Here is a 288,358-nt window from a genome sequence, read left to right as displayed (position 1 = left end):
GACAGGAAACCAGGAGAACAGCAAGGAGTGGCAGACACCGATAGTAGGCCCCAAACCAACTAGTACGCCAAATGCAGTTGTTCCATTTAACCACAATTTAATGAGAGCCTGAAGATAGAAGTTCAGGAAAGTCAACCTGGAGAACACCTTGGAGTGTAACACACCATCTCTCTACACCCCATACCCAATTTGTAGGCCTAATGCAGCGTAGTTTCCAACAACTACTAAACGAGAGCCGGAAGATCGAAGCATTGGCGAGGAAACCTGGGGAACACCTTGGAGTGGAACACACCATCTCTCTACACCCCATACCCAATTTGTAGGCCTAATGCAGTGTAGTTTCCAACAACTACTAAACGAGAGCATGAAGATCGAAGCATTGGCGAGGAAACCTGGGGAACACCTTGGAGTGGAACACACCATCTCTCTACACCCCATACCCAATTTGTAGGCCTAATGCAGCGTAGTTTCCAACAACTACTAAACGAGAGCCAGAAGATTGAAGCTCAGGAAAGGCAACCTGGAGAACACCTTGGAGTGGAACACACCATCTCTCTACACCCCATACCCAATTTGTAGGCCTAATGCAGTGTAGTTTCCAACAACTACTAAACGAGAGCATGAAGATCGAAGCATTGGCGAGGAAACCTGGGGAACACCTTGGAGTGGAACACACCATCTCTCTACACCCCATACCCAATTTGTAGGCCTAATGCAGTGTAGTTTCCAACAACTACTAAACGAGAGCATGAAGATCGAAGCATTGGCGAGGAAACCTGGGGAACACCTTGGAGTGGAACACACCATCTCTATACACCCCATACCCAATTTGTAGGCCTAATGCAGTGTAGTTTCCAAGAACTACTAAACGAGAGCCGGAAGATCGAAGCTCAGGAAAGGCAAACTGGAGAACACCTTGGAGTGGAACACACCATCTCTCTACACCCCATACCCAATTTGTAGGCCTAATGCAGTGTAGTTTCCAACAACTACTAAACGAGAGCATGAAGATCGAAGCATTGGCGAGGAAACCTGGGGAACACCTTGGAGAGGAACACACCATCTCTCTACACCCCATACCCAATTTGTAGGCCTAATGCAGTGTAGTTTCCAACAACTACTAAACGAGAGCATGAAGATCGAAGCATTGGCGAGGAAACCTGGGGAACACCTTGGAGTGGAACACACCATCTCTCTACACTCCATACCCAATTTGCAGGCCTAATGCAGCGTAGTTTCCAACAACTACTAAACGAGAGCCAGAAGAATGAAGCTCAGGAAAGGCAACCTGGAGAACACCTTGGAGTGGAACACACCATCTCTCTACACCCCATACCCAATTTGTAGGCCTAATGCAGTGTAGTTCTGGGGAACACCTTGGAGTGGAACACACCATCTCTCTACACCCCATACCCAATTTGTAAGCCTAATGCAGTGTAGTTTCCAACAACTACTAAACGAGAGCATGAAGATCGAAGCATTGGCGAGGAAACCTGGGGAACACCTTGGAGTGGAACACACCATCTCTCTACACCCCATACCCAATTTGTAGGCCTAATGCAGCGTAGTTTCAAACAACTACTAAACGAGAGCCAGAAGATTGAAGCTCAGGAAAGGCAACCTGGAGAACACCTTGGAGTGGAACACACCATCTCTCTACACCCCATACCCAATTTGTAGGCCTAATGCAGTGTAGTTTCCAACAACTACTAAACGAGAGCATGAAGATCGAAGCATTGGCGAGGAAACCTGGGGAACACCTTGGAGTGGAACACACCATCTCTCTACACCCCATACCCAATTTGTAGGCCTAATGCAGTGTAGTTTCCAAGAACTACTAAACGAGAGCCGGAAGATCGAAGCTCAGGAAAGGCAACCTGGAGAACACCTTGGAGTGGAACACACCATCTCTCTACACCCCATACCCAATTTGTAGGCCTAATGCAGCGTAGTTTCCAACAAATACTAAACGAGAGCATGAAGATCGAAGCAATGGAGAGGAAACCTGGGGAACACCTTGGAGTGGAACACACTATCTCTCTACATCCCATACCCAATTTGTAGGCCTAATGCAGTGTAGTTTCCAACAACTACTAAACGAGAGCATGAAGATCGAATCATTGGCGAGGAAACCTGGGGAACACCTTGGAGTGGAACACACCATTTCTCTACACCCCATCCCCAATTTGTAGGCCTAATGCAGCGTAGTTTCCAACAACTACTAAACGAGAGCCAGAAGATTGAAGCTCAGGAAAGGCAACCTGGAGAACACCTTGGAGTGGAACACACCATCTCTCTACACCCCATACCCAATTTGTAGGCCTAATGCAGTGTAGTTTCCAAGAACTACTAAACGAGAGCCGGAAGATCGAAGCTCAGGAAAGGCAACCTGGAGAAAACCTTGGAGTGGAACACACCATCTCTCTACACCCCATACCCAATTTGTAGGCCTAATGCAGTGTAGTTTCCAACAACTACTAAACGAGAGCATGAAGATCGAAGCATTGGCGAGGAAGCCTGGGGAACACCTTGGAGTGGAACACACCATCTCTCTACACCCCATACCCAATTTGTAGGCCTAATGCAATGTAGTTTCCAACAACTACTAAACGAGAGCATGAAGATCGAAGCATTGGCGAGGAAACCTGGGGAACACCTTGGAGTGGAACACACCATCTCTCTACACTCCATACCCAATTTGTAGGCCTAATGCAGCGTAGTTTCCAACAACTACTAAACGAGAGCCAGAAGATTGAAGCTCAGGAAAGGCAACCTGGAGAACACCTTGGAGTGGAACACACCATCTCTCTACACCCCATACCCAATTTGTAGGCCTAATGCAGTGTAGTTTCCAACAACTACTAAACGAGAGCATGAAGATCGAAGCATTGGCGAGGAAACCTGGGGAACACCTTGGAGTGGAACACACCATCTCTCTACACCCCATACCCAATTTGTAGGCCTAATGCAGTGTAGTTTCCAACAACTACTAAACGAGAGCATGAAGATCGAAGCATTGGCGAGGAAACCTGGGGAACACCTTGGAGTGGAACACACCATCTCTCTACACCCCATACCCAATTTGTAGGCCTAATGCAGCGTAGTTTCCAACAACTACTAAACGAGAGCCAGAAGATTGAAGCTCAGGAAAGGCAACCTGGAGAACACCTTGGAGTGGAACACACAATCTCTCTACACCCCATACCCAATTTGTAGGCCTAATGCAGTGTAGTTTCCAAGAACTACTAAACGAGAGCCGGAAGATCGAAGCTCAGGAAAGGCAACCTGGAGAACACCTTGGAATGGAACACACCATCTCTCTACACCCCATACCCAATTTGTAGGCCTAATGCAGTGTAGTTTCCAACAACTACTAAACGAGAGCATGAAGATCGAAGCATTGGCGAGGAAACCTGGGGAACACCTTGGAGTGGAACACACCATCTCTCTACACCCCATACCCAATTTGTAGGCCAAATGCAGCGTAGTTTCCAACAACTACTAAACGAGAACCAGAAGATTGAAGCTCAGGAAAGGCAACCTGGAGAACACCTTGGAGTGGAACACACCATCTCTCTACACCCCATACCCAATTTGTAGGCCTAATGCAGTGTAGTTTCCAACAACTACTAAACGAGAGCATGAAGATCGAAGCATTGGCGAGGAAACCTGGGGAACACCTTGGAGTGGAACACACCATCTCTCTACACCCCATACCTAATTTGTAGGCCTAATGCAGTGTAGTTTCCAACAACTACTAAACGAGAGCATGAAGATCGAAGCATTGGCGAGGAAACCTGGGGAACACCTTGGAGTGGAACACACCATCTCTCTACACCCCATACCCAATTTGTAGGCCTAATGCAGCGTAGTTTCCAACAACTACTAAACGAGAGCCAGAAGATTGAAGCTCAGGAAAGGCAACCTGGAGAACACCTTGGAGTGGAACACACCATCTCTCTACACCCCATACCCAATTTGTAGGCCTAATGCAGTGTAGTTTCCAAGAACTACTAAACGAGAGCCGGAAGATCGAAGCTCAGGAAAGGCAACCTGGAGAACACCTTGGAGTGGAACACACCATCTCTCTACACCCCATGCCCAATTTGTAGGCCTAATGCAGCGTAGTTTCCAACAACTACTAAACGAGAGCATGAAGATCGAAGCAATGGAGAGGAAACCTGGGGAACACCTTGGAGTGGAACACACTATCTCTCTACACCCCATAACCAATTTGTAGGCCTAATGCAGCGTAGTTTCCAACAACTACTAAACGAGAGCATGAAGATTAAAGCTCAGGAAAGGAAACCTGGAGAACACCTTGGAGTGGAACACACCATCTCTCTACACCCCATACCCAATTTGTAGGCCTAATGCAGCGTAGTTTCCAACAACTACTAAACGAGAGCCAGAAGATTGAAGCTCAGGAAAGGCAACCTGGAGAACACCTTGGAGTGGAACACACCATCTCTCTACACCCCATACCCAATTTGTAGGCCTAATGCAGTGTAGTTTCCAAGAACTACTAAACGAGAGCCGGAAGATCGAAGCTCAGGAAAGGCAACCTGGAGAACACCTTGGAGTGGAACACACCATCTCTCTACACCCCATACCCAATTTGTAGGCCTAATGCAGTGTAGTTTCCAACAACTACTAAACGAGAGCATGAAGATCGAAGCATTGGCGAGGAAACCTGGGGAACACCTTGGAGTGGAACACACCATCTCTCTACACCCCATACCCAATTTGTAGGCCTAATGCAGTGTAGTTTCCAACAACTACTAAACGAGAGCATGAAGATCGAAGCATTGGCGAGGAAACCTGGGGAACACCTTGGAGTGGAACACACCATCTCTCTACACCCCATACCCAATTTGTAGGCCCAATGCAGTGTAGTTTCCAACAACTACTAAACGAGAGCATGAAGATCGAAGCATTGGCGAGGAAACCTGGGGAACACCTTGAAGTGGAACACACCATCTCTCTACACCCCATAACCAATTTGTAGGCGTAATGCAGCGTAGTTTCCAACAACTACTAAACGAGAGCCAGAAGATTGAAGCTCAGGAAAGGCAACCTGGAGAACACCTTGGAGTGGAACACACCATCTCTCTACACCCCATACCCAATTTGTAGGCCTAATGCAGTGTAGTTTCCAACAACTACTAAACGAGAGCATGAAGATCGAAGCATTGGCGAGGAAACAAGGGGAACACCTTGGAGTGGAACACACCATCTCTCTACACCCCATACCCAATTTGTAGGCCTAATGCAGCGTAGTTTCCAACAACTACTAAACGAGAGCCAGAAGATTGAAGCTCAGGAAAGGCAACCTGGAGAACACCTTGGAGTGGAACACACCATCTCTCTACACCCCATACCCAATTTGTAGGCCTAATGCAGTGTAGTTTCCAAGAACTACTAAACGAGAGCCGGAAGATCGAAGCTCAGGAAAGGCAACCTGGAGAACACCTTGGAGTGGAACACACCATCTCTCTACACCCCATACCCAATTTGTAGGCCTAATGCAGTGTAGTTTCCAACAACTACTAAACGAGAGCATGAAGATCGAAGCATTGGCGAGGAAACCTGGGGAACACCTTGGAGTGGAACACACCATCTCTCTACACCCCATACCCAATTTGTAGGCCTAATGCAGTGTAGTTTCCAACAACTACTAAACGAGAGCATGAAGATCGAAGCATTGGCGAGGAAACCTGGGGAACACCTTGGAGTGGAACACACCATCTCTCTACACCCCATACCCAATTTGTAGGCCCAATGCAGTGTAGTTTCCAACAACTACTAAACGAGAGCATGAAGATCGAAGCATTGGCGAGGAAACCTGGGGAACACCTTGAAGTGGAACACACCATCTCTCTACACCCCATAACCAATTTGTAGGCGTAATGCAGCGTAGTTTCCAACAACTACTAAACGAGAGCCAGAAGATTGAAGCTCAGGAAAGGCAACCTGGAGAACACCTTGGAGTGGAACACACCATCTCTCTACACCCCATACCCAATTTGTAGGCCTAATGCAGTGTAGTTTCCAACAACTACTAAACGAGAGCATGAAGATCGAAGCATTGGCGAGGAAACCTGGGGAACACCTTGGAGTGGAACACACCATCTCTCTACACCCCATACCCAATTTGTAGGCCTAATGCAACGTAGTTTCCAACAACTACTAAACGAGAGCCAGAAGATTGAAGCTCAGGAAAGGCAACCTGGAGAACACCTTGGAGTGGAACACACCATCTCTCTACACCCCATACCCAATTTGTAGGCCTAATGCAGTGTAGTTTCCAACAACTACTAAACGAGAGCATGAAGATCGAAGCATTGGCGAGGAAACCTGGGGAACACCTTGGAGTGGAACACACCATCTCTCTTCACCCCATAACCAATTTGTAGGCCTAATGCAGCGTAGTTTCCAACAACTACTAAACGAGAGCATGAAGATTGAAGCTAAGGAAAGGCAACCTGGAGAACACCTTGGAGTGGAACACACCATCTCTCTACACCCCATACCCAATTTGTAGGCCTAATGCAGTGTAGTTTCCAACAACTACTAAACGAGAGCATGAAGATCGAAGCATTGGCGAGGAAACCTGGGGAACACCTTGGAGTGGAACACACCATCTCTCTACACCCCATACCCAATTTGTAGGCCTAATGCAGCGTAGTTTCCAACAACTACTAAACGAGAGCCAGAAGATTGAAGCTCAGGAAAGGCAACCTGGAGAACACCTTGGAGTGGAACACACCATCTCTCTACACCCCATACCCAATTTGTAGGCCTAATGCAGTGTAGTTTCCAAGAACTACTAAACGAGAGCCGGAATATCGAAGCTCAGGAAAGGCAACCTGGAGAACACCTTGGAGTGGAACACACCATCTCTCTACACCCCATACCCAATTTGTAGGCCTAATGCAGTGTAGTTTCCAACAACTACTAAACGAGAGCATGAAGATCGAAGCATTGGCGAGGAAACCTGGGGAACACCTTGGAGTGGAACACACCATCTCTCTACACCCCATACCCAATTTGTAGGCCTAATGCAGTGTAGTTTCCAACAACTACTAAACGAGAGCATGAAGATCGAAGCATTGGCGAGGAAACCTGGGGAACACCTTGGAGTGGAACACACCATCTGTCTACACCCCATACCCAATTTGTAGGCCTAATGCAGTGTAGTTTCCAACAACTACTAAACGAGAGCATGAAGATTGAAGCATTGGCGAGGAAACCTGGGGAACACCTTGAAGTGGAACACACCATCTCTCTACACCCCATAACCAATTTGTAGGCCTAATGCAGCGTAGTTTCCAACAACTACTAAACGAGAGCCAGAAGATTGAAGCTCAGGAAAGGCAACCTGGAGAACACCTTGGAGTGGAACACACCATCTCTCTACACCCCATACCCAATTTGTAGGCCTAATGCAGTGTAGTTTCCAACAACTACTAAACGAGAGCATGAAGATCGAAGCATTGGCGAGGAAACCTGGGGAACACCTTGGAGTGGAACACACCATCTCTCTACACCCCATACCCAATTTGTAGGCCTAATGCAGTGTAGTTTCCAACAACTACTAAACGAGAGCATGAAGATTGAAGCATTGGCGAGGAAACCTGGGGAACACCTTGGAGTGGAACACACCATCTCTCTACACCCCATACCCAATTTGTAGGCCTAATGCAGTGTAGTTTCCAACAACTACTAAACGAGAGCATGAAGATTGAAGCATTGGCGAGGAAACCTGGGGAACACCTTGGAGTGGAACACACCATCTCTCTACACCCCATACCCAATTTGTAGGCCTAATGCAACGTAGTTTCCAACAACTACTAAACGAGAGCCAGAAGATTGAAGCTCAGGAAAGGCAACCTGGAGAACACCTTGGAGTGGAACACACCATCTCTCTACACCCCATACCCAATTTGTAGGCCTAATGCAGTGTAGTTTGCAAGAACTACTAAACGAGAGCCGGAAGATCGAAGCTCAGGAAAGGCAACCTGGAGAACACCATGGAGTGGAACACACCATCTCTCTACACCCCATACCCAATTTGTAGGCCTAATGCAGTGTAGTTTCCAACAACTACTAAACGAGAGCATGAAGATCGAAGCATTGGCGAGGAAACCTGGGGAACACCTTGGAGTGGAACACACCATCTCTCTACACCCCATACCCAATTTGTAGGCCTAATGCAGTGTAGTTTCCAACAACTACTAAACGAGAGCATGAAGATCGAAGCATTGGCGAGGAAACCTGGGGAACACCTTGGAGTGGAACACACCATCTCTCTACACCCCATACTCAATTTGTAGGCCTAATGCAGTGTAGTTTCCAACAACTACTAAACGAGAGCATGAAGATCGAAGCATTGGCGAGGAAACCTGGGGAACACCTTGGAGTGGAACACACCATCTCTCTACACACCATACCCAATTTGTAGGCCTAATGCAGTGTAGTTTCCAACAACTACTAAACGAGAGCATTAAGATCGAAGCAATGGCGAGGAAACCTGGGGCACACCTTGGGGAGGCAGACACCGTTAGTAGGCCCTACCAAAGTTGTACCCCCAATGCAGTTTTAAAATTCCTAGAGGCTGAAAACAAGACTATTGACGCTCAGCTTTTTTCAAAGGAACACAGCTGAATTGAGTTGCGCAGACAGACACAGGTAGTAGGACTTAACCCAAAAATGTGGCTCACTGCAGCTTAAAAAAGTTACAGGGGTACACAAGCAGCAGTGCTCTGGGCAGTGGAGGACAATTTCAATAGTGGACCGCAGACAGACTTTGTACGCCTACTATTAAAAAAAGGATGCTCTATGCAATTAAAAATAGGTTCCAGGGGTCCACTGGCAGCAGTGGTGTGGTCAGTGGACGAGTATTGGAAGGAGGGACCGCACACAGGCGTAGTAGGCCTAACATAACAAAATTAGGCTGTAGACACTGTAAAATTGGTTCCAGGGGTACACGGGCAGCAGTGGTGTGGTCAGCGGAGGAAAATTGGAATTAGGGACTGCAGACAGACTTTGTAGGCTGTCCCCTGTGGACCATGCATCCAACACATTAACCCAGTGCGCAGTAATGGACACGTAACTTTTTGTGGACATGCCTACTGGTCCATGCGTCTCTTGTCAGGTGCACCTTTCTACTGTTTGATTGCCTGAGTGCTATGACAATGCAGACTTTTTCATGCCGGTGGAGGGCTGGGATGGCTTTTCTCGCAAAAGAAATGTCGACTGGGTAGCTTGAACCGTTGCACAGCGTAGTTCATCTGGGCTTTCTAAATATAAAACAAAGAAAAAATGGAGGCTACATGCACTTTCAGCTGGGTTCCAGGGGTACACGGCCAGCATTGGTCTGGTCAGTGGAGAACTATTGGAAGGAAGGACCGCAGATACGCTTCGAAGGCCTAACATAATAACAGATGGCTGTAGGCAATTTTAAATTGGTTCCAGGGGTACACGGGCAGCAGTGGTGTGGTCAGTGGAGGCCTAGTGGAAGGAGGGACCGCAGACAGGTATCGAAGGCCTAACATAATAACACATTGCTGTTGGCAATTTTAAATTGGTTCCAGTGGAACACGGGCAGCAGTGGCCTGGTCAGTGTAGTAGTAGTAGAAAGAACGGACCGCAGACAGGCATCGAAGGCCTAAAATAAAAAAATTGGGCTGGCTGTAGGCAATTTTAAATTGGTTCCAGGGGTACACGGGCAGCAGTGGTGTGGTCAGTGGAGGCCTAGTGGAAGGAGTGACCGCAGACAGGCATCGAAGGCCTAACATAATAACACATGGCTGTAGGCAATTTAAAATTGGTTCCGTGGGTACACGGGCAGCAGTGGTGTGGTCAGTGGAGGCTTAGTGGAAGGAGTGACCGCAAACAGGCATCGAAGGCCTAACATAATAACACATTGCTGTTGGCAATTTTAAATTGGTTCCAGGGGAACACGGGCAGCAGTGGCCTGGTCAGTGTAGTAGTAGTAGAAAGAACGGACCGCAGACAGGCATCGAAGGCCTAAAATAAAAAAATTGGGCTGGCTGTAGGCAATTTTAAATTGGTTCCAGGGGTACACGGGCAGCAGTGGAGTGGTCAGTGGAGGCCTAGTGGAAGGAGTGACCGCAGACAGGCATCGAAGGCCTGACATAATAACACATGGCTGTAGGCAATTTAAAATTGGTTCCGTGGGTACACGGGCAGCAGTGGTGTGGTCAGTGGAGGCCTAGTGGAAGGAGTGACCGCAAACAGGCATCGAAGGCCTAACATAATAACACATTGCTGTTGGCAATTTTAAATTGGTTCCAGGGGAACACGGGCAGCAGTGGCCTGGTCAGTGTAGTAGTAGTAGAAAGAACGAACCGCAGACAGGCATCGAAGGCCTAAAATAAAAAAATTGGGCTGGCTGTAGGCAATTTTAAATTGGTTCCAGGGGTACACGGGCAGCAGTGGTGTGGTCAGTGGAGGCCTAGTGGAAGGATTGACCGCAGACAGGCATCGAAGGCCTAACATAATAACACATTGCTGTTGGCAATTTTAAATTGGTTCCAGGGGAACACGGGCAGCAGTGGTCTGGTCAGTGTAGTAGTAGTAGAAAGAACGGACCGCAGACAGGCATCGAAGGCCTAAAATAAAAAAATTGGGCTGGCTGTAGGCAATTTTAAATTGGTTCCAGGGGTACACGGGCAGCAGTGGTGTGGTCAGTGGAGGCCTAGTGGAAGGAGTGACCGCAGACAGGCATTGAAGGCCTAACATAATAACACATTGCTGTTGGCAATTTTAAATTGGTTCCAGGGGAACACGGGCAGCAGTGGCCTGGTCAGTGTAGTAGTAGTAGAAAGAACGGACCGCAGACAGGCATCGAAGGCCTAAAATAAAAAAATTGGGCTGGCTGTAGGCAATTTTAAATTGGTTCCAGGGGTACACAGGCAGCAGTGGTGTGGTCAGTGGAGGCCTAGTGGAAGGAGTGACCGCAGACAGGCATCGAAGGCCTAACATAATAACACATGGCTGTAGGCAATTTTAAATTGGTTCCGTGGGTACACAGGCAGCAGTGGTGTGGTCAGTGGAGGCCTAGTGGAAGGAGGGACCGCAGACAGGCTTCGAAGGCCTAACATAAAAAATAGGGCTGTTGGCAATTTAAAATTGGTTCCAGGGGTACAGGGGCAGCAGTGGTCTGGTCAGTGTAGTAGTAGTAGAAAGAAGGGACTGCAGACAGGCTTCGAAGGCCTAACATAACAAAATTGGGCTGTTGGCAATTTAAAATTGGTTCCAGGGGTACACGGGCAGCAGTACAATGGTCAGTGGAGGCCTAGTGGAAGGAGGGACCGCAGACAGGCTTCGAAGGCCTAACATAACAAAAATGTCAATACAATGGTATTGTCAGTGCCAGGCATTGAAGGATGTCAGCGCATAGACTAAACATTGGTGGAGCTGTGAGAGATAATTTTGCAAGTGGTAGAGCACTGTTTGAGATGGGGGGGGAACTGTCTTGTGGCCGGCGGTACAGGCCCAGGGCCCCTCATATTACAACGGTGTGTCTGACGTTGGGTGCGCACCACCACCGCCAGAGACACTTTATTGTACTATGAGGGACCCAGTGGCAGTGCCGTCGACCAAAAGCGGGCACACCCACCTCTTCAGAAAAAAAACAGCACTCTCACGGGTGCTGGCGCCAAGTGGCGATACCACGGCCCCGTGTGGGGAGTTTGGCCATTTAGGGAGGTGTAAACATGTCGTATGCTGGACAATCAGGTGCAGCAAATTACGATATTGGAAAAGTCATTCATAATAGTCCACAGGCAAGACCTTTTCATAGGAAAGCTAGGTGTCAGCCGGGCAAGGTGGGGCAAAAGATTTCGAAATCCAGTTGTGGTTCATTTTAATGAAGGTTAGATCATCTACATTTTGGGTAGCCAGACGAGTCCTTTTTTCTGTTAGTATTGAACCTGCAGCACTGAATACTCTTTCTGATAGGACACTAGCTGCCGGGCAAGCAAGCTCCTGCAATGCATATTCTGCCAATTCTGGCCAGGTGTCTAATTTGGATGCCCAGTAATCAAATGGGAATGACGGTTGAGGGAGAACGTCGATAAGGGATGAAAAATATTTTGTAACCATACTGGACAAATGTTGTCTCCTGCCACTTTGAATTGATGCTGCAGTACCTGTCCTGTCTGTGGTCATAGCAAAATCACTCCACAACCTGGTCAGAAAACCCCTCTGGCCAACGCCACTTCTGATTTCTGCCCCTCTAACACCTCTGGTCTGCTGGCCCCTGCAGCTCGTGTGAGAACGATCACGGGCGCTGTGTGCAGGGAATGCCAGAAGCAAACGGTCAACAAGAGTTGATTGTTTGGTTGCTAATATTTTTTCCAAGTTCTCATGTGGCATTATATTTTGCAATTTGCCTTTATAGCGAGGATCAAGGAGGCATGCCAACCAGTAATCGTCATCGTTCATCATTTTAGTAATGCGTGTGTCCCTTTTGAGGATACTTAAGGCATAATCCGCCATGTGGGCCAAAGTTCCAGTTCTCAAATCTGCGGTTGTGCTTGGTTGAGGGGCAGTTTCAGGCAAATCCACGTCACTTGTGTTCCTCCAAAAACCAGAACCCGGCCTTGCCGCGCCAACAATTTCCAGTGGCCCCGGAAAAGCTTCCTCATTAAAAATATAATCATCCCCATCATCCTCCTCGTCCTCCTCCTCCTCTTCGCCCGCTACCTCGTCCTGTACACTGCCCTGGCCAGACAATGGCTGACTGTCATCAAGGCTTTCCTCTTCCTCAGCTGCAGACGCCTGATCCTTTATGTGCGTCAAACTTTGCATCAGCAGACGCATTAGGGGTATGCTCATGCTTATTATGGCATTGTCTGCACTAACCAGCCGTGTGCATTCCTCAAAACACTGAAGGACTTGACACATGTCTTGAATCTTCGACCACTGCACACCTGACAACTCCATGTCTGCCATCCTACTGCCTGCCCGTGTATGTGTATCCTCCCACAAAAACATAACAGCCCGCCTCTGTTGGCACAGTCTCTGAAGCATGTGCAGTGTTGAGTTCCACCTTGTTGCAACGTCTATGATTAGGCGATGCTGGGGAAGGTTCAAAGAACGCTGATAGGTCTGCATAGGGCTGGAGTGAACGGGCGAACGGCGGATATGTGAGCAAAGTCCACGCACTTTGAGGAGCAGGTCGGATAACCCCGGATAAGTTTTCAGGAAGCACTGCACCACCAGGTTTAAGGTGTGAGCCAGGCAAGGAATGTGTTTCAGTTGGGAAAGGGAGATGGCAGCCATGAAATTCCTTCCGTTATCACTCACTACCTTGCCTGCCTCAAGATCTACAGTGCCCAGCCACGACTGCGTTTCTTTCTGCAAGAACTCGGACAGAACTTCCGCGGTGTGTCTGTTGTCGCCCAAACACTTCATAGCCAATACAGCCTGCTGACGTTTGCAAGTAGCTGCCCCATAATGGGAGACCTGGTGTGCAACAGTGGCAGCTGCGGATGGAGTGGTTGTGCGACTGCGGTCTGTGGACGAGCTCTCGCTTCTGCAGGAGGACGAGAAGGAGGAGGAGGGGGTGCAAACGGCTACAGCCAACTGTTTCCTAGACCGTGGGCTAGGCAGAACTGTCCCAAAATTGCTGTCCCCTGTGGACCCTGCATCCACAACGTTCACCCAGTGTGCCGTGATGGACACGTAATGTCCCTGGCCATTCCTACTGGTCCATGCATCTGTTGTCAGGTGCATCTTTGTGCTCACAGATTGCCTGAGTGCATGGACGATGCGCTCTTTAACATGCTTGTGGAGGGCTGAGATGGCTTTTCTGGAAAAAAAGTGTCGACTGGGTAGCTCGTAGCGTGGTACAGCGTAGTCCATCAGGGCTTTGAAAGCTTCGCTTTCAACTAATTGGTAGGGCATCATCTCTAACGAGATTAGTCTAGCTATGTGGGCGTTCAAACCCTGTGTACGCGGATGCGAGGCTACGTACTTCCATTTTCTAACCATAGTCTCATGTAGGGTGAGCTGGACTGGAGAGCTGGAGATCGTGGAACTAGCGGGGGTGCCGGTGGACATGGCAGACTGAGAGACGGTGGGAGATGGTATTGTTGCCGCCAGTGCCCTAGATGCAGTGTTTCCTACTACGAAACTGGTGATTCCCTGACCCTGACTGCTTTGGCCTGGCAAAGAAACCTGCACAGATACTGCAGGTGGTGCGGAAAATGGTGGCCCTACACTGCCGGAAGGGATGTTGCGTTGATGACTAGCTTCATTGGCCGAGGGTGCTACAACCTTAAGGGACGTTTGGTGGTTAGTCCAAGCTTGCAAATGCATGGTGGTTAAATGTCTATGCATGCAACTTGTATTGAGACTTTTCAGATTCTGCCCTCTGCTTAAGGTAGTTGAACATTTTTGACAGATGACTTTGCGCTGATCAATTGGATGTTGTTTAAAAAAATGCCAGACTGCACTCTTTCTAGCATCGGATACCTTTTCAGGCATTGCAGACTGAGCTTTAACCGGATGGCCACGCTGTCCTCCAACAGGTTTTGGCTTTGCCATGCGTTTTGGGCAAGATACGGGCCCGGCAGATGGAACCTGTTGCGATGTTGATGCCTGCTGCGACCCCTCCTCCTCCGCTTCAGAACTGCTGCCGCCTGCACCCTGTTCCCCCAATGGCTGCCAATCGGGGTCAAGAACTGGGCCATCTATTACCTCTTCTTGTAGCTCGTGTGCAACTTCGTCTGTGTCACCGTGTCGGTCGGTGGTATAGCGTTCGTGATGGGGCAACATAGTCTCATCAGGGTCTGATTCTTGATCATTACCCTGCGAGGGCAATGTTGTGGTCTGAGTCAAAGGACCAGCATAGTAGTCTGGCTGTGGCTGTGCATCAGTGCACTCCATGTCAGATTCAACTTATAATGGGCATGGACTGTTAACTGCTTCACTTTCTAAGCCAGGGACGGTATGTGTAAAGAGCTCCATGGAGTAACCCGTTGTGTTGCCTGCTGCATTCTTCTCTGTTGTTGTTTTTGCTGAAGAGGACAAGGAAGCGACTTGTCCCTGAGCGTGAACATCCACTAACGACGCGCTGCTTTTACATTTACCAGTTTCACAAGAGGAGGCAAAAGAGCTAGAGGCTGATTCAGCAAGATAAGCCAAAACTTGCTCTTGCTGCTCCGGCTTTAAAAACGGTTTTCCTACTCCCAGAAAAGGGAGCGTTCGAGGCCTTGTGTAGCCAGACGACGAACCTGGCTCCACAGCTCCAGACTTAGGTGCAATATTTTTTTTCCCACGACCACCTGATGCTCCACCACTACCACTACCCTCATTACCAGCTGACAATGAACACCCCCGGCCACGACCTCTTCCACCAGACTTCCTCATTGTTTTAAAAACGTAACCAAACTAACGGTATTTGTTGCTGTCACACAACTTACACGGTGAGCTATAACTTCAGTATGATTTAGCTACCCCTTTACAGGTGGGTGAGACCGCAAGGAAAATCAGGCACAATGTTACACACTCTGTTTTTGGTGGCAACAAATGAGAGAGATGCCACACACGCAGGACTGTCACTGAAGCACAAATGTAAATATTAATCTCCCACTGATTTGTTTTTTTTTGTTTTTTTCAGGGAGACTTTAGAAAAAAAAATAATAGAATAAAATGATTTTTTAAGGAAGAATTTAGAAACCAAATAAAATAAAATGATTTCTTCAGGGAGAATTTAGAAAACAAATAAAACAAAAAATAGGCTTTCTATAGCCCACTGAGTGAGAGATGACGCACACAGGAGTCAGGAGTGGCACACAAGCCCAGAGGCCAATATTGTTCTCCCAATGATTGATGTAGTGATTTTTTCAGGTAGATTTTGGAACCCAAATCAAGCAAAAAAAATAATAGGCTTTCTATGGCCCACAATTGGAGAGAGAGAGAGAGATGGCACACCCAGGAGTCAAGACTGGCACACAAGCAGAAAGGGCAATATTAATCTCCCACTGATTTGTTTTTGTTTTTTTTTTCAGGGAGACTTTAGAAAAAAAAAATAATAAAAAAAATGATTTTTTCAGGAAGAATTTAGAAACCAAATAAAATAAAATGATTTTTTCAGTGAGAATTTAGAAATCAAATAAAGCAAAAAATAGGCTTTCTATGGCCCACTGAGTGAGAGATGACGCACACAGGAGTCAGGAGTGGCACACAAGCCCAGAGGCCAATATTGTTCTCCCAATGATTGATGTAGTGATTTTTTCAGGTAGATTTTGGAACCCAAATCAAGCTAAAAAATAATAGGCTTTCTATGGCCCACAATTGGAGAGAGAGAGAGAGATGGCACACCCAGGAGTCAAGACTGGCACACAAGCAGAAAGGGCAATATTAATCTCCCACTGATTTGATTTTTTTTTTTTCAGGGAGACTTTAGAAAAAAAAAATAATAAAAAAAATGATTTTTTTCAGGAAGAATTTAGAAACCAAATAAAATAAAACGATTTTTTCAGGGAGAATTTAGAAAACAAATAAAACAAAAAATAGGCTTTCTATGGCCCACTGAGTGAGAGATGACGCACACAGGAGTCAGGAGTGGCACACAAGCCCAGAGGCCAATATTTATCTCCCACTGATTGATTTATTGATTTTTTCAGGTAGAATTTAGAACCCAAATCAACCAAAAAAATAAATAGGCTTTCTATGGCCCACTATTTGTGAGAGAGATGGCACGCTCAGGACTGGCACACAAGCCCAGAGGCCAATATTAATCTCCCACTTTTTTTTTTTTTTTTCAGGGAAAATTTATAAACCCAATAAAAAAATAATAAATAGGCTTTCTATGGCCCACTATCTGAGAGAGAGAGATGGCACGCTTAGGACTGGCACACAAGCCCAAAGGCCAATATTAATCTCCCTTTTTTTTTTCAGGGAGAATTTATAAAACCAAAAAAAAAAAAATAAATAGGCTTTCTATGGCCCACTATTTGTGAGAGAGATGGCACGCTCAGGACTGGCACACAAGCCCAGAGGCCAATATTAATCTCCCACTTTTTTTTTTTTTTTTCAGGGAAAATTTATAAACCCAATAAAAAAAATAAATAGGCTTTCTATGGCCCACTATCTGAGAGAGAGAAATGGCACGCTTAGGACTGGCACACAAGCCCAAAGGCCAATATTAATCTCCCACTGATTGATTTATTGTTTTTTTCAGGTAGAATTTAGAACCCAAATAAAGCAAAAAAAAAAAATAGGCTTTCTATGGCCCACTGAGTGAGTGATGATGCACACAGCAGTCAGGAGTGGCACACAAGCCCTGAGGCCAATATTTTTCTCCAACTGATTGATGTAGTGATTTTTTCAGGTAGATTTTGGAACCCAAATCAAGCAAAAAAATAAATAGGCTTTCTATGGCCCACTGAGTGAGAGATGGCACACACAGGAGTCAGGAGTGGCACACAAGCCCTGAGGCCAATATTTTTCTCCCACTGATTGATGTAGTGATTTTTTCAGGTAGATTTTAGAACCCAAATCAAGCAAAAAAATAAATAGGCTTTCTATGGCCCACTGAGTGAGAGATGGCACAGACAAGGATGGCACTCTAGCAGAAATGCCAATCTTAACCCCTTTCTGACATCGGACGTACTATCCCGTCTATTTGGGGTGGGCCCCTATGACCATGGACGGGATTGTACGTCCAGCGCGATCGGCGGCGCTCACGGGGGGAGCGCCGCCGATCTCGGCCGGGTGTCAGCTGCCTATCGCAGCTGACATCCGACACTATGTGCCAGGAGCGGTCACGGACCGCCCCCGGCACATTAACCCCTGGCACACCGCGATCAAAGGCTCCCTGCGGGCTTCCCTGAGCCCCCCGCAGCAACGCGATGTGATTGCGTTGCTGCGAGGGTATTACCTCCCTCCCTCCCTGCTCGAGCCCCGGATCCAAGATGGCCGCGGATCCGGGTCCTGCAGCGAGGGAGGTGGCTTCACAGAGCCTGCTCAGAGCAGGCACTGTGAAGCAGCCTGCACTGCTCTCAGATCGGTGATCTGACAGAGTGCTGTGCAAACTGTCAGATCACCGATCTGTGATGTCCCCCCCTGGGACAAAGTAAAAAAGTTAAAAAAAAAATTTTCAAATGTGTAAAAAAAAATAAAAAAAAATATTCCAAAATAATGAAAAAAAAAAAAATTATTCCCATAAATACATTTCTTTATCTAAATAAAAAAAACAAAACAATAAAAGTACACATATTTAGTATCGCCGCGTCCGTAACGGCCCGACCTATAAACCTGGCCCACTAGTTAACCCCTTCAGTAAACACCGTAAGAAAAAAAAAAAAAAACGAGGCAAAAAACAACGCTTTATTATCATACCGCCGAACAAAAAGTGGAATAACACGCGATCAAAAAGACAGATATAAATAACCATGGTACCGCTGAAAATGTCATCTTGTCCCGCAAAAAACGAGCCGCCATACAGCATCATCAGCAAAAAAATAAAAAAGTTATAGTCCTGAGAATAAAGCGATGCCAAAATAATTATTTTTTCTATAAAATAGTTTTTATCGTATAAAAGCGCCAAAACATAAAAAAATGATATAAATGAGGTGTCGCTGTAATCGTACTGACCCGAAGAATATAACTGCTTTATCAATTTTACCAAACGCGGAACGGTATAAACGCCTCCCCCAAAAGAAATTCATGAATAGCTGGTTTTTGGTCATTCTGCCTCACAAAAATCGGAATAAAAAGCGATCAAAAAATGTCATGTGCCCGAAAATGTTACCAATAAAAACGTCAACTCGTCCCGCAAAAAACAAGACCTCACATGACTCTGTGGACCAAACTATAGAAAAATTATAGCTCTCAAAATGTGGTAACGCAAAAAATATTTTTTGCAATAAAAAGCGTCTTTCAGTGTGTGACGGCTGCCAATCATAAAAATCCGCTAAAAAACCTGCTATAAAAGTAAATCAAACCCCCCTTCATCACCCCCTTAGTTAGGGAAAAATTAAAAAAATGTATTTATTTCCATTTTCCCATTAGGGCTAGGGTTAGAGTTAGGGCTAGGGTTAGGGCTAGGGTTAGGGTTAGGGTTAGGATTAGGGCTAGGGTTAGGGCTAGGGTTAGGGCTAGGGTTAGGACTAGGGCTAGGGTTAGGGCTAGGGCTAGGGTTAGGGCTAGGGTTAGGGCTAGGGTTAGGGCTAGGGTTAGGATTAGATATAGGGCTACAGTTTGGGTTGGGGCTAAAGTTACAGTTAGGGTTTAGATTACATTTACAGTTGGGAATGGGGTTGGGATTAGGGTTAGGGGTGTGTCTGGGTTAGAGGTGTGGTTAGGCTTACTGTTGGGATTAGGGTTAGGGGTGTGTTTGGATTAGGGTTTCAGTTATAATTGTGGGGTTTCCACTGTTTAGGCACATCAGGGGCTCTCCAAACGCAACATGGCGTCCGATCTCAATTCCAGCCAATTCTGCGTTGAAAAAGTAAAACAGTGCTTCTTCCCTTCCGAGCTCTCCCGTGTGCCCAAACAGGGGTTTACCCCAACATATGGGGTATCAGCGTACTCAGGACAAATAGGACAACAACTTTTGGGGTCCAATTTCTCCTGTTAACCTTGGGAAAATACAAAACTCGGGGCTAAAACATATTTTTTGTGGGAAAAAAAAAGATTTTTTATTTTCACGGCTCTGCGTTATATACTGTAGTGAAACACTTGGGGGTTCAAAGTTCTCACAACACATCTAGATTAGTTCCCTGGGGGGTCTAGTTTCCAATATGGGGTCACTTGTGGGGGGTTTCTACTGTTTAGGTACATTAGGGGTTCTGCAAACACAATGTGACGTCTGCAGACCATTCCATCTAAGTCTGCATTCCAAATGGCGCTCCTTCCCTTCCGAGCTCTGCCATGCGCTCAAACGGTGGTTTCCCCCAACATACGGGGTATCAGCGTACTCAGGACAAATTGGACAACAACTTTTGGGGTCGAATTTCTCCTCTTACCCTCGGGAAAATACAAAACTGGGGGCTAAAAAATAATTTTGGGGGGAAAGATTTTTTTTTTTTATTTTCACGGCTCTGCGTTACAAACTGTAGTGAAACACTTGGGGGTTCAAAGCTATCACAGCACATCTAGATGAGTTCCTTAGGGGGTCTAGTTTCCAAAATGGTGTCACTTGTGGGAGGTTTCTACTGTTTAGGTACATTAGGGGCTCTGCAAATGCAATGTGACACCTGCAGACCATTCCATCTAAGTGCTCATTCCAAATGGAGCTCCTTCCCTTCCGAGCCCTCCCATGTGCCCAAACAGTGGTTCCCCCCACATATGGTGCATCATTGCACTCAGGACAAATTGGGCAACAAATTTTGGGGTCCAATTTCTCCTGTTACCCTCAGGAAAATACAAAACTGGGGGCTAAAAAAATAATTTTTGTGGGAAAAAAATTTTGTTTTATTTTTACGGCTCTCCATTATAAACTTCTGTGAAGCCCTTGGTGGGTCAAAGTGCTCAGCACACATCTAGATAAGTTCCTAAGGGGGTCTACTTTCCAAAATGGTGTCACTTGTGGGGGGTTTCTACTGTTTAGGTACATTAGGGGCTCTGCAAACGCAATGTGACACCTGCAGACCATTCCATCTAAGTCTGCATTCAAATGGCACTCCTTCCCTTCTGAGCCCTCCCATGTGCCCAAACAGTGGTTCCCCCCACATATGGTGTATCATCGCACTCAGGACAAATTGGGCAACAAATTTTGGGGTCCAATTTCTCCTGTTACCCTCAGGAAAATACAAAACTGGGGGCTAAAAAAATAATTTTTGTGGGAAAAAAATTTTGTTTTATTTTTACGGCTCTGCATTATAAACTTCTGTGAAGCACTTGGTGGGTCAAAGTGCTCACCACACCTCTAGATAAGTTCCTTAGGGGGTCTACTTTCCAAAATGGTGTCATTTGTGGGGGGTTTCAATCTTTAGGCACATCAGTGGCTCTTCAAACGCAACATGGCGTTCTATCTCAATTCCTGTCAATTTTGCTTTGAAAAGTCAAACGGCGCTCCTTCCCTTCCGAGCTCTCCCATCCGCCCAAACAGTGGTTTACCCCCACATATGGGGTATCAGCATACTCAGGACAAATTGTACAACAACTTTTGGGGTCCAACTTCTTCTCTTACCCTTGGGAAAATAAAAAATTGGGGGCGAAAAGATAATTTTTGTGAAAAAATATGATTTTTTATTTTTACGGTTCTACATTATAAACTTCTGTGAAGCACTTGGTGGGTCAAAGTGCTCACCACACCTCTAGATAAGTTCCTTAGGGGGTCTACTTTCCAAAATGGTGTCACTTGTGGGGGGTTTCAATGTTTAGGCACATCAGTGGCTCTTCAAACGCAACATGGCGTCCCATCTCAATTCCTGTCAATTTTGCATTGAAAAGTCAAACGGCGCTCCTTCCCTTCCGAGCTCTCCCATCCGCCCAAACAGTGGTTTACCCCCACATATGGGCTATCAGCGTACTCAGGACAAATTGTACAACAACTTTTGGGGTCCAATTTCTTCTCTTACCCTTGGGAAAATAAAAAATTGGGGGCGAAAAGATAATTTTTGTGAAAAAATATGATTTTTTATTTTTACGGTTCTACATTATAAACTTCTGTGAAGCACTTGGTGGGTCAAAGTGCTCACCACACCTCTAGATAAGTTCCTTAGGGGGTCTACTTTCCAAAATTGTGTCACTTGTGGGGGGTTTCAATGTTTAGCCACATCAGGGGCTCTCCAAACGAAACATGGCGTCCCATCTCAATTCCAGTCAATTTTGCATTGAAAAGTCAAATGGCACTCCTTCGCTTCCGAGCTCTGCCATGCGCCCAAACAGTGGTTTACCCCCACATGTGAGGTATTGGCATACTCAGGACCAATTGTACAACAATGTTTGGGGTCCATTTTCTCCTGTTACCCTTGGTAAAATAAAACAAATTGGAGCTGAATTAAATTTTTTGTGAAAAAAAGTTAAATGTTCATTTTTATTTAAACATTCAAAAAATTCCTGTGAAGCACCAGAAGGGTTAATAAACTTCTTGAATATGGTTTTGAGCACCTTGAGGAGTGTAGTTTTTAGAATGGTGTCATACTTGGGTATTTTCTATCATATAGACCCGTCAAAATGACTTCAAATGAGATGTGGTCCCTAAAATAAAATGGTGTTGTAGAAATGAGAAATTGCTGGTCAACTTTTAACCCTTATAACTCCCTAACAAAAAAAAATTTTGGTTCCAAAATTGTGCTGATGTAAAGTAGACATGTGGGAAATGTTACTTATTAAGTATTTTGTGTGACATATCTCTGTGATTTAATTGCATAAAAATTCAAAGTTGGAAAATTGCAAAATTTTCATAATTTTCGCCAAATTTCCGTTTTTTTCACAAATAAACACAGGTACTATCAAAGAATTTTTACCACTGTCATGAAGTACAATATGTCACCAGGATCCATTGAAGCGTTCCAGAGTTATAACCTCATAAAGGGACAGTGGTCAGAATTGTAAAAATTGGCCCGGTCATTAACGTGCAAACCACCCTTGGGGGTAAAGGGGTTAATCTCCCACAAAAAAAAAAAAAAAAAGGAACTGTCCTTCAATTACTATCTCCCTGCAGTAATCTCAGCCAGGTATGGCAGGCAGCAATAAGGAGTGGACTGATGCACAAATTAAATAAAAAGTGTGGACAAACAAACAAGATAGCTGTGCAAAAAGGAAGGAACAAGAGGATTTGTGCTTTGAAAAAAGCAGTTGGTTTGCACAGCGGCGTACACACAGCAATGCAGCTATCAGGGAGCCTTCTAGGGCAGCCCAATGAGCTACAGCGCTGAGGAAAAAAAAAAATGTAGCTTCCACTGTCCCTGCACACCGAAGGTGGTGTTGGACAGTGGAAATCACTACAGCACAAGCGGTTTGGTGGTTAATGGACACTGCCTAACGCTATCCCTGCTTCTGAAGAAGCGGCAGCAACCTCTCCCTAAGCTCAGATCAGCAGCAGTAACATGGCGGTCGGCGGGAACGCCCCTTTATAGCCCCTGTGACGCCGCAGACAGCAAGCCAATCACTGCAATGCCCTTCTCTAAGATGGTGGGGACCAGGACCTATGTCATCACGCTGCCCACACTCTGCGTTTACCTTCATTGGCTGAGAAATGGCGCTTTTCGCATCATTGAAACGCGACTTTGGCGCGAAAGTCGCGTACCGCATGGCCGACCCCGCACAGGGGTCGGATCGGGTTTCATGAAACCCGATTTTGCCAAAAGTCGGCGACTTTTGAAAATGAACGACCCGTTTTGCTCAACCCTACCCCTCGGTTTCTTATTTATTTTGTCAGCGAGGGTGTGGTTTATGGGCACGAGCAGTGCATATGTTCGCCTGTCGTCACTCATCTCCTTCCGCCTTCTTCAGACTGTGCAGCCTCATGGCCGCGGCATGCGAGAAGGGATCAGCAGAGGCCGCCAAGTCTGAAGCAGGTGTAAGGACGTGTGTGAGCAGCCAAAGTATTTACTGCTCAAGGCAACGAATCCCAGCACCGCAGTGTGACTTTATGTGCATTAATACTGCACAAGGTGTGTCTCTTGTACTTTGTAACACCTGAGGGGGGTTAAAGCTTTCCTTTGAAATTGGTTCAACTAGGCTTCGGCCTACACTCTGCTCCTCTCCTCCTCCTCCTGCTTCACCACGGGCTCTAACATCACTAGTTTTTGCCCGCAAGTGCTAGCTGCACAGAGAAAAACACCTGCCATTGTGTTAGTGTGGTTCAGCAACGCCAGCTGTTCCCCCACTGTGTAGCCGGCAAAGTGTCCTGCAAACGCAACGCAGACACAAAGCTGCCTCCAGTGCAGGCTTCGGCCTACACTCTGCTCCCCCTGCTTACCCTTTGCTCCAGCACCGCTAGTTGGGGCTCTAGGAAGACAATCTTTAATAGGCAACGCATCCGGGTTCCAGCACCGCCAGCTGGTTCTCGGCAGTGTTTTTGTCACAGGTACACCCTCGTGCCAAACCTGGTTTCAGCACCGTCAGCTGTTTCCGGGTTGTGTCAAGCTCGCTGAGACGCCTATGCTTGCCCCGTAGTGTTGCGGTCGAGTTAGCCAACTCCAGGGTGCCTCCAGTTTAAGAGCTTCCCATGTGGGCTGCATTAATTGGTAGTCAAGGCTGGTTCTGTAGTGCCAGTAGGCCCAGCTCCCCCTGTAGGACTGTTGGGGTTCGGTAACTGCGGCTGCCTCGCGGACTAGCTGTTCTCTCCTCTCCTGTGGGCCTTCGGGTCCACCACCTGGTTCCAGCACCGTCAGCTGGTTCCGGGCCGAGCCTTTGGCTTAGGTGCCTCCTCCTGGGTATCCGAGTTCCGCCAACGCCAGGCGGTCCTTGGTAGTGCTTTTAAGCGCAGGCACCTACAGCTTAGTAACCGGGTTCCAGCACCGTCAGCTGGTCCTCGGTCGTGCCATTGGCTCTTGCACACTGGGGCAACGCATCTGGGTTCCAGCACCGCCAGCTGGTTCTCGGCAGTGTTTTTGTCACGGGTACTCCCTCGTGCCCAGCCTGGTTCCAGCACCGTCAGCTGTTTCCGGGTACTGTCAAACTCACTGAGACACCTATGCGTTGCCCCGTCGTGTTGCGGTCGAGTTAGCCAACTCCAGGGTGCCTCCAGTTTAGGAGCTTCCTATGTGGGCTGCATGAATTGGTAGTCAAGGCTGGTTCTGTAGTGCCAGTAGGCCCAGCTCCCCCTGTAGGACTGTTGGGGTTCGGTAACTGCGGCTGCCTCGCGGCCTAGCTGTTCTCTCCTCTCCTGTGGGCCTTCGGGTCCACCACCTGGTTCCAGCACCGTCAGCTGGTTCCGGGCCGAGCCTTTGGCTTAGGTGCCTCCTCCTGGGTATCCGAGTTCCACCAACGCCTGACGGTCCTCGGTAGTGCTTTTAAGCGCGGGCACCTACAGCTTAGTAACCGGGTTCCAGCACCGTCAGCTGGTCCTCGGTCGTGCCATTGGCCCTTGCACACTGGGGCAATGCATCCGGGTTCCAGCACCGCCAGCTGGTTCTCGGCAGTGTTTTTGTCACAGGTACTCCCTCGTGCCAAACCTGGTTTCAGCACCGTCAGCTGTTTCCGGGTTGTGTCAAACTCGCTGAGACGCCTATGCTTGCCCCGTCGTGTTGCGGTCGGGTTAGCCAACTCCAGGGTGCCTCCAGTTTAGGAGCTTCCTATGTGGGCTGCATGAATTGGTAGTCAAGGCCGGTTCTGTAGTGCCAGTAGGCCCAGCTCCCCCTGTAGGACTGTTGGGGTTCGGTAACTGCGGCTGCCTCGCGGCCTAGCTGTTCTCTCCTCTCCTCTGGGTCTTCGGGTCCACCACCTGGTTCCAGCACCGTCAGCTGGTTCCGGGCCGAGCCTTTGGCTTAGGTGCCTCCTCCTGGGTATCCGAGTTCCGCCAACGCCAGGCGGTCCTCGGTAGTGCTTTTAAGCGCGGGCACCTACAGCTTAGTAACCGGGTTCCAGCACCGTCAGCTGGTTCTCGGTCGTGCCATTGGCTCTTGCACACTGGGGCAACGCATCCGGGTTCCAGCACCGCCAGCTGGTTCTCGGCAGTGTTTTTGTCACAGGTACTCCCTCGTGCCAAACCTGGTTTCAGCACCGTCAGCTGTTTCCGGGTTGTGTCAAACTCGCTGAGATGCCTATGCTTGCCCCGTCGTGTTGCGTTCGGGTTAGCCAACTCCAGGGTGCCTCCAGTTTAGGAGCTTCCTATGTGGACTGCATGAATTGGTAGTCAAGGCTGGTTCTGTAGTGCCAGTAGGCCCAGCTCCCCCTGTAAGACTGTTGGGGTTCGGTAACTGCGGCTGCCTCGCGGCCTAGCTGTTCCCTCCTCTCCTGTGGGCCTTCGGGTCCACCACCTGGTTACAGCACCGTCAGCTGGTTCTCGGCAGTGTCTTTTGCTCTTGTACCTTCTGCTCCCCATCCTGGTTCCAGTACCGTCAGCTGGTTCCGGGCAGAGCCTTTGGCTTAGGTGCCTCCTTCTGGGTATCCAAGTTCCACCAACGTCAGGTGGTCCTTGGTAGTGCTTTCAGGCACAGGTACCTCCTACTTAGTAACCGGGTTCCAGTAACGTCAGCTGGTCCTCGGTAGTTCCATTGGCTCTTGGACCTTCGGCTACCCATCCGGGTTCCAGTACCGTCAGCTGGTTCTCGGCAGTGTCTTTTGCTCTTGTACCTTCTGCTCCCCATCCTGGTTCCAGTACCGTCAGCTGGTTCCGGGCAGAGCCTTTGGCTTAGGTGCCTCCTTCTGGGTATCCGAGTTCCGCCAACGTCAGGCGGTCCTTGGTAGTGCTTTTTAGCACGGGTACCTCCTGCTTAGTAACCGGGTTCCAGTAACGTCAGCTAGTCCTGGGTAGTTCCATAGGCTCTTGAACCTTCGGGTAGCCATCCGAGTTCCAGTTCCATCAGCTGGTTCTTGGCATTTTCTCAGCCTTCTTGTACCTTCTGCTACATTTCCAAGTTGAAGACCCTAACGTCGACGACCAGAAAGACCACCCCGATGACGACGACGACGACGACGGCGGAGACGACGACGGCGGAGACGACGACACTGGAGACGACGACCCTGGAGACGACGACATGGAAAACCGAGAAGCAGAAGAACAAGAGGCTGCAGAACAAAGAGCAGAAGAACATTAAGCATAACACTTAATATCAGAGCAAAAGATATTATCTAAATTATATGCAGAAGAAGACTAAGCAGTGTATGGGGGTGAGTCCGTTCCTCCTCGTGGTGCCCCTTGATAAAGCCTGATGCTGCAGGCCAAACTGAACGCGGACAAATGTAACTTTTGTGACTGGCAGAACGGAAGGTGTAATCTTCCAACTTTTATAGATAACAACTACGGGAATGCCTGTCACAAATGAGAATATGATAAAGAAGTAGAATAGGAAGAATAATAATAGTTGAATAAAATGAATATGAAGAATGTAATCAAAAAAAAAAAAGGTAAAGGATGAAGAAGAAGATGAATAAGGTGAAGAAGAAGTTGATGTCAAAGATGCTGATGATGATGAAGATGAAAGTGTGGGAAAAGTACGGTAAAAAAAAAAGAAGGGGAAGGGCGTGGAATAGTGAAACATCAATATCTGACAAAATAAAAAAAAATTTACATAGTCAATATCTTTGTCACTCCGAACGTCTTTAAAAAAAAACAAAACATGCTATTCTATTTGATTGGGCTAAACCTCTATGACTTTAATGTCTCTGCCACCTCCCCAAATACATCCTGCATTATTCTTAGTTGTTTTCCTTCAAGTAGAATGAACCTACAAGGAAAGAAAGGGTTTATTTTAATTCCGATATTTTGGTCCCATTGACTTGCATTGGGATCGGGTATCGGTATCGGCGATATCCGATATTTTTCAGCCGATCCAATCCGATACCGATACTTTCCGATATCGGAAGGTATCGCTCAACACTAATCATCAATAAACACTAGTGACCCAGTGCCACTGGCAGCCATGCATGCCCAAGCCATCACACCGCCTCCGCCGTGTTTTACAGATGATGTGGTGTGCTTTGGATCATGAGCTGTACCACGCCTTCGCCATACTTTTCTCTTTCCATCATTCTGGTAGAGGTTGATCTTGGTTTCATCTGTCCAAAGAATGTTATTCCAGAACTGTGCTGGCTTTTTTAGATGTTTTTTAGCAGAGTCCAGTCTAGCCTTTTTCTTCTTGATGCTTATGAGTGGCTCGCACTGTGCAGTGAACCCTCTGTATTTACTTTCATGCAGTCTTCTCTTTACGGTAGATTTGGATATTGATACGCCGACCTCCTGGAGAGTGTTGTTCACTTGGTTGGCTGTTGTGAAGGGGTTTCTCTTCACCATGGAGATTATTCTGCAATCATCCACCACTGTTGTCTTCTGTGGGCACCCAGGTCTTTTTGCATTGATGAGTTCACCAGTGCTTTCTTTCTTTCTCAGGATGTACCAAATTGTAGATTTTGCCACTCCTAATATTGTAGCAATTTCTCGGATGGGTTTTCTCTGTTTTCGCAGCTTAAGGATGGCTTGTTTCACCTATACGGAGAGCTCCTTTGACCTCATGTTTACTTCACAGCAAAACCTTCCAAATGCAAGCACCACACCTCAAATCAACTCCAGGCCTTTTATCTGCTAAATTGAGAATGACATAACGAAGGGATTGCCCACACCTGTCCATGAAATAGCCTTGGAGTCAATTGTCCAATTACTTTTGGTCCCTTTAAAAAACAGGGTGGCACATGTTAAGGAGCTGAAACTCCTAAACCCTTCATCCAATTTTAATGTGGATACCCTTAAATGAAAGCTAAAAGTCTCAACTTCAGCTGCATCTGAATTGCTTTGTCTAAAATTCATTGTGGTAATTTCTATAACCAAAATTAGAAAAATGTTGTCTCTGTCCAAATATATATGGACCTAACTGTAGATACCAATAAAAGTAAAATTGATTGAGACATCAGTAGGTTAAGTGTTTTTGAATATCCATATTGAATCAGGAGCCCCATATAATGCTCCATAAAGTTTATGATGACCCCATAAGATGCTCCATATTAAAATATGACCCATATAATCCTGCATAAAGGTTAATAATGGCCCCATAAGATGCTCCATAGACACATTTGCCCCATATAATGCTGCACAAATGCTGATTATGGCCCCATAAGATGCTCCATAAAGATATTTGCTCCATATAGTGCTACACAAACTTTGATTATGGCCCCATAAGATGCTCCATACAGACACTTGCCCCATATACCGTAATGCTCCACAAACGTTAATTATGGCCCCATACAGACACTGGCCTCATATAGTGCTGCACAAACATTATGGCCCCATACAGACACTGGCCCCATATAGTGCTGCACAAACGTTATGGCCCCATACAGACACTGGCCCCATATAGTGCTGAACAAATGTTATGGCCCCATACAGACACTGGCCCCATATAGTACTGAACAAATGTTATGGCCCCATACAGACACTTGCCCCATATAGTGCTGCACAAACGTTATGGCCCCATACAGACACTGGCCCCATATAGTGCTGAACAAATGTTATGGCCCCATACAGACACTTGCCCCATATAGTGCTGCACAAATGTTATGGCCCCATACAGACACTGGCCCCATATAGTGCTGCACAAACGTTATGGCCCCATACAGACACTTGCCCCATATAGTGCTGCACAAATGTTATGGCCCCATACAGACATTGGCCCCATATAGTGCTGAACAAATGTTATGGCCCCATACAGACACTTGCCCCATATAGTGCTGAACAAATGTTACGGCCCCATACAGACACTTGCCCCATATAGTGCTGAACAAATGTTATGGCCCCATACAGACACTGGCCCCATATAGTGTTGAACAAATGTTATGGCCCCATACAGACACTTGCCCCATATAGTGCTGCACAAACTTTATAGCCCCATACAGACACTGGCCCCATATAGTGCTGCACAAATGTTATGGCCCCATACAGAAACTTGCCCCATATAGTGCTGCACAAACTTTATAGCCCCATACAGACACTGGCCCCATATAGTGCTGCACAAATGTTATGTGTTATGACCTGGTGGTCAGGACAATAATGGACCTGGTGGTTAAGAGCACACAGAATGACCTGATAGTTACTGATAATAAGGATGAGCTCTGGGACGTGGGAACTCTGCTGACCGCAATCCCTAAACCTATCAACCACACTAGAAATAGCCATGGATTGCGCCTAACGCTCCCTATGCAACTCGGCACAGCCTAAGAAACTAGCTAGCCCTGAAGAAAGGAAAATAAAGCCTACCTTGCCTCAGAGAAATTCCCCAAAGGAAAAGGCAGCACCCCACATATAATGACTGTGAGTAAAGATGAAAATACAAACACAGAGATGAAATAGATTAAGCAAAGTGAGGCCTGACTTACTAAACAGACCGAGGATAGGAAAGGTTGCTTTGCGGTCAGCACAAAAACCTACAAAAAGACCACGCAGAGGGTGCAAAAAGTCCCTCCGCACCGACTCACGGTGCGGAGGCGCTCCCTCTGCGTCCCAGAGCTTCCAGCAAGCAAGACAACAAATTAAATAGCAAGCTGGACAGAAAAATAGCAAACCAAAGAAATACAAGCTGTAACTTAGCTTCTGATGGGAAGATAGGTCACAAGAACGATCCAGGAGAAACTAGACCAATACTGGAACATTGACAGGTGGCCTGGAGCAAAGATCTAAGTGGAGTTAAATAGAGCAGCAGCTAACGAATTAACCTCGTCACCTGTGAAAGGAAACTCAGAAACACCCACCAGAGGAAGTCCATGGACAGAACCAGCCGAAGTACCATTCATGACCACAGGAGGGAGCCCGACAACAGAATTCACAACAGTTATGGCCCCATACAGACACTTGCCCCATATAGTGCTGCACAAATATTATGGCCCCATACAGACACTGGCCCCATATAGTGCTGCACAAACATTATGGCCCCATACAGACACTGGCCCCATAAGGTGCTGAACAAATGTTATGGCCCCATACAGACACTTGCCCCATATAGTGCTGCACAAACATTATGGCCCCATACAGACACTGGCCCCATATAGTGCTGCACAAACGTTATGGCCCCATACAGACACTGGCCCCATATAGTGCTGCACAAACGTTATGGCCCCATACTGACACTGGCCACATATAGTGCTGCACAAACCTTATGGCCCCGTACAGACACTTGCCCCATATAGTGCTGCACAAACATTATGGCCCCATACAGACAATGGCCCCATATAGTGCTGCACAAATGTTATGGCCCCATACAGACAATGGCCCCATATAGTGCTGCACAAATGTTATGGCCCCATACAGACACTTGCCCCATATAGTGCTGCACAAACGTTATGGCCCCATACAGACACTGGCCCCATATAGTGCTGCACAAACGTTATGACCCCATACAGACTCTGGCCCCATATAGTGCTGCACAAACGTTATGGCCCCATACAGACACTTGCCCCATATAGTGCTGCACAAACGTTATGGCCCCATACAGACACTTGCCCCATTTAGTGCTGCACAAACGTTATGGCCCCATACAGACTCTGGCCCCATACAGTGCTGCACAAACGTTATGGCCCCATACAGACTCTGGCCCCATATAGTGCTGCACAAAGGTTATGGCCCCATACAGACACTTGCCCCATATAGTGCTGCACAAACGTTATGGCCCCATACAGACTCTGGCCCCATATAGTGCTGCACAAACATTATGGCCCCATACAGACACTTGCCCCATATAGTGCTGCACAAACGTTATGGCCCCATACAGACTCTGGCCCCATATAGTGCTGCACAAACGTTAGGGCCCCATACAGACATTGGCCCCATATAGTGCTGCACAAACGTTATGGCCCCATACAGACACTGGCCCCATATAGTGCTGCACAAACGTTATGGCTCCATAGATGCTCCATACAAACACTTGCCCCTTGCCCCATTTGCTGTTGCTGCGATTAAAAAAATCACATACTCACCTCTCTGTCGCTCAGGCCCCCGGCACTTTCAATGTTCACCTGCTCCTCGTTCCGGCGCCGCTCCATCTTCAGCATCCAGTGCACTGACGTTCAAGCAGAGGGCGTGCACTAACCACGTCACCGTGCCCTCTGACCTGAGCGTCACTGCAGAAGATGCTTTAGATCAGGGGTGTCAAACTCCATTCCTCGAGGGCCTTAGACCATGCGTGTTTTCAAGATTTCCTTTGCATTACACAAGGTGCTGGAATCATTCTGTGCAGGTGATTAAATTATCACCTGTGCAATACAAGGAAATCCTGAAAACATGACCTGTTTGCGGCCCTCGAAGAATGCAGTTTGACACCCCTGCTTTAGATGGAGCGGCGCCCGGAACAGGAACAGGTGAATATCGCGCAGCGCTCCCCTCCCCATTAGACACACCTGCTCCTGGTGCGGTGCAGTCCCTGCCTCCCGGCGCCGCTGCTTCTTCCTGTACTGAGCGGTCACCGTTACCGCTCATTACAGTAATGAATATGCGGCTCTACCCCTATGGGAGGTGGAGCCGCATATTCATACCTGTAATGAGCAGTACCATGTGATCGCTCAGTACAGGAAGAAGCTGTCAGCACCGGGAAGCCAGGGACCTGCAGGGACCGTGCCAGGAGCAGGTGAGTATAACTAGACAGTCCCTGCTCCCCCTCCCCTGCTGACCCATGGGTATGACTTGAGTATAAGCCGAGAGGGGGACTTTCAGCCCAAAAAATAGTCTGAAACTCTCAGCTTATATTCGTGTATATACGGTACTTTTCCTCTGATTCTTCCACTCCTGGTTTTGGCTTATAAATACTGAGGTAAAAAAATCACCAAATACTTACCGTGTTCAAATGGCCTAAGCTAATATTTATTTTCCTTTGTGTAGTTGCATTTTGTCATTATCGGTCCTCCTTCTCCCCCCTTGTTTGTCAATGCATGTTGTCATTGGTGTCTGGTAATTGCACACTTAGAAATAAAAACACAACTTTTTTCTTCAATACACAAGAAAAAGTAAAGCAAAATACCATGTATGAATAAATTTGCAATTTCATGGTGCCTTGGCTTCTCTCACTTTAAAATTACTCAGCAATTCATTATAAATCTATTTAAATTAGAGAAAAAAATATGTTTGAGGGTGAATAAACTCAACATTGGAAATGCAGACAATTAGAAATTGCATTATGGCGACTGTATTTGTATTGTAAAGTAAAGGACAATGATCTATGTCATTGTTTTTTTTTTTGTTAAAGCAAGCTAGTCAGGTCTCTCAGGCCTCCAAAATGGCCCCATGTGAATTTCCAGCTTTAATCCAGCAAAAAAATCATATTCTTGTTTAACATGTAGCATACAGCTGTATGTCAATATGTCTTCTATTGCCCTTCCTCACATATGTGAATTACCTCATACTAGTCTGGCCGGGTGTTGTTTTCATTGATCAGGTTGGAATCACAGTCACTAATTACCCTCCCATAGGCGTGATTTTCCACATGGCTCACATCATGTCTTAACTTGTCACTTTGGATAATGCTATGTACCTGTAGATGATGGGTTAATATATCGGTAAATAGCATTTAGAAAGGTGCCCTGCCGCTGTACTGAAAGCACGGATATCGGGAGAAAATGAACGTTATACCTCCCGGTAGATGCCAGATTTCCGTGATGCAGATATGCTGGCGCTATTGCAATCACGGCTAACAGCACTATGAGCGGCTGCTGCATGCACACATCGCTACTGTATGGCCATTTTCAAACATTCAGTATTTGGTTATTATTTTGCATAATTATTTGTAAGCCAAAACCAGGAGTGGATGAAAAATGCAATATATTACTACTACTGATTAGAGTTGAGCGACCTTGACCTTTTTAGAGTCGAGCCGGGTTTTGCGAAACCCGACTATGTCCAAAGTCGGGTCGAGTGAAATCGGCCGATTATGACGTAAAGTCGGGATCGACCGAAACACGAAACCCAATGCAAGTCAATGGGGCAGCATAGTCGGCAGTGAGTGGGGGCCAGGAAAACACCTAGAGTGGCCATTTTAATGTCAAAACCATCCATTCTTCTTAATGAAGCTTGTCAAGCGTAATTTACCTTATAATAATTGGAAGGCATTTGAAATTGGGGGTCATTTGGCTAAAGTTGTGGGGGGTAGGGCTGGTTCAAGTAATTAGTGGGCCCAGGAAATCTGGACCACGTCACGGCAGTGGAGCAGGGAGAGGTAAGTATTTCAACTTTGCAAGTGCTGTGAACCTGAGCAAGCAGGGGGGGCCCACTCGTTGGCATTGGCACTGGCACAGGGCCCCTCAAAGTACAGCGGTGTGTTTGCACGGCGGGGGCGCCTCCCACCGGCAGCAACACTTTTGCGTACTATGAGAGGCCCTGTGCCAGTGACGTCGCCAACTAGTATTCCTCCCCCCACCTGATGAAGGAACCTGCACTTTCATCTGCACCTTCCTCTTTGTCCCCGTGTAAGGTGGTATGGTATGCGGGAAGAGCAACCTGACTTTCAGCAGGGTCACAATGTTGTTGTGTAGCGTGCACGGGGAATGTTGCGTTATGGGTCAATGTACCAGCAGACTCATCTATCACTGGCTGGGCAATGGGCACGATGAAGTGGAAACACAGATATAGGCCCAAAGAAGAAAGTGGGCTAAATGCAGTTCAAAATTGGTAACACAGGAATAACCAGGGGGCATTGCAGTGGAGGACAACTGGAATGAGAGGCTGACACAGAGAGTAGGGCCAAATCAGTAAGTAGTCGAAATGCAGTTCAAAATTGGCAACCGTAGTAAACAGGCGGCACAGCTTTGTTCAGTGGAGGAGAACAGCAAGGAGTGGCAGACACCGATAGTAGGCCCCAAACCAACTAGTACGCCAAATGCAGTTGTTCCATTTAACCACAATTTAATGAGAGCCTGAAGATAGAAGCTCAGGAAAGGCAACCTGGGGAACACCTTGGAGTGTAACACACCATCTCTCTCCACCCCATACCCATTTTGTATGGCCTAATGCAGTGTACTTTTCTACAACTACTAAACGAGAGTCGGAAGACCGAAGCAATGGCAAGGAAACCTGGGGAACACCTTAGAGTGTAACACACCCTCTCTCTACACCCCATACCCAATTTGAAGGCCTAATGCAGTGTAGTTTCCAAGAACTACTAAACGAGAGCCGGAAGATCGAAGCTCAGGAAAGGCAACCTGGGGAACACCTTGGAGTGTAACACACCCTCTCGCTACACCCCATACCCAATTTGAAGGCCTAATGCAGCGTAGTTTCCAACAACTACTAAACGAGAGCCGGAAGATCGAAGCTCAGGAAAGGCAACCTGGGGAACACCTTGGAGTGTAACACACCCTCTCTCTACACCCCATACCCAATTTGAAGGCCTAATGCAGTGTAGTTTCCAAGAACTACTAAACGAGAGCCGGAAGATCGAAGCTCAGGAAAGGCAACCTGGGGAACACCTTGGAGTGTAACACACCCTCTCGCTACACCCCATACCCAATTTGAAGGCCTAATGCAGCGTAGTTTCCAACAACTACTAAACGAGAGCCGGAAGATCGAAGCTCAGGAAAGGCAACCTGGGGAACACCTTGGAGTGGAACACACCATCTCTCTACACCCCATACCCAATTTGAAGGCCTAATGCAGAGTAGTTTCCAAGAACTACTAAACGAGAGCCGGAAGATCGAAGCTCAGGAAAGGCAACCTGGGGAACACCTTGGAGTGTAACACAACGTCTCTCTACACGACGGAAGGGCTGATTCTTAGGAAGGAAGGCTGTTGGAAATAAGCATTGCGCGTCCGAGGGTGATTATATTCTTATTAGGTATATACTCACCCTCGGACGCGCCCTGCTTCTTTATTTGGAATGAATGTTTATTTGCAATGTGGTGTTGACTTTCTCTATTATTTTGGTAATTAATGATTTTATTATTTTCATTATTTTGCATCTTCTCGGCAATAATATAAAGAAGACGCGACAGGACAACACTCGGTGGATGCCATATGTGTGTTTTCAATTTAAAAAAACTTTCAGTTAACTACTTGCAGGAGAAAGTAATTGTAGCTGGTGGCCATTTTTAGTACTGTACCAGATTAGAGTTGTGTGTTTGTTTTTAATGTTAAAATGTCTGCATTTGATATCTCACCAGTATTTTCTTTTTTATAAGCAAAATACTTATTTTTATATTTTCTGATGTTGGTTCCAGGGGTACACGGCCAGCAGTGCCCTGGTCAGTGTAGTAGTAGTTGAAAGAATGGACCGCAGACAGGCATCGAAGGCCTAAAATAATAACACATGGCTGTAGGCAATTTTAAATTGGTTCCAGGGGTACACGGACAGCAGTGGTGTGGTCAGTGGAGGCCTAGTGGAAGGAGTGACCGCAGACAGGCATCGAAGGCCTAAAATAATAACACATGGCTGTAGGCAATTTTAAATTGGTTCCAGGGGTACACGGGCAGCAGTGACCTGGTCAGTGTAGTAGTAGTTGAAAGAATGGACCGCAGACAGGCATCGAAGGCCTAAAATAAAAAAATTGGGCTGGCTGTAGGCAATTTTAAATTGGTTCCAGGGGTACACGGGCAGCAGTGACCTGGTCAGTGTAGTAGTAGTTGAAAGAATGGACCGCAGACAGGCATCGAAGGCCTAAAATAAAAAAATTGGGCTGGCTGTAGGCAATTTTAAATTGGTTCCAGGGGTACACGGGCAGCAGTGGTGTGGTCAGTGGAGGCCTAGTGGAAGGAGTGACCGCAGACAGGCATCGAAGGCCTAAAATAATAACACATGGCTGTAGGCAATTTTAAATTGGTTCCAGGGGTACACGGGCAGCAGTGACCTGGTCAGTGTAGTAGTAGTTGAAAGAATGGACCGCAGACAGGCATCGAAGGCCTAAAATAAAAAAATTGGGCTGGCTGTAGGCAATTTTAAATTGGTTCCAGGGGTACACGGGCAGCAGTGACCTGGTCAGTGTAGTAGTAGTTGAAAGAATGGACCGCAGACAGGCATCGAAGGCCTAACATAACAAACTTGGGCTGGCTGTAGGCACTTTTAAATTGGTTCCAGGGGTACACGGGCAGCAGTGGTCTGGTCAGTGGAAGTCTAGTGGAAGGAGTGACCGCAGACAGGCATCGAAGGCCTAAAATAATAACACATGGCTGTAGGCAATTTTAAATTGGTTCCAGGGGTACACGGACAGCAGTGGTGTGGTCAGTGGAGGCCTAGTGGAAGGAGTGACCGCAGACAGGCATCGAAGGCCTAAAATAATAACACATGGCTGTAGGCAATTTTAAATTGGTTCCAGGGGTACACGGGCAGCAGTGACCTGGTCAGTGTAGTAGTAGTTGAAAGAATGGACCGCAGACAGGCATCGAAGGCCTAAAATAAAAAAATTGGGCTGGCTGTAGGCAATTTTAAATTGGTTCCAGGGGTACACGGGCAGCAGTGGTGTGGTCAGTGGAGGCCTAGTGGAAGGAGTGACCGCAGACAGGCATCGAAGGCCTAAAATAATAACACATGGCTGTAGGCACTTTTAAATTGGTTCCAGGGGTACACGGGCAGCAGTGGTCTGGTCAGTGGAAGTCTAGTGGAAGGAGTGACCGCAGACAGGCTTCGAAGGCCTAACATAACAAAATTGGGCTGGCTGTAGGCACTTTAAATTGGTTCCAGGGGTACATGGGCAGCAGTGTATGGTCAGTGGAAGTCTAGTGGAAGGAGTGACGGCAGACAGTCTTCGAAGGCCTAACATAACAAAATTGGGCTGACTGTAGGCACTTTTAAATTGGTTCCAGGGTAACACGGCCAGCAGTGGCCTGGTCAGTGTAGTAGTTGTAGAAAGAAGGGACCGCAGACAGGCTTCGAAGGCCTAACATAACAAAAATGTCAAAACAATGGTATTGTCAGTGCCAGGCATTGAAGGATGTCAGCGGCTAGACTACACATTGGTGAAGCTGTGAGAGATAATTTTGCTAGTGGTAGAGCACTGTTTGAGCTGGGGGGGGGAACTGTCTTGTGGCCGGCGGTACAGGCACAGGGCCCCTCATATTACAACGGTGTGTCTGACGTTGGGTGCGCACCACCACCGCCAGAGACACTTTATTGTACTATGAGGGACCCAGTGGCAGTGCCGTCGACCAAAAGCGGCCACACCCACCTCTTCAGACAAACAGCACTCTCAAGGGTCCAAGCGCAAAGTGGCGATAGCACGGCCCCGTGTGGGGAGTTTGGCCATTTCGTGAGGTGGAAACATGTCGTATGCTGGACAATCAGGTGAAGAAAATTACGAGATTGGAAAAGTCATTCAGAATAGTCCACAGGCAAGACCTTTTCATAGGAAAGCTAGGTGTCAGCCGGGCAGGGTGGGGCAAAAGATTTTGAAATCCAGTTGTGGTTCATTTTAATGAAGGTTAGATCATCTACATTTTGGGTAGCCAGACGAGTCCTTTTTTCTGTTAGTATTGAACCTGCAGCACTGAATACTCTTTCTGATAGGACACTAGCTGCCGGGCAAGCAAGCTCCTGCAATGCATATTCTGCCAATTCTGGCCAGGTGTCTAATTTGGATGCCCAGTAATCAAATGGGAATGACGGTTGAGGGAGAACGTCGATAAGGGATGAAAAATAGTTTGTAACCATACTGGACAAATGTTGTCTCCTGTCACTTTGAATTGATGCTGCAGTACCTGTCCTGTCTGCGGTCATAGAAAAATCACTCCACAACCTGGTCAGAAAACCCCTCTGTCCAACGCCACTTCTGATTTCTGCCCCTCTAACACCTCTGGTCTGCTGGCCCCTGGAGCTCGTGTGAGAACGATCACGGGCGCTGTGTGCAGGGAATGCCAGAAGCAAACGGTCAACAAGAGTTGATTGTTTTGTTGCTAATATTAGTTCCAAGTTCTCATGTGGCATAATATTTTGCAATTTGCCTTTATAGCGAGGATCAAGGAGGCAGGCCAACCAGTAATCGTCATCGTTCATCATTTTTGTAATGCGTGTGTCCCTTTTGAGGATACGCAAGGCATAATCCGCCATGTGGGCCAAAGTTCCCGTTGTCAAATCTGCGGTTGTGCTTGGTTGAGGGGCAGTTGCAGGCAAATCTACGTCACTTGTGTCCCTCAAAAAACCAGAACCCGGCCTTGCCACGCCACCAATTTCCCGTGCCCCCGGGAAAGCTTCCTCATTAAAAATATACTCATCCCCATCATCCTCCTCATCCTCCACCTCCTCTTCGCCCGGTACCTCGTCATGTACACTGCCCTGACCAGACAATCGCTGACTGTCATCAAGGCTTTCCTCTTCCTCTGGTGCAGACGCCTGATCCTTTATGTGCGTCAAACTTTGCATCAGCAGACGCATTAGGGGGATGCTCATGCTTATTATGGCGTTGTCTGCACTAACCAGCCGTGTGCATTCCTCAAAACACTGAAGGACTTGACACATGTCTTGAATCTTCGACCACTGCACACCTGACAACTCCATGTCTGCCATCCTACTGCCTGCCCGTGTATGTGTATCCTCCCACAAAAACATAACAGCCCGCCTCTGTTCGCACAGTCTCTGAAGCATGTGCAGTGTTGAGTTCCACCTTGTTGCAACGTCTATGATTAGGCGATGCTGGGGAAGGTTCAAAGAACGCTGATAGGTCTGCATACGGCTGGAGTGTACAGGCGAACGGCGGATATGTGCGCAAAGTCCACGCACTTTGAGGAGCAGGTCGGATAACCCCGGATAACTTTTCAGGAAGCACTGCACCACCAGGTTTAAGGTGTGAGCCAGGCAAGGAATGTGTTTCAGTTGGGAAAGGGAGATGGCAGCCATGAAATTCCTTCCGTTATCACTCACTACCTTGCCTGCCTCAAGATCTACAGTGCCCAGCCACGACTGCGTTTCTTGCTGCAAGAACTCGGACAGAACTTCCGCGGTGTGTCTATTGTCGCCCAAACACTTCATAGCCAATACAGCCTGCTGACGTATGCCAGTAGCTGCCCCATAATGGGAGACCTGGTGTGCAACAGTGGCAGGTGCGGATGGAGTGTTTGTGCGACTGCGGTCTGTGGACGAGCTCTTGCTTCTGCAGGAGGACGAGGAGGAGGAGGAGGAGGGGGTGCGAACGGCTACAGACAACTGTTTACTAGACCGTGGGCTAGGCAGAACTGTCCCAAACTTGCTGTCCCCTGTGGACCCTGAATCCACCACATTTACCCAGTGTGCCGTGATGGACACGTAACGTCCCTGGCCATGCCTACTGGTCCATGCATCTGTTGTCAGGTGCACCTTTGTGCTCACAGATTGCCTGAGTGCATGGACGATGCGCTCTTTAACATGCTGGTGGAGGGCTGGGATGGCTTTTCTGGAAAAAAAGTGTCGACTGGGTAGCTCGTAGCGTGGTACAGCGTAGTCCATCAGGTCTTTGAAAGCTTCGCTTTCAACTAACCGGTAGGGCATCATCTCTAACGAGATTAGTCTAGCTATGTGGGCGTTCAAACCCTGTGTACGCGGATGCGAGGCTAAGTATTTCCTTTTTCTAACCATAGTCTCATGTAGGGTGAGCTGGACTGGAGAGCTGGAGATCGTGGAACTAGCGGGGGTGCCGGTGGACATGGCAGACTGAGAGACGGTGGGAGATGGTATTGTTGCCGCCGGTGCCCTAGATGCAGTGTTTCCTACTACGAAACTGGTGATTCCCTGACCCTGACTGCTTTGGCCTGGCAAAGATACCTGCACAGATACAGCAGGTGGTGCGCTAAATGGTGGTCCTACACTGCCGGAAGGGATGTTGCGTTGATGACTAGCTTCATTGGCCGAGGGTGCAACAACCTTAAGGGACGTTTGGTAGTTAGTCCAAGCTTTCAAATGCATGGTGGTTAAATGTCTATGCATGCAACTAGTATTGAGACTTTTCAGATTCTGACCTCTGCTTAAGGAAGTAGAACATTTTTGACAGATGACTTTGCGCTGATCAATTGGATGTTGTTTAAAAAAATGCCAGACTGCACTCTTTCTAGCATCGGATACCTTTTCAGGCATTGCAGACTGAGCTTTAACCGGATGGCCACGCTGTCCTCCACCAGGTTTTGGCTTTGCCACGCGTTTTGGGCAAGATACGGGCCCGGCAGATGGAACCTGTGGCGATGTTGATGCCTGCTGCGGCCCCTCCTCCTCCTCTGCTTCAGAACTGCTGCCGCCTGCACCCTGTTCCCCCAATGGCTGCCAATCGGGGTCAAGAACTGGGTCATCTAATAACTCTTCTTGTACCTCCTGCGCAACTTCGTCTGTGTCACCGTGTCGTTCGGTGGTATAGCGTTCGTGATGGGGCAACATAGTCTCATCAGGGTCTGATTCTTGATCAGCACCCTGCGAGGGCAATGTTGTGGTCTGAGTCAAAGGACCAGCATAGTAGTCTGGCTGTGGCTGTGCGTCAGTGCACTCCATGTCAGATTCAATTTGTAATGGGCATGGACTGTTAACTGCTTCACTTTCTAAGCCAGGGACGGTATGTGTAAAGAGCTCCATGGAGTAACCCGTTGTGTCGCCTGCTGCATTCTTCTCTGTTGTTGTTTTTGCTGAAGAGGACAAGGAAGTGACTTGTCCCTGACCGTGAACATCCACTAACGACGCGCTGCTTTTACTTTTACCAGTTTCACGAGATGAGGCAAAAGAGCTAGAGGCTGAGTCAGCAAGATAAGCCAAAACTTGCTCTTGCTGCTCCGGCTTTAAAAGCGGTTTTCCTAATCCCAGAAAAGGGAGCGTTCGAGGCCTTGTGTAGCCGGACGACGAACCTGGCTCCACAGCTCCAGACTTAGGTGCAATATTTTTTCCCCCACGACCACCTGATGCTCCACCACTACCACTACCCTCATTACCAGCTGACAATGAACGCCCCCGGCCACGACCTCTTCCACTAGACTTCCTCATTGTTTTAAAAACGTAACCAAACTAACGTTATTTGTTGCAGTCACACAACTTACACGGTGAGCTATAACTTCTGTATGATTTAGCTACCCCTTTACAGGTTGGTGAGACCACAGCGAAAATCAGGCCCAATGTTACACACTCTTTTTTTGGTGGCTGCAAATTAGAGAGATGCCCCACACGCAGGACTGTCACTGAAGCACAAATGTTAATATTAATGTCACACTATTATTTTTTTTTTATTTTTATTTTTTTCAGGAACACTTTAGAAACCCCCCAAAAAAAAAAAAATAGATTTTTGCAGGGAGAATTTAGAAAACAAATGTAACAAACTATATGCTTTCTATGGGCCACTGAGTGAGAGATGACGCACACAGGAATCAGGAGTGGCACACAAGCCCAGAGGCCAATATTTTTCTACCAATGATTGATGGAGTTATTTTCTCTGGTAGATTTTGGAACCCAAATCAAGGAAAAAAAATGTAGGCTTTCTATGGACCACAATTGGAGAGAGAGAGAGAGAGAGATGGCACACCCAGGAGTCAAGACTGGCACACAAGCAGAAAGGCCAATATTAATCTCCCACTGTTTTTTTTGGTTGTTTTTTTTTTTTTTTTTTTCAGGGAGACTTTAGAAAAAAAAATAATAAAAAAAATATGATTTTATCAGGAAGAATTTAGAAACCAAATAAAATAAAATGATTTTTTCAGGGAGAATTTATAAAACAAATAAAACCAAAAATAGGCGTTCTATGGCCCACTGACTGAGAGATGACGCACCCAGGAGTCAAGACTGGCACACAAGCAGAAAGGCCAATATTAATCTCCCACTGTTTTTTTTGGTTGTTTTTTTTTTTTTTTTTTTCAGGGAGACTTTAGAAAAAAAAATAATAAAAAAAATATGATTTTATCAGGAAGAATTTAGAAACCAAATAAAATAAAATGATTTTTTCAGGGAGAATTTAGAAAACAAATAAAACCAAAAATAGGCGTTCTATGGCCCACTGACTGAGAGATGACGCACCCAGGAGTCAAGACTGGCACACAAGCAGAAAGGCCAATATTAATCTCCCACTGTTTTTTTTGGTTGTTTTTTTTTTTTTTTTTTCAGGGAGACTTTAGAAAAAAAAATAATAAAAAAAATATGATTTTATCAGGAAGAATTTAGAAACCAAATAAAATAAAATGATTTTTTCAGGGAGAATTTATAAAACAAATAAAACCAAAAATAGGCGTTCTATGGCCCACTGACTGAGAGATGACGCACCCAGGAGTCAAGACTGGCACACAAGCAGAAAGGCCAATATTAATCTCCCACTGTTTTTTTTGGTTGTTTTTTTTTTTTTTTTTTTCAGGGAGACTTTAGAAAAAAAAATAATAAAAAAAATATGATTTTATCAGGAAGAATTTAGAAACCAAATAAAATAAAATGATTTTTTCAGGGAGAATTTAGAAAACAAATAAAACCAAAAATAGGCGTTCTATGGCCCACTGACTGAGAGATGACGCACCCAGGAGTCAAGACTGGCACACAAGCAGAAAGGCCAATATTAATCTCCCACTGTTTTTTTTGGTTGTTTTTTTTTTTTTTTTTTCAGGGAGACTTTAGAAAAAAAAATAATAAAAAAAATATGATTTTATCAGGAAGAATTTAGAAACCAAATAAAATAAAATGATTTTTTCAGGGAGAATTTATAAAACAAATAAAACCAAAAATAGGCGTTCTATGGCCCACTGACTGAGAGATGACGCACCCAGGAGTCAAGACTGGCACACAAGCAGAAAGGCCAATATTAATCTCCCACTGTTTTTTTTTTTTTTTTTCAGGGAGACTTTAGAAAAAAAAATAATAAAAAAAATATGATTTTATCAGGAAGAATTTAGAAACCAAATAAAATAAAATAATTTTTTCAGGGAGAATTTAGAAAACAAATAAAACCAAAAATAGGCGTTCTATGGCCCACTGACTGAGAGATGACGCACACAGGAGTCAGGAGTGGCACACAAACCCAGAGGCCAATATTTTTCTACCAATGATTGATGTAGTTATTTTCTCTGGTAGATTTTAGAACCCAAATCAAGGAAAAAAAATATAGGCTTTCTATGGACCACAATTGGAGAGAGAGAGAGAGAGAGAGAGAGAGAGAGAGAGAGAGAGAGAGATGGCACACCCAGGAGTCAAGACTGGCACACAAGCAGAAAGGCCAATATTAATCTCCCACTGTTTTTTTGGTTGTTTTTTTTTTTTTTTTTTTTCAGGGAGACTTTAGAAATAAAAATAATAAAAAAAATATGATTTTATCAGGAAGAATTTAGAAACCAAATAAAATAAAATGATTTTTTCAGGGAGAATTTAGAAAACAAATAAAACCAAAAATATGCGTTCTATGGCCCACTGACTGAGAGAGAGAGAGAGATGGAACGCTTAGTACTGGCACACAAGCCCAAAGGGCAATATTAATCTCCCTTTTTTTTTCCAGGGAGAATTTCTGAAACCCAAAAAAAAAATAAAATAGGCTTTCTATGGCCCACTATTTGTGAGAGAGATGGGACGCTCAGGACTGGCACAGATGGCACGCTCAGGACTGGCACAGAAGCCCAGAGGCCAATATTAATCTCCCTTTTTTTCTGGGAGAATTTATAAAACCAAAAAAATATTTAAATAGGCTTTCTATGGCCCACTATTTGTGAGAGAGATGGCACGCTCAGGACTGGCACAGATGGCACGCTCACAACTGGCACAGAAGCCCAGAGGCCAATATTAATCTCCCTTTTTTTCTGGGAGAATTTATAAAACCAAAAAAATATTTAAATAGGCTTTCTATGGCCCACTATTTGTGAGAGAGATGGCACGCTCAGGACTGGCACAGATGGCACGCTCACAACTGGCACACAAGCCCAGAGGCCAATATTAATCTCCCTTTTTTCAGGGAAAATTTATAAAACCAAAAAAAAAATTAAATAGGCTTTCTATGGCCCACTATTTGTGAGAGAGATGGCACGCTCAGGACTGGCACAGATGGCACGCTCACAACTGGCACACAAGCCCAGAGGCCAATATTAATCTCCCTTTTTTCAGGGAAAATTTATAAAACCAAAAAAAAAATTAAATAGGCTTTCTATGGCCCACTATTTGTGAGAGAGATGGGACGCTCAGGACTGGCACAGATGGCACGCTCAGGACTGGCACAGAAGCCCAGAGGCCAATATTAATCTCCCTTTTTTTCAGGGAGAATTTATAAAACCCAAAAAAAAATAAAATAGGCTTTCTATGGCCCACTATTTGTGAGAGAGATGGCACACTCAGGACTGGCACACAAGCCCAAAGGCCAATATTAATCTCCCACTGTATTTTTATCAGGGAGAATTTATACACCCCACAAAAAAAAATACAGAAAAATGAAAAGGCTTTCTATGGCCCACTATGTGAGAGAGATGGCACACACAGGGATGGCACTCTAGCAGAAATGCCAAATTGCCAATCTTAATCTCCCACCAAAAAAAAAAAAAAAAAAAAAACAGGGAATGTCCTACAATTACTATCTCCCTGCCTGCAGTAATCTCAGCCAGGTATGGCAGGCAGCTACTATCTCCCTGCCTGCAGTAATCTCAGCCAGGTATGGCAGGCAGCAATAAGGAGTGGACTGATGCACAAATGAAATAAAAAGTGTGGACAAACAAAAAAGATAGCTGTGCAGAAAGGAAGGAACAAGAGGATTTGTGCTTTGAAAAAAGCAGTTGGTTTGCACAGCGGCGTACACACAGCAATGCAGCTATCAGGGAGCCTTCTAGGGCAGCCCAATGAGCTACAGCGCTGAGGGGAAAAAAAAAAAAAAAAAAAATTCCACTGTCCCTGCACACCGAGGGTGGTGTTGGACAGTGCAAATCGCTGCAGCACAAGCGGTTTTGTGGTTAATGGACCCTGCCTAACGCTATCCCTGCTTCTGACAAAGCGGCAGCAACCTCTCCCTAAGCTCAGATCAGCAGCAGTAAGATGGCGGTCGGCGGGAACGCCTCTTTATAGCCCCTGTGACGTCGCAGACAGCAAGCCAATCACTGCAATGCCCTTCTCTAAGATGGTGGGGACCAGGACCTATGTCATCACGCTGCCCACACTCTGCGTTTACCTTCATTGGCTGAGAAATGGCGCTTTTCGCGTCATTGAAACGCGACTTTGGCGCGAAAGTCGCGTACCGCATGGCCGACCCCGCACAGGGGTCGGATCGGGTTTCATGAAACCCCGACTTAGCCAAAAGTCGGCGACTTTTGAAAATGTTCGACCCGTTTCGCTCAACCCTACTACTGATTGTTCCACTCCTGGTTTTGGCTTACAAATACTGATGTAAAATACTGACCAAATACTGATAGTGTAAATGTGGCCTATAAGTAAAAGTTGGCAGCTCCCAGCAGGAAGAAGTTCAATTTCTCCAGTATCCGTGGTTTCAGCAGAGTGGCCGGTGTCTTTCTATGGCTTTTTACCTGCAGATTAACCCTAAATCTGGATGTAAATAGCACTATCTGATATGACAGGCTCCCTTTAAGACTTAATTTTTCCCAGAACAGATTAAGTGAAGTAGGATGCACTTCCATCGGCGTATTACGTATGATCACAGTGGAATGACGTCTTGTGAAAGCGCAAGATTGAAATCAGCTGAGACATGATGTGAGCCATATGGACAATGTCAATCTCAAGTAGGGGAGAATGATTAGTGACAGTGATACGGAAGGGTCACTATTTTTCTCAGTTCTATATTTTATTTAATACTAGCTGAAGAGCCCAGCATTGCCTGGGCATCTATATATATAATTGACTAAGGGTTTTTCCGTCTGTCTGTCTTTCTGTCTGTCTGTCTGTCTGTCTTTCTGTCTGTCTGTCTGTCTGTCCTGGAAATCCCGCGTCTCTGATTGGTCGAAGCCGCCAGGCCTCGACCAATCAGCAATGGGCACTGCGACGATGATGTCATAATGGTTGCCATGGCGACGATGATGTCATAAAGGTTGCCTCGACCAATCAGCAACGGGCACAGCGACGATGATGTCATAATGGTTGCCATGGCGACGATGATGTCATAAAGGTTGCCTCGACCAATCAGCAATGGGCACAGCGATGATGTCATAATGGTTGCCATGGCGACGATGATGTCATAAAGGTTGCCTCGACCAATCAGCGACGGGCACAGTCTGACACAAATTCTGGAATCATCATTTTCCATATACTACGGGGACATGCATATTCTAGAACACCCGATGCGTTAGATTCGGGCCACAATCTAGTAGTAAATATCTGTGGTTAGTTATAGCACCTCACTTCTCTTCTTTTCCCATCATGCCTCTCATTTTCCCCCTCACATCTCTAATTTTCTCCCTTACACCTCTCATTTTCCCCCTCACTCCTCTTATTTTTCCCCTCACTCCTCTCATTCCCCCCTAACACTTGTCATTTCGACCTCACATCTGTCATTTTCCGATCACTCCACTATTTTCCCTCACTCCTCTCATTTTGTACTCACACCTTTTCATTTTCACCTCACACCCCTCATTTTCACCTCACACCTCTCATTTTCCCCTCAGTATATACATGTTTGTCATCTCCCTTATATATAGTATACACCTGTATGTCATCTCCTGTATATAGTATATACCTGTATGTCATCTCCCCTGTAAATACAGTCATGGACAAAAATTTTGAGAATGAGACAAATATTAATTTTTCCAAAGTCTACTGCTTCATTTTTTCTAATGGCAATTTGCATATACTCCTGAATGTCAGAGTGATTAGCTTAACAGCAATTACTGTACTTGCAAAGTCAATATTTGCCCAGAAAATGAACTTTAACCCCCAAAACACATTTCAACATCATTGCAGTCCTGCCTTAAAAGGAGCAGCTAACATCGTTTTAGTGATTGATCCATTAACACAGGTGTGGGTGTTGATGAGGACAGGGCTGGCGATCAGACAGTCATGATTAAGTAAGAATGACATCACTGGACACTTTAAAAGGAGGCTGGTGCTTGGTATCATTGTTTCTCTTCAGTTAACCATGGTTATCTCTAAAGAAACACGTGCAGCCATCATTGCACTGCACAAAAATGGCCTAACAGGGAAGAGTATTGCAGCTACAAAGATTGCACCTCAGTCAACAATCTATCGCATCATTAAGAACTTCAAGGAGAGAGCTTCCATTGTTGTCAAAAAGGCTCCAGGGCGCCCAAGAAAGACCAGCAAGCGCCAGGACGGTATCTTAAAACTGTTTCAGCTGCGGGATCGGAGTACCAGCAGTGCCGAGCTTGCTCAGGAATGGCTGCAGGCTGGTGTGAGTGCTTCTGCATGCACTGTGAGGCGGAGACTCTGTGAGCAAGGCCTGGTTTCAAGGAAGGCAGCAAAGAAGCCACTTCTCTCCAGAAAAAACATCAGGGACCGACTGATATATTCTGCAAAAGGTACAGGGAGTGGACTGCTGAGGACTGGGGCAAAGTCATTTTCTCTGATGAATCCCCTTTTTGATTGTTTGGGACATCTGGAAAACAACTTATTCGGAGAAGAAGAGGTGAGCGCTACCACCAGTCTTGTCTCATGCCAACTGTAAAGCATCCTGAAACCATTCATGTGTGGGTTTGTTTCTCAGCCAAGGGAATCGGCTCACTCACAGTCATGCCTAAAAACACAGCCATGAATAAAGAATGGTGCCAGAATGTCCTCCAAGAGCAACTTCTCCCAACCGATATCACACCGACCTTTTTAGAAAACACCAGTGATTGTCTTACCGCTGTCTCTAACATCATGTCCTCCCGCTATCTGAAACTTAACCTGTCAAAAACTGAACTCCTCATGTTCTCTCCCTCTACTAACCTACCTTTGCCTGACATTGCCATCTCCGTGTGCGGTTCCACCATTACTCCAAAGCAACATGCCCGCTGCCTTGGGGTCATCCTTGATTCTGACCTTTCATTCACCCCCCACATCCGATCACTGGCTCGCTCTTCTTACCTGCATCTCAAAAACATTTCTAGAATTCGCCCATTTCTTACTTTCGACTCTGCAAAAACTCTTACTGTTTCACTTATTCATTCTCGTCTAGACTATTGTAACTCTCTACTAATCGGCCTCCCTCTTACCAAACTTTCCCCGCTCCAATCTGTCCTGAATGCTGCTGCCAGGATCATATTCCTCACCAACCGTTACACCGATGCCTCTACCTTGTGCGAGTCATTACACTGGCTACCCATCCACTCCAGAATCCAGTACAAAACTACTACCCTCATCCACAAAGCACTCCATGGCTCAGCACCACCCTACATCTCCTCCCTGGTATCAGTCTACCACCCTACCCGTGCCCTCCGCTCCGCTAATGACCTCAGGTTTGCATCCTCAATAATCAGAACCTCCCACTCCCGTCTCCAAGACTTTGCACGTGCTGCGCCGATTCTTTGGAATGCACTACCTAGGTTAATACGATTAATCCCCAATCCCCACAGTTTTAAGCGTACCCTAAAAACTCATTTGTTCAGACTAGCCTACCGCCTCAATGCATTAACCTAACGATCCCTGTGTGGCCTATTTATAAAAAAAAAAAAAAAAACAATCAGGTTTTTCGCATCATGTTCTCATTCACTTTATGCAGTTAATAGCCCTCTGTGTCTGTACTGCTACATACTTAGGCAGTTAATTGGTTCATGCAGCTTTACATGAACACCCGAGCCTTACACTATAGCTGGTCCGAATAACTATAGCAATTGTTACCATCCACCTCTCGTGTCTCCCCTTTTCCTCATAGTTTGTAAGCTTGCGAGCAGGGCCCTCATTCCTCCTGGTATCTGTTTTGAACTGTATTTCTGTTATGCTGTAATGTCTATTGTCTGTACAAGTCCCCTCTATAATTTGTAAAGCGCTGCGGAATATGTTGGCGCTATATAAATAAAAATTATTATTATTATTATAACCGTCCAAGAGCAGTTTGGCGCCCAACAATGCCTTTTCCAGCATGATGGAGTACCTTGCCATAAAGCAAAGGTGATAACTAAATGGCTCATGGAACAAAACATAGAGATTTTGGGTCCATGGCCTGGAAACTCCCCAGATCTTAATCCCATTGAGAACTTGTGGTCAATCATCAAGTGACGGGTGGACAAACAAAAACCAACAAATTCTGGCAAAATGCAAGCATTGATTATGTAAGAATGGACTGCTATCAGTCAGGATTTGGTCCAGTAGTTGATTGAGAGCATGCCAGGGAGAATTGCAGAGGTCTTGAAGAAGAAGGGTCAACACTGCAAATATTGACTTGCTGCATTAACTCATTCTAACTGTCAATATAACCTATTGGTACTCATAATATGATTGCAATTATATTTCTGTACGTGATATAAACATCAGACAAACACTAATAAAAACCAGAGGGCAGCAGATCATGTGAAAATATCATTTTGGTGTCATTCTCAAAACTTTTGGCCATGACTGTAGTATATACCTGCTGTATGTCATCTCCTCCTGTATATTGTATATACCTATGTGTCATCTCCTCCTGTATATAGTATATACCTGTATGTCATCTCTTCTGTATATACTATATACCTGTGTCATCTCCTCCTATATATAGTATATACCTGTATGTCATCTCCTGTATATAGTATATACCTGTATGTCATCTCCCCTGTATATAGTATATACCTGCTGTATGTCATCTCCTCCTCTATATACCTATGTGTCATCTCCTCTTTTATATAGTATATACCTGTATGTCATCTCCTCCTGTATATATATATATACCGTATATACTCGAGTATAAGCCGAGATTTTCAGCCCAAATTTTTGGGCTGAAAGTGCCCCTCTCGGCTTATACTCGAGTCACGGTGGGTGGCAGGGTCGGCGGGTGAGGGGGAGAGGGCGCTGAGGCATACTTACCTAGTCCCGGCGATCCTGGCGCTCCCCCTGCCGTACCAAGGTCTTCGGGTGCTGCAGCTCTTCCCCTCTTCAGCGGTCACGTGGGACCACTCATTAGAAAAATGAATATGGACTCCACTCCCATAGGGGTGGAGCCGCATATTCATTTCTCTAATCAGCGGTAACGGTGACCGCTGATAGAGAAAGAGGCTGTGGCACCAAAGACCAGCTGTCCGGGAGAAGGAGCAGGACGCCGGGAGCAGGTAAGTATCGCATATTCACCTATCCCCGTTCCACATGCCGGGCGCCGCTCCATCTTCCCGGCGTCCCTCCATCTTCCCGGCGTCTCTCCGCACTGACTGTGCAGGTCAGAGGGCGCGATGACGCATATAGTGTGCGCGGCGCCCTCTGCCTGATCAGTCAGTGCGGAGAGACGCCGGGACGAGACGCCGGGAGCTGCAAGCAAGAGAGGTGAGTATGGATTTTTTTTTTATTGCAGCAGCAGCAGCAATGGCAGAGCTTTCTATGGTACATCAATGGGGCAATAATGAACGGTGCAGAGCACTATATGGCACAGCTATGGGGCAATAATGGACGGTGCAGAGCACTATATGGCACAGCTATGGGACAATAATGAGCGGTGCAGAACACTATATGGCACAGCTATGGGGCAATAATGAACGGTGCATAGCACTATATGGCACAGCTATGGGACAAAAATGAACGGTGCAGAGCACTATATGGCACAGCTATGGGACAAAAATGAACGGTGCCGGGCACTATATGGCACAGCTATGGGACAATAATGAACGGTGCAGAGCACTATATGGCACAGCTATGGGGCAATAATGAATGGTGCAGAGCACTATATGGCACAGCTATGGGACAAATATGAACGGTGCAGAGCACTATATGGCACAGCTATGGGACAAAAATGAACGGTGCAGAGCACTATATGGCACAGCTATGGGACAATAATGAACGGTGCAGAGCACTATGTGGCACAGCTATGGGGCAATAATGAACGGTGCAGAGCACTATATGGTACAGCTATGGGGCAATAATGAACGGTGCAGAGCACTATATGTGTTATGATCTGGTGACCTTGGAGCCGCATGAAACTTTCTCTGGAGTAGGTGGAACCTGTACTGACCGCAAATCCTGAACTGACACCGCAACTAGAAGTAGCCGTGGGGTGTGCCTAACAAACCCTAGACACCTCGACACAGCCGGAGGACTAAATACCCCTATAGATGGAAATAGGAATTCTACCTTGCCTCAGAGCAGAACCCCAAAGTATAGGCAGCCCCCCACAAATATTGACTGTGAGAAGGAGAGGAAAGACACACGCAGGCAGAAAACAGGATTTAGCAAAAGAGGCCACTCTAGATAAAAAGGAAAAGATAGGACAGAATACTAAGTGGTCAGTATTAAAACCCGTCCAAAAATATCCACAGCAAATAATACAAAAAATTCCACCATCTAACTAAAGACGTGGAACGTATATCTGCAACTCCTGAGAATCCAACAAGACTGAGAAAATACTGACACAATCTAAGCTGGACAAGAAAAAAACAAATGAATAGCACTGAATTATCAAGCACACAGCCTGTGTGCCACAGAAACAAAACCAGACACTTATCTTTGCTGATTTGGCAGCAAGGCAGGAGGAACCAGACAGAGGTCTAAAACCTCCCAGCAACCATGGACAACTGGCAAGGACTAATTAATCCTGCAAACCTAAATACCCCAGTCAGAACTGCAATTAGCAGATACACCTGACCAGGACTGCAATCCAGGGACAACTGCATTACCACCTACAACCACCGGAGGGAGCCCAAAAGCAGAATTCACAACATATATGGCACAGCTATGGGGCAATAATGAATGGTGCAGAGCATTGTATATGGGGCACAGCTTTATATGGAGCATCTATGGGGCAATAATGAACTGTATGGAGCATTATATGGGGCTCCTGATTCAATATGGATATTCAAAAACACTTAACCTACTGATGTCTCAATTAATTTTACTTTTATTGGTATCTATTTTTATTTTTGACATTAACTGGTAGCTGCTGCATTTTCCACCCTAGGCTTATACTCGAGTCAAACCAAAAACACTCAGTTTGAAAAAATGTTTGCAGTAATCCGCAAGTGCTAGTAAAAGATGTAAATAACAGGGTATTTGGTTGATACGTTTTTTGCAAAAAATGTATACTAAGCTGCTCTACCAATCTTCACGGTATACCCATATCAGAGCAGTCCTAACTAATGTATGCAATCCCTATCTGATGTATTTAAAAACCTGATCATCTGTATATTACCTGTGTGAACAGGGTTCAGAGAGGAAAAATCCATGTGTGCATACAGGGCAGAACAGCTTTTGTGCAGCTAGCCCAAGAGGAGTGGTGGGACCCCCCAGTCTTGTAGACACTAGAGAACAATCATGGAAACAGGAACACATGGGCTACTTGCACAGTGAACAAGTCTGTAAGAACATGTTCACACACCACCAAGAAACCTGAAGACACAAAAGAGAATGGTAAAACCAAAAACACTCAGTTTGAAAAAATGTTTGCAGTAATCCGCAAGTGCTAGTAAAAGATGTAAATAACAGGGTATTTGGTTGATACGTTTTTTGCAAAAAATGTATACTAAGCTGCTCTACCAATCTTCACGGTATACCCATATCAGAGCAGTCCTAACTAATGTATGCAATCCCTATCTGATGTATTTAAAAACCTGATCATCTGTATATTACCTGTGTGAACAGGGTTCAGAGAGGAAAAATCCATGTGTGCATACAGGGTAGAACAGCTTTTGTGCAGATAGCCCAAGAGGAGTGGTGGGACCCCCCAGTCTTGTAGACACAAGAGAACAATCATGGAAACAGGAACACATGGGCTACTTGCACAGTGAACAAGTCTGTAAGAACATGTTCACACACCACCAAGAAACCTGAAGACACAAAAGAGAATGGTAAAACCAAAAACACTCAGTTTGAAAAAATGTTTGCAGTAATCCGCAAGTGCTAGTAAAAGATGTAAATAACAGGGTATTTGGTTGATACGTTTTTTGCAAAAAATGTATACTAAGCTGCTCTACCAATCTTCACGGTATACCCATATCAGAGCAGTCCTAACTAATGTATGCAATCCCTATCTGATGTATTTAAAAACCTGATCATCTGTATATTACCTGTGTGAACAGGGTTCAGAGAGGAAAAATCCATGTGTGCATACAGGGCAGAACAGCTTTTGTGCAGCTAGCCCAAGAGGAGTGGTGGGACCCCCCAGTCTTGTAGACACAAGAGAACAATCATGGAAACAGGAACACATGGGCTACTTGCACAGTGAACAAGTCTGTAAGAACATGTTCACACACCACCAAGAAACCTGAAGACACAAAAGAGAATGGTAAAACCAAAAACACTCAGTTTGAAAAAATGTTTGCAGTAATCCGCAAGTGCTAGTAAAAGATGTAAATAACAGGGTATTTGGTTGATACGTTTTTTGCAAGAAATGTATACTAAGCTGCTCTACCAATCTTCACGGTATACCCATATCAGAGCAGTCCTAACTAATGTATGCAATCCCTATCTGATGTATTTAAAAACCTGATCATCTGTATATTACCTGTGTGAACAGGGTTCAGAGAGGAAAAATCCATGTGTGCATACAGGGCAGAACAGCTTTTGTGCAGCTAGCCCAAGAGGAGTGGTGGGACCCCCCAGTCTTGTAGACACAAGAGAACAATCATGGAAACAGGAACACATGGGCTACTTGCACAGTGAACAAGTCTGTAAGAACATGTTCACACACCACCAAGAAACCTGAAGACACAAAAGAGAATGGTAAAACCAAAAACACTCAGTTTGAAAAAATGTTTGCAGTAATCCGCAAGTGCTAGTAAAGGATGTAAATAACAGGGTATTTGGTTGATACGTTTTTTGCAAAAAATGTATACTAAGCTGCTCTACCAATCTTCACGGTATACCCGTATCAGAGCAGTCCTAACTAATGTATGCAATCCCTATCTGATGTATTTAAAAACCTGATCATCTGTATATTACCTGTGTGAACAGGGTTCAGAGAGGAAAAATCCATGTGTGCATACAGGGCAGAACAGCTTTTGTGCAGCTAGCCCAAGAGGAGTGGTGGGACCCCCCAGTCTTGTAGACACAAGAGAACAATCATGGAAACAGGAACACATGGGCTACTTGCACAGTGAACAAGTCTGTAAGAACATGTTCACACACCACCAAGAAACCTGAAGACACAAAAGAGAATGGTAAAACCAAAAACACTCAGTTTGAAAAAATGTTTGCAGTAATCCGCAAGTGCTAGTAAAAGATGTAAATAACAGGGTATTTGGTTGATACGTTTTTTGCAAAAAATGTATACTAAGCTGCTCTACCAATCTTCACGGTATACCCATATCAGAGCAGTCCTAACTAATGTATGCAATCCCTATCTCATGTATTTAAAAACCTGATCATCTGTAACATAGTAACATAGTAACATAGTTAGTAAGGCCGAAAAAAGACATTTGTCCATCCAGTTCAGCCTATATTCCATCATAATAAATACCCAGATCTACGTCCTTCTACAGAACCTAATAATTGTATGATACAATATTGTTCTGCTCCAGGAAGACATCCAGGCCTCTCTTGAACCCCTCGACTGAGTTCGCCATCACCACCTCCTCAGGCAAGCAATTCCAGATTCTCACTGCCCTAACAGTAAAGAATCCTCTTCTATGTTGGTGGAAAAACCTTCTCTCCTCCAGATGCAAAGAATGCCCCCTTGTGCCCGTCACCTTCCTTGGTATAAACAGATCCTCAGCGAGATATTTGTATTGTCCCCTTATATACTTATACATGGTTATTAGATCGCCCCTCAGTCGTCTTTTTTCTAGACTAAATAATCCTAATTTCGCTAATCTATCTGGGTATTGTAGTTCTCCCATCCCCTTTATTAATTTTGTTGCCCTCCTTTGTACTCTCTCTAGTTCCATTATATCCTTCCTGAGCACTGGTGCCCAAAACTGGACACAGTACTCCATGTGCGGTCTAACTAGGGATTTGTACAGAGGCAGTATAATGCTCTCATCATGTGTATCCAGACCTCTTTTAATGCACCCCATGATCCTGTTTGCCTTGGCAGCTGCTGCCTGGCACTGGCTGCTCCAGGTAAGTTTATCATTAACTAGGATCCCCAAGTCCTTCTCCCTGTCAGATTTACCCAGTGGTTTCCCGTTCAGTGTGTAATGGTGATATTGATTCCCTCTTCCCATGTGTATAACCTTACATTTATCATTGTTAAACCTCATCTGCCACCTTTCAGCCCAAGTTTCCAACTTATCCAGATCCATCTGTAGCAGAATACTATCTTCTCTTGTATTAACTGCTTTACATAGTTTTGTATCATCTGCAAATATCGATATTTTACTGTGTAAACCTTCTACCAGATCATTAATGAATATGTTGAAGAGAACAGGTCCCAATACTGACCCCTGCGGTACCCCACTGGTCACAGCGACCCAGTTAGAGACTATACCATTTATAACCACCCTCTGCTTTCTATCACTAAGCCAGTTACTAACCCATTTACACACATTTTCCCCCAGACCAAGCATTCTCATTTTGTGTACCAACCTCTTGTGCGGCACGGTATCAAACGCTTTGGAAAAAAATCTGTATATTACCTGTGTGAACAGGGTTCAGAGAGGAAAAATCCATGTGTGCATACAGGGCAGAACAGCTTTTGTGCAGCTAGCCCAAGAGGAGTGGTGGGACCCCCCAGTCTTGTAGACACAAGAGAACAATCATGGAAACAGGAACACATGGGCTACTTGCACAGTGAACAAGTCTGTAAGAACATGTTCACACACCACCAAGAAACCTGAAGACACAAAAGAGAATGGTAAAACCAAAAACACTCAGTTTGAAAAAATGTTTGCAGTAATCCGCAAGTGCTAGTAAAAGATGTAAATAACAGGGTATTTGGTTGATACGTTTTTTGCAAAAAATGTATACTAAGCTGCTCTACCAATCTTCACGGTATACCCATATCAGAGCAGTCCTAACTAATGTATGCAATCCCTATCTGATGTATTTAAAAACCTGATCATCTGTATATTACCTGTGTGAACAGGGTTCAGAGAGGAAAAATCCATGTGTGCATACAGGGCAGAACAGCTTTTGTGCAGCTAGCCCAAGAGGAGTGGTGGGACCCCCCAGTCTTGTAGACACAAGAGAACAATCATGGAAACAGGAACACATGGGCTACTTGCACAGTGAACAAGTCTGTAAGAACATGTTCACACACCACCAAGAAACCTGAAGACACAAAAGAGAATGGTAAAACCAAAAACACTCAGTTTGAAAAAATGTTTGCAGTAATCCGCAAGTGCTAGTAAAAGATGTAAATAACAGGGTATTTGGTTGATACGTTTTTTGCAAAAAATGTATACTAAGCTGCTCTACCAATCTTCACGGTATAAACATATCAGAGCAGTCCTAACTAATGTATGCAATCCCTATCTGATGTATTTAAAAACCTGATCATCTGTATATTCACACAGGTAATATACAGATGATCAGGTTTTTAAATACATCAGATAGGGATTGCATACATTAGTTAGGACTGCTCTGATATGGGTATACCGTGAAGATTGGTAGAGCAGCTTAGTATACATTTTTTGCAAAAAACGTATCAACCAAATACCCTGTTATTTACATCTTTTACTAGCACTTGCGGATTACTGCAAACATTTTTTCAAACTGAGTGTTTTTGGTTTTACCATTCTCTTTTGTGTCTTCAGGTTTCTTGGTGGTGTGTGAACATGTTCTTACAGACTTGTTCACTGTGCAAGTAGCCCATGTGTTCCTGTTTCCATGATTGTTCTCTTGTGTCTACAAGACTGGGGGGTCCCACCACTTCTCTTGGGCTAGCTGCACAAAAGCTGTTCTGCCCTGTATGCACACATGGATTTTTCCTCTCTGAACCCTGTTCACACAGGTAATATACAGATGATCAGGTTTTTAAATACATCAGATAGGGATTGCATACATTAGTTAGGACTGCTCTGATATGGGTATACCGTGAAGATTGGTAGAGCAGCTTAGTATACATTTTTTGCAAAAAACGTATCAACCAAATACCCTGTTATTTACATCTTTTACTAGCACTTGCGGATTACTGCAAACATTTTTTCAAACTGAGTGTTTTTGGTTTTACCATTCTCTTTTGTGTCTTCAGGTTTCTTGGTGGTGTGTGAACATGTTCTTACAGACTTGTTCACTGTGCAAGTAGCCCATGTGTTCCTGTTTCCATGATTGTTCTCTTGTGTCTACAAGACTGGGGGGTCCCACCACTCCTCTTGGGCTAGCTGCACAAAAGCTGTTCTGCCCTGTATGCACACATGGATTTTTCCTCTCTGAACCCTGTTCACACAGGTAATATACAGATGATCAGGTTTTTAAATACATCAGATAGGGATTGCATACATTAGTTAGGACTGCTCTGATATGGGTATACCGTGAAGATTGGTAGAGCAGCTTAGTATACATTTTTTGCAAAAAACGTATCAACCAAATACCCTGTTATTTACATCTTTTACTAGCACTTGCGGATTACTGCAAACATTTTTTCAAACTGAGTGTTTTTGGTTTTACCATTCTCTTTTGTGTCTTCAGGTTTCTTGGTGGTGTGTGAACATGTTCTTACAGACTTGTTCACTGTGCAAGTAGCCCATGTGTTCCTGTTCCATGATTGTTCTCTTGTGTCTACAAGACTGGGGGGTCCCACCACTCCTCTTGGGCTAGCTGCACAAAAGCTGTTCTGCCCTGTATGCACACATGGATTTTTCCTCTCTGAACCCTGTTCACACAGGTAATATACAGATGATCAGGTTTTTAAATACATCAGATAGGGATTGCATACATTAGTTAGGACTGCTCTGATATGGGTATACCGTGAAGATTGGTAGAGCAGCTTAGTATACATTTTTTGCAAAAAACGTATCAACCAAATACCCTGTTATTTACATCTTTTACTAGCACTTGCGGATTACTGCAAACATTTTTTCAAACTGAGTGTTTTTGGTTTTACCATTCTCTTTTGTGTCTTCAGGTTTCTTGGTGGTGTGTGAACATGTTCTTACAGACTTGTTCACTGTGCAAGTAGCCCATGTGTTCCTGTTTCCATGATTGTTCTCTTGTGTCTACAAGACTGGGGGGTCCCACCACTCCTCTTGGGCTAGCTGCACAAAAGCTGTTCTGCCCTGTATGCACACATGGATTTTTCCTCTCTGAAACCTGTTCACACAGGTAATATACAGATGATCAGGTTTTTAAATACATCAGATAGGGATTGCATACATTAGTTAGGACTGCTCTGATATGGGTATACCGTGAAGATTGGTAGAGCAGCTTAGTATACATTTTTTGCAAAAAACGTATCAACCAAATACCCTGTTATTTACATCTTTTACTAGCACTTGCGGATTACTGCAAACATTTTTTCAAACTGAGTGTTTTTGGTTTTACCATTCTCTTTTGTGTCTTCAGGTTTCTTGGTGGTGTGTGAACATGTTCTTACAGACTTGTTCACTGTGCAAGTAGCCCATGTGTTCCTGTTTCCATGATTGTTCTCTTGTGTCTACAAGACTGGGGGGTCCCACCACTCCTCTTGGGCTAGCTGCACAAAAGCTGTTCTGCCCTGTATGCACACATGGATTTTTCCTCTCTGAACCCTGTTCACACAGGTAATATACAGATGATCAGGTTTTTAAATACATCAGATAGGGATTGCATACATTAGTTAGGACTGCTCTGATATGGGTATACCGTGAAGATTGGTAGAGCAGCTTAGTATACATTTTTTGCAAAAAACGTATCAACCAAATACCCTGTTATTTACATCTTTTACTAGCACTTGCGGATTACTGCAAACATTTTTTCAAACTGAGTGTTTTTGGTTTTACCATTCTCTTTTGTGTCTTCAGGTTTCTTGGTGGTGTGTGAACATGTTCTTACAGACTTGTTCACTGTGCAAGTAGCCCATGTGTTCCTGTTTCCATAATTGTTCTCTTGTGTCTACAAGACTGGGGAGTTCCACCACTCCTCTTGGGCTAGCTGCACAAAAGCTGTTCTGCCCTGTATGCACACATGGATTTTTCCTCTCTGAACCCTGTTCACACAGGTAATATACAGATGATCAGGTTTTTAAATACATCAGATAGGGATTGCATACATTAGTTAGGACTGCTCTGATATGGGTATACCGTGAAGATTGGTAGAGCAGCTTAGTATACATTTTTTGCAAAAAACGTATCAACCAAATACCCTGTTATTTACATCTTTTACTAGCACTTGCGGATTACTGCAAACATTTTTTCAAACTGAGTGTTTTTGGTTTTACCATTCTCTTTTGTGTCTTCAGGTTTCTTGGTGGTGTGTGAACATGTTCTTACAGACTTGTTCACTGTGCAAGTAGCCCATGTGTTCCTGTTTCCATGATTGTTCTCTTGTGTCTACAAGACTGGGGGGTCCCACCACTCCTCTTGGGCTAGCTGCACAAAAGCTGTTCTGCCCTGTATGCACACATGGATTTTTCCTCTCTGAACCCTGTTCACACAGGTAATATACAGATGATCAGGTTTTTAAATACATCAGATAGGGATTGCATACATTAGTTAGGACTGCTCTGATATGGGTATACCGTGAAGATTGGTAGAGCAGCTTAGTATACATTTTTTGCAAAAAACGTATCAACCAAATACCCTGTTATTTACATCTTTTACTAGCACTTGCGGATTACTGCAAACATTTTTTCAAACTGAGTGTTTTTGGTTTTACCATTCTCTTTTGTGTCTTCAGGTTTCTTGGTGGTGTGTGAACATGTTCTTACAGACTTGTTCACTGTGCAAGTAGCCCATGTGTTCCTGTTTCCATGATTGTTCTCTTGTGTCTACAAGACTGGGGGGTCCCACCACTCCTCTTGGGCTAGCTGCACAAAAGCTGTTCTGCCCTGTATGCACACATGGATTTTTCCTCTCTGAACCCTGTTCACACAGGTAATATACAGATGATCAGGTTTTTAAATACATCAGATAGGGATTGCATACATTAGTTAGGACTGCTCTGATATGGGTATACCGTGAAGATTGGTAGAGCAGCTTAGTATACATTTTTTGCAAAAAACGTATCAACCAAATACCCTGTTATTTACATCTTTTACTAGCACTTGCGGATTACTGCAAACATTTTTTCAAACTGAGTGTTTTTGGTTTTACCATTCTCTTTTGTGTCTTCAGGTTTCTTGGTGGTGTGTGAACATGTTCTTACAGACTTGTTCACTGTGCAAGTAGCCCATGTGTTCCTGTTCCATGATTGTTCTCTTGTGTCTACAAGACTGGGGGGTCCCACCACTCCTCTTGGGCTAGCTGCACAAAAGCTGTTCTGCCCTGTATGCACACATGGATTTTTCCTCTCTGAACCCTGTTCACACAGGTAATATACAGATGATCAGGTTTTTAAATACATCAGATAGGGATTGCATACATTAGTTAGGACTGCTCTGATATGGGTATACCGTGAAGATTGGTAGAGCAGCTTAGTATACATTTTTTGCAAAAAACGTATCAACCAAATACCCTGTTATTTACATCTTTTACTAGCACTTGCGGATTACTGCAAACATTTTTTCAAACTGAGTGTTTTTGGTTTTACCATTCTCTTTTGTGTCTTCAGGTTTCTTGGTGGTGTGTGAACATGTTCTTACAGACTTGTTCACTGTGCAAGTAGCCCATGTGTTCCTGTTTCCATGATTGTTCTCTTGTGTCTACAAGACTGGGGGGTCCCACCACTCCTCTTGGGCTAGCTGCACAAAAGCTGTTCTGCCCTGTATGCACACATGGATTTTTCCTCTCTGAAACCTGTTCACACAGGTAATATACAGATGATCAGGTTTTTAAATACATCAGATAGGGATTGCATACATTAGTTAGGACTGCTCTGATATGGGTATACCGTGAAGATTGGTAGAGCAGCTTAGTATACATTTTTTGCAAAAAACGTATCAACCAAATACCCTGTTATTTACATCTTTTACTAGCACTTGCGGATTACTGCAAACATTTTTTCAAACTGAGTGTTTTTGGTTTTACCATTCTCTTTTGTGTCTTCAGGTTTCTTGGTGGTGTGTGAACATGTTCTTACAGACTTGTTCACTGTGCAAGTAGCCCATGTGTTCCTGTTTCCATGATTGTTCTCTTGTGTCTACAAGACTGGGGGGTCCCACCACTCCTCTTGGGCTAGCTGCACAAAAGCTGTTCTGCCCTGTATGCACACATGGATTTTTCCTCTCTGAACCCTGTTCACACAGGTAATATACAGATGATCAGGTTTTTAAATACATCAGATAGGGATTGCATACATTAGTTAGGACTGCTCTGATATGGGTATACCGTGAAGATTGGTAGAGCAGCTTAGTATACATTTTTTGCAAAAAACGTATCAACCAAATACCCTGTTATTTACATCTTTTACTAGCACTTGCGGATTACTGCAAACATTTTTTCAAACTGAGTGTTTTTGGTTTTACCATTCTCTTTTGTGTCTTCAGGTTTCTTGGTGGTGTGTGAACATGTTCTTACAGACTTGTTCACTGTGCAAGTAGCCCATGTGTTCCTGTTTCCATGATTGTTCTCTTGTGTCTACAAGACTGGGGGGTCCCACCACTCCTCTTGGGCTAGCTGCACAAAAGCTGTTCTGCCCTGTATGCACACATGGATTTTTCCTCTCTGAACCCTGTTCACACAGGTAATATACAGATGATCAGGTTTTTAAATACATCAGATAGGGATTGCATACATTAGTTAGGACTGCTCTGATATGGGTATACCGTGAAGATTGGTAGAGCAGCTTAGTATACATTTTTTGCAAAAAACGTATCAACCAAATACCCTGTTATTTACATCTTTTACTAGCACTTGCGGATTACTGCAAACATTTTTTCAAACTGAGTGTTTTTGGTTTTACCATTCTCTTTTGTGTCTTCAGGTTTCTTGGTGGTGTGTGAACATGTTCTTACAGACTTGTTCACTGTGCAAGTAGCCCATGTGTTCCTGTTTCCATGATTGTTCTCTTGTGTCTACAAGACTGGGGGGTCCCACCACTCCTCTTGGGCTAGCTGCACGAAAGCTGTTCTGCCCTGTATGCACACATGGATTTTTCCTCTCTGAACCCTGTTCACACAGGTAATATACAGATGATCAGGTTTTTAAATACATCAGATAGGGATTGCATACATTAGTTAGGACTGCTCTGATATGGGTATACCGTGAAGATTGGTAGAGCAGCTTAGTATACATTTTTTGCAAAAAACGTATCAACCAAATACCCTGTTATTTACATCTTTTACTAGCACTTGCGGATTACTGCAAACATTTTTTCAAACTGAGTGTTTTTGGTTTTACCATTCTCTTTTGTGTCTTCAGGTTTCTTGGTGGTGTGTGAACATGTTCTTACAGACTTGTTCACTGTGCAAGTAGCCCATGTGTTCCTGTTTCCATGATTGTTCTCTTGTGTCTACAAGACTGGGGGGTCCCACCACTCCTCTTGGGCTAGCTGCACAAAAGCTGTTCTGCCCTGTATGCACACATGGATTTTTCCTCTCTGAACCCTGTTCACACAGGTAATATACAGATGATCAGGTTTTTAAATACATCAGATAGGGATTGCATACATTAGTTAGGACTGCTCTGATATGGGTATACCGTGAAGATTGGTAGAGCAGCTTAGTATACATTTTTTGCAAAAAACGTATCAACCAAATACCCTGTTATTTACATCTTTTACTAGCACTTGCGGATTACTGCAAACATTTTTTCAAACTGAGTGTTTTTGGTTTTACCATTCTCTTTTGTGTCTTCAGGTTTCTTGGTGGTGTGTGAACATGTTCTTACAGACTTGTTCACTGTGCAAGTAGCCCATGTGTTCCTGTTTCCATGATTATACTCGAGTCAATAAGTTTTCCCAGTTTTTTGTGGCAAAATTAGGGGGGTCGGCTTATACTCGGGACGGCTTATACTCGAGTATATACGGTATATATATATATATATATATATATATATATATATATGCGCCATCTCCTGCTGTATATAGTATATACCTGTAAGTCATCTCCTCCTGTATATAGTATATACCTGTGTGTCATCTGCTCCTGTATATAGTATATACCTGTGTGTCATCTCCTCCTGTATATAGTATATACCTGTGTGTCATCTCCCCTGTATATAGTATATACCTGTGTGTCATCTCCCCTGTATATAGTATATACCTGTGTGTCATCTCCCCTGTATATAGTGTATACCAGCGTGTCATCTCCCCTGTATATAGTGTATACCAGTGTGTCATCTCCTCCTGTATATAGTATATATGTATGTGTCATCTCCTCCTGTATATAGTATATACCTGTATGTCATCTCCTCCTGTATATAGTATATACCTGTGTCATCTCCCCTGTATATAGTATATATGTGTGTGTCATCTCCCCTGTGTATAGTATATACCTGTGTGTCATCTCCTCCTGTATATAGATATACCTGTATGTCATCTCCTCCTGTATATAGTATATACCTGTGTCATCTCCCCTGTATATAATATATATGTGTGTGTCATCTTCCCTGTATATAGTATATACCTGTGTGTCATCTCCTCCTGTATTAGACCGCGTTTACAAGTTATTTGGTCAGTATTTTTACCTCAGTATTTGTAAGCTAAATTGGCAGCCTGATAAATCCCCAGCCAACAGGAAGCCCTCCCCCCTGGCAGTATTTATTAGCTCACATAAACACATAATAGACAGGTCATGTGACTGACAGCTGCCGTATTTCCTATATGGTACATTTGTTGCTCTTGTAGTTTGTCTGCTTATTAATCAGATTTTTATTTTTGAAGGATAATACCAGACCTGTGTGTGTTTTAGGGAGAGTTTCATGTGTCAAGTTGTGTGTGTTGAATTGCGTGTGGCGACATGCATGTAGTGACTTTTGTGAGATGAGTTTTGTGTGGCGACATGCGTGTAGCAACTTTTTGTGTCGAGTTGCATGTGACAGGTTAGTGTAGCAAGTTGTGTGCAGCAAGTTTTGCCCATGGCGAGTTTGCATTTTGAGTATGTGCAAGTTTTGTGTGAGGCAACTTTTGCATGTGTTGCAACTTTTTTGCATGTGGCAATTTTTCTGCGTGTGGTGAGCTTTCCATGAGGTGAGTTTTGCACGTGTGGTGAGTTTTGCGTGAGCCTAGTTTTGCACGTGGCATGTTTTGTGCGTGGCGAGTTTTGAGCGGCGACTTTTATGTGGTGAGGTTGGTGTATGTGTGGTGAAATGTGTGCTGAAGGTGGTATATGTGTTCAAGCACGTGGTAGTGTGTTAGGTGTAGATTTCCCGCCTCTGCACAGGGGGAATCTCGATCCATCTCCGCTGCGGTCTCCCATTCTTCTTCTGCCACAGTGGAGCCTGCTCAGCGGAGACATCAGTCTCAGCATCTTGCTCAGTCTCACTCTGTGCATAGGGTTACTGCTGCTTTTCCAGCTTCTGACATTGAAGCCAGTGCTGGGCAGTGGCGAGCAGATGCTTTTGGGACTAAGTCCTGCTTTTCCCCTTCTGAGCATTCCCAGGGCAAGATCTCCCGTTGGAGATCGAGGGTCACATGCTCAGATACTGCAGCAGATCACATCGATCCTCCAGGAAGGTCCTGAAGGTGCTCAACTTCTGTGGCAGCCTCCCATTGGTCCTTCTGGGAAGGTCCTGTACATGCTGCAGCTATAAAAGGTTCGCATGACCACACGGCCATGCGCCAGTGTAAACGTGTGTGTGTTGATGTGTGAAAGTTGTTCATTAATTATCCCCTCCCTTGTGTATGACTGCTCGCATAAGGTGGATGATTGCTATCTAGCACCCAACTTATCCATCAGCACGTAACACACAAAACAGCGTCTAATTGCTGTGACCGCCAGTGCGGCACCCTGCGCTTTCACAGCGCTTTCCTGACCCATGCCTGGGTGGTTAGTGGTGTTTGCCAGGGTGGCACCACACACACTCTCGTGCATCTTTATTAATATTGTTTCTGTCACTCTGACACCCCAGTTGCGGCGTCGAGCGCAAGAGGTCTATATGAACTCAAATCCTGTGTCTTGGGATTGAGTTCTAAGACTTCTTGCTTGCGCTCTTGGTGCGGTACCGCAGCCCTGTGATGCAACAGGGTTCATTTCCTTCACACAGGGTGAAGTTAACCCCTATGTGCATCCACATTGTACCGCCATATGGTCCGTCATTACTTGCAGCAGGTTCCATCTCTGCACGGTGGACCCCGGGCTGCGAACGCACCTAACTCTATCTTTCTTATTATTTGGTGCGCTCCGCTAGCCCTAACAACTTCCTTTTGTGCTTCAAGGGTTTGTCAATCCTATGTCCATACATTGTGCTCCATTAGACATCACAAAAGCAGTCCATAACATATTCCTTTATTATATGATGGACCATTTATTTAATTGGCCTTCATACCATATAATGGCAAGTATCCCATCCAGGGCTTTATGAACTGCAAGAAATCTCTTCTTTTTGTCAACTTTCTGGGCTCTTTTCAAAAAAATAAAAAATGTAGACAGAAAAAAGGCTGCAAAGTCAGAAGACAAGAGTAAAACAGCAACTTTGTTTGTTAAGAAATGGTTTCTTTTGAGGAGCAAGATCATTACATTAGGAATTAAATATAGGAACGCGATAATCGAGAATCAGCAAGAAGCTCATAAAATTAATATGAGTAAAACTGAGAGTTGCCTTGGAGAGAAAGAAATACTTTCCTTTCTATATTCCTTTATTTAAAGCTGAATTATTTATTACAGTTGGATTGTATCTTTGCCGTTTTATTGCATTTTGCATTTGAAGCATTTATCAAACATTTGTTCTAGATCGCATAACAGGATTTCCAACTGGGATTATAAACAGTTCTATTATGTGAAAAAGTTCTCAGGATTTTTTTTTGTTTTTGCATAATTTCTTGTTTGGATTGCACAGTCCGAGCAGTATGGCCGTACACTAGAATTCCTATATTGTGAGACAAAAGGCTAATTTGAATAACATTTATTGAAATTGCCTGCCAATGAAAATTGGAGGAGATTTTTTTTAGATTACAGTGGCATGTAAAAGTTTTCGCACCCCTGGTCAAAATTACTGTTATTGTGAACAATTAAACAATAGGCACCCCTACTCCTCGACAGCTCACCCTTAAAACCCCTAGAAATCCCTGCAGTACAGGAATCCTGGTTCAGCCTTAAAAAAAACCCTATAGGACTTTAAGGGTGAGCCGTCGAGGAGTGAGGGCACCTATCGTAGAAAATTAGGGTGCCAACCTCCACTGCCAGGTAGGGGGAAGCATAGTGACCCTCTAGGGTTTGACAGGTACATACCTTGTTTTTCTTAAATATATTTTTTTTAATGAGAATAGATCTTTTTAACTTATTCCTATTAAAAGTTATATTTTAGGGATCCTTGTTTGTTTAGGTCTTTTTGTTGTGTTCTAGGATTCTGCTTTATCATGAAAGGTTTTTGCCTATTGTGAACAATTAAGCAAGTTGAAGATTAAATGATCTCTAAAAAGGCCTAAAGCTAAAGATGACACATTTCCTTTATATCTTAGACAACAAAATATATATATTTGCCACAGAACTGGAAGAATTTTCCAAGGAAGAATGGATGAAAATCCCTCAAACAATCTTTTAAAGACTTTTGGCTGGCTACAAAAAGCGTTTACAAGCTGTAATACTTTCAAAAAGGGGTGCTACTAGGCATTAACCATGTGCACGGTGCTCAAACTGTTGCATCTGCCCATTAATTTTAAAAATGTAAAAAATGATTTTTTGTTGTCTAAAATACAAAGGAAATTGGGTCATCTTTAACTTTAGCCCTTTTTTATATCATTTTATCATAAACTTGCTTTACTGTTTTTAATAACCGTAATTTTGACCATGGGTGCCCAAACTTTTACATTTCACTGTAAATTACAAGCTCACATCTCATTGGCTAGTCAAGTAATTGCCCCATTTTGTGACTCCATATGGGATGGGACAGATTGGTGGTATTGTGTACAAATTCATTATGACTTGATCAATACCATTATTACTCTATAGATTAACTACCGTAAATAAAATGTCCTGAAAATCAGCCCCAAAGGATGTAACACAGTTCAATTTTAACTTACAAAGTGCTGGGTACCTTCAATAAAGGTTCATTTTCAACTTTTGAAGCCAAGTTTTCAAGTGGATCAAACATTCGAGCGATCCGTCATGTCTAGTGTTGAGCATTCCGATACCGCAAGTATCGGGTATCGGCCGATACTTGCGGTATCGGAATTCCGATACCGAGATCCGATATTTTTGTGATATCGGGTATCGGTATCGGAAGTGTAAAATAAAGAATTAAAATAAAAAATATTGTTATATTCACCTCTCCGGCGGCCCCTGGACATCAGCGGGAGGATCCGGCGTCCGGCACGGCTTCTTTCTTCAAAATGCGCGCCTTCAGGACCTGTGGAATGACGTCCCGGCTTCTGATTGGTCGCGTGCCGCCCATGTGACCGCCACGCGACCAATCAGAAGCCGCGACGTCATTCCTCAGCTAAAGTCCTAGAATGAGCGCCTTCTAGGACCTGAGGAATGACGTCGCGGCTTCTGATTGGTCGCGTGGCGGTCACATGGGCGGCACGCGACCAATCAGAAGCCGGGACGTCATTCCACAGGTCCTGAAGGCGCGCATTTTGAAGAAAGAAGCCGTGCCGGACGCCGGATCCTCCCGCTGATGTCCAGGGGCCGCCGGAGAGGTGAATATAACAATATTTTTTATTTTAATTCTTTATTTTACACTTTAATATGGATCCCAGGGCCTGAAGGAGAGTTTCCTCTCCTTCAGACCCTGGGATCCATGAGGATACATTCCGATACTTGATGTCCCATTGACTTGTATTGGTATCGGATATCGGTATCGGCGATATCCGATATTTTTCGGGTATCGGCCGATACTATCCGATACCGATACTTTCAAGTATCGGACGGTATCGCTCAACACTAGTCATGTCACAAATTGCTGGAGACAACCTGGAGAGGCGCTGATAATTTATGAAGATGGCAACTAATAAGTGTAATACTAGGGGCTAGCACCACCCCTGTACTGAAATGAGAAAAAAACGACTCTGAATTGATGCTTTAAATGCAGAATCCAAGCATTTTTGCGCTAAAAAAATGCACTAAATCAGATTTGCTTTAAATCTTCACCAAACATGCAAAAACAAATGACGTAAATGTGCACAAAACAGCAAAAGCACAATAATGGGAGCAGATTGCTATCACGTGTTTTGCTGCACCTGCCGAAAAAATGCAGTGGAAAATTATGTTTCTTCATAGGAAAACCTTATCTTAATCTGTACAAAAAAGGTTTAAATGATCAAAATAGCTTTTTCTATATTTAACAAAATTTTCAGAGGGGACTTTTAGTGATATTTTTAAATTACTGTAATTTTGTACATGTCTATTCTAGTAGGTCAGAAATGGTATGTGCCCACGATCAGGAAGAGCAGCGATTTGGATCCAATTCACCTTCGCTGCGTCACAAGGACTGTATTCTACATTAGAAGCCCAGTGGATGGTTATTATAGAAATCTCATGGTCACTGTACTTCTCTTTAATGCTGCGTACACTCACTGGTTTTATGAGCAGCAGCATGTCAATTATCTGCAGCAGAGAAGTCCGTCTCCGCTGTATAGTCTCACCCATAGCCATTGATTGGATGAGGTAAATTCACATGACTAAATGAACACATGTGGATTTAACTGAGGATTTGGAATGTAGCGTTTTGGATGCAGCAAAAATATGCTGCGTCCAAAATGCTGCTATTTCCTGATTGTGGGCACATAGCCTAAGAAAAGCAACAAAAGAAAACACACTACTCAGTATATGTTACAGTTAAACAAAAACTAAATACCATTGTAACAGAAGAACACAAAAAAGAGAAAAATAAAATGCAATAAATGTGTTGTTTTATACTGCACTTTGCACTTCAGAAAAAGACTTGGCATTGCAAAAAAAAGCAAATTAAAGGGATTATGTTAGGTCGGTTTCACATTCGCGTTTTGCTGATCTGCGGAGGGCTGCGGACTTCCTCCGTGAAGACCCGCCCTCGGCCGCACCTTCGCTGCTAGCTCCGCCTACTTCTGCATGCGGCCGGCATGCGGCCTGCGTACCTATCTTTAACATTAGGTACGCAGGTCGTGCCACTATATGCGGATGCTTCCGCATGCGGTGACCAGCATAGGATGCAGCTTGTAGCAAATTCTCCGCATCATCAAAACAACGCATGCGGAAGCATCCGCATACAGCCGCACGACCTGCATACCTAATGTTACAGATAGGTCACCCGAGGTCACCCGAGCGTGCTCGAGAAATCTCGAGTAACGAGTATATTCGCTCATCACTAGGGCTGATCTTTCTGACAGATTCCCTTTTAAAATGTCCTTCAAAACACTAAAGATGAAACAAGAGATTTTGAAATTTACTGATTTTGCTCTATTCTTATATTTGACAAATCCCTTTAGGGTGATCCAAATATAAAAGCATAATAACTGTTAAAGTAGGTTACTCTTTAATTATATGGCCTCCGACTTCAATGTTTCCATATGATGGTGACACATATAGCCAGAGAGCTCAACCAATAATAAGGTTAATGACTGTACTGAAAAGTATTAGAAAAAAAGATTTTCGACCTAATAACAAGTCACCAAGTCCAGTATTGTGCATTGGCTTCCAGTCATACATTTATGGATCTTATTGGTGTTACTCTATAACTTCTATTACATATAAACCATACACCAATATTTAAAAAAACAACATTTCAGCCTCTGTAACTGGCCAAAGACTCTAGAGCATTTGGCAGTGAGGAGAATGTTAGTTGAAAGGGGAATATAAATCTCTGTATAAATTGTCAGCGGAAGCCATGGATGATTGGTTGCATTCTTATCAATATACCGAGATAGTCATTAATGAAGCTCATGGTGAAGATTGATATGTACTCATTTATATGCTCAAGCCACATAAATTTGCTGGGATTCATGTTTTCGTTAACACATATGTACAGGAACAAAGGGAGAATGTCGGAAGTCTCTCTAATTAATCACAGTAAGCGAAAGATGAGCAGCGAGAAAGAAATGCCCCAGCTAACAGCTTTCAGGAAAATCTATCTCTGTGACAAATGAGATCCAGTCCTTTGGAGCAAAGAGTTCTGCCTCAGCAGTACATTAGGCACAAGCATTCATTGCTTGGATGGAAAGGATGAGACAGTGAGGCCAGAGAACCAGAAGAAGTAATTATTCATGTCATGAAGACCAAGAGCCAAATGATGAAGTCAACTCTAACATTTGAGCTGGCAGAGCCACCACTTGCGGCATGATGATGTGTGAAGCTTGCACATTTTATGCTCTTCATGGAATATGATTTACCACCAGGTTACTGTCACCTTCTAATAATACAATACATTAATTATTGAGCAGAGTCTACACAGGTAAGTGGCCTGTACCCATGGAGTTAAGCACGGGAGGCACCATACATCACAACCCAAACTTTACCTAAATAGAAAAACGCCACATTCTTCTGTAGATATTATGGAACCAATTGTTGTATTGCTACAGGACATAGATAGACATATGTAAAGTTTCATGCTATCTATCTATCTATCTAGAGCAAAAAAATAGAACAGTACACGTATAAAAGTACTACGGGTGCAGGGCCTCTCAAGCAAGGAGTCCCTTCTGTGCGAAAGGATATAAATAAAAAGAAAAAAAAGAGGCAGCACTCCAGAATATTCAAAAATATAAAAGGGACTTTAATAACCCTGGTGGCGTGGCGGTGTTTCGGCTACAATAACCCTTTCTTTTGCTTGTGAAAGGCTCATTGTAGCTGAAACGTTGCCACACCACCAGGGCTATTAAAGTCCCTTTTGTATTTTGTATTTTTGAAAATACTGGAGTGCTGCCTCTCTTTACTGAATTTATATCTATCTATCTGTCACTAGATTTCACAGTAAAAGCTTCTTACATTATTATGTAGATATCTTAGACCTGTTGAGACTGGTGTATTTGCATGGAAAGTGCTTGTCAGAATGTCAGTATAAGTTTTGACATTAAAACAAACACTTTACCAGTATAACTCTAGAATGTGAGAGCTCATGAGTCCAATTCTATTCAATATCTACCTGCTCAGCCTGACTGACCTTTTGCAGCTTATAATGAGTGATGTGAGATCTTAGCAGGTAAGAGAGGCACTGAGGAGCTGGCTACTATTCCAGATAGATGAAGGCTAAGTTTCAGTTTTCAAAAGTCATTTTAAGATCAATTATAAATGTAAGTACACCATACCTATTTGATAATGTTTACAGTGTTTTGATAATGATAACAATTGGCATAACAGATGTGAAAGCGACTGGTCCCTTTATCTTTATTTTATCTAATATTTTCGTGTTATGTTTATACAGGTGCTTGCCTTATAAAAAATCATATTAAGAAAAATAATTTCAGAATTTTTCCACTTTTATTGTCACCCATAATCTGTACAATTCAATTGATAGAATAGCTAGAATATTTTCAGGTGAAAAAAGAAAAATAACCAAGACATAAGCGAGCACTAAAATGCTCTGATGCTCATTTCCGAACCGAGCAATTCCTAATGCGCTGAAGCTCATTTCAAGTAAGAAGTATAATGGGAGTCAATGGGAAATTCAAGCATTTTTCCGGCAAACCCTACAAGGAGGTCTGATGGATAGTGAAAATATTGAAATGGATGGAAAACATGCTGAATGGAAGGAGATCAGCATGGGGAAGACCACTGGAAGCATCTCTGACTCCTAGATGTCTGCTGAGAACAATGTTGTCACACTTTTATTCCACTTTAAGGACTGTAATAAAACATTCAAAATGGATGAGAAATTGGAGTTTACAGGAAAAAAATATTAAGAAACATGTCTTCCTATATAATGACTTCTACTGTACATAAGGCAACAATTAAAAAGGATTTACAAAAAAATACTTTAAGTTAATCAAAATTGAACTTTTTATTAAAGTATTTTAAATGTCAGTATAATTTATGAAGGAAGCAAGAACTGCCAAAATATGATGGAAGAGCGACTCGGATACATCCTGTATTAGGTATAAAGCATGGCCTCATACACAATTCTGTTCAAATTGTCATGTAGTGGTACTCCTACACTCATAAAAGCTTACAGAGGAGTTAAGGAGTACACTGATTAGGTCGGCCAGGTATTGCTTGACCAATTTTGAAAAGGAAACTCTCCTTGTCAAAATTTCACAGTCGTCAGGCCCTGGACGCTGAGATGGTATCAAGAAATTAACCCACGCCTTTGATAGTGTACTCCTGCCTCTGCTGTGTGTCTCCCTCACCTCTTTTCATTGGTTGGGCAAGGAAGCTTTCCCCCTGCCAATAGCATTGTCTAATAGGAGTTTTTTCAACATACTTTCCACAATGGCCTTCTGGTATAGCACCATTTTAAAAGGCCTCTCTGCCTCAGGAAGGAGAAATGCAAGGTTCTCCTTGTAGAGTGGGTCTAGCAGAGTGAACAGCCAGTACTCTTTTTTGGCCAAGATAAATATAATGCAACGGTCATGGAAAAGACAGGGGCAGAGGCGTAGCTAGAGCTTTTGCCGCCCGGGGCTGTTCCCGAGTTTGGCGCCCCCCCCCCCCATCCCCCCCCCAGCTCAATACACACAAAGGTTACCAAAAATGGTTTTCCTGTTTTGTAGAACTTAAACTGGGCCTAATGGTGTCACCCCCACATGCCACACCTGTGACTTAATACCACCACACCATGACCAGGCCACATAGTGACCGAATAATACTACATACAAGGGACAAATACCACCGCACCATTTCCAGACCACATATTACCACCACATAGTGACTGAATACTACAATACTGATCAGTAATAAAAAAAACCCACAATACTATCACCATAAGTGCCAGTATTCACAGGAGATCTGTACTTAGTATGCAGTGTCTGTGTAGAGGTAATACAGAGATCGCTGGTGACATTATACACAGGACCTCTATATAGTATACAGTGTATAGTGTCAGTGTATAGGTAACACTGACTCACCAGTGACGTCTCTAGGTGAAGTCCTTCATCTTTCATCCAGCACAGACCGCCATCATTCCTTCCAGCCAGGACTCGTTTCTGCAGGAAATAACACAGTTATCTCGAGCTCCGCTTGCAGAACACATTACTTAATTTTTCACAACTTCTACATTACACCACATGAAGAAAAAAAGGTGATATAGTGTCACTCTGCACAGTAACAGGACCGCCCCCCCATTTAAAACAGTATACTCAAAAAATAAAATAAATACATCACTGCAGTAACAATATCCCTTAATTATCCCCTATGGTAATAATATTCCCCACCCTGGCCCCGTTTATCTCATTCCTGGCTCCAGCCATATGTTGTCGTATCCTGCCCTCATGAGTATCCATTCTACCCCATATGATCTCCCCATCCTGCCCCACCAGCCTCCATCGTATCCGTCCTGCCCCATGATCCAATCCTGCCCCGTGTCTCCAATCATGCCCCGTATCTACATTCTGCCCATGCCTCAAGTCCTGCCCCCAGTGTGTCCAGCATATTACCCCCATGTTGTCCAGCAATCTGCCCCAGTGTGTCCAGCATATTACCCCCATGTTGTCCAGCAATCTGCCCCAGTGTGTCCAGCATATTACCCCCAGTGTGTCCAGCAATCTGCCCCAGTATGTCCAGCATATTACCCCCAGTGTGTCCAGCAATCTGCCCTCAGTGTGTCCAGCAATCTGCCCTCAGTGTGTCCAGCAATCTGCCCCAGTGTGTCCAGCAGTCTGCCCCAGTGTGTCCAGCATATTACCCCCAGTGTGTCCAGCAATCTGCCCCAGTATGTCCAGCATATTACCCCCAGTGTGTCCAGCAATCTGCCCTCAGTGTGTCCAGCAATCTGCCCTCAGTGTGTCCAGCAATCTGCCCCAGTGTGTCCAGCAGTCTGCCCCAGTGTGTCCAGCATATTACCCCCAGTGTCCAGCATTGCCCCAGTGTGTCCAGTATATTACCCCCAGTGTGTCCAGCAATCTGCCCCAGTGTCCAGCATTGCCCCAGTGTGTCCAGAAGTCTGCCCCAGGGTCTCCAGCATTGCCTCAATCTGTCCAGAAATCTGCCCCAGGGTCTCCAGTATTGCCCCAGTGTGTCCAGCAATCTACCCCAGGGTCTCCAGTATTGCCCCAGTGTGTCCAGCAATCTGCCCCATGGTCTCCTGTATTGCCCCAGTGTGTCCAGCATTCTGCCCCATGGTCTCCAGTATTGCCCCGGTGTGTCCAGCAATCTGCCCCATGGTCTCCAGTATTGCCCCAGTATGTCCAGAAGTCTGCCCCAGGGTCTCCAGCATTGCCTCAATGTGTCCTGAAATCTGCCCCATGGTCTCCAGTATTCAGTGTATCCAGCATTCTGCCCCATAGTCTCCTGTACTGCCCCAGTGTGTCCAGCATTCTGCCCCATGGTCTCCAGTATTGCCCCAGTGTGTCCAGCATTCTGCCCCATGGTCTCCAGTATTGCCCCAGTGTGTCCAGCAATCTGCCCCATAGTCTCCTGTATTGCCCCAGTGTGTCCAGAAATCTGCCCCATGGTCTCCTGTATTGCCCCAGTGTGTCCAGCAATCTGCCCCATAGTCTCCTGTATTGCCCCAGTGTGTCCAGCAATCTGCCCCATGGTCTCCTGTATTGCCCCAGTGTGTCCAGCAATCTGCTCCATGGTCTCCTGTATTGCCCCAGTGTGTCCAGCAATCTGCCCCATAGTCTCCTGTATTGCCCCAGTGTGTCCAGCAATCTGCCCCATGGTCTCCTGTATTGCCCCAGTGTGTCCAGCATTCTGCCCCATGGTCTCCAGTACTGCCCCAGTGTGTCCAGCAATCTGCCCCATGGTCTCCAGCATTGCCCCAGCCCCAGACAGTCAGACATAAAGAAAAAAAAAAAAAAGTAAAATCCTCACCTCTCCCGTTCCCAGCGCAGGTCCGGTGCAGTCAGCGTCTCTCCGGCTCTGCGACGCTCAGGACAGAGAGGCAGAGCGGCGCGCACAATAGTGACGTCATCGCGCCCTCTGCTCTGAGACGTCGCAGAGTCAGAGGACGCTGAAGCCGCAGGAACCAGGAGAGGTGAGTATTAGAGCGGGGGGCGGGACCCGAGGGTGGGGGGAGCTGGCCCTGGTCGTGGCGGCGGACGGCGCCGCCCGAAGATTTAAAGGGGCGTCTTTTTTTTTTTTTTTTTTTATCTTCTTCTCCTGCAGCGCCGGCCGCCCCCAGCATTGTGCCGCCCGGGGCGGACCGCCCCCCCCCCCGCACCCCCCTTCCTACGCCACTGGACAGGGTTACATAAAGTCAGCCGTATGTGTCAAGATTCCTACAGCCAATACATCCCTGTCTCCACAATGATGACAACTGTCCCTCGCTTTCTCCTCATTCCCCTCCTCAGCCCATCCATGTAGGAGAGACAGGATGAAGGTTGTTTAGGTACTAGTCTCTGTTATGCTAGCCATTAGATCCTGTTCCTCCTCCTCTTCCTCAGCCTCCACCTCCTCATTGTTGCCCAATCTGCGCTTAGCAGATGAGATGGGGCTCTGCTGAATAGTTTCTCCCGGTCTCATATCTGCCTTTTTCTCCACCAGGTCTGCATGCAAGGTTTCATGATAAATTGTTAGCAGCAACTGTTTAATTAGGTAGAGAAGCAGGATTGTTGCTCAGATTATGGCGTCCTCACCACTCACCATCTTTGTGGAGTCCACAAAGCCTTGGAGGACTGCAGAATGTCAGATATCCATGTCCACTTTTCAGTTGTTATGTGCAGAGTCTGATCAGAATACCAACTGGTGTGTTGGAGCTGTTATTGAGCAACTGGCCTCTGTTGCTCACAAAGCCTTGCCAGCATGTGCATGAGCAGTGTGGAGTTACAGCACCTGGGCTCATTGCACACCGGTCAGCGAGCTGGCACTTGCATGCACTGCAGCAGCATTGCCATAGCGGCGGCAGCTGTAGCCAACTTCCGTAAATTGACACTGATGTGGCGTACCTTGACCAGAATGTCTGTCAAATCTGGGTATGTTTTCAGAAACCACTGAACTACTAATTTGAGCATATGCTACCAAGTAGGCCAGGCATGGCACTTTTGTGAGCTTGCCAAGATTCACAGCTGCCACCAAGTTACACCCATTATCATACACGACTATGCATGGCTGGAAGTTTAGTGGCAAAAAGCCACAGATTCATCTAGTCTGTTATTCCTTTAAGTAACTCTAGTGTGGTGTGTAGTTTGTCTCCTTGACAAATTTGATTCAGCAGAGACTGTTGCCACTTCACTGAGGCAGTGCTGCAGAGCTTCCTGCTTCCGGCGGATGTGAACAACATGCTCTGAGATAACCCATCACATAAGTAAGATGAATAGGAGCAGGAAAGAGTGCGGAAACTGGTGAAAGAGGTGAAGAAAGCCCTGAGAGAAGTAGGACAAACTATCTTTGGTGTAGAGAGTACATGTGCCATGCTAGTCTTCACACTTTTCACTAAGTTTGCAGCACTTGTGTCTGCTGTTAAGTGGACAATCAAAGTAACTGCGCTGGTAAGGGCACAGGTAATGTTTCTGCACACATGCTGGTACAAGACAGGATCACCACACCTGAAGTAAATATGGCAGCTGGGGCCCAGGTACCAAGGAATGACTGCCGCCATGAGTCGGCAAAAGTCCTCTATGTGAACAGACCAAAGAAGCAACACTTCGACCTCAAACAGCCTGGAAATGTGCTTGTTTAGTGTTTGGGCCTGATATGGGTGGCTAGAAACTTTTTCTTTAATTCCAAGGCCTGGTGTAGGAACAGCTGAACACTGTGCTGGGCCAAGGATTTGGAAGTGCCTGATGATGGTGCATCAGAATGTGCAATGACAGGTGCAGGGTGGGAGGCATCTGCGCCAGTGTCATGGACATCGGATTGGGAAGCACCCAGCACAGGGGAAGTGGCAGTGGTGTAACCTGCTGGTATCAACCATGGACCCAGACGTTTGCTTAGATGACATGAGCCTTATCTTGCAGGTGATGTTTAAGCACTTAATGGTCAGGCCGTTGCTGATCTCGGCATGGTACAGGTTGCAAATGACCGCTTTTTTTGTTTGTCTCTGAACTCTCTTTAAAAAAGTCGCAGACTGGGAGCACATAACTCATTGACAGAAAAATTAACGAATGTTGGTGCTGTGCGGAACAGCTGCCCACCTTTTCCCTATGGTCACCACACTGCCACTTCCTGCCTGTTTCAGTGCTGTTGATCCCTTCCCCTTAGCTCTGCAGACCTTGCTGTGCATGCCAGCATCACAGGTTGGGTTGGTGAGTTCGTCATCCATCACCTCATCTACCTCCACCGCTTTATGGTCCTCCTGACTTGGTGACTTAACAATAACATGACTTATCGGCAACTGTGGCTCATCATCATCTTCCTCCTTCCTCCATCTTCCTTCTTCCTTCCAACTGCTGCAGCTATATATTTAGCAATGGACTGCAAAGCTCTATGCCCTGTGTGGCACCCCTAGGGGTATTTGCCACAAAAATAGTTACTGACAGTAAATACAAATACTAAAATAGCAAGACTGCACTACCACCTCCGGCCAGAAGGGGGAGCTCCAGAGACTCCCCTTGATCCATTCTGGTCTGAGAGAAGAAATGGCAGTTGGGCTAAGGAGCTGATAGTGAGAGGTCATACAGCTGAATTTCTAACAGCCCTATGACGGTTTCCAGGCCCAAATCACCGGCCTGAGGAGAAAAGGGACAGAGAAAAAGGACATTGTGAGAACCGGGTAGCATTAATCACTACCCAGAACAGGCGCAAAGATGGATACCGGATCCGTGGCTGTATTCATTATATATAATACAGCAACCAGAAAAACGTGAGGTGATATCAGCTTCACTAGGGCCGGACGCAGCAACAGACACAGAGTTCAGCGGTACTCCTGGAGGGGGTAAGCCGATAAAAGGACTCGGGTTGCCCGTCGAACCAGGACCCGGAGGAGACAGATTGGGCCGGCAGCCAGTTCACATACAGCAGCAGGGCCACACAGAAATTGCGCACAATAAGATGCAAAGACCCACGCAGGGTCAAAGTAACTCAGAGTTCCCATACAGACTCCGGTGACAGGACTGGTTGTAAATCCTTTTATGTTAAAGTAAACTGGTTAAACGTTTCAGTGCCTCAGTCTTTCATTTGGACAATAGCCATCTATCCAGGATCGGGATCGTCACCGCTGGGAGAACCTGCTGCTGATCAAGTAAGTGCCTGTCCCCTCACGATACCCCTTACACTGTGCATTGCCTGAGGCCACAGCACCGGGTCAAGCCACCCGTGACATCCCCCTCAAGAGACAGACCCCATTGGTCCGGTGCTGGGTATCCCGGTCTCTTGGGCGTCACAATTGGCGTCACGAACAGGATCTTGCCAGCCCGTATACCGGGTATTGTGTGCCGTGATTGGAGCCCAAAACTGTGAAAATTTGGATGAAAAATCTTGAAAATTGACTTTATTAAAGAAAAATCCATTCCCCATTGAAAACTATTGAAAGTGACTTTTCCCCATTGGTTATAATGGAGTAAAGATGGCCGCCATCCCCTGAGGTAATCACTTCATAACCGTTAGGCACGAGACTGTTAATTGAGCTACGCCATCACCTGAGCCCCAGTCTAACTGAAAAACTTCAGAATCCGCCATTACAGAGCGCGGTGGGTGGGAGCAGCAGGGGGCGTGTCATTGTGGGCGGCACCAAGCTGAGCGCTCTGACATCAGAGCAAGGGGAAAATCGATCCTGCTGCACAGCGGAACGAATCTACACTATCCCGACAGAAGCGGAGGACCGGAAGGGTCCGGATTAACTAAGGGGGCACAGTATGTCGCAGCACGGAGACGCCGCAGCACCCGGCGACGCTAATGCAGCTGAAAGACAGAGTGTCGATAGAGAGTCCGGTAGCGCAGCGGTGCAAGGAGTGGCGCCCATCATGCCGGTGCTGATGCCATATACCCCGGGTGGCCCATGGCTTCCAATGTATGAACGTGAGCCTAATACCCTTGACGATTTCAGAGAAAAGATGCTGGCCCATTTTGACATGTTCCCCGTGGGTGAAGTTCAGCGTGTTAGTCTCCTGATGATGCAGTTAAGTGGCCATGCTAAGCGAGAAGTGACAGCATGGGCAGCTGATCTAAAAGGCACTGTTGAACGCATATTTGCTGGATTAAAAGCTACATTTGAAACCACTGCCAGCAGCAAAGCTAAAGTACGATTCTTTAATTGCAAACAAAAAGTTAATGAGGGCGTGAGAGACTTTGCCTTAAACCTGCAGGAAGCCCTTAAATCACTTACACTGGCTGAACCCATTTTTAACACCGGAGCGGATAAACTGCTAAGAGATCAATTTATTGAGGGACTCTACACCCCTTCTCACCGGGGGCATGTGAGCATGCTTGTTTTTAAGAACCCTGAATTGACATTTGCCCAATTAAAGGAGAGCGTTATACGTCTCCAGCTGGCAGAGGCACCTCGGGATCAGGAGCCTGCGCAACTCATGGCAGAGGCTCCTCAACAACATGGAGTACCAGTGACATCAGCTATGTCCGGGGCCATTGCTAAGCCCCTGGGGCCCAGTACTAATGAGGCTCTTCAACAAAAGCTTGACTCTTTAACTGATGTTGTTGCTTCAATGGCTAAAACCATGCAGGAGATGAGAGCACCCAAGATGGAGTTGTCAAACCGTAGAGAAGGTGTTCCATGGATGAGACCCCGGAGATACCCGACATGGAGAGGACGACCCCGCGACCGCTACCAACCGGATGGACAGCCCATTTGCCGCCGTTGCCAGCAGCCAGGCCACTTTGCACGAGATTGTGATTTAAACGGGAATCCCCTGGGAATGCGGGCCACTTCGCAGGAATGAACTTTCAAGGCCCAACACCCTGGCACGACAGGTACATCGGAGGACGACCCATTATCCCTATCGTGCTGGACGGAATGCCCCTCAACGCTTTGCTGGACACAGGTTCCCAGATTTCATCTATACCGTATATCCTTTATAAGAGGTACTGGGCTGATGCAGATATTGATAAAGGGCCCTCTGATGTTGAACTAGATATATGGGCCAGTAATGGTAAGTTGGTACCGAAACTAGGATTCAGGGAGATGACCATAAAGATTGGTAAAGTAGAATTGAAGAAACAGGGTATAATTGTTGTTGATGTTGACCGGCGGAACTGTGAACCAACTGTATTGATAGGAATGAATGTGTTAGAGAACTGCTTTTCCGAAGTCATTTCTGTCTTACAGCAAATTGCTGAAACTGCCCAATCCTGCCAGCAGAGAGTTCTCCGGAGGGAAATAAAAGTATTGATGTTAAGGCAACAGGTAGAAGTTGCAGGTGGAGAAATCGGCAGTGTGAGGGTAAGTGATCCAACGTCTATTGTAATCCCACCAAAAACAGAAATGCTGGTATGGTGTAGAGCAGCCATTGGTACTAAGGGACGAGATTATCAAGCCTTAATAGAACCAGTGTACACCGACAGCAGGCCCACTATACTCACAGCACGAGGGATAGTCGAGGTACACCGGGGACGAGTGCCGGTACGACTTTTGAACTGTGGAGAGGAAGAGGTCACTTTGCCAAGGTATGCTACAATGGCAAAGCTATATACTGTTGACAACAATGCCATCACAACCATTGAGCCCTTAGAACCAACCTGTCAGGTGGAAGGCAATGGCTCAGATGGAGAAATGGAGGATTGGTGCCAACAGCTACACGTGGGCATAAATTCAACACCTACCCATCAAAAACAAGGGGTGTATAGGCTAGTGACGGAATATGAACAAGTCTTCAGTAAACACCCATTGGACTTCGGACGGATAGAAGGGGTAGAACACACAATCCCCACAGGTGACCATCCCCCAATAAAAGAAAGATATAGACCCATACCGCCCGCTCACTATCAATGTGCAAAAGATATGCTGAGGGAAATGAAACAGGCCGGGGTAATAAGAGACAGCTGTAGCCCCTGGGCGGCCCCTCTAGTGATTGTCAAAAAAAAGGACGGAACCATGAGAATGTGCGTAGACTACCGGAAGATTAATAACATCACCCATAAAGACGCCTACCCCTTGCCTAGGATAGAAGAGTCCTTAACTGCTTTGAAATCTGCTAATTATTTTTCCACCTTAGACTTAACAAGCGGGTATTGGCAAGTCCCTGTGGCTGAGAGAGATAAGGAAAAGACGGCATTCACCACACCAATGGGTCTATGTGAATTTAATTGCATGCCGTTCGGACTCTGCAACGCATCCGGTACCTTCCAGCGGCTGATGGAATGCTGCCTCGGACACAAGAACTTCGAGACCGTCCTCCTGTACCTAGATGATGTGATCATCTACTCAAAGACTTACGAACAACACTTAATAGACCTGGCAGAAGTGTTCGAAGCCTTATCCAGGTATGGCATGAAAGTCAAGCCATCCAAATGTCACCTTCTCAAGCCAAAGGTACAGTACCTGGGACACATCGTGAGTTCGGAGGGAGTAGCACCGGATCCCGAGAAAATAAGCGCCATAAGGGATTGGCCAAGACCTACCAGCGCAAAAGAAGTGAGACAATTCCTGGGATTGGTGGGTTACTATCGCAGATTTATAAAAGGATTTACCAAGTTGGCAGCACCCTTGCAAGACACCTTGGTAGGGCAGACGAAGAAACCTTCAAACCGAAACCCTTCTTTCCAGTGGAACGACGAAAGGGAAGACTCCTTTGAACAACTAAAGAAGGCACTAACCGGAGAAGAGGTTCTGGCATACCCAGATTACCATCAACCTTTCATCCTCTACACCGATGCCAGTAATGTGGGACTAGGAGCGGTGCTGTCACAAAAGCAAGAAGGTCGGGAGAAAGTCATCGCCTTTGCAAGTAGAAAGCTCCGGCCTACTGAAAGAAATCCAGAAAATTATAGCTCCTTCAAATTGGAACTACTGGCAGTAGTTTGGGCTGTGACGGAACGTTTCAAACACTATCTGGCCGCTGCAGAATTTATTGTCTATACTGACAACAATCCGTTGACCCACCTGGACACAGCCAAATTAGGTGCGTTAGAACAGCGATGGATAGCCCGGTTATCTAATTACAACTTCAAGATCAAGTATCGAGCAGGTCGCAAGAATGGAAATGCCGATGCACTATCCCGGATGCCACACTTGAGAGATGTAGAAGAAGAAACGGGGGAGCTTCAAGAAATTGAACTACCAGCCTTCCATCATCCCAAGGCAAAACATCATCAGTCAAGTACCTATCAGAAACAACAAGAGGTGAATTTTAATCCGTTAGCACACCATAGATGGGCTGACACCCAAGACAGCAATCCGGCTGTGAAGTTGGTGAAGGAACTGTTGACTGAGCAAAGTGCATATCCCGATGAGGATGCCCCAGAAGAGACGCATCAACTCTGGAAAGAGAGAGGCAAAATGTTCCTGTATCAAGAGAAGCTCTGTAGAAGGTACACCAATCCGAAAACACATGAATTGGTTTGGCAGATTATCGTGCCTAAACAAGATGTCAAGATGGTCCTCGAAGCTTACCATAATGGTGCTGGTCACTTAGGTTGGAAAAAGTTAGAAGTACTTCTAAGAGAAAGATTTTATTGGGTCGGGATGAGAAAATCAATCGAACAGTGGTGCAGAAATTGTGGCCCGTGCAACCTCAGAAGAAACGATCAAAAGAACCAAAGGGCACCACTGCAGCCCATAATCACCAAACAACCACTTGAACTTGTAGCCATAGACCACGTGAAGTTAATACCAAGCCGGTCCGGCTATGTCTATGCCTTGACCATCGTGGACCATTATTCACGCTTCTTGGTAGTAGTACCCGTAAAAGATCTGACAGCAAAAACAGCAGCCAAAGCGTTCCAAACGTACTTTTGTAGACCCCATGGATATCCGGAACAGGTTCTCACCGACCAAGGTACAGCCTTTGAATCAGAGATCTTCAGAGAATTCTGTAATATGTATGGTTGCAAAAAGATCAGGACGACGGCCTATCATCCACAAACAAACGGCTTATGCGAGAAGATGAACCATATTGTAATAGACCTACTAAAGACTTTACCTGAGACAGAAAGGAATCAATGGCCAGAGAAATTGCCTGACTTGGTGGATCTGTATAATCATGTCCCGGTGAGCTCCACCAACTGCACCCCAGCTTATCTTATGCGTGCAAGACCCGGCCAATTACCAATCGATCTAGAAATGGGAATTCTGAAACCAGACGCCGAAGTTCAAGACTCCAATTGGGATATCATACGGCAAAAGCAGTATCGCCAAGTGCAAAAGAGTGTGGAAAGAAGCCTTCAGCAATCTAGAGAAAGACAAGAGCGAACTTTCAACCAGAATGATCTAGCGACCCCATTAAGACCGGGTGACCAAGTGCTCAAGAGAAATCGTCGAACCAATAAACTGGACAATCAGTGGGAAGCCGTACCCTACACAGTTTTACCAACAAGAGTGGATAATCCTAAAATGTGTCTCATTAGCAAAAACGGAGGCTTAACATCTGTACTAGTGTCAAGAGACAATCTTAAATTATGTCCGGAAGCATTGAAAGAGCCAGACGTTGTCCAGCCAGAACCAGAAGTTATTCAACCCATACAGGTTCAACCAGTAAAGGAAAAAGAAGAGGAAGTGTATCACACCTGTATAGGAGACTTTCCCAAAACCCTACTAACATACCATGGTGCAGTAGTGGTTCCCATGGTGGCCTTTTATCCAACACCGAACCCAATACCAGAAGTCCCAAGACAGGAAGAGGCTGACCCCGTACTACAGGAGGTTCCAGGCCAGGAAGAACAGATTCCTGAAAAGAGTAATCCCATTCACGGTGGACTTGCCAACTCCATAGTTATGGAATTATCTTTAGCAGAGCGGGCAGATACTACATCCGCAGTAGACAGTAGTACTCCACATGAAGAGATACCGCTATTACGTAGATCACAGCATAGTACCCAGGGTCAATTACCGGCCAGGTATGCAGATTACCAACTATAAAGCTCATAATGTGAATTGTATATATGTTATGCCGTATATAGTTAAACAGAAAATGTAGTATAGTCATTGTTATCAGTCTGCAACATTTAAGCCCAGTACCTACAGAGACTTGTCTGTATGAACTTCTTGCATATTCTTGAACTTGTTATCAGCCCGGAGGCACTAAATCAAAGCTCCGGAAAGACTGCTTTTTGAACTTTGCTTTTTGCTCTTTTTGAACTTTCTTTAGACTTTATATTGAGTACCTTCAAGGGTAGAACTGTATTAATGGACGCTATTTGAAGTGACTTTTTACAGAACTCTATTTTTGTTTCCTTGAGTGGTTTTTGTAACTTTTCATTTTTAAGACTCTGTACATATTAATTGTTATTTCAAAATGTTATCGTCCCACAGTCCCGGAGTACTGTTCTTAACTAACGCCCAAGAGACCGGGATACCCAGCACCGGACCAATGGGGTCTGTCTCTTGAGGGGGATGTCACGGGTGGCTTGACCCGGTGCTGTGGCCTCAGGCAATGCACAGTGTAAGGGGTATCGTGAGGGGACAGGCACTTACTTGATCAGCAGCAGGTTCTCCCAGCGGTGACGATCCCGATCCTGGATAGATGGCTATTGTCCAAATGAAAGACTGAGGCACTGAAACGTTTAACCAGTTTACTTTAACATAAAAGGATTTACAACCAGTCCTGTCACCGGAGTCTGTATGGGAACTCTGAGTTACTTTGACCCTGCGTGGGTCTTTGCATCTTATTGTGCGCAATTTCTGTGTGGCCCTGCTGCTGTATGTGAACTGGCTGCCGGCCCAATCTGTCTCCTCCGGGTCCTGGTTCGACGGGCAACCCGAGTCCTTTTATCGGCTTACCCCCTCCAGGAGTACCGCTGAACTCTGTGTCTGTTGCTGCGTCCGGCCCTAGTGAAGCTGATATCACCTCACGTTTTTCTGGTTGCTGTATTATATATAATGAATACAGCCACGGATCCGGTATCCATCTTTGCGCCTGTTCTGGGTAGTGATTAATGCTACCCGGTTCTCACAATGTCCTTTTTCTCTGTCCCTTTTCTCCTCAGGCCGGTGATTTGGGCCTGGAAACCGTCATAGGGCTGTTAGAAATTCAGCTGTATGACCTCTCACTATCAGCTCCTTAGCCCAACTGCCAGTTCTTCTCTCAGACCAGAATGGATCAAGGGGAGTCTCTGGAGCTCCCCCTTCTGGCCGGAGGTGGTAGTGCAGTCTTGCTATTTTAGTATTTGTATTTACTGTCAGTAACTATTTTTGTGGCAAATACCCCTAGGGGTGCCACATTCTGCCTAGAGACTAATTCACTCTTTCTACTGCTGCAACTGTCCCGCCCTAGGCTAAATGCTGACTGTATTTGATACAAACAGCAAATCACAATATTGGCCCTTAGAAGGATTGTTAGCATGATGGTTCAGCATCATCACCAGTATCAACAGTAACCATTAATCATTAAACTAAAATTAATCATTAAACTGTGCACACAGAGGCTTGGACAAGCACTCTCTCCCTCCATTGAGAACTGTCCCTGAACTGTGCAATGGTGACAGTGTGCCGAGCTTGGTGACGACTGTCCTTTTCTATCCCCTGATGATGTCATACTGCCAGTCAATCACAGCAATACCACTACCAAGATGGCCACAGCATTACAGTGGCTCGCAGGCAATTCTCACATGCTTATTGACTGTGTAACAGGCACCAAACATGAGGGGTGTGGATTTGACTTTCAAATTCAAGCGCGGCTAACACTCGCCGAGTGTCGAGCACATCCATTCCTAACACCCAGATACTCGAGTGATATCTGAGTATCACCGAGCATGTTGGCTCCTCTCTAATAACAAACTAGAATAATGTAGTTGCATAGATATGCATATCCTTTAACTAATACTTTCTTGAGGTATCCTTTGAATTTAGAACAGCATTCAATATTTTTGGATAGGAGTCTGTCTTCCTTGCAGTAGCACTCCAAATCTGTCAGATTGTAAGGGCATCTTCTGTGTACTTCCCCTTTTCAGTACAGCCCACAGATTTTCACTAGCATTCAGAACTGGACCCTGGCAAGGCCATTCCAAAATTTTGATCCTCTAGCAAAGAGATTCTTTTGTTAATTAGGAGGAATAATTTGGGTCGTTGTCATGCTGAAAAGTTAAATTTCACTTCAGCTTCAGCTTTTTAGAAGAGGCCTGAAGGTTTTGTTGTAAAAGTGACTGAAAGTTGGAACGATTTATAATTCCCTCCACCTTGACTAAAATCCCAGTTCCAGCTGTCAAACAAACACTCTCAAGGCATAATTTTGCCTCCACCACGATTTACTGTGGGCATAGTGTTCTTTTGATGATGTGCAGTGTTGCCTTTGTGCCAAACATACATTTGCAATTATAAAGCTTTGTGCGCACATTGGGTATTTGCTTGCAGAAATTTCTGCAAGGTTTCTGCATCTTTTGGCGGGAGAAAAGCTTTGGAAATAACGTGCATTTTTGCAGCATTTATGACGCGTTTTTGTATGGGTTTTTGCATGCATATTTGCATATGTTATTGTACAGCAATGAATGCTTTTTTTGAGCTAAATAAAGATATTTAAAGAAAAAAAAATTCTGATGAGAGAAAAAAAGTGATGAGAGAGTATACTTGTTGCTTGGATTTTCCCAAGCATGCTCGGGTATCCTCCGGGTTTTTTGGTGTGCTCAGAAATTTGGTTTCTTTTGGCGCAGCTGCATGATTTGCGGCTGCTGGACAGCCTGCATACATGTGAGGAATCCCTGTTTGTTAGGGAATCCCCACATGTATTCAGTCTGTCCAGCAACCACAAATCATGCAGCTGCGTTGACAGAAGCTAAATCTCCAAGGTCGCCAAAATACTTGGAGGACACCCGAGCATGCTCGGGAAAACCTGGACAACGAGTATACTCAATCATCACTAGATGTAATTTCTTTGTTCAACATAACCGTTTTCATGCTGATTCAGTAGCATCGGGTTAATGGGATTACGACTTTGTGTCAGCAGCTGTCATTACATAGTAACATAGTAACATAGTTAGTAAGACCGAAAAAAGACATTTGTCCATCCAGTTCAGCCTATATTCCATCATAATAAATCCCCAGATCTACGTCCTTCTACAGAACCTAATAATTGTATGATACAATATTGTTCTGCTCCAGGAAGACATGCAGGCCTCTCTTGAACCCCTCGACTGAGTTCGCCATCACCACCTCCTCAGGCAAGCAATTCCAGATTCTCACTGCCCTAACAGTAAAGAATCCTCTTCTATGTTGGTGGAAAAACCTTCTCTCCTCCAGACGCAAAGAATGCCCCCTTGTGCCCGTCACCTTCCTTGGTATAAACAGATCCTCAGCGAGATATTTGTATTGTCCCCTTATATACTTATACATGGTTATTAGATCGCCCCTCAGTCGTCTTTTTTCTAGACTAAATAATCCTAATTTCGCTAATCTATCTGGGTATTGTAGTTCTCCCATCCCCTTTATTAATTTTGTTGCCCTCCTTTGTACTCTCTCTAGTTCCATTATATCCTTCCTGAGCACCGGTGCCCAAAACTGGACACAGTACTCCATGTGCGGTCTAACTAGGGATTTGTACAGAGGCAGTATAATGCTCTCATCATGTGTATCCAGACCTCTTTTAATGCACCCCATGATCCTTTTTGCCTTGGCAGCTGCTGCCTGGCACTGGCTTCTCCAGGTAAGTTTATCATTAACTAGGATCCCCAAGTCCATCTTCCTGTCAGATTTACCCAGTGGTTTCCCATTCAGTGTGTAATGGTAATATTGATTCCTTCTTCCCATGTGTATAACCTTACATTTATCATTGTTAAACCTCATCTGCCACCTTTCAGCCCAAGTTTCCAACTTATCCAGATCCATCTGTAGCAGAATACTATCTTCTCTTGTATTAACTGCTTTACATAGTTTTGTATCATCTGCAAATATCGATATTTTACTGTGTAAACCTTCTACTAGATCATTAATGAATATGTTGAAGAGAACAGGTCCCAATACTGACCCCTGCGGTACCCCACTGGTCACAGCGACCCAGTTAGAGACTATACCATTTATAACCACCCTCTGCTTTCTATCACTAAGCCAGTTACTAACCCATTTACACACATTTTCCCCCAGACCAAGCATTCTCATTTTGTGTACCAACCTCTTGTGCGGCACGGTATCAAACGCTTTGGAAAAATCGAGATATACCACGTCCAATGACCCACTGTGGTCCAGCCTATAGCTTACCTCTTCATAAAAACTGATTAGATTGGTTTGACAGGAGCGATTTCTCATAAACCCATGCTGATATGGAGTTAAACAGTTATTCTTAGGGTTAAGCGACCTTTGCTTTTATAGGATCGGGTCGGGTTTCACGAAACCCGACTTTTTCAAAGGTCGGGTCGAGTGAAATCGGCCGATCCTATAAAAAAGTCGGGGTCGGGGTCGGCCGAAACGCGAAACCCAATGCAGTGCATTGGGTTTCCATGGTTCCCAGGGTCTGAAGGAGCGGAAACTCTCCTTCAGGCCCTGCGATCCATATTTTAGTGTAAAATAAAGAATTAAAATAAAAAATATCGCAATACTTACCCTCTGACGCGCCCTGGTACTAACCGGCAGCCTTTCTTCCCTAGAATCAGCCTTCCTAAGAATCAGCGCTTCTAGGACCTTCGGTGACGTCGCGGTGACGTCACGGCTTGTGATTGGTCGCGCGGCCGCCCATGTGACCGCCGCGCGACCAATCAGAAGCCGCGACGTCACCGCAAGGTCTTGGAAGGCTGATTCTAAGGAAGAAAGGCTGCCGTTTAGTACCAGGGTGCGTCAGAGGGTAAGTATTGCGATATTTTTTATTTTAATTCTTTATTTTACACTTAAATCTGAATTCCGATACCAATTCCCGATATCTTAAACATATCGGGAATCGGTATCGGAATTCCGATTCCATATTCAAAAGATCGCCGACTTCATGGCCGACCCCACACAGGGGTCGGGTCGGGTTTCATGAAACCCGACCTTGCCAAAAGTCGGCGACTTTTGAAATATTTCGACCCGTTTCGCTCAACCCTAGTTATTCTCATTGAGATAATCCAGAATAACATCCCTCAGAAACCCTTCAAATATTTTACCAACAATAGAGGTTAGACTTACTGGCCTATAATTTCCAGGTTCACTTTTAGAGCCCTTTTTGAATATTAGCACCACATTTGCTATGCGCCAGTCCTGCGAAACAGACCCTGTCGCTATAGAGTCCCTAAAAATAAGAAATAATGGTTTATCTATTACATTACTTAGTTCTCTTAGTACTCGTGGGTGTATGCCATCCCGACCCGGAGATTTATCTATTTTAATCTTATTTAGCCGGTTTCGCACCTCTTCTTGGGTTAGATTGGTGACCCTTAATATAGGGTTTTCATTGTTTCTTGGGATTTCACCTAGCATTTCATTTTCCACCGTGAATACCGTGGAGAAGAAGGTGTTTAATATGTTAGCTTTTTCCTCGTCATCTACAACCATTCTTTCCTCACTATTTTTTAAGGGGCCTACATTTTCAGTTTTTATTCTTTTACTATTGATATAGTTGAAGAACAGTTTGGGATTAGTTTTACTCTCCTTAGCAATGTGCTTCTCTGTTTCCTTTTTGGCAGCTTTAATTAGTTTTTTAGATAAAGTATTTTTCTCCCTATAGTTTTTTAGAGCTTCAATGGTGCCATCCTGCTTTAGTAGTGCAAATGCTTTCTTTTTACTGTTAATTGCCTGTCTTACTTCTTTGTTTAGCCACATTGGGTTTTTCCTATTTCTAGTCCTTTTATTCCCACAAGGTATAAACCGCTTACACTGCCTATTTAGGATGTTCTTAAACATTTCCCAATTATTATCTGTATTCTTATTTCTGAGGATATTGTCCCAGTCTGCCAGATTAAGGGCATCTCTAAGCTGGTCAAACTTTGCCTTCCTAAAGTTCAGTGTTTTTGTGACTCCCTGACAAGTCCCCCTAGTGAAAGACAGGTGAAACTGCACAATATTGTGGTCGCTATTTCCTAGATGCCCAACCACCTGCAGATTTGTTATTCTGTCAGGTCTATTAGATAGTATTAGGTCTAAAAGTGCTGCTCCTCTGGTTGGATTCTGCACCAATTGTGATAGATAATTTTTCTTGGTTATTAGCAGAAACCTGTTGCCTTTATGGGTTTCACAGGTTTCTGTTTCCCAGTTAATATCCGGGTAGTTAAAGTCCCCCATAACTAGGACCTCATTATGGGTTGCAGCTTCATCTATCTGCTTTAGAAGTAGACTTTCCATGGTTTCTGTTATATTTGGGGGTTTGTAACAGACCCCAATGAGAGTTTTGTTACCATTTTTCCCTCCTTGAATTTCGACCCATATGGACTCAATATCCTAATTTCCTTCGCTAATATCCTCCCTTAAAGTGGACTTTAGACAAGACTTTACATAGAGACAAACCCCTCCTCCTCTCCGATTTTTACGATTCTTTCTAAACAGACTGTAACCCTGTAAGTTAACTGCCCAGTCATAGCTTTCATCTAACCATGTCTCGGTTATTCCCACTATGTCAAAGTTACCTGTAGATATTTCTGCTTCTAGTTCTTCCATCTTGTTTGTCAGGCTTCTGGCGTTTGCGAGCATGCAGTTTAGAGGATTTTGTTTTGTTCCAATCTCCTCGCTGTGGATTGTTTTAGAAATGTTCTTACCTCCCTTCTGAGTATGTTTTCCTGGTTCTTCTTTGTTCAAGTCTAATGTTTTTCTTCCGGTCCCCTCTTCTTCTAGTTTAACGTCCTCCTGACACCTAGCTCTTGGCTTAGTAATGAAAAGGTGTCAGCACAAACACAAACACAAAAAAATAAACACACACATTGTCACCAGCTTATGTTGGAGCATTAACAGAACAAATGTACATTGGCTGTAACAAGGCTAGGACTGGCCCACAGGGTAACAGTGGAATCCCCCGGTGGGCCCCTGTTTAGATCTGGGCCCTCAACCCCACTGTATGGGCAGTGCTTGGCATAATTCACTGGATTCACTCTGTACAGAAAAAAGCAGCATCTCATCATTCATTAAAAACGCTACCCAGTTTATTGTTATATAGAGATATAGGTAAATTTGTGAATGAAGGTAGTATAATATTTGCATGCAGGTGAAAAGTGGGCCCCCAAAGTCAATGTTATTGGTGGGCCCTTGTCACCCCAGTCCCACACTGGCTGTAACCAGAGAGCAACTGTTAATTTTAAAGAAAAAAAATGAAAAAAAATTGTTTGGGCTCCCACGTAATTTTAATAACCAGCAGAGAGAAATCCAACGGGTGAGAGATGGTGTTAATATTCTGGGATGGAGCCAATAGCCATAAAGGTTCCCAGGAAATTAATATCAGCTCACAGCTGTTTGCTTAGACTTTACTGGCTAGTTTACAGGGGGACCCCAGAATAAAGTTGTTATAGGGTCCCCCTTTAAAATCTAACAAGCAAAGGCTAGGCAGACAACTGTGGGCTGATATTAATAGCCTAGCAAGGGGCCATGGAAAAACAGGAAATAAATTCCAATTGTGGTGAAACCGCAAAAAAAGTACAATCCCACAGTTGTTTTTTGTTTTGCTTGTTTACTATGTTCACTAAATGCTAAAACTGACCTGCTATTATAACATAGTAACATAGTTATTAAGGTTGAAGGAAGACTTTAAATCTATTTTGTTCAACCCATAGCCTAACCTAACATGCCCTAACATGTTGATCCAGAGGAAGACAAAAAAAAACATGTGGCAAAGTGTAAGCTCAACATTGGGGAAATAATTTCCTTCCCGACTCCACATATGGCAATCAGACTAGTTCTCTGGATCAACGCCTTATCAAGGAATCAAGTATATATGACCTGTAACATTATATTTTTCAAGAAAGGCATCCAGTCCCCTTTTAAATTTTAGCAATGAATCACTCATTATAACATCCTACGGCAGAGAGTTCCATAGTCTCGCTGCTCTTACAGTAAAGAATCCACATTTGTGATTATGCTTAAACCTTCTTTCCTCCAGAAGTAGAGGATGCCCCCTTGTCCCCATCTCAGGTCTATGTGTATTATGATTCTCCAGGTAATTACGAGTTCATAGACACCAAACATGTCTAGGTAGTTTTTTATCTAAGTGGTGAAAAAAAATTCCAAACTTTGTTAAAAGACAAAAATTGCGCAATTTTCAGATTCTCGTAGCGTCTCCATTTTTTGTGATCTGGGGTTGGCTGAGGGCTTATTTTTTGTGCGCCAAGCTGACGTTTTTAATACCATTTTGGTGGAGATACAACCTTTTGATCTCCCATTATTGCATTTTAATGCAATGTCGTGACGACCAAAAAAAAGCTAATTCTGGTGTTTTGACTTTCTTTTATCGCTACACCATTTAGCGATCAGATTCATCTTTTTTTATTGATAGATCGGTTGATTCTGAATGCGGAGATACTAAATATGTGTATGTTTGATATTTTTATTGATTTATTTTGAATGGGGCAAAAGGAGGGTGATTTGAACTTTTATATATTTTTATATTTTATATTTTTAAAAGCATTTTTTTTACATTTGCATGCTTCAATAATCTCCATGAGAGACTACAGGCAATGATCAGATCGCTTGTATGTAGCAGAATTAAACACTTGCTATGAGCGTCGAACACTTAGGCAGTGACAACCATAGAGGTCTGCAGGTTGTCATTCCAACCCATCGGTGACCTGCTATCATGTGATGGGGTCATCGGTGGGTGGATTTCCGGCGTGCTTGCCCGAAGCGAGTGTTAAATGCCGCTGTCAAAGTTTGACAGTGACATTCAATGGGTTAGCAGCCGTGGGAGGTTTATGATTCTTCCCGCAGCTGTCAGCGGCACATTTGGGGGAGAAAATGGCTAGAAGGTTGGAGGAGTGTTTAAACTAGGAATTGGGGGGGAGGGTATTCAATTTATAGGAGGGGAAAATAGTGCAGATAGAGACCTGGGCACAAATAAGGAAGTTGGGGTGGCGGTGGCATGGGGGGTGGGGTTAGAACAGTTAATAATTTAAGAAAGAATAGAGGTGCAGAGAGATACATAAAATGTATGTATACTAATGCCAGAAGCTTCGCCAACAAAATGGACGAATTATAACTAATCTTGTTGGAGCATAATTATGACATGGTGGGGATATCTGGTTGGATGAGAGCCATGACTGGGCTGTTAACTTGTAGGGCTATAGCCTGTTTAGAAATGACCGTACAGATAAGCGAGGGGGTGGGGTGTGTCTATATGTAAAATCATTCTTAAAACCCATCCTGCGTGATAATATAGGTGAATTTAATGAAAATGTAGAATCCCTGTGGGTGGAGATAAGGGGAGGGGGAAAAAATAATAAATTACTGATAGGGGTTTGTTATAAATCTCCAAAAATAATGGAAGCAATGGAGATATCCTCGTAAAGCAAATAGATGAAGCTGCAACTCAAGGAGAAGTCATTATTATGGAGGACTTCATACTACCCTGAAATAGATTGGGGAACAGAAACCTGCAGTTCCAGCAAAGGTAATCAGTTTTTGACAACTATGAGAGACAATTACCTTTCACAATTGGTTCAGGACCCAACAAGAAGGGGGGCACTGCTAGACCTAATATTAACCAACAGGCCAGACCGCATATCAAATATAAGGGTTGGGGGTCACTTGGGAAATAGCGATCACAAAATAATAAGTTTTCATGTATCCTTTAAAAAGATGTGTAATAGAGGGGTTACAAGGACACTAAACTTCAGGAGGGCAAATTTCCAACGGATGAGAGAGGATCTTGGTGCAATTAACTGGGACGATATCCTGAGACATAAAAATACACAAAGAAAATGGGAGACGTTTATTAGCATCCTGGATAGGACCTGTGCACAGTATATACCGTATGGGAATAAACATACTAGGAATAGGAGGAAACCAATATGGCTAAATAGAGATGCAAGGGGCGCAATAAGTGACAAAAAGAAAGCATTTAGAGAATTAAAGGAAGTAGGTAGTGATGATGAGGCATCAAATAAATACAGAAAATTAAATAAGTTCTGTAAAAAGCTAATCAAGGCAGCAAAGATTGAGACAGAGAGACTCATTGCCAGAGAGAGTAAAAATAATCCTAAAATATTCTTTAACTACATAAATAGTAAGAAACTAAAAAATGATATTGTTGGCCCCTTTAAAAATAGTCTGGGTGAAATGGTGGATGAGGATGAGGAAAAAGCCAATATGCTAAATGACTTTTTTTCATCAGTATTTACACAAGAAAATCCCATGGCAGACAAAATGACTAGTGATAAAAATTCCCAATTAAATGTCACCTGCTTAACCCAGCATGAAGTGCGGCGGCGTCTAAAAATCACTAAAATTGACAAATCTCCGGGCCCGGATGGGATACACCCTCGAGTACTGCAGGAATTAAGTACAGTCATTGATAGACCATTATTTTTAATCTTTAAAGACTCCATAATAACAGGGTCTGTACCACAGGACTGGCGTATAGCAAATGTGGTGCCAATATTCAAAAAGGGGACAAAAACTGAACTCGGAAATTATAGGCCAGTAAGCTTAACCTCTACTGTGGGTAAAATCCTGGAGGGCATTCTAAGGGATGCTATACTGGAGTATCTGAAGAGGAATACCCTCATGACCCAGTATCAGCATGGGTTTACTAGGGACCGTTCATGTCAGACTAATTTGATCAGTTTCTATGAAGAGGTAAGTTCCGGATTGGACCAAGGGAACCCAGTGGATGTAGTGTATATGGACTTTTCAAAAGCTTTTGATACGGTGCCACACAAAAGGTTGATACATAAAATGAGAATAATGGGGATAGGGGAAAATATGTGCAAGTGGGTTGAGAGCTGGCTCAGGGATAGGAAACAAAGGGTGGTTATTAATGGAGCACACTCGGACTGGGTAGCAGTTAGCAGTGGGGTACCACAGGGGTCAGTATTGGGCCCTCTTCTTTTTAACATATTTATTAATGACCTTGTAGGGGGCATTCAGAGTAGAATTTCAATATTTGCAGATGACACTAAACTCAGCAGGGTAATAAATACAGAAGAGGACAATTTTATATTACAGGACGATTTATGTAAACTAGAAGCTTGGGCTGATAAATGGCAAATGAGCATTAATGGGGATAAATATAAGGTCATGCAGTTGGGTAGAAGTAATAAGATGTATAATTATGTGCTTAATTCTAAAACTCTGGGCAAAACCGTCAATGAAAAAGACCTGGGTGTATGGGTGGATGACAAACTCATATTCAGTGGCCAGTGTCAGGCAGCTGCTACAAAGGCAAATAAAATAATGGGATGCATTAAAAGAGGCATAGATGCTCATGAGGAGAACATAATTTTACCTCTATACAAGTCACTAGTTCGACCACACTTAGAATACTGTGCACAGTTCTGGTCTCCGGTGTATAAGAAAGACATAGCTGAACTGGAGCGGGTGGAGAGAAGAGCGACCAAGGTTATTAGAGGACTGGGGGGTATGCAATACCAAGATAGGTTATTATTACACTTGGGGCTATTTAGTTTGGAAAAACGAAGAGGGGTGATCTTATGTTAATGTATAAATATATGAGGGGACAGTACAAAGACCTTTCTGATGATCTTTTTAATCATAGGCCTGAAACCGGGACAAGGGGGCATCCTCTGCGTTTGGAGGAAAAAAGGTTTAAGCATAATAACAGATGCGGATTCTTTACTGTAAAAGCAGTGAGACTATGGAACTCTCTGCCGTATGATGTTGTAATGAGTGATTCATTACTTAAATTTAAGAGGGGACTTGATACCTTTCTGGAAAAGTGTAATGTTACAGGGTATATACACTAGATTCCTTGATAGGGCGTTGATCCAGGGAACTAGTCTGACTGCCGTATGTGGAGTCGGGAAGGAATTTTTTTCCCCAATGTGGAGCTTACTCTTTGCCACATGGGTTTTTTTGCCTTCCTCTGGATCAACATGTTAGGGCATGTTAGGTTAGGCTATGGGTTGAACTAGATGGACTTATAGTCTTCCTTCGACCTTAATAACTATGTAACTATGTAACATGTCATCAGTTCAAAGCAGCTGATATGTGCTGGAAAGGATGTTGGCTCACTGCCAGAGCCCTCATCAAATGGAGGGTTTCCGACATCAGTGCATTACTTCTGATGTCGGAAAGGGGTTAATTTTGCAGCTTCCCTCAAAAATGTCCTTTCTGGGGTTTTTTCACGTTTTTGAGGGACATCCAATTCTTGGTCATGTCGCTGTTGTGCCAAATTTCAGCCACTTTTTGTTGACTGTGTTCATAGTATTTCATGGTATGCCTTGGAAAAATGTTTTTACCCTTCGCCTGACTGATAACTTTCCACAAATAGATCCCCTTTTTATAAGCTTTTTATGTACTGTGACTTTTGCTATCAAATGCAACTAAGTAAATGTCAGTAAAATCCAACTACAAGTAGAACAGATAAACTTTATATACCCTTAATCAGAATCATTTGAAACAATGACAGCTGTGCACTGACTACAATTAAACATGAGATTAAATGTGATTTGCAAATTCTGTGCACATCCACATCTGAAATTATAAAAAAGTGTTTACACTTTTGCATCCATATCATTTTAGTTTTTTAATTTTATTTTCCCTCTCTAAATGATTTCTGTTTGTTTCCCAATGGATTTATACAGATGTTTTATCAGATAGCACTCAGCCTAATGTTATGCTTTGGGGCAGTACAGATCTGCAATTATTTTCCCACAACAATTTTGCATGAGAAAACAATCAGAGCACCCTGCAAGTGGCTCAGATATTCAGAATGCACGCAAACACACAAGTTTATCTGTGCTTGTGAAACATCAGACTGTACTTGGAGTTCTCCATCTTCTCCTCACCTGTGCTGCAAATCTCTAATGCAAGAGATTCACTGAAATAATAAAGTTGCGCCGAACGTCTATGGAGAAAATCTAATCTACCCGAAGATTTCATCCATTATATGTTCATGCTAAAAGCATACAACTCTGCCCTTCACCTCTCCAAACAAACTTATTTCAACACCCTCATCACCTCGCTGTCCAATAACCCTAAACGTCTCTTTGGCACTTTCCAGTCCCTACTCAACCCAAGAATGCAGGCCCTAACCACAGATCTCCGCGCTGACGATCTGGCCAATTACTTCAAAGAAAAAATTGACCACATTCGACAGGAAATCATCTCCCAATCTCTTCATACCATGCACTGTCCTCCCTCCCCCACTGCATCTAGTTCACTCTCTGACTTTGAACCAGTTACAGAAGAAGAAGCAATCAGGCTCCTTGCATCTTCTCGCCCAACCACTTGCACCAGTGACCCCATTCCGTCACATCTCCTCCAGTCTCTTTCCCTGGCTGTCACCTCTCACCTAACCAAAATATTCAACCTTTCTCTCACTTCTGGTATTTTTCCATCCTCATTTAAGCATGCCATTAAACATCCATTACTAAAAAATCATCCCTCGATCAAAACTGTGCCGCTAATTATAGACCTGTCTCTAATCTTCCCTTCATCTCTAAACTCCTCGAACGCCTGGTCCACTCCCATCTTACACGCTATCTCTCAGATAACTCTCTTCTAGACCCTCTTCAATCTGGTTTCCGCTCTTTACACTCTACTGAATCTGCCCTCACTAAAATCTTTAATGACCTACTAACAGCTAAATCTAATGGTCACTACTCCATGCTAATTCTCTTAGATCTCTCCGCAGTATTCAACACTGTGGATCATCAGCTCCTCCTCACTATGCTCCGCTCCATTGGCCTCAAGGACACCATTCTCTCCTTGTTCTCCTTCTATCTCTCTGACCGCTCCTTCACTGTATCTTTTGCTGGTTCCTCCTCCTCTCACCTTCCCCTTACTGTTGGGGTTCCTCAAGGATCAGTCCTAGGCCCCCTCCTCTTCTCTTTATATACTGCCCCCATTGGACAAACAATCTAGATTTGGTTTCCAGTACCATCTCTATGCTGACGACATCCAATTATACACTTCTTCTCCTATTATCACGCCGACCTTTTTAGTAAACATCAGTGATTGTCTTACCGCTGTCTCTAACATCATGTCCTCCCTCTATCTGAAACTGAACCTGTCAAAAACTGAACTCCTCGTGTTTTCACCCTCTATTAACCTACCTTTGCCTGACATTGCCATCTCCGTGTGCGGTTCCGCCATTACTCCAAAGCAACCTGCCTGCTGCCTTGGGGTCATACTTAATTCCGGGCTTTCATTCACCCCCACATCCGATCACTGGCTCGCTCTTCTTATCTGCATCTCAAAACATTTCTAGAATTCGCCCTTTTCTTACTTTCGACTCTGCAAAAACTCTTACTGTTTCACTTATTCATTCTCGTCTGGACTATTTTAACTCTCTACTAATCGGCCTCCCTCTTACCAAACTCTGCAATCTGTCCTGAATGCTGCAGCCAGGATCATATTCCTCACCAAACGTTACACCGATGCCTCTACCTCGTGCCAGTCATTACACTGGTTACCCATCCACTCAAGAATCCAGTACAAAACTACTACCCTCATCCACAAAGCACTCCATGGCTCAGCACCACCCTACATATCCTCTCTGGTCTCAGTCTACCACCCTACCCGTGCCCTCCACTCCGCTAATGACCTAAGGTTAGCATCCTCAATAATCAGAACCTCCCACTCCCATCTCCAAGACTTTACACGTGCTGCACCGATTCTTTGGAATGCACTACCTAGGTTAATATGATTAATCCCGAATCCCCACAGTTTTAAGCGTGCCCTAAAAACTCATTTGTTCAGATTGCCCTACCGCCTCAACGCATTAACCTAAATATGTCTGTGTGGCCCATTAAAAAAAAACAACATAATTGGATTCCTCGCATCATGTTCTCATACACTTTATGCAGTTAATAGCCCTCTGTGTCTGTACTGCTACATACTTAGGCAGTTAACTGGTTCATGCAGCTTTACATGAACACCTGAGCCTTATACTATGGCTGGTCTGACTAACTAAAGCAATTGTTACCATCCACCTCTCGTGTCTCCCCTTTTCCTCATAGTTTGTAAGCTAGTAGGGCCCTCATTCCTCTTGGTATCTATTTTGAACTGTGATTTCTGTTATGCTGTAAAGTCTATTGTCTGTACAAGTCCCCTCTATAATTTGTAAAGCGCTGCGGAATATGTTGGCGCTATATAAATGAAATTATTATTATCACAAATTCTTTGGTATTATTATCTTCATTTAATTAATTTGCCTTAAATGAAAAAACACAAAAGAGAATGAAGCAAAAAAAGCAAAACATTGATCATTTCACACAAAACTCCAAAAATAGGCCAGACAAAAGTATTGGCACCCTCAGCCTAATAATTGGTTGCACAACCTTTAGCCAAAATAACTGCGACCAACCGCTTCCGGTAACCCTCAATGGGTTTCTTACAATGCTCTGCTGGAATTTTAGACCATTCTTCTTTGGCAAACTGCTCCAGGTCCCTGATATTTGAAGGGTGCCTTCTTCAAAATGCCATTTTTAGATCTCTTCACAGGTGTTCTATGGGATTCAGGTCTAAACTCATTTCTGGCCACCTTAGAAGTCTCCAGTGCTTTCTCTCAAACCATTTTCTAGTGCTTTTTGAAGTGTGTTTTGGGTGATTGTCCTGCTGGAAGACCCATGACCTCTGAGGGAAACCTAGCTTTCTCACACTGGGCCCTACATTATGCTGCCAAATTTTTTGGTAGTCTTCAGACTTCATAATGCCATGCACACGGTCAAGCAGTCAACTGCAAGAGGCAGCAAAGCAACCCCCAAATATCAGGGAACCTCCACCATGTTTGACTATAGGGATCGTGTTCTTTTCTTTGAATGCCTCTTTTTTCTCCTGTAAACTCTATGTTGATGCCTTTGCCCAAAAAGCTCTCATCTGACCATAGAACATTGTTCCAAAACGTTTTAGGCTTTTCAGGTAAGTTTTGGCAAACTCCAGCCTGGCTTTTTTATGTCTCGGGGTAAGAAGTGGGGTCTTCCTGGGTCTCCTACCATACAGTCCCTTTTCATTCAGATGCTGATGGATAGTACGGGTTGACACTCTTGTACCCTCGGACTGTAGGGCAGCTTGAACTTGTTTGGATGTTAGTCGAGGTTCTTTATCCAACATCCGCACAATCTTGCGTTGAAATCTCTTGTCAATTTTTCTTTTCCGTCCACATCTAGGGAGGTTAGTAACAGGGCCATGGGCTTTAAACTTCTTGATGACACTGCGCACGGTAGACACAGGAACATTCAGGTCTTTGGAGATGGACTTGTAGCCTTGAGATTGCTCATGCTTCCTCACAATTTGGTTTCTCAAGTCCTCAGACAGTTCTTTGGTCTTATTTCTTTTCTCCATGCTCAATGTGGTACACACAAGGACACAGGACAGAGGTTGAGTCAACTTTAATCCATGTCAACTGGCTGCAAGTGTGATTTAGTTATTGCCAACACCTGTTAGGTGCCACAGGTAAGTTACAGGTGCTGTTAATTACACAAATTAGAGCAGCATCCCATGATTTTTCTAACAGTGCCAATACTTTTGTCTACCCCATCTTTTATATTTTGTGTGGGATTATATCCAATTTGGCTTTAGGACAATTCTTTTTGTATTTTTTAATGTAAGACAAATTAAATGAAGATAATAATAACAAAGAATTTGTGTTTGCAATCATTTTCAGGAAGAAACTGAGTATTATCTGACAGAGATGCAGGGGTGTCAATACTTTTGGCCACAACTGTAGCGCTGCAATATCGGGACCCACGAATTAGCCCTAAAAAGGACTGTTGGTTTCTCAGAAGTTGTGGATTTAAGAGTTGCTGACCTACACTAACTCTAAAAACGATGATTCTGACTCTATCTCAGCAGCAGCTCTCCCTACTCTTGCTGAATCCGGAGTAGAATGCGGCGAGCAGGGCGGCGCCAGGGCTCTTATACTTGGGATGATGCTGTGCAGCCAAGCCAATCACTGCATGACCACAACAAAGATGCACAAAAAACAAAAGAGAAACATGGCACTGCTCCCATATAAAACATTAGAGTCTAAAGGAACCACTGCTGTGTGCCGCTGCTGGGTCTGAAATGCCGAGAGGACACCGGGTGCACTAATCAGGACAACGCATAAATCCAGCGAGGAAAAAGAAAAAAGAAAGTGCACTCAAAGTAATATGCCTTTAATCAGAACATGTGCAGGGAACTTACAGGAGAACTTGGAATGATGGACGACGGCCGTTTTGTGCTACTGCACTTCTACGGGTTGTTCCACAACAAAGATGGCTGCGGCATTTCATGGCCTGGCAGACAATCCCTGCACGATTTACATCTGTTAGCCAGCATAAGTACATGTGGGGGTTGCCTGGTTGCTAGGGAATCCCCACATGTACTTATGCTGGCTAACAGATGTAAAACATTCAACTGCAGCAATAAAAACTAAATCTCCGAGCACTAAAAAATACTCGGAGGACACCCAAGCGTGCTCGGGAAATCTTGAGTATATTCGCTCATCACTATTAGTGATACTAGGGCGAGTAACGAATTGTGGCGAGCACGTTTGCTCATCAATAGTGATGACCACTGTCCACGGATCCCCTTGTTTTAATGCCAACTGGACAGCCTTCAGTTGCATTATCTCTTCCAGCATGCCTAGCACCTGTGCCACTTCACTCTTGTGTGAAAGAGTAAGACTGTCCTCTTCCATATTGACACACCTCACCACTACGTTCCTGTCATGGATGATGGCTAATGTCCAAGCAATAAGGAGTCCCGAGGGTATCTGGCCCATTACGGGGTTGGTTCTATTTGGACTTCCACCCTTTCAAGCGGTGTGCAGGCTCACACAGGCAGCATGATCACAGTCTGCTACAGCGGTAGTACGAGTGTAGCAGTGGCAGGAACTATCACTTTTCCCAGAGCTTTCCCTCCACTAGACATTTCTTGGTCCTGGGCAATCAGACCAATTGCTGGAAGACCTTCCTCTGAGGGGTTTGTGGGCTCCATTGGTCCAGTAAAGCATCTGATGGCTCGCTGATCAACAAGGTCCCAAGTTCCTTCAACACATTCATCCCCAAAGTCACTACATTTCCTGGATTTCCTTCTGAATCTAATATATGCACCGTTTCTGGGCACCTGCGGGCTGCTATTTCAACCCTCAACTGTGAGTTTTGCCTGGCTTGTTATCAAAAATAGGGGGAACCCACGTTGGGCTTTTCATTCATTTATTTAGTTACAGTGCAGGCAACGGGTGAGGAATACCCCCATCATCCACTCCTGCTGTCACTGTTAATAATGGCGGCAGGTGTAGGTTGATGGGAGTAATAGTCCCAAAAGCCCCTAACTGTTGTCATTATTCTGACTTGAATATAACTGCTTGCGCCGATCGCCAGCAGAGCCGGGGAGAATGAAGAGAGCATCTTCAGCACCTGCCACCGAGGAACAGCGCTTACTGTAGCGCTTCTTCCTCGATGCTGATGCGTGTCATATGGATGAGGTCAATGTGTGTTCTCCATGTGCACATGTGCGGGACGTTTTACAGCCCGTGCTGATGGTAAAAAATGGGCATGTCAGCGTGCTTTGCCCATGGACACACGGTCTGTGGAAACACTGACATGTGCACAGACGTATTCATTTGAATGGGGCTACGTGTGTAAATGTCTCGGGTACGTGTGAAAACTGTCATCACATGTACATGGATGTGTGAAAGAGGCCTTTGGCTGTATTTCAATCACTTAAATGCTTGCAAATATATTTTTCCTAATTAGCTAACAAAGGTATAACTTCGAGAATACTTTTGTCAATTTTGGTCTTAAAAGTATTTACATAGGCTTAGACCTAGGGGTAATTAAAGTTTCCATCTAACAAATTCAACTTATGACTGGCAGATAGGCTCACACAACTTGAGCAAAAATTGCAGTAAGAAGCTCAAATGTATAATTAAATTCTATATAGCACTAATGTGGTCTAAAATTCATATAATCAATGTTCAAGTACGGTATACCTTGTGTTTAGGGTGCAATTGCATTTTTATGTGATTGCCAACATGTACTCAGTTAAAAATGGGTTGGTTTAGAATGCTGGAACAAAACTTTTCTTGGTGTAAAAAAGCATTATGACTAATCCAAAAGATCAAGAAGACACAATGCCACATTTTTAAAAACATAATATCTAGAAATAACCAATGTTACTTAAAAAAAATTGTGAAAATAATAAAATTTCTAAGCAATTTTTAGCTCATGGTTTAATTTCATAACAATAACTATAAATAAGACACAGAATAATGTCTGCTCTAATAATGCTTTCCAAATGCTAACTCAAACATAATAAAGCAAGTAATACAATAATATCACCAAACTACAGGCTATTAAAAAGAAAAACATTAGTAAATGTCTTACTCTCTGAGCAAGTGAAAATGTGCAGACTAAATTCATTTTGCTATTCTGTTATTTTAGAACTGCCAGCCAAAATTATTGGTCGGCAAACATTTTAGCTCTGCTAATGGCTCTATTAAAGGATTGATAGAAATGGCTGAGTGAGAATGGCTGGTGTACTTGACCTCTTCTTCATTTTAGTAATAAAATCTATATTTGTGGATTACACCACAATACTACTGCAGTGTAAAGTGAATGCTGTACATGGCACACTTGTAAAAAAAAGAGAATTTGTAATTATTGAGCATTGCATAGTTTTTTTCAGCATTTTATATCATAGTACATACAGTGGGGAAAAAAGTATTTGGTCAGTGACCAATTGTGCAAGTTCTCCCACTTAACAAGATGAGAGAGACCTGTAATTGGCATCATAGGTAAACCACAATTATGAGAGTCAAAATGAGAAAACAAATCCAGAAAATCACCTTGTCTGATTTGGCAAGATTTGTTTTGCAAGATATGGTGGAAAATAAGTATTTTGTCACCTAAAAACATGCAAGATTTCTGGCTCTCACAGACCTGTAACTTCTTCTTTAAAAGGCTCCTCTGTCCTCCTCTCGTTACCTGTAGTAATGGCACCTGTTTGAACTTGTTATCAGTATAAAAAGACACCTGTGCACACCCTCAAACAGTCTGACTCCAAACTCCACTATGGTGAAGACCAAAGAGCTGTCAAAGGATGCAAGAAACAAAATTGCAGCCCTGCACCAGGCTGGGAAGACTGAATCTGCAATATTCAAGCAGATGGTGTGATTAAATCAACTGTGGGAGCAATAATAGGAAAATGGAAGACATACAAGACCACTGATAGTCTCCCTCGATCTGGGGCTCCACACAGCAAAGATCCCAGAACTACATGGGGGGGCTAGTGAATGACATGCATAGAGCTGGGACCACTGTTACAAAGGTTACCATCAGTAACACACTACACCTTCCTACTCTCTGTCAGTACCTCCTCCAGTCAGCGGTCACATAGGGTTAATGGCTGTGTTACACCGCGTTATGCCGCTGTGTAATGCAGTCCGTTAATGCTGCTATTAACCCTGTGTGACCAACTTTTCACTATTGATGCTGCCTATGCATCATCAATAGTAAAAAGATCTAATGTTAAAAACAATAAAAAAAATAAAAAATCATGATATACTCCCCTTTCGGCGCCTTTCCCGCTCCTCACGACGCTCCGGTCCAAAGAATGCATTGCAGTCTCGCGATATGATGACGTAGTGGTCTCGCGAGACTGCTACATCATCATCTCGCGAGACCGCAATGCATTCTTGGGACTGGAGCGTCACGAGGAGCATCGCTAAATGCATGGCCTGCATCCGGGGGCCGCCGGAAGGTGAGTATATAACTAACTATTTTTTATTTTTATTCTTTTTTTAGCAGGGATATGGTGCCCACGTTGCTATATACTACGTGGGCTGTGTTATTTACTGCATGGGCTGTGTTATATACTGCGTGGGCTGTGTTATATACTGCATGGGCTGTGTTATATACTGCATGGGCTGTGTTATATACTACGTCTGTGTGCTATGGAAATTTGGTTTAGATAAATGTATCCCTGTGTGTGTTGCGGCCATTTCCAATTAGACTGAGTATTTTGAGCGCTCAAAGAATGAGACTGCACACCATTGTGACAATAACATTCCACCAATACTGATGATTTATTGTACATACATGGATTTATAATTGCATATAGAAAGGAGTTGGTAAGGGGTGGTTAGTTAATTACCATATTGTCTAGCTCCTCTGTTATTAGTTATCTAAATATATATGGAATATTATGATTAATGCACATATGAATGCTGATAAAGCAACTAAAATGTAGCTTTCACATTTATCCTACTATTCAGCGGGATTCTTAGACATTAGTTCAAGACATCTGGCCTAAGTTCCGGTTTTTGGGTGTCTGGAAAGTACCAAGGAACCATCTGGCCTAGCTCATGTGGTCAAGTTGAGCAATTGATTGTAAACTAGCTGAGTATATAGATATATTTGTGTTTATATGAGTATATATGATTATAAAGGTGTGTACATGCAAGTGAGATCTACATGATATATATATATATATTTCCATCTCAATCCCCTATAGATTTCACTTGCCCTAATCCTAGCCTCCTGTCCCAAAGAGCTGCAACTCTTTTATGCTGCCGGTGAGCTGACCTAGGCCTAGCGCATATGCCCCCCTCCATACAGACTTTTCGCAAATGGGCAGTCAGGAGATCTGTCCCTAACAGGGGTTCGTTGCAGTCAGTCTCTTAGTCAACAGCATGTGTACAGTCATGGCCAAAATTTTTGAGAATTACACCAAAATTATATTTTCACATGATCTGCTGCCCTCTGGTTTTTATTAGTGTTTGTCTGATGTTTATATCACATACAGAAATATAATTGCAATCATATTATGAGTACCAATAGGTTATATTGACACTTAGAATGAGTTAATGCAACAAGTCAATATTTGCAATGTTGACCCTTCTTCTTCAAGACCTCTGCAATTCTCCCTGGCATGCTCTCAATCAACTTCTGGACCAAATCCTGACTGATAGCAGTCCATTCTTGCATAATCAATGCTTGCATTTTGCCAGAATTTGTTGGTTTTTGTTTGTCCACCCATCTCTTGATGATTGACCACAAGTTCTCAATGGGATTAAGATCTGGGGAGTTTCCAGGCCATGGACCCAAAATCTCTATGTTTTGTTCCATGAGCCATTTAGTTATCACCTTTGCTTTATGGCAAGGTGCTCCATCATGCTGGAAAATTCATTGTTGGGCGCCTAATTGCTCTTGGACGGTTTGGAGAAGTTGCTCTTGGAGGACATTCTGGTACCATTCTTTATTCATGGCTGTGTTTTTAGGCAAGACTGTGAGTGAGCCGATTCCCTTGGCTGAGAAGCAACCCCACACATGAATGGTTTCAGGATGCTTTACAGTTGGCATGAGACAAGACTGGTGGTAGCGCTCACCTCTTCTTTTCCGTATAAGCTGTTTTCCAGATGTCCCAAACAATTGAAAAGGGGATTCATCAGAGAAAATGACTTTGCCCCAGTCCTCAGCAGTCCACTCCCTGTACCTTTTGCAGAATATCAGTCGGTCCCTGATGTTTTTTCTGGAGAGAAGTGGCTTCTTTGCTGCCCTCCTTGAAACCAGGCCTTGCTCAAAGAGTCTCCGCCTCACAGTGCGTGCAGAAGCACTCACACCAGCCTGCTGCCATTCCTGAGCAAGCTCGGCACTGCTGGTAGTTCGATCCCACAGCTGAAACAGTTTTAAGATACGGTCCTGGCGCTTGCTGGTCTTTCTTGGGCGCCCTGGAGCCTTTTTGACAACAATGGAAGCTTTCTCCTTGAAGTTCTTGATGATGCGATAGATTGTTGACTGAGGTGCAATCTTTGTAGTTGTGATACTCTTCCCTGTTAGGCCATTTTTGTGCAGTGCAATGATGGCTGCACATGTTTCTTTAGAGATAACCATGGTTAACTGAAGAGAAACAATGATACCAAGCACCAGCCTCCTTTTAAAGTGTCCAGTGATGTCATTCTTACTTAATCATGACTGATTGATCGCCAGCCCTGTCCTCATCAACACCCACACCTGTGTTAATGGATCAATCACTAAAACGATGTTAGCTGCTCCTTTTAAGGCAGGACTGCAATGATGTTGAAATGTGTTTTGGGGGTTAAAGTTCATTTTCTGGGCAAATATTGACTTTGCAAGTACAGTAATTGCTGTTAAGCTCATCACTCTGACATTCAGGAGTATATGAAAATTGCTATTAGAAAAAATGAAGCAGTAGACTTTGGAAAAATTAATATTTGTCTCATTCTCAAAATTTTTGTCCATGACTGTAGTGAGCGGTGGGGATTTATTATCAGGTAAGTCATCTATTTGGTCAGGCAGGGCATCCACAACATCATTCTGGCTTGGGTGTCATCCTCTGGTAGGGGAGCTTTCTTGCAATGCGATGGCAATGCAGGCATTCAAGTGGGTCTTCGCTCCAGTTTCACACAGGTTAGTGTCATCAGCAGCACTTTGAAAGGAGCATCAAATCTGGGATTGAGTGGTGTTCTCCTTGCAAACTTTTTCACCAACACCCAGTCTCCTGGCTTCAATGAGTGCGTACCGGACACTGAATCTGGATATAGCAATGAAGTAAAAACTCGAGAATGCATGTTAGCAAGTTTCTTGGTGAGTTCAATTACATAAGTAAACAAAGTATCATATTGCATAGTCAGCTGCTGAGGGAAAGAATACCCCTAACCTGGGACTAGACCCAAACAAAATTTCATATGGTGACAGCTTTTCTGGGCCTCAGGGAGTGTGCCTAACACTAAGTAGTGTGATTGGGAGTGTCTCCTGCCATGGTTTGTTTGTCTCTTGGGCAACTTTCAACATCCTGTTCTTAAGTGTCCCATTCAGTCTTTCCACTTTCTCGCTACACTGGGGATTGTAGGGAGTGCGTAGGCCTAAATCTGACCCTACTGCTGACCAGATCTCCTGTGTGAGATTTGCTGTGAATGCGAGTCCCTGGTCACACTCTATCACTTCTGGGACCCCATATCTGCATAGCTTATCTCTGAGAGTAGCTTCTTTGCAGTAGTCTTTGCGGACTGGTTCCTCATTGGGAAAGCTTCTGGCCATCCTGAGAACACGTCCACAACCACAAGGGCATATTCGAATCCTCCACTTGGCAGCATTTGAATGTGGTCTATCTAGATCCTCTGGAAGGGGTACAGTGGCCTGCCAAGATGATGTGTGGGAATTTTCTCCATTCTTCCAGGGTTGCATTTGCCGCAGGTCAAACAGCTGCTAGTGAACTTGGCTGTTAGGGTGGAGATCCCTGGAGCGAACCAGTAAACACCAATCAGATCATTCATATGTGCCTTTGATCTGTGTGTGGGCCCATGTGCCCACTGGACCACCATAGGGTACATGCTTTGGGGTAAACAGAGTTTGTAGTCCATTGCATATACCCTTCCTTCTACATGTGTTGCCCCCTTCTGCATCCAGAATTCCTTCTTGTCCTTTTGGGGCTTGCTCTTGCAGCTTTTCAAGCAGATCCCAGGACGTTATCTGGTCAGGTTTCTTGTCTTCAGTCGTCATGTAGTAGCCGTCTGGCTCTACGACCTCTCCCACTTCTCCATATTACCTTCCTTTGGCTGCTTCTTTGGCTGCCATATCCACCATGTTATTACCCCGTGCCTCTACTGTGTTCAGTTTTCCATGTGCTTTGACCTTTACTACTGCCACCATTTTTGGAAGTTGGAGTGCATCCAGCAGGTCCTTGTTGGTTCCATAATGCTTCACGGTTGTTCCGCTTGCTGTGATGAAGTCCCTTGCAGCCCAGATAGGTCCAAAGTCGTGTGCTATGCCATGAGAGTACCTCGAATCGGTATACATGTTCGCAGTCTTGTCTTCTGCCATCTGGAAGGCCTTTGTCAGCGCTATCAGTTCTGCTTCCTGGGCTGACTGGCTAGGCAGCAGACTTCTGGACCACAGGATCTCTTGATTAATGGTCACTGCACATCCCTTGTGGAATCTTCCATCATCATCTGCAAATCTGGAGCCATCCACATAGAGGATCAACTCTGGGTTGGTCAGTGGCTCTTCTACCACCTTGGGTAGTCCTGCTGTTTCCTGTTGCATGATGCTAAAGCAATCATGGTCACCTATCTGGAGCTTATTCGTAGTCTACACTGCCGCCCTTGGGGAAGTCTGATCACAATCTTATACTATTGTCACCAGTCTACCAACCTGTTGTTAGAAAACAGCCTGCTACCATTAAATCAGTTAGAATGTGGAGTCCAACAAATGAGCAGGCTTTGCAGGATTGCTTTCATCTTACAGACTGGGATGTGTTGCTTGGGACAATGGACGAGTATACAAATGTTAATGAAGTGGTTGGTAGAGTGACTGACTACATTAACTTCTGCACTGATATGTTGGTGCCGACTAAAAAGATTAGGTGTTTTGCAAACAACAAGCCATGGATAACAAAGGAATTGAAGCATTTGCTCAACAGGAAAAAAAGGCATTTAAACTAGGTGACAAAGAGGAAATTAAAATGATACAGCATGAATTGAAGCATAAAATAAAGGAGGCCCAGGAAGCCTTCAGAATTAAACTTGAAAAGAAACTGTCCCACAATAATACCAGGGAGGTTTGGTCAGGAATGAAATTACTGACTGGGCTTAAGCTGAGGCCTGAAAATGATCCAGGAACAATGGACAAGGCTAATGAGTAGTGTTGAGCGATACTGTCCGATACTTGAAAGTATCGGTATCGGATAGTATCGGCCGATACCCGAAAAATATCGGATATCGCCGATACCGATATCCGATACCAATACAAGTCAATGGGACACCAAGTATCGGAATGTATCCTCATGGATCCCAGGGTCTGAAGGAGAGAAAACTCTCCTTCAGGCCCTGGGATCCATATTAAAGTGTAAAATAAAGAATTAAAATAAAAAATATTGTTATATTCACCTCTCCGGCGGCCCCTGGACATCAGCGGGAGGATCCGGCGTCCAGCACGGCTTCTTTCTTCAAAATGCGCGCCTTCAGGACCTGTGGAATGACGTCCCGGCTTCTGATTGGTCGCGTGCCGCCCATGTGACCGCCACGCGACCAATCAGAAGCCGCGACGTCATTCCTCAGGTCCTAGAAGGCGCTCATTCTAGGACTTTAGCTGAGGAATGACGTCGCGGCTTCTGATTGGTCGCGTGGCGGTCACATGGGCGGCACGCGACCAATCAGAAGCCGGGACGTCATTCCACAGGTCCTGAAGGCGCGCATTTTGAAGAAAGAAGCCGTGCCGGACGCCGGATCCTCCCGCTGATGTCCAGGGGCCGCCGGAGAGGTGAATATAACAATATTTTTTATTTTAATTCTTTATTTTACACTTCCGATACCGATACCCGATATCACAAAAATATCGGATCTCGGTATCGGAATTCCGATACCGCAAGTATCGGCCGATACCCGATACTTGCGGTATCGGAATGCTCAACACTACTAATGAGATGAATGAGTATTTCAACAGGTTTAGCAGTACATGTGTACTGCCAACTGATAGTGGATGGGAATTGGGTGCAAATTCTGCAACATCGATATTGAAGGATGAGCAGACTAAATTTAGAGTATCCGAAAATGATGTGAGGAGGCAGTTTAAATCACTTAACATTGGTAAAGCAGCAGGACCAGATGGACTCAGCTCACGTGTCCTTAAAGTTTGTGCAGACCAGCTGTGTACTGTCTTTACACGCCTATTTAATGGAAGTATACAAACACAGAGGGTACCTGTGTTATGGAAAACTTCCTGTCTGGTGCCGGTACCCAAGACTTCTTCTCCTGCAGCCCTAAATGACTATCGTCCTGTAGCCTTAACATCTCACGCTATGAAGGCCTTGGAAAGATTAGTACTTGCTCACTTAAGACCAAGGGTCAATGCTTTTATCGATCCCCTTCAGTTTGCCTACCGACATAGATTGGGGGTGGATGATGCTATTCTTTCTCTGTTACATAGGGTACATTCATTTCTGGAGACTGACGGAACCATGGTGCGAGCGATGTTCTTCGATTTCTCGAGTGCATTTAACTCCCTGCAGCCACTTTTACTACACAAAAAGATGACTGATATGAAGGTTGAGGAGGGGATCAGAAATTGGATAACTGACTACCTATCAGATCGGCCACAGTTTGTACAGATGGGAGCAGTGGTGTCAAGCAGATTACTGAGCAGTGTAGGTGCCCCCCAGGGAACGGTGCTTGCGCCCTTTCTATTCACACTGTATACTTCAGACTTTCAGTATAAATCTGAACTTTGCCACCTTCAAAAATTTTCGGATGACTCTGTGGTTGTGGGATGCATTAGGGGAGATCAGGGGGATGAGGAATACAGAAGGGTGGTGTCGAATTTCATGGATTGGTGCAATGGTAACTATCTACAACTAAATGTTAAGAAAACTAAGGAGTTGGTGGCCAACTATAGCAGGATTAAGTTGGAATGCTTACCGATCACTATTGCTGGTCAGGAGGTAGAGCAGGTGGAGAGTTACAAATATTTGGGGGTCCATTTGGATAGCAAACTGGACTGGAGATGCCACTCAGAATTTGTCTACAAGAAGGGGATGAGCAGACTGTATTTCCTAAGGAAACTGAGGTCTTTTAATGTGTGTAGCAAAATGTTAGAAATGTTCTACCAATCTGTAGTGGCAAGTGCCATCTTTTTTGCAATCACGTGCTGGGGTAGTAGTATGCAGGCCTCTGATGCTAATAAGCTGAATAAGATTATTAAGAAGGCAAGTTCTGCTGTGGGCTGCAAGCTGGACTCGTTTGGGGAGGTAGTGGAGAGAAGAACTCTGAAAAAGTGTATGACTATTATGAACAATGATGCACATCCATTATATGAGCTATTCATGAGACAGAAGAGCAGCTTCAGTAACCGGCTAATACTTCTGAGGTGTAAGAAGGAAAAATATAGGAAATCGTTTATGCCAACTGCTATGGGAATGTACAACAATAACATTAGGGTTAAACCACCAAGGTGAATGTCTACTTATTTCTCTACATTTCAGTTCACTTGTTGTGTATGTCCTATTCTAATGTATAATGTATAATGTTCTTCTGTCAACTCCACTGTCATGTCAACTATGTAATTCCTTTATGATTTTTATGATTTAAGTTGTGCTGCTGTGATACCATAATTTCCCAAGGGATCAATAAAGTGTATCGTATCGTATCGTATCGTAAATCCAGATCCCTACGGAAGGTATCATGTAGATTTTGATCAGAATTTTGATCTGAGGGTCCATATCTATATCCCCCCTTGGGAGTGGGAGTAGAGTGGACAGATTGAGGACTTTGCATCTGCAGATGGTGACATTGTTGGGCAGGAGCAGAGAGCACTGGAGGCGAACATGCCTGGCGGTGGAGAAATGTTTTGGCTGGGTTTGGTTGAGGATTGCTGAGATGTCATGCGGAGCCAGGATTTCAAATGGATGTCAAAGAATGATGTCAGCATTCTTGTCCAGGAGGGCTTGTGCTGCAAATGCTGCTCTTATGCAGGAGGGGGCTCCCCTTGCAACTGGATCCAGGTGAGCTGAAAAGTAGCCTAAAGGTCTCTGCTTTCCTCCCTGAAACTGTGTCAGGACTCCAGAAGCAAGGCCTTCTTTTACCATCAGGTAGAGATGGAATGGCTTCTCATAGACAGGTAAGCCTAGTGCTGGCGCTGAGACTACAGAGCCTTTTAACTTCTTGAATGAGCTGAAGGCTGCATCTGTCAGGAGGAACGGGGTTATGTTGACGCAATCATACAGAGGCTGCATTAGAACTGAGGCATCAGGGATCCAGGCTCTGCAATACAAAACTAGACCAAGGAAGGCCTGTAGAGCCTTTGGAGTTGTTGGAGGAACCATCATCTCCACTGTGGTCTTCCAGTTATCTGTCAGATGTTTTGTCTGGTGAGCAATACAGTGTCTCTGGAACGTAACTTGCTTCAGACACCACTGGACTTTTTTCTTTGAGACCTTGCAGTGCTGCTCCGACAGGTAGAGTAGGAGAGACAAGAAATGGGCTTTAAACGTGTCAAAGTCAACTGCACAAAGGAGTAGATCATCCACATATTGTAGCAGGGTTACTTCTGCATGTTCTGTGACCTAGTTGGTGAGGACTGTGGACATTGCTTTGGTGAACTGTGAAGGGCTGTTCTGGGCCCGATGTGGAATCACTGTCCATGTGTGTTGTGCCCTCTGGTGCGTTAAGGCAAACAGGAACTTGTCTTCCGGATGAAGGGGAACACTGGAGAAAGCATTACACAGGTTGGTTACTGTGAATACTTTTGCTGTGGAAGGCACATTTGAGAGCAGAGTGTGCGGATTCGGCACAATTGGAGTTTCAAACACCGTGACGTCATTCACAGCTCTCAGGTCATGTACCATTCTGAACTTGGCTGGCTCTCCTTTTACAGTCTTTTTCTTGACAGAGAAAAGCGGGGTATTGCAAGGAGATGTACAGTGGATAACGACCCCTATTTCCAGGAACACCTTCAATTGGTCTGAGACAGCTTGACTCTGGGCGATGGACAGGGGATACTGGACCTTACGAGGATATGGAGTGCCTGGCTTGAGTGATACCTGCAGTGGGGCAACTTCAGGTTTCCCACATCCTGGGGTCCCTTAGACCATAAACTTTCTGGTACTATGTCCAGTACCTCCTTGGGTAGGCCTCCATCGGTTGTTTGAGGTTCTTGTAGGGCCACCAGCATGATTCCTCTTGGGTCAGAGATGAAGAAAGTGTCATGGTCCCATCTTTGTGGAACACTGTGGTTGCCTTCAGCTTCTGCAGTAGGTCTGCTCCCAGCAAGTTGAGTGGCAGGTCCCTGACACCACAAACTGGGACAGGATAGAGTGTCCTGGCTGAGTGCACACGCTCAGAGGCTTTGTAGGCTGGGAATGTCTGACTTGACCATCAATGCCCATGCGAGACACATATGATTCTGATAGGCACTTGGGACCGGGGAGTTCCACAGGTTTCATCAAACTTCTGGCTCCACCGGTGTTCAGAAGAAAAGATCTGACAACGCCATCCACTTTCAGGGTAATTAGAGGTATTGGTCCTGCAGATGGGGTTTTACATGTCAGGAGCGTAGTGTCTTGCGGACCTGGCTTGCCTCTGTCCTATGGACGGGGTACTTCACTGCTTTCGGTACTTCTTCCTTGACCTGTTTCTCTGGACCAACTCTTGGGTTGCATGGGTGCTCTGCACTGGTTCTGGAAATGGCCAAACTTTCCACAGATATAACACTTGACACTTCCTCTGTCTTTGTAGGGTGGTTGCGCTTCCAGGTCAGTGGTCACCATGAGAGGGGCTGTCTTCTGCATTCCTGGTTGGGACTGAATCCCTTTGGCTACTGTGGACAACGGCATGATGGGCACTGTAGCGGCAGTGGGGTCTGGCCTGCTGATTGAAACTGCGGGCCCTGCAGGGGCTGGTCGTAAGATGGGGCCTGCAGGTGCGTCCGTGGTGAGGCCCGGGGGTGCCATGAGACTACATCCAACCCGAGGTCTTGGGGCATTACAGGAGCTGCGGCTTCATCTGTAATCACTTCTTTCCCCTTTACTAAAATTATTGAGGTCAGTGTCACCTCTCCTGAGTCTGCAGCGGTTCTTCTGGTGTGCCGCTCGGCACTTTGCAGCATCTTCACTTCAGGCTCCCTTTCCGGCATTCTCAGCAGCGCGGCACCCGTTTCCTTCTTCGTGCTCTGTCCAGCTGGCTCTGCCCACGAAGGTACGCCTCTTCTTCCCTTTTGCTCTTCGTGGCGCTATAATGGCTGCAGTTTTGGTGGCAATTTGGCAATAAACAGTCTCCTAGGCGCACATGACCCATTTTGCTGGGTCAGTCCACTGTATTTCCATCACGACCTGTTCTCGGGCCTAGCCACTATCAGTGGTTTCCTGATTGACTGTCTTAGTCCATGCACAAAGGCCTGTGCCGACATTTGCCTGTGTATCTGGTCATGAATGGTGAAGCCCAGGTCTGGGAAAACTTGCATTACTCTGCCATGAAATTTCTTTACAGACTCTTTCTTGTCTTTCCTCATGTCATGTAAGCTGAGGGCTTGTCCTACCAATCTGCCTTTGGCCCACTCTCTGAGCTGTTTAATTAGCTGTGGCCCTGACTCCCAAGTGTGTACATCTAATTCTGCTGGAAGTTTGAATTGTTCCTTCATGGTTGGCCAGAGTGCATCACCTACTTTTATTTCCATTTATGACCCAGAGATCATTCCAGGTGGCTGCATATGTTCGCTGGGTCTGCTACATTCTTCGGTAAAATGGCATGGGATGCATCCCTGGGTCTGGAAGATTGTCACCTGACTTGGGGTGAAGTGCACATAGTGTAATGGTGGTGCCTCTATCTGTCCCTGCATTCTTGCTGCCTGTGGGTTTCTTTTCCTAGTACTAGGCAGCATGTATGATGTTCCCTCCTCATCTTCATCAGAGGAATAGTTGTGATAGCGTGTGCTGGGTCATACACTGACTGATTTTGGACTTAGAAATTGCCTTTTTGTGAGAGGATGTCTCCCACCTTAGCTGAAGCATAGGCTTATAGTTCTATGTTGGTGTGAATATAGGCAGCTCTGATCGGTGCTGAAGTTGTACATTATCAGCAGATGGTGATGTCAGTCCTCCCCCTCTGCACCCAGGGCTGAGCTGTCTGCTGCCTGATGTATCTAGGGGTTGCCTACTGCATTGTGTCTAGGGGGATTTTCACCTTCTCCCCCCCCCCCCCCCGATATCACAACTGGCAATGGCTGGACTGTGCCAGGGACATAGAAGGGGTGCCATGTGCTGTAAGCACTGCATACAGAGACACCACATTGTTTGAATTGGGCATTGGCCTAGCCGGCAAAAAAGAAGAAGAGTGAGAAACAGGAGGAGATATATGGGGCAGAGAAGGAGGAGGAGAGGTGTAAGGTGCGCAGGAGGCGGAAGTGAGGAGTGAGAGAAAAGAGGACAGTGTGATGGAGGAGATGAAGAAGAAGGAGGGGTTGATGAAAGGTGTATAGGAGGAGGAGGTGAGGAGTGAGAAGATGGGAGGTGTGGAGGAGAGAGAAGATGAGGAGAAGAGAGGTGTGGAGATGGATGTGGAGAAGGAAGAGCAGGATCAGATAGGTGTGGTGGGGAAGTGAAGAAGGAGAGAAAAAGGGTGAGTGAAGAAGCAGGAAAGAGGTAAGGAGAAGGAGGAGTAGAGAGGTGTGGAGAAGGAGGAGAAGGAGGAGTAGAGAGGTATGGAGGAGAGAGAAAGAGAGAGAGAAGAGAAATGTGTGGAGAAAGAAAAGAGGAAAGGAGAGTGAGAGAAAAGAAGGAGGAGAAAATGAGTGACAGAGAAAGAGGAGGATAGAGAAGAGAATTCCTCCTCTCTCTGTGCAGTCTGAGAGGGCATGGTTGGAACAATGATGCCTTCTCCCTGTAGGGAGGGATGGGGCACGCCACATATTGTGCAAAAAACTCCCTATACCATGGATTCTGTTGAGAGCAGACTGCACATGTCTGATATCTCTCATCTTATACACATAAAAATCACTTCCTGGTTTGCTCACATATCTTTCTGTACCACCTAAGCGATGTAAGCTCTGCTGCTACTTTATAACATGTATTAGCATTCAGCAATTTAACATCAGCTAACTTCCCTTATTTTCCTTTCTATTTCATGCCATTCCACAGCTTGAATTTTGCCATTGTGATGGATTTCACATACTTTACACCTTCTAAAATACTTCACATACTTAACACCTTCGTGCTTTGACACTATCTGGGGGGTCGTTTTCTCTTCAGGAAGTTAAAGACCCTTCTGTTGCTTGGTCACCTTATTCCTCATGGCAAAAACAAAAAATGAAAAACAAACAAAAAGGAAAAAAATAAAACAAAAAACTTCAAAAAGATCAAAAAGATGGGTATATAAAAACACCAAAAAACAAAAAGAAAAGAAAACCTTCAAAAAGTTGGTACACGAAGTTGAAACCAAAAGAAAAGAAAACCATCAAAAAAATGGTACATAACCAAAAAACTTAAAATTTCGATACAGAAAGAAAAACTGTAAAAAGTAAAAAGACAGAAGGAAAAACTTAAAAGAATAAAAAAGTTAAAATAGCTTTCCATATACTTTGTCTGTGCTCAAACGCAGTCAGACAAACACACTTCCCCTTTCTTATGCTGCTGTAACCAAAGTCGCTAAAATCACGTGTCTGAAATCAAGTAGGTCACAGCAAAAATGATAGATACCACTTAGTTTCACTTGTTCAAAAATTGCTACACTGTAGCTAGCACTACTCAGAATGCAGAAACAGGAAACTTTGCAAAAACAGATGTTACAGTGTAATTTACAATGGATATATCTTCACTAGCAGCAGAAGAAGCATGGAAAAGGAAAAAAAAAACTTCTCTATACAATTGCATGCACTTAAAGCAGCAGTACGTGACATAGACAAAACAGATACAGACGTCCGGGAGAACCGATACCCTCTTTATTACTCTGTGACATGTGCAGGTTGACCTGGGAACAGACTACTGCCAATCGCACTGGGCACACCTGTGCCCGGGCCGCCTGAGTGAGAAACACAAGCGGGAATTTTACCACCCCAGTCTGGTCATCCTAACTGGCTCGCCGGCACTACGGGAATCTGCAGTAGCCCTCTAAGTTATCACTACCCGAGCCTGGAGCCTGGGACCACCTGCCCCCGGACTACCTGTCCCTCCTATGGATGGGAATCCTGCAATAACTTATTGAGTGATTTTACCTCCTGCCGACTTTTACCTAGCAAGCACAAGCAAAACAGTCACCGTTACAACTTTCTCCCGGATCTTACACAAACATTGAACACATACACGGCACACAGCAGACACTTTGACTTAAATCCCAGGGTTTGGATATGAGCTTGGACTTTTTACACTACCTGGGAATGCAGTGGTGACCACACCTGACCAGCTAAAGGTATAGACCTGGACTGGGCACAGGGGACATTGAGGTAAGATGATAACATTTTCTTACCTTACTCTGATGGAGCTGCAGTCTCCATAGCATGAGCCAAGGATGCGGCCGGCACCCTCGTTCTTCCGGTCAGCAAGGTCCCCGTGCGTTTCATCCACTGCCTCGCATGCAGGCACCAGATGTTATGAAAATTTGGTTTGGGATGAATCTATCCCCGTGTGTGCTGCGGCCGTTACCAATTATCAGATCAGATATGTTGAGCGCTCTGGATAGATTGTTATCCTGTCACTTTCATGTCAGAGTCATTCTTTCTTGAGCGCTCAACATATCTGATCAGTGATCTGATAATTGGGAATGGCCTCTGCACACACGGGGATAGATTCATCCCAAACCAAATTTTCACAACATGTGCTATATACTGCGTGGGCTGTGCTATATACTATGTGACTGTGCAATATGTTACATGGCTGGGAAATATACTACGTGGCTGTGTTAGTATATAGCACAGCCCATGCAGCATATATGTGAGCTGTGCTATATACTACGTGGGCTAACAATAAAACAAACACACTGGCACTAAGATAAACACCCCGAAGTAAAGCTGCAGGCACCTGGGCGGACTGTGTGCAAAACCCTGCCAGACAAGAACTAAATCTGTAAAACAAGCAAACAAGAGGTGCCGCGCCGCACAAAGGCTATAGCTATATGGTGAGTGAGTTCCAATGTCCTACCTCACAGACGGAGGCTGACAAATGTCCTGGGTTAGAAGGTGGCTGCCACAGAACTGTATTCTCCGAAGTGTGAGAGGGCTGCAGCGTCAGCAGTACATAACTGAAAAGGGAGCGTCCTCCCGTAGTGCAATAGTCCCCTATACGCTCGCCGCTGGAGATCCCGGCTGGCCGCCTCGGCCGATGGCGCCGCCGAACAGTAGCGAAACGAAAAGGGGGCATGGCTAAACGGTGACGTCACCATTCCATAAGACGGACACAAACAAGGGCCAATCCTGACGCGTTTCGAGGGTAACGACCCTCTTCCTCAAGGTATGGCTGCCCTGCATGTGCTAGTTGTTTATATAGCCACAAACACCCAGTGTCGTGCACAGCATAACGCCCACCTCCAACAGAGCCCACCCACATATACAAGAATACAAGGATCCAAGCCTGCCCGCTGGACCCTCCCGGATATATAGAAAGCTACTAAACCCTATGGTGATACCCAAATAAAAAACATATAAATGAATGAGAATGCTAATGCTGTGTTGCCAGTTAAGAACAAGGTATACCCCCAACCCCACTAAAATTAAAAACTGCAACCTTTAATAATATCTTTAAAACTGATAACTACATGGAAAAATACCCAACCCTGTTTAAAAAACAACATACTTTAGATGCTTACTTATTTAAAAAAAAAAAAAAAAAAGAAAGGGGTGCTGTGATGTTTAATCGTTACTACCAGTATTCACAGTAAATGTGGGTTATTTATACGGTAAGATGCCCATGTGATAAGCTCTATGTGGGCCGCACTAAGAGGCGGCTCAAAGATAGAATAAAAGAACATTTGAACAACATTGGCAAGGGTTTTATGGGGCACCCGCTATCGCGCCATTTTGCTGATCAACATAATCGGTCATGGCACCGCACCTCCTTTTGTGGGATTCAAATTGTTAAAGAAAACCCTAGGGGCGGGGACTATTTGAAAAGTATGTCAAGAGTGGAATCGAAGTGGATTTTCACGTTGGATAGTTTGGCCCCTAAGGGATTAAATTTTGAGATTGAATTGTATGCCCTATAAGGAGAAGGATTTCTGTAAATTAGGAGTACTGTTATGTGCAGTGTTACTGTAAACAGGAGCAGGGTTTTTTTAATTAACTCTTGTGCTGTTCACACTAGCGTCTATTTTACTTAGAGGGGGAGGGGACAGGGCATCTTTTATTCGAGGAGTCCACATTTACTGTGAATACTGGTAGTAACGATTAAACATCACAGCCCCCCTTTCTTTGTTTTTTTTTTTTTTTTTTTAAATAAGTAAGCATCTAAAGTATGTTGTTTTTTAAACAGGGTTGGGTATTTTTCCATGTAGTTATCAGTTTTAAAGATATTATTAAAGGGTGCAGTTTTTAATTTTAGTGGGGTTGGGGGTATACCTTGTTCTTAACTGGCAACACAGCATTAGCATTCTCATTCATTTATATGTTTTTTATTTGGGTATCACCATAGGGTTTAGTAGCTTTCTATATATCCGGGAGGGTCCAGCGGGCAGGCTTGGATCCTTGTATTCTTGTATATGTGGGTGGGCTCTGTTGGAGGTGGGCGTTATGCTGTGCACGACACTGGGTGTTTGTGGCTATATAAACAACTAGCACATGCAGGGCAGCCATACCTTGAGGAAGAGGGTCGTTACCCTCGAAACGCGTCGGGTTTGGCCCTTGTTTGTGTCCGTCTTATGGACTGGTGACGTCACAGTTTAGCCACGCCCCCTTTTCGTTTCGCTACTGTTCGGCGGCGCCATCGGCCGAGGCGGCCAGCCGGGATCTCCAGCGGCGAGCATATAGGGGACTATTGCACTACGGGAGGACGCTCCCTTTTCAGTTATGTACTGCTGACGCTGCAGCCCTCTCACACTTCGGAGGATACAGTTCTGTGGCAGCCACCTTCTAACCCAGGACATTTGTCAGCCTCCGTCTGTGAGGTAGGACATTGGAAATCACTCACCATACAGCTATAGCCTTTGTGCAGCGCGGCACCTCTTGTTTGTTTGTTTTACAGACTACGTGGGCTGTGCTATATACTATGTGGGCTGTGCTATATACTATGTGGGCTGTGCTATATACTATGTGGGCTGTGCTATATACTATGTGGGCTGTGTAATATACGTGGCTGGGCAATATACTACGTGGCTGTGCTATATACTACATGGGCTGTGTTATATACTACGTGGCAGTGTTATATACTGTGTGGGCTGTGCTATATACTATGTGGGCTGTGTTATACACTGCATGGGCTGTGCTATATACTATGTGGGCTGTGCTATATACTATGTGGGCTGTGCTGTATACTACTTGGATGTGCAATATACTACGTGGCTGTGCTATATACTGCGTGGGCTGTGTTATATACTACGTGGCTGTGTTATATGCTATGTTGGCTGTTATAAACTACACGGCTGTGTTATATGCTACATGGGTGTGTTATATGCTATCTTGGCTGTGCTATATGCCACATGGGCTGTGTCATATACTCAGTGGGCTGTGTTATATGCTACGTGGCTGTTCTATATTTGTCTGCTGTATCTGTGCATCATGAATCGTGGTATGTGTTAAAGAGGGGGCCCACTGAGACTCTTTTGCTCGGGGCCCTCAAAAACCTGGAGCAGGCCCTGGCTTCGCTGATTGTTCGCGGCTGGCCGGGTGGGACCAATCAGCAACAGGCGCAGTCTGGATGAGAATTGGGGCAGAATTTGAACCACGCTTCGCTAATTGGTCATGCCCGGCTGGCTGAATCCTGTGTATAAATTCCATTATCCTGAAAACTTCATAAATAAACTACATACATACTCTAGAATACCCGATGCGTTAGAATCGGGCCACCATCTAGTTAAATATAATCACCCAAATTCTACTGCACATGTGCGCTGTGGGGATTTGTCGGTTTCAGACCCAGGATTAGAGGGTATGTATTAGTTAAACATACTCACAGCTAGTGGGTTTGGCCTCACCACATACACTTGTATTGAGTTGAGGCCGTACCCCATCTAGTGACACTGCAAGCCAGTGGTTGTGTCCAACCAGAGGGCATTTCTAAGGAGCGATGAAGTGCCCACTGACCGGGGATATGTATAACTTATACATATCCTCCGGTCTCAATCTGCAACAAACTGTCATTTATCCATGACCTCTTTATCACTAACAAACTCTCCTTCCTTGGCATCACTGAAATCTGGCTCACCCCCTCTGACTCAGCCTCTCAAGCTGCACTTTCTTATGGCGGACTCAATCTCTCTCCCATCCCTCGCCCCACCACCAAACGTGATGGAGGGGTAGGCTTGCTCCTGCCCCTCCCCTACTCTTCCCTTGTTTGAGGTGCACTTTGTCCGCATCTCCATCCTCCAGCTGGCTGTCATCTTACGCACCCAGAACTAGCCATCTCCACCTTTCTTGACCACTTCACCACGTGGCTACTTCATTTCCTCTCAGCCGACATCCCCACTATCATCATGGGTGACTTCAATATCTCCATTGACACTTCCACCCCAGCTGCCTCTAAACTTTTATTGCTCACTGCCTCCTTTGGTCTCACTCAATGGTCCTTCGCAGCCACCCACAAAGATGGCTGCATGCTGGACCTCATCTTCACCCACCTCTGTTAACGTACTAATCTCGAGTCACTTACTCGCCCCTCCCCCTGTCTGACCACAACCTACTGACATTCTCTTCCCTCTCCTCTCCTAGTGTGCAACCTCCACTCCACAAACTCACTCACCCTTGCAGAAATCTCAAACACCTAAATTTACACTCACTCTCTGAGTCCCTTCTCCCTCTTACAGACATAGCTTCCTTCCATGACACAGATGCTGCTGCCACTTTTTATAACACCACAATAACAGCTACACTTGATTCGGCCTCCCCCTCACGCATAGCAAAACTCATGCAATCAACAGGCAGCCCTGGCTGACCAGCCTGACCAAAGAACTGAGATGGGCTTCTGTTGTGAGTTCTGTTTTTGGGCTCCCTCTGGTGGTTACTGATGGTACTGGGTGACTTGTCTTTCCTGGGTTTCTGGGTTCCACCTGTTCCATCAGCATATGGGAGTTTCCTATTTAACCTGGCTTTGCTGGCATTTCCTCGCCGGTTATCAATGTATCCAGTGTGTCTTGTTACCTCTGCTCCCTGCTCCTAGAACCTTCTGGACAAGCTAAGTTTGGATTTTCCTGTTTTGTGTTTTGCTTAATTTGGTTTTTAGTCCAGCCTGCAGATATGTGATTCTCTGCTGCTGGTTGCTCTAGTGGGCTGAAATTGCTTTTCATGTACCATGAGTTGGCACATGAGTTCAAGTAATTTCAGGATGGTTTTTTGAAGGGTTTTTCGCTGACCGCGCAGTTCACTTTTGTATCCTCTGCTATCTAGCTTTAGCGGGCCTCATTTTGCTGAAACTGTTTTCATACTACGTATGTGCTTTCCTCTCATTTCACCGTCATTATATGTGGGGGGCTGCTATTTGCTGTGGGGTATTTCTCTGGAGGCAAGAGAGGTCTGTGTTTCTTCTGATAGGGGAAATTAGATCTTCGGCTGGAGCGAGACGTCTAGGATCATTGTAGGCACGTTCCCCGGCTACTTTTATTTGTGTGTTAGGTTCAGGGTCGCGGTCAGCTTAGGTTCCATCGCCCTAGAGCTTGTTTGTATCTGTGCTTGTCCTTTTTGTGATCCCCTGCCATTGGGATCATGACAGTATAACCGGCCCACAAAGTGTTAATTGTATTGGCTGAAGTAGGAGGATAAGTAGTCTGAGGAAGTTTTTTTTTTTTTTTTTTCCCCTCAGAGTTTGCTGCCTAGCCTTATTGCAGCCTGGCTACTTCCTCCTCCTCTTAATCTTTGAATGGCTCTGATCTCAGCTGTTTATCATGGACGTCCAGAGTTTGGCTTCCAGCCTGAATAATCTTGCCACTAAGGTTCAAAATATACAGGATTTTGTTGTACATGCTCCTATGTCTGAACCTAGAATTCCTGTCCCAGAGTTTTTTTCTGGAGATAGATCTCGTTTTCTGAATTTTAGGAACAATTGCAAGTTGTTTCTTTCTTTGAAATCTCGCTCCTCTGGAGACCCTACTCAGCAAGTCAAGATAATTATATCTTTCCTGCGGGGTGACCCTCAGGATTGGGCATTTGCATTGGCACCAGGGGACCCTGCGTTGCTTAATGCAGATGCGTTTTTTCTGGCATTGGGTTTGCTCTATGAGGAACCTAACCAAGAGATTCAGGCTGAAAAAGCTTTGTTGGCCCTCTCTCAGGGGCAAGATGAAGCAGAAATTTATTGTCAAAAATTTCGGAAGTGGTCGGTACTTACTCAGTGGAATGAGTGCGCTCTGGCTGCAAAGTTTAGAGATGGCCTTTCTGAGGCCATTAAAGATGTTATGGTGGGGTTCCCTGCGCCTGCTGGTCTGAATGAGTCTATGACTATGGCTGTTCAGATTGATCGGCGTTTACGGGAGCGCAAACCTGTGCATCATTTGGCGGTGTCGTCTGAACCGTCACCTGAGATAATGCAATGTGATAGAATTCAGTCCAGAAGTGAACGGCAAAAGTATAGGCGGAAAAAAGGGTTGTGCTTTTATTGTGGTGATTCAGCTCATGTTATATCAGCATGCTCTAAACGCACAAAAAAGGTTGATAAGTCTGTTGCCATTAGTACTTTACAGTCTAAGTTCATTCTGTCTGTGACTCTGATTTGTTCATTATCATCCATTTCCGTCGATGCCTATGTGGATTCAGGCGCTGCCCTGAGTCTTATGGATTGGTCATTTGCCAATCGCTGTGGGTTTAGTCTGGAGCCTCTGGAAGTCCCTATTCCTTTGAAGGGAATTGACTCTACGCCTTTGGCTATGAATAAACCTCAGTACTGGACACAAGTGACCATGCGTATGACTCCCGATCATCAGGAGGTGATTCGCTTCCTGGTACTGTATAATTTGCATGATGTTCTAGTACTTGGTCTGCCATGGTTACAAACTCATAATCCAGTCCTTGACTGGAAATCAGTGTCTGTGTTAAGCTGGGGTTGTCAGGGGGATCATGATGATGCACCTCCGATTTCTATCGCTTCATCTACTCCTTCTGAGATACCTGTGTTTTTGTCTGACTATCGGGATGTTTTTGAGGAGCCTAAGCTCAGTTCGCTTCCTCCTCACAGGGATTGCGATTGTGCTATAAATTTAATTCCGGGCAGTAAATTTCCTAAAGGTCGTTTGTTCAATCTGTCAGTGCCAGAGCATACTGCTATGCGGGATTATGTTAAGGAGTCCTTGGAAAAGGGACATATCCGTCCATCTTTGTCCCCTTTGGGAGCAGGTTTTTTTTTCGTGGCCAAGAAAGATGGTTCCTTGAGGCCTTGTATAGATTATCGTCTTTTGAATAAGATTACCGTAAAATATCAGTATCCTTTGCCATTGTTGACTGATTTGTTTGCGCGCATTAAGGGGGCTAAATGGTTCACTAAGATTGATCTTCGGGGTGCGTATAATCTTATACGAATAAAGCAAGGTGATGAGTGGAAAACCGCATTTAATACGCCTGAGGGCCATTTTGAGTATTTGGTAATGCCTTTTGGACTTTCTAATGCTCCTTCAGTCTTCCAGTCCTTTATGCACGATATTTTCCGTGAATATCTGGATAAATTTATGATTGTGTATTTGGATGATATTTTGTTTTTTTCTGATGACTGGGAGTCTCATGTTCAGCAGGTCAGGAAGGTGTTTCAGGTCCTGCGGGCCAATTCCTTGTTTGTAAAAGGCTCAAAGTGTCTCTTTGGAGTCCAGAAGATTTCTTTCTTGGGGTATATTTTTTCCCCTTCTACTATTGAGATGGATCCCGTCAAGGTTCAGGCTATTTGTGACTGGACGCAGCCTACATCTCTTAAGAGTCTACAGAAGTTCTTGGGCTTTGCTAATTTCTATCGTCGTTTTATAACTAATTTTTCTAGTGTTGTTAAGCCTTTGACGGATTTGACTAAGAAGGGTGCTGATGTTGCTAATTGGTCTCCTGCGGCTGTGGAGGCCTTTCAGGAACTTAAGCGCCGGTTTTCTTCTGCTCCTGTGTTGCGTCAGCCAGATGTTTCACTCCCTTTTCAGGTTGAGGTTGATGCTTCCGAGATTGGAGCGGGGGCGGTTTTGTCACAGAGAAGCTCCGATGGCTCAGTGATGAAGCCATGCGCGTTTTTTTCTAGAAAGTTTTCGCCGGCTGAGCGGAATTATGATGTTGGTAATCGGGAACTTTTGGCCATGAAGTGGGCATTTGAGGAGTGGCGTCATTGGCTAGAGGGTGCTAGACATCGTGTGGTGGTCTTGACTGATCACAAAAATTTGATTTACCTTGAGTCTGCCAGGCGTCTGAATCCTAGACAGGCTCGTTGGTCACTGTTTTTCTCTCGTTTCAATTTTGTGGTTTCATACCTGCCAGGTTCAAAGAATGTGAAGGCGGATGCTCTTTCTAGGAGTTTTGTGCCTGACTCCCTTGGAAATTCTGAGCCCTCTGGTATCCTTAGGGATGGGGTGATTTTTTCTGCTGTCTCCCCAGACTTGCGACGTGCTTTGCAGGAGTTTCAGGTGGCTAAACCTGATCGTTGTCCGCCTGAGAGACTGTTTTTTCCGGATAATTGGACCAGTAGAGTCATCTCCGAGGTCCATTCTTCTGCGTTGGCAGGTCATCCTGGAATATTTGGTACTAGAGACTTGGTGGCCAGGTCTTTTTGGTGGCCTTCCTTGTCGAGGGATGTGCGTTCTTTTGTGCAGTCTTGTGAGGTTTGTGCTCGGGCTAAGCCTTGCTGTTCTCGGGCCAGTGGATTGTTGTCACCTTTGCCTATCCCGAAGAGGCCTTGGACGCACATTTCCATGGACTTTATTTCGGATCTCCCTGTCTCTCAAAAAATGTCCGTCATCTGGGTTGTGTGTGATCGCTTTTCTAAAATGGTTCATCTGGTACCCTTGCCTAAGTTGCCTTCCTCCTCTGAGTTGGTCCCTCTGTTTTTTCAGAATGTGGTTCGTTTGCATGGGATTCCTGAGAACATCGTTTCTGACAGGGGATCCCAGTTTGTGTCTAGATTTTGGCGGACTTTCTGTGCTAAGATGGGCATTGATTTGTCCTTTTCGTCTGCATTCCATCCTCAGACGAATGGCCAGACTGAACGAACTAATCAGACCTTGGAAACTTATTTAAGGTGTTTTGTTTCTGCTGATCAGGATGACTGGGTTACCTTTTTGCCGCTGGCCGAGTTTGCGCTTAATAATCGGGCTAGTTCTGCTACCTTGGTTTCTCCTTTCTTTTGTAATTCGGGGTTTCATCCTCGTTTTTCCTCTGGTCAGGTGGAACCTTCTGATTGTCCTGGAGTGGACATGGTGGTGGATAGGTTGCATCGGATTTGGAGTCATGTGGTGGACAATTTGAAGTTGTCCCAGGAGAAGGCTCAGCAGTTTGCTAATCGCCGTCGCCGCGTGGGTCCTCGACTTCTTGTTGGTGACTTGGTGTGGTTGTCTTCTCGTTTTGTTCCTATGAAGGTCTCTTCTCCTAAGTTCAAGCCTCGGTTCATCGGTCCCTATAGGATCTTGGAAATTCTTAACCCTGTGTCGTTTCGTTTGGATCTCCCGGCATCGTTTGCTATTCATAATGTGTTTCATCGGTCGTTGTTGCGGAAGTATGAGGTACCTGTTGTTCCTTCTCTTGAGCCTCCTGCTCCAGTGCTGGTGGAGGGAGAATTGGAGTATGTTGTGGAGAAGATCTTGGATTCTCGTGTTTCCAGACGGAAACTCCAGTATTTGGTCAAGTGGAAGGGTTATGGTCAGGAGGATAATTCTTGGGTGGTTGCCTCGGATGTTCATGCTGATGATTTGGTTCGCGCTTTTCATAGGGCTCATCCTGGTCGCCCTGGTGGTTCTCGTGAGGGTTCGGTGACCCCTCCTCAAGAAGGGGGTACTGTTGTGAGTTCTGTTTTTGGGCTCCCTCTGGTGGTTACTGATGGTACTGGGTGACTTGTCTTTCCTGGGTTTCTGGGTTCCACCTGTTCCATCAGCATATGGGAGTTTCCTATTTAACCTGGCTTTGCTGGCATTTCCTCGCCGGTTATCAATGTATCCAGTGTGTCTTGTTACCTCTGCTCCCTGCTCCTAGAACCTTCTGGACAAGCTAAGTTTGGATTTTCCTGTTTTGTGTTTTGCTTAATTTGGTTTTTAGTCCAGCCTGCAGATATGTGATTCTCTGCTGCTGGTTGCTCTAGTGGGCTGAAATTGCTTTTCATGTACCATGAGTTGGCACATGAGTTCAAGTAATTTCAGGATGGTTTTTTGAAGGGTTTTTCGCTGACCGCGCAGTTCACTTTTGTATCCTCTGCTATCTAGCTTTAGCGGGCCTCATTTTGCTGAAACTGTTTTCATACTACGTATGTGCTTTCCTCTCATTTCACCGTCATTATATGTGGGGGGCTGCTATTTGCTGTGGGGTATTTCTCTGGAGGCAAGAGAGGTCTGTGTTTCTTCTGATAGGGGAAGTTAGATCTTCGGCTGGAGCGAGACGTCTAGGATCATCGTAGGCACGTTCCCCGGCTACTTTTATTTGTGAGTTAGGTTCAGGGTCGCGGTCAGCTTAGGTTCCATCGCCCTAGAGCTTGTTTGTATCTGTGCTTGTCCTTTTTGTGATCCCCTGCCATTGGGATCATGACAGGCTTCCAGGGTCGCTGAGCAGAGATGGAAGAGATCTCGCTCTGCTGAGCAGTTTATACAAGCAGTCCATCACCAGCTTCAAGTCCACCCTCACTGCTACAAAACAAACTTACTTCTCATCTCTCATATCCTCCCTGACTCTAAATCCTAAACAGCTCTTCAACACTTTCAATACTCTACTCCGTCCCCCAGCACCTCCTCCCTCTCCTCTCATTTCTGCTGAAGACTTTGTCTCTTCCTTTAAGCAGAAGATTGATAACATCAGACAAAGCTTTGGCCCGCTGCCCCCAATGCACCTCCTCTTGACTGCTCAGCCCTGTTCTTCCAAAGCCAGCTTCTCCACCATGACAGATGATCATCTCTCCAGACTTCTGTCATGATCACATCTCACCACTTGCACACTTGACCAGCTTCCGTCCCACCTCGTCCCTAACCTCGCCAAAGTCTTCATCCCAACCCTAACACAACTCTTCAACCTCTCACTTACAAACAGTGTCTTCCCCTCATCCTTCAAACATGCATCAATCATACCTATCCTCAAAATACCCTCCCTCGACCCATCATCTGTGTCCAGCTATCCCTTCTATCTTATGCCTGAAAACTACAGGAACAGCATGTCCATATTGAACTGTCCTTCCACCTCTCCTCCTGTTCCCTTTTTGACCGGTAACAATCTGGCTTCTGACCACATCACTCCACTGAAACTGCCCTAAATAAAGTTACCAACGACCTACTAACCACCAAGAGCAAGCAACACTACTCTGTCCTCCTCCTCCTGGACCTGTCTTCTGCCTTCGACACTGTGGACTATTCCTGTTATGTTTGCTAATGACAGGTGTTATGAAGGCAATCCAGAAACACAGTGTGCTTAGCGATCAGAGCGCACACAGTGATCTGACAAATACCCAAAAATACAAGAACGAGCTCTGAGACGTGGAAACTCTGTAGACTGCACACCTGATCCTATCCTAAACACAACTAAAAGCGGCTGTGGATTGCGCCTAACAACTACCTAGGCAACTCGGCACAGCCTAAGAAACTAGCTAGCCTGAAGATAGAAAAATAGGCCTGACTTGCCCCAGAGAAATTCCCCAAAGGAAAAGGCAGCCCCCCACATATAATGACTGTGAGTAAGATGAAAAGACAAAACGCAGGGATGAAATAGATTCAGCAAAGTGGGGCCCGATATTCTAGGACAGAGCGAGGACAGTAAAGCGAACTTTGCAGTCTACAAAAAACCCTAAAGCAAAACCACGCAAAGGGGGCAAAAAAAACCCACCGTGCCGAACTAACGGCACGGCGGTACACCCTTTGCGTCTCAGAGCTTCCAGCAAAACAAAAGACAAGCTGGACAGAAAAAAAGCAACGAAAAAGCAAAAAGCACTTAGCTATACAGAGCAGCAGGTCACAGGAACAATCAGGAGAAGCTCAGATCTAACACTGAAACATTGACAAGGAGCAAGGATAGCAGCATCAGGCGGAGTTAAGTAATGAAGCAGTTAACGAGCTCACCAGAACACCTGAGGGAGGAAACTCAGAAGCTGCAGTACCACTTGTGACCACAGGAGTGAATTCAGCCACAGAATTCACAACAGTACCCCCCCCTTGAGGAGGGGTCACCGAACCCTCACCAGAGCCCCCAGGCCGACCAGGATGAGCCGCATGAAAGGCACGAACAAGATCGGAAGCATGAACATCAGAGGCAAAAACCCAGGAATTATCTTCCTGAGCATAACCCTTCCATTTAACCAGATACTGGAGTTTCCGTCTAGAAACAAGAGAATCCAAAATCTTCTCCACAATATACTCCAATTCCCCCTCCACCAAAACCGGGGCAGGAGGCTCAACAGATGGAACCATAGGTGCCACGTATCTCCGCAACAACGACCTATGGAATACATTATGTATGGAAAAGGAGTCTGGGAGGGTCAAACGAAAAGACACAGGATTGAGAACCTCAGAAATCCTATACGGACCAATAAAACGAGGTTTAAATTTAGGAGAGGAAACCTTCATAGGAATATGACGAGAAGATAACCAAACCAGATCCCCAACACGAAGTCGGGGACCCACACGGCGTCTGCGATTAGCGAAAAGTTGAGCTTTCGCCTGGGACAAGATCAAATTGTCCACTACCTGAGTCCAGATCTGCTGCAACCTATCCACCACAGAATCCACACCAGGACAGTCCGAAGACTCAACCTGTCCTGAAGAGAAACGAGGATGGAACCCAGAATTGCAAAAAAATGGAGAAACCAAGGTAGCCGAGCTGGTCCGATTATTAAGGGCGAACTCAGCCAACGGCAAAAAGGACACCCAATCATCCTGGTCTGCAGAAACAAAACATCTCAGATATGTTTCCAAGGTCTGATTGGTTCGTTCGGTCTGGCCATTAGTCTGAGGATGGAAAGCCGAGGAAAAGGATAGGTCAATGCCCATCCTACCACAAAAGGCTCGCCAAAACCTTGAAACAAACTGGGAACCTCTGTCAGAAACAATATTCTCAGGAATGCCATGCAACCGAACCACATGCTGAAAGAACAAAGGTACCAAATCAGAGGAGGAAGGCAATTTAGCCAAGGGCACCAGATGGACCATTTTAGAAAAGCGATCACAGACCACCCAAATGACTGACATCTTTTGAGAAACGGGAAGGTCAGAAATGAAATCCATCGAAATATGTGTCCAAGGCCTCTTTGGGACCGGCAAGGGCAAAAGCAACCCACTGGCACGAGAACAGCAGGGCTTAGCCCTAGCACAAATCCCACAGGACTGCACAAAAGTACGTACATCCCGTGACAGAGATGGCCACCAGAAGGATCTAGCCACTAACTCTCTGGTACCAAAGATTCCAGGATGACCAGCCAACACCGAACAATGAAGTTCAGAGATAAGTTTATTAGTCCACCTATCAGGGACGAACAGTTTCTCTGCTGGACAACGATCAGGTTTATTCGCCTGAAATTTTTGCAGCACCCGCCGCAAATCAGGGGAGATGGCAGACACAATGACTCCTTCCTTGAGGATACCCGCTGGCTCAGATAAACCCGGAGAGTCGGGCACAAAACTCCTAGACAGAGCATCCGCCTTCACATTTTTAGAGCCCGGAAGGTACGAAATCACAAAGTCGAAGCGGGCACAAAATAACGACCAACGGGCCTGTCTAGGATTCAAGCGCTTGGCAGACTCGAGATAAGTCAAGTTCTTATGATCAGTCAATACCACCACGCGATGCTTAGCTCCTTCAAGCCAATGACGCCACTCCTCAAATGCCCACTTCATGGCCAGCAACTCTCGATTGCCCACATCATAATTACGCTCAGCGGGCGAAAACTTCCTGGAAAAGAAAGCACACGGTTTCATCACTGAGCAATCAGAACCTCTCTGTGACAAAACCGCCCCTGCTCCAATCTCAGAAGCATCAACCTCGACCTGGAACGGAAGAGAAACATCTGGCTGACACAACACAGGGGCAGAACAAAAACGACGCTTCAACTCCTGAAAAGCTTCCACAGCAGCAGAAGACCAATTAACCAAATCAGCACCCTTCTTGGTCAAATCGGTCAATGGTTTGGCAATGCTAGAAAAATTACAGATGAAGCGACGATAAAAATTAGCAAAGCCCAGGAACTTTTGCAGACTTTTCAGAGATGTCGGCTGAATCCAATCCTGGATGGCTTGGACCTTAACTGGATCCATCTCGATAGTAGAAGGGGTAAAGATGAACCCCAAAAATGAAACTTTCTGCACACCGAAGAGACACTTTGATCCCTTCACAAACAAAGAGTTAGCACGCAGGACCTGAAAAACCATTCTGACCTGCTTCACATGAGACTCCCAATCATCTGAGAAGATCAAAATGTCATCCAAGTAAACAATCAGGAATTTATCCAGATACTCACGGAAGATATCATGCATAAAAGACTGAAACACAGATGGAGCATTGGCAAGTCCGAACGGCATCACTAGATACTCAAAATGACCCTCGGGTGTATTGAATGCAGTTTTCCATTCATCTCCTTGCCTGATTCTCACCAGATTATACGCACCACGAAGATCTATCTTAGTGAACCAACTAGCCCCCTTAATCCGAGCAAACAAGTCAGATAACAATGGCAAGGGATACTGAAATTTAACAGTGATCTTATTAAGAAGGCGGTAATCAATACACGGTCTCAGCGAACCATCCTTCTTGGCTACAAAGAAGAACCCTGCTCCCAGTGGTGATGACGATGGGCGAATATGTCCCTTCTCCAGGGATTCCTTCACATAACTGCGCATAGCGGCGTGTTCGGGCACGGATAAATTAAATAATCGACCTTTAAGGAATTTACTACCAGGAATCAAATTGATAGCACAATCACAATCCTTATGCGGAGGTAGAGCATCGGACTTGGGCTCTTCAAATACATCCTGATAATCAGACAAGAACTCTGGGACCTCAGAAGGGGTGGATGACGAAATCGACAAAAATGGAACATCACCATGTACCCCCTGACAACCCCAGCTGGATACCGACATGGAATTCCAATCCAATACTGGATTATGGGTTTGTAGCCATGGCAACCCCAACACGACCACATCATGCAGATTATGCAACACCAGAAAGCGAATAACTTCCTGATGTGCAGGAGCCATGCACATGGTCAGCTGGGCCCAGTATTGAGGTTTATTCTTGGCCAAAGGTGTAGCATCAATTCCTCTCAATGGAATAGGACACCGCAAAGGCTCCAAGAAAAACCCACAACGTTTAGCATAATCCAAATCCATCAGATTCAGGGCAGCGCCCGAATCCACAAACGCCATGACAGAAAACGACGACAAAGAGCATATCAAGGTAATGGACAGAAGGAATTTGGACTGTACAGTACCAATGACGGCAGACCTAGCGGACCGCTTAGTGCGCTTAGGACAATCAGAAATAGCATGAGTGGAATCACCACAGTAGAAACACAGACCATTCAGACGTCTGTATTCCTGCCGTTCAACTCTAGTCATAGTCCTATCGCACTGCATAGGCTCAGGTTTAACCTCAGGCAGTACCGCCAAATGGTGCACAGATTTACGCTCGCGCAAGCGTCGACCGATCTGAATGGCCAAAGACAAAGACTCATTCAAACCAGCAGGCATAGGAAATCCCACCATGACATCCTTAAGAGCCTCAGAGAGACCCTTTCTGAACAAAGCTGCCAGCGCAGATTCATTCCACTGAGTGAGTACTGACCATTTCCTAAATTTCTGACAATATACTTCTATATCATCCTGACCCTGGCACAAAGCCAGCAAATTTTTCTCAGCCTGATCCACTGAATTAGGCTCATCGTACAGCAATCCGAGAGCCAGGAAAAACGCATCGACACTACTCAATGCAGGGTCTCCTGGCGCAAGAGAAAATGCCCAGTCTTGAGGGTCACCGCGCAAAAAAGAAATAATAATCAAAACCTGTTGAATAGGATTACCAGAAGAATGAGGTTTCAAGGCCAGAAATAGCTTACAATCATTTTTGAAACTTAGAAACTTAGTTCTATCTCCAAAAAACAAATCAGGAATAGGAATTCTTGGTTCTAACATAGATTTCTGATCAATAGTATCTTGAATTTTTTGTACATTTATAACGAGATTATCCATTGAAGAGCACAGACCCTGAATATCCATGTCCACACCTGTGTCCAGAATCACCCAAATGTCTAGGGGAAAAAAAAAAGTGAACACAGAGCTGAGAAAAAAAAAAAAATGATGTCAGAACTTTTTCTTTCCCTCTATTGAGAATCATTAGTTTGGCTCCTTGTACTGTTATGTTTGCTAATGACAGGTGTTATGAAGGCAATCCAGAAACACAGTGTGCTTAGCGATCAGAGCGCACACAGTGATCTGACAAATACCCAAAAATACAAGAACGAGCTCTGAGACGTGGAAACTCTGTAGACTGCACACCTGATCCTATCCTAAACACAACTAAAAGCGGCTGTGGATTGCGCCTAACAACTACCTAGGCAACTCGGCACAGCCTAAGAAACTAGCTAGCCTGAAGATAGAAAAATAGGCCTGACTTGCCCCAGAGAAATTCCCCAAAGGAAAAGGCAGCCCCCCACATATAATGACTGTGAGTAAGATGAAAAGACAAAACGCAGGGATGAAATAGATTCAGCAAAGTGGGGCCCGATATTCTAGGACAGAGCGAGGACAGTAAAGCGAACTTTGCAGTCTACAAAAAACCCTAAAGCAAAACCACGCAAAGGGGGCAAAAAAAAACCACCGTGCCGAACTAACGGCACGGTGGTACACCCTTTGCGTCTCAGAGCTTCCAGCAAAACAAAAGACAAGCTGGACAGAAAAAAGCAACGAAAAAGCAAAAAGCACTTAGCTATACAGAGCAGCAGGTCACAGGAACAATCAGGAGAAGCTCAGATCCAACACTGAAACATTGACAAGGAGCAAGGATAGCAGCATCAGGCGGAGTTAAGTAATGAAGCAGTTAACGAGCTCACCAGAACACCTGAGGGAGGAAGCTCAGAAGCTGCAGTACCACTTGTGACCACAGGAGTGAATTCAGCCACAGAATTCACAACATATTCCCTCCTGCTACAGATTCTCTCATCTCTTGGCATCACAGACATAGCCCTATTATGGATCTCATCATATCTAACAGACCGGACATTCAGTGTCTCCCTCTCCCACACCACCTCCTCATCTCGTGGCCTGTCTGTCGGTGTTCCCCAAGGCTCAGTTCTAGGACCCCTACTCTTCTCAATCTACACCTTCGGCCTTGGACAGCTCATAGAATCCCACTGTTTACAATATCATCTCTACGTTAATGACACGCAGATCTACCTATCTGGACCAGACCTCACTTCCTTACTGACCAAAATCCCACAATGTCTGTCTGCTATTTCATCTTTCTTTTCTGCTCGCTTTCTAAAACTGAACATGGACAAAACAGAATTCATCATCTTTCCCCCACCTCACTCTACCCCTCCACCTGACCTATCCATCAATGTCAATGGCTGCTCACTTTCCCCTGTCCACACGCTCGTTGCCTCGGGGTGATCCTTGACTCTGCCCTCTCTTTCAAGCCATGTATCCAAGCCCTTGCCTCCTCCCGTCGATTCCAACTCAAAAACATTTCCCGGATCTGTGCATTCCTTGACCATGAAACCACAAAAACACTAGTGCATGCCCTTATCATCTCCCGCCTCGACTACAGAAACCTCCTACTCTGTGGCCTCCCCTCTAGGACTCTGGCCCAACTTCAATCCATCCTAAACTCTGCTGCCTGACTAATCCACCTGTCTCCCCATTATTAACCAGCCTCTCCTCTCTGCCAGGCCCTTCATTGGCTTCCTATTGCTTAGAGGCCACAGTTCAAAAGACGAACAATGACATATTAAGCCATTCACAACCTGTCTCCTCCATACATCTGTGACATGGTCTCCCGGTACCTACCTACACGCAACCTTCGATCCTCTTATGATCTCCTTCTCTACTCCTCTCTCATCTCTTCCTCCCACAACTACATACAAGACTTCTCCCATGCTTCCCCTATACTCTGGGACTCTCCACCCCAAAACATCAGGCTCTCACCTACCATGGAAACCTTCAAAAGGAACCTGAAGACCCACCTCTTCAGACAAGCCTACAACCTGCAGCAATCCTCTGTCTGCTGAACCACCGCATGACCAACTCTCCCCTCTCCTAGTGTATCCTCACCCATCCTCTGTAGACTGAGCCCTCACGGGCAGGGTCCTCTCTCCTACTGTACTTGTGTGTGCCTTGTTTTACTTATGTTTATTGTACTTGTCTATATTTGTCCTGTTCACATGTAATGCGCCATGGAATAAATGACGCTATAAAAATGTATAATAATAATAATCCCCCCAAGTGCATAGTGGAGTGACTGATGACTTAACAGTTTTGATTGGACGACCCCTTTAACCCCTTTACCCCCAAGGGTGGTTTGCACGTTAATGACCAGGCCAATTTTTACAATTCTGACCACTGTCCCTTTATGAGGTTATAACTCCGAAACGCTTCAACGGATCCTGGTGATTCTGACATTGTTTTCTCGTGACATATTGTACTTCATGATAGTGGTAAAATTTCTTTGATAGTACCTGCGTTTATTTGTGAAAAAAACGGAAATTTGGCGAAAATTTTGAAAATTTCGCAATTTTCAAACTTTGAATTTTTATGCAATTAAATCAACGAGATATGTCACACAAAATACTTAATAAGTAACATTTCCCACATATCTCCTTTACATCAGCATAATTTTGGAACCAATTTTTTTTTTTTGTTAGGGAGTTATAAGGGTTAAAAGTTGACCAGCAATTTCTCATTTTTACAACACCATTTTTTTTTAGGGACCACGTCTCATTTGAATTCATTTTGAGGGGTCTATATGATAGAAAATGCCCAAGTGTGACACCATTCTAAAAACTGCACCCCTCAAGGTGCTCAAAACCACATTCAAGAAGTTTATTAACCCTTCAGGTGTTTAATAGGAATTTTTGGAATGTTTAAATAAAAATGAACATTTAACTTTTTTACACAAAAAATATACTTCAGCTCCAATTTGTTTTACTTTACCAAGGGTAACAGGAGAAATTGGACCCAAAAATTTGTTGTCCAATTTGTCCTGAGTACGCTGATACCCCATATGTGGCAGTAAACCACTGTTTGGGCGCATGGGAGAGCTCGGAAGGGAAGGAGCGCTATTTGACTTTTCAATGCAAAATTGACAGGAATTGAGATGGGACGCCATGTTGCGTTTGGAGAGCCACTGATGTGCCTAAACATTGAAACCCCCCACAAGTGACACCATTTTGGAAAGTAGACCCCCTAAGGAACTTATCTGGATGTGTGGTGAGCACTTTGACCCACCAAGTGCTTCACAGAAGTTTATAATGCAGAACCGTAAAAATAAAAAATCATATTTTTTCACAAAAATTATATTTTTGCCCCCAATTTTTTATTTTTCCAAGGGTAAGAGAAGAAATTGGACCTCAAAAGTTGTTGTCCAATTTGTCCTGAGTACGCTGATACCCCATATGTGGCAGTAAACCACTGTTTGGGCGCATGGGAGAGCTCGGAAGGGAAGGAGCGCCGTTTGACTTTTCAATGCAAAATTGACAGGAATTGAGATGGGACGCCATGTTGCGTTTGGAGAGCCACTGATGTGCCTAAACATTGAAACCCCCCACAAGTGACACCATTTTGGAAAGTAGACCCCCTAAGGAACTTATCTGGATGTGTGGTGAGCACTTTGACCCACCAAGGGCTTCACAGAAGTTTATAATGCAGAGCCATAAAAATAAAACAAAATTTTTTTCCCACAAAAATTATTTTTTAGCCCCCAGTTTTGTATTTTCCCTAGGGTAACAGGAGAAATTGGACCCCAAAAGTTGTTGTCCAATTTGTCCTGAGTACGCTGATACCCCATATGTGGGGGGGAACCACCGTTTGGGCGCATGGGAGGGCTCGGAAGGGAAGGAGCATCATTTGGAATGCAGACTTAGATGGATTGGTCTGCAGGCGTCACATTGCGTTTGCAGAGCCCCTAATGTACCTAAACAGTAGAAACCCCCCACAAGTGACACCATTTTGGAAAGTAGACCCCCTAAGGAACTCATCTTGATGTGTTGTGAGAGCTTTGAACCCCCAAGTATTTCACTACAGTTTATAACGCAGAGCCATGCAAATAAAAAATATTTTTTTTTTCCACAAAAATTATATTTTAGCCCCCAGTTTTGTATTTTTCCAAGGTTAGCAGGAGAAATTGGACCCTAAATGTTGTTGTCCAATTTGTCCTGAGTACGCTGATACCCGATATGTGGGGGGGAACCACCGTTTGGGCGCATGGGAGGGCTCGGAAGGGAAGGAGCATCATTTGGAATGCAGACTTAGATGGATTGGTCTGCAGGCGTCACATTGCGTTTGCAGAGCCCCTAATGTACCTAAACAGTAGAAACCCCCCACAAGTGACCCCATATTGGAAACTAGACCCCTCAATGAACTTATCTAGATGTGTTGTGAGAACTTTGAACCCCCAAGTGTTTCACTACAGTTTATAACGCAGAGCCGTGAAAATAAAAAATCTTTTTGTTTTCCCACAAAAATTATTTTTTAGCCCCCAGTTTTGTATTTTCCCAAGGGTAACAGGAGAAATTGGTCCACAAAAGTTGTTGTCCAATTTGTCCTGAGTACGCTGATACCCCATATGTTGGGGTAAACCCCTGTTTGGGCACACAGGAGAGCTCGGAAGGGAAGGAGCACTGTTTTACTTTTTCAACGCAGAATTGGCTGGAATTGAGATCGGACGCCATGTCGTGTTTGGAGAGCCCCTGATGTGCCGAAACAGTGGAAACCCCCCAATTATAACTGAAACCCTAATCTAAACACACCCCTAACCCTAATTCCAACGGTAACCCTAACCACACCTCTAACCCTGACACACCCCTAACCCTAATCCCAACCCTATTCCCAACTGTAAATGTAATCTAAACCCTAACCCTAACTTTAGCCCCAACCCTAACTGTAGCCCCAACCCTAACCCTAACCCTAGCCCTAACCCTAGCCCTAACCCTAGCCCTAACCCTAACCCTAGCCCTAACCCTAGCCCTAACCCTAGCCCTAACCCTAGCCCTAACCCTAACCCTAACCCTAGCCCTAACCCTAGCCCTAACCCTAGCCCTAACCCTAACCCTAGCCCTAGCCCTAACCCTAGCCCTAACCCTAGCCCTAGCCCTAACCCTAGCCCTAACCCTAGCCCTAACCCTAGCCCTAGCCCTAACCCTAGCCCTAATGGGAAAATGGTAATAAATACATTTTTTTTATTTTTCCCTAACTAAGGGGGTGATGAAGGGGGGTTTGATTTACTTTTATAGCGAGTTTTTTAGCGGATTTTTATGATTGGCAGCCGTCACACACTGAAAGACCCTTTTTATTGCAAAAAATATTTTTTGCAATACCACATTTTGAGAGCTATAATTTTTCCATATTTTGGTCCACAGAGTCATGTGAGGTCTTGTTTTTTGCGGGACGAGTTGACGTTTTTATTGAAAACATTTTTGGGCACGTGACATTTTTTTATCGCTTTTTATTCCGATTTTTGTGAGGAAGAATGACCAAAAGCCAGCTATTCATGAATTTCTATTGGGGGAGGCGTTTATACCGTTCCGCGTTTGGTAAAATTGATAAATCAGTTTTATTCTTTGGGTCAGTACGATTACAGCGATACCTCATTTATATCATTTTTTTATGGTTTGGTGCTTTTATACGATAAAAACTATTTTACAGAAAAAATAATTATTTTTGCATCGCTTTATTCTCAGGACTATAACTTTTTTATTTTTTTGCTGATGATGCTGTATGGCGGCTCTTTTTTTGCAGGACAATATGACGCTTTCAGTGGTACCATGGTTATTTATATCTTTCCTTTTGATCGCGTGTTATTCCACTTTTTGTTCGGCGGTATGATAATAAAGCGTTGTTTTTTGCCTCGTTTTTTTTTTTTTTTCTTACGGTGTTTACTGAAGGGGTTAACTAGTGGGACAGTTTTATAGGTCGGGTCGTTACGGACGCGGCGATACTAAATATGTGTACTTTTATTGGTTTTTTTTTTTATTTAGATGAAGAAATGTATTTATGGGAATAATATATTTTTTTTTTTTTCATTATTTTGGAATATTTTTTTTTATTTTTTTTACACATTTGGAAAATTTTTTTTTTACTTTTTTACTTTGTCCCAGGGGGGGACATCACAGATCAGTGATCTGACAGTTTGCACAGCACTCTGTCAGATCACTGATCTGACATGCAGCGCTGCAGCCTTCACAGTGCCTGCTCTAAGCAGGCTCTGTGAAGCCACCTCCCTCCCTGCAGGACCCGGATCCGCGGCCATCTTGGATCCGGGGCTCGAGCAGGGAGGGAGGTGAGGAGACCCTCGCAGCAACGCGATCACATCGCGTTGCTGCGGGGGGCTCAGGGAAGCCCGCAGGGAGCCCCCTCCCTGCGCGGTGCTTCCCTGCACCGCCGGCACATCGCGATCATCTTTGATCGCGGTGTGCCAGGGGTTAATGTGCCGGGGGCGGTCCGTGACCGCTCCTGGCACATAGTGCCGGATGTCAGCTGCGATAAGCAGCTGATACCCGGCCGCGATCGGCCGCGCTCCCCCCGTGAGCGCGGCCGATCGGCTATGACGTACTATCCCGTCCAGGGTCAGATAAGCCCAGGGCACCTCGACGGGATAATACGTCTAAGGTCACAGAGGGGTTAATGTTACATTACATGCCTGAATTGGCAAAGGCACCATGGTTTACCATTATGTCAAGCTCATTGCCGGTTATAACTCTCGAATACACAGCTGCATGCCCACTGCAATTGCTGAGATCAGTGTTTTATCTAATCTTAGAAATTATCACTTCTGCATAGTTATCCTTCTTTAAAGGGAATCTGTCAGCAGGCTTTTGCTATTCAATCTAAGAGCAGAATGATATAGGGGCATATGCCCTAATTCCATTGTTGTGTCAGTAACTTGGCTGTTTGCTGTTGCTTTAATAAAATCCGTGTTTTATTAGTAGAAGATTATCGATACAGGACTAGTTGTCTCATGTCATCTAGTCCTCATGCTCTGTGTAATCTGCAGCAAGTAGAACAATAATTGATATGTAGCAGAAATTAATTTCTCTGACCCTACATAAAGCTGAACTCAGATTACAGAGCAAAAATGGTGTGACTGATTGCCTTTCATTTCTTCCAAAGAACTTCCCTATTATAACCCTCATATTTGGTGGGTTTCATTATAAGTGAGCTTCATGCAGTGTAACTCTGCGATTTTAAAGGGTGCTTGTGCATGGCACAGTGCCCTAAAATGAGGCATGCTGTGTCTGGAATTACACTATCAAATACTTTGTCCAAACTAAAGATACTCCCCTTCATTGAGCATTACCCTCACTTACAGCTCCCTCTACACTGCCTTTAGAGCCCTGACCATTTTTTAGGACTAAACCCGTTATTATGACAATGAAAAGGGCTGTCTCATGTAAATGCCCATTAGAGTACACCTGTGGTATATAATTAATCTGTTATCTGATTCATGCTGCCCTGACTAGGGTTGAGCGACCTTTGCTTTTATAGGATCGGGTCGGGTTTCACGAAACCCGACTTTTTCAAAAGTCGGGTCGAGTGAAATCGGCCGATCCTATAAAAAAGTCGGGGTCGGCCGAAACTCGAAACCCAATGCAGTGCATTGGGTTTCCATGGTTCCCAGGGTCTGAAGGAGCGGAAACTCTCCTTCAGGCCCTGCGATCCATATTTTAGTGTAAAATAAAGAATTAAAATAAAAAATATTGCAATACTTACCCTCTGACGCGCCCTGGTACTAACCGGCAGCCTTTCTTCCTTAGAATCAGCCTTCCAAGACCTTGCGGTGACGTCGCGGCTTCTGATTGGTCGCGCGGCGGTCACATGGGCGGCCGCGCGACCAATCACAAGCCGCGACGTCACCGCGACGTCACCGAAGGTCCTTCCTAAGAATCAGCGCTTCCAGGACCTTCGGTGACGTCGCGGTGACGTCGCGGCTTGTGATTGATCGCGCGGCCACCCATGTGACCGCCGCGCGACCAATCAGAAGCCGCGACATCACCGCAAGGTCTTGGAAGGCTGATTCTAAGGAAGAAAGGCTGCCGGTTAGTACCAGGGCGCGTCAGAGGGTAAGTATTGCGATATTTTTTATTTTAATTCTTAATTTTACACTTAAATCTGAATTCCGATACCAATTCCCGATATCTTAAACATATCGGGAATCGGTATCGGAATTCCGATTCCAGATTCAAAAGATCGCCGACTTCATGGCCGACCCCACACTGGGGTCGGGTCGGGTTTCATGAAACCCGACCTTGCCAAAAGTCGGCGACTTTTGAAATATTTCGACCCGTTTCACTCAACCCTAGCCCTGACCACAGCAGAGCAAGACTGCAGCCTGGTATATTTTTCTCTGTAACACTCTGTTAGGTATCGAGTTCCCGCCTCTGCACAGGGGGAATCTTGAACCATCTCTGCTGCGGTCTCCCATTGTTCTCATGCCACAGTGGAGTCTGCTCAGCGGAGATTTCGGTCCCAGCATCTTGCTCAGTCTCACTCTGTGCATAGGGTTACTGCTGCTTTTCCAGCTTCTGCCATTGAAGCCAGTGCTGGGCAGCGGCGAGCAGATGCTTTTTGGACTAAGTCCTGCTTTTCCCCTTCTGAGCATGCCCAGGGCAAGATCTCCCATTGGAGATCGAGGGTCACATGCTCAGATAGTGCAGCAGATCCCATTGGTCCTCCAGGAAGGTTCTGAAGGTGGTCAACTTCTGTGGCAGCCTCCCATTGGTCCTTCTGGGAAGGTCATGTAAATGCTACAGCTATATAAGGTTCGCATGACCGCACGGCCATGCGCTAGTGTACATTTGTAAACGTGTGTGTGTTGTGAGTGAAAGTCGTTCTTTAAAATCCCCTCCCTATTGGATGACTGCTCGCGGAAGGTGGGTGATTGCTATCTAGCGCCCGACTAAGCCATCAGCACGTAACACACCATACAGCGTCTAATTGCTGTGACCGCCAGTGCGGTTCCCTTTAACCATATTTAGTAAGCCTTTAGCTGTTAAAACCTTTGCTATTAAAAGATATATTTATGTTAGATTGTCAGCAAACAAGCCAAGAATATTTATAAAAAAGAAAAAAAGGAGGACACCATTCATCAAAATCATATATAAAGTAGGGATCAATCCCAAAGAGTGTAAGAAGACTAACAATTTGAATGAGAAGAAAATGACACACTATTATGGAGATCACCAAATTATAAACAATCAAATACTTTATTCAACTGTGCAAACAGACCAAAGTTACCTTAAAAACATTTAAAAATTTGAAAAAATCCCCAATAGATGGATTCAGCCCCATGAAAATGTCAGTCATGCAAACAATAATAATAGAGTATATTATGTACCGTGTATCGTTTCTCCTTGCGGAGAGTAACATGTTAAGCATGTTGAGTTGAAGAGACTTAACGCCGCAATGCTCCTCTGGGAAATATGCAAATTGTCTCTTCAGAGAGGAAGAGGACTAGAACTCTAGTGCCACCTATTGGAAGTGGCAATCCTAACAGTCAGTGTAGACCCTTTAACAAGCCATGTCACATGACTTAGGATAAGAGCCAAATCAGATATCAATTTGCAGACACTGTGTTTCGTCAGTGCAAAGTGGAGATCTGGTTTGGCTGATAAAATTCATGTTTGCAAAACAATTCTCTAAATCCATTGGATGCAGTGGAAGACTATTGAATCTTCTAGAAAACTACAGCCTTAATAATCTAATAGAATAAAATGTCAATTTATATTAAAATAAATCAGAGGTATTCAGACATACAATAAGGCCTTCAAAACTGATGTGGCTGTGTAAGAGGAGGCAATGGTACCTCTGAAGAGCCCCTGCATTATGTGTCAAAAATCCTACGTGCCAAACCATGAGGTGATTTGGAGCCAATGTGAGGAGCGGTGCGATGTGTGCTGGAGATGATGCTGAAGCCAGTGCAACGGGCCTCAGTGGAGAGCGTGTGCCAGCATTTTGCTGGCTACTATCAAACAGATGCCAGAAGACACCCAGTGAAATCCAAAGACCCGACTATGCTGGTCAAGACCAGAAGACCCCATTTGCGCCAATCAAGACCCAGCACCCATGCTCTGTTGGTCATGATCAGATATTTTACCCTATGCTGGTCAAGAGCCAGAGCCCAGACAATGTTCATAGTGAGCCATGACCTATCACTCTCTTCCAGGCCTAAAAGATACCTGCCGCCAGTCAAGAACCAAGGATTCGTGAGGAGACGTTGACCAGAATGACAACATGAGTGAGCCAGGTCATCACTTCCAACAATAATGTACAGTACAGGGGTTGGCCTAGGTTAAGACAACAGTTGAGGTGGGAGCTGATTGGAGCACAGGAAGCTCAATATTCTTTGATATACTTTGAAGGACTTGAGGACTAAGGGGAAATCCTGGTAATAGCTAACGTAGTATCTCCCTATGAACAGACATACTACTTTTGCCAGAAGGACACAAGTATAATCCCCGAGAGACTTTTCCGTTATTCAAAATAAATTGTAAAGGCAAATGTATTTTTACCATTGCATGGTTTACTGTTCTTAACGCTGTTTCATATTATTAACTGTCCTTTGACCACAGTAAATTCCCACTGTATCGGAAGGAAAAAAATAGTTGCTGAACTGTTCCCACCTCGTGCTTTCTGTGCGTTGCATTCGGAAACCTGTTAACAGCCGCTCAATACAACATGGAGTTATCATAGTCGCCAAGCATTTTTTTCCTGCCATGCTGCTGTAAAAGAGTGCAGAAACTGCCACACCCCCTTTAAAATCATATTTATGTTTAAAATGTTGTTTTCTCTATTTTGTGTCAAGCAACAGTGAGTTAGCAGCAAATAGGATTTTAACTATTTACGTGGACCCATAAGAATGCAGTTTCCTGTTTTTAGGTAGATAAGGAGAATATTGAGAAGTGAGCAAACCTATGGTCTTGTTGTTCACCTATCTGTCTGTGTGTTTGTCTGCAAAGAAGTGAGACCACCATATATTGGATATCACATTCTGAAGAAAACAAGGATTAAGTGGCAGTAGGATTTTCTATCACAGCAAGCAAGGAGTAGCAAGGACTCAGTGAAATAAGGATTCCTTATCTCAGGCAGTCTAAGAGGTATCGTTTCTCCTTATGGAGAGTGACATACCATCTCTGGCTTGTCAAGGTAAGGAGGCTTATTCGCCGTGCAATGCTCCTCTGGGAAATATAATATGCAAATTGCCTCTTCTGAGAAAAAGAGGACTTAACTCTATAGCGCCACCTGTTGGAAGTAGCGATCCTACAAGTCACAATCAACTCTTTAACGAGTCGTGCAATATGACTTAGGATTAAAGCCAAATCAGTATCTTAATTCGCAGACATGGTGTTTCGGGCTGTTGGCCTTCATCAGTGCGAAGCATGAGAACTAATTTGGCTAGGTGAGAGGCCAAATTAGTTCTCATGCTTCGCACTGACGAGGGCCAACAGCCCGAAACACCATGTCTGCGAATTAAGATACTGATTTAGCTTTAATCCTAAGTCATATTGCACGACTCGTTAAAGAGTTGATTGTGACTTGTAGGATCGCTACTTCCAACAGGTGGCGCTATAGAGTTAAGTCCTCTTTTTCTCAGAAGAGGCAATTTGCATATTATCTCAGGCAAGAATGCCTAAAGCAAATGATTATAGTAGATAAGAATCTAGTGTGTCAACATGCTGAGTTCTCCTACAGGAAAATGAAGATGCAGTTGCACTGCAAAGAACCTGTGGCCCTCATCAAATACACTTTAAGCTTAACAGTGAGGAGTCCTATTGACATACCTCAGTCAATGAGGTCCTCACAAAGCAACTGGAAGTTGAGAGTAGTTATGAGGGGCTGTAGCGACACACCTTGACCCATGTAATCCTCACCGGGGAATATGCAGGTTCCCATAATGATTTGTTGGACTTACTTAACATGTATTAGAAGTGACATACTTCCACGTGTAACCGCAAAGTTTATGCCTTTGGATTATGTACAAGAAGCATTCTTAAAGAGTAGTGTCTGCTATCTGATGTATATACTTCTCATCGAGTTGTTAAGTAAAGAAAGGATTGTTTTTGGTCTCCCTCATTTATCTTTACTTTGTCTGGTCCTGGCCTGCCAAGTCAAACAGCAGCATGCGGTCTGCAGAGGTATATCACCAAGTCAACAACAGCACAAACACCCAGCCTGCCTCATCATTCTCCTGTAGTGATTCTCCTGTAGTGTGGTATGGCATGGATGATGCCTCCCTCAGGCATGATTACCACCCCTGCCCATGTCACACAGCGATACAGAAGTAAACACATCAGTTGATGATGGATTGACAAAGTGAACAACCCTTTAGAGAGCATGAGTCAGCAGGTCAAAGTGACCAGTTTGGACTCTCATTTTTTCCCCTTAAGTCTTCCATTTTTTTATCCACCATAAACATCCAGAGAAATGGGCATTTTAATTAGCACTTTGCTATGGTTTTACAGGGAGGAGTAGCTCACAAGACTCTTGGGGAGTGTCACATAATTAACCTGTGAGTCTTGCCCCCGAATCAAGACCATAAAAATTAGTACTACATAAAAAGGTCCATATCTCTGGAACCATTTGGATGATTTAAAAGCAAAAGCAAATGATAGAAATCTCAGGGGAGCACGATGTAGCGAGAGTAAAATAAAAACAAAACTTGGCCACTTTTGATCTGGTAAAAGTCCCTCTTTTAACAATCATCCCTTTATAATAATCTTTCCTGACATATAGACCCTTCAAAATATCCAATAGCACTAAACAATTCATGTGGAACATGTACAAACAATATCTGACATTACAGAGTAACAAACAAGAATAAAATAAAGAGGAGCGAGTGCTCAATGCAAGAGGAAACAAGGTTGTCACAAGAGGCAAAAATTCCTCCTACTGTATGGGCCATGATACATGTAAAGTTGCAGTATCTGCTCATGTACTGGTATGTATTATAGTTTAACTGAGTGCAAGGATTGTGGGGGATACTGATGAAAGAAGAGAAGGGATTCTCGGGAAAATGTAAGAAGATGGAAAACTAAGACAAGCTGAGCTAGTGATGTGATCTGATAAGTAAGCTATCTGATAATCCTGCCATACCCCTTTCCAAAGTCTTCAGATTTTGATAGAAATGGGAGAAAATTATATTTAAACTCCAAAACTCACAAAATGCTTGCGCAAAAATGTAGCAACTTTTTAAAGAAATTTGATTCAAAAATCTGGTGAAATTACTTTGATGGTCTACGACGTAAGATGTTTGGCTACACTCATAGTTACATAGTAACATAGCTAGTAAGGCCGAAAAAAGACATTTGTCCATCCAGTTAAGCCTATATTCCATCATAATAAATCCCCAGATCTACGTCCTTCTACAGAACCTATAAATCATGAATTATTTGTCTCCATCAATAATTATATCTAGTAAAAGACTAAATATGTAAACAAGAAATAAGAATTAAACACTTTTTACCTCTCAATCTCCCATAGTTCTAGCATAGCCAGATTAGTGTTCAGCACCAGTCCTTCATTACTGAAATTCCATACAGCGTTCATCTGACCACTGCAGCCAGCCATTGGTCTCAGGAGCCATGGGCTCAAAATGCAGATCTCACCATGGAGGCCAGTGATAAGCTCCAGAAGTTAGTCGACTGATGGACAAGACGTCATCATCACTGATGGATGAAATAATACAAGGGTAGTAATTGTTATTTCTTTATTTTATACTAGATGGCAGCCCGATTCTAAAGAATCGGGAGTCTAGAATCCATATATACTTTATTTATTCAAATGTAAGAATAATACAATTAATAAATAATAGTAAGAAAGAACAAAAATAATAGGCAGTATATGGAGAAAACACCAAACAAAAGTTCAAAATTGGTGTGAAAATGTCACTGAACCACTTCACAACTAAATATATATAGTTTTGGTAAATGGTATTATCATTTTTTTGACGAAATTCGGCAGGAGCTTGAAGAGCAACGTCACTGGGCCCGCCTCCACGCAGTAGAAACTTGCTGTGAGGTAAAAATTCAAAAATCACACCAAAATGGCGGGCGGAGTGTGTCACAGTACGGCACGTTTCTGATTGGTCGCTCGCAGCAGGCGGCAACCAATCAGACACTGGACACTGTTGACGTCACTTATCTCCGGACATTAGCTCCGGACATTAGCTCCGGACATTAGCTCCGGACATTATCTCCGCACATTAGCTCCGGACATTAGCTCCGGACATTAGCTCCGGACAAAGCCACGGAAGTTGGCACAAATTGCAGGAAGTAGTATTCTAGGCAATTAATCTCCGGACATTAGCTCCGGACATTAGCTCCGGACATTAGCTCCGGACAAAGCCACGGAAGTTGGCACAAATTGCAGGAAGTAGTATTCTAGGCAATTATATATTAGAAGAAAGTAAGTACATTTTTGTAAAATCGATAACAAATTTCTAAGCATGCCATGCCATGTGAAGGAAGAGTAAGTTAGGCTGTATTTAGGTATCCGTAGGAAATGTCGATGTGCTGTCCAATTTTTATCCAAAAGCACATAGACCCATTGAGTATGTCTTTTTCTGATCTTCAAAATTGGATCAAAATAGGACCTGTTCTGAGATTCATGGATCCCATTCTCAGATCTGTGAATTTTACGGATGTCTAAATGTATCTATTTAACTCAATAAGTCCTAGGTCCAAGTTGTATGCCAGCACACGGTCATTTAACCCTCCGTCACATACAATATTCGGACTAACGAGTTCACATACAATGTGCCTGTCAGGCGCCTGCTGGAAAAATACCTATAATATCTAATGTTTGCAATTTCAGTGCTCTAAAAGTGATCAGTGACCTTCATAGGGATGTAATAAAAGAGACTACACATAATCAGTTGCAAAAAAAAACATTTACTTAACATAAAACTAATAACTATGAAATACAAACTTTTCAAAACTCCCGCCAAATAGTCCCCAGTTCGACTCTCTCAAAAAAATGTACAAAGAAAATTTTTGAACACAAACTTAATTTTAAGGTACCTTAAGTACTATTAAAAACATATTCAATCAGAAGTAGATGCTGAGGTTTCCCCAGAAAAGTCACACTTGCAGAGCAAATAGCAAGAATTACACACCATTTTTGCATGTGTCAGGCAAATTGCTTTATGACATTTGAGACATTCATAATTTGAAAGCCTTCTGGTTCCGCTTTCCGTTTGGCAGGTGGTGCATCTCCTTCTTTTGTGAGGTGGTGCAGATGGTGACTTTTCACCATCATCTTCTGGGTGGAACCTTTTGAGCTGAACTTGAAGGCGAGAGGGGATACCGATTGTTTTCACGCTTCTCCTGCGTAGCTCTCCAAGTACTAGTTCATGGGCCAATTTTTTTCAGATACAATCGTCTACGGAGTGGTTCAAGCTTGTTTTCAAGATAAATTACTTGTAAATTTATACCACCCAAATTCAACATAGCAAAAAATATGACCATTGGCCAGCGTTTGATGTTTCTGCTGACGTTGAAAGTGGAGCACATCTGATCTGCTGTATCCACGCCCCCTTTGGTGGCATTGTAAAATGTAATTATCTCCGGGTTTTTTTCTGCCCCAGTCCCAGGATCGATGGCAGCATCATCATGAAGTGTTGATAGAAAAAGTACGATTTTTTTGGCATGTGGTACATAGGAAACTAAAGCCTTTCCATTATGGAATGCAAACATACTGCTGTACTGTTGTCTCTCTTTCACACTTACAAACTGTGGCGGCAATTCCCTTTTGTTTTTTCTTACAGTTCCCACATATCACAGCTTCTGAATTTTCAGATAATCAATCAGATCACAACTTGTAAACCAATTGTCAGCTGTAATATTGCGACCCGATCCAAATAAGGGTTCAGCCAGTCTTTTTACAACATCAATGGGTTTGTTGCTCACACAGTAAGGACCTTCTGGTTGTTTTCCTGCATAAACTTCCAGGTTGTAAGTGTAGGTCTTACTGGCATCAACAAGGGCATAAATTTTTATTCCATATTTGTTTGGCTTTGATGGAATATATTAACGAAAGGCACATCTACCACGAAAACCAGGGAGCATTTCGTCAATAGTGAGATTCTCTCCAGGGTAATAACTTTGTTTACAGTTTACAACAAATCTTTGAAATATATCACGAATTGGAGCAAGTCGGTCATGTGTTTTGTGTTCGGTTCGGGTAGTTCTGTCGTCAAACCGAAGGCAACGAATTAGAATCTTGAATCTGTTTATGGACATAACAAGGCTAAATTTTTCAACTCCATCCCCATCTTTACCCCAAAGTTCCTCCAAACTTTGTCTATTTGCCCTATAAGCTCCTGCAAGGTACAGTAATCCAAAAAAAGCACGCAGTTCTATTTCATCTGTGGGCTTGATGGTTCTGTTGCAGATGTACTTGTCCTTTATAATGTCTATATATTGGTTGGTATATGTGACAATAGAGTCCAGAATGTCATCTGTAAATATACTGTTCCAGCATTCAACTGCAGTTTTTGCATTACGTGCAGTTCCTATTACTGCAGGAAGGTGAGTAATAATGTTTAAAGGTTCCCTACGTTTTTTCTGGAATGGCTTCTTGTTCCATTTAGTATTTTTATCTTTTCCAATATAATATGATCCAACTTCTTCATCCTCACCACTGTCACCATCTTACTCTGTTTCAGAATCCAGGACACATTCTTCCACCTCATCATGAGAATCAATCTCACTTTCCTCTCCTAAATCCTCATTCAGTGTGAGGTCTCTATCATCTAACAGCATGTTTGTTACTTCCTCAACATCAAGTTGTTTGGATAAATTGTACATTTTCCTCTCCATTTCAGCAGATAATCTGAAGCAAGAGAAGGAATATGTTAGGGAACTACTGTATATGCCTGAGCAGCACACTTTCTTTAATAAAATCTCCCTTATTTCTATGAAATATCCTCACATTTTGTGCTATACATTCATAAAACAAGCTAAATAAACTATTGTGATGAATAAAAACATAAAATACCAACCTTACTGAATGTGACGTATTCACATACAATGAGCCTGAGAGATCTGTGCAGCTATATCCTCTCCCCTGAAGCTCTGAAATCCAACTGTGATATCAGGTTTCACAGACCTTCAAGAGACAGGAGACTACCTGGAGGGAGGGGGTTTCCTCACAATCTGGTGAGGAAGGAGAAATGAAAGTAAAAGAGAAGCGCCTGTCAGATCAGTTGTATGTGACGGAGGGTTAATGCAGAAATGTGAATGCAGCTTTAGATCGACATTTTTTTTGTCCCCTTTAATTTAGAGTAGAGGTAGAATTTCTATGTAGCAGCATTTACAGCAGTTATTTTCCCAATTTCTCTTTGCGCAGCTCTCTGTGGGCTCTCAATAAAATAAAAAAAAACTTTCCTAAACGTAAAGTCTCCAGTGTAGTTAATTATTTTATGTGCTGCGAACGTCCAGAAGTAACTATCCTTGTTATTGTTCTTCTGTGGCTCATTACAGCCCATCTATTACCTGTATCCTTATCTAAATAAGCCTAAATAAAGTGAAGATTCTCCTTCAATTTACATTGAGCCTGTAGTCATTAAATGTAAAATGTTACATTTTTATATATACTGTCATCACTTTTTTTACATTTTTTTTGTGGTTACTTTTAACGCTGTAAAATGGAGAAAAAAATGTCATGTTTATAAACGGAAACCATCAACAAGTTGTTGTCAACTTAGCAATTATAATGCCTGTCCCATTAACACCTGATAATCCTATGCAATTTTACAGGTCCAAATCTACAAGCATTTGCAAATATTTTCTACATTTTATATTAAAAAAATCGATGCTTGTTTGCATAAGCTTTGGAATTTGTTTCCTTTTCAGACAAAATAATTGATTTATGAATATGACGCTAGTCACCACTCACGGGCAAGCCGTGAGGCAAAGTAGTCAAAAGTTCTGGGGACAGATACCAAGAAAGTTTGTTGTAAACTAAGTGGAAAGACAGTAAGGTCCAGTCCAAGTTCAAAATTCTAGGAAGGTATCAGATCAGTACAAAGGGGCTAGGCAAACAGATGATCAAAGACAAAGCCAAAGTCGGGCAACAAAGATCAGAATATAAGAACTAAGAGCATAGAGCAAATATGTACCATTTGAGATAAGCTACAACTGGCAGTAATTATAGGCAGAAAGTCAGCTAAATAGCCAGGTGATCATTCTGAACAGGAGACACATGGAAGAAACCCTGCATGCCCCAGCCCTGATTGGTCTGATGGACTGTCATTCAAGACACTGACAGCTCAGCATACCCAAGCCTCTGATTGGACGGTTAAGCTGTCTTCACCATACCGACAGCTCAGCAGGCCCCAACCCTAGATTGAATGGCTGAACTGTCATTTACTGTATCCATACACACTGATAGCAGGAATCATGACAGTACCCCCTCTTCCAGAGAAGGGCAAAGACCCGCAGGTTTCCCAGAAAATCTGTGCCTTAACAGAATGCACTGGCACCCAGTAAATCTCTTTGGGTCTATAACCCCCCCAGTGAACTAGATTTTGGAGAGAATTTAAGACCCTTCGGGAATCCACGATCCTTTGCATCTCATACTCCAAACTTCATTAAAGGGACTCTGTCACCTGAATTTGGAGGGAACAATCTTCAGCCATAGGGGCGGGGTTTTGGGATGTTTGATTCACCCTTTCCTTACTAGCTGGCTGCATGCTGACTGCAATATTGGATTGAAGTTCATTCTCTGTCCTCCGTAGTACACGCCTGCACAAGGCAATCTTGCCTTGCGCAGGCGTGTACTATGGAGGACAGAGAATGAACTTCAATCCAATATTGCAGCCAGCATGCAGCCGGCAAGTAAGGAAAGGGTGAATCAAACACCCCAAAACCCCGCCCCTATGGCTGAAGATTGTTCCCTCCAAATTCAGGTGACAGAGTCCCTTTAACAGTAACAGGAGAAGGTGGGGGCTAGGCCGACAACACCAGCAGGATAAATTGCTTCAATGTGGATCTGTGAAACAAATTTGGGGTGTGAATAGTCAGAGGAAGTCTTATTCTACAGGCCACCGGATTAACTACCTCCATAATCTCATGTGAGCCAATAAATTTAGGACCCAACTTCACTTATGATACTTTCAGCTTAATATTTTTGGATGATAACCAAACCTTATAACCTACTTTGAAGATGGGACCTGCTGAATGTTTCCTATTGGCATTTTGTTTTTAGCTTAACTGAGCCACCCCAATATTTTTCTTAACCTCCTTCAAGAAATCCCTAAGATTCCCTATGGCAACCTCTACTACAATACACCAAGAACTCATCCTAGAAAATTCACCAAAAGGAGGATGAAATCCATAATTGCTAAAAAAGATGAGGTTCCAGTGGACTGATTGATCCGACTTTGAAGGCAAACTTAATAAGAGGTAAAAATGAGGACCAGTCCTCTTTCTCAGCTACAATGAAACACCTTAAAATTTGTTCCAATTATTTATTTGTCCTTTCTTTCTGACCATTGGTTTTATGTGGTAACCAGAGGAAAATGACAAATCAATCCCCAATTTCCTACAAATCGCTTACCAGAATTTGGAGACAAATAGCACCCCCTATCAGATACAATGTTCAGAAGGATTCCATGCACAACATCATTGACAGACAACTTGTAAAGTGTTTCAGCATTCAGTAACCCCAATAATAGAACAAAATGAGACTGTTTTCATGAGTAGTGTTGAGCATTCCGATACTGCAAATATCGGGTATCGGCCGATATTCGCTGTATTGGAATTCCGATTTTGACTCCGATACTTTTGCGATATCGGATACCAGAATTGTAAGTTCCAATAGTGCAAAGATGCACTATAATGGAGTGTGGGCAGTGCGTGGGCGGAGACTGTGTGTCTGTGTGTGTGGGCGGGGTCTGTGCGAGATCATGGGGGGTCTGTGCGTGCCTGCCGGGGTCTTAGTGGGACTGCCAGGGCTCTGTGCGGGCTGCTGGGGGTCTGTGCGTGCCTGCCAGGGCTCTATGCGGGCTGCTGGGGGTCTGTCGGTGCCTGCCGGGGGTCTGTGTGCGCCTGCTGGGGCTCTGTGTGGGCTGCCGGGGCTCTGTGCGTGCCTGCCGGGGATCTGTGCGTGCCTGCCGGGGCTCTGTACGTGCCTGCCGTGGCTCTGTGCGGGCTACCGGGGTCTGTGCATGCTGCTGGGGGTCTGTGCATGCCTTGCGCAGCTCTGCGCGGGCTGCCAGGGGTCTCTGTGTGCCTGCTGGGGCTTTGTGCGTGCCTCCCGGGGCTCTGTGCGGGCTGTCGGGGGTCTGTGCGTGCCTGCTGGGGCTCTGTGTGGGCTGTCAGGCATCTGTGCGTGCCTGCCGGGGCTCCGTGCGGGCTGTTTGGGCTCTGTGCGGGCTGCCGGAGGTCTGTGCGGGCTGTTGGGGGTCTGTGTGGGCCTGCCGGGACTCTGTGCGGGCTGTCGGGTGCCTGTGCGTGCCGGCCAGGGCTCTGTGCGGGCTGCTGAGGCTGTGTGCATGCCTGCCGGGGCTCTGTGCGGGCTGCTGGGGCTCTGTGCGTGCCAGCTGGGGCTCTGTGCGTGCCTGCCGGGGCTCTGTGCGGGCTGCCGAGGCTCTGTGCGGGTCTTCTGGGGCTCTGTGCGGGCTGCCGGGGCTCTGTGCGGGCTGCCCGGGCTCTGTACGTGCCTGCTGGGGCTCTGTGCGGGCTGCCAGGAATCTGTGCGTGTCAGCCGGGGCTCTGTGCGGGCTACCAGGGGTCCGTGTGTGCCTGACGGGGCTCTGTGCGGGCTGCCGGGGGGTCTGTGCGTGCCTGCCGACACCCGATGTCACTGTTCTATAGGGGATATCGTTGTGGGGAGATCGCCGCAACTACGGCGGACAGGTAGTATACAGTTTACTATTTTACGATTTTTGCAGGCGCTGAAGTATGGTAAGTATGGTTAAATGAAGAATATTGAAATACTTTTTTCCTAATGTGTGTGTGTTTTATTAACCCTTTATTACTATTGGATTTATAATTAATAGGCGTCTTATTGACGCCTCTCCGTTAGTAACCCGGCTTAATATCACCTTACAATAGCAAGGTGACATTAACCCCTTATTACCCCATATCCCACCGCTACATGGGAGTGGGAAGAGAGGGGCTAAGTGCCGGAATTGGTGCATATTACCGATGCGCCATTTCTGGGGCCGCTGCGGACTAATATTTGTAGCTGGGGGGCCAATATCCATGTCCCCTCTCTAGGCTGTGAATATCAGCCCGCAGCTGTCTGCGTAGCCTTTCTGGCTATAAAATATAGTTGGACCCCACGTCATTTTCTGGGGGAGTCCCCCTATTTTAATAGCCAGTAAAGGCTACGCAGACAGCTGCTGGCTGATATTCATAGCAGGCTACAAATATTGGCCCCCGGCCGTCGGCTTTCCCCCTCTGGTGAAGAAATCTGTGCGGGAGCCCACGCCGTTTTTTTCCATTTTTTAAAAATAAAAGCTCATTAACACCTCTTTCACACTTGCGTCGCAATGCGTCGGGCTGACGTACCGACGCACGTTGTGAAATTTGTGCACGACATGGGCAGCAGATACAGTTTTTCAACGCATCCGCTGCCCATTCTGAAGTCCGGGGAGGATGAGTGGGAGTTTCGGCCAGGCATGCGTGGTAGAAAAGGGCGGACGCGACAGACAATAAACATTCACTTCAACGTTTTTTCGTGCCGATGGTCCGCCAAAACACGATGGATCCGTCGCATGACAGATGCGACGTGTGGCCATCCCTCGCGATCCATCGCTAATAGAAGTCTATAGGTAACAAAAGCATCCTGCGAGCACATTTGCCGGATCGTTTTTTTTCCGCCAGATCCGTTCTTTTCCGCTGGATCCGTTCTTTTCGGCCAGATCCATTCTTTTCCACCGGATCTGTTCTTTTCCGCCGGATGCATTCTTTTTGCCGGATCCATTTTTTTCCGCCGGATCCGTTCTTTTCCGCCGGAACCGTTTTTTTATTTCTGCCGGATCCTGTTTTTTCTGCCAGATCCATTTTTACGCCGGATCCATTCTTTTCCGCCGGATCCGTTTTTTTTTTTGCCAGATCCTGTTTTTTCTGCCGGATCCGTTTTTTTCCCGCCGGTTCGGTTTTTTCCACCGGATCCGTTTTTTCCCGATGAATCCGTTTTTTTCAAAACTCGCTGGATTGTCCCTGACAGCAAAAACCTGATGTGTGAAAGCAGCCAGATATATGGATAGATACCTCTTTGTATCTATAGATATATCTATCTATAAATATATCTATAGATAGATATATCCATAGATATATAATAGAAAGGCCGATGTTTCTAAGGCTACTTTCACACTTGCATTTTTAGCAATCCGTCGAAATCTGTCGTTTTGGGAAAAAACGGATCCTGCAAATATGCTCGCAGGATGCGTTTTTTACCCACAGACTTGTATTAGCAACGAATCGCAACGGATGGCCATTGGCAACATGTCGCTTCCGTCGTGCAACGGATCCGTTTTCTTTTGGCGGACCATCGGCACGCAAAAATGTTCAAGTGAACGTTTTTTTGTTCGTCGGGTCTGCCATTTTCTATCGCGCATGCGCGGCCGAAACTTGGCCCCATCCTCACCAGACTTCAGAATGGGCAGCAGATGCGTTGAAAAACTGCATCCGCTGCCCACGTAGTGCACAAATTTCACAACATGCGTCAGTATGTCGGCCGACACATAGCGACAGACCCGTACCGACGCAAGTGTGAAAGAGGCCTTAATGAGCGTTTAATTAAAAAAAAAAATGGAAAAAAACGGCGTGGGCTCCTGTTGTGAATTCCGCTCTTGGGCTCCCTCCGGTAGTTGTAAGTGGCACTTTTGGGAGTTCTGCTCTTGGGCTCCCTCTTGTGGTTTCTAGTGGTATGGCTGCTCCTTGGAGTTAGCTGTCATCAGCTGCCTCCACTTATCGTCTCTTCTGCTCGGCTATTTAGGTCTGGCTCTTTCTTCAGCCAGTGCCACTTGTAAATGGTTCCTGGTTGGATTCACATCTCTTTGGAGTTCCCTGTTATCCTGACCAGTTCAGCTAAGCTAAGTTTTTGCTTGCTCTTCTCTGTCCATAGATTGTGGACTTATCCGTTCTGTGCTTTCTATGTTTGTCCAGCTTATCAGTGTGAATTATTCTGTCTTGCTGGAAGCTCTGGGAGGCAGATTTGCCCTCCACACCTTTAGTCAGGTGTGGAGATTTTTTGTAAACTCTGCGTGGATTTTTGTAGTGTTTTATACTGACCGCACAGTATTCCATCCTGTCCTATCTATTTAGCTAGACTGGCCTCCTGTGCTCATCCTGGTTTTATTCTGTGTATGTCTTTTCCCTCTCCACTCACAGTCATTATTTGTGGGGGGGATAATCTATCCTTTGGGGATTTTCTCTGAGGCAAGATAGCTTTCCTGCTTCTTTCTTTAGGGGTAGTTAGCTCTTAGGCTGTGACGAGATGCCTAGGGAGAGTTAGGAACATTCCACGGCTACTTCTAGTGTTGTGTTGAGCTTAGGGACTGCGGTCAGTACAGTTACCACTTCCTTCAGAGCTCATTCCATGTTGCTCCTAGACCACAGCATCATAACAGGCTCCCGCGCAATTTTCTGCCCCAGAGGTGGAAAGCCAATGGCCAGGGGCCAATATTTGTAGCCTGCTATGGATATCAGCCCATAGCTGTCTGCGTAGCCTTTACTGGCAATTAAAATAGGGGGACCCCAAAAAAAATGATGTGGTATCCCCCTATATTTTATAGCCAGAAAGGCTACGCAGACAGCTGCGTGCAGATATTCATAGCCTAAAGAGGGGCCATGGATATTGGCCCCCCCGGCTACAAATACCAGTCCGCAGCCACCCCAGAAATGGCGCATCTGTAACATGCGCCAATTCTGGCACTAAGCCCCTCTCTTCCCACTCCCATGTAGTGGTGGGATATGGGGTAATAAGGGGTTAATGTCACCTTGCTATTTTAAGGTGACATTAAGCCGGGTTAATAACGGAGAGGCGTCAATAAGATGCCTATCCATTATTAATCCAATAGTAATAAAAGGTTAATAAAACACACACACACATTAGGAAAAAAGTATTTTAATATTCTTCATTTAACGATACTTACCATACTTCAGCGCCTGCAAAAAATGTAAAATAATAAACTGTATACTACCTGTCCGCCGTAGTCCAATTAATAGCAAGTGTCCCATGACGATCTCCCCTATAGAACAGTGACATCAGGTGATGTCACTGATCTATAGGGCCCTCAGTGACACACTGACAGGAGACAATAGCTCCTGCAGTGCATCACTGAGGTTACCATAGTTCAAAGTCTCACTTTATGGCAATTGCTGCATGGGAAAATTTCTCACACAGCAATGCCAAAAGTGAGACTAGGGACTATTTTTTTTACAGCAGCGGAGGAATACAGTGCGGAAGGATACCTTCCTCTCGTCATTGTGTTCCTGGAGCCCCTGGAGAGCGATTGCATCAGCTAATGCTGCCGTTCTCCACAGGAGATCGTCATGGGATACTCGTGGATTTCTGTGGACAGGGAGTATAATGGTTGTTTGTTATTTTAATATCTTTTACAGGTGACACTGGCTTCGGGGATCAAAATGACAAGTAATGGTGAGTATGTACTCAATGTTTAATGTACTGTATGTCTGTATTTATAGCCCGCACAGAGCCTCAGCAGCCCACACAGAGCCCCGGCAGCCTGCACAGAGCCCCGGCAGGCACGCACAGAGCACCGGCAGCCCGCACAGAACCCCAGCAGCCTGCACAGAGCCCCGGCAGGCATGCACAGAGCCCCAGCAGCCCACACAGAGCCCGGGCAGCCCGCACAAAACCACAGCAGGCCCAGACAGAGCCCCGGCAGACCGCACAGCGCCCCAGCAGGCACACACAGAGCCCCAGCGGCCCGCACAGAGCCCGGCAGGCATGCACAGACTCCCGGCAGCCCGCACAGAGCCCCGGCAGGCACGCGCAGTCCCCTGGCAGCCTGCACAGAGCCCCGGCAAGCACGCACAGACCCCCGGCAGCCCGCACAGAGGCCCGGCAGGCATGCACAGAGCCCTGGCAGGCATGCACAGAGCCCCGGCAGCCCACACAGAGTCCCGGCAGGCACGCACAGAGCCCTGGCAGCTCGCACAGAGCCCCAGCAGGCACACACAGACCCCCAGCAGCCTGCACAGAGCCCCGGCAGGCATGCACAGACCCCCGGCAGCCCGTACAGAGCCCCGAGAGGCCCGTACAGATCCCCGGCAGGCCCGCACAGACCCTGTCTGCACACACAGACACGCACATTGTCCGCCCACGCACCACCCACACTCTTCCCCCCTCCGGAACAGGATGTAGAAGGATAGAAAGGGCTTATTTACATTCCGATATTTGGGTCCCATTGACTTGCATTGGTATCGGGTAACGGTATCGGCGATATCCGATATTATTTGGATATCGGCCGATCCAATCCGATCCTGATACTTCTGGATATCGGAAGGTATCACTCAACACTAGTCATGAGGTGTGTTCTGTTGCCTTTTGCTTTGGAGTTTTATCATACCAGTTCTCTCAGATGTCAATCATCTCAGCAAACTCCTCTTTATTTCTTCAGTGTGTTTCTAATTACTGGCTCAGTTATGCAGCTAACCCTGTTAGCAAACTCATTTCTGATCTTGTTCACATTGCAAACACTGTTGCAACAAGGGTATATCAAAAATATGCAAACTCGGCTTCAGGAAAATGGCCGCCGCGATCTCTTCTGCGCACGCGCGGCATCCCGCGGCCATTTTCCTGAAGCCCCGTGCAGCAGAGCACTCCATCTGCGCACGCGCAGCCCCAGGAAGATGGCCACCCCCACCGAAGACAGTAATAGCGCAGATTGCGCGCTGTTAATTCACGTGCGCGCAAGTGGATTAGTCACTGGGACACTGGGACATGTGCACACCACTACGCCACCAATGTAAAGCTGAGGAAGAAACAGCGCTGTGACCACGCCCACCCGACCTGACCAGCCTAATTTGACCACGCCCACCCGACCTGACCAGCCTGATTGACAGGCGAAAACGGCGACTTTGGTAATGTATTTCGCAGCATAGGTGGGGAATCAGGGTACACTACATACACTATTGTAACGCACAGCGCAGGCCCTATTTAACAGTATTTTTATCTCAATCTGAAAAAAACGGGGTGACAGGTTCCCTTTCAGTTGTTGGTGTGTTGTTCATGGCCTTGTGGTGTACCCTCCTCCATTTGTCTGCTGTTGACCTTTTCCTTGCTGTTCCACGAGCCATCAGGCAAATCCTCCAGGCTGTGCCATTGCCTTCGGTTAATGCTGTCAACCCTGACTTGCAGCCTAGAGATCCACTTCACTAAGTGAGTTCTTAAGAATTACCTAGTTAGCCATTAATTTGGATTTTCAGCTTTTACTAAGCAGTTTTTCTGTCACATCCAACTGTAGGTATTCCTAATAACAACAACTGATTGTCAGAGGTTTCTGAAGACAAACCTGAGGAGATATACTGATTGTAGGGCTGGACTCATTTAAAACCATCATTTAAATCCAAGACCTGAAGACCCAGAGCCCAGACTGAACAGGTCAAGATCAGAAACTTCGCCATATGCCGCTCAAGATCCAGAACCCAGACAACGCCTGTCGATAGTTGGGAGCAGCCCTCTCTTCTTCATTCCTAGAAAACACCTGCAGTCGGTCAAGCACAGTAGATAAGCTGTTTCCACTGTTTCATATTATTAACTATTTCCTGACCACTGTGAATTCTCACTGTAAAAGAAGTAAATCATTAATTGACTGTTCCCACTTTATGTCTTCTTGTGTGTTGCATTCAGTCTCCTGCTTACATGTTCCTAAAACTGCACCTGCTGCGTGGTACAATAATGGCTCCTCTTACTGCCACATATACCATAGTTTTCGGACAATAAGATGCACCAGACCATAAGATGCACCCCAAATTTCAGTAGGAAAATAGGGAAAAAATGTGTCAAATGGGGGTTCGTCTTACAGTCCTAATTCAGCTTACCCGGAACGGGTTTCAGCACTGGGGGAGGAGTGGTCACAGGGGTTGTTCGGTGGTCCAGGCTGGTGCGGTTGCCTCTGGGAAATCCCATCTCAGGCTGGTGTGGTGGTGCTGCTCTGTGGTGTGGCGGTGCTCTGCCTGCATTTTGCAACAGGTGCTCTGTAGGGCTGTTTTGCTATGTGGGGCTACAGTGCTCTCTGGGGCTGCGGTGGCCTGTGGGGCTGCGGTGGTGGTGCACTCTGGGACAGGGGCGGCAGTGGTCTGTGAGCAGGCGGGGCTTCACCAGGATTTCGTGAATGCCCAGAGGCCCGCACAGATCCATTCCTGCGATGTGGTGGCCTCTGGGAAAATGACTGTCGGGGGCAGCACATGTTCAGATTCAGATTTCGGCAATGAGATCTTGTCTCCCGAGATTTTGGGACAAGATCTCGGCAACAAAATCTGAATCTGAGCATGCACTTCCCCTAGAAGCCATTTTCCTGGAACCCACCACGTTGCAGGAATGGATCTGCTCCGGCCTCTGTGCATTCGCAAAATGCTAGTGGAGCCCCGCCTCCCCACAGACCACCACCCCCCCGTCCCACAGAGCACCGACACCGCCACCCAACAGGCCACCACCACAACAGATAGCCACACCAGTCTGGGAAGGGAGCAGCATCAGACCGGGACCACCGCCACGGTATTGGTAAGCATATTCTGACTATAAGATGCACTCCCATTTTCCCCATTTGGGGAAAAAAGTGCATCTTATAGTACAAAAAATATGGTAATAATGTTCCTTACATAGTAAAATGTCCCATAGATGGAAAAATTGCTGACTAAAAAATATTAATGATGCGCAAGTGTCCTACAAAACAGTGTCCACATTTTCCCCCTAGAATGTAATAATGCCCCACGTGAACTTTTGACGGTCACAGTACTCTTAATGTCCTTATAACCATAATGCTTAAGTCCCCACTTAACATTTAAAGAGGTTTTCCACTACTAATTTAACCATCTTTCATTTGCCCTAGCTACCACTATTCTAATACACTTTTTATTACCTGCCCTGCTGCTATAAGCTCATCTCCTTGTGGGTTATACAGCCTTTATTTTTGATTCTGGCTCTTCTACTTTCCATCTTGAGACCAGAATTGGATGAACAGAGCCCATCACTGGTGGGGGTGTGGCTATTTCTTGGTGAGTGACAGCACTGGGCAGCCCTCCATAGGGATTTATTAATAGGCTGAGAACTAGATGCTCTGCATTCTTTGTGTGAACATTGCCACATACAGATTATATTTGTTTGCTCTGGTGTGCCACACGGCCAATCCCTGATTGAAGGCTGGCTGTCTCATTTGGTATATTTGCACCTGTGCAGTTGCCATTTTACTTGGATCTGCTGCACCCTGTTAGTGCAATTGTATTGAGGTCCAGTTAGACAGGTAAGTGGAGCGCCCCCAGACACAGGGCCGCGAGTTCTCGGTACCGGGCCTCTCTGGTTCGGTTCTGAGGCTGTCACAGTGGCTAGACCCGGTCTGTGACCCTGCTAAGGGGTGTCCAATAAAGGTGGTACAGTCTATCAGGGATTCGTGACGCCACCTGTGGTGTTCGGTCAGGGTGACCGACGCTGCTGTGGGGTTCGCTGGGGTGATGGAATGGCAGCTGGATGGTATACCTTCCCACAGGTGAAGTATGTCCCCAGGGCTTCCCAGTAATGTAGATGGCGATGGTGTGAGGTGCAGTCAATAACGAGGACACAAGGTTGCAGTCTCTTTACCTCTTTACTGAAGACTTCAGGATCCTCAATCCAGAGCACGCTTAACAGGGCTATCTGAGACCGGACGGTCCGATGGGCACATCCAGAGTTCCCTTTGCAGGTGGAAATCAGTGCCTACCACTAGCGCCTGTGTGTTGTAGTGCTACCCTGCTTAGCATTCGGAATAGTCCTCACAACTGCTGTTCTCGTTCGTTCGTTCTTTCTAATTCTCTCTCGCTTGTTCCAGATGTTACTAGTTTCTCGTACCCCAGGTATGTTATGGCTAGGACGCACCCGTATGACGGGAAGGCTCGGAGCTCTTCCTGGACCCTAGAGACGCCCCTCTCCACGCGTTGCCCCCTATGTCTTTGTAAGAAATTTAAGGTAGACAGCCAACCTATAATTAACTGTCCTGCGGAGTTCGAAGTAAGGCCTAGAGTCAGTTACTCCCGCGGTGTTCCGGCCACTGGCTACGTGCCTCAGTAGGATGTTGCCTCGGTCTCACGGCACGACTCCTACTGGTTCTCCTTTGTGCTTGATCTCGTTTCTCACTGTTCCACAATATCCTTCCCTTTGTGTCTCTCTCTTAAGATACCGCCGCGGGGTGTGCAGGCGCGGTTCCGTTACGTTCTGCTCTGTTTGCTAGGCACCTGCCAGGTTCCCACGCCTGACAGGGACCTCCCTGTGTCTTCTCCCTGCAACACCCCCTGCCACGGGATGTTGCCTGAATCCAACCCAGTCAGCTTCTGACTAACTTCCTATCCAACCCCTAGTTTTACCAGTGTGAGGAGTGGCCCAATAAATAAAGCCTTTTTCTCCCCCTAGTGGCCGGAGTGTGAAGTGTAATGTGTGCTGGTGATACCTGGTCAGTAGAATTCCTTCAGTGCCATCAGACGTACCATCACTCACCTTAGTGGCAGAGTGTCATTCTGCAACGACCAGATCTCTGGGGCGCTGCACTAGCATCTCTGCCTGTTTTTGTTTTTTCTTGAGTGACAACAGTCTTGGAATTCATTCTCAGATTAGACTTCACTCTCTTTTCTGCTTGGAGATTTCACTTCAAAGTATCAGCAGACTCATTCAGCCCCATGCATGACTGAGCTCACAAGGGCCATCCTTTTAGTTGACAAGTCCAGTGATATACTTTTTGAAGAACAGCACATCACAGGGCTTGTCAGCTGAAAGTAGGGCACTTCAAACTAGTTTCTAAGCAGAGAGGAGAGTGAAGTCCTGTCTGAGCATTCTTGCTCAGACTGCTGTCACTCATTGAGATGTAGCCACGCCACTACCAGTGACATACCCTATTTGTATGATTCCAGTCCCCAGCTTGTAAGTAGCAGAGACAGAATCAAAACAGAAGGATTTATGACCCACAGAGAGATGAGTAGTAGGGCAGTTGCTAATACTGTATTAAACTATGAAATGGGGTATGATTAGTAGGGCAAAAAATCTCTTTAATAATGTCTTCTGAGTAGTGTTGAACATTCAGATACTGCAAATATCGGGTATCGGCCGATATTCGCTGTATCGGAATTCCAATACCGAGTTCCGATACTTTTGCGATATCGCATACCGGAATCGGAAGTTCCTATAGTGCAATGATGCACTATAATGGAGTGTGGGCGGTGCGTTGGCGGAGACTGCGTGTGTGTGTGCGGGCAGGGTCTGTGTGTGACCAGGGGGGGTTTGTGCATGCCTGCTGGGGGTCTGTGAGGCGTGTCGGGGCTCTGTGCGTGTGTGCCGGGCTCTGTGCGGGCCTGCCGGGGCTCTGTGCCGGGGCTCTGTGCGTGTGTGCCGGGGCTCTGTGCGGCGTGCCGGGGCTCTGTGCATGTGTGCCGGGATTCGGTGCGGCGTGCGGGGCTCTGTGCTTGCTATTGTAAGGTGACATTAAGCCGGGTTAATAACGGAGAGGCGTCAATAAGACGCCTATCCATTATTAATCCAATAAAAATAAAGGGTTAATAAAACACACACACATTAGGAAAAAAGTATTTTAATATTCTTCATTTAACCATACTTACCATACTTCAGCACCTGCAAAAAACATAAAATAATAAACCGTATAATACCTGTCCCCTGTAGTCCAATTAATAAGGAGTGTCCCACGACGATCTCCCCTATAGAACAGTGACATCGGGTGATGTCACTGCTCTATAGGACCCTCAGTAACACACTGACAGGAGACAATAGCTCCTGCAGGGCATCACTGAGAGGTTACCTTAGGACAAAGTCTCAGTTTATGGTAATTGTTGCATGGTAAAATTTCTCAAACAGCAATGCCAAAAAGTGAGACTAGGGACAATTTTTCTTGTATTGAGGAATACATGCGGAAGGATACCTTCCTCTCGTCATTATGTTGCTGGAGCCCCTAGAGAGCGGTCGCAACAGCTGATGCTGCCGTTCTCTACAGGAGATTGTCGTGGGACACTCGTGGATTTCAGCGAACAGGGAGTATATTGGTTGTTTGCTATTTTCATATTTATTTTTATAGATGACACTGGCTTCGGGGAACAAAGTGACAAGTAATGGTGAGTATGAACGTTATGTTTAATGTACTGTATGTCTCCATGTATGTACTGTATGTAATGTATGAATGTGTTGTATGTAGTATGTATGTAGTATGTATGTATGTAGCATGTATGTAGTATGTATGTAGTATGTATGTTTTTTTTTTTTCATTCAACACATTAGCCGGATCATGGAACAACTACTGTCCCATCATTGGCTAATGTGTCAATCACTGTCACTGTAGTAGGCATTGTCTGATGGGACTTGTAGTCCCATCGGACGATGCCTGCACACAGGCACAGAGCCCCGGCACGCCGCACAGAGCCCTGGCATGCCGCACAGAGCCCCGACACGCTGCACAGAGCCCCGGCATGCTGCACAGAGCCCCGCACAGGGCCCCAGCACACCGCACAGAGCCCCGCATGCTGCACAGAGCCCGGAACGCCGCTCAGAGCCCCAGCACGCCGCACAGAGCCCCAGCATGCCACACAGAGCCCCACCCGCCACACAGAGCCCGGCATGCCGCACAGAGCCTGGCATGCCACACAGAGCCTGGCATGCCACACAGACCCCCGGTACACACGCACTGAGGCCCGCATGCCACACAGAGCTCCGGCACGCTGCACAGAGCCCTGGCACACACGCACAGAGCCCTGCACGCTGCACAGAGCCCTGCATGCCTCACAGAGCCCTGGCAGGTCCACACAGACCCCCGGCAGGCATGCACAGACCCCCGAGAGGCCCGTACAGATCCCTGGCAGGCCCACACAGACCCCGCCCGCACACAGACACGGACAGTGTCTGCCCATGCACCGCCCACACTCTTTCCCCCTCCAGAACAGGATGTAGAAGGACAGAAAGGGCTTATTTACATTTTGATATTTGTGTCCCATTGACTTGCATTGGTATCGGGTATCGGCGATATCCGATATTTTTTGGATATCGGCCGATCCAATCCGATACCGATACTTCTGGATATCGGAAGGTATCGCTCAACACTACTTCTGAGTCTTCCCTGTACACAGTTACCCCATAAACAGTATTATGGGCCCACAGCTCCTCTATGCATAGTGTGATGAACTCAAGGCTCCCCTGTACATATGATTATGGGCCCACATCTTCCATATACATAGTGTGGTGTCCTCATTGCTCTCCCAAAACAGCGCATATGCCCCTTACAGTAGTCCTCACACTGTATGATGTCCCCCAAAATGAAAGACCTCCCCAAAAATTATGTGGGGTCCCCCCTATTTTTAATAACCAGCAAGTACAAAGCAGACAGCTGAGGGATGATATTAATAGGCTGAGAAATTCCATAGATATTGTCCCCTTCCCAGCCTAATTAGACCAGCTCTCAGGCTCCCCAGAAATGGCACATCCATGTAATCATCTTGGTTTTTCAGCTGGCCTTGCAAGACCCACTGCATGTCAACTGAGGTAATCTTAATAACATCACCTCCGAGTCTCACGGAATGCAGTGGGAGACCCGGCAGCTTCGTTCTCTGAAATGAGCTCCATACACTGGACCTAGAAGATGGGGATTGTTGTGTGACCTCCTTTTGGATTACGATGAACTGTGGATATTTTTTAATAAATGGGTGAAAGAGTGAAATTTTGGGGATTTTTTTCAAATAAAGATTATTTTATGCGTGTTTTTCCCTTTTTACTTACTGGGTTAGTAATGGGGGTGTCTGATAGCTGTCTCTCTATTACTAACCCATGGATTTGATGTCAGAGGGCATTACATAGCTAACATCAAACCCACATTCCCATTACCGGATTGCCACTGCACCAGGGCAATCGAGAAGAGTTGAGGCTAAGCTATAGAATTAGCTCATCTAGAGGCTGTGACGTTATCTGGGGCAGCCTAGGGCTGGTTTTATTGAGCTGGAAGTGGCCAATATCCATGGACCTGCATAGCATTAATATCAGCCACCAGCTGTCTTCTTTGCCTTAGCTGGTTATGAAAACTAGGTGGGACACCACATCATTTTTGGGGAGGTATACCCCATTTTTAAAAAACAGCTAAGGCTAAGCAGACAGCTGTTAGATGATATTAATAGGCTGGGAAGCTCCATAGTTATTGGCCATTTCCCAGCATAATAAGACCACACATAGCTGTCTACTTTACCTTGGCTGGTTATTGAATATAGGGTATCCCACTTTTTTTCATTTATTTTTTATTAACCAGTACAGTAAACTACACACACAAGGCATTGCATCACTCCTCCACTTGAACTTCTTCCTCCTGGTTCAAGATTTTTTTTTTAATTCTTTGTTATTTTAAGTAATTCTCCTATCTAAATTTGTGTGCTGAGCAATCATCCTGCTTCTACCCCATTTTACTTACTTTTTTAGCCCCCTAACCCTTACTACAACCATTTTACAGCAAAATAGTTTGGGATCCCACTTACATACATGTTGTAGAGTTCCTTATTCAAGTTCAGGTCAAGTTTTGGTACCCGAATAAAACTTTGGACTAAAGAGAACCTGACAAACACAAGCTTTCACAAGTCCACTCATCCTTAATCATGAAACCAAGATGACACCTAAGAATTATTCAACAGAACCTCACCATTATGAGGCTTCAAGCAGGATGTTCTCAGGTGGAAGTGGCCACTGAGTTAGAGTGTCACAGAGTGTCAACAGACATACAGAGAGACTTGAAGAGTCCCTGAAAGACAGAGAAGTGGATGTCCTCTGTCCACATCCCATACTGATAACAGCTTCATTGTGAACAATGCACTTTGAAAATGGATGACGAATGCTTCACAACTCCAGACACATTTAAGGTAGATGAGTAGCACCCAAGTGTCACATCAAACCATTTGAAACCCTTTACATCAGCCTGGTCTGCATGCTAGATGACCTGCATGAGTAACTGAAGACACCACCAGGCTCAGGCATCATTGTCTTTCATTGGCCAGGGGACACCTAAGCTCAACGAGGGACCAGTGAGCCTCTGTGCTGTTCACTGCTGAAAGTCGATTCATTCTGAGCAGAAATGATGGCCACCAGCAATGTTGGAGACATCCAGGAGAGCATCAGCCACTACTCTTTGTGAATGGTATAGTGACAAGCCCCCACTACTTGAATAACATCATTAATCCAGTCATTGTGCCTCTGACAAGCAATACAGGCCTGTTTTCATCTTCATGGACGTCAATGTTCTAGCTTATCAAGGTTCCATCATTAGCGAATGGACGCTGGAGACTGGGATCCCGCAACTGGAGTGGCATGCACTTTCTCCAGACCTTAATCCCATAGAAATCCTATGGGATCAGCTGAGTCGTCATCTCTGTAGAGGCTCACAACTCTGTACCCCAGAACTTCAATGACCTGTGAACTGCTCTTTAAGAAGAGTGGGACACCATGCCTCAGCAGACAATAGATCTTCTTGTAAAAAGTATGAGATGTCGTTGTCAAGCTGTAATTCATGTTTAAGGCCACATGACAAGTTATTGAGACATTGACTTTTTTTTGTTAAGGCATACTTTGTTGTTTCAATACGTAGTTTGAGATGAGGAAATCCTCATTGTATGCTTCTAATTAAATATATTACTTACATGATAAAATATCACTGTGGCGAGAGAGAAGTTTTTTACATTTTCCATAAATTTCACCCGAAAGCCAAATATCGCTAACCTTTTCTGAGTAGTGTATACTGTGTACTCTGAAGGCCTAGATATTATCTCTTTACTCCACACTCTGATCCATTATTTAAAACAACCCCACTATTTGAAGTTCGAGGGAAAAAATAACAACCAGTGCGATATCATTGCTGAGTCAAAAGCAGAAGGACAACCAGCAATATGAATGTGTTACATAATTTTTACACCTGCAAATGAAGGAAACTGTCAATATAAAAAGATTCTTAAATTGGTTGTACTAACATTTTCTTTTTTTTTCATATGTATTAATTATTATTATTATTATTATTTATTATTATGGCGCCATTTATTCCATGGCGCTTTCCATGTGAGGAGGGGTATACTGAATAAAAACAAGTGCACTAATCTTGAACAATTCAAGTCACAACTGGAACAGGAGGAGAGAGGACCCTGCCCGCGAGGGCTTACAATCTACAAGGGATGGGTGAGGATACAGTAGGTGAGGATAGAGCTGGTCGTGCAGTGGTTTGGTCGATCGGTGATTACTGCAGGTTGTAGGCTGGCCATTTTGCATTTTGTATGTTGCACATGTGCACTGTTTATTTAACTAGTTTTTTCCTTTTATCAATTTGAATCCATATGGCTCTACCATTCTATCTTAAAAACTTCTGCAAAATGGGTGATATAGAACCTAAAATAACATGACCACCCATTTTATTTATCAGGGGTATATTGCTCTTCCGCTTGAAACCTGTGCAATGACAATAACAACGTGTTTGTGCAAGAAGAAGAGACACTATACTAATAGAGAAGTAAAGATATGGGATGTGCACCCTGTAGCTCAAAAGAAAAACTGAAGAATATAACCAGGACTAAAAAAAAATAACAAACAATCAAACTGGGATATTTGATAGAGTGATATCTTAGGACCAGTTTGTTTTGGCAAATTTATTGTATTTGCAAAAATGATTGGTTTTTGAAAACTTGTTAAAAGCACTATGATTAGGATTTTGGGGAATGCCCGTATAATACAAAAAGTACTTCACGAAAAGAAAATTGGTGCCAAAATAAACATTTCAGATGAATTGTGCCCATAACCACTAAGTGACTGAAGGAATGTATGTTCATTCTATAAATGACTAAATACTGCACACATAAAAAAAAAAATACATAAAGTAGAGAGGTGAAGCATCGGTTTTGATTAATCTAATCCTAATGATGGATTGCATTTAATTATTATCTGTGCTACTCAATATTGACTAGCCATTATTCTCCTTATGTTAAAGATATCCTTATGCAATGTACAATTTAATGTCTAGAAAGAGCCAACAATTCTATAAAGTTAATGTCTATTGAATGTGCAAATGTATTTGTAAGTCATTATCTAGCTTTCCATGAGTTCTCCTTCTAACAGTCACCTAATACATTTTCTGAACGGTCTAGTAATCAATGAGTAAGTGTGAACTAAAAATAATCTTTAAAGGGAACCTGTCACCAGGTTTGACCGATAAGAGTTACGGTCACCCCCTTTCAGGACTTATAGACAATTTTCTATAATGCTGTATATGTGCCCCCAATCCGACCTATAAGAGAAGAAAAATAACTTTTATTATACTCACCTGCGGGGTGGTCCAGTCCAATGGGTGTCGCTGGTCTTGGTCCAGCGCCTCCCATCAACTTGCGAAGCCGTCCTCCTGCTTGCTTCGTGTGGATGACGTGTCCCTGCATCATCCACAGAGGCTCTTCGGAATCGGGCTCCTGCACAGGCATACAAAGAGCAAAGTACTGCAGTTCGTAGGCGCCAGGAAAGGTCAGAGAGGCCCAGCACCTGTGCACTGCAGGACTTTGCTCTGCCCTCAACAGGACAGATAAGTATGCCTGTGCAGAAGCACGATTCGTGGGAGCCTCTGTGGATGACGCAGGGACAGTGAAGCAAATAGGAGGATGGCATTGCAAGAAGATAGGAGGAACCGGACTGAGACCACCGATAACCATCGGACCGGTCCGCCCCAGGTGAGTAAAATAAAAGTTATTTTTCTTCTCTTACAGGTCGGATCAGGGGCTTATATACATCATTATAGAATGCTGTATATAAGCCCTGAAAGAGGGTGGCCGTAACTTGTATTGGCCAAATCTGGTGACAGGTTCCTTTTAAACATTCATTCTTTAAAGGTTATCTGTCCTAAACATTCTGTTTTTAGATGTCTTTAAACATAATAAATAATTTAAATTTCTTTGCATATTTTACATTGTGTACCTCCTAAATTTAAAATAGGTTTTATCATACATAAAGATGATCAGACCCGTGGAAGTTCAGGTTCTGGTATCCGACCAATCTTTAGTCCAAAGTTTGGTTTGGGTATAAGAACTGTACTCAAACTTGAACCTGATCCCCATTGAAATCAATGGGGACCTGAACTTTGGAGATGGAAAATTCTCTTTCTCTCTCACTCTTCTTAGGACTCAAGAATTCCGTGTTCGGAGCCCAGCACCGGGTACTAGGTGTCCAGTACGAACCCCAAACTTTACAGCTCGAGTTTGCTCATCTCAAGTTATACGAGGTATTATTCTGTGTGTAACTGTTTTACTACATAAATTAGCAGGTTCTTGTTAGGGTACCGTCACACACTGCCATTTCGATCGCTACGACGGTACGATTCGTGACGTTCCAGCGATATCGTTACGATATTGCTGTGTCTGACACGCAGCAGCGATCAGGGATCCTGCTGAGAATCGTACGTAGTAGCAGATTGTTTAGAACTTTCTTTCGTCGCTGGATCTCCCGCTGGCATCGCTAGATCGGTTTGTGTGACACCGATCTAGCGATCTAGCGATGCGATCTAGCGGTGCGTTCGCTTGTAGCCAGGGTAAACATCGGGTTACTAAACGCAGGGCCGCGCTTAGTAACCCGATGTTTACCCTGGTTACAAGCGTAAAACTAAAAAAAAAAAAACAGCACATACTTACATTCTGGTGTCCGTCAGGTCCCTTGCCGTCTGCTTCACGTACTCAGTGACTGCCGGACGTAAAGTGAAAGCAGAGCACAGCGGTGACGTGCTTTCACTTTCACTTTACGGCCGGCAGTCAGTGAGTGCGGGAAGCAGACGGCAAGGGACCTGACGGACACCAGAATGTAAGTATGTGCTGTTTGTTTTTTTTTACGCTGGTAACCAGGGTAAACATCGGGTTACTAAGCGCGGTCCTGTGCTTTGTAACCCAATGTTTACCCTGGTTACCCGGGTACCTCGGCATCGTTGGTCGCTGGAGAGCTGTCTGTGTGACAGCTCCCCAGCGACCACACTTCGATTTACCTACGATCACGGCCAGGTCATATCGCTGGTCGTGATCGTAGGTAAATCGTATAGTGTGACGGTACCCTTAAAGGGAATCTGTCAGCTGGAAATAACTCTCTCCCACAAACTATTTATATATGCATGTAGTTTTTTGAAAGACAAATTCAGCAATACCTTTACATGGCCAGTCCGTTCTTCCGGTACTCAGAAATCAGCATTTAAATTGAAATGCAAATGAAGCCTCTGTCACTCCAGCTCTATTTCCTGCTCTATTTATAATAATGAAAAGATTATTTGACTTGACTTCCTCCATTCTTGTCCCATTTTTTCTTTTTCCTTGTTTCATTAAGATTTTATTACACTTTTGAGGTACTCTGAATAGTTTTGTACCCTAGTTTATTTTGTTGTTGTATTCTGCAGTTGTTCTAAACCTATTTATGTATAAACATTTATGTAGCCATATTTTTAGTCTATTATATTTATTTACTCACCAGCATCTGAGTATTGTTAAGGTACCTGTTTTTCTGCCAGAAAAATCTCAATAAACAGAAAAAAAGACATATGCCTTAGGAAAGTACTTTATAAATATGCAGTCAATGATATGACATTTTCTACATGGGCATTGTTTATGGCTTTTTGCCCACTTGGAGTTACTGTGCATGTTACAGCTATTAAAATTTACTCTTTCTCCTCTATGCAAAATAAGGCACAAAAGCCAGAAAGAAGAAATTGCTACTATAGTAATAATAAGAAATTTTATTACTCTGTGCCAGTCACACAGGATATTTTTGAGTAGATGTTACTCTCAGATTAAGCCTATGATAAAGCTTTATTCGTTTTGCTCTGATAGGCTAATTTTTTTTATTTTTCCTGTTAAAATGTGTAGAAAATAAGCTGTGTCATAAATCAGAAGCCATGATTTGATCAGTCAAAAAGCGGCAAGAGCACTATAGTCATCTATAGTGTTTGAAACTTATCAAAAGTTTTGATAAACTCCTTGTTTCCATAAATGCCAAAACTGAGTTCCCGAAGCCAGGTTAAAGAATATTGGAGAGGGTCTCTTTCCTAATAATAATGTGTGGCAATTGGTATTGAAGGATGTCAGTTTTCAAGTGGCAATGGAAGCTAAATAAAAAGATAAAAACAACAAAGAATAAAAACAATATTCGGATCCCGGATCCGTCCATTCCTCAACCAAGAATCTGCAAAAACCCTGGTCTATGCCCTCATCATCTCCCGCTTTGACTACTGCAACCTCCTTCTCTGTGGCCTCCCCTCTAAAACTCTTGCTCCCCACCAATCTATTCTAAACTCTGCTGCCCGACTAATCCACCTGTCCCCCCGCTATTCCCCAGCCTCTGCAGGCTGTCAATCCCTGCACTGGTTCCTCATTACCCAACAACTCCAGTTCAAAACTCCAACCATGACATACAAAGACATCCTCAACATGTCTCCACCAAACATCTTTGACCTTGTCTTCCGGTTCTTACCTGCACGCAACCACCGATCCTCACAAGATCTCCTTCTCTACTCCCCTCTTATCTCCTCTTCCCACAATCGCATACAAGATTTCTCTCGCGCATCATCCCTACTCTGGAACTCTCTACCCCAACACATCAGTCCTCGCCTATTGGGGAAACCTTGAAAAAGAACCTGCAGACCTACCTCTTCCAACAAGCCTACAACCTGCAGTAACCACCAATAGACCAAACCGCTGCACGACCATCTCTACCCTCACCTACTGTATCCTCATCCAGCCCTTGTAGACTGTGAGCCCTCGTGGGCAGGGTCCTCTCTCCTTATGTACCAGTCGTGACTTGTATTGATTAAGATTATTGTACTTGTTTTTTATTATGTATACCCATCCTCACACATAATGCACTATGGAATAAATGGCGCTATAATAATAAATAATAATAGTAACAATATAAAATATATTGTACTTCTAGAGAAGAGCATATTTATTTGCGTGGATCTGAATTTTGCTTGAATTTTACAAAAATCTGCAATCACCAAAATGTGAAGTTTTTGTAACTATCTTCCTTGTGGATTCAGCAAAACACCAGCTACAGGACGCCATTTTCTGAACCATAATGTCCCATCAAACATTTAAAAAAATGTAAAAATCCTAACGCTTACATCACCGTTTGCCTCTTTGACTCATTGCTACCCACCACCACCTGTATGGTCATCGCTGCAACATCCAAACACTTGATGCTAATGTTGGAATCTTCAGTTCTGTTTGTACAAATATGCTGTTAAAATAAACAAAAAAACAGGCTCTCCATGCAGGTGCTGTGACTGTGACACAGCCGCAACCCATGCAGTTGCGGCGCCAATCAGCTGATCGGTCGGCGCAATCCAGGAAGCTGGGAACAAATTCGCTCAACTCTACTCATTGACACTCCATCCTCCAGCCTGAAATGAAGGCCCCTATCAACAAGTTCAGCGCTGACCATCCGGCAACTTATTATTTATAGGGATCATCATTCCTCCCGCAATTCATAAAGTATACTTTACCATTTTGATCCAGACACAGAAAAGTTTACTGGACTCCTGTTATTTTTACACTACTACATGCACCAGTGACCCTATTCCCTCATACCTCCCCCAGTGGCTCTCTCTGGCCACCACTAACTAACATGTTTAACCTCTCCCTTTTTTCTAATCCAATGTATTTCTCTCTTCTTTTAAGCGTATGATCATAATGCTAGACTTGCATACCTGTCTCCAATCTTCTCTTCATATCTAAATTCCTGGAGCACCTGGTTCACTTCCATCTTATCATTCCACTATCTTTCAAATAATTCTCTTCTCGCCTTTTACAATCTGCTTTCTATTATTTACATAAAACTGCATTTTCTACAGTCTCTTATGATCTACCATCTGTTAAATCCAATAGTCACTACTCGTTCACCATGCTCAATTCTATGTTTCTCAAGGGTTCCATTCTATGTTTGTTCTCCTACCTCTTAACAAATATTTCACTCTATATTTTATTATTATTATTGTCTCTTCTTTTTTCTGTATATTCGGAGTTCTTCAGGGTTTATTTTTACGTACCCTTTATTTTCCTTATACACCACCCGTAGTTGGCAAAGCATAAGTAGTTTTCTTTTTTATACCATCTCAATGCTGATGACATCCAATGATACACATATTTTCCTGACATCGCACTAATAAAAAAATAGCAGTGATTATCTGTCAACTGTCTTAAACATCAGGCCATTTCTCACAGATGTCCCAGGACTCATTTTTCAACATGATAAAGCCAGGATACAAGTAGCTAATGTGAGCAGCCTGTGTGGCCTAAATGTACTACCGTGGCAAAGGTTTCTGCAGCGGTGGATCTTCATGATTTGCATGCCAAAGTGCATTCAACATGACAGGAAATTCCTCAGACAACCCTTAATAACCTCATTGTTAGCAATTAAGGGGGGTAAGTGTGAGTATTTCTGTAGTATGCACCACTCATACTCAATTCTGAGTTATTTGAAATGTTTTGAAAATTTTGCTTCCATTTTTCAACTATTTGCATATCAATAACAAAAATAATATAATATTTTTTTTAATTTATATAGCGCCAACATATTCTGCAGCACTTTACAATTAAGCAGGGACATGTATAAACAATAAATTTGGTACGAGTTAAGACAATTTAAACAGTGACATTAGGAGTGAGGTCCCTGATCGCAAGCTTACAATCTACAAGGAAATGGGGGGACACAATAGGTGAAAAGTGATTGTTATTTCAGGTCTGGCAATTTTAATAAATAGGGATTTTCATATAAAGCTGCATGATCCGGTCATCAGCCCGTGTGTTTAAGTGCAATAGTCAAGTATCAAGTGCAGTTATCATGTGTATGGAGGGTATGGAGACAGATGAATAGTAGGGTGCAGATTCAGAGTAATATTTGGAAGGAGGGAACAGGACAAAGTTAGTTTACTGAGTAGTTGATGTGGTAGGCTTGTTTGAAGAGATGGGTTTTCAAAGCGTGCAAGAATAGGTCAGGGCTAGGTATCAGTCTGATCGTCTGGGGAAGTGCATTCCAGAGAGATGGCGCAGCACGAGAGAAGTCTTGGAGACGGAGGTGCGAGGTTCGGATTACGGGGGATGTTAGTCTTAGGTCATTTGTAGAATGGAGGACACATGTAGGGTGATAGACAGAGATGGGAGAGGAGATATAAGGCGGTGCAGAACTGTGGAGAGCTTTGTGAGTGAGAGAGATGAGTTTATACTGGACCCTGTAGCGAATGGGTAGCCAGTGTAATGACTGGCACAAGATGTAGGAATCGGTGAAGCGGCTGGACAGAAATATGACCTTGGCTGCTGCATTCAAGATGGATTGGAGAGGAGAAAGTTTGGTAAGAGGGAGACCGATCAGAAGAGAGTTGCAGTAGTCCAGACGGGAATGAATAAGAGTGACAGTAAGAGTCTTAGCAGTTTCAGCGGTGAGAAAAGGTCGGATTCTGGAGATGTTTTTAAGATGCAGGTGACAAGAGTGAGTGAGTGATCGGATATAGGGAGTAAACGAAAGTTCGGTGTCGAATATGACCCCAAAACAGCGGGCATGCTGCTTGGGAGTTATGGTTGAACCCTCCAGGGTAATTTCGATGTTGGGTAGAGTGAGGTTAGTAGTAGGGAGAAACACATAACATATAACATGTCTATTGATTCTGTGTGTTTGGTAATTATTTTTTGGTGTTGCAATTTCAGTATAAATGTATGTGTACGAAAAAGGTCTTTTCTGAGAGACCAAATAACATTTAACATATCAATGTAAAAACCCTTTAGCATACAATAAGTAGGACAACTCAATGAAAGATATTCCTATAGTACTATGATTGTTGGCATAGCAGGCATCAAAGAAATACAATTGTCAATTGTGTAATATGACACACACTTTTGTGGATTTCATTTGTAAGGGTTGCAGTAGGTGGCATTTGACAGATATGCCTTGAATATAAGGAAAATAGATTGATGTTCTGAACACCATCCAACTGATTGATCATGATAAAAGACTAACCGATCTGATTTTATAAATGCGTATGTACATGTATTTCTTTTCAGATGAATAATTCAGCTACATTTGGGATATGAATAGGTTTGGTACATACAAATTGTTCCAACTTTTCAAATTTGTGTCGTAATATGCTTTACAACACCAGCAAATTCACTCTATGTGCTCTTGTATATTTTGTTTTTGTGCCTCGGTAGGTAAAGTTTCTTAGTATAATTTCAATGTGAAGCAATATTGATGTCGATAGAAGTGAACGCATTTGTTTTTCTTTGTATTCAGCACTTTGTATTCTTGAATTATAGATATGGTCTTATATAGCTTAACACTTTGTACAGCCTCTAGAGCTACTCCAGTGCGTTACTTTTTCTCCATATGTCTCCCATTTAATATAAGGTCATAATGTGAATTTTTTCTGTCAGTACCATGTAATTCAAAAACCTGATAGCAGAGGGGCGTGGTTTGCGTGGGACAGGAGTGGACGTGCTTTTGAACTGCTCCTGAAAATCCCCTGTTTTCAGCTACCTAAAGCATACTTAATTGTGGAATACCTGGTCATAAAACCTGTGAGATTATGCCTGGACTGGCATATAAGAAGAAAAAACACCATTCATCCAAGAAAATTCCTTTATTGAAACGGAGGGACCCCGGGAGGAGATCTAATGAAGGCCTGCTTTCTTCTGAGGTAAAGGTGACTAAGCCTTTACCTCATAATATGGATCCCTGCAAAAACCCGAAGGAGTTGCGGCTTCATGGTGCTCAGATCACCCGTCGGTCAGCAGCTTTAAAGCTCCCTGCACTTACCGAGGCTCCACTATCAGCTGACAGTGTGCTGAGGAGAAGCCGGGTGGACGCGATAGATCCTGAAACAATTACGCAGCAGAAAAAAAAAGAAAATGGTGACGCAGCTGAGATTCCCACTTTCTCAGAAGCTCCACTGCAGCTGACAAGATGCAACGGGGGAGCGCAGTGTTTTCCGGGGCTGCGGCTCAAAGAGAGGGGAGAAGTAATTAAAGCGACGAAGATACCGGCTCCTATCCAGACTCCGGTGCAGGCTGCCAGTTCTAAGAAGAAGTGCATAGGGATCACAGTGATCACTGCAGCCATGAAGCAGCAAACAGGAACAGATGGTGCGTCACTGTCTTCAAAGCTGCATTGCCTTGACAGTGGTTACTAGGCTCTCCAGATCCCAGGGGGTCTGAGATATGATATGTGCCAGTGTTTATACCAAGGGCTAATGGCAGTATAAGAGGATGGGCATTGAATGCAGAGAGGGAAGATGAGGGGAGTGTCTTACAGTTACAAAATCAGTCAGTGGCACCCCTTCATGACCAGGCAGGCAGAAGGTGAAGCATTCAGAGAGCAAATATCATACAGAGACAATGAGAGGAAATCCCTCTCAAATACATCAAACCAAATAAAGGAGAGTAAAGTCCAAAGAAATGGCCTTACTGATCAATCATCAGTAACAATAAGTAAAATACCAGTACTTAAAAATAAAGTACTTCATCAATCAACTAATATATTGAGAAGTAACACCATTAAAGGGCACATGTCTAATTTACAGTCAAATGAGGCCAAGCTTTTATCTGATGGGAAAGATGTGGGTCTGCATCTGAAATTTTTGCCTGAAGAGAGTACCCCTTCTAAATCCACACATACTACTAGAGACTACAATCTTGGGGAAATTAAAGGGAAGTTTCCTAATGTAGCTCCTTACTCTGCTAAATTTGTTAAGGAAACAACAAATATCTTCTCCACAGACAAATTTGTTTCTTCTCACAAAGATATAGAAAACAAATCCGATCAATCAGATGAATCTGTCGACTCATCAGGACAGTTGGAGAATAGTCACTCTGAGGAGTTTTATAACGATAGATTCTTTTGGTTATAGGGGTGACTATTTTTCCGATGACATGGCTCCCGATGACATTTTTTCTTCATGAGCATATTCTTCTTCAGAACATAAAACCAGTTGTGAAAATTCTGAAATTTTTGGAAAATTTAAACAAGAAACTAAATCAGTCAAACTAAATCAGAGAAAATTACAAAATTACAAAATTACAAACCAGGGATTCAAGCTTCAGGAGGCTAATTTGCATATTCCAGGTGCCTTCTGGGAGAAGCGAATTCTCCCTAAGCTAGAAGATCGTTGGGTACAGCCGGGACCAGCTGCTTCGAAAGCATCACCAAACCAGGGATTCAAGCTTCAGGAGGCTAATTTGCATATTCCAGGTGCTTTCTGGGAGAAGCGAAGTCTCCCTAAGCTAGAAGATCGTTGGGTACAGCCGGGACCAGCTGCTTCGAAAGCATCACCAAACCAGGGATTCAAGCTTCAGGAGGCTAATTTGCATATTCCAGGTGCCTTCTGGGAGAAGCGAAGTCTCCCTAAGCTAGAAGATCGTTGGGTACAGCCGGGACCAGCTGCTTCGAAAGCATCACCAAACCAGGGATTCAAGCTTCAGGAGGCTAATTTGCATATTCCAGGTGCCTTCTGGGAGAAGCGAAGTCTCCCTAAGCTAGAAGATCGTTGGGTACAGCCGGGACCAGCTGCTTCGAAAGCATCACCAAACCAGGGATTCAAGCTTCAGGAGGCTAATTTGCATATTCCAGGTGCCTTCTGGGAGAAGCGAAGTCTCCCTAAGCTAGAAGATCGTTGGGTACAGCCGGGACCAGCTGCTTCGAAAGCATCACCAAACCAGGGATTCAAGCTTCAGGAGGCTAATTTGCATATTCCAGGTGCCTTCTGGGAGAAGCGAAGTCTCCCTAAGCTAGAAGATCGTTGGGTACAGCCGGGACCAGCTGCTTCGAAAGCATCACCAAACCAGGGATTCAAGCTTCAGGAGGCTAATTTGCATATTCCAGGTGCCTTCTGGGAGAAGCGAAGTCTCCCTAAGCTAGAAGATCGTTGGGTACAGCCGGGACCAGCTGCTTCGAAAGCATCACCAAACCAGGGATTCAAGCTTCAGGAGGCTAATTTGCATATTCCAGGTGCCTTCTGGGAGAAGCGAAGTCTCCCTAAGCTAGAAGATCGTTGGCTACAGCCGGGACCAGCTGCTTCGAAAGCATCACCAAACCAGGGATTCAAGCTTCAGGAGGCTAATTTGCATATTCCAGGTGCCTTCTGGGAGAAGCGAAGTCTCCCTAAGCTAGAAGATCGTTGGCTACAGCCGGGACCAGCTGCTTCGAAAGCATCACCAAACCAGGGATTCAAGCTTCAGGAGGCTAATTTGCATATTCCAGGTGCCTTCTGGGAGAAGCGAAGTCTCCCTAAGCTAGAAGATCGTTGGGTACAGCCGGGACCAGCTGCTTCGAAAGCATCACCAAACCAGGGATTCAAGCTTCAGGAGGCTAATTTGCATATTCCAGGTGCCTTCTGGGAGAAGCGAAGTCTCCCTAAGCTAGAAGATCGTTGGGTACAGCCGGGACCAGCTGCTTCGAAAGCATCACCAAACCAGGGATTCAAGCTTCAGGAGGCTAATTTGCATATTCCAGGTGCCTTCTGGGAGAAGCGAAGTCTCCCTAAGCTAGAAGATCGTTGGGTACAGCCGGGACCAGCTGCTTCGAAAGCATCACCAAACCAGGGATTCAAGCTTCAGGAGGCTAATTTGCATATTCCAGGTGCCTTCTGGGAGAAGCGAAGTCTCCCTAAGCTAGAAGATCGTTGGGTACAGCCGGGACCAGCTGCTTCGAAAGCATCACCAAACCAGGGATTCAAGCTTCAGGAGGCTAATTTGCATATTCCAGGTGCCTTCTGGGAGAAGCGAAGTCTCCCTAAGCTAGAAGATCGTTGGGTACAGCCGGGACCAGCTGCTTCGAAAGCATCACCAAACCAGGGATTCAAGCTTCAGGAGGCTAATTTGCATATTCCAGGTGCCTTCTGGGAGAAGCGAAGTCTCCCTAAGCTAGAAGATCGTTGGGTACAGCCGGGACCAGCTGCTTCGAAAGCATCACCAAACCAGGGATTCAAGCTTCAGGAGGCTAATTTGCATATTCCAGGTGCCTTCCGGGAGAAGCGAAGTCTCCCTAAGCTAGAAGATCGTTGGGTACAGCCGGGACCAGCTGCTTCGAAAGCATCACCAAACCAGGGATTCAAGCTTCAGGAGGCTAATTTGCATATTCCAGGTGCCTTCCGGGAGAAGCGAAGTCTCCCTAAGCTAGAAGATCGTTGGGTACAGCCGGGACCAGCTGCTTCGAAAGCATCACCAAACCAGGGATTCAAGCTTCAGGAGGCTAATTTGCATATTCCAGGTGCCTTCCGGGAGAAGCGAAGTCTCCCTAAGCTAGAAGATCGTTGGGTACAGCCGGGACCAGCTGCTTCGAAAGCATCACCAAACCAGGGATTCAAGCTTCAGGAGGCTAATTTGCATATTCCAGGTGCCTTCCGGGAGAAGCGAAGTCTCCCTAAGCTAGAAGATCGTTGGGTACAGCCGGGACCAGCTGCTTCGAAAGCATCACCAAACCAGGGATTCAAGCTTCAGGAGGCTAATTTGCATATTCCAGGTGCCTTCTGGGAGAAGCGAAGTCTCCCTAAGCTAGAAGATCGTTGGGTACAGCCGGGACCAGCTGCTTCGAAAGCATCACCAAACCAGGGATTCAAGCTTCAGGAGGCTAATTTGCATATTCCAGGTGCCTTCTGGGAGAAGCGAAGTCTCCCTAAGCTAGAAGATCGTTGGGTACAGCCGGGACCAGCTGCTTCGAAAGCATCACCAAACCAGGGATTCAAGCTTCAGGAGGCTAATTTGCATATTCCAGGTGCCTTCTGGGAGAAGCGAAGTCTCCCTAAGCTAGAAGATCGTTGGGTACAGCCGGGACCAGCTGCTTCGAAAGCATCACCAAACCAGGGATTCAAGCTTCAGGAGGCTAATTTGCATATTCCAGGTGCCTTCTGGGAGAAGCGAAGTCTCCCTAAGCTAGAAGATCGTTGGGTACAGCCGGGACCAGCTGCTTCGAAAGCATCACCAAACCAGGGATTCAAGCTTCAGGAGGCTAATTTGCATATTCCAGGTGCCTTCTGGGAGAAGCGAAGTCTCCCTAAGCTAGAAGATCGTTGGGTACAGCCGGGACCAGCTGCTTCGAAAGCATCACCAAACCAGGGATTCAAGCTTCAGGAGGCTAATTTGCATATTCCAGGTGCCTTCTGGGAGAAGCGAAGTCTCCCTAAGCTAGAAGATCGTTGGGTACAGCCGGGACCAGCTGCTTCGAAAGCATCACCAAACCAGGGATTCAAGCTTCAGGAGGCTAATTTGCATATTCCAGGTGCCTTCTGGGAGAAGCGAAGTCTCCCTAAGCTAGAAGATCGTTGGGTACAGCCGGGACCAGCTGCTTCGAAAGCATCACCAAACCAGGGATTCAAGCTTCAGGAGGCTAATTTGCATATTCCAGGTGCCTTCTGGGAGAAGCGAAGTCTCCCTAAGCTAGAAGATCGTTGGGTACAGCCGGGACCAGCTGCTTCGAAAGCATCACCAAACCAGGGATTCAAGCTTCAGGAGGCTAATTTGCATATTCCAGGTGCCTTCTGGGAGAAGCGAAGTCTCCCTAAGCTAGAAGATCGTTGGGTACAGCCGGGACCAGCTGCTTCGAAAGCATCACCAAACCAGGGATTCAAGCTTCAGGAGGCTAATTTGCATATTCCAGGTGCCTTCTGGGAGAAGCGAAGTCTCCCTAAGCTAGAAGATCGTTGGGTACAGCCGGGACCAGCTGCTTCGAAAGCATCACCAAACCAGGGATTCAAGCTTCAGGAGGCTAATTTGCATATTCCAGGTGCCTTCTGGGAGAAGCGAAGTCTCCCTAAGCTAGAAGATCGTTGGGTACAGCCGGGACCAGCTGCTTCGAAAGCATCACCAAACCAGGGATTCAAGCTTCAGGAGGCTAATTTGCATATTCCAGGTGCCTTCTGGGAGAAGCGAAGTCTCCCTAAGCTAGAAGATCGTTGGGTACAGCCGGGACCAGCTGCTTCGAAAGCATCACCAAACCAGGGATTCAAGCTTCAGGAGGCTAATTTGCATATTCCAGGTGCCTTCTGGGAGAAGCGAAGTCTCCCTAAGCTAGAAGATCGTTGGGTACAGCCGGGACCAGCTGCTTCGAAAGCATCACCAAACCAGGGATTCAAGCTTCAGGAGGCTAATTTGCATATTCCAGGTGCCTTCTGGGAGAAGCGAAGTCTCCCTAAGCTAGAAGATCGTTGGGTACAGCCGGGACCAGCTGCTTCGAAAGCATCACCAAACCAGGGATTCAAGCTTCAGGAGGCTAATTTGCATATTCCAGGTGCCTTCTGGGAGAAGCGAAGTCTCCCTAAGCTAGAAGATCGTTGGGTACAGCCGGGACCAGCTGCTTCGAAAGCATCACCAAACCAGGGATTCAAGCTTCAGGAGGCTAATTTGCATATTCCAGGTGCCTTCTGGGAGAAGCGAAGTCTCCCTAAGCTAGAAGATCGTTGGGTACAGCCGGGACCAGCTGCTTCGAAAGCATCACCAAACCAGGGATTCAAGCTTCAGGAGGCTAATTTGCATATTCCAGGTGCCTTCTGGGAGAAGCGAAGTCTCCCTAAGCTAGAAGATCGTTGGGTACAGCCGGGACCAGCTGCTTCGAAAGCATCACCAAACCAGGGATTCAAGCTTCAGGAGGCTAATTTGCATATTCCAGGTGCCTTCTGGGAGAAGCGAAGTCTCCCTAAGCTAGAAGATCGTTGGGTACAGCCGGGACCAGCTGCTTCGAAAGCATCACCAAACCAGGGATTCAAGCTTCATGAGGCTAATTTGCATATTCCAGGTGCCTTCTGGGAGAAGCGAAGTCTCCCTAAGCTAGAAGATCGTTGGGTACAGCCGGGACCAGCTGCTTCGAAAGCATCACCAAACCAGGGATTCAAGCTTCAGGAGGCTAATTTGCATATTCCAGGTGCCTTCTGGGAGAAGCGAAGTCTCCCTAAGCTAGAAGATCGTTGGGTACAGCCGGGACCAGCTGCTTCGAAAGCATCACCAAACCAGGGATTCAAGCTTCAGGAGGCTAATTTGCATATTCCAGGTGCCTTCTGGGAGAAGCGAAGTCTCCCTAAGCTAGAAGATCGTTGGGTACAGCCGGGACCAGCTGCTTCGAAAGCATCACCAAACCAGGGATTCAAGCTTCAGGAGGCTAATTTGCATATTCCAGGTGCCTTCTGGGAGAAGCGAAGTCTCCCTAAGCTAGAAGATCGTTGGGTACAGCCGGGACCAGCTGCTTCGAAAGCATCACCAAACCAGGGATTCAAGCTTCAGGAGGCTAATTTGCATATTCCAGGTGCCTTCTGGGAGAAGCGAAGTCTCCCTAAGCTAGAAGATCGTTGGGTACAGCCGGGACCAGCTGCTTCGAAAGCATCACCAAACCAGGGATTCAAGCTTCAGGAGGCTAATTTGCATATTCCAGGTGCCTTCTGGGAGAAGCGAAGTCTCCCTAAGCTAGAAGATCGTTGGGTACAGCCGGGACCAGCTGCTTCGAAAGCATCACCAAACCAGGGATTCAAGCTTCAGGAGGCTAATTTGCATATTCCAGGTGCCTTCTGGGAGAAGCGAAGTCTCCCTAAGCTAGAAGATCGTTGGGTACAGCCGGGACCAGCTGCTTCGAAAGCATCACCAAACCAGGGATTCAAGCTTCAGGAGGCTAATTTGCATATTCCAGGTGCCTTCTGGGAGAAGCGAAGTCTCCCTAAGCTAGAAGATCGTTGGGTACAGCCGGGACCAGCTGCTTCGAAAGCATCACCAAACCAGGGATTCAAGCTTCAGGAGGCTAATTTGCATATTCCAGGTGCCTTCTGGGAGAAGCGAAGTCTCCCTAAGCTAGAAGATCGTTGGGTACAGCCGGGACCAGCTGCTTCGAAAGCATCACCAAACCAGGGATTCAAGCTTCAGGAGGCTAATTTGCATATTCCAGGTGCCTTCTGGGAGAAGCGAAGTCTCCCTAAGCTAGAAGATCGTTGGGTACAGCCGGGACCAGCTGCTTCGAAAGCATCACCAAACCAGGGATTCAAGCTTCAGGAGGCTAATTTGCATATTCCAGGTGCCTTCTGGGAGAAGCGAAGTCTCCCTAAGCTAGAAGATCGTTGGGTACAGCCGGGACCAGCTGCTTCGAAAGCATCACCAAACCAGGGATTCAAGCTTCAGGAGGCTAATTTGCATATTCCAGGTGCCTTCTGGGAGAAGCGAAGTCTCCCTAAGCTAGAAGATCGTTGGGTACAGCCGGGACCAGCTGCTTCGAAAGCATCACCAAACCAGGGATTCAAGCTTCAGGAGGCTAATTTGCATATTCCAGGTGCCTTCTGGGAGAAGCGAAGTCTCCCTAAGCTAGAAGATCGTTGGGTACAGCCGGGACCAGCTGCTTCGAAAGCATCACCAAACCAGGGATTCAAGCTTCAGGAGGCTAATTTGCATATTCCAGGTGCCTTCTGGGAGAAGCGAAGTCTCCCTAAGCTAGAAGATCGTTGGGTACAGCCGGGACCAGCTGCTTCGAAAGCATCACCAAACCAGGGATTCAAGCTTCAGGAGGCTAATTTGCATATTCCAGGTGCCTTCTGGGAGAAGCGAATTTTTGCCTGTAGGACATTATTGCAAGAGAGCTTGGCTGAGTAGATTACACAAGAAGGAAAACACACAGCAAGTCAGCAGGATCTAGGAGCAACATGGCAGATGTGACAACCTACATGGTGAGCTGCAGCATGTGCTACATGTTCACAGATCGACCAGAAGAAGAATCCAATTTCACCTGTCAGAAGTGTAGACTAGTGGCCCTTTTAGAAGAAAAGGTGCGGGGTCTGGAAGAAAGAATAGCAACTTTGAAACTCATCAAAGAGAATGAAGACTTTCTAGACAGAACAGAAGCATCTCTACTGGTCACAGAAGGTGAAAAAAGTGTCAGAGAACCTCCAAAAGCAGATGAGTGGAAGCATGTGACCAAAAGAAGCAAGAAGACCATGGAGAAATCACCAACCACACAACTGAAGAACCGATATCAAATCTTTGTAGAGGATGAAGATGGCACACCTAAGAATGAAGCAATACCAGCAAGCAAAAAACAAAAGGGCACACAGCAACAAGTGACAGCAAAAAGTACAGCCAAGAAGCAACGAAGAGTGGTGGTGGTGGGAGACTCACTACTGAGAGGCACCGAAGCAGCCATCTGCAGACCGGACATAACTGCAAGAGAAGTATGCTGCCTTCCAGGTGCGATGATCAAGGATGTGACCGATAGGATACCAAAGCTCTTCAGCTCCAAGGACGTCCACCCATTTCTTCTGATACATGTTGGCACCAATGACACGGCAAGGAAGGACCTACCGACAATCTGCAAGGACTTTGAAGAGTTGGGGAAGAAAGTAAAGGAACTGGATGCACAGGTAGTTTTTTCTTCTATCCTTCCAGTAGACGGGCATGGCACCAGGAGATGGAACAGGATCCTTGATGCAAACAACTGGCTAAGACGGTGGTGCAGACAACAAGGATTTGGATTCCTGGACCACGGTGTGAATTACTGGTATGATGGACTCCTCGCCAGAGACGGACTACACCTCAACAAACCTGGGAAACACACATTCGCCAGAAGACTCGCTACACTCATCAGGAGGGCGTTAAACTAGAAGAAGAGGGGACGGGAAGAAAAACATTAGACTCGAACAAAGACGACCCAGGAAAACATACTCAGAAGGGAGGTAAGAACATTTCTAAAACAATCCACAGTGAGGAGATTGGAACAAAACAAAATCCTCTAAACTGCATGCTCGCAAACGCCAGAAGCCTGACAAACAAGATGGAAGAACTAGAAGCAGAAATATCTACAGGTAACTTTGACATAGTGGGAATAACCGAGACATGGTTAGATGAAAGCTATGACTGGGCAGTTAACTTACAGGGTTACAGTCTGTTTAGAAAGGATCGTAAAAATCGGAGAGGAGGAGGGGTTTGTCTCTATGTAAAGTCTTATCTAAAGTCCACTTTAAGGGAGGATATTAGCGAAGGGAATGAGGATGTCGAGTCCATATGGGTTGAAATTCATGGAGGGAAAAATGGTAACAAAATTCTCATTGGGGTCTGTTACAAACCCCCAAATATAACAGAAAGCATGGAAAGTCTACTTCTAAAGCAGATAGATGAAGCTGCAACCCATAATGAGGTCCTGGTTATGGGGGACTTTAACTACCCGGATATTAACTGGGAAACAGAAACCTGTGAAACCCATAAAGGCAACAGGTTTCTGCTAATAACCAAGAAAAATTATCTTTCACAATTGGTGCAGAATCCAACCAGAGGAGCAGCACTTTTAGACCTAATACTATCTAATAGACCTGACAGAATAACAAATCTGCAGGTGGTTGGGCATTTAGGAAATAGCGACCACAATATTGTGCAGTTTCACCTGTCTTTCACTAGGGGGACTTGTCAGGGAGTCACAAAAACACTGAACTTTAGGAAGGCAAAGTTTGACCAGCTTAGAGATGCCCTTAATCTGGTAGACTGGGACAATATCCTCAGAAATGAGAATACAGATAATAAATGGGAAATGTTTAAGAACATCCTAAATAGGCAGTGTAAGCGGTTTATACCTTGTGGGAATAAAAGGACTAGAAATAGGAAAAACCCAATGTGGCTAAACAAAGAAGTAAGACAGGCAATTAACAGTAAAAAGAAAGCATTTGCACTACTAAAGCAGGATGGCACCATTGAAGCTCTAAAAAACTATAGGGAGAAAAATACTTTATCTAAAAAACTAATTAAAGCTGCCAAAAAGGAAACAGAGAAGCACATTGCTAAGGAGAGTAAAACTAATCCCAAACTGTTCTTCAACTATATCAATAGTAAAAGAATAAAAACTGAAAATGTAGGCCCCTTAAAAAATAGTGAGGAAAGAATGGTTGTAGATGACGAGGAAAAAGCTAACATATTAAACACCTTCTTCTCCACGGTATTCACGGTGGAAAATGAAATGCTAGGTGAAATCCCAAGAAACAATGAAAACCCTATATTAAGGGTCACCAATCTAACCCAAGAAGAGGTGCGAAACCGGCTAAATAAGATTAAAATAGATAAATCTCCGGGTCCGGATGGCATACACCCACGAGTACTAAGAGAACTAAGTAATGTAATAGATAAACCATTATTTCTTATTTTTAGGGACTCTATAGAGACAGGGTCTGTTCCGCAGGATTGGCGCATAGCAAATGTGGTGCCAATATTCAAAAAGGGCTCTAAAAGTGAACCTGGAAATTATAGGCCAGTAAGTCTAACCTCTATTGTTGGTAAAATATTTGAAGGGTTTCTGAGGGATGTTATTCTGGATTATCTCAATGAGAATAACTGTTTAACTCCATATCAGCATGGGTTTATGAGAAATCGCTCCTGTCAAACCAATCTAATCAGTTTTTATGAAGAGGTAAGCTATAGACTGGACCACGGTGAGTCATTGGACGTGGTATATCTCGATTTTTCCAAAGCGTTTGATACCGTGCCGCACAAGAGGTTGGTACACAAAATGAGAATGCTTGGTCTGGGGGAAAATGTGTGTAAATGGGTTAGTAACTGGCTTAGTGATAGAAAGCAGAGGGTGGTTATAAATGGTATAGTCTCTAACTGGGTCGCTGTGACCAGTGGGGTACCGCAGGGGTCAGTATTGGGACCTGTTCTCTTCAACATATTCATTAATGATCTGGTAGAAGGTTTACACAGTAAAATATCGATATTTGCAGATGATACAAAACTATGTAAAGCAGTTAATACAAGAGAAGATAGTATTCTGCTACAGATGGATCTGGATAAGTTGGAAACTTGGGCTGAAAGGTGGCAGATGAGGTTTAACAATGATAAATGTAAGGTTATACACATGGGAAGAGGGAATCAATATCACCATTACACACTGAATGGGAAACCACTGGGTAAATCTGACGGGGAGAAGGACTTGGGGATCCTAGTTAATGATAAACTTACCTGGAGCAGCCAGTTCCAGGCAGCAGCTGCCAAGGCAAACAGGATCATGGGGTGCATTAAAAGAGGTCTGGATACACATGATGAGAGCATTATACTGCCTCTGTACAAATCCCTAGTTAGACCGCACATGGAGTACTGTGTCCAGTTTTGGGCACCGGTGCTCAGGAAGGATATAATGGAACTAGAGAGAGTACAAAGGAGGGCAACAAAATTAATAAAGGGGATGGGAGAACTACAATACCCAGATAGATTAGCGAAATTAGGATTATTTAGTCTAGAAAAAAGACGACTGAGGGGCGATCTAATAACCATGTATAAGTATATAAGGGGACAATACAAATATCTCGCTGAGGATCTGTTTATACCAAGGAAGGTGACGGGCACAAGGGGGCATTCTTTGCGTCTGGAGGAGAGAAGGTTTTTCCACCAACATAGAAGAGGATTCTTTACTGTTAGGGCAGTGAGAATCTGGAATTGCTTGCCTGAGGAGGTGGTGATGGCGAACTCAGTCGAGGGGTTCAAGAGAGGCCTGGATGTCTTCCTGGAGCAGAACAATATTGTATCATACAATTATTAGGTTCTGTAGAAGGACGTAGATCTGGGGATTTATTATGATGGAATATAGGCTGAACTGGATGGACAAATGTCTTTTTTCGGCCTTACTAACTATGTTACTATGTTACAAGGGCAATGTAATTACAATAATTGATTGATAAATGATATTCAAGCAACCGATGATAACCCAACAGAAAAATTTATGATCAACATATTTAAGGCCCTCCTAGTTTCAGTAGATATTTCAGGGAAAAATACTAATAGTGACGATAACTACTGCTCTACACACTATTTATAAGAGTGGTGGCTGCACATGCTCAGTTCGTCTCCTTTCAAACTGAGGACTTTGGGTCCTTCTTTCTTTTGATCAATGTACAGTTGTGGCTAAAAGTATTGACATCCCTGCAATTCTGTCAGATAATACTCAGTTTCTTCCTGAAAATGATTGAAAACACAAATTCTTTGTTATGATTATCTTCGTTTAATTTGTCTTAAATGAAAAAACACAAAAACAATTGTCCTAAAGCCAAATTGGATATAATTCCACACCAAACATAAAAAGGGGGTGGACAAAAGTATTGGCACTGTTCGAAAAATCATGTGATGCTTCTCTAAGTTGTGTACTTAACAGGACCTGTAACTTACCTGTGGCACCTAACAGATGTTGGCAATAACTAAATCACACTTGCAGCCAGTTGACATGGATTAAAGTTGACTCTGTCCTGTGTCCTTGTGTGTACCACATTGAGCATGGAGAAAAGAAAGAAGACCAAAGAACTGTCTGAGGACTTAAGAAACCAAATTGTGAGGAAGCATGAGCAATCTTAAGACTACAAGTCCATCTCCAAAGACCTGAATGTTCCTGTGTCTGCCGTGCGCAGTGTCATCAAGAAGTTTAAAGTCCATGGCACTGTGGCTAACCTCCCTAGATGTGGATGGAAAAGAAAACTTGACAAGAGATTTCAATGCAAGATTGTGTGGATGTTGGATAAAGAACCTCGACTAACATCCATACAAGTTCAAGCTGCCCTGCAGTCCGAGGGTACAACAGTGTCAACCCGTACTATCCGTCGGCGTCTGAATGAAAAGGGACTGTATGGTAGGAGACCCAGGAAGACCCCACTTCTTACCCCAAGACATGAAAAAGACAGGCTGGAGTATGCCAAAACTTAACTGAAAAAGCCTAAAACGTTTTGGAAGAATGTTCTCTGGTCAGATGAGACAAAAGTGGAGCTTTTTGGGCAAAGGCATCAACATAGAGTTTACAGGAGAAAAAAAAGAGGCATTCAAAGAAAAGAACATGGTCCCTACAGTCAAACATAGCGGAGGTTCCCTTATGTTTTGGGGTTCATTTGCTGCCTCTGGCACTGGGCTGCTTGACTGTGTGCATGGCATTATGAAGTCTGAAGACTACCAACAAATTTTGCAGCATAATGTAGGGCCCAGTGTGAGAAAGCTGGGTCTCCCTCTGAGGTCATGGGTCTTCCAGCAGGACAATGACCCAAAACACACTTCAAAAAGCACTAGAAAATGGTTTGAGAGAAAGCACTGGAGACTTCTAAGGTGGCCAGCAATGAGTCCAGACCTGAATCCCATAGAACACCTGTGGAGAGGTCTAAAAATGGCAGTTTGGAGAAGGCACCCTTCAAATATCAGGGACCTGGAGCAGTTTGCCAAAGAAGAATGGTCTAAAATTCCAGCAGAGCATTGTAAGAAATTCATTGATGGTTACCGGAAGTGGTTGGTTGCAGTTATTTTGGCTAAAGGTTGTGCAACTACAGTAAGTATTAGGCTGAGGGTGCCAATACTTTTGTTTGGCCCATTTTTGGAGTTTTGTGTGAAATGATCAATGTTTTGCTTTTTGCTTCATTCTCTTTTGTGTTTTTTCATTTAAGACAAATTAAATGAAGATAATAATACCAAAGAATTTATGATTGCAATCATTTTCAGGAAGAAACTGGGTATTATCTGACAGAATTGCAGGGGTGTCAATACTTTTGGCCACAACTGTAGGTCTCAAGAGCCAGTCTCCTAGCAATCTACCCTGGGGATGAGTGGTAAAAGTAGTTATGGAACAACAACCTTGATTAATTAATTTTGAATATTACTATCCTACTTATATATATGCATGTTACTAAGGGTTTGAGCAGCAATCACAATTTGCCTCTGAAAATCAGATAGCACTTTGCTTTTTCAGTCTATATGTATATAAAGAAAAATCTAATGACATCCAAGTGAGGTCCGCTTTTCACAGACTAACATAATGAAGAATGTGGCAAAATTTTTTACTATCTCCCCACCTCCGAGAAAAATGCAAACTCAGATCAAACTATGTTCAGAGTCTGATTAGGATAATTGGATTTTTTTTCTCTGATGAAGATGAAACAGTCATGTGACCCTAGATTAAAAGGAAAAGATAATTAGCAAGTTTCTATAAATACACCTGTTAATTATTTTTTAAAAACTTTTTTGCCAATTGAAAAATGCATCTTTTTATTTAGCAAATGAAAATTTATAAAGCTTAGTGATTAACTTAACTTCTACAAGTTGCTGGTTTTGATTTTAGACTTTCCTTTATAGCCTTGGAAGTGCATCTTCTGATGTCATTTCAACACTGCACTTCACTTCGCCATTCAGATGAGGCATACTTTCGAACATGGAGATGTAGGACATTAATGATAAGTACCATTCATGTTTAGTTACAGCTTGACTTGGTTGGATGGCGTTTGTGCGCTTTGATAAAAAAATGCTAAGTACCTATGTTCTTAACATGTACTGCAATATTGAGGTTCATGTATTCATTAATCTCAGTGTGCTGACACATAGTCTACTTATACAGTACAGACCAAAAGTTTGGACAAACCTTCTCATTTAAAGATTTTTTTGTATTGTCATGACTATGAAAATTGTACATTCACACTGAAGGCATCAAAAGCAAAGCAAAAGGTGGCTACTTTGAAGAACCTAGAATATAAGACATAATTTCAGTTGTTTCATACATTTTTGTTAAGTATATAATTCTACATGCGTTAATTCATAGTTTTGATGCTTTCAGTGTGAATGCACAATTTTCATAGTCATGAAAATACAGAAAAATCTTTAGATGAGGTGTGTCCAAACTTTTGGTCTGTACTGTATTTTAACATATTGACCAAATAGCGTATTTGTGCATCTGTACCTTAACTTAATACTAAAGGTGTGCGGGCCCTATATTTTTTGTAAATCACAAACAGTGTCACCAACAGATAACCCCTGCAGTCTTATACCTCCCACTCCATGCTTCACGATGGCCACCGCTCATATTAAAACCATCCGCTCACCTTTTCTGCGTCTCACAAAGACATAACAGTTGGCACCAACGTCTGAAATTTTGACTTATCAGGTGACATTCCTTGTGTTGATTAGACCCAAAAAGTCTCTTATTCTTGTTAGTGGTTTTGAGTAGGGTTGAGCTAAACGGATCGGACAAATTAAAAAATCACCGACTTTCGGCAAAGTTGGGTATCATGAAACCCGAGACGATCCTAGTGTGGGATCGGCCATGAGGTCGGCGATCTGCAAAAGTCGCATTTCGTATGATGCTTTCAACACCATTTTTCAGCCAATGAAGGAGGACGCAGAGTGTGGGCAGCGTGATAACATAGGTCTCGGTCCCCACCATCTTAGAGAAGGGCATGACAGTGATTGGCTTGCTTTCTGCAGCATCACAGGGGCTATAAAGGGGTGTGCACGCCGGCCGCCATCTTACTTCTGCCAATCGTAGCATAGGGAGAAGTTGCTGCAGCTTCATCAGAAGAAGGGATATAGTTAGGGAGGGAAGATTAACCCCCAAACTGCTTGTGCTGTAGCGATTTCCACTGTCCAACACCACCATTTTTTTTGCAGGGACAGTGGAGGCTATATTTTTGTGCATCATCTCTGTAGCTTATAAGGCTCCCTGATAGCTGCATTGCTGTTTGCATGCTGCTGTGCAAACCAACTGGGTTTTTTTAAAGCAAAAATCATGTTGCTCCTTTCTGCACAGTTATCTTGTTTGTTTGTGTGCAGCAGTCCTTTTTATTGCTGCCATACTTTCCCTGAGATCATTGTAGGGGGATTGAAATTGTACTAGAGTCCTTGTATTTTTTCATATATCAGCCAGCCACTTTCTGCCACTTACCTTGTGTTGTTTTATACACTGGGCCTGAGTTTTGGTTCAGTCCCCCCCCCAAAAAAAAAGGGAGATTTAAATTCAAAACAAGTTTATTTACACCTTCTACCTTGTTTTACAGTACCATAAAACGGTTGTTATTTTGATAAGATTTTCCAAAAAATTAGGAAGTCTGGTGGAAGAGCCCGGGGGCGGTGGTTGCCAGCTGGTACTGATGGTGGTGGTGGTGGTGCATCTGGCGGTAGTAACAAAAGCACAATAGCACCTAAGGCTGGAGGTGTTGAGCCAGCGTCATCATCTGGCTACACAAGGCCTCGAAGGCTTCCTTATCTGGAAGTAGGAAAACAGACGTTTCCCTGTGTCCTTCACCCAAACCAAAAGTAAAGGATGCGTCAGGCAACACAACAGTTTACTCCATGGAGCTCTTTACACATACCGTGCCTGGGTTAGAAAGGGAAATTGTTAACTGCCCATTACAAGATGAATCGGACATGGAGTGCACTGATGCACAGCCACAGCTAGATTATTATGCTGTTCCATTGACTCTGATCACTACATTGCCCTCGCCGTGTACTGAGCCAGAATCTGACCCTGCTGAGACTATGGTGCCCCATCCCGAATGCTATAGCACCTTACACGGTAACACAGAGGAAGGTGCACATGACATTGAAGAGGAGGTGATAGATGACCCCGTTGTTGACCCAGATTGGCAGCCATTGGGGAAGAGGGTGCCGCTGCCAGTGGCTCAGAAGTGGAGGAGGATGATCCACAGCAGCCATCTACATCGCAACAGCTGTCATCAGGCAGGCCCGTATCAGGCCAAAAACGTTTGTCAAAAACAAAAACAGTTTTAAGACAGCGTGGCCATCCGGTGAAAGTAGCACAGCGTGCAATGCCTGAAAAGGTATTCCATAGTAGGAAGAGGGTAGTGTGGCAATTTTTTAACCAAGATCTGAATGATCAGTCAAAAGTTATCTGTAAGAAATGCTCAAAGACCTTTAGCAGAGGGAAGAATCGTCAAAATTTAAATACAACGTGCATGCTTAGACATTTAATCAGCATGCACTTGCATCCTCGTACACAGGGTTCGAATGCCCACATTGCCATACTAATCTCGTTAAAGATGATGCCCTACCGGTTGGTTGAAAGCAAAGCTTTCAAAGACCTGATGGCCTAAGTACTACCACGCTATGACCTACCCAGTCGGCACTTCTTTGCGAGAAAAGCCATCCCAACCCTCCACCAGCATGTCAAAGACCGCATTGTCCATGCACTGAGGCAATCAGTCAGTGGAAAGGTGCACCTCACAACAGATGTATGGACCAGTAGGCGTGGCCAGGCACGTTACATGTCCATCACGGTGCACTGGTTTAATGTGGTGGATGCAGGGTCCACAGGGGACAGCCATAGTGGCACAGTTCTGCCTAGCTCATGGTCTAGGAAACAGTTTGCTGTAGGCGTTCGCCACCCCTCCTCCTCCTCCAGAAGTGAAAGCTCGTCCACAGAGCGCAGTCGCACAACCACTCCATTCGCAGCTGCCAGTGTTGCACACGAGGTGTCCCATTATCGAACAGCTAGTGGGAAGCTTTTGCAGGCTGTGTTACAAATGAAGTGTTTGGGCGACAACAGACACACCACGGAAGTACTGGCCGAGTACTTGCAGCAACAAACACAGTCATGGCTGGGCAGTGTACATCTTGAGGCAGGCAAGGTAGTCAGTGATAACGGAAGGAATTTTATGGCTGCCATAGCCCTTTCAAAACTTAAACACATACCTTGCCTGGCTCACACCTTGAACCTGGTGGTGCAGTGCTTCCTCAAAAATTATCCGGAGATACCAGCCCTGCTCCTGAAGGTGCGAAAACTTTGCTCGCACATCCTCCGATCGCCTGTACACTCCAGCCGTATGATTAACCATCAGCGATCGCTGAATCTTCCCCAGCACCGCCTAATAATCGACGTTGCAACAAGGTGGATCTCCACACTGCACATGGTTCAGAGGCTGTGCGAACAGAGACGTGCTGTAATTAATTTGTGGGAGGATACACATAGATGGGCAGGCACTTGGATGGGAGACATGGAGTTGTCTGGTGTGCAGTGGTCGAAGCTACAAGACCTCTGTCAAGTCCTTCAGTGTTTTGAGGAATGCACATGGCTGGTATGTGCAGATGACACCATCATAAGCATGAGCATCCCACTAATGCGTCTGCTGATGCAAAGTTTGACGAACATTAAGGAGCTGGCGTCTGCAGCCGAGGAGGAGGGAAGCCTTGATGACAGTCAGCCATTGTCTGCTCAGAGAACTCTCCTGGACTAGGTGGCAGATGAAGAGGAGGAGGTTGATGGGGATGAATATTTATGGGAGGAGGATGCTTCTCAGGGGGCAATACAAACTGGTGGCATTGCAAGGTAAGGTACAGATTTTGCGGGACACAAGTGATGTTGATTTGCAAGAAAGTGCTCCTCAACCCAGCACAAGCAGTGAATTGACACCTGAAACATTGGCCCACATGGCTGAGTATGCCTTTCGTATCCTAAAAAGGGACCCCCGCATTATCAAAATGATGACCAATGACGATTACTGGTTGGCCTGCCTCCTGGATCCACGATATAAAAGAAAATTACTAAATATCATGCCACATGAGAACCTTGAGCAAATAATGGCTACCAAACAAGCAACTCTTGTAGACCATTTGGTTCAGGCATTCCCAGCACACAGCGGCGGTGATGGTTCTCACACGAGCTGTAGGGGGCAATATGGCAGAGGTGTTAGAGGTACACAAATCCGAAGTGGCGTTGGACAGAGGGGTTTTATGAGCAGTTTGTGGAGTGATTTCGCAATGACCGCTGACACGACAGGTACTGCTGCATCGATTCATAGTGACAGGAGACAGCATTTGTCCAGTATGGTTATAAACTACTTTTCCTCCCTTATCGATGTTCTCCCTCACAGGTCATTCCCCTTTGATTACTGGGCATCGAAAATAGACACCTGGCCTGAATTGGCAGAATATGCATTACAGGAGCTCGCTTGCCCTACTTCTAGTGTGCTATCAGAAAGAGTCTTCAGTGCTGGTGGTTCAATACTGACCAAAAAAAGGACACGTCTGGCTACCCAGAATGTTGATGATCTAACCTTCATTAAAATGAACCAATCATGGGTTTCAAATTATTTTGCCCCACCTTCCCTTGCTGACACATAGCTTGCCAGAAAACTGTCTTGCTTTTGGCCTCCTCTTACTGACTTCTCCAATTCCTTCATTTGCAGCTGCTGAATGTCCACCATAGGCCATTTTTATACCTCCCTAAATGGGCGACTCCCCCCACAGGGTCGTGGTTACCACCTGGCACAAGGACCCGTGCGAGTGCCGTTTGCCTGGACAGGAGGGTGGGCCCACTCATGGGCGACGGCACTGGCATAGGGACCCTCAAAGTAGAATGAAGTGTCTCTGACGGTGGTGGTGCACAACCAATGTCAGACACACCGTCATAATATGAGGGGCCCTGTGCCAGTACTTCCACCCACGAGAGAGCGTGAACAGTGCTCTACCACTTGCAATACTTACCTCTCCCTGCTCCATCACTGTGTAGTCTGTGCTGTTAAATCCTTCAACGGCACTGCCAATACAAATTTGTTGAAATGATAGATGATTATTAAAATATACAGGGGCCCTGGCTTCCATTTAGACCAGTTAACACTTTGCGCCTACTACCGCTGTCTGCTACTCAGCAGAGGAGCCCACCCCTGTTTCTAGCTATTCCACCTGTTTAGTCCTGTTACCAATTTTGAACTGCATTTAGCCTACTTTATTATTTGGGCCTACTACCTGTGTCTGCCACTCATTACAGTTGTCCTCCACTGAACAAAGCAATGACGCCTGTTTAGTCATGTTACCAATTTTGAACTGCATTTAGCCTACTTTATTATTTGGGCCTACTAACTGTGTCTGCCACTCATTACAGTTGTCCTCCACTGAGCAAAGCAATGACGCTTGTTTAGTCCTGTTACCAATTTTGAACTGCATTTAGCCTACTTTATTATTTGGGCCTACTAACTGTGTCTGCCACTCATTACAGTTGTCCTCCACTGAACAAAGCAATGCCACCTGTTTAGTCCTGTTACCAATTTTGAAGTGCATTTAGCCTACTTTATTACTTGGGCCTATATCTGTGTTTCCTCCTCACCCTGACTATTGCCCAGCCACTGCTAGATGAGTCTGCTGGTACATTGACCCAGACCACTACATTCCCTTTGCACTCTACACAGCCAGAATCTGACCCTGCTGAAAGTCAGGTTCCCCTTCCCGCATATTATACCACCTTACACGGGAACAAAGAGGAAGGTGCAGATGAAAGTGCAGGTTCCTTCATCAGGTAGGGGGGGCATACTCGTTGGCGATATCACTGGCACAGGGCTCCTCATAGTACGCAAAAGTGTCTCTGCCAGTGGGAGGCGCCACCTGCCATCAAACACACCGCCGTACTATGAGCGGCCCTGTGCCAGTGCCAACGAGTGGGCCCCCGCTGCTTGCTCAGGGTCACCGCACTTGCAAAGTTGAAATATTTACCTCTCCCTGCTCCACCGCAGTGACGTATTCCGCGTTTTCTGGGCCAACGAAAGTCTTGAGCCAGCCCTACCCCCCACAACTTTAGCCAAATGACCCCCAGTTTTCAATGCCTAACTATTATTATAAAGTAAATTAAGATTGACAAGCTTCAGTAATAAGTATTGATGATTTTGGCATTAAAATGGGCACTGTAGGTGTTTTCCTGTCCTCCACTCACTGCCGACTTTGATTCCCCATTGACTTGCAATGGGTTTCGTGTTTCAGTCGGCCCCCGACTTTTCGGAATAATCGGCCGATTTCACCCGACCCGACTTTTGACAAAGTCTGGTTTCGCGAAACCCAACTCGATTAAAAAAAAGTAAAAGTCGCTCAACTCTAGTTTTGATTAGTAGCAGCATCTTTGCAGCAATTTCATGAAGGTCTTTGTCACATAGTGAAAAGTACTGTAGGCACTTACCCAATTCCTCGAACTAGCTGTGCCCTAGTCTATCCCTGTTGCCCAGATTACTCATGCAGGTGAAGACTCCAGGGTCTCACACTTATCTTTGCTTTTAACTAAGCCCTTATTTGAATCCTCCTGTACATAGATAAATAAGATACTGAAGTGTATAGGAAAACACTAACCAGATAGACAGGTTTAATAGACAGAGATAAAAGAAAACTACAATCATACACATATACTCACAAAACAACAGAGTGGGAAACAGAGGAGGTATAGAAGGGGGAAACCAAATGTGAGAGGATAAGGAAAAAATCACAAACCAACTCCACCCATCAATCTCCAGAAAAACTCTTCAGCTGCCAACTCCAAACACTGAACTTTCTCCTTCGCCAACAAATCAGGAAGCTGAACTATCACTGGCAACTCCCAAGTGCAAGTAGTGAGCATATATCCCAGAGGGGAGTGTCCAATACAGAACAGCTGCAACAAATCAGGATGGGGTGCTCCGAGAGCTAAGAGCTGATTACCCTTGCCATGACAGAAAGAAAAGCTGCAGTTTAATAGGATGGTGAAACAGTCTTAATAAGTGCAGAAGTTTGTGTAACCAGATGTTGAAATCTTCTAGCCCCTTTTGGTGGCAGTATTTTTGTGACATTTTATTTTTACAATCTCCTCTGGACAGCTGATATTGAAATATGTCTTCAACTTGATGTATGTACATCTTTTGAGGGTTGGTATTTGAGCTGCTTTCAATTTGAGCTTTCTCAAGCTGGTAGGTCTGATGAACATATAGGATGCTAGCAGGTGCATAGGATGCAGTGACACACAGGAGACAAAGCAACAGGTTCTTTATATAAAACAGTGTTAGAATAAGCAGAGGGGGAAAGGATATGAATTTGCGGATGGCGGAAAGACAAATACAGCAGGTAGCGAAAGGTTAACTTATCAATTTCTGTGCACTGGAGGAAGGTGGCTGGAAGATCCCTCAGCGGCTCCGTAGACAGTGCGAGATGTCTCAGATCCGGTCCCACAGAAAGGCAATGCACTGCCTCCTTGTGGTGATGAATTCTATTCTCAGCACTTCAGGATTTTATGAGATCCCTAAGTTACAAGATTTGGAGTGAGAAGAGGAAATACAGGGGAAATCAGCTTCCCATTATTTGTAGCACCTTGTTTGGTTGTTGATCTCTGCCAGGAGCCGCACTGGTCTGGGATGTGTTTCAAACAGGTAAAAAGTGACCATGATTAAGAAATAACTGTTGAAACATGTTGGTTTGCTTCGTAGTCCGGATAGTGTTATGCCGTTGCTACTGCTTTTAGAGGAAATAACTAATAAATGTGAAGCTTTATACAAGATTTCTACGCTGGAGAATCCTCTCTCTTTTTACCACGTTATAAGATATCTTCATCTCTGAAGGTCCCAGGCATTAGATACTGACGTCATATTTTCTTTATTGGTTTTACCTTTACATGGAGAGTAAATATGACCTGGTTCTCATCATCTATAAGACTGTTGTTAAGTTAAAGGATCTCTACTGACCCCACGGTGATGTAAATAAATGCGTCAAAAATCTATGTTCCATAAATATCAGATCAATACAATATTTATTCATGACCACTGGCACTTACTAGTCTGCAATCTGCAGTTTATGAAATGAAGCCCTATGCCTGGGAAAGCATATTCTCTTCCCCAAGGTAAACAAATTTATGCCTCATGTCATTTTCTCAGAACTGATCTTCTCATTTAATTACCTGTTGACTGCAGGGGGCCTCTGCCTCAAAAGTGGTTAATGCATTATCTCTCTCCTTATATCCCTTGTTTTAAATAGTTTTTCTTGCTTACCCATTGAATCTTAACAGTTTGTGAAGATCTGGGGTTGTGGATTGTAATAATCACCTAGGCAGGTTAACGATGCAACTACTTTTTATTCCTTACATCCATCTCTTTACTACAACTCCGGATAGCTGGCCAAAATATATTGCCCCAGTCCACAAGATCACCTTCCTGGGACAGATAGTCCCACTGTCCCTGTACCAGATATTACTCACTGTCTCCCAATTTTTGGTTGGCACACAGATTTTGTATCTCCCACCAGTATAGTATGTAGCCACAGTCCACATTATTCTAGGCTACAGGTAGCACAACCAAAGCCCATGTAACCAGCAGCAACAATTCTTAAGAAAGTTCCTCAAATCCAGGATAAAAATCCCTCAAAGGTACCACGAGTGTCCTGCCAGCTGACAACCGATCTCCAAACTCCATAGGCCATCCATCCATCCATGTTCTCCAGTAACCTCAAACTAGATCCTCTCCCCTCAGTGTCACTCTCCCCAACCCCCTGACTAAACATGTGGCTTTTTTCTTCTCTCGCCTTTAAACATTTTCTTTTAGCTCAAAAAATGAAGAATATTCCAGATGGCCATCACCTGGGACTGCATGTGAGACCCCCAGTAGTGACAGCTCTATTGGGTCTACATTCCCCATCTGTTGTGAATTCTGTGGCTGAATTCACTCCTGTGGTCACAAGTGGTATTGCAGCCTCTGGGCTTCCTCCCTCAGGTGTTTTGGTGAGCTCGTTGGCTGCCTTGCTATTTAACTCCACCTGAGTCTGTCTTCCTTGCTCCTTGTCAATGTTCCAGTGTTGGATCTGAGCTTCTGCATCTTTCCTGTGGCCTGCTGCTCTGCTAGATAAGTGTTACTTTGTTTTTGTTTCCGTTTTTTCTGTCCAGCTGTGCTATTCTCTTTTGCTGGAAGCTCTGAGACGCAAAGGGTGTACCGCCATGCCGTTAGTTCGGCACGGTGGGTCTTTTTGCCCCCCTTTGCGTGGTTCTGCTTTAGGGTTTTTTGTAGACTGCATAGTTCTCTTTGCTATCCTCGCTCTGTCTAGAATATCGGGCCTCACTTTGCTGAATCTATTTCATTCCTACGTTTTGTCTTTTCATCTTGCTAACAGTCATTATATGTGGGGGGCTGCCTATTCCTTTGGGGTATTTCTCTGAGGCAAGTCAGGCTTGTATTTCTATCTTCAGGCTAGTCAGCTCCTCAGGCAGTGCCGAGTTGCATAGGTAGTGTTAGGCGCAATCCACTGCTGCTTTTAGTTGTGTGAGGATAGGTTCAGGTATTGCAGTCTGCAGAGATTCCACGTCTCAGAGCTCGTTCTATTGTTTTTGGGTTATTGCCATATCACTGTATGTGCGCTGATTACTGCACACTGTGTTGCCTGATAGCACAGCATAACAGTACAAGGAGCCAAACCAATGATTCTCAATAGAGGGAAAAAAGAAGTCCTGACATCATTTTTTTTTCCTCAGCTCTGTCTTCAGTTTTTTTTTTTTTTTTTTCCCCTAGACATTAGAGTGCTTCAGGACACAGCTGTGGACATGGATATTCAGGCTCTGTGCTCCTCAATGGATAATCTCGTTATAAATGTACAAAAGATTCAAGATACAATTGATCAGAAATCTATGCTAGAACCAAGAATTCCTATTCCTGATTTGTTTTTTGGTGACAGAACTAAGTTCCTGAGCTTCAAAAATAATTGTAAGCTATTTCTGGCCTTGAAACCTCATTCTTCTGGTAATCCTATTCAACAGGTTTTGATTATTATTTCTTTTTTGCGCGGCGACCCACAGGACTGGGCGTTTTCTCTTGCGCCAGGAGACCCTGCATTGAGTAATGTTGATGCGTTTTTCCAGGCGCTTGGATTGCTTTACGATGAGCCTAATTCAGTGGATCAGGCTGAGAAAAATTTGCTGGCTTTATGCCAGGGTCAGGATGATGTAGAAGTATATTGTCAGAAATTTAGGAAGTGGTCAGTACTCACTCTGTGGAATGAATCTGCACTGGCGGCTTGGTTCAGAAAGGGTCTCTCTGAAGCTCTTAAGGATGTCATGGTGGGATTTCCTATGCCTGCTGGTTTGAATGAGTCTATGTCCTTGGCCATTCAGATCGGTCGTCGCTTGCGCGAGCGTAAGTCTGTGCACCATCTGGCGGTATTGTCTGAGAGTAAACCTGAGCCTATGCAGTGCGACAGGACTATGACTAAAGTTGAACGGCAAGAACACAGACGTCTGAACAGGCTGTGTTTCTACTGTGGTGATTCCACTCATGCTATTTCTAATTGTCCTAAGCGCACTAGGCGGTTCGATAGCTCTGCCGTCATTGGTACTGTACAGTCCAAATTCCTTCTGTCCATTACCTTGATATGCTCTTTGTCATCGTATTCTGTCATGGCGTTTGTGGATTCAGGCGCTGCCCTGAATCTGATGGATTTGGATTATGCTAAACGTTGTGGGTTTTTCTTGGAGCCTTTGCGGTGTCCTATTCCGTTGAGAGGAATTGATGCTACACCTTTGGCCAAGAATAAGCCTCAGTACTGGGCCCAGCTGACCATGTGCATGGCTCCTGCACATCAGGAAGTTATTCGCTTTCTGGTACTGCATAATCTGCATGATGTGGTCGTGTTGGGGTTGCCATGGCTACAAACCCATAATCCAGTATTGGATTGGAACTCTATGTCGGTATCCAGCTGGGGTTGTCAGGGAGTACATGGTGATGTTCCATTTTTGTCTATTTCGTCATCCATTCCTTCTGACATCCCAGAGTTCTTGTCTGACTTTTAGGATGTATTTGAAGAGCCCAAGTCTGATGCCCTACCTCCGCATAGGAATTGTGATTGTGCTATCAATTTGATTCCTGGTACTAAATTCCCTAAGGGTCGTTTATTTAATTTGTCCGTGCCTGAACACACCGCTATGCGCAGTAATGTGAAAGAATCCCTGGAGAAGGGACATATTCGCCCATCGTCATCACCATTGGGAGCAGGGTTCTTTTTTGTAGCCAAAAAGGATGGTTCGCTAAGACCGTGTATTGATTACCGCCTTCTTAATAAGATCACTGTTAAGTTTCAGTATCCCTTGCCATTGATATCTGACTTGTTTGCTCGGATTAAGGGGGCTAGTTGGTTTACTAAGATTGATCTTCGTGGTGCGTATAATCTGGTGAGAATCAGGCAGGGAGATGAATGGAAAACGGCATTTAATACGCCCGAGGGTCATTTTGAGTATCTGGTGATGCCGTTCGGACTTGCCAATGCTCCATCTGTTTTTCAGTCTTTTATGCATGACATTTTCCGTGAGTATCTGGATAAATTCCTGATTGTTTACTTGGATGACATTTTGATCTTCTCTGATGATTGGGAGTCTCATGTGAAGCAAGTCAGAATGGTTTTCCAGGTACTGCGTGCTAATTCCTTGTTCGTGAAGGGATCAAAGTGTCTCTTCGGTGTGCAGAAAGTTTCATTTTTGGGGTTCATCTTTTCCCCTTCTACTATCGAGATGGATCCGGTTAAGGTCCAGGCCATCCAGGATTGGACTCAGCCGACATCTCTGAAAAGTCTGCAGAAATTCCTGGGCTTTGCTAATTTTTATCGTCGCTTCATCTGTAATTTTTCTAGCATTGCCAGACCATTGACCGATTTGACCAAGAAGGGTGCTGATTTGGTTAATTGGTCTTCTGCTGCCGTGGAAGCTTTTCAGGAGTTGAAGCGTCGTTTTTGTTCTGCCCCTGTGTTGTGTCAACCTGATGTTTCTCTTCCGTTCCAGGTCGAGGTTGATGCTTCTGAGATTGGTGCAGGGGCGGTTTTGTCACAGAGAGGTTCTGGTTGCTCAGTGTTCAAACCATGTGCTTTCTTTTCCAGGAAATTTTCTGCTGCTGAGCATAATTATGATGTGGGCAACCGAGAGTTGCTGGCCATGAAGTGGGCATTCGAGGAGTGGCGTCATTGGCTTGAGGGAGCTAAGCATCGCGTGGTGGTATTGACTGATCATAAGAATCTTACTTATCTCGAGTCTGCCAAGCGCTTGAATCCTAGACAGGCCCGTTGGTCGTTATTTTTTGCTCGTTTTGATTTTGTGATTTCGTACCTTCCGGGCTCTAAAAATGTGAAGGCGGATGCTCTGTCTAGGAGTTTTGTGCCCGACTCTCCGGGGTTATCTGAGCCGGCGAGTATCCTCAAGGAAGGAGTCATTGTGTCTGCCATCTCTCCTGATTTGCGGAGAGTGTTGCAGAAATTTCAGGCTAATAAACCTGATCGTTGTCCGGCCGAGAAACTGTTCGTCCCTGATAGGTGGACTAGTAAAGTTATCTCTGAACTTCATTGTTCGGTGTTGGCTGGTCATCCAGGAATCTTTGGTACCAGAGAGTTAGTGGCTAGATCCTTCTGGTGGCCATCTCTGTCACGGGATGTGCGTGCTTTTGTGCAGTCCTGTGGGATTTGTGCTAGGGCTAAGCCCTGCTGTTCACGTGCCAGTGGGTTGCTTTTGCCCTTGCCGGTCCCGAAGAGGCCTTGGACACATATTTCGATGGATTTCATTTCTGACCTTCCCGTTTCTCAAAAGATGTCGGTCATTTGGGTGGTCTGTGATCGCTTTTCTAAAATGGTCCATCTGGTGCCCTTGGTTAAATTGCCTTCCTCCTCTGATTTGGTGCTTTTGTTCTTCCAGCATGTGGTTCGTTTGCATGGCATTCCTGAGAATATTGTTTCTGACAGAGGTTCCCAGTTTGTCTCGAGGTTCTGGCGAGCCTTTTGTGGTAGGATGGGCATTGACCTATCTTTTTCCTCGGCCTTCCATCCTCAGACTAATGGCCAGACCGAACGAACCAATCAGACCTTGGAAACATATCTGAGATGTTTTGTTTCTGCTGACCAGGATGATTGGGTGTCATTTTTGCCGTTGGCTGAATTCGCCCTTAATAATCGGGCCAGCTCGGCTACCTTGGTCTCTCCATTTTTCTGCAATTCTGGGTTCCATCCTCGTTTCTCTTCAGGACAGGTTGAGTCTTCAGACTGTCCTGGTGTGGATTCTGTGGTGGACAGGTTGCAGCAGATCTGGACTCAGGTAGTGGACAATTTGACCTTGTCCCAGGAGAAGGCTCAGCTTTTCGCTAATCGTAGACGCCGTGTGGGTCCCCGACTTCGTGTTGGGGATCTGGTTTGGTTATCTTCTCGTCATATTCCTATGAAGGTTTCCTCTCCTAAATTTAAACCTCGTTTTATTGGTCCGTATAGGATTTCTGAGATTCTCAATCCGGTGTCTTTTCGTCTGACCCTCCCAGACTCCTTTTCCATACATAATGTATTCCATAGGTCGTTGTTGAGAAGATACGTGGCACCTATGGTTCCATCTGTGGAGCCTCCTGCCCCTGTTTTGGTGGAGGGGGAATTGGAGTATATTGTGGAGAAAATTTTGGATTCTCGTGTCTCTAGACGGAAACTCCAGTATCTGGTCAAATGGAAGGGTTATGCTCAGGAGGATAATTCCTGGGTTTTTGCCTCTGATGTCCATGCCCCAGATCTTGTTTGTGCCTTTCATGTGGCTCATCCTGGACGGCCTGGGGGTTCTGGTGAGGGTTCAGTGACCCCTCCTCAAGGGGGGGGTACTGTTGTGAATTCTGTGGCTGAATTCACTCCTGTGGTCACAAGTGGTATTGCAGCCTCTGGGCTTCCTCCCTCAGGTGTTTTGGTGAGCTCGTTGGCTGCCTTGCTATTTAACTCCACCTGAGTCTGTCTTCCTTGCTCCTTGTCAATGTTCCAGTGTTGGATCTGAGCTTCTGCATCTTTCCTGTGGCCTGCTGCTCTGCTAGATAAGTGTTACTTTGTTTTTGTTTCCATTTTTTCTGTCCAGCTGTGCTATTCTCTTTTGCTGGAAGCTCTGAGACGCAAAGGGTGTACCGCCATGCCGTTAGTTCGGCACGGTGGGTCTTTTTGCCCCCCTTTGCGTGGTTCTGCTTTAGGGTTTTTTGTAGACTGCATAGTTCTCTTTGCTATCCTCGCTCTGTCTAGAATATCGGGCCTCACTTTGCTGAATCTATTTCATTCCTACGTTTTGTCTTTTCATCTTGCTAACAGTCATTATATGTGGGGGGCTGCCTATTCCTTTGGGGTATTTCTCTGAGGCAAGTCAGGCTTGTATTTCTATCTTCAGGCTAGTCAGCTCCTCAGGCAGTGCCGAGTTGCATAGGTAGTGTTAGGCGCAATCCACTGCTGCTTTTAGTTGTGTGAGGATAGGTTCAGGTATTGCAGTCTGCAGAGATTCCACGTCTCAGAGCTCGTTCTATTGTTTTTGGGTTATTGCCATATCACTGTATGTGCGCTGATTACTGCACACTGTGTTGCCTGATAGCACAGCATAACAGTACAAGGAGCCAAACCAATGATTCTCAATAGAGGGAAAAAAGAAGTCCTGACATCATTTTTTTTTCCTCAGCTCTGTCTTCAGTTTTTTTTTTTCCCCTAGACATTAGAGTGCTTCAGGACACAGCTGTGGACATGGATATTCAGGCTCTGTGCTCCTCAATGGATAATCTCGTTATAAATGTACAAAAGATTCAAGATACAATTGATCAGAAATCTATGCTAGAACCAAGAATTCCTATTCCTGATTTGTTTTTTGGTGACAGAACTAAGTTCCTGAGCTTCAAAAATAATTGTAAGCTATTTCTGGCCTTGAAATCTCATTCTTCTGGTAATCCTATTCAACAGGTTTTGATTATTATTTCTTTTTTGCGCGGCGACCCACAGGACTGGGCGTTTTCTCTTGCGCCAGGAGACCCTGCATTGAGTAATGTTGATGCGTTTTTCCAGGCGCTTGGATTGCTTTACGATGAGCCTAATTCAGTGGATCAGGCTAACAGGTAGCACAATCTCTTCATGCTTCAGCATGTGTCACATACACATTTGATGTCCTACACACCACAAGCACTAGATGCACTACTGCAATAAAAGCACTTAATGTATTAGTCATAGGCGTTTGATATGTTTTTGGGTGTTTTTGCTATTTAGTTAAAAAGAACAATTATATTTGTCGAGTTTTATTTCGTGAACAGTACCAATACAGTATAATTCATAACTGGCTAAAAGTTTGCTGTGGATCTCTGGTTCCCTAGCCACAAACAGAAGCAGACAAAAGGGATTACAATCAGCTATCCAATTCCAAGAATCTATATGATACCTGGCATTAAAGTCAGGTCCGTAAAACTCCTCCCTAGATGTCGTTTGTGCACGAAGAATAGGATCAAAGATCTTAATACGTTGATGTAGAGCAAGAATTACCTTTATAGTATTACTTTTGCAGGAAAATTGCCTTGAAATATTTGAGCTTCCAGTTTTTATCTCTCTAGAGCAGCGAGTGATTGTGGAAAGCAATTTTGTTTTATGCCCCTAAAGATTAAAGGTTGACATAGCCACCAAAAGAGATTATGCATTTTTCATATGTTATTCAAAATCTCGGCTACACATCTTCTCTGGACAGTTTTGCAACTGAAAGAACACTAAGTAGAACATCAAAGCTTCCGCTGTCTCTAAAAGAAAAGTGATTTGTACTTACACGCAAAATTCCCAGGATATTGCGCTATAAAAAGATTTGATTTGAGTTAATTTGCAGTTTATAAATATGTTGAATGTTTATCGACGGAAGATGAAATGGATTGGAACAGAGTAAGACTGTGTTGTGTACACTTTAGTTGAGTTATGCCGGGTCATTTCCAACCTAATAGCAATAAAAATCTCATTTCTTCTGCAGCCTTATTGTCTGTTCTGTTTATGAAATGTTTACGAGTTAAAAATTAAAAAGCCCGATCAATTATTTCAGGTGTCGCTCAAACTGATTAACAGTCTCTGACAATAAATATGCGTAGACGTCCAGGATTTCGATATGTCGTGGGCTTGAATATTACAGAACTTGAAGCGGTTATAGGGATTAAGTAAAATGAATGGAAAGTTTGTAAAAAGCATAGCGGAATAATTATATTGTGGCAGCCGACACGTTTCAATTTCTTATCTAAATTAAATGAAAGAGCGGGATATCTGCAGACTGTTTTCTAGCTCAATATCTCAAATTGCCAACAGTTTTGTTTAATTAAAATAAGGTATTAAAAAGTTGCAGTGGATAATGCGTGATTATGCTAAAAACAGTAGTTCCGAACACCAGACCAAACATCTACTATCAGGACAGCGTTTGAAGACTTCACCGGTGAGGCACCGAATGTTTAATTAAAGTAGCCATGCTTATAATTCTAGAGCTCTGAAGCTCCAATGGAATCTTAATTTCAAGAATATCAGTCTAAAATAACTTGCTTACTTCATGACTGTGATTGACCTGACTTAACCTCTAAAGCCATACAAAAGACATTGGGATATTAGACCTATGTAGCACAGCATGGAGTGTATACATTGCTTTTCACGAATTTCATTCCCCAGGTAAAGTGATTTCAAAATTCAATTCATTATCAAAAAATACTAGCAAGACCCGCCCAATGCCACCGGTCACATCTATTCATCACTGTCCCCATTGGGGTTTACAGTCTAAATTTAATATCAGTATTTCTTTGGAGTGTGGGTGGAAATCAGAGTAAACCCACACAAACATGGGGAGAACATACAAATTCCTTGCAGATGTTCTTGTGGGATTTGGATACCAGACCCCAGTGCTGCAAAGTAGGGTTGAGCGAAACGGATCGTTCATTTTCAAAAGTCGCCGACTTTTGGCACAGTCGGGTTTCACGAAACCCGACCCGACCCCTGTGTGGGGTCGGCCATGCGGTACGCGACTTTCACGCCAAAGTCGCGTTTCAATGACGCTAAAAGCGCCATTTCTCAGCCAATGAAGGTAGACGCAGAGTGTGGGCAGCGTGATGACATAGGTCCTGGTCCCCACCATCTTAGAGAAGGGCATTGCAGTGATTGGCTTGTTGTCTGCGGCGTCACAGGGGCTATAAAGAGGCGTTCCCGCCGACCGCCATCTTACTGCTGCTGATCTGAGCATAGGGAGAAGTTGCTGCCGCTTCGTCAGAAGCAGGGATAGCGTTAGGCAGAGTCCATTAACCACCAAACCGCTTGTGCTGTAGCGATTTCCACTGTCCAACACCACCTTTTGTTTGCAGGGGCAGTGGAAGCTACATTTTTTTTTCCTCAGCGCTGTAGCTCATTGGGCTGCCCTAGAAGGCTCCCTGATAGCTGCATTGCTGTGTGTACGCCGCTGTGCAAACCAACTGCTTTTTTCAAAGCACAAATCCTGTTGTTCCTTCCTTTCTGCACAGCTATCTTTTTTGTTTGTCCACACATTTGATTTAATTTGTGCAGCAGTCCACTCCTTTTTATTGCTGCCTGCCATACCTGGCTGAGATTACTGCAGGGAGATAGTAATTGTAGGACAGACCCTTTTTTTTTTTTTTTTTTTTTAATTCTCCCTAAAAAAATAAGTTGTGGGAGATTAAGATTGGCATTTCTGCTAGAGTGCCAGTCCTGTGTGTGCCATCTCTCTTAGATAGTGGGCCATAGAAAGCCTAGTGTTTTTTTTTTTTTAATTTGGTATCTAACTTCTCCCTGAAAAAATTAAAAAAACAGTGGGAGATAAATATTGGCCTTTCTGCTTGTGGGCCAGTCCTGAGTGTGCCATCTCTCTTAAATAGTGGGCCATAGAAAGCCTAGTGGTTTTTTTTTAAAAAATTTGGTATCTAACTTCTCCCTGAAAAAATTAAAAAAACAGTGGGAGATAAATATTGGCCTTTCTGCTTGTGTGCCAGTCCCGAGTGTGCCATCTCTCTTAAATAGTGGGCCATAGAAAGCCTAGTGTTTTTTTTTAATTTGGTATCTAAATTCTCCCAGAAAAAAAAATAACTGTGGGAGATTAATATTGGCCTTTTTGCTTGTGTGCCAGTCCTGCGTGTGCCATCTCTCTTAAACAGTGGGCCATAGAAAGCCTAGTGTTTTTTTTTTAAATTTGGTATCTAAATTCTCCCTGAAAAAATAAAAAAAACTGTGGGAGATTAATATTGGCCTTTCTGCTTGTCTGCCAGTCCTGAGTGTGCCATCTCTCTTAAATAGTGGGCCATAGAAAGCCTAGTGTTTTTAAAAAAAAAAATTTGGTATCTAAATTCTCCCTGAAAAAAAAAACAGTGGGAGATTAATATTGGCCTTTCTGCTTGTCTGCCAGTCCTGAGTGTGCCATCTCTCTTAATTAGTGGGCCATTGAATGCCTAGTGTTTTTTTTTTAAATTTGGTATCTAAATTCTCCCTGAAAAAAAAAAAACCGTGGGAGATTAATATTGGCCTTTCTGCTTGTGTGCCAGTCCTGAGTGTGCCATCTCTCTTAAATAGTGGGCCATAGAAAGCCTAGTGTTTTTGTTTACAAATTTGGTATCTAAATTCTCCCTGGAAAAAATAAAAAAAACAGTGGGAGATTAATATTGGCCTTTCTGCTTGTGTGCCAGTCCTGAGTGTGCCATCTCTCTTAAATCGTGGGCCATAGAAAGCCTAGTGTTTTTTTTTTAATTTGGTTTCTAACTTCTCCCTGAAAAAATGAAAAACACAGTGGGAGATAAATATTGGCCTTTCTGCTTGTGTGCCAGTCCTGAGTGTGCCATATCTCTTAAATAGTGGGCCATAGAAAGCCTAGTGTTTTTTTTTTTAATTTATTATCTAAATTCTCCCTGAAAAAAAAAAAACAGTGGGAGATTAATATTGGCCTTTCTGCTTGTCTGCCAGTTCTACGTGTGCCATCTCTCTTAAATAGTGGGCCATAGAAAGCCTTTTTTTAAAAAAAATTGGTATCTAAATTCTCCCTGAAAAAATAAAAAAAAACGTGGGAGATTAATGTTGGCCTTTCTGCTTGTGTGCCAGTCCTGAGTGTGCCATCTCTTTTAATTAGTGGGCCATAGAAAGCCTAGTGTTTTTTTTTTTAAATTTGGTATCTAACTTCTCCCTGAAAAAAATAAAAAAACAGTGGGAGATAAATATTGGCCTTTCTGCTTGTGTGCCAGTCCTGAGTGTGCCATTTCTCTTAAATAGTGTTGAGCATTCCGATACCGCAAGTATCGGGTATCGGCCGATATTTGCGGTATCGGAATTCCGATACCGAATTCCGATACTTCCCGCGTATCGGATACCGGAATCGGAAGTTCCCAGAATTCAAACAGAACGCAGCAGCCAATGAGGAATGATTGGAAGTGTGGGCACATCCTGTTTAGCATGGTGGGCATGTAAGTACTGGCAAGGCTGTGATTGGCTGCTGAAATGATGTCACTCTGCACTATAAAAAACGCTGCCGCCATTTTGCGCTCACTCTGCTGTGATTTCAGTTAGGGACAGGACGCTGTGTTCTAACTGAGGGCCAGTTGAGCTAGTTAATTGCTTTATTTTCCTTTCCAAAGGCAAATTTAGCAAAACGCTGTGTGTTCTTCACTGTTCACCTTGCTCTTGCCTTGCAGCGCTGTTTTAACAGCGTTCTGCAAGGTCTCTGTGTGTGTGTGTGCAGCTCACTCTGTAGTCTGTGTGCAGCCATATACCCGGTTGTATTCAGCTCAGGGGGGGTTCACACTGCCTCACACAGTTGTCCTTTTTTGCTCATAGTGCAGCCTGCTGCACATTTTTTCTCAAATTCCCTATTAGTGTTTTTCCACCCGTCTCCAGCTAAATTGTGGAAAAACACTACATAGGATAACCTAGAGGGGGGTTTTTGGGCCTTGCAGCGCCGTTTACGGCTGTCTGCACGGTCTTCGTGTGAGCCCAGCTCGCCCTGTAGTCTGTGTGCAGCCATAGCCGGTTGGATTCAGCTCAGGGTTCGTTACTGGCTCATACCTTGAGAAAAATTTTCCTTTTTTTCAAATAGTGCAGCCTGTTTAAAAATTTTAAAAAAAATTCCCTATTAGTGTTTTTCCACCCGTCTCCAGCTAAATTGTGGAAAAACACTACATAGGATAACCTAGAGGGGGTTTTTTGGGCCTTGCAGCGCCGTTTACGGCTGTCTGCACGGTCTCCGTGTGAGCCCAGCTCGCCCTGTAGTCTGTGTGCAGCCATAGCCGGTTGGATTCAGCTCAGGGTTCGTTACTGGCTCATACCTTGAGAAAAATTTTCCTTTTTTTCAAATAGTGCAGCCTGTTTAAAAATTTTAAAAAAAATTCCCTATTAGTGTTTTTCCACCCGTCTCCAGCTAAATAGTGGAAAAACACTACATAGGATAACCTAGAGGGGGGTTTTTGGGCCTTGCAGCGCCGTTTACGGCTGTCTGCACGGTCTCCGTGTGAGCCCAGCTCGCCCTGTAGTATGTGTGCAGCCATAGCCGGTTGGATTCAGCTCAGGGTTCGTTACTGGCTCATACCTTGAGAAAAATTTTCCTTTTTTTCAAATAGTGCAGCCTGTTTAAAATTTTAAAAAAAAAATTCCTATTAGTGTTTTTCCACCCGTCTCCAGCTAAATAGTGGAAAAACACTACATAGGATAACCTAGAGGGGGTTTATTGGGCCTTGCAGCGCCGTTTACGGATGTCTGCACGGTCTCTGTGTGAGCGCAGCTCACCCTGTAGTCTGTGTGCAGCTATAGCCGGTTGGATTCAGCTCAGGGTGCGTTACTGCCTCATACCTTGAAAAACAATTAACTTTTTTTCAAATAGTGCAGCCTGTTTAAAATTTTAAAAAAAAAATTCCTATTAGTGTCTTTCCACCCGTCTCCAGCTAAATAGTGGAAAAACACTACATAGGATAACCTAGAGGAGGGTTTTTTGGCCTTGCAGCGCCGTTTACGGCTGTCTGCACGGTCTCCGTGTGATTTAAACTAGCTCTGTAGCCCGATCTGTACAAAAAAAAAAGTAAAGTTCACCAAACACAACTTAACACTTGTGTAGGCCACATTTGAAAAATAATAAAGTTTAGTCCACATTTTACAACATTAGTGTTTCTTACACCTGTTAGGAGGAGCATTTCAGGAATAAGCACACTAAGGCCTTAGTACTTTTCTGCTTATCTTTATCTGTCAACCAAGATGAAGAGGGCAGGGAGTAAGGCACGTGGGCGTGGGCGCGGAGCAGGGAGAGGAGCAGGCAGAGGACGTGGTGATTCTGTGCCTGCTGCGGGCGCCGGTGACTCGTCGTCACTCAGTTTCAGCAGGGAACAGTCCTTCATGCGCAGCTTTGTCGGAGAGCGCCGTGCACCGCTGCTGCGTGAAGACCAAATTGAAGCCGTTGTCAGGTGGATGGCAGCTAACGCCTCGGCATCGACTTCAGTTAGTGCCACATCCTCTCAGGCACAGAGCACTGGAGAGCAGCCATCTGTCTCTTTACCACCTGCCAAATTGGCCAGGCAGTCAGAGAGCCCAGGACAGGAGCCGTCTCTACTTCTGTTCTCTGAATCTCTTGGCTTAGAAACAGGGGGCCAGCCAAGAAGCATTGGAGAAATGGAAGAAGAGGCAGTGTGCAGTGATGCCCAACAGCTTTTTCTCTCTGACTCTGAAGAGGCAGGTGGGCCAGTGCCTCCGGTGACCACAGCGCAGTACGCATCTGATGATGAAACTCAGGTGCCGCTTTCTGATGCGTACTGTGCTGCCGAGACTACCCAGAAGGAGCAGTTGGTGGCAGAGGGTAGTGGAGATGATGAGGTCCTTGACCCATCGTGGCGTGAGGAACAGGAAGGTGGTGGGAGCAGCTCTGAGGAAGAGCTTCCCCTTACGGGCCAAAGAGGGAGAGGGAGGGGGAAGACTGCGGAGCCTGTAGCCTCCACTTTGGCACCCGTTAGGAGCCTGTCTCTTTCCAAAGCCAAAAAGGGCGCTCCCAAGACTTGCAGTGCCTGGTCCTTTTTTGACACAGTTGCAGATGACATTTGTTTTTTCAAATGCAAGCTGTGTCATCAGAAAGTAAAAAGAGGGAAAAATGTCAGCAACCTCAATACCACAAATATGTGGAAACATGTGCGGACCAGGCACGCGGTGGAGTTACAGAAACAGACTGAAGATGTAGGCCAACCAACAGCGGCAGCTACCACCTCTTCAGCTCGTGTTGCCTCTTCCTCCAGCTCACGCACAGCTGGTTTGGCTTCCTCCCAGGATCGCCATGGAAGAACCTATGGCACTGTTGTCCAGAGACCTTGTGTAATTCCACCCACAGCACCACCTTCCCAGTCATCCTCACACTCCCAGTCTACTCTACAGCCATCGGTAGTACAGGCATGGGAGAAAAGGCGGGCATTCTCGGCCAACCACCCCCGAGCACAGGCTCTGAATGCAGGCATTGCCAAACTGTTGTCCCTGGAAATGCTCTCGTTCAGGCTGGTGGAGACTGACAGCTTCCGTGACTTGATGGCATTGGCAGTCCCACAGTACAAGGTGCCCAGCCGCTTTTACTTCAGCAGGCAGGCTGTCCCTTCCCTGCACAGGCATGTTGAGGCAAACATAAAACATGCGCTACTGAACGCCGTCAGTAGCAAGGTCCACCTCACCACCGATGCGTGGACCAGTCAGCATGGACAGGGGCGATATGTTTCCCTCACTGCCCATTGGGTTAATGTTGTTGAGCCAGGTACAGATCGTGCGAGTGGCGCAGGACGTGTCCTGCCCACTCCAAGGATTGCAGGAATCCAGTCTGTACGCATCGACTACTCCTCTTACACCAGTTCCTCAGATTCCTCTCTGCAGGATCCGTCACAGTCCACCTCCACATGGACCCGTGAACGTTTACCTATGACCGACATGAGCACAGCCGTGGCCAAACGTCAGCAGGCCGTCTTGAAACTAGTTTCATTGGGGCATCAAAGCCACACAGTGCAGGAGCCCTGGAATGCCATCAAGCAGGAGAGCGATGTGTGGTTACTGCCAGCGAATCTCCAGCCAGGCATGGTAGTGTGTGACAATGGCCAAAATCTGGTGGCAGCTTTGGCCCTTGGCAACCTCACTCACATCCCATGTCTGGCACATGTGCTCAATTTGGTTGTGCAGAGTTTTCTGAGGGACTATCCGGATCTTGATGCCCTGCTGCACAAGGTCCGCCTAGAGTGTGCTCACTTGCGGCGTTCCAGCTTGGCCAGATCCCGCATTGCTGCTCTGCAGCGCCGATTCCGCCTTCCGGAACACCGCATCATATGTGACCTACCTACCCGATGGAATTCCACATTACATATGTTGGAGCGGTTGTGTGAGCAGCAGCAAGCAGTTATGGAGTACCAGCTGCATCAGGCGCAAAGAAGTCGCAGTCAGCGCCGATCAGACTTCACAACCACAGAGTGGGCCACTATGAAGGACGTCTGCCAGGTTTTGAGTCCTTTTGATTATTCCACGCGGATGGCAAGTGCAGATGATGCACTAGTCAGCATGACTGTCCCCCTTATCTGCCTGCTTCAGCAAACTTTGCAAGGGTTAAGGGATGATGTTGTGGAAGAGGCGGAGGATGAAGAGTCACCTTTTCCATCAGCTTCTGGGGAGTCAGCGCCACGTGGTTCCTCACAAAGGGGTACGCAGGGGCCACTTTGTGAGGAGGATGAGGAGGAGTCAATGGAGGAGGAAGAGCTCCGTCCAGAGGAGGGAGCGACACAATTGTCCAGTGGTCAGTGTGTACAGCGAGGGTGGGGTGATGACGAGCGGGCAGAGATCATGTCTCAAGCAGGGGACAGCGTTTCTGGGCCAGTTGGCACTCTGCAGCACATGGTGGATTTCATGCTGCAGTGCCTGAGAAACGACCGCCGCATCGACCACATTCTCAACATGCCTGATTATTGGGTGTTCACCCTCCTCGATCCTCGCTACCGGGACAACGTCCAAAACCTCATCCCTGCGTTGACCCGGGAGCGTAAATTGCGGGAGTACCACGACACACTGGTGAATTCCATCATCTTCTCCTGTCCAACTGAGAGGAGTGCTGCTAGTGCTTTACAAAGCAGCTCAGTGCGTCGAGGCAGTGGGGGAGGCTCTGCCCAAAGAGGGAGCAGAAGCAGTGCCTCTGCCCAAGGCAAGCCCAGTATGGCACAACTCTGGCACACTTTTGTGTGCCCGCCCCAAATGTCTACACCATCACCGGCGGCTCCAGTCAGCAGGAGGCAACGGTTCCGTCAGATGGTGACAGACTACATGGCTTGCCCTCTTACTGTACTCCCAGACGGCTCTTCCCCGTTCAAGTTTTGGGTCTCTAAGCTGGATACATGGCCAGAGCTAAGCCAGTATGCATTGGAGGTGCTGGCTTGCCCTGTGGCTAGTGTCTTATCGGAACGTGTCTTTAGTGCCGCAGGTGGTGTACTAACAGACCGTCGCATGCGACTATCCTCCGATAACGTTGACCGGCTTACTTTCCTGAAAATGAACCAGGCCTGGATCTCGCAGGAATTTGCCACTCCTCTGCCTGATTAAGTAATTGGGTGTCATCCAGGTCTCCTGCTGTGTTCATCTTTCTACCACCTGAACTGCTATTCCTGGGCTCCAACACCGCCAGTTGCGGCTCAGAAGTGCAGGCTGCACAGTAAAAACATACGACCCAGTGTTATTGGGTTTCAGTAACGTCAGCTGATCCCCAGCTGTGTAGCCGGCAATGTGTCCTGCGACCGCCACACTGGCACAACAACCTAAATGTAAGGGAACCTGTCCCCCCCCCGTCGTTTGTTACTGAAAGAGCCATCTTGTGCAGCAGTAATGCTGCACAAGGAAAAGGTAGCTCTTTTTTTTTTAGCTCCTTGCACACGCAGAACTTAACACTTATAAAATGTGTTCACTGATACCGTTATACTGTCCCGGAGCTGGGACTTTCCTTCGTAATGTGACGCAGCACAGCCGTCATTCCTACCCCCTTGGCACCGTGCGCTGCCTCCTTAGCGTTGTTTGATTCCGTCCTGGACCCTGCGCTGTTATGTTATCCCTTGGCCATGCACAGTTTGCGCTGCCCGTCCTCTGACATCATTTGTTGGTGCCATGCGCTGCCTCCTCAGCGTTGTTTTAAGCTGTCACGGAGCCTGCGCTGTTCTGTTATCCCTTGGGCATGCCCTATTTGCGCTGCCTGTCTTCTGACATAATTTGGTGTCAGGCTGGCTGCGCCTGTGCGGCCGCGCTGCCCGAGATCCCGCCTCGCAGTGTCTTCTGATTGAGTCACACTGCGGGCCTGGGATCCATGGGCATGCGCAGTGCATATCTTCCCCTCGGGCTCTCGCTCATTTCCCTCCGCCTTCTTTAGACTGTGCGCCGTCAGCTGATCCCTAATAGCATGCCACGGCCGTGACACCGCACAGTCTGAAGAAGAGGGAAGGAGGGGAGTGAGAGTCGAGGATATGCACTGTGCATGCCCATGGTTCCAAGGCCCGCAGTGGGATTACGTTAGACGAGACTGCGAGGTGGGATCTGGAGCAGCGTGGACGCACAGGCACTGACAGCCTGACACCAAATTATGTCAGAAGACAGGCAGCGCTAATTGGGCATGGCCAAGGGCTAACAGAACAGCGCAGGCTCCGTGACAGCTTAAAACAACGCTGAGGAGGCAGCGCACGGCACCAAGGGGATAGGAATGACAGCTGTGCTGTGTCCCATTACGAAGGAAATTCGCACCTCCGGGACGGTTTAACGGTATAAGGGGACACATTTTTAGTGTTTACATCGGTGTTTGCAAGGAGCATAATTAAAAGAACCACCTTTTCCTTTTGCATCCTTAGTGCTGCACAAGATGGCTCTTTCAGCTACAAACGTCTTGGGGGGGGGGGTTAAAGGTTCCCTTTCAACTTGCTCCAATCAGGCTTCGGCCTACACTCTGTTCCTCTGCTCCTCCTGCTGTCCCTGGGCTCTAACACCGCCAGTTGGTGCCTGGAAGTGCTGTGTGCACAGTCAACAGTCGCTCCTCTGTTATTGGGGTTCAGTAACGTCAGCTGATCCCCAGCTGTGTGTGCGGCAATACCTCCAATCTGCTCCTCCTGCTGTCCCTGGGCTCTAACACCGCCAGTTGGTGCCTGGAAGTGCTGTGTGCACAGTCAACAGTCGCTCCTCTGTTATTGGGGTTCAGTAACGTTAGCTGATCCCCAGCTGTGTGTGCGGCAATACTTCCAATCTGCTCCTCCTGCTGTCCCTGGGCTCTAACACCGCCAGTTGGTGCCTGGAAGTGCTGTGTGCACAGTCAACAGTCGCTCCTCTGTTATTGGGGTTCAGTAACGTCAGCTGATCCCCAGCTGTGTATCCGGCAACGTGTCATGCGACCACCACGCTGGCACAACTAAAATGTAAGGGGACCTGTCCCTCCCCCCCCCCCAGGCGTTTGTTACTGAAAGAGCCACCGTGTGCAGCACTAATACTGCACAAGGGAAAGGTCGCTCTTGAAATTATGCTCCTTGCAAACGCTGAACTACACACTCATGTAATGTGTCCCCTCACACCGTCCAACCGTCCCGGAGGTGGGACTTTCCTTTGTAATGTGACGCAGCACAGCCGTCATTGCTACCCCCTTGGCACCGTGCGCTGCCTCCTTAGCGTTGTTTGATTCCGTCATGGACCCTGCGCTGTTATGTTATCCCTTGGCCATGCACAGTTTGCGCTGCCCGTCCTCTGACATCATTTGTTGTCGTCCTGGCTGCGCCTGTGCGTCCACGCTGCCCGAAATCACACCTCGCAGTGTCGTCTAATGTGATCCCACAGTGGGCCTGGTATCCATGGCCATGCGCAGTGCATATACTAGCCTCTCACTCCCCTTCTTCACGCTTCTTCAGACTAGGCGGCGTCAGCTGATCCCTAATAGCATGCCACGGCCGTGACGCCGCACAGTCTGAAGAAGCAGGAAGGAGGTGAGTGAGAGGCGATGATATGCACTGCGCATGCCCATGGATCCCTGGCCCGCAGTGGGACTACATTAGATTACACTGCAAGGTTGGATCTCGGGCAGCTTGGACGCACAGGCACTGCCAGCCTGACACCTACATGATGTCAGAAGACGGGCACCGCTAACTGTGCATGGCCAAGGGATAACATTACAGCGCGGGCTCCGTGACAGAACCAAACAACGTTGAGGAGGTGGCGCACGGCACCAAGGGGGTTGGAATGATGGCTGTGCTGTGTCACATTACAAAGGAAAGTCCCACTTCCGGGATGGTTTGACGGTGTGAGAGGACACATTATATGAGTGTGTACTTCAGCGTTTGCAAGGAGCATAATTTTCGGAGCCACCATTTTCCATGTGCAGTATTACTGCTGTACAAGATGGCTTTTTCAGCAACAAATGCCTGGGGGGGGGGGTTAAAGGTTCCCTTTCAACTTGCTCCACTGCAGGCTTCGGCCTACACTCTGCTCCTCTTTGATTCCCTGGATTTCAACACTGTCAGTTGCCACCTGGAAGTGTTGTCTACACAGAAAAAACACTAGGTGATGTGTCAGTGGGGTTCAGCACCGCCAGCTGTTCCCCTGCTGTGTAGTCGGCAACGTGTCCAGCACAAGCCACGCTGGCACAACAGAACAAAAGCTGCCACCAGTGCAGGCTTCGGCCTACACTCTGCTCCTCTCCTCCTCCTGCTGACCCTGGGCTCAAACACCGCTAGTTTTTGCCCGGAAGTGCTAGCTGCACAGAGAAAAACACCAGCCAATGTGTTAGTGGGGTTCAGCACCGCCAGCTGTTCCCCAGCTGTGTAGCCGGGAACGTGACCTGCAAACGCCACGCAGGCACATGAACTGAAATTAAAGGGACCCTGCCACCCACCCCAAGGTGTTTCTATGTATAACAGCCACCTTGTACAGCAGTACTGCTGCATTTGTACAAGGTGGCTGACTTTGTCTACTTGCCCACGTTTAATTAAACACGGAAAAAATGTGTCTCATTACAGACCATTACAATGTCCCTGAGGTGTGACTTTCTTTTTTAATGACACGCAGCACCCCCCTTGTTAGCGCTGCCCGTCTTCTGACATCTTTGGTTGGCTGGCTGCGGCTGTGCGTCCGCCCTGCCTGAAACCACGCTCCTCGTTGTCTTGCTTATTTTGACTGCGAGGGTGTGATTGATGGGCACGAGCAGTGGATATCTTCGCCTGTCTTTACTCATCTCCTTCCGCCTTCTTCAGAATGTGCGGCCTCATGGCCGCGGCATGCGAGAAGGGATCAGATGAGGCCGCCCAGTCTGATGCAGGTGTAAGGACATGAGGGACAGGTGACAAAATTTACTGCGCAAGGTCACGAATCCCAGCTCTGCAGTGTGACTTTATTAAAAGACACTGCGGGTCTGGGATTTATGGCCATCGCTAACCGCACCGGCCAACATGAAATGAGGTGAGAAGACAGGCATCGCTCACAGCGCATGGCCAAGGGATAACAAGAGCGCAGACTCCTGTACAGCAAATAACTATGCTCAGGAATCTTCGCCCAGCACCTAGGTGTAAATTTTGACACCTGTGCTGCATCTCCTTAAAAAGACAAGTCACGCCTCCACTACTGTTTGACAGTATAATGGGCTAAATAGTGTACGTGTTTTATTCAGCGTGTGCAAGGAGCAAAATTAATAGAGCAACCTTTTACTTGTGCAGCATTAATGCACAAGGTGTGGCTCTTGTACCTTGCAACACCTGAGGGCGGGTTAAAGGTTACCTTTGAAATTGGTTCAACCTAGGCAACGTGACCTGCAAACGCCACGCAGGCACAACAGAACAAAAGCTGCCACCAGTGCAGGCTTCGGCCTACACTCTGCTCCTCTCCTCCTCCTGCTGACCCTGGGCTCATAACACCGCCAGTTTTAGCCTGGAAGTGCTAGCTGCACAGAGAAAAACACAAGCCAATGTGTTAGTGGGGTTCAGCACCGCCTGCTGTTCCCCCACTGTGTAGCCGGCAAAGTGTCCTGCAAACGCAACGCAGACACAAAGCTGACTCCAGTGCAGGCTTCGGCCTACACTCTGCTCCCCCTGCTTACCCTTTGCTCCAACACCGCTAGTTGGGGCTGTAGGAAGACAATGTTTGATAGGCAAAGCATCCGGGTTCCAGCACCGCCAGCTGGTTCTCGGCAGTGTTTTTGTCACAGGTACTCCCTCGTGCCAAACCTGGTTTCAGCACCGTCAGCTGTTTCCGGTTTGTGTCAAACTCGCTGAGACGCCTATGCTTGCCCCGTCATGGTGCGGTCGGGTTAGCCAACTCCAGGGTGCCTCCAGTTTAGGACTGTTGGGGTTCAGTAACTGCGGCTGCCTCGCGGCCTAGCTGTTCTCTCCTCTCCTGTGGACCTTCGGGTCCACCACCTGGTTCCAGCACCGTCAGCTGGTTCCGGGCCGAGCCTTTGGCTTAGGTGCCTCCTCCTGGGTATCCGAGTTCCGCCAACGTCAGGCGGTCCTTGGTAGTGCTTTTAAGCGCGGGCACCTACAGCTTAGTAACCGGGTTCCAGCACCGCCAGCTGGTCCTCGGTCGTGCCATTGGCTCTTGCACACTGGGGCAACGCATCTGGGTTCCAGCAACGCCAGCTGGTTCTCGGCAGTGTTTTTGACACAGGTACTCCCTCGTGCCAAGCCTGGTTTCAGCACCGTCAGCTGTTTCCGGGTTGTGTCAAGCTCACTGAGACGCCTATGCTTGCCCCGTCGTGGTGCTGTCGGGTTAGCCAACTCCAGGGTGCCTCCAGTTTAGGAGCTTCCTATGTGGGCTGCGTGAACTGGTAGTCAAGGCTGGTTCTGTAGTGCCAGTAGGCCCAGCTCCCCCTGTAGGACTGTTGGGGTTCGGTAACTGCGGCTGCCTCGCGGCCTAGCTGTTCTCTCCTCTCCTGTGGACCTTCGGGTCCACCACCTGGTTCCAGCACCGTCAGCTGGTTCCGGGCCGAGCCTTTGGCTTAGGTGCCTCCTCCTGGGTATCCGAGTTCCGCCAACGTCAGGCGGTCCTTGGTAGTGCTTTTAAGCGCGGGCACCTACAGCTTAGTAACCGGGTTCCAGCACCGCCAGCTGGTCCTCGGTCATGCCATTGGCTCTTGCACACTGGGGCAACGCATCTGGGTTCCAGCAACGCCAGCTGGTTCTCGGTAGTGTTTTTGACACAGGTACTCCCTCGTGCCAAGCCTGGTTTCAGCACTGTCAGCTGTTTCCGGGTTGTGTCAAGCTCACTGAGACGCCTATGCTTGCCCCGTCGTGGTGCTGTCGGGTTAGCCAACTCCAGGGTGCCTCCAGTTTAGGAGCTTCCTATGTGGGCTGCGTGAACTGGTAGTCAAGGCTGGTTCTGTAGTGCCAGTAGGCCCAGCTCCCCCTGTAGGACTGTTGGGGTTCGGTAACTGCGGCTGCCTCGCGGCCTAGCTGTTCTCTCCTCTCCTGTGGGCCTTCAGGTCCACCACCTGGTTCCAGCACCGTCAGCTGGTTCTCGGCAGTGTCTTTTGCTCTTGTACCTTCTGCTCCCCATCCTGGTTCCAGTACTGTCAGCTGGTTCCGGGCAGAGCCTTTGGCTTAGGTGCCTCCTTCTGGGTATCCAAGTTCCACCAACGTCAGGTGGTCCTTGGTAGTGCTTTCAGGCACGGGTACCTCCTGCTTAGTAACCGGGTTCCAGTAACGTCAGCTGGTCCTCGGTAGTTCCATTGGCTCTTGGACCTTCGGCTACCCATCCGGGTTCCAGTACCGTCAGCTGGTTCTCGGCAGTGTCTTTTGCTCTTGTACCTTCTGCTCCCCATCCTGGTTCCAGTACCATCAGCTGGTTCCGGGCAGAGCCTTTGGCTTAGGTGCCTCCTTCTGGGTATCCGAGTTCCGCCAACGTCAGGCGGTCCTTGGTAGTGCTTTTTAGCACGGGTACCTCCTGCTTAGTAACCGGGTTCCAGTAACGTCAGCTGGTCCTCGGTAGTTCCATAGGCTCTTGAACCTTCGGGTAGCCATCCGAGTTCCAGTTCCATCAGCTGGTTCTTGGCATTTTCTCAGCCTTCTTGTACCTTCTGCTACATTTCCAAGTTGAAGACCCTAAAGTCGACGACCCGGAAGACCACCCCGATGACGACGACGACGACCCGGAAGACCACCCCGATGACGACGACGACGACGGCGGAGACGATGACGGCGGATACGACGGCGGCGGAGACGACGTCGGCTGAGACGACAACGGCGGAGATGACGACACTGGAGACGACGACCCTGGAGACGACGACATGGAAGACCGAGAAGCAGAAGAACAAGAGGCTGCAGAACAAAGAGCAGAAGAACATTAAGCATAAGACTTAATATCAGAGCAAAAGATATTATCTAAATTATATGCAGAAGAAGACTAAGCAGTGTATGGGGGTGAGTCCGTTCCTCCTCGTGGTGCCCCTGGATAAAGCCTGATGCTGCAGGCCAAACTGAGGCTACGTTCACACTAGCGTTGCGCCGCCCTGCGTCGGCGACGCAACGCGCGACGCACGAAATCGGACGCAAGAAAAATGCAACTTGTAGCGTTTTCTTGCGTCCGACGCTAGCGTCTAAAACGACGCACGTGTCGGAAAACGCGTGCAAAAAGACGCACGCGTCCCCTATGTTAAACATAGGGGCGCGTCGCCGCTGCGTCGCCGCTGCGTCGCCGACGCAACAGCGACGCACATTAGCGTAACGCTAATGTGAACGTAGCCTGAACGCGGACAAATGTAACTTTTGTGACTGGCAGAACGGAAGGTGTAATCTTCAAACTTTTATAGATAACAACTACGGGAATGCCTGTCACAAATGAGAATATGATGAAGAAGTAGAATAGGAAGAATAATAACAGTGGAATAAAAAGAATATGTAGAATAGGAAGAATAATAATAGTTGAATAAAATGAATATGAAGAATGTAATCAAAAAAAAAAGGTAAAGGATGAAGAAGAAGATGAATAAGGTGAAGAAGAAGTTGATGTCAAAGATGCTGATGATGATGATGAAGATGAAAGTGTGGGAAAAGAAAAAAAAAAAAGAAAAAAAAGAAGGGGAAGGGCATGGAATAGTGAAACATCAATATCTGACAAAAAAAAAAAAATTTACTTAGTCAATATCTTTGTCACTCCGAACGTCTTAAAAAAAAACAAAAAACATGCTATTCTATTTGATTGGGATAAACCTCTATGACTTTAATGTCTCCGCCACCTCCCCAAATACATCCGGCATTATTCTTAGTTGTTTTCCTTCATGTAGAATGAACCTACAAGGCAAGAAAGGGTTTATTTTAATTCCGATATTTTGGTCCCATTGACTTGCATTGGGATCGGGTATCGGTATCGGCGATATCCGATATTTTTTGAATATCGGCCGATCCTATCCGATACCGATACTTTCCGATATCGGAAGGTATCGCTCAACACTACTCTTAAATAGTGGGCCATAGAAAGCCTAGTGTTTTTTAAAAAAAAAAATTGAAATCTAAATTCTCCCTGAAAAAATAAAAAAAACAGTGGGAGATTAATATTGGCCTTTCTGCTTGTCTGCCAGTCCTGAGTGTGCCATCTCTTGTAATTAGTGGGCCTTAGAATGCCTAGTGTTTTTTTTTTAAATTTGGTATCTAAATTCTCCCTGAAAAAAAAAACCGTGAGAGATTAATATTGGCCTTTCTGCTTGTGTGCCAGTCCTGAGTGTGCCATCTCTCTTAAATAGTGGGCCATAGAAAGCCTAGTGTTTTTTTTTAATTTGGTATCTAAATTCTCACTGAAAAAATAAAAAAACAGTGGGAGATTAATATTGGCCTTTCTGCTTGTGTGCCAGTCCTGAGTGTGCCATCTATCTTAAATAGTGGGCCATAGAAAGCCTAGTGTTTTTATTTTTAATTTGGTTTCTAACTTCTCCCTGGAAAAATTAAAAAACAGTGGGAGATAAATATTGGCCTTTCTGCTTGTGTGCCAGTCCTGAGTGTGCCATCTCTCTTAAATAGTGGGCCATAGAAATCCTAGTGTTTTTTTTTTAAATTTGGTATCTAAATTCTCCCTGAAAAAAAAAAAAAACAGTGGGAGATTAATATTGGCCTTTCTGCTTGTACCTGGTGGTGCAATGCTTCCTGAAAAGTTATCCAGGGTTATCCGACTTGCTCCTCAAAGTGCGCGGACTTTGCTCGTATATCCGCCGTTCGCCCGTACACTCCAGCCGTATGCAGACCTATCAGCGGTCTTTGAACCTTCCCCAGCATCGCCTAATCATAGACGTTGCAACAAGGTGGAACTCAACACTGCACATGCTTCAGAGACTGTGCGAACAGAGGCATGCTGTTATGTATTTGTGGGAGAATACACATACACGGGCAGGCAGTAGGATTGCAGACATGGAGTTGTCAGGTGTGCAGTGGTCGAAGATACAAGACATGTGTCAAGTCCTTCAGTGTTTTGAGGAATGCACACGGCTGGTTAGTGCAGACAACACCATAATAAGCATGAGCATCCCCCTAATGCGTCTGCTGATGCAAAGTTTGACGCACATAAAGGAGCAGGCGTCTGCAGCAGAGGAAGAGGAAAGCCTTGATGACAGTCAGCCATTGTCTGGTCAGGGCAGTGTACAGGACGAGGTAGCGGGCGAACAGGAGGAGGAGGACAAGGAGGATGATGGGGATGAGATTTTTTTTAATGAGGAAGCTTTTCCGGGGTCACTGGAAATTGGTGGCGTGGCAAGGCCGGGTTCTGATTTTTTGAGGGACACAAGTGACGTAGATTTGCCTGAAACAGCCGCTCAACCCAGCACAACCGCAGATTTGACAACTGGAACTTTGGCCCACATGGCGGATTATGCCTTACGTATCCTCAAAAGGGACACACGCATAACTAAAATGATGAATGATGACGATTACTGGTTGGCCTGCCTCCTTGATCCTCGCTATAAAGGCAAATTGCAAAATATTATGCCACATGAGAACTTGGAACTAATATTAGCAACCAAACAATCAACTCTTGTTGACCGTTTGCTTCAGGCATTCCCAGCACACAGCGCCCGTGATCGTTCTCACACGAGCTGCAGGGGGCAGCAGACCAGAGGTGTTAGAGGTGCAGAAATCAGAAGTGGCGTTGGACAGAGGGGTTTTCTGACCAGGTTGTGGAGTGATTTTGCTATGACCGCAGACAGGACAGGTACTGCAGCATCAATTCAAAGTGACAGGAGACAACATTTGTCCAGTATGGTTACTAACTATTTTTCATCCCTTATCAATGTTCTCCCTCAACCGTCATTCCCATTTGATTACTGGGCATCCAAATTAGACACCTGGCCAGAATTGGCAGAATATGCATTGCAGGAGCTTGCTTGCTAGTGTCCTATCAGAAAGATTATTCAGTGCTGCTGGTTCAATATTAACCGAAAAAAGGACTCGTCTGGCTACCCAAAATGTTGATGATCTAACCTTCATTAAAATGAACAACAACTGGATTTCGAATTCTTTTGCCCCACCATGCCCGGCTGACACCTAGCTTTCCTATGAAAAGGTCTTGCTTGTGGAATACTCTGACTGACTTTTCCAATCGTGTAATTTGCAGCAGCTGATTGTCCAGCATACGACATGTTTACACCTCCCAAAATGGCCAAAACTCCCCCCACGGGGCCGTGGTCTCGCCACATGGCGCAAGCACCCGTGAGAGTGCCGTTTGTCTGAAGAGGTGGGTGTGCCCGCTTTTGGTCGACGGCACTGCCACTGGGTCCCTCATAGTACAATAAAGTGTCTCTGGCGGTGGTGGTGCGCACCCAACGTCAGACACACTGTTGTAACATGAGGGGCCTGGGCCTGTACCGCCGGCCACAAGAGAGTTCCCCCCCCAGCTCAAACATTGCTCTACCACTTGCACAATTATCTCTCACAGTTCCACCAATGTTTAGTCTATGCGCTGACATCATTCAATGCCTGGCACTGACAATACCATTGTGTTGACATGTATGATGGTACTTAACATAGTCAGGGGCAGTGTCCTATATTTACACCAGTAAATAATTAGCGCCAAATTACTAGGTCTAAAACTCAGTAGAGGAGCCCACCCCTGTACCTAAGTATTCCACCCTTTTGTGTTTTGGTTTTGTTGTAATGCGAGACATTAACATCTATTTATTTTTTTGGAGTACTAACTGGCAGACACTCATTACAATCGGCCTCCGCTGACAACACAAATGCTGCCTGCGTACCCCTGCAAGAGAATTGCAAGTGCCTACAGCCAAATTTTGTTATGTTAGGCCTTCTACGCCTGTCTGCGGTCCCTCCTTCCACTAGTCCTCCACTGACCAGACCACTGCTGCCCGTGTACCCCTGGAACCAATTTAAAAGTGTCTACAGCCAAATTTTGTTATGTTAGGCCTACTACGCCTGTCTGCGGTCCCTCCTTCCACTAGTCCTCCACTGACCAGACCACTGCTGCCCGTGTACCCCTGGAACCAATTTTAAAGTGCCTACAGCCAAATTTTGTGATGTTAGGCCTACTACGCCTGTCTGCGGTCGCTCCTTCCACCAGTCCTCCAGTGACCTGTCCACTGCTGCCCGTGTACCCCTGGAACCAATTTAAAAGTGCCTACAGCCAAATTTTGTTATGTTAGGCCTACTACGCCTTTCTGCGGTCCCTCCTTCCACTAGTCCTCCAATGACCAGACCACTGCTGCCCGTCTACACCTGGAACCAATTTAAAAGTGCCTACAGCCAAATTTTGTTATGTTAGGCCTACTATGCCTGTCTGCGGTCCCTCCTTCCACTAGTCCTCCACTGACCAGACCACTGCTGCCCGTGTACCCCTGGAACCAATGTAAAAGTGCCTTAAGCCAAATTTTGTTATGTTAGGCCTACTACGCCTGTCTGCGGTCCCTCCTTCCACTAGTCCTCCACTGACCAGACCACTGCTGCCCGGGTACCCCTGGAACCAATTTTAAAGTGCCTACAGACAAATTTTGTTATGTTAGGCCTACTACGCCTGTCTGCGGTCCCTCCTTCCACTAGTCCTCCAGTGACCTGTCCACTGCTGCCCGTATACCCCTGGAACCAATGTAAAAGTGCCTTAAGCCAAATTTTGTTATGTTAGGCCTACTACGCCTGTCTGCGGTCCCTCCTTCCACTAGTCCTCCACTGACCAGACCACTGCTGCCCGTGTACCCCTGGAACCAATTTTAAAGTGCCTACAGACAAATTTTGTTATGTTAGGCCTACTACGCCTGTCTGCGGTCGCTCCTTCCACTAGTCCTCCAGTGACCTGTCCACTGCTGCCCGTGTACCCCTGGAACCAATGTTAAAGTGCCTACAGCCAAATTTTGTTATGTTAGGCCTACTACGCCTGTCTGCAGTCCCTCCTTCCACTAGTCCTCCACTGACCTGTCCACTGCTGCCCGTGTACCCCTGGAACCAATGTAAAAGTGCCTACAGCCAAATTTTGTTATGTTAGGCCTACTACGCCTGTCTGCGGTCCCTCCTTCCACTAGTCCTCCAGTGTCCTGTCTACTGCTGCCCGTGTACCCCTGGAACCAATTTAAAAGTGCCTACAGCCAAATTTTGCTATGTTAGGCCTACTACACCTGTCTGCGGTCCCTCCTTCCACTAGTCCTCCACTGACCAAACCACTGCTGCCCGTGTACCCCTGGAACCAATTTTAAAGTGCCTACAGCCAAATTTTGTTATGTTAGGCCTACTTCGCCTGTCTGCGGTCCCTCCTTCCACTAGTCCTCCAGTGACCTGTCCACTGCTGCCCGTGTACCCCTGGAGCCAATGTTAAAGTGCCTACAGCCAAATTTTGTTATGTTAGGCCTACTACGCCTGTCTGCGGTCCCTCCTTCCACTCGTCCTCCACTGACCTGTCCACTGCTGCCCGTGTACCCCTGGAACCAATGAAAAAGTGCCTACAACCGAATTTTGTTACGTTAGCCCTACTACGCCTGTCTGCGGTCCCTCCTTCCACTAGTCCTCCACTGACCAGACCACTGCTGCCCGTGTACCCCTGGAACCAATTTTAAAGTGCCTACAGCCAAATTTTGTTATGTTAGGCCTACTACGCCTGTCTGCGGTCCCTCCTTCCACTAGTCCTCCAGTGTCCTGTCTACTGCTGCCTGTGTACCTCTGGAACCAATGTAAAAGTGCCCACAGCCAAATTTTGTTATGTTAGGCCTACTACGCCTGTCTGCGGTCCCTCCTTCCACTAGTCCTCCAGTGTCCTGTCTACTGCTGCCCGTGTACCCCTAGAACCAATTTAAAAGTGCCTACAGACAAATTTTGTTATGTTAGGCCTACTACGCCTGTCTGCGGTCCCTCCTTCCACCAGTCCTACACTGACCAGACCACTGCTGCCCGTGTACCCCTGGAACCAATTTTAAAGTGCCTACAGCCAAATTTTGTTATGTTAGGCCTACTACGCCTGTCTGCGGTCCCTCCTTCCACTAGTCCTCCACTGACCAGACCACTGCTGCCCGTGTACCCCTGGAACCAATGTAAAAGTGCCTACAGCCAAATTTTGTTATGTTAGGCCTACTACGCTTGTCTGCAGTTCCTCCTTCCACTAGTCCTCCAGTGACCTGTCCACTGCTGCCTGTGTACCCCTGGAACCAATGTAAAAGTGCCTTAAGCCAAATTTTGTTATGTTAGGCTACTACGCCTGTCTGCGGTCCCTCCTTCCTCTAGTCCTCCACTGACCTGTCCACTGCTGCCTGTGTACCCCTGGAACCAATGTAACAGTGCCTACAGCCAAATTTTGTTATGTTAGGCCTACTACGCCTGTCTGCGGTCCCTCCTTCCACTAGTCCTCCAGTGTCCTGTCTACTGCTGCCCGTGTACCCCTAGAACCAATTTTAAAGTGCCTACAGCCAAATTTTGTTATGTTAGGCCTACTACGCCTGTCTGCAGTCCCTCCTTCCATTAGTCCTCCACTGACCAGACCACTGCTGCCCGTGTACCCCTGGAACCAATTTAAAAGTGCCTACAGCCAAATTTTGTTATGTTAGGCCTACTACGCCTGTCTGCGGTCCCTCCTTCCACTAGTCCTCCAGTGACCTGTCCACTGCTGCCCGTGTACCCCTGGAACCAATGTAAAAATGCCTACAGCCAAATTTTGTTATGTTAGGCCTACTACGCCTGTCTGCGGTCCCTCCTTCCACTAGTTCTCCAGTGACCTGTCCACTGCTGCCCGTGTACCCCTGGAACCTATTTTAAATTGCATAGAGCATCCTTTTTTTAATAGTAGGCATACAAACTCTGTCTGTGGTCCGTAATTGAAATTGTCCTCCACTGAACAGACCAATGCTGCCTGTGTACCCCTGTAACCTTTTTTAAACTGCATTGAGCCAAATGTTGTGTTTAAGGCCTACTACCTGTGTCTGTCTGCGCCACTCAATACAGCTGTCCTCCTTTTAAAAAAGCTGAACGTCAATAGTCTGGTTTTCAGCCTATAGGAATTTGAAAACTGCATTGGGGCTACTACTACTACTTCGGTAGGGCCTACTAACGGTGTCTGCCGCTCCAAGGTGTTCCCCAGGTTTCCTCTCCATAGCTTTGAGCTTCTAGCTCTCGTTTAGTAGTTGTTGAAAACAACACTGCATTCGGCCTACAAGTTGGGTCTGGGGTGTAGAGACGGTGTCTTCCGCTCCAAGGAGTTCCCCAAGATGCCTCTCCATTGCTTCAATCTTAAAGCTCTCGTTTAGTAGTTGTTGAAAACAACACTGCATTCGGCCTACAAGTTGGGTCTGGGTTGTAGAGACGGTGTCTTCCGCTCCAAGGTGTTCTCCAGGTTTCCTCTCCATTGCTGCAATCTTAAAGCTCTTGTTTAGTAGTTGTTGAAAACAACACTGCATTCGGCCTACAAGTTGGGTCTGGGGTGTAGAGACGGTGTCTTCCGCTCCAAGGTGTTCCCCAGGTTGCCTCTCCATTGCTTCAATCTTAAAACTCTTGTTTAGTAGTTGTTGAAAACAACACTGCATTCGGCCTACAAGTTGGGTCTGGGGTGTAGAGACGGTGTCTTCCGCTCCAAGGTGTTCTTCCTAGTTTCCTCTCCATTGCTTCGATGTTAAAGCTCTCGTTTAGTAGTTGTTGAAAACAACACTGCATTCGGCCTACAAGTTGGGTCTGGGTTGTAGAGACGGTGTCTTCCGCTCCAAGGTGTTCTCCAGGTTTCCTCTCCATTGCTTCAATCTTAAAGCTCTTGTTTAGTAGTTGTTAAAAACAACACTGCATTCGGCCTACAAGTTGGGTCTGGGGTGTAGAGACGGTGTCTTCTGCTCCAAGGTGTTCCCCAGGTTGCCTCTCCATTGCTTCAATCTTAAAGCTCTTGTTTAGTAGTTGTTGAAAACAACACTGCATTCGGCCTACAAGTTGGGTCAGGGGTGTAGAGACGGTGTCTTCTGCTGCAAGGTGTTCCCCAGGTTGCCTCTCCATTGCTTCAATCTTAAAGCTCTTGTTTAGTAGTTGTTGAAAACAACACTGCATTCGGCCTACGAGTTGGGTCTGGGGTGTAGAGACGGTGTCTTCCGCTCCAAGGTGTTCCCCAGGTTGCCTCTCCATTGCTTCAATCTTAAAGCTCTTGTTTAGTAGTTGTTGAAAACAACACTGCATTCGCCTACAAGTTGTGTCTGGGGTGTAGAGACGGTGTCTTCCGCTCCAAGGTGTTCCCCAGGTTGCCTCTCCATTGCTTCAATCTTAAAGCTCTTGTTTAGTAGTTGTTGAAAACAACACTGCATTCAGCCTACAAGTTGGGTCTGGGTTGTAGAGACGGTGTCTTCTGCTCGAAGGTGTTCTCCAGGTTTCCTCTCCATTGCTTCAATCTTAAAGCTCTCGTTTAGTAGTTGTTGAAAACAACACTGCATTCGGCCTACAAGTTGGGTCTGGGGTGTAGAGACGGTGTTTTCCGCTCCAAGGTGTTCTCCAGGTTTCCTCTCCATTGCTTCAATCTTAAAGCTCTCCGTTAGTAGTTGTTGAAAACAACACTGCATTCGGCCTACAAGTTGGGTCTGGGTTGTAGAGACGGTGTCTTCCGCTCCAATGTGTTCTCCAGGGTTCCGCTCCATTGCTTCAGCTCTTGTTTAGTAGTTGTTGAAAACAACACTGCATTCGGCCTACAAGTTGGGTCTGGGGTGTAGAGACGGTGTCTTCCGCTCCAAGTTGTTCCCCAGGTTGCCTCTCCATTGCTTCAATCTTAAAGCTCTTGTTTAGTAGTTGTTGAAAACAACACTGCATTCGGCCTACAAGTTGGGTCTGGGGTGTAGAGACGGTGTCTTCCGCTCCAAGGTGTTCCCCAGGTTGCCTCTCCATTGCTTCAATCTTAAAGCTCTTGTTTAGTAGTTGTTGAAAACAACACTGCATTCGGCCTACAAGTTGGGTCTGGGTTGTAGAGACGGTGTCTTCCGCTCCAAGGTGTTCTCCAGGTTTCCTCTCCATTGCTTCAATCTTAAAGCTCTCGTTTAGTAGTTGTTGAAAACAACACTGCATTCGGCCTACAAGTTGGGTCTGGGTTGTAGAGACGGTGTCTTCCGCTCCAAGGTGTTCTCCAGGTTTCCTCTCCATTGCTTCAATCTTAAAGCTCTTGTTTAGTAGTTGTTGAAAACAACACTGCATTCGGCCTACAAGTTGGGTCTGGGGTGTATAGACGGTGTCTTCCGCTCCAAGGTGTTCCCCAGGTTGCCTCTCCATTGCTTCAATCTTAAAGCTCTTGTTTAGTAGTTGTTGAAAACAACACTGCATTCGGCCTACAAGTTGGGTCTGGGTTGTAGAGACGGTGTCTTCCGCTCCAAGGTGTTCTCCAGGTTTCCTCTCCATTGCTTCAATCTTAAAGCTCTCGTTTAGTAGTTGTTGAAAACAACACTGCATTCGGCCTACAAGTTGGGTCTGGGTTGTAGAGACGGTGTCTTCCGCTCCAAGGTGTTCTCCAGGTTTCCTCTCCATTGCTTCAATCTTAAAGCTCTTGTTTAGTAGTTGTTGAAAACAACACTGCATTCGGCCTACAAGTTGGGTCTGGGGTGTATAGACGGTGTCTTCCGCTCCAAGGTGTTCTCCAGGTTTCCTCTCCATTGCTTCAATCTTAAAGCTCTCGTTTAGTAGTTGTTGAAAACAACACTGCATTCGGCCTAGAAGTTGGGTCTGGGGCGTAGAGACGGTGTCTTCCGCTCCAAGGTGTTCCCCAGGTTGCCTCTCCATTGCTTCAATCTTAAAGCTCTTGTTTAGTAGTTGTTGAAAACAACACTGCATTCGGCCTACAGGTTGGATCTGGGGTGTAGAGACGGTGTCTTCCACTCCAAGGCGTTCCCCAGGTTTCCTCTCCATTGCTTCGATCTTCTGGCTCTCGCATTAGGCCTACTAGTTGGGTTTGGGCCTTCTATCCGTGTCTGCCGCACCTTGCTGTTCTCCTACAGTGAACAAAACTGTGCCGCCGGTGTACTACTGTTGCCAATTTTGAACTGCATTTAGAATACTTACTGATTTGGGCCTACTCTCTGTGTCAGTCTCTCATTCCAGTTGTCCTCCACTGAACAAAACAATGCCCCCTGGTTAGTCCTGTTACCAATTTTGAACTGCATTTAGCCCACTTTATTCTTTGGGCCCATATCTGTTTCCCCCTCATCCTGCCCATTGCCCAGCCAGTGATAGATGAGTCTGCTGGTACATTGACCCAAAATGCAACATTCCCCGTGCACGCTACACTGCAAGATTGTGACCCTGCTGAAAGTCAGGTCCCCCTTCCCGCATAAAATACCACCTTACACGGGGACAAAGAGAAAGGTGCAGATGAAGGTGCAGGTTCCTTCATCAGGTGGGGGGAGGAATACTCATTGGCGACGTCACTGGCACAGGGCCTCTCATAGTACGCAAAAGTGTTGCTGCTGGTGGGAGGCGCCCCCACCGTGCAAACACACCGCTGTACTTTGAGGGGCCCTGTGCCAGTGCCAATGCCAACGAGTGCTTGCTCAGGATCACAGCACTTGCAAAGTTGAAATACTTACCTCTCCCTGCTCCACTGCCATGACGTGGTCCAGATTTACTGGGCCCACTAATTACTTGAACCAGCCCTACCCCCCACAACTTTAGCCAAATGACCCCAATTTCAAATGCCTTACAATTAATATAAGCTAAATTAAGATTGACAAGCTTCAGTAACAAGAATGGATGTTTTTGCAATTAAAATGGGCTCTGTACATGTTTTCCTGGCCTCTACTCACTGCCGACTATGCTCCCCCATTGACTTGCATTGGGTTTCGTGTTTCGGTCGATCCCCGACTTTTCGCGATAATCGGCTGATTCCACTCGACTCGACTTTTGAGATAGTCGGGTTTCGCGACTGGACTCTAAAAAGGTCAAGGTCGCTCAACCCTACTGCAAAGCAATAGTGTTAACCACTGAGCCACCGCGCATGCCCAAGTGCATTCTACACATCTCCAAACAGATTATCAAATAATTATATTTTTCAAAGCTAATATAGCAAAAATAGTGGAAGAACTATGATGATCTTAGGAGGGATATACAGCTCTGGCAAAAATTAAGAGACCACTGCAAACTGTTCAGTTTGTCCGATTTTTCTCTTTATAGGTATATATTTGAGTAAAATATAAATTGTTAATTTATGCTGTAAACGTCTGACAACATGTCTCCGAATTTCCAAGTAATAAATTTTGTATTTTTTTTCTGAAAAAGAGAAATTGTCAAAATAAAAAAAAACTGTGCTTTCAGACCTCAAATAATGCAAAGAAAACAAGTTCATAATCATTTAGAAACAACAATACTAATGTTTTAACTCAGGAAGAGTTCAGAAATCAATGTTTTGTGGAATAACCATGATTTTTAATCACAGCTTTCATGCGTCTTGGCATGCTTTCCACCAGTCTTTCACACTGCTCCTGGTGCAAAAATGTAAGCAGTTCTTCTTTGTTTGATGGCTTGTGACTATCCATCATCCTCTTGATTACATTCCAGAGGTTTTCAATGGGGTTCAGGTCATGAGATTGGGCTGCCAATGACAGGGATTTGATGTGGTGGTCTCTTAATGTTTGCCAGAGCTGTATATATATAATTTCCAAATTGGGGAGAACCTAAAATAAACCCTCACTAGAAGACCATAAATTTTAACTTTTATGTCTATTAATAAAAATAAAGTATATGCAAAGGGTATAAAGTGTTTTGTCCCTAATCTGTCTCAGAAGTCTGCAGTTATTGTATGCAGTGTTCCTGCTAATTTATATTTATAAACAGTATAACACCCGGTATGCTAATACATATTGGCAGAATAGGACAACAAATTTAAGCACCATCATCCCCCCAACATGTTTCACCATGCTAGTGGTGTCATCAGGGGATGGCTTAAAGATTTAAGCACTGCTACAGGTGCTTCTCACAAAATTAGAATATCATCAAAAAGTTAATTTATTTTAGTTCTTTAATACAAAAAGGTGAAACTCATATATTATATAGAGTCATTACGAACAGAGTGATCTATTTCAAGTGTTTATTTATGTTAATGTTGGTGATTATGGCTTACAGCCAATGAAAACAGAAAAGTCATTATCTCAATAAATTAGAATAACAAAAACCACCTGCAAAGGCTTACTAAGCTTTTAAAAAGGTCCTTTAGTCTGTTTCAATAGCCCCATATTTATGGGGAAGATTGCTGACTTGACAGATGTCCAGAAGGCAGTCATTGACACACTCCATAAGGAGGGTAAGCTACAAAAGGTCATTGCTAAAGAAGCTAGCTGTTCACAGAGTGCTGTATCCAAGCATATTAATGGAACGTTGAGTGGAAGGAAAAAGTGTGATAGAGCAAGTTGCACAAGTAACTGGGAAAACCACAGCCTTGAAAGGATTGCTAATAAAAGGCCATTCAAAAATTTGTGGGAGACTCACAAGGAGTGGACTGCTGCTGGAGTAATTGCTTCAAAAGACACCACTTACAGATGTATCCAGGACATGGGCTACAAGTGTCGCATTCCTTGTGTCAATCAACTCATGACGCCAGCTGGACTGTTGCTCAGTGGCCCAAGGTGTTGTTTTCAGATGAAAGTAAATTTTACATTTCTTTTGGAAAACAAGGTCCCAAAGTCTGGAGAAACAGTGTAGAGGCCACAATCCAAGCAGCTTAAGGTCTAGTTTACAGTTTCCACAATCAGTGATGGTTTGGGGAGCTATCTCATTTGCTGGTGTAGGTCCACTGTGTTTTATTAAGACCAAAGTCAGTGCAGCCGTCTACCAGGAAATTTTAGAGCACTTCATGCATTTTTCTGAAGACCATCTTTTTGGAGATGAAAAATTCTCCAGCAGGACTTGGCCCCTGTCTACAGTGCCAAGAGTACCAATACCTGATTTAAAAACAACAGTATCATTGTGTGAAGGCTGTTATCAAAGCAACCTGGGCTTCCATAACACCTCAGCAGTGCCACAGGCTGATCTCCTCCATGCCATGCCACATTGATGCAGTAATTGATGCAAAAGGAGTCCCGACCAAGTATTGCTGCATTTACTGAACATACATTTCAGTAGGCCAACATTTTAGATTTTAAAATAATTTATCAAGCTGGTGTTATAAAGTGTTCTGAATTACTGAGATAATGAAGTTTGGGTCTTTATTGGCTGTAAGCCATAATCATCAACATTAACATAAATAAACACTTGAAATAGATCACTCTGTTCATAATGACTCTATATAACATATGAGTTTCACTTTTTGTATTGAAGAAGTGAAATAAGTTATCTTTTTGATGATATTCTAATTTTGTGAGGAGTACCTGTATGTATAGTGAACATCACAATCTCTGAATGCCAACTAAACGCTAGCTTTCACAGGAGGATCATAATGACAGGCACGGAGTCTTCAGCATACCTCCAGCTGTCATGACAACCAATTGGCGCCCTGCGATCAGGATGTTAGGAGCATGAAAAGATGCTTGCCTCTGTGGTGCATGTTTTGTGTAGTCTGCAGTCTGAAATTGACAGTACATAGTTACATAGTTATTAAGGTTGAAGGAAGACTATATGTCCATCTAGTTCAACCCATAGCCTAACCTAACATGCCCTAACAGGCTAATCCACTTTAACTGCAGCTGTTAGAGGCACATGATGGCTGATTAAATCACCCATCCTGTGTGGGGAAAGATGCTGGCTCCGCTAAGCAGGGATATGAAATATGAGATATGACGTAAGTTAAAGTCATATGTCGTGAAGGGGTTAAATTAATTAAGAAAAACATTACTTTATCGTTCTACATCTGTTCTACCACTTCCATCACTTTTGCAGGTCCGGTCCTCGGCACCAATCTTCTTTTCTTCTAGTGCTTCCGTTCCGGTGCCGAGTCCAAACTGAAGCCTGTGATTGGTCATGAGACATGATGATCCCCTCTCCTGCCACCACCTGTGACAAAGAGAGGCCAATTTTAGGCTTCAACTTGACCTTACTGAGTGGAAGGAGCTGCGGACCTTAGCTGCAGTGGTGCAGACGCATCAGAACAGGTGAGGAAGGTAAGTGTGAAATTGTTTTTGTTTTTTATGATAATAACCCATTCCTAGCCTTTTCTGCAAATGGAGCAGCTTTGACTAGGATCAAATATGTTTGTTGCGAATCCAATTTTGGGAATTGTATTTACTTCCGTTTATAACATCTAACAGGGTGATATCCAAACTTGTGGAGTTCTTAAATTACACAATTATAGCATTTAATATCCATCATTCCTATGTCAAAGTCATATTTCACTTATTTAGTCAGAACCAGACCACAGTAATTACATGTTTAATGCAGGCAAATGACAAGAGTAAATGCCCTCCACTGCACATTCATTTGTTCTCCATTAAATGGCTGAGTACATTAGAAAAGTGATAAGCATAATGCATGATTTAAGTAACGGCGGTGCAGCAAAGATACATATCTGTATGAGGTGCTGTGATTGTACAGCGATTATACTCTGCGCACTTCATCATCTCATTAAAAATGGTGGAAGCCTTAATCGTGCTCATGTGAGTTAATGATCAGAAAATGTATCTTAATTTTTCATAGTAAATTTTGGGGGGCGAAACAACTGAGTAGGCTCCTAGCTGGTAACCCTGATTACAACTACGGTGACACATATTGTTCATTTTTCACGTTTTTTCCAACTGGCTCAGACAAGCAAGGCAATTTTTTCCAGCCACAACTCATTTACAGAGATTACAACACAGATAAATTTGACTTCTCACTAATGTTGAGCATTCCGATACCGCAAGTATCGGGTATCGGCCGATATTTGCGGTATCGGAAGTCCGATACCGAATTCCGATACTTCCCGCGTATTGGATACCGGAATCGGAAGTTCCCAGAATTCAAACTGCACGCAGCAGCCAATGAGGAATGAATGGAAGTGTGGGCACATCCTGTTTAGCAAGGTGGGCATGTAAGTACTGGCAAGGCTGTGATTGGCTGCTGAAATGATGTCACTCTGCACTATACAAAACGCTGCCGCCATTTTGCGCTCACTCTGCTGTGATTTCAGTTAGGGACAGGACGCTGTGTTCTAACTGAGGGCCAGTTGAGATAGCTAATTGCTTTATTTTGCTTTCCCAAGGCTAATTTAGCAAAACGCTGTGTGTTGTTCACTGTTCACCTTGCTCTTGCCTTGCATCGCTGTTTTAACAGCGTTCTGCAAAGTCTCTGTGTGTGTGTGTGTGTGTGCAGCTCACTCTGTAGTCTGTGTGCAGCAATATACCCGGTTGTATTCAGCTCAGGGGGGTTCACACTGCCTCATACAGTTCTATCCATTGTCCTTTTTTGCTCATAGTGCAGCCTGCTGCACATTTTTTCTAAAATTTCCTATTAGTGTTTTTCCACCCATCTCTAGCTAAATTGTGGAAAAACACTACATAGGATAACCTAGAGGGGGGTTTTTGGGCCTTGCAGCGCCGTTTACGGCTGTCTGCACGGTCTCCGTGTGAGCGCAGCTCGCCCTGTAGTCTGTGTGCAGCCACAGCCGGTTGAATTCAGCTCAGGGTGCATCACTGCCTCATACCGTGAAAAAACGTTTCCTTTTTTTGAAATAGTGCAGCCAGTTTAAAAAATTTTAAAAAATTTCCTATTAGTGTCTTTCCACCCGTATCAAGCTAAATAGTGGAAAAACACTACATAGGATAACCTAGAGGAGGGTTTTTGGGCCTTGCAGCGCCATTTACGGCTGTCTGCACGGTCTCCGTGTGAGCGCAGCTCGCCCTGTAGTCTGTGTGCAGCCACAGCCCATTGTATTCAGCTCAGGGTGCGTCACTGCCTCATACCGTTGAATAACTTGTCCTTTTTTTCAAATAGTGCAGCCTGTTGAAATTTTTTTTTAAAATTTCCTATTAGTGTCTTTCCACTTGTCTCCAGCTAAATAGTTGAAAAACACTACATAGGATAACCTAGAGGAGTTTTTTTGGGCCTTGCAGCGCCGTTCACGACTGTCTGCACGGTCCCCGTGTGAGTTAAAGTCGCTCTGTAGCCCGATCTGCAGAAAAAAAAAAAAAATAAAGTTCACCAAACACCACTTAACACTTGTGTAGGCCACATTTTATCAATAATAAAGTCTAGTCCACACTTTACAACATTAGTGTTTCTTACACCTGTTAGGAGGAGCATTTCAGGAATAAGCACACTAAGGCCTTAGTACTTTTCTGCTTATCTTTATCTGTCAACCAAGATGAAGAGGGCAGGGAGTAAGGCACGTGGGCGTGGGCGCGGAGCAGGGAGAGGAGCAGGGAGAGGACATGGTGATTCTGTGCCTGCTGCGGGCACCGGTGACTCGTCATCACTCAGTTTCAGCAGGGAACAGTCCTTCATGCGCAGCTTTGTCAGAGAGCGCCGTGCACCGCTGCTGCGTGAAGATCAAATTGAAGCCGTTGTCGGATGGATGGCAGCTAACACATCGGCATCGACTTCAATTAGTGCCACATCCTCTCAGGCACAGACCACTGGAGAGCAACCATCTGTCTCTTCACCACCTGCCAAATTGGCCAGGCAGTCAGAGAGCCCAGGACAGGAGCCGTCTCTACTTCTGTTCTCTGAATCTCTTGGCTTGGAAACAGGGGGTCAGCCAAGCAGTATTGGAGAAATGGAAGAAGAGGCAGTGTGCAGTTATGCCCAACAGCTTTGTCTCTCTGACTCTGAAGAGGCGGGTGGGCCAGTGCCTGTGGTGACTCAGGTGCCGAGACTACCCAGGAGGAGCAGTTGGTGGCAGAGGGTAGTGGAGATGATGAGGTCCTTGACCCATCGTGGCGTGAGGAACAGGAAGGTGGTGGGAGCAGCTCTGAGGAAGAGATTCCCCTAACGGGCCAAAGAGGGAGAGGGAGGGGGAAGACTGCGGAGCCTGTAGCCTCCACTTTGGCACCCGTTAGGAGCCTGTCTCTTTCAAAAGCCAAAAAGGGCACTCCCAAGACTTGCAGTGCCTGGTCCTTTTTTGACACAGTTGCAGATGACATTTGTTTTGTCAAATGCAAGCTGTGTCATCAGAAAGTCAAAAGAGGTAAAAGTGTTAGCAACCTCAATACCACAAATATGTGGAAACATGTGCGGACCAGGCACGCGTTGGAGTTACAAAAACACACTGAAGACCTAGGCCAACCAACAGCGGCAGCTACCACCTCTTCAGCTCGTGTTGCTTCTTCCTCCAGCTCACGCACAGCTGGTTTAACTTCCTCCCAGGATCGCCATGGAAGAACCTCTGGCACTGTTGTCCAGAGACCTAGTGTAATTCCACCCACAGCACCACATTCCCAGTCATCCTCACACTCCCAGTCTACTTTACAGCCATCGGTAGTACAGGCATGGGAGAAAAGGCGGGCATTCTCGGCCAACCACCCCCGAGCACAGGCTCTGAATGCAGGCATTGCCAAACTTCTGTCACTGGAAATGCTCTCATTCAGGCTGGTGGAGACTGACAGCTTCCGTGACTTGATGGCATTGGCAGTCCCACAGTACAAGGTGCCCAGCCGCTTTTACTTCAGCAGGCAAGCTGTCCCTGCCCTGCACAAGCATGTGGAGGGACACATAAAACACGCGCTACTGAACGCCGTCAGTAGCAAGGTCCACCTCACCACCGATGCGTGGACCAGTCAACATGGACAGGGGGGATACATTTCTCTCACTGCCCATTGGGTTAATGTTGTTGAGCCAGGTACAGATCGTGCGAGTGGCGCAGGACGTGTCCTGCCCACTCCAAGGATTGCAGGAATCCAGTCTGTACGCATTGACTCCTCCTCATACACAAGTTCCTCGGAATCATCGCTGCAGGAGCCGTCACAGTCCACCTCCACATGGGCCTGTGAACGTTTACCTGTTACGACCGACATGAGCACAGCCGTGGCCAAACGTCAACTGGCCGTCTTGAAACTAGTTTCTTTGGGGAATCGAAGCCACACAGCGCAGAAGCTCTGGAATGCCATCAAGCAGGAGAGCAATGTGTGGTTAGTGCCAACGAATCTCCAGCCAGGCATGGTAGTGTGTGACAATGGCCGAAATCTGGTGGCAGCTTTGGCCATTGGCAACCTCACTCACATCCAATGTCTGGCACATGTGCTCAATTTGGTTGTGCAGAGTTTTCTGAGGGACTATCCGGATCTTGATGCACTGCTGCACAAGGTCCGCCTAGAGTGTGCTCACTTGCGCCTTCCGGAACACCGCATCATATGTGACCTACCTACCAGGTGGAATTCCACGTTACATATGTTTGAGCGGTTGTGTGAGCAGCAGCAAGCAGTAATGGAGTACCAGCTGCATCAGGCGCTAAAAAGTCGCAGTCAGCGCCGATCAGACTTCACAACCACAGAGTTGGCCACTATGAAGGACGTCTGCCAGGTTTTGCGTCCTTTCGATTATTCCACGCGGATGGCAAGTGCAGATGATGCACTAGTCAGCATGACTGTCCCCCTTATCTGCCTGCTTCAACAAACTTTGCAAGCGTTAAGGGATGATGTTGTGGAAGAGGTGGAGGATGAGGAGTCAACTTCTCCATCAGCTTCTGGAGAGTCAGCGCCACGTGGTTCCTCACAAAGGGGTACGCAGGGGCCACTTTGTGAGGAGGATGAGGAGGAGTCAATGGAGGAGGAAGAGCTCCGTCCAGAGGAGGGAGTGACACAATTGTTCAGTGGTCAGTGTGTACAGCGAGGGTGGGGTGATGACGAGCGGGCAGAGATCATGTCTCAAGCAGGGGACAGCGTTTCTGGGCCAGTTGGCAGTCTGCAGCACATGGTGGATTTCATGCTGCAGTGCCTGAGAAACGACCGCCGCATCGACCACATTCTCAACATGCCTGATTATTGGGTGTTCACCCTCCTCGATCCTCGCTACCGGGACAACGTCCAAAACCTCATCTCAGCGTTGACCCGGGAGCGTAAAATGCGGGAGTACCACGACACACTGGTGAATTCCATCATCTTCTCCAGTCCAACTGAGAGGAGTGCTGCTAGTGCTTTACAAAGCAGCTCAGTGCGTCGAGGCAGTGGGGGAGGCTCTGCACAAAGAGGGAGCAGAAGCAGTGCCTCTGCCCAAGGCAAGCCCAGTATGGCACAACTGTGGAAAACTTTTGTGTGCCCGCCCCAAATGTCTACACCATCACCGGCGGCTCCAGTCAGCAGGAGGCAATGGTTCTGTCAGATGGTGACAGACTTCATGGCTTGCCCTCTTACTGTACTCCCAGACGGCTCTTCCCCGTTCAAGTTTTGGGTCTCTAAGCTGGATACATGGCCAGAGCTAAGCCAGTATGCATTGGAGGTGCTGGCTTGCCCTGCGGCTAGTGTCTTATCGGAACGTGTCTTTAGTGCCGCAGGTGGTGTACTAACAGACCGTCGCATGCGACTATCCTCCGATAACGTTGACCGGCTTACTTTCCTGAAAATGAACCAGGCCTGGATCTCGCAGGAATTTGTCACTCCTCTGCCTGATTAAGTAATTGGGTGTCATCCAGGTCTCCTGATGTGTTCATCTTTCTACCACCTGAACTGCTATTCCTGGGCTCCAACACTGCCAGTTGCGGCTCAGAACTGCAGGCTGCACAGTCAAAACATACGACCCAGTGTTATTGGGTTTCAGTAACGTCAGCTGATCCCCAGCTGTGTAGCCGGCAATGTGTTGTGCGACCGCCACGCTGGCACAACAACCTAAATGTAAGGGAACCTGTGTCCCCCCCCCCCCCGGCGTTTGTTACTGAAAGAGCCACCTTGTGCAGCAGTAATGCTGCACAAGGAAAAGGTAGCTCTTTTAGTTTAGCTCCTTGCACACGCAGAACTTAACACTTATAAAATGTGTTCACTGATACCGTTATACCGTCCCGGAGCTGGGACTTTCCTTCATAATGTAAGTAAAGACACCAACACGTGTTTCTCGACGCAAGCAGTGAATAGCCAGGCCTTTCCCCGGGAAGGAACAAACACTGGAAGGGCAGCATCCTATGAAGGAAAGCCACCTATGCCAAGCATGGTATCCATCCACAGACAGCTGTTTCGGGGTTTTTGCCCCTCATCAGTGTGGAGTAGGAATCTGGCTATTAGGAGCAGTGCCTAGTAAAAAGGCTATAAAGGCACAGATGATTGGCCTCGGGGAGACCAAAACATCCAACACCGCGGAGACACCATCACGTGTTTCTCAACCCAGTGATTCCAGAACACTGCCCCCATCCCTTATGGGAAATATGCAGATGCAAGTAAAGAAGCTGCGGAGACACCATCACGTGTTTCTTGACGCAAGCAGTGAATAGCCAGGCCTTTCCCCGGGAAGGAACAACCATGGGAACCCCCCGCCAAGACGTTTGTAGCTGAAAGAGCCAACTTGTGCAGCACTAAGGATGCAAAAGGAAAAGGTTGCTCTTTTAATTATACTCCTTGCAAACACAGAAGTAAACACTAAAAATGTGTCCCCTCACACCGTAAAACCGTCCTGGAGGTGGCACTTTCCTTTGCAATGTGACGCAGCACAGCTGTCATTCCTACCCCCTTGGCTCCGTGCGCTGCCTCCTTAGCATTGTTTGATTCTGTCATGGACCCTGCGCTGTTATGTTATCCCTTGGCCATGCACAGTTTGTGCTGCCCGTCCTCTGACATCATTTGTTGTCGTCCTGGCTGCGCCTGTGCGTCCACGCTGCCCGAAATCCCACCTCGCAGTGTCGTCTAATGTGATCCCACAGTGGGCCTGGTATCCATGGCCATGCGCAGTGCATATACTAGCCTCTCACTCCCCTTCTTCACGCTTCTTCAGACTAGGCGGCGTCAGCTGATCCCTAATAGCATGCCACGGCCATGATGCCGCACAGTCTGAAGAAGCAGGAAGGAGGGGAGTGAGAGGCGATGATATGCACTGCGCATGCCCATGGATCCCAGGCCCGCAGTGGGATTACATTAGATGACACTGCGAGGTTGGATCTCGGGCAGCTTGGACGCACAGGCACTGCCAGCCTGACACCTAAATGATGTCAGAAGACGGGCACCGCTAACTGTGCATGGCCAAGGGATAACATTACAGCGCGGGCTCCGTGACAGAACCAAGCAACGTTGAGGAGGCGGCGCACGGCACCAAGGGGGTTGGAATGACGGCTGTGCTGTGTCACATTACAAAGGAAAGTCCCACCTCCGAGACGGTTTAATGGTGTGAGGGGACATATTATATGAGTGTGTACTTCAGCGTTTGCAAAGAGCATAATTTTAGGAGCCACCATTTTCCATGTGCAGTATTACTGCTGTACAAGATGGCTCTTTCATCAACAAATGCCTCGGAGGGGGTTGAAGGTTCCCTTTCAACTTGCTCCACTGCAGGCTTCGGCCTACACTCTGCTCCTCTTTGATTCCCTGGGTTTCAACACTGTCAGTTGTCACCTGGAAGTGTTGTCTACACAGAAAAAACACTCGCTGATGTGTCAGTGGGGTTCAGCACCGCCAGCTGTTCCCCTGCTGTGTAGTCGGCAACGTGTCCAGCACAAGCCACGCTGGCACAACAGAACAAAAGCTGCCTCCAGTGCAGGCTTCGGCCTACACTCTGCTCCTCTCCTGGCCCTGGGCTCTAACACCGCCAGTTGGGGACCTGATGTGCAAGCTGCACAGAGAAAAACAACAACAAATGTGTCAGTGGGGTTCAGCACCGCCAGCTGTTCCCCTGCTGTGTAGCCGGCAACGTGTCCTGCAAACGCCACGCAGGCACCTGAACTGAAATTAAAGGGACCCTGCCCCCCCCGCAGGTGTTTCTATGTATAACAGCCACCTTGTACAGCAGTAATGCTGCATTTGTACAAGGTGGCTGACTTTTTCTCCTTGCCCACGTAGAACTCAACACGTACAAAATGTGTCTCATTAGAGACCATTACATTGTCCCTGAGGTGTGACTTTCCTTTTTAATGACACGCAGCACCCCCATTGGTAACGCTGACCATCTTCTGACATCGTTGGTTGGCTGCCTGTGCCTGTGCGTGCACCCTGCCCAACACGACGCCCCTCATTGTCTGATGTATTTTGACGGCGAGGGTGTGATTTCTCCTGGCCCTGGGCTCTAACACCGCCAGTTGGGGACCGGATGTGCAAGCTGCACAGAGAAAAACAACAACAAATGTGTCAGTGGGGTTCAGCACCGCCAGCTGTTCCCCTGCTGTGTAGCCGGCAACGTGTCCTGCAAACGCCACGCAGGCACCTGAACTGAAATTAAAGGGACCCTGCCCCCCCCCCGCAGGTGTTTCTATGTATAACAGCCACCTTGTACAGCAGTAATGCTGCATTTGTACAAGGTGGCTGACTTTTTCTCCTTGCCCACGTAGAACTCAACACGTACAAAATGTGTCTCATTAGAGACCATTACATTGTCCCTGAGGTGTGACTTCCCTTTTTAATGACACGCAGCACCCCCATTGGTAACGCTGACCATCTTCTGACATCGTTTGTTCGCTGCCTGTGCCTGTGCGTGCACCCTGCCCAACACGACGCCCCTCATTGTCTGATGTATTTTGACGGCGAGGGTGTGATTGATGGGCACAGAGCAGTGCATATCTTCGCCTGTCTTCACTCCCCTCCTTCCGCCTTCTTCAGACTGTGTGGCCTCATGGCCGCGGCATGCGATAAGGGATCAGCTGAGGCCGTCCAGTCTGAAGCAGATGTAATGACTAGAGTTGAGCGACCTTGACCTTTTTAGAGTCGAGCCGGGTTTTGCGAAACCCGACTATGTCCAAAGTCGGGTCGAGTGAAATCGGCCGATTATGACGTAAAGTCGGGATCGACCGAAACACGAAACCCAATGCAAGTCAATGGGGCAGCATAGTCGGCAGTGAGTGGGGGCCAGGAAAACACCTAGAGTGGCCATTTTAATGTCAAAACCATCCATTCTTCTTAATGAAGCTTGTCAAGCGTAATTTACCTTATAATAATTGGAAGGCATTTGAAATTGGGGGTCATTTGGCTAAAGTTGTGGGGGGTAGGGCTGGTTCAAGTAATTAGTGGGCCCAGGAAATCTGGACCACGTCACGGCAGTGGAGCAGGGAGAGGTAAGTATTTCAACTTTGCAAGTGCTGTGAACCTGAGCAAGCAGGGGGGGCCCACTCGTTGGCATTGGCACTGGCACAGGGCCCCTCAAAGTACAGCGGTGTGTTTGCACGGCGGGGGCGCCTCCCACCGGCAGCAACACTTTTGCGTACTATGAGAGGCCCTGTGCCAGTGACGTCGCCAACTAGTATTCCTCCCCCCACCTGATGAAGGAACCTGCACTTTCATCTGCACCTTCCTCTTTGTCCCCGTGTAAGGTGGTATGGTATGCGGGAAGAGCAACCTGACTTTCAGCAGGGTCACAATGTTGTTGTGTAGCGTGCACGGGGAATGTTGCGTTATGGGTCAATGTACCAGCAGACTCATCTATCACTGGCTGGGCAATGGGCACGATGAAGTGGAAACACAGATATAGGCCCAAAGAAGAAAGTGGGCTAAATGCAGTTCAAAATTGGTAACACAGGAATAACCAGGGGGCATTGCAGTGGAGGACAACTGGAATGAGAGGCTGACACAGAGAGTAGGGCCAAATCAGTAAGTAGTCGAAATGCAGTTCAAAATTGGCAACCGTAGTAAACAGGCGGCACAGCTTTGTTCAGTGGAGGAGAACAGCAAGGAGTGGCAGACACCGATAGTAGGCCCCAAACCAACTAGTACGCCAAATGCAGTTGTTCCATTTAACCACAATTTAATGAGAGCCTGAAGATAGAAGCTCAGGAAAGGCAACCTGGGGAACACCTTGGAGTGTAACACACCATCTCTCTCCACCCCATACCCATTTTGTATGGCCTAATGCAGTGTACTTTTCTACAACTACTAAACGAGAGTCGGAAGACCGAAGCAATGGCAAGGAAACCTGGGGAACACCTTAGAGTGTAACACACCCTCTCTCTACACCCCATACCCAATTTGAAGGTCTAATGCAGTGTAGTTTCCAAGAACTACTAAACGAGAGCCGGAAGATCGAAGCTCAGGAAAGGCAACCTGGGGAACACCTTGGAGTGTAACACACCCTCTCGCTACACCCCATACCCAATTTGAAGGCCTAATGCAGCGTAGTTTCCAACAACTACTAAACGAGAGCCGGAAGATCGAAGCTCAGGAAAGGCAACCTGGGGAACACCTTGGAGTGTAACAAACCCTCTCTCTACACCCCATACCCAATTTGTAGGCCTAATGCAGCGTAGTTTCCGACAACTACTAAACGAGAGCATGAAGATCGAAGCTCAGGAAAGGCAACCTGGGGAACACCTTGGAGTGTAACACACCCTCTCTCTACACCCCATACCCAATTTGTAGGCCTAATGCAGCGTAGTTTCCGACAACTACTAAACGAGAGCCGGAATATCGAAGCTCAGGAAAGGCAACCTGGGGAACACCTTGGAGTGTAACACACCCTCTCTCTACGCCCCATACCCAATTTGTAGGCCTAATGCAGCGTAGTTTCCGACAACTACTAAACGAGAGCCGGAATATCGAAGCTCAGGAAAGGCAACCTGGGGAACACCTTGGAGTGTAACACACCCTCTCTCTACGCCCCATACCCAATTTGTAGGCCTAATGCAGCGTAGTTTCCGACAACTACTAAACGAGAGCCGGAATATCGAAGCTCAGGAAAGGCAACCTGGGGAACACCTTGGAGTGTAACACACCCTCTCTCTACACCCCATACCCAATTTGAAGGCCTAATGCAGTGTAGTTTCCAAGAACTACTAAACGAGAGCCGGAAGATCGAAGCTCAGGAAAGGCAACCTGGGGAACACCTTGGAGTGTAACACACCCTCTCGCTACACCCCATACCCAATTTGAAGGCCTAATGCAGCGTAGTTTCCAACAACTACTAAACGAGAGCCGGAAGATCGAAGCTCAGGAAAGGCAACCTGGGGAACACCTTGGAGTGGAACACACCATCTCTCTACACCCCATACCCAATTTGAAGGCCTAATGCAGAGTAGTTTCCAAGAACTACTAAACGAGAGCCGGAAGATCGAAGCTCAGGAAAGGCAACCTGGGGAACACCTTGGAGTGTAACACAACGTCTCTCTACACGACGGAAGGGCTGATTCTTAGGAAGGAAGGCTGTTGGAAATAAGCATTGCGCGTCCGAGGGTGATTATATTCTTATTAGGTATATACTCACCCTCGGACGCGCCCTGCTTCTTTATTTGGAATGAATGTTTATTTGCAATGTGGTGTTGACTTTCTCTATTATTTTGGTAATTAATGATTTTATTATTTTCATTATTTTGCATCTTCTCGGCAATAATATAAAGAAGACGCGACAGGACAACACTCGGTGGATGCCATATGTGTGTTTTCAATTTAAAAAAACTTTCAGTTAACTACTTGCAGGAGAAAGTAATTGTAGCTGGTGGCCATTTTTAGTACTGTACCAGATTAGAGTTGTGTGTTTGTTTTTAATGTTAAAATGTCTGCATTTGATATCTCACCAGTATTTTCTTTTTTATAAGCAAAATACTTATTTTTATATTTTCTGATGTTGGTTCCAGGGGTACACGGCCAGCAGTGCCCTGGTCAGTGTAGTAGTAGTTGAAAGAATGGACCGCAGACAGGCATCGAAGGCCTAAAATAATAACACATGGCTGTAGGCAATTTTAAATTGGTTCCAGGGGTACACGGACAGCAGTGGTGTGGTCAGTGGAGGCCTAGTGGAAGGAGTGACCGCAGACAGGCATCGAAGGCCTAAAATAATAACACATGGCTGTAGGCAATTTTAAATTGGTTCCAGGGGTACACGGGCAGCAGTGACCTGGTCAGTGTAGTAGTAGTTGAAAGAATGGACCGCAGACAGGCATCGAAGGCCTAAAATAAAAAAATTGGGCTGGCTGTAGGCAATTTTAAATTGGTTCCAGGGGTACACGGGCAGCAGTGGTGTGGTCAGTGGAGGCCTAGTGGAAGGAGTGACCGCAGACAGGCATCGAAGGCCTAAAATAATAACACATGGCTGTAGGCAATTTTAAATTGGTTCCAGGGGTACACGGGCAGCAGTGACCTGGTCAGTGTAGTAGTAGTTGAAAAAATGGACCGCAGACAGGCATCGAATGCCTAAAATAATAACACATGGCTGTAGGCAATTTTAAATTGGTTACAGGGGTACACGGACAGCAGTGACCTGGTCAGTGTAGTAGTAGTTGAAAGAATGGACCGCAGACAGGCATCGAAGGCCTAAAATAAAAAAATTGGGCTGGCTGTAGGCAATTTTAAATTGGTTCCAGGGGTACACGGACAGCAGTGGTGTGGTCAGTGGAGGCCTAGTGGAAGGAGTGACCGCAGACAGGCATCGAAGGCCTAAAATAATAACACATGGCTGTAGGCAATTTTAAATTGGTTCCAGGGGTACACGGACAGCAGTGGTGTGGTCAGTGGAGGCCTAGTGGAAGGAGTGACCGCAGACAGGCATCGAAGGCCTAAAATAATAACACATGGCTGTAGGCAATTTTAAATTGGTTCCAGGGGTACACGGACAGCAGTGACCTGGTCAGTGTAGTAGTAGTTGAAAGAATGGACCGCAGACAGGCATCGAAGGCCTAAAATAAAAAAATTGGGCTGGCTGTAGGCAATTTTAAATTGGTTCCAGGGGTACACGGGCAGCAGTGGTGTGGTCAGTGGAGGCCTAGTGGAAGGAGTGACCGCAGACAGGCATCGAAGGCCTAAAATAATAACACATGGCTGTAGGCAATTTTAAATTGGTTCCAGGGGTACACGGACAGCAGTGACCTGGTCAGTGTAGTAGTAGTTGAAAGAATGGACCGCAGACAGGCATCGAAGGCCTAAAATAAAAAAATTGGGCTGGCTGTAGGCAATTTTAAATTGGTTCCAGGGGTACACGGGCAGCAGTGGTGTGGTCAGTGGAGGCCTAGTGGAAGGAGTGACCGCAGACAGGCATCGAAGGCCTAACATAACAAACTTGGGCTGGCTGTAGGCACTTTTAAATTGGTTCCAGGGGTACACGGGCAGCAGTGGTCTGGTCAGTGGAAGTCTAGTGGAAGGAGTGACCGCAGACAGGCATCGAAGGCCTAAAATAATAACACATGGCTGTAGGCAATTTTAAATTGGTTCCAGGGGTACACGGACAGCAGTGACCTGGTCAGTGTAGTAGTAGTTGAAAGAATGGACCGCAGACAGGCATCGAAGGCCTAAAATAAAAAAATTGGGCTGGCTGTAGGCAATTTTAAATTGGTTCCAGGGGTACACGGGCAGCAGTGACCTGGTCAGTGTAGTAGTAGTTGAAAGAATGGACCGCAGACAGGCATCGAAGGCCTAAAATAAAAAAATTGGGCTGGCTGTAGGCAATTTTAAATTGGTTCCAGGGGTACACGGGCAGCAGTGACCTGGTCAGTGTAGTAGTAGTTGAAAGAATGGACCGCAGACAGGCTTAGAAGGCCTAACATAACAAACTTGGGCTGGCTGTAGGCACTTTTAAATTGGTTCCAGGGGTACACGGGCAGCAGTGGTCTGGTCAGTGGAAGTCTAGTGGAAGGAGTGACCGCAGACAGGCTTCCAAGGCCTAACATAACAAACTTGGGCTGGCTGTAGGCACTTTTAAATTGGTTCCAGGGGTACACGGGCAGCAGTGGTCTGGTCAGTGGAAGTCTAGTGGAAGGAGTGACCGCAGACAGGCTTCCAAGGCCTAACATAACAAACTTGGGCTGGCTGTAGGCACTTTTAAATTGGTTCCAGGGGTACACGGGCAGCAGTGGTCTGGTCAGTGGAAGTCTAGTGGAAGGAGTGACCGCAGACAGGCTTCCAAGGCCTAACATAACAAACTTGGGCTGGCTGTAGGCACTTTTAAATTGGTTCCAGGGGTACACGGGCAGCAGTGGTCTGGTCAGTGGAAGTCTAGTGGAAGGAGTGACCGCAGACAGGCTTCCAAGGCCTAACATAACAAACTTGGGCTGGCTGTAGGCACTTTTAAATTGGTTCCAGGGGTACACGGGCAGCAGTGGTCTGGTCAGTGGAAGTCTAGTGGAAGGAGTGACCGCAGACAGGCTTCCAAGGCCTAACATAACAAACTTGGGCTGGCTGTAGGCACTTTTAAATTGGTTCCAGGGGTACACGGGCAGCAGTGGTCTGGTCAGTGGAAGTCTAGTGGAAGGAGTGACCGCAGACAGGCTTCGAAGGCCTAACATAACAAAATTGGGCTGGCTGTAGGCACTTTAAATTGGTTCCAGGGGTACATGGGCAGCAGTGTATGGTCAGTGGAAGTCTAGTGGAAGGAGTGACGGCAGACAGTCTTCGAAGGCCTAACATAACAAAATTGGGCTGACTGTAGGCACTTTTAAATTGGTTCCAGGGTAACACGGCCAGCAGTGGCCTGGTCAGTGTAGTAGTTGTAGAAAGAAGGGACCGCAGACAGGCTTCGAAGGCCTAACATAACAAAAATGTCAAAACAATGGTATTGTCAGTGCCAGGCATTGAAGGATGTCAGCGGCTAGACTACACATTGGTGAAGCTGTGAGAGATAATTTTGCTAGTGGTAGAGCACTGTTTGAGCTGGGGGGGGGAACTGTCTTGTGGCCGGCGGTACAGGCACAGGGCCCCTCATATTACAACGGTGTGTCTGACGTTGGGTGCGCACCACCACCGCCAGAGACACTTTATTGTACTATGAGGGACCCAGTGGCAGTGCCGTCGACCAAAAGCGGCCACACCCACCTCTTCAGACAAACAGCACTCTCAAGGGTCCAAGCGCAAAGTGGCGATAGCACGGCCCCGTGTGGGGAGTTTGGCCATTTCGTGAGGTGGAAACATGTCGTATGCTGGACAATCAGGTGAAGAAAATTACGAGATTGGAAAAGTCATTCAGAATAGTCCACAGGCAAGACCTTTTCATAGGAAAGCTAGGTGTCAGCCGGGCAGGGTGGGGCAAAAGATTTTGAAATCCAGTTGTGGTTCATTTTAATGAAGGTTAGATCATCTACATTTTGGGTAGCCAGACGAGTCCTTTTTTCTGTTAGTATTGAACCTGCAGCACTGAATACTCTTTCTGATAGGACACTAGCTGCCGGGCAAGCAAGCTCCTGCAATGCATATTCTGCCAATTCTGGCCAGGTGTCTAATTTGGATGCCCAGTAATCAAATGGGAATGACGGTTGAGGGAGAACGTCGATAAGGGATGAAAAATAGTTTGTAACCATACTGGACAAATGTTGTCTCCTGTCACTTTGAATTGATGCTGCAGTACCTGTCCTGTCTGCGGTCATAGAAAAATCACTCCACAACCTGGTCAGAAAACCCCTCTGTCCAACGCCACTTCTGATTTCTGCCCCTCTAACACCTCTGGTCTGCTGGCCCCTGGAGCTCGTGTGAGAACGATCACGGGCGCTGTGTGCAGGGAATGCCAGAAGCAAACGGTCAACAAGAGTTGATTGTTTTGTTGCTAATATTAGTTCCAAGTTCTCATGTGGCATAATATTTTGCAATTTGCCTTTATAGCGAGGATCAAGGAGGCAGGCCAACCAGTAATCGTCATCGTTCATCATTTTTGTAATGCGTGTGTCCCTTTTGAGGATACGCAAGGCATAATCCGCCATGTGGGCCAAAGTTCCCGTTGTCAAATCTGCGGTTGTGCTTGGTTGAGGGGCAGTTGCAGGCAAATCTACGTCACTTGTGTCCCTCAAAAAACCAGAACCCGGCCTTGCCACGCCACCAATTTCCCGTGCCCCCGGGAAAGCTTCCTCATTAAAAATATACTCATCCCCATCATCCTCCTCATCCTCCACCTCCTCTTCGCCCGGTACCTCGTCATGTACACTGCCCTGACCAGACAATCGCTGACTGTCATCAAGGCTTTCCTCTTCCTCTGGTGCAGACGCCTGATCCTTTATGTGCGTCAAACTTTGCATCAGCAGACGCATTAGGGGGATGCTCATGCTTATTATGGCGTTGTCTGCACTAACCAGCCGTGTGCATTCCTCAAAACACTGAAGGACTTGACACATGTCTTGAATCTTCGACCACTGCACACCTGACAACTCCATGTCTGCCATCCTACTGCCTGCCCGTGTATGTGTATCCTCCCACAAAAACATAACAGCCCGCCTCTGTTCGCACAGTCTCTGAAGCATGTGCAGTGTTGAGTTCCACCTTGTTGCAACGTCTATGATTAGGCGATGCTGGGGAAGGTTCAAAGAACGCTGATAGGTCTGCATACGGCTGGAGTGTACAGGCGAACGGCGGATATGTGCGCAAAGTCCACGCACTTTGAGGAGCAGGTCGGATAACCCCGGATAACTTTTCAGGAAGCACTGCACCACCAGGTTTAAGGTGTGAGCCAGGCAAGGAATGTGTTTCAGTTGGGAAAGGGAGATGGCAGCCATGAAATTCCTTCCGTTATCACTCACTACCTTGCCTGCCTCAAGATCTACAGTGCCCAGCCACGACTGCGTTTCTTGCTGCAAGAACTCGGACAGAACTTCCGCGGTGTGTCTATTGTCGCCCAAACACTTCATAGCCAATACAGCCTGCTGACGTATGCCAGTAGCTGCCCCATAATGGGAGACCTGGTGTGCAACAGTGGCAGGTGCGGATGGAGTGTTTGTGCGACTGCGGTCTGTGGACGAGCTCTTGCTTCTGCAGGAGGACGAGGAGGAGGAGGAGGAGGGGGTGCGAACGGCTACAGACAACTGTTTACTAGACCGTGGGCTAGGCAGAACTGTCCCAAACTTGCTGTCCCCTGTGGACCCTGAATCCACCACATTTACCCAGTGTGCCGTGATGGACACGTAACGTCCCTGGCCATGCCTACTGGTCCATGCATCTGTTGTCAGGTGCACCTTTGTGCTCACAGATTGCCTGAGTGCATGGACGATGCGCTCTTTAACATGCTGGTGGAGGGCTGGGATGGCTTTTCTGGAAAAAAAGTGTCGACTGGGTAGCTCGTAGCGTGGTACAGCGTAGTCCATCAGGTCTTTGAAAGCTTCGCTTTCAACTAACCGGTAGGGCATCATCTCTAACGAGATTAGTCTAGCTATGTGGGCGTTCAAACCCTGTGTACGCGGATGCGAGGCTAAGTATTTCCTTTTTCTAACCATAGTCTCATGTAGGGTGAGCTGGACTGGAGAGCTGGAGATCGTGGAACTAGCGGGGGTGCCGGTGGACATGGCAGACTGAGAGACGGTGGGAGATGGTATTGTTGCCGCCGGTGCCCTAGATGCAGTGTTTCCTACTACGAAACTGGTGATTCCCTGACCCTGACTGCTTTGGCCTGGCAAAGATACCTGCACAGATACAGCAGGTGGTGCGCTAAATGGTGGTCCTACACTGCCGGAAGGGATGTTGCGTTGATGACTAGCTTCATTGGCCGAGGGTGCAACAACCTTAAGGGACGTTTGGTAGTTAGTCCAAGCTTTCAAATGCATGGTGGTTAAATGTCTATGCATGCAACTAGTATTGAGACTTTTCAGATTCTGACCTCTGCTTAAGGAAGTAGAACATTTTTGACAGATGACTTTGCGCTGATCAATTGGATGTTGTTTAAAAAAATGCCAGACTGCACTCTTTCTAGCATCGGATACCTTTTCAGGCATTGCAGACTGAGCTTTAACCGGATGGCCACGCTGTCCTCCACCAGGTTTTGGCTTTGCCACGCGTTTTGGGCAAGATACGGGCCCGGCAGATGGAACCTGTGGCGATGTTGATGCCTGCTGCGGCCCCTCCTCCTCCTCTGCTTCAGAACTGCTGCCGCCTGCACCCTGTTCCCCCAATGGCTGCCAATCGGGGTCAAGAACTGGGTCATCTAATAACTCTTCTTGTACCTCCTGCGCAACTTCGTCTGTGTCACCGTGTCGTTCGGTGGTATAGCGTTCGTGATGGGGCAACATAGTCTCATCAGGGTCTGATTCTTGATCAGCACCCTGCGAGGGCAATGTTGTGGTCTGAGTCAAAGGACCAGCATAGTAGTCTGGCTGTGGCTGTGCGTCAGTGCACTCCATGTCAGATTCAATTTGTAATGGGCATGGACTGTTAACTGCTTCACTTTCTAAGCCAGGGACGGTATGTGTAAAGAGCTCCATGGAGTAACCCGTTGTGTCGCCTGCTGCATTCTTCTCTGTTGTTGTTTTTGCTGAAGAGGACAAGGAAGTGACTTGTCCCTGACCGTGAACATCCACTAACGACGCGCTGCTTTTACTTTTACCAGTTTCACGAGATGAGGCAAAAGAGCTAGAGGCTGAGTCAGCAAGATAAGCCAAAACTTGCTCTTGCTGCTCCGGCTTTAAAAGCGGTTTTCCTAATCCCAGAAAAGGGAGCGTTCGAGGCCTTGTGTAGCCGGACGACGAACCTGGCTCCACAGCTCCAGACTTAGGTGCAATATTTTTTCCCCCACGACCACCTGATGCTCCACCACTACCACTACCCTCATTACCAGCTGACAATGAACGCCCCCGGCCACGACCTCTTCCACTAGACTTCCTCATTGTTTTAAAAACGTAACCAAACTAACGTTATTTGTTGCAGTCACACAACTTACACGGTGAGCTATAACTTCAGTATGATTTAGCTACCCCTTTACAGGTTGGTGAGACCACAGCGAAAATCAGCCCCAATGTTACACACTCTTTTTTTGGTGGCTGCAAATTAGAGAGATGCCCCACACGCAGGACTGTCACTGAAGCACAAATGTTAATATTAATGTCACACTATTATTTTTTTTTTATTTTTATTTTTTTCAGGAACACTTTAGAAACCCCCCCAAAAAAAAAAAATAGATTTTTGCAGGGAGAATTTAGAAAACAAATGTAACAAACTATATGCTTTCTATGGGCCACTGAGTGAGAGATGACGCACACAGGAATCAGGAGTGGCACACAAGCCCAGAGGCCAATATTTTTCTACCAATGATTGATGGAGTTATTTTCTCTGGTAGATTTTGGAACCCAAATCAAGGAAAAAAAATGTAGGCTTTCTATGGACCACAATTGGAGAGAGAGAGAGAGAGAGATGGCACACCCAGGAGTCAAGACTGGCACACAAGCAGAAAGGCCAATATTAATCTCCCACTGTTTTTTTTGGTTGTTTTTTTTTTTTTTTTTTTCAGGGAGACTTTAGAAAAAAAAATAATAAAAAAAATATGATTTTATCAGGAAGAATTTAGAAACCAAATAAAATAAAATGATTTTTTCAGGGAGAATTTATAAAACAAATAAAACCAAAAATAGGCGTTCTATGGCCCACTGACTGAGAGATGACGCACCCAGGAGTCAAGACTGGCACACAAGCAGAAAGGCCAATATTAATCTCCCACTGTTTTTTTTGGTTGTTTTTTTTTTTTTTTTTTCAGGGAGACTTTAGAAAAAAAAATAATAAAAAAAATATGATTTTATCAGGAAGAATTTAGAAACCAAATAAAATAAAATGATTTTTTCAGGGAGAATTTATAAAACAAATAAAACCAAAAATAGGCGTTCTATGGCCCACTGACTGAGAGATGACGCACCCAGGAGTCAAGACTGGCACACAAGCAGAAAGGCCAATATTAATCTCCCACTGTTTTTTTTGTTTTTTTTCAGGGAGACTTTAGAAAAAAAAATAATAAAAAAAATATGATTTTATCAGGAAGAATTTAGAAACCAAATAAAATAAAATAATTTTTTCAGGGAGAATTTAGAAAACAAATAAAACCAAAAATAGGCGTTCTATGGCCCACTGACTGAGAGATGACGCACACAGGAGTCAGGAGTGGCACACAAACCCAGAGGCCAATATTTTTCTACCAATGATTGATGTAGTTATTTTCTCTGGTAGATTTTAGAACCCAAATCAAGGAAAAAAAATATAGGCTTTCTATGGACCACAATTGGAGAGAGAGAGAGAGAGAGAGAGAGAGAGAGAGAGAGAGAGATGGCACACCCAGGAGTCAAGACTGGCACACAAGCAGAAAGGCCAATATTAATCTCCCACTGTTTTTTTGGTTGTTTTTTTTTTTTTTTTTTCAGGGAGACTTTAGAAATAAAAATAATAAAAAAAATATGATTTTATCAGGAAGAATTTAGAAACCAAATAAAATAAAATGATTTTTTCAGGGAGAATTTAGAAAACAAATAAAACCAAAAATATGCGTTCTATGGCCCACTGACTGAGAGAGAGAGAGAGATGGAACGCTTAGTACTGGCACACAAGCCCAAAGGGCAATATTAATCTCCCTTTTTTTTTCCAGGGAGAATTTCTGAAACCCAAAAAAAAAAAAAAATAGGCTTTCTATGGCCCACTATTTGTGAGAGAGATGGGACGCTCAGGACTGGCACAGATGGCACGCTCAGGACTGGCACAGAAGCCCAGAGGCCAATATTAATCTCCCTTTTTTTCTGGGAGAATTTATAAAACCAAAAAAATATTTAAATAGGCTTTCTATGGCCCACTATTTGTGAGAGAGATGGCACGCTCAGGACTGGCACAGATGGCACGCTCACAACTGGCACACAAGCCCAGAGGCCAATATTAATCTCCCTTTTTTCAGGGAGAATTTCTAAAACCCAAAAAAAAAATAAAATAGGCTTTCTATGGCCCACTATTTGTGAGAGAGATGGGACGCTCAGGACTGGCACAGATGGCACGCTCAGGACTGGCACAGAAGCCCAGAGGCCAATATTAATCTCCCTTTTTTTCTGGGAGAATTTATAAAACCAAAAAAATATTTAAATAGGCTTTCTATGGCCCACTATTTGTGAGAGAGATGGCACGCTCAGGACTGGCACAGATGGCACGCTCACAACTGGCACACAAGCCCAGAGGCCAATATTAATCTCCCTTTTTTCAGGGAAAATTTATAAAACAAAAAAAAAAATTAAATAGGCTTTCTATGGCCCACTATTTGTGAGAGAGATGGCACGCTCAGGGCTGGCTGGCACAGATGGCACGCTCAGGACTGGCACACAAGCCCAGAGGCCAATATTAATCTCCCTTTTTTTCTGGGAGAATTTATAAAACCAAAAAAATATTTAAATAGGCTTTCTATGGCCCACTATTTGTGAGAGAGATGGCACGCTCAGGACTGGCACAGATGGCACGCTCACAACTGGCACACAAGCCCAGAGGCCAATATTAATCTCCCTTTTTTCAGGGAAAATTTATAAAACAAAAAAAAAAATTAAATAGGCTTTCTATGGCCCACTATTTGTGAGAGAGATGGCACGCTCAGGGCTGGCACAGATGGCACGCTCAGGACTGGCACACAAGCCCAGAGGCCAATATTAATCTCCCTTTTTTTCAGGGAGAATTTATAAAACCAAAAAAAAAAATAAATAGGCTTTCTATGGCCCACTATTTGTGAGAGAGATGGCACACTCAGGACTGGCACACAAGCCCAAAGGCCAATATTAATCTCCCACTGTATTTTTATCAGGGAGAATTTATACACCCCACAAAAAAAAATACAGAAAAATGAAAAGGCTTTCTATGGCCCACTATGTGAGAGAGATGGCACACACAGGGATGGCACTCTAGCAGAAATGCCAAATTGCCAATCTTAATCTCCCACCAAAAAAAAAAAAAAAAAAAAAACAGGGAATGTCCTACAATTACTATCTCCCTGCCTGCAGTAATCTCAGCCAGGTATGGCAGGCAGCTACTATCTCCCTGCCTGCAGTAATCTCAGCCAGGTATGGCAGGCAGCAATAAGGAGTGGACTGATGCACAAATGAAATAAAAAGTGTGGACAAACAAAAAAGATAGCTGTGCAGAAAGGAAGGAACAAGAGGATTTGTGCTTTGAAAAAAGCAGTTGGTTTGCACAGCGGCGTACACACAGCAATGCAGCTATCAGGGAGCCTTCTAGGGCAGCCCAATGAGCTACAGCGCTGAGGGGAAAAAAAAAAAAAAAAAAAATTCCACTGTCCCTGCACACCGAGGGTGGTGTTGGACAGTGCAAATCGCTGCAGCACAAGCGGTTTTGTGGTTAATGGACCCTGCCTAACGCTATCCCTGCTTCTGACAAAGCGGCAGCAACCTCTCCCTAAGCTCAGATCAGCAGCAGTAAGATGGCGGTCGGCGGGAACGCCTCTTTATAGCCCCTGTGACGTCGCAGACAGCAAGCCAATCACTGCAATGCCCTTCTCTAAGATGGTGGGGACCAGGACCTATGTCATCACGCTGCCCACACTCTGCGTTTACCTTCATTGGCTGAGAAATGGCGCTTTTCGCGTCATTGAAACGCGACTTTGGCGCGAAAGTCGCGTACCGCATGGCCGACCCCGCACAGGGGTCGGATCGGGTTTCATGAAACCCCGACTTAGCCAAAAGTCGGCGACTTTTGAAAATGTTCGACCCGTTTCGCTCAACCCTAGTAATGACATGTGTGAGCGGCGAATATATTTACTGCGAAAGGCCACGAATCCCAGCCCCGAAGTGTGACTTTATGAAAAGACACTGTGGGTCTGGGATTCATGGCCATCGTTAACCGCACCAGCCAACATGAAATGAGGTCATAAGATGGGCAGCGCTAACTGGCCATGGCCAAGGGATAACAAGAGCGCAGACTCCTGTACAGCAAATAACAACTCTCAGGAGGATGCGCCCAGCACCAAGGCGTTATTTTGGACACCTGTGCTGCGTCTCCTTAAAAAGACAAGTCACGCCTCCAATACAGTTCTACTGTACAATGGACAAAATTGTGTACGTCTTTCATTCTGCGTGTGCAATGAGCAAAATTTAAAGAGCAACCTTTCACTTGTGGAGCATTACTGCTGCACAAGGTGTGGCTCTTCTACATTGTAACACCTGAGGGTGGGTTAAAGGTTACCTTTGAAATTGTTTCAATTAGGCTTCGGCCTACACTCTGCTCCTCTCCTCCTCCTGCTGACCCTGGGCTCTAACACCGCCAGTTGGGGCACGGACATGCTAGCTGCACAGAGAAAAACACCAGCCAATGTGTTAGTGGGGTTCAGCACCGCCAGCTGTTCCCCTGCTGTGTAGCCGGCATCGTGTCCAGCACAAGACAAGCTGGCACAACAGACCAAAAGCTGCCACCAGTGCAGGCTTCGGCCTACACTATGCTCCTCTCCTCCTCCTGCTGACCCTGGGCTCTAACACCGCCAGTTGGGGCCCGGAAGTGCTAGCTGCACAGAGAAAAACACCAGCCAATGTGTTAGTGGGGTTCAGCACCGCCAGCTGTTCCCCTGCTGTGTAGCCGGCAACGTGACCTGCAAACGCCACGCAGGCACCTGAACTGAAATTAAAGGGACCCTGCCCCCCCCCAGGTGTTTCTATGTATAACAGCCACCTTGTACAGCAGTACTGCTGCATTTGTACAAGGTGGCTGACTTTTTCTCCTTGCCCACGTGGAACTCAACACGTACAAAATGTGTCTCATTACAGACCATTTCACTGCCCTTGAGGTGTGATTCTCCTTTTTAAATGACACGCAGCACCCCCCTTGGTAACGCTGGCCGTCTTCTGACATCATTGGTTGGCTGCCTGTGCCTGTGCGTCCGCCCTGGCCGACACAACGCCCCTCGTTGTCTCAGTTTTTTTGGACTGCGAGGGTGTGATTGATGGGCACGAGCAGTGCATATCTTCGCCTGTCTTCACTCATCTCCTTCCACCTTCTTCAGATTGTGCGGCCTCATGGCCGCGGCATGCGATAAGGGATCAGCTGAGGCCGCCCAGCCTGAAGCAGGTGTAAGGACATGAGTGAGCGGCAAACATATTTACTGCGCAAGGCCATGAATCCCAGCCCTGCAGTGTGACTTTATGAAAAGACACTGCGGGTCAGGGATTCATGGCCCTCGCTAACCGCACCAGCCAACATGAAATGAGGTCATAAGACGGGCAGCGCTAACTGGCCATGGCCAAGGGCTAACAAGAGCGCAGACTCCTGTACAGCAAATAACAACGCTCAGGAGGCTGCGCCCAGCACAATGGCGTTATTTTTGGACACCTGTGCTGCGTCTCCTTACAAAGACAAGTCACGCCTCCAATACAGTTCTACTGTACAATGGGCAAAATTGTGTACGTCTTTCATTCTGCGTGTGCAATGAGCAAAATGTAAAGAGCAACCTTTCACTTGTGGATCATTACTGCTGCACAAGGTGTGGTTCTTCTACATTGTAACACCTGAGGGTGGGATAAAGGTTACCTTTGAAATTGGTTCAATTAGGCATCGGCCTACACTCTGCTCCTCTCCTCCTCCTGCTGACCCTGGGCTCTAACACCGCCAGTTGGGGCCCGGAAGTGCTAGCTGCACAGAGAAAAACACCAGCCAATGTGTTACTGGGGTTCAGCACCGCCAGCTGTTCCCCTGCTGTGTAGTCGGCAACGTGTCCAGCACAAGCCACGTTGGCACAACAGAATAAAAGCTGTCACCAGTGCAGGCTTCGGCCTACACTATGCTCCTCTCCTCCTCCTGCTGACCCTGGGCTCTAACACCGCCAGCTGGGGCCCGGAAGTGCTAGCTGCACAGAGAAAAACACCAGCCAATGTGTTATTGGGGTTCAGCACCGCCAGCTGTTCCCCTGCTGTGTAGATGGCAACGTGTCCTGCAAACGCCATGCAGGCACCTGAACTGAAATTAAAGGGAACCTGCCCCCCCAGGTGTTTCTATGTATAACAGCCACCTTGTACAGCAGTAATGCTGCATTTGTACAAGGTGGCTGACTTTTTCTCCTTGCCCACGTGTAACTAAACACCTACAATATGTGTCTCATTGGAGACCATTACACTGTCCCAGAGGTGTGACTTTCCTTGTTAAGGATACGCAGCACCACCCTTGTTAGCGCTGCCCGTCTTCTGACATCATTGGTTGGCTGCTTGTGCTTGTGCGTCCACCCTGCCCGACACAACGCCCCTCGTTGTCTCATATATTTTGACTGCGAGGGTGTGATTGATGGGCATATGCAGTGCATATGTTCGCCTGTCTTCACTCATCTCCTTCCGCCTTCTTCAGACTGTGCGGCCTCATGGCCGCGGCATGCGATAAGGGATCAGCTGAGGCCGCCCAGTCTGAAGCAGGTGTAAGGACATGAGTGAGCGGCAAACATATTTACTGCGCAAGGCCACGAATCACAGCCCCGCAGTGTGACTTTATGAAAAGACACTGTGAGTCTGGGATTCATGACCATCGCTAACTGCACCGGCCAACGTGAAATGAGGTGAGAAGACAGTCAGCACTCACAGCGCATGGCCAAGGGCTAACAAGAGCGCAGACTCCTGTACAGCAAATAACAACGCTCAGGAGGCTGCGCCCAGCACAATGGCGTTATTTTTGGACACCTGTGCCGCGTCTCCTTAAAAAGACAAGTCACGCCTCCAATACAGTTCTACTGTACAATGGGCAAAATTGTGTACGTCTTTCATTCTGCGTGTGCAATGAGCAAAATGTAAAGAGCAACCTTTCACTTGTGGATCATTACTGCTGCACAAGGTGTGGCTCTTCTACATTGTAACACCTGAGGGTGGGTTAAAGGTTACCTTTGAAATTGGTTCAATTAGGCTTCGGCCTACACTCTGCTCCTCTCCTCCTCCTGCTGTCCCTGGGCTTTAACACCGCCAGTTTTTGCCCAGAAGTGCTAGCTGCACAGAGAAAAACACCAGCCAATGTGTCAGTGGTAGTGCAGAGCCTTTGGCTTAGGTGCCTCCTCCTGGGTATCCGAGTTCCGCCAACGCCAGGCGGTCCTTGGTAGTGCTTTTAAGCGCGGGCACCTACAGCTTAGTAACCGGGTTCCAGCACCGTCAGCTGGTCCTCGGTGCCATTGGCTCTTGCACACTGGGGCAACGCATCCGGGTTCCAGCACCGCCAGCTGGTTCTCGGCAGTGTTTTTGTCACGGGTACTCCCTCGTGCCCAGCCTGGTTCCAGCACCGTCAGCTGTTTCCGGGTACTGTCAAACTCACTGAGACGACTATGCGTTGCCCCGTCGTGTTGCGGTTGGGTTAATCAACTCCAGGGTGCCTCCAGTTTAGGAGCTTCCTATGTGGGCTGCGTGAATTGGCAGTCAAGGCTGGTTCTGTAGTGCCAGTAGTCCAAGCTCCCCCTGTAGGACTGTTGGGGTTCCGTAACTGCGGCTGCCTCGCGGCCTAGCTGTTCTCTCCTCTCCTGTGGACCTTCTGGTCCACATCCTGGTTCCAGCACCGTCAGCTGGTTCTGGGCAGAGCCTTTGGCTTAGGTGCCTCCTCCTGGGTATCCGAGTTCCGCCAACGCCAGGCGTGTTGTGAGAGGCAATTCAGTATCACAATGGACATGGAGGTCAGAGCACATACAGTGATCTGACAATAACCCAAAATAATAGAACAAGCTCTGACACGTGGGAACTCTGCAGACCGCAATCCCTGATCCTCTCCAAACACAACTAGAGGCAGCCGTGGATTGCGCCTAACGCTACCTATGCAACTCGGCACAGCCTGATAAACTAACTAGCCTGAAGATAGAAAAAATAAGCCTACCTTGCCTCAGAGAAATACCCCAAAGGAAAAGGCAGCCCCCCACATATAATGACTGTGAGTAAGATGAAAAGACAAACGTAGGGATGAAATAGATTCAGCAAAGTGAGGCCCGATATTCTAGACAGAACGAGGATAGGAAAGATAACTTTGCGGTCTACACAAAACCCTAAAGAAAACCACGCAAAGGGGCTAAAAGACCCTCCGTACCGAACTAACGGCACGGAGGTACACCCTTTGCGTCCCAGAGCTTCCAGCAAAACAAATAGACAAGCTGGACAGAAAAAATAGCAACAAATAGCAAAGAAGCACTTAGCTATGCAGAGCAGCAGGCCACAGGAATGATCCAGAGAAACACAAGTCCAACACTGGAACATTGACAGGAAGCATGAATCAAAGCATTAGGTGGGGTTAAGTAGAGAAGCACCTAACGACCTCACCAGATCACCTGAGGGAGGAAACTCAGAAGCAGCAGTACCAGTTTCCTCCACAAACGGAAGCTCCCAGAGAGAATCAGCCGAAGTACCACTTGTGACCACAGGAGGGAGCTCTGCCACAGAATTCACAACAGTACCCCCCCCTTGAGGAGGGGTCACTGAACCCTCACCAGAGCCCCCAGGCCGACCAGGATGAGCCACATGAAAGGCACGAACAAGATCGGGAGCATGGACATCAGAGGCAAAAACCCAGGAATTATCCTCCTGAGCATAACCCTTCCATTTAACCAGATACTGGAGTTTCCGTCTTGAAACACGAGAATCCAAAATCTTCTCCACAATATACTCCAATTCCCCCTCCACCAAAACCGGGGCAGGAGGGTCAACAGATGGAACCATAGGTGCCACGTATCTCCGCAACAATGACCTATGGAAGACGTTATGTATGAAAAAAGAATCTGGGAGGGTCAGACGAAAAGACACAGGATTAATAACCTCAGAAATCCTATAAGGACCAATGAAACGAGGTTTAAACTTCGGAGAGGAAACCTTCATAGGAATATGACGAGAAGATAACCAAACCAGATCCCCAACACGAAGTCGGGGACCCACACGGCGTCTGCGATTAGCGAAACGTTGAGCCTTCTCCTGGGACAAGGTCAAATTGTCCACTACATGAGTCCAAATCCGCTGCAACCTGTCCACCACAGTATCCAAACCAGGACAGTCCGAAGACTCAACCTGTCCTGAAGAGAAACGAGGATGGAACCCAGAATTGCAGAAAAATGGCGAAACCAAGGTAGCCGAGCTGGCCCGATTATTAAGGGCGAACTCAGCCAAAGGCAAAAAGGACACCCAGTCATCCTGATCGGCAGAAACAAAGCATCTCAGATAGGTTTCCAAGGTCTGATTGGTTCGTTCGGTCTGGCCATTAGTCTGAGGATGAAAAGCCGAGGAAAAAGACAAGTCAATGCCCATCCTACCACAAAAGGCTCGCCAAAACCTCGAAACAAACTGGGAACCTCTGTCAGAAACGATATTCTCTGGAATGCCATGCAAACGAACCACATGCTGGAAGAACAATGGCACCAAATCAGAGGAGGAAGGCAACTTGGACAAGGGTACCAGATGGACCATCTTAGAAAAGCGATCACAGACCACCCAAATGACTGACATCTTTTGAGAGATGGGAAGATCTGAAATAAAATCCATAGAGATATGTGTCCAAGGTCTCTTCAGGACCGGCAAGGGCAAAAGCAACCCACTGGCACGAGAACAGCAGGGCTTAGCCCGAGCACAAATCCCACAGGACTGCACAAAAGAACGCACATCCCGCGACAGAGACGGCCACCAAAAGGATCTAGCCACTAACTCTCTGGTACCAAAGATTCCAGGATGACCAGCCAACACCGAACAATAAACCTCAGAGATCACTTTATTTGTCCACCTATCCGGGACAAACAGTTTCTCCGCTGGACAACGATCAGGTTTATTAGCCTGAAATTTTTGCAGCACCCGCCGCAAATCAGGGGAGATGGCAGACACAATTACTCCTTCCTTGAGGATACCCGCCGGCTCAGATAAACCCGGAGAGTCGGGCACAAAACTCCTAGACAGAGCATCCGCCTTCACATTTTTAGAGCCCGGAAGGTACGAAATCACAAAACGGGCGAAAAACAGCGACCAACGAGCCTGTCTAGGATTCAAACGCTTAGCAGACTCGAAATAAGTCAGGTTCTTATGATCAGTCAATACCACCACGCGATGCTTAGCTCCTTCAAGCCAATGACGCCACTCCTCGAATGCCCACTTCATGGCCAGCAACTCTCGGTTGCCCACATCATAATTCCGCTCAGCAGGCGAAAACTTCCTGGAAAAAAAACGCATGGTTTCATCACTGAACAATCAGAACCTCTCTGCGACAAAACAGCCCCTGCTCCAATCTCAGAAGCATCAACCTCGACCTGGAACGGAAGAGAAACATCAGGTTGACACAACACAGGGGCAGAAGAAAAACGACGCTTCAACTCTTGAAAAGCTTCCACAGCAGCAGAAGACCAAATCAGCACCCTACTTGGTCAAATCGGTCAATGGTTTGGCAATACTAGAAAAATTGCAGATGAAGCGACGATAAAAATTAGCAAAGCCCAGGAACTTTTGCAGACTTTTCAGAGATGTCGGCTGAGTCCAATCATGGATGGCTTGGACCTTAACAGGATCCATCTCGATAGTAGAAGGGGAAAAGATGAACCCCAAAAATGAAACCTTCTGCACACCAAAGAGACACTTTGATCCCTTCACAAACAAAGAGTTAGCACGCAGGACCTGAAAAACCGTTCTGACCTATTTCACATGAGACTCCCAATCATCCGAGAAGATCAAAATGTCATCCAAGTACACAATCAGGAATTTATCCAGGTACTCTCGGAAGATGTCATGTATAAAGGACTGAAACACTGATGGAGCATTGGCAAGTCCGAATGGCATCACTAGATACTCAAAATGACCCTCGGGCGTATTAAATGCAGTTTTCCATTCATCGCCTCGCCTGATTCGCACCAGATTATACGCACCACGAAGATCAATCTTGGTGAACCAACTAGCCCCCTTAATCCGAGCAAACAAATCAGACAACAAAGGCAAGGGGTACTGAAATTTAACAGTGATCTTATTAAGAAGGCGATAATCTATACAAGGTCTCAGCGAACCATCCTTTTTGGCTACAAAAAAGAACCCTGCTCCTAATGGCGACGATGACAGGCGAATATGCCCCTTCTCCAGGGATTCCTTCACATAACTGCGCATAGCGGTGTGCTCAGGCACGGATAAATTAAACAGTCGACCTTTTGGGAATTTACCACCAGGAATCAAAGTGATAGCACAATCACAATCCCTATGCGGAGGTAGGGCATCGGACTTGGGCTCATCAAATACATCCCGGTAATCAGACATGAACTCTGGAACCTCAGAAGGGGTGGATGACGAAATTGACAAAAATGGAACATCACCATGTACCCCCTGACAACCCCAGCTGAACACCGACATGGATTTCCAATCCAATACTGGATTATGGGCTTGTAGCCATGGCAACCCCAACACGACCACATCATGCAGATTATGCAACACCAGAAAGCGAATATCCTCCTGATGTGCAGGAGCCATGCACATGGTCAGCTGGGTCCAGTATTGAGGCTTGTTCTTGGCCAAAGGCGTAGCATCAATACCTCTCAATGGAATAGGACACTGCAAGGGCTCCAAGAAAAACCGACAACGCTTAGCATATTCCAAGTCCATCAAATTCAGAGCAGCGCCTGAATCCACAAACGCCATGACAGAATATGATGACAAAGAGCAGATCAAGGTAACGGACAGAAGAAATTTTGACTGTACCGTACCAATGGTGGCAGACCTAGCGAACCGCTTAGTGCGCTTAGGACAATCAGAGATGGCATGAGTGGAATCACCACAGTAGAAACACAGCCCATTCAGACGTCTGTGTTCTTGCCGTTCAACTCTGGTCAAAGTCCTATCGCACTGCATAGGCTCAGGTTTAAGCTCAGGTAATACCGCCAAATGGTGCACAGATTTACGCTCACGCAAGCGTCGACCGATCTGAATAGCCAAAGACATAGACTCATTCAAACCAGCAGGCATAGGAAATCCCACCATGACATCCTTAAGGGCTTCAGAGAGACCCTTTCTGAAAATAGCTGCCAGCGCAGATTCATTCCATTGAGTGAGCACTGACCATTTTCTAAATTTCTGGCAATATACCTCTATCTCATCCTGACCCTGACAAAGAGCCAGCAAATTCTTTTCTGCCTGATCCACTGAATTAGGCTCATCGTACAGCAATCCGAGCGCCAGGAAAAACGCATTGATATTACTCAATGCAGGATCTCCTGGCGCAAGAGAAAATGCCCAGTCCTGAGGGTCGCCGCGCAAAAAAGAAATAATAATCAAAACTTGTTGAACTGGATCACCAGAGGAACGAGGTTTCAAGGCCAGAAATAACTTACAATTATTTTTGAAACTCAGAAACTTAGTTCTATCTCCAAAAAACAAATCAGGAATAGGAATTCTTGGTTCTAACATAGATTTCTGATCAATAGTGTCTTGAATCTTTTGTAGTCTTGCCGAGAGCTGATCCACAAATGAAGACAGACTTCTAATGTCCATCGCTACACCTGTGTACTGAACCACCCAAATGTCTAGGGGAAAAAAAAGACAAAACACAAAGCCAAGAAAAAAAAATGGTCTCAGAACTTCTTTTTTCCCTCTATTGAGAATCATTAGTACTTTTGGCTTCCTGTACTGTTGTGAGAGGCAATTCAGTATCACAATGGACATGGAGGTCAGAGCACATACAGTGATCTGACAATAACCCAAAATAATAGAACGAGCTCTGAGACGTGGGAACTCTGCAGACCGCAATCCCTGATCCTCTCCAAACACAACTAGAGGCAGCCGTGGATTGCGCCTAACGCTACCTATGCAACTCGGCACAGCCTGAGAAACTAACTAGCCTGAAGATAGAAAAAATAAGCCTACCTTGCCTCAGAGAAATACCCCAAAGGAAAAGGCAGCCCCCCACATATAATGACTGTGAGTAAGATGAAAAGACAAACGTAGGGATGAAATAGATTCAGCAAAGTGAGGCCCGATATTCTAGACAGAACGAGGATAGGAAAGATAACTTTGCGGTCTACACAAAACCCTAAAGAAAACCACGCAAAGGGGCAAAAAGACCCTCCGTACCGAACTAACGGCACGGAGGTACACCCTTTGCGTCCCAGAGCTTCCAGCAAAACAAATAGACAAGCTGGACAGAAAAAATAGCAACAAATAGCAAAGAAGCACTTAGCTATGCAGAGCAGCAGGCCACAGGAATGATCCAGAGAAACACAAGTCCAACACTGGAACATTGACAGGAAGCATGAATCAAAGCATTAGGTGGGGTTAAGTAGAGAAGCACCTAAAGACCTCACCAGATCACCTGAGGGAGGAAACTCAGAAGCAGCAGTACCAGTTTCCTCCACAAACGGAAGCTCCCAGAGAGAATCAGCCGAAGTACCACTTGTGACCACAGGAGGGAGCTCTGCCACAGAATTCACAACACAGGCGGTCCTTGGTAGTGCTTTTAAGCGCAGGCACCTACAGCTTAGTAACCGGGTTCCAGCACCGTCAGCTGGTCCTCGGTGCCATTGGCTCTTGCACACTGGGGCAACGCATCCAGGTTCCAGCACCGCCAGCTGGTTCTCGGCAGTGTTTTTGTCACGGGTACTCCCTCGTGCCCAGCCTGGTTCCAGCACCGTCAGCTGTTTCCGGGTACTGTCAAACTCACTGAGATGCCTATGCGTTGCCCCGTCGTGTTGCGGTCGGGTTAGCCAACTCCAGGGTGCCTCCAGTATAGGAGCTTCCTATGTGGGCTGCGTGAATTGGCTGGTTCTGTAGTGCCAGTAGGCCAAGCTCCCCCTGTAGGACTGTTGGGGTTCGGTAACTGCGGCTGCCTCGCGGCCTAGCTGTTCTCTCCTCTCCTGTGGACCTTCTGGTCCACATCCTGGTTCCAGCACCGTCAGCTGGTTCTCGGCAGTGTCTTTTGCTCTTGTATCTTCTGCTCCCCATCCTGGTTCCAGTACCATCAGCTGGTTCCGGGCAGAGCCTTTGGCTTAGGTGCCTCCTTCTGGGTATCCAAGTTCCACCAACGTCAGGTGGTCCTTGGTAGTGCTTTCAGGCATGGGTACCTCCTGCTTAGTAACCGGGTTCCAGTAACGTCAGCTGGTCCTCGGTAGTTCCATTGGCTCTTGGACCTTCGGCTACCCATCCGGGTTCCAGTACCGTCAGCTGGTTCTCGGCATTGTCTTTTGCTCTTGTACCTTCTGCTCCCCATCCTGGTTCCAGTAACGTCAGCTGGTTCCAGGCAGAGCCTTTGGCTTAGGTGCCTCCTTCTGGGTATCCGAGTTCCGCCAACGTCAAGCGGTCCTTGGTAGTGCTTTTTAGCACGGGTACCTCCGGCTTAGTAACCGGGTTCCAGTAACGTCAGCTGGTCCTGGGTAGTTCCATAGCCTCTTGAACCTTCTGGTAGCCATCCGAGTTCCAGTTCCATCAGCTGGTTCTTGGCATTTTCTCAGCCTTCTTGTACCTTCTGCTACATTTCCAAGTTGAAGACCCTAAAGTCGACGACCCGGAAGACCACCCCTAAGATGACGACGACACCAGAGACGACAACCAGTGAGATGAAGACGACCCTGGAGATGACGACCCTGAAGACCACCCCGATGACGACGACGACGGCGGAGACGACGACGGCGGAGACGACGACCCTGGAGACGATGACCCTGGAGACGACGACATGGAAGACCAAGAAGCAGAACAAGAGGCTGCAGACCAAAGAGCAGAAGAACATTAAGCATAACACTTAATATCAGAGCAAAAGATATTATCTAAATTATATGCAGAAAAAGACTAAGCAGTGTATGGGGGTGAGTCCGTTCCTCCTCGTGGTGCCCCTGGATAAAGCCTGATGCTGCAGGCCAAACTGAATGCTCACAAATGTAACTTTTGTGACAGGCAGAACGGAAGGTGTAATCTTCAAACTTTTATAGATAACAACTATGGGAATGCCTGTCACAAATGAGAATATGATGAAGAAGTAGAATAGGAAGAATAATAACAGTTGAATAATATGAATATGTAGAATAGGAAGAATAATAATAGTTGAATAAAATGAATATGAAGAATGTAATAAAAAAAATAGGTAGAAGATGAAGATGAATAAGGTGAAGAAGAAGTTGATGTCAAAGATGCTGATGATGATGAAGATGAAAGTGTGGGAAAAGTAAAAAAAAAAGAAGGGGAAGGGCGTGGAATAGTGAAACATCAATATCTGACAAAATAAAAAAAAAATTACATAGTCAATATCTTTGTCACTCCGAACGTCTTTAAAAAGAAAAAAAAAATCATGCTATTCTATTTGATTGGGCTAAACCTCTATGCCTTTAATGTCTCCGCCACCTCCCCAAATACATCCTGCATTATTCTTAGTTGTTTTCCTTCATGTAGAATGAACCTACAAGGAAAGAAAGGGTTTATTTTAATTCCGATATTTTGGTCCCATTGACTTGCATTGGGATCGGGTATCGGTATTGGCGATATCCGATATTTTTTGAATATCGGCCGATCCAATCCGATACCGATACTTTCCGATATCGGAAGGTATCGCTCAACACTACTTCTCACATTTCCAGCACCGTCCCCATGTATTCTAAACCTGCACAAACGCCTCACCCTACTGATACCCCAATGCTGAGCCACTGCTGCCGTATGTGTCCTTATTACTAAACCTGCTTTTTGACAGTGCCCCTCATTACCATGCCCACCACTTTACCACTTACATAGTAATAATGCCCCCTTTGTGCCCTCTAGATGGTAAAATTGCTCACTAGAAAATATTAATGACCTGTGCAAAGGCCCTAGAAAACAGTGTCTATGTTTTGACCTTTTGACTTCCACAAAGCTTGGAATGCCCCTATAACAAAAATGCTTCTTACTACCATTGGACGGGATAGTATGTCCAATGGCAGTACCCCCGCGTTGATGTGGGCTTCGGCAGTGAGACCGCATAAAAGCCGGGACATGTTAAATCTTTTGAACAGCTGACATGTGCCCGCAATAGTCGCGGGTGGAATCGCGATTTACCCGCACCTATTAACTAGTTAAATGCTGCTGTCAAACTCTGACAGCGGCATTTATGCACGCTTCCGGCCATCGGGCCGGAAATACACGCACCACTGACCCCGACACGTGATCGGGGGTCATCGGTTCGTCGGCATAACAACCAGAGGTCTGATTGAGACCTCTATGGTTGTTGATGCCAGATTGCTATGAGGGCCACCCTGTAGTCGGCGCTCATAGAAATGCAGTTATTCGGCTACATAGAGGCGATCTGAGCCTCGCATCTATGTAGCAGAGTCGATCAAGTTGCGGCAGCTTGTAGCCTCCCATGTAGGATACTGAAGCATGCCAAAACTTAAAGAAAAATAGTTTTAAAAATATAAAAAATATATATATACCGTATATACTCGAGTACAAGCCGACCCAAGTATAAGCCGACCCCCCTAATTTTACCACAAAAAACTGGGAAAACTTATTGACTCGTGTATAAGCCTAGGGTAGGAAATGCAGCAGCTACCGGTGAATTTCAAAAATAAAAAAAGATGCTCCATACCGTTCATTATTGCCCCATAGATGCTCCATATAAAGCTGTGCCATATGGAATGCTCTGCACCGTTCATTATGGCCCCATAGATGCTCCACATAAAGCTGTGCCATATGGAATGCTCTGCACCGTTCATTATGGCCCTATAGATGCTCCACATAAAGCTGTGCCCCATATAGAATGCTCTGCACCATTCATTATGGCCCAATAGATGCTCCACATAAAGCTGTGCCCCATATAGAATGCTCTGCACTGTTCATTATGGCCCCATAGATGCTCCATAGAAAGCTGTGCCATATATAATGCTCTGCACCGTTGATTATTGCCCCATAGATGCTCCACATAAAGCTGTCCAATATATAATGCTGCTGCTGCAATTAAAAAAAAATCACATACTCACCTCTCTTGCTCAGGACCCCCGGCGCTTTCAATAGTTACCTGCTCCTCGTGCGGCTCCGTCTCCAGCACTGACGCTCAGCAGAGGGCGCGCACTGACTACGTCACCGTGCCCTCTAACCTGAGCGTCACTGCCAGAGGACGCTGGAGACGGAGCCGCACCGGAACGAGGAGCAGGTAAATATCACGCAGCGCTCCCCTTCCCCGTATACTTACCTGCTCCCTGAGCGGTCCCTGCAGTCTCTGCTTCTCCCGGCGCTGCATCTTCTTCCTGTATTGAGCAGTCACAGTTACCGCTCATTTTCAGTCATGAATATGCGGCTCCACCTCTATGGGAGGTGGAGCCGCATATTCATGACTGTAATTAGCGGTACCATGTGACCACTCAATACAGGAAGAAGATGCAGCGCTGGAAGAAGCAGGGACTGCAGGGACCGCGCCGGGAGTAGGTAAGTATAACTAGACAGCCCCCGCTCCCCCTCCCCTGCCGACCCCCGGGTATGACTCGAGTATAAGCCGAGAAAGGGAACTTTCAGCCCCAAAAAAATGGGCTGAAGATCTCGGCTTATACTCGAGTATATACGGTACATAAATGTTTAAATCACCCCCCTTTGCCCCATTCAAAATAAAACAATAAAAAAAAAATCAAAGATACACATATTTGTTATAGCCGCTTTCAGAATCACCTGATCTGTCAATAAAAAAACAATTAACGTGATCGCTAAACGGCATAGCGAGAAAAAAATCAATACGCCGGAATTACGTTTTTTGGTCGCCACGACATTGCAGTAAAATGCAATAAAGGCGATCAAAAGAACACATCTGCACAAAGCGGTATCATTAAAATGTCAGCTAGGCATGCAAAATGGCGCAATTTTTTTATTTTATTTTTTTTTTAGCAAACTTTGGAATTTTTTTCATCACTTAGATAAAAAATAACCTAGACTTGTTTGGTGTCTGTGAACTCATAATGACCTGGAGAATAATAACAGCAGGTCAGTTTTAGCATATAGAACCTATTAAAAACGCCAAACAAAAAACAAGTGTAGATTGCGCTTTTTTTTTGCAATTTCACCGCACTTGGAATTTTGTTTCCCGTTTTTGAGTTCCAGACATGCGAAAACCAATGATGTCATTCCAAAGTACAACTCTTCCCACAAAAAATAAGCCCTCACATGGCCATATTGATGAAAAATTATAAAAGTTATGGCTCTGGAAAGAAGGGGAGCGAAAAATGAAAACACAAAACCGAAAAAAGCTCTGGTCATGAAGCGGTTAAGTCCTCACTTAACATTTAATAATGTTCGCTGAGTCCACCAATGTACAGCTCCTCTATACACAGTATGGTATACCAATAGCTTCATTATACAGAGTATGATATCCCCACAGCTTCCCTATAAACAGTACGGTGGGTTAACAGCTCTGCTATACACAGTAAGATACCACCACAGCTCCTCTATACATAATATGATGTCCCAACTGTTCCCCAAACTAAAGTATAATGAGCCCCACAGAAGCCCTCACTCTGTATAATGGCCAACAGAGTAGTAACCACACGGTATAATGGCTCCCACCGTGTATAATTGACTCCACAGTAAGCCCCAAACTATATAATGACTCTCACTTTAGCCCTAAAATTGTGCAAAGGCCCTTACATTAGCCCCCAACTGTATAATTGCCCTCACATTAGCCCCAAAACTGTATAATGGCACTCAGAATAGCTCTCAAACTGTATAATGGCCACTGTATTAGCTCCCACACTGTATAATTGTCCCCACAGTAAGCCCAAAACTGTATAGTGGCTCTCACATTACCTCCTAAACTGTATAATGGCTATGGCATTAGCCCCCAACCTGTATAATGGCACCCAAATTAGCTTCCAAGCTGTATAATGGCTCCCACAATTGCTCCAAATCTGTAAATTATTATTATTATTATTATTTATTGTTATAGCGCCATTTATTCCATGGCGCTTTACATGTGAGGAGGGGTATACATAATAAAAACAAGTACAATAATCTTAAACAATACAAGTCATAACTGGTACGGGAGGATAGAGGACCCTGCCCGCGAAGGCTCACAATCTACAAGGAATGGGTGAGAATACAGTAGGTGAGGATAGAGCTGGTCATGCAGCGGTTTGGTCGATCGGTGGTTACTGTAGGTTGTAGGCTTGTCGGAAGAGGTGGGTCTTCAGGTTCTTTTTGAAGGTTTTGATGGTAGGCGAGAGTCTGATGTGTTGTGGTAGAGGGTTCCAGAGTAGGGGTGATACACGAGAGAAATCTTGTGTACGATTGTGGGAAGATGAGATAAGAGGGGATTAGAGAAGGAGATCTTGTGAGGATCGGAGGTTGCGTGTAGGTAAGTACCGGGAGACGAGGTCACAGATGTATGGAGGAGACAGGTTGTGGATGGCTTTGTACGTCATGGTTAGGGTTTTGTAGTGGAGTCTGTGGGCAATGGGGAGCCAGTGAAGGGATTGACAGAGGGGAGAGGCCGGGGAATAGCGGGGGGACAGGTGTCGGTGGACCAAGGTGGTGTTGGATTAGTCGGGCAGCAGAGTTAAGAATAGATTGGAGGGGTGCGAGAGTGTTAGAGGGGAGGCCACAGAGCAGGAGGTTGCAGTAGTCAAGGCGAGAGATGATGAGGGCATGGACTAGGGTTTTTGCACATTCTTGGTTAAGGAATGAACGGATTCATTAAATATTTTTGAGTTGAAGTTGGCAGGAAGTGGAAAGGGCTTGGATATGTGGTTTGAAGGAGAGATCAGCGTCAAGGATTACCCGAGGCAGTGAGCTTGTGGGACTGGGGAGAGTGAACAGTCATTTACTGTAATGGATAGGCTTGTTGGGGGGGTCACGTGAGATGGGGGAAAGATGATGAATTCTGTTTGGTCCATGTTAAGTTTCAGAAATCTAGCGGAGAAGAAGGATGAAATAGTGGACAGACATTGAGGGATTCTGGTTAGTAGGGAGGTGATATCTGGTCCAGAGATGTAGATCTGCATGTCATCAGCATATAGGTGATACTGAAAGCCATGAGATTCTATGAGCTGTCCCAGGCCAAATGTGTAAATGGAGAAGAGCAGGGGTCCAAGGACTGAACCTTGTGGGACTCCGACAGATAGAGCGTGAGGTGAGGAGGTGGTGTGTGAGTGGGAGACGCTGAATGTCCGGTCTGTTAGGTATGATGAGATCCAGGATAGGGCCAAGTCTGTGATGCCAAGGGATGATAGAGTCTGTAATAATAGGGAATGTTCCACTGTGTCAAAGATAGCCGACAGGTCGAGGAGGAGGAGAGAGTAGTGTCGCTTGCTCTTGGCGGTTAAGAGGTCATTGGTGACCTTAGTTAGGGCAGTTTCAGTGGAGTGGTGTGACAAGAAGCCAGATTGTAAGCGGTCAAAGAGGGAGCAAGAAGAGAGATGGGAGGACAGTTCAAGGTAAACGTGTTGTTCCAGTAGTTTGGAGGCATAAGTGAGAAGTGATATAAGGTGATAGCTAGATACAGAGGATGGGTCAAGAGAGGGCTTTTTGAGGATAGGTGTGATGGAGACATGTTTAAAGCTTGAGGGAAAAACATCAGTTGTTAGTGATAGGTTGAAGAGATGGGTTAGGGTTGGGATGAAGACTGCGGTGAGGTTTGGGATGAGGTGGGATGGGAGCGGGTCAAGTGCACAGGTGGTGAGATGCGATCTTGAGAGTAGAGTTGATCTTCTGTAATGGTGGAGAAGTTTTGGAGGTGGAGGGCCCTTACATTAGCCCCCAAACAATATAATTGCAACTGCATTAGTCCCCAAACTGTATCATAGACCCCTCATTAGCCCCCCAAACTGTATAATCTCAGGATGTGACATGAGAAGATGACTGGAAGACCATAGTGGAACATACACCAGAGTGGGTAGAATCTGTGCAGCTGGACAGGTGAAGAGCGGGGCAAATTGATATATATATATATATATATATATATATATATCCTACATTAATTATGGTCTGGGGTCTGGAGAAACTTCAGAGCATAATGAAGCACATTCTATTTGCAGCAATTAAATGGAAAATTAATTTCCTAGACAAATCCGAGCTGATCTGAATCTCAGCAGATTTATGTATCACCACAAGGCTGGCGTCACACTAAACGTATAAAAATTTGCTTCGATTCTCACTGCCGAGAGTTGCACGAGTGATCTCCGTATGGTAATCCGTGTGTAATGCGTTTGCAATGCGATGATATGATATTTTCTCAGCTATTTATCCATATGATATCTGTATGACCTAACATTTCTCACATATTATTCCAACATAATGTCCGATTAAATTAACTCTCATTGGTCGGAAATTAATAAAACCTAATCAAAACGGCCATATATTGGGCCCACAAGAAGATTAGTCACCAAATCTTTGAAATATACCCTGTGCTGCTGTTTTTGTTGTCCTTGCTTGATAAAAACATGTGACAGACTTACCTTAAACACAACTGAGTGAGTTGTTTTTCATTGATTCATTAAGCATTAAGTGCACATGTAAAAATAAATTCAAAGAGACAATCAGCTGGGCCAAAAAATATATAAAAGTCACAATATCATTTGATATACCTGTTGAAAAAGCTGTACCGTGAATCGCGCGTCCTGGGCTACCGGGTGTGGTGGGGTGTGCGCCCCTGATTCTTAAATGGGTAAGCGTGCATGATTAAAAGTACTATAGTGGACACTGGGCTATTGTACACAATTATATTGTGACTTATATATATTTTTTGGCCCAGCTGATTGTCCATTTGAATTTATTTTTACATGTGGACCTAATGCTTGCTCCCCAGGGATGAATGTTGCCACTTGCATTTAATCCGGCGTACCGCCATGCTTCCTCTGCTATATCTCCTTGTTGTTATACACTGCATACAGCATGTATACTTATATAGTCGTCATTTGTGTTGTTAAATAAATAAATTTTGTATTTGACCTTTTAAATTATGTTGTTTTTGACATCTTTACTCCATTTTTTCTTCATTCCATGTAGGATGTCTTTACAGATATTCAGTAGAGCCTTCATGATGTTCACATTGTGATGTATTCTTTGATTACGATATTCTGTGAGCAGAGGTGTATCTAGGGTTTCTGGCACCCGGGGCAAGAATTCATTTTGGCGCCCCTTCCCTCCCCCCAGGACATATGCAATTTTCACACTTAGTCATGTACCGACGAGCTCCTCTCCCCAATTCTCTCAATGATCAGTGAAAAACTGAGAGAAACAGAAGAGAAGCTCGTTGTCACAGGACCACAAGTATGAAAGTCGCATATGAGTGACGTGTCCATGTGATGACTACTGGAACCTGCAGAGCTGAATCCTGACATCGCAGCTTCTGAATTCTCACAACTCATGCACTGCACACTTTTAGGATTTTCCCTTGCCGGTGGACAGTCATGTCAGCACAAGCATGCGATTTGTATACTTCTGAACACAATACGACTAGACGTGCCCGGCCTCGCTCAGTTCATTGAGTGAGGCCACACATGTCTAGTCAGCATGTGACCGCATGTATCTAAATCGCCAGCATGAGAGAATCCTGACAGTGTGCAGTGCGCACTGTGAGAATTCAGAAATCTGCAGTCACAAAGAATAACTGCAGACTCATTACAAACATGGACATTCCGTTTAAAGCTCCTAACATAAATAAAAACATGAGAATTAGTTAACATCACACATAACATTTACATCCAGGTACCTTATAGATGACGTCATCTCTGGAGCCGATCTTCTTCTTTTCTTCATCTTGACCAGACCCCATGATGAGTTTTCTCATCCACAGCCGTCTCTGCAGATTTCCATCTTCTTCGATCTTTTCCAGAAAATCTCCACATGACGCCCTTAAAAATTCAAGTTGTTAGGGTTGGCAGAACACACCGAATATATTTATTAGATGGGATTGGTGCGTTCACAACCCGGGATCCACCGTTCAGGAAAGAACCTGCTGCTAAGTAAATGGCGGCACTATATGGCTGTAAGAACCAGCTCTGTCAGCTTCACAGAGCAGCCAAGAAAGCAAAGATCTGTGCCCTGTTAGACTTTCACAGAGGCACCGGCTAACTACCCAAATGAGAGCAGTCAGTGGTCATGCATGCACACAAAACTCCTCGCCGAAGATGCCAGCATTCTAGGGGCTTATTTCAGCCAGGTCCCTGAATACACACAAACACGATGTCCTCACTGGAGGTGCCAGCATTCTAGGGGCTTATTTCAGCCTGGTCCCTGAACACACTCTTACGTGACTACACTGACTCAAAGCACATAACAAAGAACAATACTAGCACATGGCCGTGCGGCCATGCGAGCCTTAAATAGTTGCAGCACGTACAGGACCTTCCTAGCAGGACCAATGGAAGTTGCTGCAGTACTGAGCATGTGACCCTAGATCTCCACTGAGAGATCTTGCCCTGGGCATGCTCAGTATGTGCAAAGCAGGACTTAGTCCTAGAACCTACAGGACCTTCCAAGAAGGACCAATGGAAGTTGCAGCAGTACCTGAGCATGTGACCCTTGACCTCCACTGAGAGATCTTACCCTGGGCATGCTCAGTGTGTGCAAAGCAGGACTTAGTCCCAGAAAAGCCTGCTCGCCGCAGATCAGTGCAGGGTACAATAGCAGAGCCTGGAGAGGCAGCAGTAACCCTTTGCACAGTATCAGTCCCAGCGAGACGCTGGGACCGTTGTCTCCACTGAGCAGGCTCCACTGCGGCCGATGCAGAATGGGAGACCCCAGCAGACACGGATTGAGATTTCCCCTGTGCAGCAGAGGAAACTCGACTCCTAACATTACACCCCTTCCTAGGGCCCCCCCTCCTTGAGTCTCACTACGCTCAAAAGCTGCAATGAGCAGCGGAGCCCGAATGTGCTCCACAGGCTCCCAGGTTCTATCCTCTGGACTGTGACCCTTCCAGTCCACCAGATAAAATTTCTTCCCACGTACCACCTTGCACCCCACAATAGCATTCACCTCAAACTCATCCGTGGATGAACCCGATGCCCCGGCAGATGACTCAGAAAACCGGGACAAATGAACGGGTTTTAAGAGGGAAACGTGAAAAGTATCGGTGATACCAAGGCGTGGAGGAATAGCCAAACGGTAGACCACAGGGTTGACCTGTTCCAGAACCTTGAACGGGCCAATGTAGTGAGGAGCAAACTTAGTGGACTCAACTCGCAGCCTGATGTTACGGGCAGAGAGCCACACTAAGTCGCCAGGAGCAAAGGTCGGAGCGGGGCGCCGGTGTGTATCAGCCGAAACCCTCATTCTCTCCTTGGAGGCCCGGATGACATCCTGTGTGCGGTCCCAGATGCCACGTGCCTCCACCGCCCAGTCTGCCACCCTTGAATCGGTGGATGACACAGGCATGGGCACAGGGACACGCGGATGCTGGCCGTAATTAAGGAGAAAAGGAGTCTGACCAGTGGAATCGGCAACAACGTTGTTCAAGGCAAATTCCGCCCAAGGTAGCAAAGATGCCCAGTTATCCTGCCTAGCAGAGACAAAATGTCGCAAGTATGTCACCAGAGTCTGGTTGGTCCTCTCCACCAACCCATTCGTCTCGGGATGTTATGCAGAGGAGAGGTTCAATTCTATGCCGAGTAAACGGCAGAGCTCTCTCCAAAACCGAGACGCGAACTGGGGACCCCGATCGCTGACAATTTTATCAGGCATACCATGTAAACGGAAAATGTGCTTAATGAATAACGCCGCCAAGGCCCGTGCAGAAAGTAACCGTGGAAGCGGCACCAAGTGCACCATCTTAGAGAAATGGTCGGTGACAACCCAGCTACGCGACTTGGGTAAGCCCACCATGAAGTCCATCCCAACCATTTCCCAGGGCCTGTCTGCCACCGGTAGAGGGTAAACCAACCCAACAGGCCGTTGCCGAGGAGACCAATTCTGGGCGCAGGAAACGCACTCCCGAATATAGTACCCGACATCACAGGCCATATGCGGCAACCAATACGTTCTCACCAAAAGCTCGGATGTCCTCTTGGTCCCAAAATACTCTGGATGAGTGAGCCCAAGAGAGAACCTCTGGTCGTAAATTCGCTGGCACGAAAGTCTTGCTCGGGGGCACAGACTCTATTGAAACCGGAGCTATAGTTCTCAGGCTCTCAGAAGGGATAATAAGCCGAGGCTCCTCCTCCTCCTCAGATGACACTACGGAGCGGGAGAGAGCGTCAGCTAGAATGTTCTACTCCACCGAGGGAAAATGAAGAGTAAAATGAAACCTGGACAAGAACAGGGACCATCTAGCCTGGCGAGAATTCAGCCGCTGGGCCGTCTGTAAATTTACCAAATTTTTGAAAACCTGGAAGGGAAAGCGAGCTCCCTCCAAGAGATGTCTCCATTCTGAAAAAGCCAACTTCATGGCTAGCAACTCCCTGTCCCCGATGGAATAATTCCCCTCCGCCAGTGTGAAGGTCTTAGAGAAGAAGAAGCAAGGATGCTTCCGACCTTGAGCATCCTTTTGGAAAAGGACTGCTCCAGCACCAACGGATGAGGCATCCACCTCCATGATAAATAGCTTATATACATCGGGGCGATGTAGAATGGGAGCGCTAGCAAAGTGTGATTTAACCGAAAGGAAGGCCTTGGAGACATCCTCTGACCACAACTTGGGATTTGCTCCCTTCTTGGTGAGGGCAACCAAGGGAGCTACCAAAGTTGAGAAGTGTGGGATGAACTGACGATAGTAGTTAATGAACTCCATAAAGCGCTGCACCGCTTTAAGTGAATGGGGTTCCTGCCAGTCCATCACAGCCTGTAGCTTGGCAGGATCCATAGCCAAACCCTGGGCAGAGATGATATAACCAAGGAAAGGCAAGGACTCCTGCTCAAACACACACTTCTCCAACTTGGTGTAGAGGGAGTTTGCCGTAAGAGGTCGAAGACTTTGCGAACATCTCTCCGATGGGAGTCAATATCTGGAGAGTAGATGAGAATATCATCCAGATAGACTACGACCGAGGTGGTGAGCATATCCCGGAAGATATCGTTCACAAAGTCTTGGAAAACGGCTGGAGCATTACAGAGCCCGAAGGGCATCACCAGATATTCATAGTTCCCATCCCTGGTGTTAAAAGCCGTCTTCCGTTCGTCCCCCTCAAGGATGCGAATCAGGTTGTAAGCACCCCTCAGATCTAATTTTGTAAATACCCTTGCTCCCCGTAGCCTATCAAAAAGCTCAGATATCAGGGGTAATGGGTACTTGTTCTTAACGGTGATGGCGTTAAGACCCCTGTAGTCTATGCATGGACGTAAGTCTCCCGTCTTCTTCTGTACAAAGAAGAACCCAGCCCCTGCAGGTGACACTGACTTCCTAATGAATCCTCTTGCCAGATTCTCTTGGATGTACTGAGACATTGCCTCTGTCTCCGGGAGAGATAACGGATAGACTCGACCCCGGGGAGGCTCAGCACCAGGCAAAAGGTCAATAGGACAGTCATAGGGGCGGTGAGGCGGAAGGGTCTCCGCAGCCCTTTTGGAGAACACATCTGCATGGGGCCATTATTGCTTGGGGAGAGAGGAAAGATCTGCGGGTACCTGTGTTGTAGCAACCTGAACGCCACTCCCTCTGACATCTACCCTCGCAGGATTTACTCCATCCCAAAATTCTCCCAGAGGACCACTCTATATGAGGAGAATAATAGCAAAGCCATGGTATCCCCAACAGGACTTCATCAATCCCCTCAGGAATGACTAATAGGGAGATAATCTCCTGATGTGATGGAGACACAGAAAGCGTGATAGGAATGGTTTGGTGGGTAATCTGTGAGGGTAGTGTCGACCCATTTACCACTCGAACGGTTACTGGTTTGGCGAGCATCACCAGGGGTATTGCGTGATGCTGGGCGAAAGCGGATGACATAAAATTACTAAAGAAAAAAGGAATGTAGTCAGCTTACCGGTCTTAGACGAAATCCCCAGACCTGACATAAAATTACCCTCCGCCCCAGAGTCCTCGCATAGCTCTACCATAAGAGTGGATGGGCCTATGGTAATTGTCCCCTTGAAGGACAACTTTGAGGCAATCGTCGCCGTGTCTAGTGTACATCCTCCAACTGCCACTAGACGCTGACGTTTCCCCGACCACTGAGGAAACTTGGAGGCAAGATGTCCTGACTGCCGGCAAACATAACAGACCTTATGTGCACGAGCGGACTGGGACTTGGATCCCGCTCGTGTCACCTCATGTGACTCGGACACCTGGACTGGAGATTCCAAAGGTCTGGCGAAGGTGGGAGCCAGCCGAAACCTCTGCCTACACTGGGCTCGCTCCAACCTTCGCTCTTGAAAACGAAGGTCTATGCGAGTTGATACAACTATGAGCTCCTCCAGTGTGGCGGGAATCTCCCTAGTAGCCAAAGCGTCCTTCATATGGTCAGCCAGCCCCCTCCAAAATACGGGAATGTATATGTCCTGTATATATACACTGCACAGTACCACTCCTCCTGTCCTGTATATATACACTGCACAGTACCACTCCTCCTGTCCTGTATATATACTCTGTACAGTACCACTCCTCCTGTCCTGTATATATACACTGCACAGTACCACTCCTCCTGTCTTGTATATATACACTGCACAGTACCACTCCACCTGTCCTGTATATATACACTGCACAGTACCACTCCTCCTGTCCTGTATATATACACTGCACAGTACCACTCCTCCTGTCCTGTATATATACACTGCACAGTACCACTCCACCTGTCCTGTATATATACACTGCACAGTACCACTCCTCCTGTCATGTATATATACACTGCACAGTACCACTCCTCCTGTCTTGTATATATACACTGCACAGTACCACTCCTCCTGTCCTGTATATATACACTGCACAGTACCACTCCACCTGTCCTGTTTATATACACTGTACAGTACCACTCCTCCTGTCCTGTATATATACACTGCACAGTACCACTCCACCTGTCCTGTATATATACACTGCACAGTACCACTCCTCCTGTCCTGTATATATACACTGCACAGTACCACTCCTTCTGTCCTGTATATATACTCTGTACAGTACCACTCCTCCTGTCCTGTATATATACACTGCACAGTACCACTCCTCCTGTCTTGTATATATACACTGCACAGTACCACTCCTCCTGTCCTGTATATATACACTGCACAGTACCACTCCACCTGTCCTGTATATATACACTGCACAGTACCACTCCTTCTGTCCTGTATATATACTCTGTACAGTACCACTCCTCCTGTCTTGTATATATACACTGCACAGTACCACTCCTCCTGTCCTGTATATATACACTGTACAGTACCACTCCTCCTGTCCTGTATATATACACTGCACAGTACCACTCCTCCTGTCCTGTATATATACTCTGTACAGTACCACTCCTCCTGTCTTGTATATATACACTGCACAGTACCACTCCTCCTGTCCTGTATATATACACTGCACAGTACCACTCCTCCTGTCCTGTATATATACACTGCACAGTACCACTCCTCCTGTCTTGTATATATACACTGCTCAGTACCACTCCTCCTGTCCTGTATATATACACTGCACAGTACCACTCCACCTGTCCTGTATATATACACTGCACAGTACCACTCCTCCTGTCATGTATATATACACTGCACAGTACCACTCCTCCTGTCATGTATATATACACTGCACAGTACCACTCCTCTTGTCCTGTATATATACTCTGCACAGTACCACTCCTCCTGTCCTATATTATTATTATTATTATTATTATTCATTTATATAGCACCATTAATTCCATGGTGCTGTACATGAGAAAGGGTTACATACAGAGTTATAGATATTGTTTACAGTAAACAGGTTTACAGTGACAGACTGGTACAGAGGGGAGAGGACCCTGTCCTTGTGGACTTACATTCTATGGGATACATACAATGCTTAGTACTATTCCTCCTGTCCTGTATATATACACTGTACAGTACCACAGATCCTGTCCTGTATATATATATATATATATATATATATATATATACACCGCACAGTACCACCCATCCTGTCCTGTATATATATACTGCACAGTACTACTTATCCTCTCCTGTATGTATACACCACACAGTACCACACCTCCTGTCCTGTATGTATACACCACACAGTACCACTCCTCCTGTCCTGTATGTATACCACCCTGTGTTGTTCTGTAGCCCACATCCCCACACTGACTATATACAGTGGGCAACTAAAGTGGAGACAGCAGTTCCTTATGAATAGTATGAGCTGAGGTAAAACATTGCCAGAAGCTAATGGGGACCAAGCTTTCTTCTCTCTAGCTTCTGACATGTCCATACACAACAACTAATGCCCTCACACTTTCACCAGTATGTACAGCCGTGTGTAGGGCAGTAGTCTTATCACACCTGTCTGCCATACGTCCTTGAGGTGGAACGGGAACCATAGTTGATGTGTTCTAATATTGAACTCCCATTTCCCAGCTCTGGAAATGCACCACTTATGGTTGGCAGTATTACTTGTCAGGATGTGACTTTCCCCACCAGGTGATTGCAGGGTTTAGAGGGGCACACTTCCATTTATAAGGTGCCATCCCTGTCAGGCTGGGGTTACAGGAGCGTACTGCCATAGACACACGAGGGTGTGAGTTCGGATCGGGACACCCTCCGTGAGGCTGGTGGTTGTGGTCTGTATACAGACCCTGAACTTCACTCTTGTGAACCCAGCCTACAGCTAATTCTGTAACGGTGCATATATTACTAATGCAGATGATGCTTGTGCGTTTCTAATTCACCTATATATTTTGGCATGGGGTGGGCCTCATTTGAAAGTTCGCACCGGTGCCCATAACTTTGTAGTTATGCCACTGGTAAAGAAGTTAAACTAAAAGAGCTGCGCCTGTCAGATCAGTTATTTCTGACTGAGGGTTAAGGGCAATGGTACAAAATACTAATGAAATGAATGTAAACTTTTGACTTTGCAATAAGTAATAAAAATTCCTTAAAACATTCTATATCTCTCAATATTCTGGCATTTGGCAAATATTAATAATTATCGTAATCCTAATTGACCTAAAATGGGAAAGGTTTATTCTGATTTCATGCCAGATATTGAGAAAAACATGCATATGTGACTTTTTATATAGTGTATGCAAACTTCTAGTTTCAACTGTATTTTCCCACACGTTATATCTCGTCTTCCCACTGTTATTTTGTTCATTGTCATGTATGTTTGTATTTTATATGTAATCTCCTTTCATCTGTACACCACCATGGAATCAATGGTGCTCTAAAAATAATTGATAACAACAAAAATAATACTTGACCATTGGAGATGAGCAAATTTGCTTGAGGTGAATCGAATTGGCCTCATATGTTACATAAATTTTGAATGAAAATTTTGATTCACTCTGTGGGTATTTAGCAAAATGGGGGTTGTATTCCTGTCATTTTGCTGAATTATAATGGGGTGGAAAAGGGGTGAAAAAATAATAATCACCTCGCTGCTCACATGTCAGTTTCCCTACAACCCATGAGGTCCTCATTGCAGCTCTCTTCTTTTCATGTCCAAATGCAATATCCTCTTCCTCTGCCAGCATTTTGTATTTTCGGTATTTGGCATCAAGTAGGTCTTCTCTAATGGCATGAAGCACGCCACATTATGATGTCACAATATGCTTATATTGTAACTAGATAATAGCCCGAATCTAGCGCATCGGGTATTCTAGAATATGTATGTAGTTTATTTATGAAGATTTTAGAATAATACAATGAATACACAGGATTTGGCCGGCCGCGACCAATTAGTGAAGCGTGGTTCAAATCCAGCGCCAATTTGCCGGACTGTGCCTGTCGCTGATTGTTCGCGGCTGCCCACGTAGTATATAGCACAGCCACGTAGTATATAACAGCCCACGTAGTAAATAGCACAGCTACGTAGTAAATAGCACAGCCACGTAGTATATTGCACAGCCACGTAGTATATTGCACAGCCACGTAGTATATAGCACAGACCATGGAGTATATAGTAAAGCCACGTAGTATATAGCACAGCCCACACAGTATATAACACAGCCACGTAGTATATAACACAGCCCATGAAGTATATAGCACAGCCAATGGAGTATATAGCACTGTCCACGGACTATATAGCACAGCCCATGGAGTAAAGAGCACAGCCACATAGTATATAACACAGCCCACGGAGTATATAGCACAGCCACATACAGTGCCTACAAGTAGTATTCAACCCCCTGCAGATTTAGTAGGTTTACACATTTGGAATTAACTTGGCATTGTGACATTTGGACTGTAGATCAGCCTGGAAGTGTGAAATGCACTGCAGCAAAAAAGAATGTTATTTCTTTGTTTATTTTTTTTTTAAATTGGGAAAAGTTTTTTCAGAGGGTTATTTATTAT

The sequence above is a fragment of the Ranitomeya imitator genome, chromosome 5 (genome assembly GCF_032444005.1).
Source record: "Ranitomeya imitator isolate aRanImi1 chromosome 5, aRanImi1.pri, whole genome shotgun sequence".
In the NCBI taxonomy this organism is placed as follows: Eukaryota; Metazoa; Chordata; class Amphibia; order Anura; family Dendrobatidae; genus Ranitomeya; species Ranitomeya imitator.
Note: the sequence above shows the minus strand (reverse complement) of the source record.